At 39.0% G+C, this 249,518-nt stretch overlaps 3 protein-coding genes, 1 long non-coding RNA gene and 1 other non-coding gene across 5 annotated transcripts; 2 read left to right on the forward strand and 3 right to left on the reverse strand.

The window, feature by feature from the left end:
- Positions 1-66,880: 66,880 nt before the first annotated feature.
- Positions 66,881-74,740, reverse strand: LOC134803009 (cytochrome P450 6B2-like). Its single transcript, XM_063775736.1, has 3 exons — positions 73,401-74,740; positions 71,983-72,236; positions 66,881-67,055 (listed from the first exon to the last, which is right to left on the reverse strand). Exons 1-3 carry the CDS (start codon positions 74,501-74,503, stop codon positions 66,886-66,888), a joined length of 1,527 nt encoding a protein of 508 aa, XP_063631806.1. The 5' UTR covers positions 74,504-74,740; the 3' UTR covers positions 66,881-66,885.
- Positions 74,741-75,389: 649 nt separating this feature from the next.
- Positions 75,390-203,907, forward strand: LOC134802613 (uncharacterized). Its single transcript, XM_063775249.1, has 33 exons — positions 75,390-75,784; positions 136,990-137,395; positions 138,917-138,992; positions 139,095-139,283; positions 139,951-140,075; positions 141,218-141,312; positions 145,517-145,577; positions 146,340-146,398; positions 148,678-148,810; positions 152,911-153,041; positions 153,519-153,615; positions 153,654-153,746; positions 161,687-161,816; positions 162,397-162,492; positions 163,674-163,812; positions 164,605-164,703; positions 165,735-165,829; positions 166,538-166,630; positions 187,907-187,967; positions 189,185-189,276; positions 189,591-190,058; positions 191,158-191,266; positions 193,879-193,952; positions 194,527-194,611; positions 195,790-195,871; positions 196,695-196,791; positions 197,703-197,813; positions 198,100-198,258; positions 198,891-198,988; positions 200,294-200,388; positions 202,129-202,214; positions 203,119-203,167; positions 203,750-203,907. The coding sequence occupies exons 3-33, from the start codon at positions 138,927-138,929 to the stop codon at positions 203,800-203,802; spliced, it is 3,420 nt and encodes a 1,139-aa protein (XP_063631319.1). The 5' UTR covers positions 75,390-75,784; positions 136,990-137,395; positions 138,917-138,926; the 3' UTR covers positions 203,803-203,907.
- Positions 150,144-150,215, forward strand: Trnaa-ggc (transfer RNA alanine (anticodon GGC)). The gene has a single exon. It is a non-coding gene; the product is annotated as a tRNA-Ala (tRNA).
- On the reverse strand, positions 179,406-183,610 carry LOC134802774 (bifunctional endo-1,4-beta-xylanase XylA-like). The gene is made up of 2 exons (XM_063775474.1): positions 183,498-183,610; positions 179,406-180,623 (listed from the first exon to the last, which is right to left on the reverse strand). Exon 2 carries the CDS (start codon positions 180,621-180,623, stop codon positions 179,484-179,486), a length of 1,140 nt encoding a protein of 379 aa, XP_063631544.1. The 5' UTR covers positions 183,498-183,610; the 3' UTR covers positions 179,406-179,483.
- LOC134802959 (uncharacterized) lies at positions 185,111-186,561 on the reverse strand. The gene is made up of 2 exons (XR_010145914.1): positions 186,381-186,561; positions 185,111-185,805 (listed from the first exon to the last, which is right to left on the reverse strand). It is a non-coding gene; the product is annotated as an uncharacterized LOC134802959 (long non-coding RNA).
- Positions 203,908-249,518: the final 45,611 nt, after the last annotated feature.

Genomic DNA, 249,518 nt, shown 5'->3' on the forward strand with positions numbered 1-249,518 from the left:
ACACGAAATATAGTTCTTTACCGAGAGAGGTGCGCCTCCACGCTAGGTCGAAGGATGAGCTGTAGGAGGGTAGTCAAACATAGAACAAATAATTGGTTTAAGTAGCTAAATGAGAAGACCGAACTGTCGTGTCAGACGTATATCTGTTATCTTGAAATAACAGAGATACGCTTAACCAACGCAAAAATAATATAGGCACTATGCCTAACATAATACTTGAACAAAATTTTGGTTAAAATTCAACAAATTTACTAAAGTTATTGCGTAACTAATTATCCTCTGACAGCTCAGTTAAAAAACATGGAAATGCCTGGCCGTGCCCCTAGCCAGCCGTGTGTTGTAAGTAAGTTGAATGTAAGAACTTGGCTTTGCTCGCTCGTTCGAAAATGAGTGCAGTACGGAACCCTTGGGACGCGAGTTCGACTCGCACTTGACCGGTTTTTTTATTAAAAAAACGAAAGGTTTAGTATTTGAGCAAGAATATAGGTGCGTTATATTAAATAAACAGTAATTTAGCTGAATTTTCTGGGACTAGGCGATTTCGTTATAGGTAATGACGAAATTACCTAGCACTTACGCCTCCGATAAGACGTTCCTGTACCGACTTGTTTGACATCCGCATCCGCATAAGCTCCGCATCGATTTTATGCGGATGCGGATGTTGAAAATAATGCGGAAGTTCCGCGGATGCGGATGCGAATATTCGCAACATCCCTCATCCCTGGTACATATGGCCATTTAAATTTTTAACATAGGCACGTATTGTCCTTAATCCCGCCCTGGGGCGGTAACGTCGTAGTACCCTATGTACTGTAATAGTACATTTTGCAACATGGGGCGTAAGTTGAATATTGCAAACGAGAGTAAGTTAAATCGCGACGGCTTGCCGGAGCGATTTATAGACTCGAGTTTGCAATATTATTACGCCCTGAGTTACACACAATGTTTTTCATCACACTTGCGATACAAAAATTAAGTATAAAGACAAAAAACTATTAATTATGGCACTAGAAACTTCATTACTCCCTAGGGAGAACGCTTTTTCTATAACTCCCGCTAAACCTGCGTGTAATTCCACATTTACTGAGCGAGTGTGATGAAAAAATACTTTATATCCACAGCGATAACGGTAAATGATAACAACCATAGACACACCTCCTCGGAGCCTCTAAACTTAGCAGACAAGTTTCTCAGGATGTTTCACCGGATGATTCGTTGAGAACTGGTTAGAACTTTAGTCGTCATTAAATGTGTATGTCTGCCTAGGACCAGACAGACTCTAGCCTGACCAGGAATATATGTGACGTTCCACGGGAAAAGGTACCTTATGAGGGTTTCTAGTTTCGGAGATATTAAATGTTTTGTAAAGAGGTGAAAAAATGCTCAATTTTTTTTTATTGTGTGATCTGAAACCTTAATGCCTAACGTTTGTTTACCTGTTTTTATTTTTGTTATAAGTTAGTTATAAGCCTAGTAATGTCGTCTCAGAGTTTTGTAGAAAAGGTACCTTATGGAAAAAAGATTGAAAATTCCCAAAAAAACTAGTCAATACGGGAAAAGAAGTTTGGTAGAGAACTGTATTAGCATTCTGCAAAACTAATTTGATAATTTCAGTTCTGGTTGGGGCGCCTCGCAAATATTATAACCGTACATAGACCGACATCACAAATCCAAGTAGACTGCTATTATACCAAAGTTACTCTCGTCAAGTCTTTCTTAACTAGAATAATCTTCATTTGGTTTGGTCGCATGCAGTAAATCAGCCATTGGTTTGCTGAAAAATGCCAATACCCGACGCATTACCTTATGGAATATCTGAGGTCATTGAACCTCAATGCCGCTTATCTTCAATAGCAACCGAAATATATTATTGATAAGAAATAGACGATTTATACCATCTTAACCCCAAAATATTATTAGTTTATCCTAACTGTTCCATCATCATCATGCCTCATCATGTAACTTGACCACAAGGTACCTTTTCATTACATACAAATTATTGGTCTTTTTTAAGATTATTATGACGAAGAACTAATTAAATTGGGGGCAGTTTAATGTAAATTAATATTTTCTATTCATAAAAGATAAACTATAATATGATTGATATTTTGTAGTGATGTATTATTAGATTTATTTCCATAAGGTACCTTTTCGTAAATGTATGGAGCAAATACTGTTATTGTTATGTAAGTTTAAAGTGGCATAAGGGGTTAAATATAGTATTTAGTTGGGGTTTTAGGATTTATTTCATTTGAATGACAGAATTTCTTTCATATGTGCTCAGAAAAATTGATTGTGTGTCACATTAAAAGTAAAAATATTCAATTTTGTGATTTTATATGAAAAAGTCAGAAAATACATTTTCACCTCTAAATCGGTATTGTTTTTTGCTTAAACTGTCTGTCAGTGTCGTTTTCTAATAGATAAAATTTAAATCTTGCGAGCTCATTGCAATCAATCGTGAAAATGAAATAAAACTTTATTTTCAAGAGATTGGTTAGTATACACATAAATCAGCCGATATCAAAAGTTTCTATTTGCATTACAGAACAAGTCGCAATATTTTTTTTATCTCAGATATATCGGGTGTGGCCTGTAATAAGAGCAAACAATTTAACTGTAGGCTGTACTCCTCATACTGACCAACATTTGTTCAGCAACTTTTAAAAATAACTTGTGGTTTGATTTTTAATACACTTTAAAGTTTATTCTAAGACGCAATGTATAACGAATTTTGTTATCTTTAAGGCGTGACAAGCAACGTCAATCACAATGATATGGCGTGGCGATGGCGTCCATTGAAGATAATATTTATTTTCTATGAAAAATAGGGACTCTAAATACTTCATAATTTTTAAAAGTTGTTGAACAAGAATGTCATCGTTTGAGGAGTACAATCTATGTTTTAATTATTTGCTCGTGTTACAGGCCACACCCGGTATAAGGCATTATTATTTGTAGTCAACTATGTAACTTACTTCAGGAGCATAGTTTTTTAGGCGGCTAAACTTAAAACTTCTCTATCGTAAAGTTGCTCATTTCACAACATTATTTTCAAAAAATCATATCTCTGTAACTACGCAACCTAGAAGGTTGATCTTTTGTGTTATCGATAGCTTATTTATTGTAGATTACTGGGGTATGCATAACTCCATACCCGCCATAAGGTACCTTTGACCGTGGGACGTCACATATGATCACGCGCCATGTTGTGGAATTTCACTGGAACTATTTTTTTCATACTATACTGTACTGTCACCCTATACATGAGAATAACAGCGCCCTCTTGACTATGAGCATATATAGGCTTTACAAAATCTAGAAACCTATAGGTATATGTTTAAATAAGGAGGTTGGTAAAAATGTATTCTGGTTAACTAGGGAGTGGTTGGACAAGGGACTTGAAAAGTAATAGGTATATAAACTAATCTTATTGAAGCGCTGGTGGCCTAGCGTAGCAATGCACGCACGAGAACTTTCCAAAGTTGCGAAACTTTCCACATGAGAATTTCTCGGTAACTTCTGAGAATGTTCTCGAGAACGAGAATTTATTTATTTATCGTAGTTTATACCATGAATATTCACGATAGTTTAGGTGTAGTATCCTTACCCCCAGAAAATTCCGACTTTTGGTCTACCGCTTCCGGTCAGAAAAATGTATGACGGCCCGGCCAAACGGTCAGACCTAGGTGGGGGGTGCTCGACCAAATGTCATAGAGGGACCCTGGCAGTTTTTGACGCGGCCATGTTTTTTTCAATATGGCCGACTTTTTTTTAAAGTTTTTTCAAGTTTGTCCTAGCGCGCTGAAACTTTGGTCACGGAATCTCGGGGTCCCCTAGATACCTATGAAAAATTTTTTTTTGGAAAAATGCTACAATTGCGGGAAAACAGGCCACTTCTATTTTGTATGGCAACTTTTAAACGGTGCGCGATAGGTGGGGGGTGCTCGACCAAACGTCATAGAGGGCCCCGAGACAAAACAAACTGCATTAAAAAAAAATGGCCGATTTTTTTATTTTATTTTTTTCAAGTTGGTCCGATTCCGAGCGCGCTGAGATTTCGCATGGCGGGAGATAGAGGCCTCTAGATTCCTATGACAAAATTTTTTTTTTGTAAAAAATCCAAGATGGCGGAACAATAAATTTCCATGTTGCAGAATGTTCTGAGAACATTCTCGAGAACGTTTCCGCTTTTTGGGAATGTTCTGCAATTTGTACATTGCTAGCCTAGCGGTAACGAGCGTGCGACTTGCAATCCGGGGGTCGCGGGTTCAAACCCCGACTCGTACCAATGAGTTTTTTGGAACTTATGCACGAAATATCATTTGATATTTACTAGTCGCTTTTCGGTGAAGAAAAACATCATGAGAAAACCGGACTCAGTTGATCTTGTACCCCAGCAGAGGGGAAATAGTGCGAATGCCGACTCCCTGCTCGAAGCTTTGATAGATTGTAAAGACGATGAAAGACGGTTTGGTGCAGCCGACCGTATCGCGTTCAAATCACACTTGTCAAAACAATATCCCTTAACCGGCATTTAGGCCACTACGCTCCACTGCCTACAAATTAATCGATGTTATAACACAACTGTAATAACACGTAACAGATTGCGACATTGGATTAGACCAGTGTTTATGAATTGGGGAAAGTACCTATAAAAGAAAAAGAAAATGGGGTGAAATTGGAATAGTTATTTACGATACAAGTGCTGAAAAGAGGAAATTCGAAACGAGTGGTGATAAATTAAAACACGAACCGAAGGAAGTGTTTTAAATCGACACGAGTTGCGATTTACCTATTCGCACGTGTATCGTACAACGTTTTACAGTAGGTACATATGGCCCTTTAAACTTTTGACATACGCACGAAAAGTGCTATTTTACGCACTAGTGCGGGAAAATAGGGCCATATTATGTACTGTAAAATGAATTTTAATTCTCCACTAATTCATGGTTCACTCCAGTTCATAGATCATATTTATTTTCATTCCATAATTTTAATCATTCCACATTATTGCCTCGACAGAAATAGGTATTGCCAGCCTCGAGTTGCTAAACGTTCTCGCTTCACACAGCTTCAGTCTCAGCCTTCCCTATTTTCCAGCAGACACGTCTAGTTTTTTGAATAAAACCCCTAATAATACCTAAAATTTTTAATGAATACGTTTTTAGGGTTCCGTACCCATAGGGTAAAAACGGGACCCTATTACTAAGACTCTGCTGTCCGTCTGTCCGTCTGTCTGTCTGTCACCTGGCTGTATCTCATGAACCGAGATAGCTAAACAGTTGAAATTTTCACACATGATGTATTTCTGTTGCCGCTATAACAACAAATACTAATAAAAACAGAATAAAATAAATATTTTAATGGGGCTCCCTTACAACAAACGTGATTTTATTTGCGTAATGGTACAGAACCTTTGGTGCGCGTGTTCGACCCGCACTTGGCCGGTTTTTCACCAATAGGGATGTTTCCTGTACTTAAAATAAATTATTTCAAACCGTGCACGAAATAAAGCACCAGATAATTATTAGAAAAACATAGATAGCAGCTATTTTTAAACTCAATTTGTATTTAATGAATCGGATTGAAATATAAAAAGTAGGTGAGTTTACCGTGACGTCACTACATTTGTTTTCATATAAATTCCATATTACAAATCGTTTTGACAGTTCTAAAAAAGAAGCTGATTTGACTAGTAGGAATGTAGCCTATTTGTATATCTTTTCAGGTCGAACCTTCGGTCGTCCAATGAAGAAGATGATGCAAGCGTTGATTCCCCTCGCAATGGCCATCGGGTCTGCTGGCACTTGGGCGGTGGTCGCAGCCCTTATCGGAGCCAAGACTTTGGTGGTCACCCTCTTTATACTGAAGTTACTGCTTATGGCGGGCGCTGCTAAGGTAAATATGACCTTATATTATAGGACATATGGTTTAGATTCTTATAACGATGTTAGTCTTCAGTAGCGATGGCTATAGGATCCGCCGGTACATGGGTGGTGGTCGCAGCCCTTGTAGGAGCCAAGACTTTGGTGGTCACCCTCTTTATACTGAAGTTACTACTTATGGCGGGAGCTGCTAAGGTAAGTATGACCTTATATTATAGTACATATGGTTTAGAGTCTTATAACGATGTTAGTCTTCAGTAGCGATGGCTATAGGATCCGCCGGTACATGGGTGGTGGTCGCAGCCCTTATTGGAGCCAAGACTTTGGTGGTCACCCTCTTTATACTGAAGTTACTGCTTATGGCGGGAGCTCATAAGGTAAATATGACCTTATACTATAGTACATATGGTTTAGAGTCTTATAACGATGATAGTCTTCAGTAGCGATGGCTATAAAATCCGCTGGCACTTGGGCGGTGGTCACAGCCCTTATAGGAGCCAAGACTTTGGTGGTCATTCTTTATACTGAAGTTACTTCTTGTGGCGGCAGCTGCTAAGGTAAATATGACCTTATGTTTAGTGAAGAAGGTTTAGATTACAACTATAGTCTTTACTGAACTGGCTATAGTCTTTACTGAATTGAAGCTATCTTTTAAAGATAGCTTCAATTTCTTTATATATAGTACTAATGGTACTAGGTACAGAAGATTCACTCTCTAACAAAACGCGTCTATTACGACAGACATGACCGCTAGGTGGCGCAAGCGCGAGCAGCCCAGCCGTCCGTTCCATAACGGTGCGCGGCAACTACTACTGCTAGACACCAAAATTGGTGTGGGCCGCATGCACTTGTAGCGACGCGACGAAATCGCGGAGTGAGCCACGCCTGACTGTAGTCCGAGTTAGTTGGCTAACCCTGGAACGCGCAAGTGGTCTTAGTGTCTGACAAAATGTATGATTATTATACATACAATTACATAATCCGGTTCTGAATGTTAAAATTGTAAAGAATTATTCGGTCAGTGCTTTCTTTTATATCAAATGTCAATAGCTGACTCCTATTTAAATGTGTAGGTAACATTTAATTTAGTGAATATACGATGTTTATGTATATATACCTACATGTTTGTACAGGCCGTGGAACTAGTAGACGCCGGATTTAAGAACAGACAGACATACAATTACAACCCTGGTTCCCAGACACCGTACAACGCGTACCAGAGACTGGTACCCGTACCAAATCCCGTGGTACCCGTACCAAAACCAGTGGTACCAACATTGGTAACTTTGAAATATTTTTGTTTCCTCTTAAACCTCACTTCTTATGTTTTTTTTGTAAAAATTACCAATATTACCACAAAAAAACGCATAAAAATAGATCTGGTAGAAGGGTAAATTTTTGAAGAGGGTGTTTTTTCGACATTTGTATGGCATTTTTTTATTTTTGAAAAATCTGATTTATAATCATAGTTTTAGGAAGGGTTCTTAACAACAAAAAATATACTGTACGAGACCTCTGTACTTTTTATAGTTAGATATGGACGTTTAAAGATCGACATTTGTATGGCACTATTTAGCCATTTGTAAGGCGCTTTTGACATGTATAAGGCATTTTTTCGACATTGTATGGCAGTATCAACATGTATATGCCACTATCTATTATTTTTGTTGCATTTATAAGACCCTGATGACATTTGTATGGCACCTTCTCGACATCTGTATGACACTATGTCGACATTTGTATGCCACAATCGACATTTTTACGGTCAAAATAGCCGTATAAATGTCGCCATACAAATGTCGCGACATGTCGCCAATAATATTTTTTAGCGATATTTCCTACACAATACAACCGATTCACTTATTTATTTTACTATATATTTTAACAATATATTTACAACTATTATTATAAAATAAACATTTATATTTCAACTATGTACCAACGTATTAAGCGTCCATACAAATGTCATTGTAATCGTACCAAAATATATCGAGGGAGATTCTTACCTGTTTTTAAATAAATTAAACTGTTTCCGCGTCCACATTCGATGTCAATCGATGCCCAACTAACCGCACTATTGCGTCATAAATTTAATCTAACCGTTATTCAATAGACAAAGAAGATTATAGGCGGTATATTTAAGTCATAACAAAACAGGTGTCGCGCGGGACAGCGATAAAAAGGCTTCACTTGTTTTATTAAATAACGCATTAATTTATCAATATGATTTAATCAATTCTCTAGAAAATGCTCTTTATAAAAATACAAAGTTGTTTATAATACGTTGCCTACATCCAAAGTTATGATTTTTTTTATTGCGCTATGTCGCCACTGGGACACGCGAAAAAGAGGCAAATTTCGCCGTTTTTGGAACCTCAAATGCGATTTTGTCAGAAAAAAATAATATTTTAGGTACAGTTGTGAATGATTTTTAAAGCTTATAATACATTGAATGAAAATATATACATACCCAGTCTTTTAGTCCTATGGACTTCGAGTTTTAGCCGTGGGACAGCAAAAAATGCCTATTTGAAAATTGACCCAGAAATGAGCACCATCACAAAATCTTAAACACACTTGTACACCTAGAATAGCCCTTCTATTAGAGACCTAAATAATATTGTTAAAAGCACCATGAATTATTCTTTTGGTGTTATATCAGGAACTTTCATCAAAATGTCACAGTTTCTTCTTCTTCCTCGCGTTGTCCCGGCATGTTGCCACGGCTCATGGGAGCCTGGGGTCCGCTTGACAACTAATCCCATGATTTGACGTATGAACTAGTTTTTACGAAAGCGACTGCCATCTGGCCTTCCAAACCGGAGGGGAAACTAGGCCTTATTGGGATTAGTTCGGTTTCCTCACGGTGTTTTCCTTCACCGAAAAGCGCCTGGTAAATATTAAATGATATTTCGTATATAAGTTCCGAAAAACTCATTGGTACGAGCCGAGGTGTGAACACTTTGAACCCGCGACCTCCGGATTGAAAGTCGCACGCTCTTACCGCTAGGCTACGAGCACTTCACACTGTGGCCACAGGTTACAAAAACACTTTTGCCTTCAATGTTTTCCTCGTAATATTTTTTGCTGTTGAATCATTATTTGACACATTTGAGCGATAGTGAAAGTGGCTTTCTAAGGCTTGCGTGAGTGAAATGACGCAATACGGGCACGGGCAGTGGGTCAGAGCGAGACGGATGCGTGTTTTGGGTGCCTTTGGGTGCTATTAGCACAGAAGAAATAATAGTACTACCGTACAGAAAGGACACTTCTTACAAGCCCTATAAGCCCTGGTAATAGGTACCTATTTATTTACCAGAACAAATGTAAGACCTATCAATAGTATCAATCACGCCGTCTTGTATTTCACTAAAATCAGTTCAGGCACTAACAAGTTATTATCGTTTTTCAGTTCGGTGGCCTCCTTGGTGCCAAGTTGCACCACCAGCCCGCCCCCCACTACGCCCCCCCGCCAAGTAAGGAGATCCATCTACATATACATAACGGGCAACATGGTCACCATGAGCATGAGGAAGAGGTCATACCTAATATATGTAAGTTTCATTTTATGGGATTCTTAAGAGCACATCAACTGCACACTAGCGCCACTGTTAAATAATCGTTATTATTTAAATTTAACGATGCGTCCAAAGTTAAAACGGCCGTTTTTGTGTTGACTTCATAGATCGACGAATCTAGCAACATAAAAACTAGTTTGATGTATTCAAAAGGTACTTAAATACACAATACAGTACCTGCAGCCCCCTTTTTTTAAATATCTTTCGATAAATTTAAATAATCACCATTATTTAGCAATGGCACGTTGATGGCCTCTTTTAAATCATTTTATTATCACTGTCAATCGAAATAACATTTTCATAACATAATAAAACACTAAAAAGGTATAAATAAAAAATGGCATGCTTTCTTGCTAAAGTTAGACCAAGAAAAGTCTGCAGATATTTTGACAGCACACGCAGTGCCAGTGTTATTTATACGTCATATTTTCATAGAAGTTTTACGTTTAAAATAACACCTACACTGCGTGTGCTGTCAAAATCTCTGCAGACTTTTCTTGATTTAACTCTACAGGGTGGCTAAAAAATAAGTGCATTCCCGTTGCCAGGGAAGTTTTGGGATTATACTGAGCAACTTTTACTTATGGGATATTACTCCCATAGAAAATGGACCAGCCAAAATGTATGAAACAGAAAATTTTTTTTCGCGATTTCGAGGTTGGTCCCATAGTAAAAGTTGCTCAGTATAATCCCAAAACCTCCCTGGCAACGGGAATGCACTTATTTTTTAGCCATCCTGTATATTCTTTGCTATCTTGTTAAGAGGGACATGTAACAAATAACATAAATTCACTGCTCAGTACAAAATATCCTAGAAAAGGATAAAAGTAATAACCCGTGTAGCGCTTTTTCCACTACATCGTGAACTTGGCAATATTTTTACAAACAAATGTTAATGAAAACTTTAATTGTACGCCATCTAGTAACAGATAGCAAACACGTTTGACAGGTACTAAAGTGTTGCTTGATACTTGGACATCTAGCGACGAGTGGCAGAACTAAAATCACATTGAGCAGTGAATGAATCATTTATAAGCTTCCGCGATTTGCCGCTAGATGTCTGTAGCTATTAGTAGTGATTTTATATTTGTATCATGCTGGTAAAAAATAGGCCTTATCACTGATACTCATAGTTCCTTAGGGTGGTTTTCCACCTGTCTAATTTCTTTGTACAATGTCATTGCGTCTCACTCTCCCACTAAGCAAAATGTGAGACGCAAATACACATTGAACAAAGAAATTGGTGGAATACCTCCCTAAGCTAACTATGCACCGATTTGAATGAAACAAAGGGGGGGGGAAGGGGGGTGTATAATCGTCCTAGTTTCATAGAAATTCGAAATTGATGACTACGCTACCACACTTTGACGTTACAAATGCTATGCAGAATCTTTGTCCGTCTCTAATTTATTTCAACGAACCCTTATTACAAGCTTTTATTTAGTTTCACCTGTTCTGTTTTCTGTGTGTCTGTCTGTAATCAAATCTTGCAAGTTAAGGGTCTCCCCAGATATATCGATGCGCATTCGGCAAAAGCCGATGGGAAAAAGCTTTATGTTAAGCTTTTCGCTCTTATTGCGAGGACATAAAGGCTTTTTTCTATCGGATTTTGCCGACTCCGCGTCGGCGCAGAACCCTAAATTTGACCCACATCCCGGTTTCTGAAGCTGAAAAATTGCACATACTTTGTAAGTTGGAGACAGGAGGTGGCCATAGGAACTCTGTGATAAAACAACGCAAACTAGTTGTGTTTGGGGTTGTTAGAATTGTCTCGATGAGTATTAGTTGCCTGTCAGTGATAAAAGCTTGTACAGTCACCTGCAATAATATGTTACACAACGAAGGCCGCAAAAATATCTGACACAATCTTATTTGTAGAGCCATAAGAGCGGTGACATATTTTTGCGACCGAACTTAACGACTAAATGAAATTTTTGCCTAAAACTTATTTTCTACTTTTGTTCGCAGCTTCCTGGTCCCGCGACGGTCCCGTCAGCTCTCCCGTCAGCATTTCATCAAAGGTGTCAGCGGAGGCTTACAACCCTTACCTGTATCTAGCGGGCCCTCAGACTATACGGACGCCGTACGGGAACTATGTCAAAGTTGATTGAGAGCTTACCTTTACCTGGGGGCCTACCGTCAAGTGGGATAACCGGGGACAGATGGAGTAATTTTAGACAATATTTTTTGACTATAAACTTATCTTTCTAGTTGTAAATTGACCCCAAGTATGGTAAATCCTAATTCAAAGATTATACAGATGTAGTGCATAATTCTTTTCCTTCGTGTTTTCACGGAAAGGTACGAACGTGTCTTGCTATTTCAGTCAGTCTCGGTACAAAAAGTACTGAGGTTGACTGAAGTAGCATGACAAATACGAACGTTTCCGAGAAAATACGATGGAAAACAATTATGCACTACATCTGTAAAACGTAAACTGCTATTAGCCACATTTACCCCAATTGATGGTACCGAGAAAATCGAAATAATATCTGCCTCTCTATCGCTTCGTATTTGAATGATAGAGAGTCAAATAGACGAACTAACGAAGTGGTTCGCATTACGACCTCTCAATCTAACGGGCCCTCAGACTATACCATAGAGAAATATAAGTTATATTACTCTATGACTATAAGAACCCCGTACCACAGAATAAATAATAGTACTACCGTACAGAAAGGAAACTTCCTACAAAACCGAAGTTTGACAGCGGTTCAGGGTCGAATCATGCTATCCCTTTCTAATATATGGCACTATCCCTTTCGGCTATTTAGGGTTGTCAAAAATTCAAGTGATTATCTTATCTGTGGTCGTTTACGCAAAAGGAAGTCAAGTGGTGCCAACCCTAATAATTGCTCGGAGCAATGCTGAGCCAAGCGAGTTTGGCCGATCTTAGGAATTTCGCACCCCTGCCCGTACGAGAATTATGTCAAAGTCAAACCTGAAGGCCTACCGCGAAAATAGAAATAAATGTGTCTTTATCGTTCTATATTCGAAAGATAGAGGTTCAAATAATCGAACGAATAAAACCTGTAAATATATTTCGAATGTTAGCGCTATCATTCTCGGAGTAATTAACAATGGAGCCGCCATTAACAGGCGTTCCCCTCTGTCGAAAATAGGCGGCCAATGGTCAACCACATGTCAACCATAGGTATGGACTGACGTTTATCTGACATGACGTATAGGTACGTCATGTCAAATTATATCGCGGTAGACCCGTTTGTGTAATTAAATAGGAAAACTACCTGTAAATAAAATACCTACCTGAATTATTTATATTAATTTATTGCCCAAAATGTAAAAGTTGTTACCAATTGTATTATAAAATAATATTGAATAATATAATAGTATTGCCTTGGAGTATTTCCTATAGGAAAATGAAATACTGCCTAATTAGACTGTAGATAAGTTATTTATTGAAATGTATTAATATTGCTAGTTATTTATAAATGTTAAATAATATACACTTAGTTAATGCTTAACAGGTTTTATTTATGAACGTACCCTAAAACCACCCAGCTATTATAGTTCAATACTACACTATACCTACATTAAAAAAACCGGACAAGTGCGAGTCGGACTCGCCCACCGAGGGTTCCGTACTTTTTAGTATTTGTTGTTAGGTATAGCGGCAACAGGTATACATCATCTGTGAAAATTTCAACTGTCTAGCTATCACGGTTCATGAGATATAGCCTGGTGACAGACAGACGGACAGTGGAGTCTTAGTAATCCCTTTGGGTACGGAATCCTAAATAACTACACGATATTGACGTGTCTCTTTATTGAAATAATCTTTAAAAAAATAAATCAAAATAAATATGTAACAATTACAAAGCATATGAGTGAATTGCAATAAATTTGTACGTAATTAAGCGCAGTTAAGAAGCTGTGATTAAATAGTCTTACTTAATTGATTCATTTGTGTTACGAAAATTAAATATGTAAATTGTATTGTATAGCATTTATTGTACTTATTTCGTACACATATAAGTCTATAGCATACGCTAACACACTTATGCATCTAACTTAAATAGAAATGGCTTAATTGTGGTAACACAATGGAATCAATTAACTTTAGACTACCTAATTGCAGGTGCCTAACTATGTAAAAATAATTTGCAATTCATTCATATATCTTCATTTAGATTCTTTAAGTTTCGTAAGTAATACTAGTTAATATTTTTAAAAGCGTTTATAATAAAAATACACGTTTAGATCGTTTAGTCTTTTGTAATGCTAAAAAAAGGTATAGTAATACCATATAAGGTATCATCATTCTCTTGCCCTTGTCCCATTCACTTGGGGTCGGTGCAGCATGTATTTCTCTTCCACACCTCTCTGTCGCCCGTCATTTCATCATTCACTTGCGTTCGTTTCATATCATCTCTCACACAGTCCATCCACCTTTTCCTCGGTTTTCCTTTCCTCGTACTTCCCTCCACATTCATTCGTAATACCTTTCTCGTCACATGACTTTCATCCCTCCGCATCACATGCCCGTACCACGCTAGGCGATTTGCCCTTACTTTTTCTGTTATGGGTGCAACTTTCAGGCTTCCTCTTATATACTCATTCCTTATCCTATCCATTCTCGTCACGCCACACATCCATCTTAACATTCGCATCTCCGCTACATGCAATCTCTTTTCATCCGTCACCTTTAGGGCCCAACACTCTGATCCATACATGACGACAGGTCTTATGACTGATTTATAAATTTTACCCTTCAACCGAAGAGGCATTCGGGCGTCGCAAATGGTTCCCGTGACCTGTCGCCATTTCATCCATCCTGTGCTAATCCGGTTTTTCACGTCACGGTCAATGTCGCCATCGCACTGTACGAGCGAACCGAGGTACTTAAAGTCGGAGCAGACCGGCAATGTAACGCCGTCGAGTTCTATGGCAGCAAAACTGGAGAGACCGCCAAAATCGCAGAACATGTGTTCTGTTTTAGATCTGCTGATCTTCAGGCCAACATTCTCCAATTTTTGCCGCCATTTCTCAAGTCTGCTCTGCACCTCGAGTTCGTTTTCACCAACAAGCACAATGTCATCGGCAAACAGCATACACCAGGGTGCCTCCTCCTGTATGTCCGACGACAGAGCGTCCATAACAAGCAGGAAGAGGTAAGGGCTTAAAGCCGATCCCTGGTGCAAGCCTACCGTGACACTGAACTTGTCGGTGGTGCCAGCAGCTGACCGGACGCGTGTACAACTTCGGTTGTACATTGACCGGATTAGCTCTACATACTTCCCAGGCACGCATTTCTCTTTCAGAGCCCACCACAAAACCTCTCGGGGTACTCGGTCGTATGCTTTTTCGAGGTCAACAAACACCATATGCAGGTTCTTTTTGGCATGTCTGTATTTTTCGCACAGATGGCGAAGTGCAAAAATGGCGTCTGTTGTACCTCTCCCCGGCATAAACCCGAACTGGTTTTGTGTTATATCACTCTCATCTCTCAGGCGTCTCTCTATCACTTTTTCCCATACTTTCATGCTATGTGACATGAGTTTTATTCCTCTATAGTTGTTGCATTCCTGTACATCCCCTTTGTTTTTAAAAATGGGCACCAGCAAACTGTCGCACCATTCGTCGGGAATGGTTTCTTCATGCAACAACTTATTGAAGAACAAAGTCAGCCACTTACATCCATCCTCACGCAGTAACTTCCATACCTCTCCTGGTATATCATCTGGTCCTACAGATTTCCCATTTTTCATACTTCTCACAGCCGTTCTTACTTCGTCCATACATATTTCTTTCACTGCACCCATATTTATCATCCTGTGCTGTAGTACCCTGTTCCATTCATTTTCCTCATTCATCAATCTTTCGAAGTAGACTTTCCAACGTTCTTTTATCGCTTCGTCTTTCGTAATCACCTTACCTGCATCATCTTTCACACATTTTATATGAGACATATCCCGGGAACTTCTTTCTCTCGCTTTGGCTAGGCGGTACAGCTGCTTTTCGCCTTTAGGACCATCTAAAGACTCGTACAAATGGTCCTGTGCTGCTGTTCTGGCTATAGCAACTGCACGCTTTGCTTTCTTCTTACATTCTATATATTCTGTCCTCTTTATTTCCTTCTCAATTTCCTGCCCAGTTTCAGCACTTTGCCATTCTTTAAATGCCTGCTTCTTTTTCTTTAATACTTCCTGCACCTCCTCATTCCACCACCACGTTTCCTTATCTATCACACCTTTCCCTTTCGACTCTCCCAATACATCTTTTGCTACTCTCCGTATACAATTTGCCATTTCGTTCCAACATTCGTTTGCATTCAATCCTTCCATTCCTTTCATTTATATCATTTTAACTATTACACGTTCTTTAAATTTTATAGCACATTCATTCTTCTCTAGCATATGCCATCTTATCTTTGCAGGGGGCCGTTCGGTTCTCATACGAGACTGGACTTTAATGTTCACATCGATTACAAGCAGCCTGTGCTGTGAAGTAAGGTGTTCTCCTGGTATTATTTTTGTGTCTTTGATGCAGTTGATCTTATTTCGCTTCACAAGGAAATAATCAATCTGCGTGGTGTGATTGCCACTTTTGTAGGTTATCAGGTGATCATCCTTTTTTTGGAACCAGGTATTGGCGATTGCCATGTCCAAGGCAGTAGCTGCTTGTAGCAATGCTTCACCCTGCATATTACGTATTCCGAAACCGAAACCCCCATGCACTCTTTCATACCCCACATTCATTCTTCCAACATGTCCATTAAAATCCCCTCCCACATATATCTCCTCATTTGCTGGTATAGTCATGGTCACTGCGTCAAAATCCTCCCAAAACTTCTCTTTCGCTACATCGTCACATCCACTCTGGGGAGCATACACACTTATTAAATTGAGTGTGATGTTTTCTAACATCACTTTCATAGCGATGATTCTATCGCTCTTCCTGTCAACATTTGTGACATTCTGTTTCAAATGACGATCGAGTGCTATACCAACACCATTTCGTCTGCCGTCACTCCCACAGTAGTAAAACTTATATCCTTCTCCAATCTCTCTAGCCCTCGCACCCTTCCACTTTGTTTCCTGCAAAAAAGCTACATTTATCCTTCGTCTTTTCATTACATCTGCTAGTTCTCTCCCCTTCCCAGTCATCGTCCCTATATTCCAGCTAGCATACCTCAATCTCACATACTTAGGTTCCCGGGCTCGCTTCTTACGTCGCCCCCGCCCGGGCTGGTACGACAACCCTTGTCCATTTCCCACAGGAACCGGGTGCTGCCCCTGCGCGTCGCCTGCGGGGTACGCCCTAGCCCTGTCGCTCATCTCATTTGGTCCGATAATCATGCTGCTAAAAGGGTTTGGCATGAGTTTTTACAACCGGCCGCCTGCCTGACGTTAACCCTCCTTGGGAATCCCTAGTTGACTTAGGTGACTGTCATTTTACTCCTTAAGTCGCCTTTTACGACATCCATGGATAAGCACGGAGTGGGCTATTCTTAAGCCGGCAACCACACGGGTACCATATAAGGTATAGTAGTCATATACCTAGATATAATGTTAATACTTTTTTTGAAAAACTCCCATAAGGATCTCTAAGTGGAAACTTGGTTTAAGTTCTCGCGTAAGTTTCCAGAAACTTGCGAGAATGTTCCCGTATTTTCGAGAATGTTCTACAACTTGTACAAGTTGCAGAACAGGTACCTACATTGCTGCCCCGGATCGCTCCACTCGAAGTTTTACCTGTAGACCTCGCGATCACAGCTTCACAAGCTTTACTTATTTTTTTCCAAAAACGAAACGACAGAAAAATGATGTGTAACTACCGAACCTGCTCACAAATTTCCACGAGAATTGGTTGAGAAATCGTCCTGCAGAGGAGATCCGGACATACGAAAGCATTTTAGCTCAAGCTGAAACGGAGTTCTTCGCTAACGATCGGTCAACTATTCGTTACAAATGGGAGTGTACAAGTATTCTATTCAACACTTATCTATTTCTTTGTACTAGCAGAGACGCTATGTCAAGGCCGCCCGGCGCCCGAGGTTGCGGGCCGCGATTAACACACAGCTATTAATTCTATCTTATAAGGATTCTGTGTAATAAACAGTATTAGGCAAAATATACGATTTCGTTATAGTCTGAACAAATAATTTCCAAAATAGAGACTTAAAATTCAAAATTACGAGCCGCGGCGTTCAAAAAACTGGTCTCGAAAGTACAAAATTGAGATTAAGGTGATGCCAGGCAGCAATATCTCTTCTAGTCAACCGTAAGGCAAAGCAGATGTGGGCGGGGTTACATTAACAGTAACAATAAAATATATGATATAAATACATACAGTACTGATACAGTCAGTATCATTATGCAGTATCTGAGATGTGTGAGTGGGGGAGAGGCCTAGGGGACGCGGAGGCCCAAGATAACATGTAAAAGAGAACCTTGAAGAAGGAAGAGTATCACCAATTCACCATAGACGACCCAGGAAGGGCAGACGCTGCGAAGCCGTATACGGAGACTCGGCTCGGAGAGCCAACCCCAAGTAAATGGGATAAGGCTTAACCCTTAAATGCATAATGTTGCCAAATGTCTACAAAGCACCTTTATACCAAACGTCAAGTAGTAGGGTGATGATTTAAGGGTTAAATTTACGCAATATTTTTAATTTATAAAAATTGCATTTGTTTTAAGACGAAAAGTCGAAAAGCTTGGAAAAATCCAGAAGTTGATAATTTTTAGTATGTGATTTTGAACGGTGTTTTGTAATTATTTTATATTTAAAAACTTTGTCATAGCTATATCACAAATAATAGTGTACCTTTCTAATGGTAGTAAAAAAATCATAAATATAATACTGAAAATTACATATATACATAAATATGATTTAGCCAATTCAACTTCTAACGCTGATTTCGCAGTGAAAATCGAAGTTATTATTTTTTTGACTATTTTTCCTAGAATCGGCAAACAATTATGTGATACATAAATTAATTTCGGACAAAAAGAAAAAATCATGCATTTAAGGGTTAAGAAGAAGAATAAGTAAGTATCATATTGTATCTCAGAAGTATTGTATCTCTGTAAGTATCTCAGAAGATATAAAAGCATGACAGTAAAAGGGTTCGTCCACCTGGCGCTACATTTTCTATTATTCATAAACGCGTTACTGGCCTGATTTAGCTATGAATCTGCCATTTTGACTTATGTATTTGTAAAAAAGGGATAAAACATAATTTAACTAAATCAGGCCCGTACATTTTTATGAATAAGGACGTAAATAACGTCATCAATAAACGCATAACGAGTGTCGTCATAATCGAGCAGCATTACAACATTAACAATGGCGCTAATTCTCACTCAGCGCTATTCCTACAGCTTGTTGAACGACGCAAAACGGACCAAAATATTATGAACTACAGCGGGTTTGGGCGTTTGGGAGATAGAGCCATATTTCATTTTTGCAAAATTCAAGCCCTATAGTTCGTTTTTTTTAGCATTAGAAATAAGGTAAACAATCTTGATGTGTCTTTTAATTAAAATACACTTTTTAAAAATAAGTTACGGCAAATATGTAACAATTATGCATCGAATACGATCATTTATATTCTTGTGCTTTCATAAGTAATAGTTATAGATTTTTAAAAAGCGTTTTTCAATTAAAAGACATGTCAAGATCGCTTACCTTCTTTCAAGTTCTTTCTAATGCTAAAAAAACGAACTATAGAATTGCAATTTATCGAACATGCATATTCTATAGTCATTGTGTCAAACTATCATTATTCAGCTGTTCATTTCTGGTATATGCTTATAGATATAGGCTTTCGAAATAGCATAAATACAAAGAAAAAAATTCCGAAGTTGCCGAATTTCTGTAGGAAAAGTTCTCAGAAATTTGAATTTAGCAAGCAAGAAGGATGTTTGTATCTGAAATTCCAATAGGAATTCTTATATAAAGGTCCTTATTGCAGACGAAGCATAAGGACCATTTACTCATGAAAGCCACAAATATTTCTACTACCTGTAATTAATATGTGATATATAATATTCTTAATAGGTACTTAATACTTTTTTGCAAAACTTCCACAAGAAATTTTCTGAGTGGAAACTTGCTTTAAATTCTCGTGTAAGTTTACAGAAACTTGCGAGAATGTTCCTGCATTTTCGAGAATGTTTTACAACTTGCACATTGCTAATACAAAAATAGTTCTTTATTAATGGTCTAGTATTTTAAAATAAAAATAAGTACCATCTTAAGTACCTATGTAAATAAGTGCCGAAGTTTTCTCATAAATAAGTAATACATGTAAGTAGCTGAACCATTTGTAAGAACTAGAGTTAATAATTGGTGTTCAATGATTTTTAAGTATCTTGGTACTTAGAAGCAGCGTGGAATTGGAGACTTTTTTCAGCCTAGCTCCATTTTCTTCTTCTTCTTTGTCGTTCTACTCTTTGCAGTGTTCTTCTTCTTCTTTGTCTTTTTTACGGGTCCATATTGGGTTGCATACAATTTTAAGTCATATCTTTGTTGCGCATAACAACTTGTGTCATAATCATAATTGCGCATACAAATGAAAAGTCATATTATATTGTGTCATAGATTTTTAGCCATAATATTTGATGACATACTCAGCAGTTGTCATATATTTTTTGTGCATATAGGTTTTAATTATAATGAATCAGATGTTATACCAGCTAAAAGCATATTTATCGATACTTATAATGTTTTTACGTATAACGTGTAGCATAATAATTTTCAACCATAATGGTTTAAGGCATACTTAGTTATTGATAGCCCTAATCTCCGTCCAAAAATAATTCGACGGAGCCCCGCTCACGCGGGGCTCCTATTTCTGCGTAGTTTGCCCTTCGGACATCTAAAGAAACCTAACGAATCTAACCTACCTACTATTTGAATAAATCTCATATCTATGATTAATTTCTTTTAAAAAACCGTTTCTCCTGGGGAGGAGGAGAGATGCACCGGATATTCGGTTACTATCCGATATCCGGCCTATCCGGCCAATATTTTAAAATCCGGCCGGATACCGGATAGAGGCCTACTATCCGGCCGGATACAGGACCTTTGCTTGATTTCGGAGTAAACAAGATTGGAATAAGAAACAGTCACGGACATAATTGTACTCGTTTATTATTTTAAAACAATTTAAACATTTTACTCACTTGCACGTGCACTCATTTCGAACCTAGAAATGAGTCCGCGCAAACGTTCACTACGAAACAAGTCAAAACCTGCACAATGCGCACCTGAAAAACCGAAATGTAGAGTTCCGCCGGTCGAATATTCGGCGGCAGGATACCGAATATTCGGCCGATGGTCAGGCCGAATATCCGGTATCCGGCGAAACAACTATCCGTTGCATCTCTAGTTTATTACTCTTTGCAGAGTGTCGTGGTCAACTGCTGACATCAGGCACAGATGGTGCTTGCCGTACGATTTCTCGCCATTTTCCGCGGTTGCAGCTCCATTCTGTGTTAGAACTGATTAAGAACTTTGTATGTAATTTTAATATAATCTTGTTGGACTGACATGTTGCAAGCTACATGAATTAAAACGCAATTCCCAGTAATGTCGATAAAAACTAGAAATCTCACGCAGACATTGTATTGATTGAGTTATAAGGTCGCTTTGACACTAGATATGATCTCAGGTATGATGGAAGGTTGCTGGTAATTGAGGTAAAATCGATATTATGGTGCAGGTAACAAGTCAATCCCAATACGGAATTACGGAGGCCGATTTAAGGATGACTCACGCTAAACCGGGCCGTGCTCGGGGCGTACCAGGGCCGAGGCGTCCGACATGTCATTAGGGTTCCGTACCCAAAGGGTAAAACGGGACCCTATTACTAAGACTTCGCTGTCCGTCCGTCCGTCCGTCCGTCCGTCCGTCCGTCCGTCTGTCACCAGGCTGTATCTCACGAACCGTGATATCTAGACAGTTGAAATTTTCACAGATGATGTATTTCTGTTGCCGCTATAACAACAAATACTAAAAACAGAATAAAATAAAGATTTAAGTGGGGCTCCCATACAGCAAACGTGATTTTTGACCAAAGTTAAGCAACGTCGGGCGTGGTCAGTACTTGGATGGGTGACCGTTTTCTTTTTGCATTTTTTTCCGTTTTTTTTTTGCATTATGGTACGGAACCCTTCGTGCGCGAGTCCGACTCGCACTTGCCCGCTTTTTTATTTTCTATTACGGCTGATCGGTGATCACGTGGTGCTTACCATAGACATCGAAGCTCCGGAAACTCCGGCCCGGACACGGCACGGTCTAACGTGAGTCATCCTTTAAGCTTACATTGTGACATCTAAATGATATATAAATGTGATGACAGTCGCATATTTGAGTTTTTATATATTTTCCAAGCAAAGCTCGGACTCTCAGATCATCATCATTGGCCACATCATCTGTTGTAGATGTTTGTTGCGGCGCTTGTGTGTTTAAGGGGTCCCGCATCGCCGTTGAAGGCTATAAAGTCCTATAGCAGCGCGGCATTTCTTGCCACATCGATCGCACACTAAACGCGAGTCCGGCAGGAGGTGGTAGAGCACGACGAAGACTTTTCCGCTTAAGGTTCTCCAGCCAGTCATCGTCATGCTTAGATGTTCCGACTTTAATGTCATGACGCCACTCCGGTCTCATTTCATGCCAAATGAATGCCAAAACTGTCCATGTCACGCTTACATGAGTCCTTAAACCGTAAACCGTTTATATCACTCCACCGTATTAACTCAATTAATCGCATCTCAGCATTTCGAAATACTGGAAACTGGTGACGCCATCTTGTGACGTGAGTCAAATGCCAACTGGCGCTCTAAGTGCTCCTACGCATTCTAAGTTAGGAGACACGTACGATTTTTGTAGAAATCTTGTGATTCATAAGAAGCTAGGTACACGCCACCACACAGTTTAAAAGTTATGCCCTCATTTTAAAACGACGTGCTTAAATAATATTAAAATGATATGATTCTAGCAAATAAATACATTAAATTAAATTAAATTAAACTTGGCAAGAACATTGAAGTAACATATTTCTATCTGGTTTAGCAATACAAACATTCCCAAATTTATAATATTTCTGGAAAATTTCGAGAAAATTCTCATGCAAGTTACTTCGAAACCACGTTCGAAGTCTTGCCTCTCTGTCGCATCGCACTTGTAAATTCGTACGTAAGTGTGACAAGGAGGCAACACGTCGAACTCATATTAGGGATTATTACTCAATGTTCATGCACATACCTGCAGGCCAAAAACTGAAGAAGTATTATCAGTATTATGTTACCGTGAAAACCCGTTTTAGTGAAACAAATTTTCCGTATCGTCTTGGTAAATGCGTTTCACTAGATTTCTTGATAAAAACTAGTTTTAACTATTATAGGATTTTTCTGTCAAAACCATTTTTCGCGTCTTGGAGAAAACAAATTTTCATTTTCACTATTTATTCAGAATTATTTTCAGTTAAAACTACCTTGTTTGACCAACTAGGGAAAACGAGTTTTCAATAAAAACGGGTCTTTACGTTAACATATAAAAAAAATCAAATCAAAATCAAATATCATTTATTATTAGGCAACTAAGGCCCATAGATACATACCTTGCAAACTAACATACATACAATAGTAAAAATCTTACAAGCTATTATAAATTATTTCGGCGACATACAGTGGTTCGGGTTGTATGGGCGCGCGGAATTAATTGTTTTTAAGAATAGGTGGGATTATAAAACACGTGTAATGTGACTTTATCGATAGAAATAGGTAAAATATATAATATAAATATAAATATTTTTTTAAATATTAGAAATTTATATTAAAATTATCAAAAATATACTATAAAATACAAAATAATGAAAACATTTACATTAACATACTTGTATAATAATTCAAAAATGGCTTACAGAATAAAATTGCAATAAATTGAGTATATAATAAAAATAATTACTTAGTATAAATAATTAAAAAGGAGTTAAATTAATTATTTTCTACAATAAATTGTTGTATTACGTCGTGCTCTCGTCCTGTTTTCTTATAATTATTTTTTGCTCTTAAGCTATAAATAAAAGGGTCAGAAGATGTCAAAAGCATGTTTATGATATATTCGTTCGCAGATTCCCTTGAGCATTTCCTCGAATGGTACAACCTGTACCGGCGATAATCCTTATCATTCCAATAGGTAGAGCAGCAGCGGATATTATTTTACTTCCATGGGTCAGTATTAAGGATGACTCACGTTAGACCAGGCCGTGTCCGGGCCGCAGCTTCCGGCGCCGCATCGTTTGTATGGAAAGCATCCCGTGATTGCCTGTCATGTTATTGAAAAGTAAGCTCCGGAAGCTCCGGCCCGGACACGGCCCGGTCTAACGTGAGTCATCCTTTATGTGTACTGTATTTGGCATATATTACCATCTGTACAAGCCAACGAATATGTCAGCTGTTTTATTGCAGTAATCTCCAAAATTTTCAGCATCTATTGTGGCACCAGAGTTAATTGCCTGTAATATTACTGAAAACCGGTGAATCAGTTCTTCATCTACCCCTGTAATCTTCGCAACTAAACTTGGGTTACTGAAAAATCTCCTGGAGGTATTACCATCATTAGATGACCCCATACCTCGCTTGACGATGTCAACTTTCAAACCCAATCTTTCGTACAACTTTTTTGGAATTCTCTTCTTTTCTGCTTCTTGTTGTACTGCATTTACAAAATGACTTATTGTAGGCTATGTGTTGGATATTTAATTCTCAGGCTTTTAATACACTTATGCATATCCCGGGCACTTGAGATAGCAATTTCAACTAACTCTGCATTTAAAATGCTGAAACTTGCCATAACTACTAAGTAGGTACCTACAATAACGCAAAAAAAACAGTGTTATTTTGTCGAATCGATAATTGTAAATAAAGAAGAAGAAAATAATGTATGCATTTCATACCCAAAATCAAGATATTTATTTATTAATCACCCTCAATAAGGTGTTAACCTCATTAAAATGTTTCCTTACATTAAGTACGCTCATTAGTTATATGGTTATTGTTATTTCTTTACTTGTGTATGTTATAGTTTATCACGAATAAATGAGATGATGATTTATGAGATGATATGGTCATTATTCAAATGTTTGCAGGCCCCGGCAGTTGGAATCAATTAAGTAATTATCTCAGATACTTAAGGTATCATTTGTGCTATTTTTCGATGGAGCGGTCGCTGGCGGAAGGAAGTAATACTCTTTTGAATAATGAAAATTGGCAAAATAATGACTATGTTGTTTTCGCCCAAGCCATACTCAAATTAAGCCACAAAGTCACTATCATTATATAACGTATAAATAGCTTAATATATGCTCCTGTAACTAAAATAAATATTTTGTATACTTTAGCGCTGGTTTCAGAAATATATGACCTAAAATAAACAAGTTTTTTGACGGAACATTGGCATGTGTACAGCATCGTGTACTTTGGACTATTAATTTATTACTAAATAATACACCAAAATGAAAATCCTTTGACTATAGAGCTACACAAGTATTCTACTTTTAGATTTAAGACATACGAATGGCTAAAGCTGACCTGTAAAGTTCGGACTTTATTCCGCTCTGGAACCAATGTGCGACACGGCGGTTTTCAGTTGTGTCGCATGTTCCGGTGTAGGATTTGGCAGATTCCCACGGAACCGCCGAAACACCACACCCTTCGGCCAGAAGTCCCAACCCAGCCTTATAGACTAGACCAGGGCTCTCCAAACCCCGGCCCGCGGGCCAAATCCGGCCCGCGACGCGTTCCGATCCGGCCCGCCGAAACCCAAAGTGAGTGCCCACTGTCCGGCCCGCGGGAGCCAGGTTCCAGGGGTTTAGCATTCATTGAGAGTGGAACTGTACCTAACAGCAGCAACCAGACACCCTCCCCCGGCGCAAAAACCGACGGTGGCCCGCGCGAAAGTTTCTGAGGGGCAATATGGCCCTCAGGTAAAAAAGTTTGGGGTATTGATGATAAAATTCATTGATAGAACGCTAACTCCATGTAAATAGTTGCTACAATTTTTTTCAATTTCTTCCTCTTCTTCCTCGCGTTTTTCCGCCATTTTTCCACGGCTCATGGGAGCCTGGGATCCGCTTGACAACTAATCCCAACAATTGACGTAGGCACTAGTTTTTACGGAAGTGACTGCCATCTGCCCATCCAACCCAGAGGGGAATCTAGGCCTTATTGGGATTAGTCCGGTTTCCTCACGATGTTTTCCTTCACCGAAAAGCGACTGGTAAATATCAAATAACGCATTGGTACGAGCCGTGGTTTGAACCTGCGACCTACAGATTAAAGGTCGCACGTTCTTACCACTAGGCTACCAGGCGCTCGCTTATAAATTGCACATTAGTCACATTACTAACTCTTAAGGGGCCCAGGGGCCCACTGATTAACAGTCCGCCGGACGGTATCGGCCTGTCAGTTGTTCGGAACTGTCAAAATTTTGTTCTAACTGACAGGCCGATACCGTCCGGGGGACTGTTAATTAGTGGGCCCCTGGTAAATTTATTCTCCAGGCCATAATTACATAAAAATATCAGTGTAAATTACATTTTATGTACCGTAAAATGGGGTGAGTTGGGTGAAATTGAAATTTGACTTTCAAACCTCGATAAAATTTTATTTTTACATGTGGAAACTGAATGGTATATATATATATAATAAGTGGTTCGGACGTTTGTTGGTTTTTCATACAAAGGTGATTTTGGAAGATTGTTGGATCGATTTTTTTTTATTATGCGTATTACTATAGCCCCATTTTAAATTGGAATACATTATTTTTGTAGCAGTAGCCTTAAAATCCCTTCTCACCTGCCTCTCAAACCTTCTCTTCCCATTCATAACCCAACTCTCCCCGCGAAACCTTCTCACCCCGTTTTACAGTATATACCTAATCCATAAACCTGGCAATGTTTAATATATTCATTGATATTAGGCAATAGGTCACCGTATGCAACACCAAGTATAATACTTGCAAATTACATCGTAATCTTGACTGAACTGAGGTTGTTAATTTAATTAACAACCTTAATTAACTTAATTAACAAACAAACAAAACTAACTTAATTTAATGGCAAATTAACTTAATTTTACATGAGGTAGGTACAGTCGAGTGTAAAAATATGTGTGCACAAATCATCTCAAAAATATGTCCCATAGCTCTTATGTCAGCGAATTAGGAACTATGGGACATATTTTCATTATCATATTATCAACTGATATTTTTATCAATTCATTGCAGCTAAAAGTAGCACGAAAAAATAAAATTCCACAAGATACTATAGGTATTCTAAATGGCACAAGCAATCTGCCTTCAGATGAAATCTATCCACTTTGCATCACTTTACATGTATGTATGCGGTGACGTCACACCGGCTGCCCTTGGCAAAATGTCGTTGGTTATAACACGTAACTTCTACGAGAATTAATGATATCGGCCCGATTCGAACTTTAAGATACGCCAATTAATAGATCTATAAACGATATGGATTAGTGTCAAAAGTGACGTTTTTGTTTGAAGAAACGTCACATTTGACACTGGCACATCTAATCCATATCGTTTCTAGATCTATTTGACGTATCTTAAAGTTCGAATCGGGCAGTTACATGTCTTTTTAATATTGATCTGTATAATCTGTATAATTATACGAATCCATTTAATGTTGAAACAAGATTTTTTCTCAACTAGTAACTAAGCAGAATGCGAGGCCAATGCAAAGTTACATTTTGATATCAAAATGATATAGCTAAATGATTTGATTTCGTTATCATTCGTCCGTGCGTCCCGCTCTGGCCATTATACAGGATGTGTTTTTAATCACCTGCAATAATAGGGTATTTGATATTTTTTAGGGTTCCGTACCCAAAGGGTAAAACGGGACCCTATTACTAAGACTTCGCTGTCCGTCCGTCCGTCCGTCCGCCCATCCGTCCGTCCGTCCGTCCGTCCGTCCGTCCGTCTGTCTGTCACCAGGCTGTATCTCATGAACCGTGATAGCTAGACAGTTGAAATTTTCACAGATGATGTATTTCTGTTGCCGCTATAACAACAAATACTAAAAACAGAATAAAATAAAGATTTAAATGGGGCTCCCATACAACAAACGTGATTTTTGACCAAAGTTAAGCAACGTCGGGAGTGGTCAGTACTTGGATGGGTGACCGTTTTTTTTTGCTTTTTTTTGTTTTTTTTTATATGGTACGGAACCCTACGTGCGCGAGTCCGACTCGCACTTGCCCGATTTTTATGAATGGTATCAAATAGTATCAATCGATCAGGTTTGTTTTGAGGATCAAATGTCAGTATGGGACCTGTAGAAAAGGTAGGTATATAGGGGAAACTATATTATTTACAAGAGAAGATGCCGCGGAGTATATACAAGTATATTTACAATATTATTTACATAAATTTATAAATTTCACAATACTCTGAATTAAAAATAACGTATGCTTTTTCTTAGGCAGAAGGGATTGTTGTATAGTATTGCTACATCTGTTGCATAGCAACGGCGGTGGCGCATCGCGCAGGCGCGCGGACTTAGGCGCGTACAGAGTGGCGAGCCGGTGGTCGCCACATGTTCCCCCTGGCCAGACCGTGACTACGGTCGATACCTAGCGGGGAACCTCACCAATCTTCCAGTCCTCGTCCTCTTCTCGTTGTTAGCATCGCTGTTATCCGTCTCAGGCGATTGCGGTGTCGCTTCTCGCATGACAAATGCTGGCTTGAGTCTGTCGATCGACACGTTGTTCATCTTGCCCTTAATGTCGATAGAGTAGTATTTCGACTGTCGCTTAATGACTCTATATGGGCCTTCGTACGGTGGTTCAAGCGAGCTGCGGACACGGTCGACTCGAAGAAACACGTGGGAACACGATTCTAAGTCACGTGGGATGTAAAATGGTGATGATGAAATATGCCAAGATGCTGGTCTGGGTGTGAGCTTAGCCATGAGTGAGCGTAGGCGTGTGGCGTACTCAGTGATATCTGCCACTTTGTAGTTGGGTAGAGGTGACAGGAACTGGCCGGGTAAACGAAGCGTCTCGCCATAGACGAGCTCTGCCGGGGTAGTCTGTAAATCTTCCTTTACGGCGCTTCGAATACCAAGCAGGATAAGGGGTAGAGCTTCAGTCCAAGTCGATGAAGATGAGTGGCACATGATGGCGGATTTGAGCTGACGGTGGAGCCTCTCGCACATCCCGTTGGCGGCAGGATGATAAGCAGTGGTGCGGAGATGGTGAGCTCCAACCATCGTGGTCAGAGCCTTGAAGAGCTGGCTCTCGAACTGACGACCACGGTCTGTGGTCACCCGCAGCGGACATCCGAATCTGGCAAACCAGCCAGATACCAGGGCGGATGCACAGGATTCAGCAGTGATGTCTCTGAGTGGAAACACCTCAGGCCATCGCGTGAATCTGTCGATGACGGTGAGGCAGTATCTGTAATCAGAAGACGGGGTAAGGGGCCCTACGAGGTCGAGATGAATATGAGCGAACCTCGAGGATGGAGTGGTGAAAGTGGAAAGTGGTGAAATGGTATGACGATTGATTTTGCTTTGTTGGCATTTCAAGCACTGTTTGGCCCACTCTCTACAATCTCGGCGAATCCCTGGCCATACGAATCGTTCTGAGACCAGTCGCGCGGTAGCTGAGCATCCTGGATGATGAAGTTGGTGTAGCTGGTCGAACACTTGCTTCCGGAACTCTGGTGTGACATATGGACGAGGTTGTCCAGTAGAAGTATCGCAGAAGACAGGTAAGGTACTGCCCAGTGTAGGCATCTTCCGCAGTTTGAGTGAGGAGCCGTGGAGGATCAGGTCTTGCAGCTCTGGATCAGCTTCCTGAGATCGTGCAAGTGCCTGGTAGTCGATAGGGACGGCGATTTCCTCGACGCGAGACAAGGCGTCAGCGACAACGTTGAGAGTTCCAGGTAAGTATCTTAAGTCTGTTGTAAATTGCGAGATAAAGTCCAGGTATCTAAATTGCCTTGGCGAGCATTTATCTCGGTTAGTGGAGAAAGCAAAGGTAAGTGGTTTATGATCTGTATACACTATGAAGTCTCTGGCTTCGACCATATGCCTGAAGTACCTGATGGCTTCGTACACAGCAAGGAGTTCTCGGTCGTACGGGCTGTACTTCGTCTGCGGCTTGGTAAGCTTGTGCGAGTAGAATGCCAAGGGTTGCCAGGTGTCATTCACAAGCTGTTGAAGTACTCCGCCGATCGAAGTGTCAGATGCATCAGTGAAGATCGCCAGTTGAGCAGAAGGATCTGGATGAGCAAGGAGTGTTGCTTTAGACAGCGATGACTTGCAGTCTTCGAAAGCCTGTAGCAATTCAGGAGTCATGTTCACTGGATGTGATCCTTTGATCTTGGGTCCTGACAGAATGGATTGAAGAGGTGCCTGAAGTTGTGCAGCGTTGGGTACGAATCTGCGGTAGAAGTTTATCATACCCAGGAATCGTCTTAGTTCTTTGACAGTTTTCGGGACGGCGTACTCCTGGATAGCTTGCACTTTAGCGTCCAAGGGCTTGGTGCCTGAAGCTGTCACACGGTATCCAAGAAAAGTGACTTCGGATTGGCCAAACAAGCACTTGGAGATGTTGATCCATACGCCGTACTGTGTCAAACGCTCAAACAGTTGTCGAAGATGGCTTTTGTGCTGTTCCAGTGAAGATGAGAAAACCAGGATGTCGTCTAAGTAACCATAGCAGAAGTCTAGACCGAGCAGAACCTCATCAATAAACCTCTGGAAGGTCTGCGCCGCGTTCCTTAGTCCGAAAGTCATGAATGGAAATTCAAATAAGCCAAATGGAGTGATAATCGCGGTTTTTGGATGGTCATCAGGGTTCACGGCTATCTGGTTGTAAGCCTTGACCAGATCGATGGTTGAGAAGATGGTACAACCGGATAGTTGGTGAGAAAAATCGTGAATATGACGAATAGGGTATCGATCAGGGATCGTTCTGGCGTTCAGTGCCCTATAATCACCGCAGGGTCTCCAGGTGTCATCCTTCTTCTTCACCAAGTGAAGTGCGCTGGCCCAGGGACTTTCTGACCGTCGGGCTATACCGGATGCCAACATATCCTCGAACTCCTTTCTGGCAGCTTGCAGACGCGTCGGATCAAGGCGGCGAGGCTTGCAGGATACTGGCTGTCCGGGAGTGGTCTTGATGAAGTGCAAGGTGTTATGCTTCGATGGAGAGTGTCTACCTGGAGGTCTGGTAATAGCGGGATATTCGCGTAAGATTTCATGGAATTCTGTCTCACCGGTAACTGTTTTGACGGCAGCAATATTATCAGACGACTTGTAGGGTATTGCGGCTACCGATAACGATGTAAGGTTGTCTATTAGTCGACGGTTTCGGCAGTCTACCAGTAGATCGTAATAAATGAGAAAGTCGACTCCTATAATCGGTTTTGACACGTCGGCTATAGTAAAGTTCCATGGAAATGCTCTTCTTAGACCTAAGTTGATAGTTAGTTGTATTGGTCCATATGTATGTATGACGGAGTTGTTGGCTGCAGTTAAATCAAATTTTGATTGTGGGCCAGGCGTCTTGACAGCCGACCGGGGGAAAACGCATAAATCGGACCCTGTGTCAACTAGATATCTTATTTTTGAATCCCGGTCGGTGACGAATAAACGGCCAGATTTTGAGCTAGGGCAGTCGCTGGCCGCTAGTTCCGACCGCCCGGGGAGTTTTCCGTGTCAAAATTGCAGGGCTTACTGCATTTATTTGCCTTTAGGCCGAAGTTGTAATGGTAAAAACAGTGCGGATGGTTGGGCGGCGGCTGCGGCATCCTGGATCGAGAACGGCTGTACCTACGTGGCCTTGAGGACGAGCGCGAGCGCGAGTGTGCACGTCCTCTTCTGTAGTTAGTTGTTAAATACGCGACTTGCCTTGCCAGCTCGCTCACTTGCTGCGCCAAGGTGTCAGTAGGCGAAGCGGGTGCGAGGGAGACAGGGCACGCTGGTGCGTAGGTGGTAGCAGCAGTCGCCACTTGCGGAGCACGGGGAGCTGGAGGTGCTAGCTCGTATACTTTATCGGCTAGGTCAGCGAGCTTATCCAGGGGCTGGTCAGACTGCGACGCAAGTATCGTCTGGACATTATGCGGTAAACGGTCGCACCAAATTGTCCTTAGGAGGTCTGAAGTTGCCGCGGCGCCGGCCAGGTTAATTTTGGGATATTTCTCGGTAGCGGGAGGGTTAGTAATTACATCCTTTACCTCCATTGCATAGCGCGCCTCTAATTGCCCAGCTACGTAATAAAATTTGGTATCGTCAAGTGTGATTTTCGATAAGTGAAACTGAGCTTCGATCTGGGCAAACCACAGGGCGGGCTCGTCTGCGTTAAATGGAGGCACGCGGACGCCAACCCTACATACCTGCGCCTCCTCGTTTGCGTCGGCATAATCTTCGTGGAGATTTTCTTTGGACATCTTGCGTTAGTCGGTGGTCACCAATGTAGAAAAGGTAGGTATATAGGGGAAACTATATTATTTACAAGAGAAGATGCCGCGGAGTATATACAAGTATATTTACAATATTATTTACATAAATTTATAAATTTCACAATACTCTGAATTAAAAATAACGTATGCTTTTTCTTAGGCAGAAGGGATTGTTGTATAGTATTGCTACATCTGTTGCATAGCAACGGCGGTGGCGCATCGCGCAGGCGCGCGGACTTAGGCGCGTACAGAGTGGCGAGCCGGTGGTCGCCACAGACCCATTGTCTTAAAGCAATACAAAAGTCACAAATGATGGTCAAACTCTGTCACCCGCACTTTAGTGACGAAACAATATGGCAATAAATCGTGACGTCACACGTTAGAGGCCGTTTCGAGGTATGGAAAACAAGTAAATTACGATTTTGTCAGTGAAATATTGCGTTTATGTATATTGTTGGTACCTATACAATATTTTTTTAAATAAAATGTAAGGAATCGAATGGTACCATTACTTTATCCTATTCTATTCTTTTTGATCCTATTTAGAAGCAAAAAAAAATATTTTTAAACTTTGATGTCTTGTTTTTTTTTTATTATTCCCATAGGTATATTATTTAAGTTTCCAATTTATTTTCTATCTGGGTCAATTTCTGAACACGATTTTTTTTCTGTCCGTGATGAAAATCGGGGGTTAGCATCAGATAATACTTACCATTTTTTTTTTACATAAAGAAGTCACACTTTCACACCGAGTTCCATATGAATTCACTGATTAATTGGTTTTTAGAGTACACTTAAAAATACATAAAGGCTCAAATTACTACTCCCGTGCCCTGTCCGGAATCTACTTTTGAGCATAATGAAAAATCCTACGAAAAATTGTACATTAGTATCACTAATTTAGTATCAAATACTTAAACTAGATGATATTTACTATCACTGAGCACATACACTATTAACTTCATTGTGGTAAATAGCTCGTGATCGATGTTTCAAACATCAAACATCAAACATCAACATTTATTCAGCAAATAGGCCACAAGGGCACTTTTACACGTCATCATTGAATTTACATACATGCAAAAATAATAACATCAACAATTTTATAAAATAAAACTAAGAATTCAATCTAACGTATTACAATTACTAAGAGATGTATATGGTCTCTTAATGTCGAATTACATAAAAAATACAGATACAAATTTAATTTTGAAGATTTAAATTTTGTCCGAGCGCGCGAGTACAATTTCGTCGGCAAAACTCAAAGGGCTCTGACAGCCGACGTTTGTATTTGAACCGCCTCGTGTCCCGCCTCACCTGTACTGGCAGTATTCGGCTATCTTTCAAAGCAAGCGGATGTACGTCAAGCCGCGGCGTGTTCGAGCAAATCGCGTAATTATTTCGGAATCCGGGTGGGCGACAATTTTTTTCTAATTTCGATGCCCCTTATAAATTTTATTTCCCACATAGCTTTTCAATAACAATTGTCATATTTAGGAGCCCTTTTTGTATCTTTATGTAAGCGATAACATAACAGTTTGGTCAAACACGATTTAAATTTTTGGCGAATTTTTTTATTACGAATTCTAATTTCCGTGCCCTAATTCCCATGGAATATTTACCTAAAACAGCTGATTAAGTGGCACGGGAATTAGAAAGTATTACATATATTGTCAACAAATCTTTTATTGGGGGCACTGTAAGTTAATTGGCAATGTTTACGTCATATTATTATTACATATATATGTATATTGGCATTGAATATATGTATATTATATGTAATAACAATATGACGTATATCTTTGTATTTTACATTTAAGGAAATCTTAAAGAATGCACAAACATCTGTGAACGGTTTTTAGTATAAGTACTATAGTACATACAGGGTGGACCCGAATAACCCGGGCAATACGTAAGGTAAGGTGGGGTAAGACGACACCGGGGTAAGACTCACTTGTATGGAATCCTCGTACTGTTAGTCTTGTCCCACCTTACCTTATTCATTGATCATATTATAAAATTTAAATATTATATAAACATAAAACTATTTTTGGAATTATTACATATTATAATAACTGTACCTAAGGTTACATAAAACAAAATGAATCAAATTTGCAATGTTCTTTTTTGTAAATTAGACAGCTGACAGCGTATGCCGTATAAAGTTTGAACATCTGGGAGACCGAGCTTTTGCTCGGAAAACATCGCCTACCTAAGAACTAAAAATGCGCGTTTTCCCAGAGATAACACCTAGCTAGATCGATTTTTCACCCCAGAAAACCCTCATATATGATCAAATTTCATCGAAATCGTTAGAGCCGTTTCCGAGATCCCCGAAATATATACAAGAATTACTCGTTTAATAGATTAGTTGTTATAAATTCGCTTTTCTAATACAAGAATAATTAAATATATCCTATTCTTACTATATTATAAATGCGAAAGTATCTCTGTCTGTCTGTCTGTTATCTTGTCACGCTTAAACCGCTGAACCAATATCATCTTGATGATATTTGGCATGGTGATAGTTTAACCCACCTTACCTCATATGTGGTCAAACAATTTTTTGTGTTATGAATTTATGAAGGCAGCATATTCGATTTCTTCAGATTAACTTACACAATAACTTCTTCTCACTGTGCCCCTATTTATTTCTTAGTATCATTTCCTATACGGTCATATACCAGATCATACACCTTGTAGATATGAGCGCCGATAGGCATTTAGCCGGCGGCGGCGCGCCGGTCAAAATCGGTCGGCGGCGGCGGCGAATCGGCGGCGTGGCCTTGAAACACCTTTGATTAATGAAAAAATAATTAAAACCAAAATTTTACCGAATTTACACGTTTTTACTGTAAGAAAGTTATAAAATAAGTGCATTTTTGAATTGCAAGCAAAATTTATTGAATAAAGGTACGAAAAAAGTTTTATATAGTATAAACGGTATCGAGCGGCATCAGAGGCGGTCTTAATCTTGGCGAGGCCCTGGCCGGAAGATCTTTGCGAGGCCCTTATCTATTGTGCTAAGGGGTCATCCATTAATTACGTCACACGAATTTCTAGGTTTTTTTACCCCTGTCATTTGGCAAGCCCCTCCCCCCTGGTGTGACGTCACATTTCTTCAACGAAATCGGCAAATATTTATTTAATATTTTATCAAAATATTTTTGACAAAAGAAATATTAGTAATTTTATAACCCAAACTGATTAAGAAATAAAATTAAACGAATAAAAACGATTCTCGTTTCAAAATCTTGTTATTTAAATGTATATTAGCGTATAAAATAATTTAAATATATTTTCGATTACTGATGAAGTTAAAGTGACGTCACAAAGTTTGTGACTCCTCCTCCCCCTTGTCACACATGTCACATTTTCTTGACCCCCTCCCTCCCCCTAAACGTGTGATGTAATAAATGGATGACCCCTAAGTAAAAAGTAGCGGATTGACTGTATCAGGAAACATCTGGTCGACTGTCCAAAGAGCCGAAGTGAGGAAAATCAAGCTCCGTTATTAACCAATATCGACCCAACAAACCGGTTTATGTCAAAAAGTGAGGCCCAAGGCCGAGCTCCACCTAACACCGAAGACCAGATTCGGACGCCTTCCCATCCGAGGCCAGAGGCTGAGCTGCAGGTAAGCATACAGCTTAGAATCGAACGCCAAGTGTGAGCTTGGCTGACGGCCGAATGCGCGGAGTGCCGATTACGGCGCGCTTCTGTGCGAGGACGAAGGCCAAGCTGCAAGAGGGCAGAGCTTGGAATTGGTCCAGTGTAAGCAAGACCGAAGGCCGATAAAGACCGTGCCGATAAAGCCACAGTGTTAAAGACCTCTGGGGCTCTCCTGTAGCTGCATTCGTGGGAGGCCAAAGGCCGTGCTGCAGTGGAGCTAAGATTGGAGAAGAACCAAGCATTTTAAAGGCGAGGCCAAAAGTTACGCTCCAAACAGGGCCGAAAACTTGGAGGTTCAGATAGCGGCTTACTTCTATGCGAGCGATGCGAGGCCAAAGATTGGTCTGCGAGAGAGCAAAGCTTGAAATTTGAACAATGGCCAAGCTTAAAATGAGACCTGATTCCGTTTCCGATGCCTTCCGTGCAAAGCCAACGGCCGGACCTTTGGGCGTGAAAACGCTTAATATCTGAAATTAACCCCCTTTTACACCTTTTTAAGACATTTAAACCATGCTTGCAATAATTGAATTCGCGGTGAATGACGGATGAGCTAGCCAGCTGGCAAAATTAGTCATTTCGTTGCTCTAACACTAGTAGCGCGGTTACCAAACAGAAAAGTTTGAATTTACCATCGATATTTTAGAATTATATGGTCCTAAAATACCTTTTGAATGTCTATAAGCTATTCAGACTGGCGCTGTTAAAGATCTAAACTAGATAAAATATATATTATATGATTCTGAAAGTAGTAGTATCTAACAAGGTCACGCCGATGCCACGCCGATAGCGCAGCGTCGGCGGCGGCGGCGCGTAAATTTTGTCGGCGGCGGCGGCGCGCCGGCGCGGCGCTCATATCTAACACCTTGTACCTATCTACATGCAGATACATAATGACACTTTTTAATTAATAGTTTTGTATGTAAGGCGGACAAGTTTACGCAACTACTCAAAGTATTGTTTTGAAATATGTACATTTTACTAAGAAAGAGAGATTAGTTGCCATTAAAATAAAGGAAACGATTAGTCAAATACGTAGTTTTTAGTGTATCATACTTTCGTAGATTTGTCGTCCGAAACTAAAATTAAAGAAGGTAAATATGTTCGATGCCGCTTCAGTATGGTTGCAGTATATTATTGTAGATTAAAATATACATAAATAATAGTTTTAACTACCAAAATATGTTAAGAAAACAATTCCTGGGCCATGTTCTAATTTCCGTGCTAGTAAAATCTAATTCCCATGGACACACTAATTCCCGTGCCCTGACCAAAATTTTAAATTGAAATAACTTTTATAGTTTTATGAATATTTTTACCCTATAAGAAAATTAAAGTTTATTATATTTTTTATCAAATTATCAGCATATTTTTTTTTGTGTAATGTTGGTATTTTAAAATTCCATGGGAATTAGACAAAAATGCTCGTTTGGTGAAATTGACCCATCTATTTAACTAGATTTAGTTATAGAATTCAACATGTGTAACCAACCCTACTTACGGGGTAAATATGGCATGTCCTTTGGCATCGACCCGAACACCTGGAAACGGAAACCCTTAAAAGAGCGGAATGGCGTAACCTTTTACATGACGGCATAGCGAATGATGATGTCTGGCTCGATGATTTTAAGCAGAAAAGACTTCACAGGAACCATCAACAGATTCGCGTTTCACCTGCGACCTTTGTATCAGGAAGTGCCGTGCTGCGATTGGACTTTACAGCCATAGGAAAATGTGTGCCGCACCTCCGATCTCCGACGGCGCACAGACCTCTTCTTCCATTGACTTATAATATCTAAGATCTAAGGACGGGCACTACGGGCACTAAAAATGCTACTAGTTCAGCGGTGTTAATCACGAATTCCAGCCAATCGTGCAGTCTAACGCAATTAGTTGCGACCAATAGCGCACGTAATGCGAACTCATCAACCAATCGCGCGCGTGATGCGAACTCATCAACCAATAGCGTTCACACCGCTGTACTGGCCCCTGTCATGCCTCATTATTATTGCCCGTAAAGCCAGTCCCTAGATATCTATGTCAATGTCTTCTTCTTAATAAACAGTCGCTGCAACAATCATCTGTCAAGATGCTGTGGTCAATGATGATGAAATATGGAGAGCAAAAAGTATTACTCTCCCATACAAACTATCAATCTACAACTATCTACTATCAACACCTAAAATTACATCAGCTAACCAAAAATGGGAGAGTATTTTTTCCGCGATTATGGGTTTGGTTTGGTCCAACAGTAAAAGTAGCTCAGTATAACCTATTTATTCACCCCGTAAATTATTGCAGGTGAAATTTACACCCTGTATGTATGGACAAGTGTACGCGAAATGCACGCGCGAGTGATAATTAAATGACAGACGGCCAGATTCGAACTTTAAGATACGTCAATTAATAGATCTAGAAACGATATGGGTTAGATCTGTCAGATGTGACGTTTCTTCAAACAAAAACGTCACTTTTAACACTGGCACATCTAATCCATTATGATTTCTAGATATATTAATGGGGTATTTGACTACTAGTCAAATCAGTTTCTTTTTTCGAACTGTCAAAACGATTTGCTAAACTGAAAATCATAATTAGATTCCAAAAAAAGTAATACAATGTTGCCACTTTTTACTAGCGCGTCTTGTATTTATGTAAAAATAAGTAATTAAAAGTACTTTTTTAAATCGTATTAGGAGTAACATTACCAATAAATAAATTATCTTAGCGTGTTTATTTATAAAATGAAATTTACATTTTACAAACAAATTATTGCAGTGGCAACATTGTCTTACTTTTTTTGGAATCTAATTACGACTCGGAGTTTACTATGGAATTTATATGAAACACTAGCATGTGACGTCACGATCAAATTACCTAATCTTTATAGTTTTATACGGGTTTTAAAATAGAAATTGTGTCTAAAAATAACTGCTGTTTACGTTTCTCAATTAATCTTCTAATGCTTTATTTCATGCATTTTGACACTGACACATCTAATCCATATCGTTTCTAGATCTATTAATTGACGTATCTTAAAGTTCGAATCGGGCAGATAGTCTAGATATCAAGTTTATGTCAAAATGTACGTTTTGGCCTCCAGGTTATAGAACAGTTTATGGGCATTTTCACTTAAAAGTGTACCAATTACATTTTTTCGAAAATCCATAAATTCTTGGGTTATTTCTACTCTTCTGAGACACGAGGACTATCGGTATAAAAAGAAAAAAAAAATGTGCTAAAAAATTTCAGTTTTGTAGCATTTTCACATACATTTTGTATGGACCGTTACAAAACTGACACCTAAAATTTGTATCAAAAACTGGGGACACTATTTTTCTTTATCTCATTCAACAGTACTTTACTCGTGATTCTGAGTCAAATAACCCAAAAGTTGACGGTTTTTCGAAAAAAAGTAAATGGTACCATTTTTTCTGAAAACCCCGTTATACTTAGTTTAAGAATTTTTTGTATTTTTAAATATTTTTGAATCTTAGGACTAACGTACAGATAATGATATTGGATCCTGGAATATCACTAGTCAGACTGGTCAAACAAGTTTTAAAGATAAATCGAGTTAGATTAAAAAATGTCTGTAACGATTTTGATAGCATACGCAGTGACAGTGTAATTAAATACGTCGTAATTTCATAGAAGTTTGACATTTAAAATAACACTTGCACTGCGTGTGGTATTAACATCGTTGCAGACTTATCTTGGTCTAACTCTATTAGTAATTTTCGTGTCTTAGCACTAACTTTATGTACTTCAGTATTTTTATATGATTTTTAAAATAATAGTTATACTGTCCCACCACGTAATACGGTATACCTAAGTCATCTTCTTCCTCCTCGCATTGTCCCGGCATTTTGCCTCGGCTCATGGGAGCCTGGCGTCCGCTTGACAACTAATCCCAAGAATTGGCGTAGGCACTAGTTTTTACGAAAGCGACTGCCATCGGACCTTCCAACCCAGACGGAAACTAGGCCATTGGGATTAGTCCGGTTTCCTCACGATGTTTTCCTTCACCGAAAAGCGACTGGTAAATATCAAATGATATATCGTATTTAAGTCACGAAAACCTCATTGGTACGAGCCGGGGTTTGAACCCGCGACCTCCGGATTGAAAGTCGCACGCTCTTACCGCTAGGCTACCAGTGCATATACGCAATACTACTTTCTAAAATAAATTTAGCTACAATATATTTTGATTTAATATTGACTTGAAATTACTTAGTGCCTACATCTCGCGCACGCCAACATATAAGTACTAACAAATAATCTAGACTCTAAACTTCAAATGCACTCCTACATAAAGTCCTCACGAGAATTGACCTCCTCGGTGACATCACCACGTGTCGAATAGGGCCTCTAGCGTCTATTTTTGGCGCGCCAGGTAAACAGGTTGCCTCCGTCCGGTTACCTAATGTCAATGAATGTCAGGCATTGCCAAGTTTATGGATATTATTACTGGTTTTCGACCAGTTTTCGTGAAATGTGGTTTTAATATAATTTAACTTATTTTGCTAATGATACGAGTATAAATGTCATATTTGATGTTAGTTTCTCAAAAATATTTGATACTAAAATTAAATAATATATCTTCGAGCAACACGGAAGGGAGGCGGCATTCGCACTATTTCCCCTCTGCCTAGGTACAAGATCAACTGATCTAGCGCAAGTAATAAAACTAGTTGCGCTCGGATTTTAAACTAGACCGAGTTCAGTCACGCGAGTGAACATAGCAGCAGAAAAAATGCCTAATTACTCGGTTTTTTGTTGTAAAAAGAGGTCGGGGACATCAAATTTACAAAAAGAAGGTGTTACATTTCACATGTAATCATTTTTTTTTGATATCATACGTTTAATTACATTTAAACACAATTATTATATTTTAGTCTCATGTAATTGATGGATTTATCGATTTTGCTCGCCCAGTACAAATTGCGGATCGGTCGAGCGACAAATCCGACTTCTCATCTCTCAGAAAACAATAAAATTCTTCGACGAAAATGTGTTAGTGTGCGTGTTGTGACACTTGTGACTCGTCCGTACACAAAAACAGATCGAGGTGTGCAAGATTTGTCTGTGTAGGGTGTCATTTTCTATGTATTTGTGTCGTCATGACAGATTGGATTTTGTATGTAAGTGTGTGCGACTGTGTGCACCTTTCCCCCCGCAAAAAATGGCAGAAAGATTTGTACGGTAAGATATCGCTTGGGCCCTTCCCTTCCGACGTGTCGGAAGCCGGTGTTGCTCGAATTTAAATATAAATAAATATGTAAACCAAATCGACCTAGTCCCACGGAAATCTCAATAGGGCTTGGTGTTAGGGTGCTAGATGACGATATAATTAGGTATATTATAGGCATTGTAACATCCACATCATATACATTAAAGGGCCACCCGCTTGAGAAAATAACTTATATGAAGGACTTGGGTGTTAAGGCGCCGGGCCCACTGACAATCCGAACAACTGACAGGCCGATACCGTCCGGCGGACTGTTAATCAGTGGGCCCCTTTGATTCACGATTCTAAACGTATATTTGACAAGCACATTGATAGTATTATTAGTGGAGCACTAAAAGCGCTAGTCTTTATAATGCGAAATTCTATATACTTCACCCAGGCTAAAACCCTTAAAGTGCTTTATTGCGCATATGTGAGGAGTAAACTGGAGTACGTCTGGAACCCGTGCTCGACGCGGTCCCAGTACATGTCATCTTGAAACTTAAGTCATTGTCAATAGAGGTGACAGCAAGGTGTATCTATTGGGCATTAGCATGTCGAGCACTAGTACGTTTACTTTATAATACTTACGCTGACCGAATTAAACGCGTCCAGAAAAATAAATGCTATAAATATTATAGGACATTATTTTATTACACAGTTTAAGTACCTCCTCGTGTAAAATTAACAATCTCAGTTCAGTCAAGATTACGATGTAATTTGCAAGTATTATACTTGGTGTTGCATACGGTGACCTATTGCCTAATATCAATGAATATATTAAAGATTGCCAGGTTTATGGATTAGGTATATACATAAAATGTAATTTACACTGATATTGATATTCTTATGTAATTATGGCCTGGAGAATAAATTTGCCTAAGAGTTATTAATGTGCAATTTATAAGCGAGCGCCTGGTAGCCTAGTGGTAAGAACGTGCGACTTTCAATCCGTAGGTCGCAGGTACAAACCTCGACTCGTACCAGTGAGTTTATCTGAACTTAAATACGATATATCATTTGATATTTACCAAATTACCAGTCGCTTTTCGGTACAGGAAAACATCGTGAGGAAACTGGACCAATCCCAATAAGGCCTAGTTGTTTATAAATGTATTCTGACTCCTTTATTTTTAAAATTCTCAAAAAAGAGAATGGACAAAAATTTTTATTTAAATATCAAACCTGCTTACTAAATTTCACGAGAGAGTTGAGAATTGCGACCGGGAAGCGATTTTTGAATTTCGATGGCTCGATTTCGTCACTCGAAAATCGGTGGAAAACGGCGAAATGCTAATTTTTGAAATACGAGTGATAGAAATTTGGAATCGAGTGGTATTGACCACTCGTTTTCAATTCTATTAGTAGAATTTAAATGCCTAGTATAGTGGAGATATTAGGTATTAAAAGGAAAATACGAAATCGAGCGATCGAAATTCAAAAACATCAAACATCCGGACTTTATGCACAAGCTGAAATAGAGATCTTTGCTAACGCTCGATCAATGAATATTCTTTAAGATGGATTGAATCAACTATCTTAGCATGTATTAGCAGGCGTGGTTCACTCCGCGATTTTGTCGCGTCGCTACAAGTACATGCGGCCCACACCAGTTTTAGTGAGTAGTAGTTGCCGCGCACCGCTATGGAACGGACGCCTGCTCGCGCTTGCGCCACCTTGCGGCCATATCTTTCTCAATAGACGCGTACTAGATAGAACCTTCTGTACCTAGATTGTACTTAAGTTTAGTGGCAAATGTATGAACTCATTCTAAACACTAATCAATATGTAAACCGGCCCTAAGGCAAGTGTACACGCTTGTAGAGGCCTTATAGGAAAAAAATAAATGAATATCTCCCAAATGGAGTTAATTAGAACATCGGTGTCTTTGAGAAAGTTACTTGATTTAAGCTCAGGAATGCACCCTTGAAATTAACGGAAATAAAAAAAAAAACACGGTGTCGAGTATTTGACTGTATTTCAAATAAATTATTTTACACCATGCTAGAGAATCGTAGACAGCAGTTTTTTAGTCACAATTTCTATTTTAAAACCCGTATAAAACTATAAAGAGTAGGTAATTTGATCGTGACGTCACACGCTAGTGTTTCATATAAATTCCATAGTAGCAAATCGTTTTGACGGTTTGAAAAAAGTAACTGATTTGACTAGTAGTCAAATACTCTATAGCCCGCTCTACACTCGTGCGCGAATCGTGGCGCGAAGCCGCGAAGGCGAGTGTCGACTTGATTTCGCAGATCTGCGTACTTGACTCCACATTCGCATTCGCGCACGAGTGTGGAGCTATTATTTGTTCTGTTGTATTAGGTATATTAAGGAATCACGACGGTTCTCAGAGCACACGGTGACGTCAGGCAGTCGACGCCCTTGGGTGGCGCGACTTAGCTTTGCTTTAATAGTAGTTGTCTGATAGCTCTTGTAGTCTTTCGATTTAAAAATCTTGTGTAGTTAGCAGCAGGATTTAAAAATTTAACTATGTGAAATACGCATCATGAGAAAAACGCATTGATTGCTTTCCTTCTCTTAGGATACAAGAAGGAACATATTTCAATACTCACTGATGGAGAGAAATAATTGTACGACGAAAAATAAGTTAGCTTCGAGTTACTAATTATAATATGGGTTGTAGGTACCTAATAACTAACATAATATAATAAAGGGTTTCTGTGCTCTGTAAAATATGTCAACGTCTGTTGATTTAGCTGTGTACTTAATTAAAATTAAAGAATTATAAAATAAATGTGACGTCCAGAGTTAGACCAAAAGTCTGCAACGATTTTGATAGCACACGCAGTGCAAGTGTTATTTTTACGTCACATAATTTGATAAAATTTTGACGTTTTAAATAACACTTGCACTTACAATAATAATTTTTAATTGCAATAAACATAATCTACAATATACAGGGTCATTTTTGGACCGTTAGCCATATTGTGCGAGGTGATTAGGTAGGCCATACTGAACAACTTTTTCTATGGGACCATTTCCGAAATCACAGAAATTTTTTTGGCCGTTTCATAGATTTTTTTTGGTAATTCAGGGTTGATCCCATAAAAAGTTGTTCAGTATGACCTAAATACCTAATCACCTCGCACAATATGGCTAACGGTCCAAAAATGACCCTGTATATGGGACCTACATACATTAAAAAAAACTAATTTACAATTAAAGTAATATAATTCTTAATAGCAACTTAAAAATTAAATTTTCTTAATATTGTCGTATCCGACACCGACGTCCGATATCGGATTTTACGCTCACTGAAAACACTCTTATTTGTAACCAGTGTTGGCCGAAAGTTAATGCGAATTGAAAATGTTGGCCATTAACCATTATAAATTGAACCTTACTCCGAAACGGACGATTACTGTTTGTAACCCTTCTGTATGTTCTGTTCTTCTGAATACAGAACGGTCGTAAACATGATCTGGGGGCCGATTTTTGAAATTCGACCGCTCGATTTCGTGTATTTCGTTCAATAATATCTCCATTACTAGGCATTTAAATTCTACTTATAGAATTGAAAACGAGTGGTCAATATCACTCGATTCCAAATTTCTGTCGCTCGTATTTCAAAAATTAGCGTTTCGCCGTTTTCCACCGATTTTCGAGTGACGAAATCGAACGATCGTATTTCAAAAATCGCCCCCCTGAAAAGGTTATATCTGAAGGGTATACATAGGTATATCTGAAACTAAAACACCAGACTTAAGGATGACTCACACTAGAGTGAGTCATCCTTTATGTCTTCTGTATTTTGTATTATTTTTCCTTTTGGAGCTAAAACAAAGAACGGTCACAAATGTAACCTCTATCAGGCAGGCCAATGGAAAATTCTTATATCTTCTGTACCTCCTTCTTGTACCTTCTTTCTTCTGTTTTCTGATGATAGAATGGTCGTAAACGTAACCTCTATCAGGCTATGTCTGAAGGTTAAACACAGACAAAGCCAAGGAGAGGCTAGGTCGAACTTCCATTCAATTTTATCTTCTGGAATTTTCGCGTGCGATGGCTTCTGCGTCTGAACTCCCATTCCTGGCCTAATCTTCTAGACTTCTCGCTTGGGATGGCTTCCGTTTTGATTGTGGCAGCACTCTAACTTTATTAAGATAACTCAGCCACGATTTTGATAGCACAGACTGTAAATGTGTCATAATTTCATAGAAGTTTGACGTTTAAAATAACACTTGCATATGGGATATCAAAATTGCTGCAAATTTATCTTAGTCTAACTCTAACTACTTAATTACTATAATAAAAAAATACCAAAATAAAGTGCTTATTAAGAAATTTACAGGTAAGTTACATTTTTGGTGCCGTGACCAGGATAAAAAAAATATTTATAATTATTTTATTTTTGACTACAACACTCGCATAGGGTGGAAATTACTGAAAAATATAGGTATTCTTTCCTACGTGTGTGGCAAATTTAATTGACATTCTTTCAGTTATTTTTTAACACAAAAATAAAGGAGGAACTAACATATGCAAACCAGTGTTAATAGAATATTACTTATCTGCACCCTACCTACTTATGAACGAATCACATTTAATAATTTTTACTTGAGGTAAATACAGATAACAGTGGCTGCGGGTTAAGTGTAACAGGGTGCGTAGCCAACATGCCAATCGTTTACGCTCTGTAGCGAACGAAACGAAACTGTCACTGTCGCAGTAATATGGAATAGTGATAGAGCGACACAAAGCGTTTCGTTATCGTAGCGCAAAAGATTGTCACCTTGGCTAGGCACCCTGGCTTTCATACCGGAGAATATTTATGCATTGATTAGTGTTTAGTACGAGTTCATACATTTGTCACCAAACGACAGTATCTAGTAGCAAATTAATGAACTCGCAATTGAAACTACAGATATAATGCATAATTGTTTTCCATCGTATTTTCTCGGAAACGTTCGTATTTGCCATACTACTTCAGTCTACGTCAGTACTTTTTGTACCGAGACTGACTGAAATAGCAAGACACGTTCGCACGTTTCCGTGAAAACACGAAGGAAAATAATTATGCACTACATTTGTAACCAATGTGAAAACACGTCCCAATGTGATGGACAGCCACACTTATCCCGCAGCCACACTTAAGGATGACTCACGTTAGACCGGGCCGACCGGGCCGTGTCCGGGCCGGAACTTCCGGCGCTTACGTTTCTATGACAGATGACAGGTGATCACGTGATGCTTTTCATAGAAAACGAAGCTCCGGAAGCTCCAGCCCGGACATAACCCGGTCTAACGTGAGTCATCCTTTACCCGTATTGACTATACCTCTCTTATATCTATGTGTATCTTTAAAATTATCAAAGGTTCGGCTCGGCATTAGTACTAGTCATTGTGTACGTGATTCATTTGACCGATCGGACCTGTCCCTCCCACGCTGCGTTTTTGATCAATTACGGTTTGGCTTATACCTGCTCACGATTTGCATTAGGGACAAACAATCTATATAGGTTCAATTAAAATATAAAAGGGATTATTAAGGATGACTCACGATAGACCGGGCCGACCGGGCCGTGTCCGGGCCGGAGCTTCCGGCGCTTACTTTTCTATGACAGATGATAGGTGATCAACTGATCACGTGATGCTTTCCATAGAAAACGATGCGCCGGAAGCTCCGGCCTGGACACGACGCGGTCTAACATGAGCAGAGTTCGGACAATTTATCGCAAAAATAAACATAGTATCGAACATGATACAATTTTTTTAACAATTTTGAATTGCAGTTTTTGAGTATAATCTGGAAATTTTATAAAAATACTCTGTACATAATATGAGTTTAATAAATCTTGTCCTATTTTGAGATATAAAAGATTTTTGATGGTTTTGCGATGATTTGTCCGATCACTGAACATGAGTCATCCCATAGTCTAATAAAACATGGTCTTCTATTCCCAGAGTGACACAGGCCCACGTCACAATAACATGGCCGCTATATATAGCGCTGTCGCATAATGACGTAGGCTTGTGTCAGTTAGGTGACCTAGAAAAGACGGGAATGGAGTACCAGGCGGAGTATATTATTATACCATGAGTCATCCTTTACACGATAAAATGGTAAATTAAATACCTAAAAGTACAGGTTGATTCGCGAAAGCTGGCATGAATGGAATGAGCGAAACTTTCATTGAATGAGTGACACCTGCCTCGGTATACAGTCAGAGCCACCATTTTATTTGGTAATGTGATACACACAGATTTTTCATTCACTCATTCATTCCATTCGTGCCAGTTCCTCTAAAGCGACCTGTAGGGTAATTCGCCAGTTGGCCACCGGCCAATAACTGGCCACCCTAAACTAAAAATGAATTCTATTCACCTATAAACAGAATTCATTTTAGTATAAGGTTTCAATACCTGGCCAGCCTTCAATAACTAGCCACCTTATTCTAAAATTAATTTTGTTTATAGGTGAATAGAATTCATTTTTAGTTTATGGTGGCCAATTACTAACAGGAGGCCAGTTACTGGTGAACTACCTTATAGTTATATAATATAAACTTTAATAAAAGCAAACCAATGTCAAAAAATTATAAAAATAAACATACATAAATATAATGCGTTTACTTTATGTATATTCGAGACCGCTGATACTACAAACCAATTCCATTAGTTTTTAGTGCTAATGTGTTTATTAAATCTTAACAAAAACAAAACAAAACTTAAATCAAGTTCTACTCTATATTTATATCAATTTTAAAATGCATACTATAAAATTAAATAGGTAGGTTTTAGCAGAAGAAAAATACACTCAAATCAAAACGTTTTCAATCTAATCTCAATATGCCAAATTCTCGTGCCAGAATCAAAACGCAGACTCCTTGTAATCAAGGTTTTTAAATCTTTTTCCTCCTTAGGTCCACTAAATAAAAATAAAAATGGTAACACGTAAGCGTTGAGGGTATCCTTATGTCACACTCTAAATTTAAACTATAGGGTATTTGACTGTATTTAAAACAAATTATTTTGCACCATGCATGAAATAAAGCACCAGAAGATTAATAGAGAAACGTAGACAGCAGTTATTTTTAGACACAATTTATATTTTAAAACTCGTATAAAACTATAAAGAGTAGGTAATTTGATTGTGACGTCACATGCTAGTGTTTCGTATAAATTCTATAGTAGCAAAATCGTTTTGACAGTTCGATAAAAGAAACTGATTTGACTAGTGGTCAAATACCCTATAGTGTCGCCTGAATGATTTTTAGTTTTTAGGGTTCCGTACCCAAAGGGTAAAACGGGACCCTATTACTAAGACTTCGCTGTCCGTCCGTCCGTCCGTCCGTCCGTCTGTCACCAGGCTGTATCTCACGAACCGTGATAGCTAGACAGTTGAAATTTTCACAGATGATGTATTTCTGTTGCCGCTATAACAACAACCCACCCCTCCCACCCCCCCACCCCCCACCTTCGTCACCGGGCACGGCATTCTCCTGCCAGCTATGCGGTCGCGGCTGCCGCTCTCGCATTGGACTTAATAGTCATTTGCGGAAGTGCCGCACTCTTAATATGGACGCTGTTTAACCCATCATCTTATTGATGTTACAGGCCAATGAATGAATGAATAACAACAAATACTAAAAACAGAATAAAATAAAGATTTAAATGGGGCTCCCATACAACAAACGTGATTTTTGACCAAAGTTAAGCAACGTCGGGAGTGGTCAGTACTTGGATGGGTAACCGTTTTTTTTTTGCTTTTTTTTTTGTTTTTTTTTTATATGGTACGGAACCCTTCGTGCACGAGTCCGACTCGCACTTGCCCGATTTTTTGCATTATGGGACGGAACCCTTCGTGCGCGAGTCCGACTCGCACTTGCCCGGTTTTTAAGATTATATTTATTGTATGTCTGTTGGTCTTGGTATATATCTAAGGGCATTTGGTGCCTGAAAACACATGGTTTTTGATAGGATTTTGGTTTTGATTTAAATTACAAGTTTGTCAAAATAGTTTCGACTACGGGGTTTCTTACAAAATTATGTTTAGTTGTATTTTTGTGGACATCTTCTATTGGCTATGTTTTCTGTTCACTAAGCCATGTATAGATTGCCGTTGATGCTCTTAATAAATCAGATAAAAATAGGAATTAAAATAGGGTAGAGTCGGACCAAGAAAAGTCTGCAGCGGATTTGACAGCCCACGCAGTGCAAGTGTCATTTATACGTCATAATTTCATAGAAGTAGTCATGGACTGACTCTATTTCTTTTTTCGAACTGTCAAAATGATTTTGCTACTATGGAATTTATATGAAACACTAGCATGTGACGTCACAGTCAAATTACCTACCTTTATAGTTTTATAAGGGTTTTAAAATAGAAATGCTGTCTACGTTTCTCTATTAATTTTTGGTGCTTTATTTCATGCATAAATTTATTTATTTTAAATGCAGTCAAATACCCTATAGCGCTAGTCATATGTTGTTTGTTACGTTGTACGTCGTTTAACCAGTGTTATGGTGAATCCTTATTTGATTAAAAAAATTACTCTTCTCTAATTAATAATTATACCTCAACCAAAAATCCATTCTTAGTAGAGCTTAATTATTGTCCTAACATTTTTTCTTCCTTTAATGGTTTAGAATAAGAGATTTTTAAAGCATTCACATAAAATTTGTCGCTAGCATACAGATTAACATACATATTTTTGTCATGGGAGTGGAACTTTGTATAAGTAGGTAAAACTTTGATAAACAAGATCAACGCAAAATACCTGAGTAGACAAAAGCTAACGAAATAATAAATACAATAAGAGGAATCTTCAATTCAAAAAAATTGTAATCCGATGGAAAAACACGAGACCTTCGACGTCACGTGGCGGCTGAATAGCGGTGACCCCTCACGTTTACATGCCAAAGTAAGAATATCATCACGACGAGATACTAAAACTACATAATTAAATTCATGGACGATTAACCGGTTAAGACATAGAAGGTAGGATCCTATAGAAGTGGTATACGCGTGCCTCCGTGAGGGATAAAACATACACAATGCGACACTATGATTGGTCGAATTTATTTGTTGCCCACCATAATACATACTAAACGGTGTGCAATAAAGAAACATGCGAGACTGTCACAAGGACAAACAATAATAGCGCTTCCGCTGCTACTCCTACTGAAAGATACATAAGACTATCCCGTTCGGTCATTTCCCCCCACCCCTCATGCCAGATCCAGTTAAATACTAGATTCATGGGTTAAGAGGATAGTTTGACCGCTTCTCCATACAAACGTAGTCCCGTTTTCCTCCCTGAATGTTAACATTATGGAAAATGGGTGGCCAGTTGGCCACTACATAGCAATACATGTCTATCTTTTGAGGATAACTTACTATACCCATTCTTAACTTCTAGAAAAAGATCACATACCTAATATGTGGCATTTGCAAAATTATTTACACGGATATAGCATCAATAATTATCAAATGAAATACGTTAGTTATATTAAGCATTTCATACGGATTACAATGGTCCCTTACACCATACCATTTAAATTAATAACTCAGGAGTAATCGTAAATTAAAATTCAATTACAAGCCATATAACTTCATTAGTTCCAATTTTCACCACCGCATGCGCTGCGATCGCTTTACTTACCCCCACCATGCACTTCGCACGTAGCCAAGTACTTTCTATAATGTTAACATTTATACTCTGTATCTTTAGGTATTTCAATAAAAGTAAACAAATAATTTGTACATTTTCGGGTAGTTATAACATTTATTGGCTAACCAACCAAATACAAAACCGCCTGGATCAGTCACTGAACGACCTGACTTTAACCTACATTATTTGATCGTGTAATGTTTTCATCTACCCTCAACTGGCTTAAGGAGCCATTCGAGGGTAGATTTTGTTTACTTTTATTTAAATACCTAAAGATGCTTACAGACTATAGTGAGGAAAATGGGGTCTAAGTTTGTATGGAAAAGTGGTTAATAGCCACACTTCTTCAACAGTAAAACTGCGACTAGATGTCGAGGCCATTCGAGGCTCAAACTCCGCTGGTTGGTATTAAGTATGCTAATCTGTACATTTATAGTCAGATGGCAGACCGATGACCTCTGTGACAATGTCGTATGCTAGTCATATCTAACGTTGGGATTCGCAAATTAAATGATAATAAAAAACCTGATTTTTAAAACAGTTTAAAAAAATGAGTTTGAGAGTCTTAAAACATTAACTTTGACAAGTATTAACAACTGGTTTTTTAGCGTGTTTATGAGCTACAATATCTGGGAGACCGAGCTTTGCTCGCAAAACATAGAAAAACTCAAAAATGCGCGTTTTCCCAGAGATAAGACCTAGCTAAATCGATTTATCGCTCCCGAAAACCCCTATATAGCAAATTTCATCGAAATCGTTAGAGCCGTTTCCGAGATCCCCGAAATATAAATAAACAAGAATTGCTCGTTTAAAGGTATTAGATAGATATACATAGGTTAACATAAAAAAAATATTAAAATGTGACATAATTAAAATACAGAACATTTTTTACGAATAATTAGAAGACTATATTTCATGGGATTTAAAAGTATGTATCTAAAGTACAAGTATAGGATTTAAAAGTACAAAAATACGGATTAACAATAGTTGACCATGGACCATGGACCATGGACCTAAACTGACACCTTGTGTAACCCATGATGACGAAATAAATGAATCTTTGAATCTTTGACTAAAAGCGAATTCATATGCAATCAAAGAGATATAATCACGGGAGTTTTTTTTGTTTATGTGATAATTTGATAAATGTATGTACTTATAGCCGGTCAAACAAGTTTGTCAGTAGAAAAAGGCGCGAAATTCAAATGTTCTATAGGACTTTAACCCTACGCTACGCGCCTACATTTTTTTTATTTGCCGCTCTTTTCTACTGACGGAAATTGCTTGACAGCTTGATTGAGTGTATGTTTAGTTTATATCATTTTTATTTTGTAGTTTCACAGTGCCTTGGTTTTATACTGTAATGATGTGTTAGTTATTTGATCAATAAATAAATAAAATACATAATTACTAAAATAATATTCTATATGCTACGCCGCACAGGGCATATTTAGATTCATTTAGTTTTTGATTTTACCATTAATTATCCTATTATATTTTTAATTGATATCTGAATATGTAGAAAGTATATAATACATAATATATGTACAACGTATTATCTATCTACAAAGTAAAAGACTTCAACGAGTGCTGCTGATTGAGTTTTAGGTTTGTTTCTTTTTTTTTTTGAAAAAATAAAAATGAAATGACGAAATAAGATGAAATAAGTTGATGACGAGAATAAAAAAAATAAAAAAAATATTGTTGTTTGTAAAGTCGGTTTACGGACGATAATTTTGCGTGATAACGTCATAAGAAAACATTACATTACGTCACGTTACCATGGAGATCTGTCCACAACGTGACTCTTTTTCGTGCATGCTACCAGTGTTCATCGATTTATAAGACGTTATCACGTCAAAAAATAGTTTTATTTGATAACATTTTTTGGATTATTTATCAAGTGATACTTATGCGATGTTGACAGTTACTTAATAATCGTACAATAATATATGTTATGTAAAATATGTAGACTCTGACCACATTAACTTTGCACAAACTTGGCAGTAAGAACGCATACGTGAACACTGTTATTATATTGCAAATGTTTACTTTTATTATTTATCTTGACTTTTCAAATGTAAAATAACATTTTTGTTTGCAGGTAAATTAGAGTTTTTTTTTATATACAAATCAATAGGTTATTTGACTACTAGTCAAATTAAATTCTTTTTTCGAACTGTCATAACGATTTTGCTACTATGGAATTTATATGAAACACTAGCATGTGACGTCACAATCAACCTACTCTTTATAGCTTTTTTTTTATACGGGTTTAAAAATAGAAATTATGTCTGAAAATAACTACTGTCTCCGTTTCTCTATTAATCTTCTGTTAAAATACATAAATTAGTCATATATTATATTATTGACTGAAAATCGAAAATCAATATAAATTCTTGAATGAAAATCGTGTACTTGTTAAATTCAACATAAATTCACGTCATTTAAACAATGTTTTTAATTAATATGTAATTCTGAATTTAAATATCGACCTTACTACACTGAGAAGAAGATTCAAATTGTAATGACAGTTTTTGTTACAGCTTCACCTTCGTATACAAAAAAGTGTTTAGTACAATAAGCCAGACAGCAGACAGACGGACAAAAAACCTAACACAGCTGATTATAATATTAAAATCCGTTTACCCGACTGCGGAAGCAAAAAAGATGATGGTATTGAACAAATATTTAGTTAAAATATGATATCATATAGTTCCGGCAATGACTTAGAGTCGACGTCATATGATGACGTCATAGTTAACGGTCATATAAGTGTGATGGGCACCTTTGCACCCGGTACAACTAAAGAAAGAATTATGTAAAGAATCTTTAGGTGTTCGTTCGTATTATTAACACGATTAATAAAATTGTCGAGTGCATAAATATTTATAAATTTTTTTCTCCTTATTTCAATGGGTTAAGGTGAAGAAATGTATACATATGTATGCACTCGACTGTAAGTACCTACATATGTAATAAAGTCAAATTTTCGCTTACGTACACTGTTCCCGCGTTTCAAGAATAATGAAATCAGAAATTACCGATGAATATCACAGCGGTCTGATAATAAAGTAATAAACCGATTAGCTTAGTTTTTACAAAATAACTTTTTTTAATTAAGTATTTACTATTATACCTAGCTTAAAAAATATAATTTCTAGACAGCAGTAAATTAAAAAAAAACTGTTTCACAATAAGAAACGGCAATTAACCGATCGCCAAGACAATCTGATCCAGACAACTTAAAAAAAAACTAAAAATACCTGAACGCAGCGATAAAAACTAAAGGCAACACACACGTCGCTACAGCACAAGAACACAGTCCACACTGACGCACGTGACAACGTAACAGATAGACACTGGCTGGAAACTGGTTAATAATTTATTCATATCGGCGCCTCGCGAGGATTTTAAAAAAGTTGCGAAAAAAATGACGGTTAGGTTTTGATTTGAACTTGGAATGAAATTACGAAAATCAACGTCTAAGAACATACGAGTACCTCGGGGTTTTGGGTACGGGAATAATTTCGTGTATTTATGTATCTTTGTTTATTGTAAAATAGTTACTAAACTATGAATTAGAAATAGGTATAGTCTGTCAAGCCATTTCCATCAGTAGAAAAAAGCGGTAAATTTAAAAAATATAGGCGCAAAGGGTAATCGTCCCATAGAAAATTTTAATTCCGCGCCTTTTTCTACTGACAAAGTTGTTTGACCAGCTATAGGTAGTAAGCTTCAAATGTGCTTGAAAATGTAGAGATAGTATCTATTTTTGCAGATTTTTCTACATATTAAATACCTAAAGAAATGGACCCATGACGCAGGTACAAATATCAGTGCTTATCACACAAATAAATGCCCTTACCGGGATTCGAACCCTGGACCATCGGCTTCACAGGCAGGGTCACTACCCACTAGGCCAGACCGATCGTCTGTAATTATGTATAGCTACGTGAAGCTACAGATGTGACTTCATCCGCCAAAAATGTCATCGTTCAGGGTTAGCGGCCGACTAGTCGCAGCTACAATCTAATCACATTAACTTTATATTCACTACACCAGTGGTGGGCAAAGTACGGCCCGCGGGCCAGGTCCGGCCCGCGAAATGATCTATCTGGCCCGCCGCCGGTCATTTAAAAAAATGTATAATATGATTAATATGGCCAGCAATATAATCAAAATACATTTTTGCTGTCAATCTGGCGCTCTGAAATTCCTTCAAGTTTTGGCCCCTCATGAAGAAAGTTTGCCCACCACTGCACTACACCTTATAAAACAAAGTTACTCAGATCATTATACACCGTGTTTTTTTTTATTTCCGTTAATTTCAAGGGTGCATTCCTGAGCTTAAATCAAGTAACTTTCTCAAAGACACCGATGTTCTAATTAAGTCCATTTCGGAGATAATCCATAATTTATTTTTTTCCTATAAGGCCTCTACAAGCGTGTACACTTGCCTTAGGGCCGGCTTACATATTGATTAGTGTTTAGAATGAGTTCATACATTTGCTACTAAACTTAAGTACAATCTCGGTCGATTGATGTACGAAATGACATTGATATGTCACAGATTTCAATTGTTTGGTTGAGTTAAATGTAATGCCCGTGTTACAACAACGCTATATGCTACATTTAATTACTTTTTAAACAAAAAAAAAACATAAAAGAAAACAAAAAAAAATTTTTTTTTTGAAAATTAACTATGCCATTTAGTTCTTATAAACGTACTTAACTATACCCCGAAGTTAACGGAATTCAATAAAAACACGGTGTAGAAGCAATTGCGCTTCTGAAAGTATAATATACTTTCAAAATATAATATTATTATAAGATCGTTACAAGTAAACAATGCTTCTATAACTGCGCCCATAGCCAGGTTTGTAGCAAAGCATATGTATCTTATATTATAAGTAAGTAGGTATGGTATAAGTATGTACAAGAATAAGTACTTATAAGTATCTAATTTTGCTAGTTGGGATGTTCCCGATAAACTCGAAAACTACTGAACGGATTTTCATGCGGTTTTCACCTATCAATAGAGTGATTCTTGAGGAAGGTTTAGGTGTATAGTTTGTTTAGGTTTACCTGTGCGAAGCCGGGGTGGGTCGCTAGTAAAGCATAAAGACACTCTCGAAAGAGGCTCGCACTTATGAGACGTACTAAAGCACAGAATAAATAATAGTACTGCCGTACAGACAGGACACACTTCCTACAAAACCGAAGTTTGCCAGCGATTCAGAGACGAATCATGCTTTGCCCTTTCTAATGGTACTATCCCTTTTGCCTATTTACGGTTGTCAAAACTCAAGTCATTATCTTATCTGTGGTCGTGCACGCAAATGGACGTCAAGTTTTGTCAACCCTAATAATTGCTCGGAACAATGCTGAGCCGAACGGAGTCGAGAGTGTCTCCCCTCTGCATGAAGTATTAGAGTAAAAGGAGTGAAATCTCTTATGGTAGAACAGTTGTAAAGTGTCCAGCAGTCAGCTGTAAATAACAGTTCCAAATCTCTCCAGAGTGGCGCTAGAGTAGCTAAGAACGTAAGCGTTATTGACGGAATTAGGAACAAGATAGAATTAGGAACAGTGTGATAAGGGAAAAGTGTGGACTGAATGTAGATGTAGTGACAAAAATTGAGAAAGGTATGTTGAGATGGTTTGGACATGTGGAAAGAATGAGTGAAAGAAGGCTAACAAAGAGAGTGTATAAGGGAGAAGTGGAAGTGGGAGTTGGAAGGGGTAGACCTCGGCGGACTTTCTCTGATCAGATCGGGGAAATCCTGAAGAAAGGCCAGGTCAAGAGCACCCTAAACCGACGAGCGTGTATGAGGAATGTTAAGAAAGTGAAGGAAGCGAAAGAGGTATGTCAGGATCGTAGCAAGTGGAAATCCGTGGTCTCTGCCTACCCCTCCGGGGAATAGGCGTGATTATATGTATGTATTGACGGAATGAATAGTGCGCTGTCAGTGATTTGAATTTGTTTATCAAATATTTTAGGTATTGGCCACCTATTTAAGGTTTTTTGACGGACACTTCTTGATACATGGGGATTGTTTTCCTTCCACCTTCCATACCCCACTGACTAAAGTCGTGTCAGTGTCACTAACAAATCAAGTTGATATATCTAAACAGAATCGGCCCCCAAGACTCTTTCGCGATGACTTTATTTCTCAATTGACCTTTGTAGAAAGATTTATAATTACCTTCGCGTGTTTCTATAATTACCTGGCGATAGATGTTGTAATAATCCAGCTAAAACAGACTAGAGGGAAACGTAATTCTTGTAAAGTCACGGAACTTCTGTGCGACTTTGTAAATCTCAGTTATATTTCAATATCTGGGAAAACATATAAAAACTCAAAAATGCGCGTTTTCCCAGAGATAAGACCTAGCTAGATCGAGATCTTTTGTACCGAAAATTATAGACATGGCGTCTCCGTTTGGTATATCATCTAAGTTTAAAGGTATAAGATTCAATATAGTAAAATTATATGTAGATATATGATCGCGCGCCATGTTGCGGAATTTCACTCGAACAATTTTTTTCATACTATACTGAACTGTCACCCTATACATGAGAATAACAGCGCCCTCTTGACTATGATCATATATTACTGGTCATGCTTTAAATAAATATTTTTCACCTCAGCAGCTCGAACAAGGGTACTTTGCTTCTTAAAAACAGTGAGCAAAATGCGATTTTGCTCACTGAGTCATTTTGTCTCACTCAGTGAGCAAAATGCGATTTTGCTCACTGAGTGAGACAAAATGACATTCAAGTGACCTTTATAGTCAAATGTCATTTCAACATGCGGGGTCTAATACAAGTTCGATATACTTGGGTTCTATTATCTCTGTCCCTCTGGGTATGTTCTCACTGCTTAGGGTGAAAAATTTTGTGTACTACACGAGATCAAAGTTATTTACATCTCGTGCGCTTTTGAATCCCTTACTACGCTCAAGATTCTAAATTAGATTCACTCGCTACGCTCGTGAATCTATTATAGAATCTTTCGCTTGCACGGGACTCAAAATAAGCACTCGAAGAAATATCAAACTTTGATCTCTTGTTGTACAAATAACTATTACAATACATTCTATTTTTGTACCAATCTTGTATATGTACTAAAAGGACATACCTATCAGTCGGATTGACGTATATCTAAGGACCGGCCTTACGGGTACTAAAAATGGTACTAGTTCAGCGGTGTCACTCACGAATTCGAGTCAATCGTCAGTGGCGCCGCCTGTTGGCCGCCCTGGGCCCCAAGCCCTGTAGTAACTACTCACCGCCCCTTTCTCAGCACCCATTTATTGACTGCCACCTTGCTGTCGCCCTAGGCCCGGGCCTACTGGGCCTTGGGGCAAATCCGCCACTGCCAATCGTGCAGTCTAACGCAAGTGAACGCAACTAGTTCCGACCAATCGCGCGCGTAACGCGAACTCATCAACCAATCGCGTTGTAACGGTGGCTTTTTTTATTATTAATAATAATTCTTGTTTTTTTAATTGTCTGGCCTGGATGCGCTCTTTAAGCCAAATCTCATAGAACAAAACTAGAGACAAGGAACACCTATGCTGGCGCCATCTATCTCTATCGATATCGATCATGTGAATTCTGGTTGTACGAAATATTATGTAGTTTGGCCCAGGACTCATTTCAAACAAGAGATAATCATACTGTCTTTGTCTTACGCTATAGTTCTACCACCCAAAAAAAAGGGATGAGTATAGTTTTCCTGGTTCTTAAGAGCTGCTACACGACTATACATACATAGGTACCATCGCCCGCACCGTTAACTGTACATCGGTGGACCTTAGGCCTTTGGTAATAAGGTCCACCGATGTACAGTTAGGAGTGTAGCTGTTTGTACCACAGACAAATTTTAACGGATTCGATATTCAAAAATCGCCGCGCCTTCTCCGGATGCTTTGGAATGTGTCGTTTAGGATTCCCCACAGATAAAAAAAAAACAATAAATAAAAAAGTTTTTTTCAGTACATTAAGTAAGAATACCTACATGTTTCCGTCCTGATTTGGCGTAAGTAGTTGCTACAGAATTGCGTATAATTTGAATATATGCCTATATGTTCAAGAAATGCGTGTAATTTGAATATCGTCGGTGCGAATAAAAAAATAGAAATTGTGTCTAAAAGTAACTGCTGTTTACGTTTCTCAATTAATCTTCTGATGCTTTATTTTATGCATGGTGTAAAATAATTTATTTTAAATATAGTCAAATACCCTTATTGACGTATCTTAAAATAATTGCTCCTCTACGCGATGGCCCAGCGCCGGCCACTTCTAGGGACGCATTTATGCGTTAGAGGGAGCAAGTGATATTGCTATCTCATTCTACCGCATGGCTGCGTCCCTTGGAGTGGCTGGCGCTGGGCCATCGTGTAGAGGAGCCATAAAGTTCGAATCGGGCAGACATATCTCTTGACTGAACCCTGCCGCGCTCCACGGTTCTCGCTTGACCGTTTTTTGCCCACGCTAACAAACTCGGCATTTTAATGATCTAAACGTGCAAATAAAATGTGTTGGACTAAAACTGAATGAGTTACGATATTGTTGCAAACATATATACCTATAGTTGGTCAAAGCAAATTTGTCAGTAAATAAGAACAAATAAACTATACTCATCCTTTTCTTTTGGGTGCGAGTACTAGTGTATAGGGCTTCCAATACCGGGATCCCGGGATCCCGAAATACCGGGATCCCGTCTGTTTAAACGCATTTTTCAATACCGGTATTTTTTAATGCATTACCGGGATCCCGGTATTTTCAAAAACAAGGAAAATGTGCCGATTATACCGTTTAAAATCCTATAAAATGATTCAATTCGGCTGTATCAAGAACATTACTTGCCCATTTAATTAAAGATCATTTAATTGAAACAATATCTGTGCATATGCGTCAGATAAATATTTGGTGATGTGTTCTGATGTTCAGGATATGATATTAATATAATGAGGAGGCAAACTGTCACATGTTTCTGTCTGAGGGCTTACCGCGAACCAATTGTGGAAATGGGTCAAACAGATCACTGTGTTATGTCTTTCCTGTAGACATACACAATAGTTAAGGGCTATAAAGGTTAATTTTCTTATTTAACCCTTATCCACGTGAAAAGGTCCTCCTTTTATTTAGAGAACTATGATAAAATCATTGCTTACATGCCCACAAGCTGTTAACTATTGCCCACAGGAGAGAAAAATGTACTGTTCGCGATAACACACTAGTTTTCTCTCCTGTGGGCAATAGTTAACAGCTTGTGGGCATGTAAGTAATGATTTTATCATAGTTCTTTATTTAAAAGGAGGACCTTTTCACGTGGATAAGGGTTAAATAAGAAAATTAACCTTTATAGCCCTTAACTCTTGTGTGTGTCTACAGGAAAGACATAACACAGTGATCTGTTTGACCCAAATATAGGATCTCCCTTTTTTCCCAAGGACCCGATATGCATAAAACGGTGAGAAAAAGCTTTGAGTATCAAAAACTATGGCAAGTAAATACACAGGTAGCTTACTTTTAATGAAGTAGTACATAATTTAGGGCATAATAGCTTGGCTACACATGCTGTACTCCATACGCATCACGACTTTGTGTACCTATCTGTTGTGTCGTAGGGCGGGCGTATATGAAACGCCTTCTTGTACATCCAGGTGATCCAGGTATACACCAAAGTTTGTTTTCGATCGAACACTTGTAATATAAGAGGAAAAACTGCACGTGAGCCTTCGAAAATTTGAATAAACGGTAAAATACACAAGATAACCTGAAATATATTAAGTGATTATCTTTGTATCAAATCAGCCTTTTTACCACCAACTGTAGCATTTCTCCTTCGAAGCTTGGTTTGTAGTTCCCGTACAGTCATAAATGAATACATTTTTCTTGATAAATCGCAAGTATGTATTAGTAAAAAATTCGCAACCATACGCTTGTCACAATGACGGATCACAGAGACGACATCTGTTCCAACCTTTCAGTGTGCCTCCTCATTAGTTCTTTTATATGGTTCCTGTTTTTATTTATTGTATTTTGGTATGTTTTTGTAATATATATAATATATGAATAAAGAGATATGTTATTAGTTTTTAAAACAAAAAGTAGAAAGAAATGAGCAAGGCATTATAGTATGGCAAACGAATTTTTGGTGACAAATTTGAATATAGTTGGCTGGTTTATTATGTTGAACTAAAAATGAGACTGGTGAAGTCAACAAGGCGGATAAAATGATTGCCAATCTGGAGGGTGAAATAATAATTATTGCAGATGGCGATTATTGTTTAATATCCTAAGCTAAGGACATACATATCTGGTGTTACAGTGAGCCTTTTTTTATAAAACTCAAAAATTTTAAGCGATTCATAGTAAATACCGGGATCCCGGGATCCCGGTATTGATGAAGACAGTTTCGGTATTAATACCGGTATTGAAAGAAGTCCGGTATTTGGAAGCCCTACTAGTGTAAGACAAAGATGTATGATTCTCTCTGTCTTTGTTTGAAATGAGACAGTCCTTTGACAAACTATAGTTACAAACATTCATACTTGTAGACGACTGTAGCCGTACCACAGTTTGTTTTATAAGGTGTAGTGAAGAAGATTCAACACGAATAGTTGTCAATGTACTTACCTCTACCTATATTAATACGTTTTAGTCATGGTATAATAATATACTCCGCCTGGTACTCCATTCCCGTCTTTTCTAGGTCACCTAACTGACACAAGCCTACGTCATCATGCGACGGCGCTATATGATAATATACGATAGCGCTATATATAGCGGCCATGTTGTTGTGACGTAGGCCTGTGTCACTCTGGGAATAGAAGACCATGTTTTATTAGACTATGCGTTTTAGTAAAATATACACGACTATAGGTGTTCAAGAATGGTTTTATGATGACCCACGCTAGACCGTGCCGTGGCCGGCCCGAGGCGTCCGACATGACATTTTCTATGACGGCTGATCGGTGATCACGTGGTTCTTTCGATAGAAAACGAAGCTCCGGAAGCTCCGGCCCGGCAAGGCCCGGTCTAACGTGACTCTTCCTTTAGGTACTACTTTTACCTTTACATTTATTCGCCTGGAATTTGAATAAATCATACCTACAAATAAAACACACTCTTTTAAAAAATAATAGCCTTTTTGTAAGTTAAAACTTCCACTATCGCAGTACCTGCAAATGTATTTCTTCAAATGACGCCAACATCGAATATTTGGGATACAAAACAAAAAACAGAGTTTTTATGAGTCTACCCACGCCGGCGGTGACCTAGACCGGCCGACCTTAGGTCTCAAACGAGTTTGGTACCTAGGTTTAGTACCTGCGTTCTAAGCTTTGGGCGACAGAATTGTCTGTATTTAAAGTTGAATGTTTAGGGCCATCTCGGCGTTCGAGATAAATCTTAAGAGCCCGTCAACGTGCACTCAATGCGTCCAAAGTTAAAACGGCCGTTTTTGTTTTGAGTTCATAGATCGACGAATCCAGCAACATAATAAAAACTAGTTTGATGTATTCAAGGGTCAATTTTCAAATAGGCATTTTTTGCTGTCCCACGGCTAAAACTCGAAGTCCATAAGACTAAAAGACTGAGTATGTATATATTTTCATTCAATGTATTATAAGCTTTAAAAATCATGCACAAATGTACCTAAAATATTATTTGTTTCTGAATAAATCGCATTTGAAGTTCCAAAAACGGCGAAATTTGCCGTTTTTCGCGTGTCCCAGTGGCGGCATACCGCAATAAAAAAAATCATAACTTTGGATGTAGGCAAAGTATTATAAACAACTTTGTATTTTTATAAAGACCATTTTCTAGAGAATTGATTTAATCATATTAATAAATTAATACGTTATTTAATAAAACAAGGGAAGCCTTTTTATCGCTGTCCCGCGCGGCACCTGTTTTGTTATGACTTAAATATACCGCCTATTAATCTTCTTTGTCTATTGAATAACGGTTAGATTAAATTTACGACGCAATAGTGCGGTTAGTTGGGCATCGATTGACATCGAGTATGGACGCGGAAACAGTTTAATTTATTTAAAAACAGGTAAGAATCTCTTTCGATATATTTTGGTACGACTACAATGACATTTGTATGGACACTTAATACGTTGGTACATAGTTGAAATAAAAATGTTTATTTTATAATATTTAATAGTTGCAAATAAGGGGGAGGAAAACTCATTTATTGTAAAATAAGTGTTATAAAATGAATACAAAACTAAAATTAAGTACAACTAAAAACTAAAAATATTTATCAAAACTTTGCGCCCTTGGTAAGGTGCCCATCACGCAGGCAGCGTTCCCGCGCTGGATTGCTATGGCCAATCTTTGCGCGAGAAAGCTGCCCGCGCGAGGGTCACCTGTGGCCTGCCTTAGGCGTTTGCTGAGCTAGTATAGTGTTAAAATAAATAAGTGAATCGGTTGTATTTTGTGGGAAATATCGGTAAAAAATATTATTGGCGACAAGTCGCGACATTTGTATGGCGACATTTATGCGGCAATTTTGACCGTAAAAATGTCGATTGTGGCATACAAATGTCGACACAGTGTCATACAGATGTCGAGAAGGTGCCATACAAATGTCGTCAGGGTCTTATAAATGCAACAAAAATAATAAATAGTGGCATATACATGTTGATACTGCCATACAATGTCGAAAAAATGCCTTATACATGTCAAAAGCGCCTTACAAATGGCTAAATAGTGCCATACAAATGTCGATCTTTAAACGTCCATATCTAGCTAACTATAAAAAGTACAGAGGTGCCTCGTACAGTATATTTTTTGTTGTTAAGAGCCCTTTCTAAAACGATGATTATAAATCAGATTTTTCAAAAATAAAAAATTGCCATACAAATGTCGAAAAAACACCCTCCTCAAAAATTGACCCTCAAAAGGTACTTAAATACAAAATACAGTACGTAGAGGTCCCTTTTTTCAAATATCGTTCGTAAATTTAAATAATCACGTTTATTTAGCAGTGGCGCTAGTTTTCTCGTTGAGGGGCTCTTAGACGGTTAGACTCGATACAGACGGACTGCAACCTGACTGCAACTGCACGCCGACTGCACTCCAACTGCAACCTCGGTCTCAACCCTTTTTATTTGGGGTCCAACGGATGTTTTTTTACCTAAGTAAGTCTACCTATAGTCTGTCAAATAACTTCGTCAGTAGAAAAAGGCGCGAAATTCTAATTTCCTATAGGACGATAACCCATCACGCCCATTTTTTAAATTTGCCGCGTTTTTCTAATTACGGAAATGGCTTGACAGACTATAATTTTGTAAGTCTATGGTTTGTAAGACGTGTCTTAAGTAACCTTGCATTCCGACGTTAGAAAAAAAACAAAAACAAGATGGCGGGCGTAGTCGTAACAGCTGATTTTTAAACGGTCATATTTTTGGGTGATTGGGTGCACGATTTTTGTGATTCGAGCTGTTTTGTTGCAATACTTCATACTTGCAATAATTATATGTGGTTTTTAGGGTTCCGTACCCAAAGGGTAAAAACGGGACCCTATTAGGTACTAAGACTCCGCTGTCCGTCTGTCCGTCCGTCCGTCACCATGGTGTATCTCATGAACCGTGATAGCTAGACAGTTGGAATTTTCACAGTATGATGTATTTCTGTTGCCGCTATAACAACAGTAGGTATACAGTACTACTACCTAGTATACCAAATAGGTACTAAAAACAAAATAAAATAGCTCCCATACAACAAACGTGTTTTTTTTGCCTTTTTTTCATAATGGTACGGAACCCTTCGTGCGCGAGTCCGACTCGCACTTGGCCGGTTTTTTTATCATGACGTGTAAAGGGGCCCACTGATTAACAGTCCGCCGGACGGTATCGGCCTGTCAGTTAGAACAAAATGTTGACAGTTCCGAACAACTGACAGGCCGATACCGTCCGGCGGACTGTTAATCAGTGGGCCCCTTACACGGGAGACAGATTTTATATACCTACTCATGGACAAATTTAGAGGAACGCACAAAAAGTTTAATAAGGTACTAGATTACAGGACCTAAAGTAATTTAGAAATTAGAACTAAACCTTTTTTTGCGTTTACTATTCGCATAACTTGACCTGCACCCCTCCAAACGCAAAGGAGCCCATTACGCTCGCCGCGTTGCCACGTTGAACGGCGATGTAAGACTGTAGGTACAACCACAGAATAAGTAATAAGCCTCCTCCACACTCGTGCACGAATCGCGGCGCGGAGCCGCAAACACGAGTGTGGAGTCGATTTTCGCAGACAGCACACTCGCGTTCGCGGCTTCGCCCGCGATTCACGCGCATAGTCTGGAGGGGGCTATAGGGTATTTGACTACTAGTCAAATCAGTCTCTTTTTTCGAACTGTCAAAACGCTTTTGCTACTATGGAATTTATATGAAACACTAGCATGTGACGTCAGGATCATATTACCTACTCTTTATAGTTTTATACGTATTTTAAAATAGAAATTGTGTCTAAAAATAACTGCTGTCTACGTTTCTCTATTCATCTTCTGATGCTTTATTTCATGCATGGTGTAAAATAATTTATTTTAAATATAGTCAAATATATACCCCAACTTGGTAAGTACCGTACAGAAAGGACACTTCCTACAAAACCGAAGTTTGACAGCGATTCAGAGTCGAATCATGATATCCCTTTCTAACTCATGGCACTATCCTTTTCAGTTATTTAGGGTTGTCAAAATTCAAGTAATTATCTTATCTGTGGTCGTGCACGCAAAGGGACGCCAAGTTGTGTCAACCCTAATAATTGCCCGGAGCAATGCTGAGCCGAACGGAGCCGAGTTTGCACGAAGGGAGGAGTGTCTCCCCACTGATTTAGACATAGTTTTACTGTTTTAGATCCTGTAACGAAGCAGAATAAGCTTAGTCGTCAATGTATAGCCGACTAGACAGACAGACATCCGGGTGGAAGGCATTATTCATAAAGGTTAAATACGGCCAAATGTGCGTTAAAGTAGCGCTTCGAGGGTTCCGTACTAGAGCTGGACCAGCATTTGCAATTACAATATAAGTCTCTGAAAAAATTAATAACAAAATATTAGTCTGAGCATACAGAAATATAGTAAGAATAGAGTGCTCTCCATAGAGTCGTTTAAAATATAGTTCCGGTTAATCCGGTTATAATATTAAATTTTCTATGAGAAGATATCCTTTCGCGCCTACATTTTCTACTGACAAGATCTGCTTGACCCAGTATAGCTGAAAATTGTTGATTGTTGAGCATTAGACTTTTCGGTCGGTGCTACATTTATTGTCAAGTAGCAGTACTGATAATTCCGCTACTCGATGCTAGATGTCGACTACGAAAATAATAGTCTTTTTGGTACTAAAACCAACTAAAACTGAAGTATGGAGTGAGCACTCTATGTATTGTTCGACGACCGGTCTGGCCTAGTGGGTATATAGTGACCCTGCCTGTGAAGCCGATGGTCCTGATGGGTTCGAATCCCAGTAAGGGCATTTATTTGTGTGATAACACAGGTATTTGTTCCTGAGTCATGGTTGTTTTCTATGTATTTAAGTATTTATATATTATATATATCGTTGTCTGAGTACCCACATCACAAGCCTTCTTGAGCTTACTGTGGGACTTAGTCAATCTTAGAGGATATAACCAACGGAGACGCCATGTCTAAAATTTTCGGTACAAAATAGTCTGCCGTTTTTTGCGGGGGAGGGGCACATCAAATGTATAGGTACGTCATGTCAGATAAACGTCAGTCCATACATATGGTTGACATGTGGTTGACCATTGGCCGCCTATTTTCGACAGAGGGGAACGCCTGTTAATGGCGGCTCCATTGTTAATTACTCCGAGTAGTCAATCTGTGTAAGAATGTCCTATAATATTTATTTATTATTTATTTATTTATTGTTTTCTCTATGGTCAGAGTATGAAAATTACTTAGCTTCATCTAAATTGGTTCAGCGGTTTAAGGATGACTCACGTTAGACCGGGCCGTGTCGGATCACGTGATGTTTTCATATAGAAAACGATGCGCCGGAAGCTCCGGCCCGGACACGGCACAGTCTAGTCTGTATTTTTAAGTATTTTAATAAAGGTAAACCAACAATTTGTATGTTTTCGGGTAGTTATAACATTTATTGGTAAACCAACCAATTACAAAACCGCCTGGATCGGTTACTAAACGACCTGACATTAACCTACATTATTTGATCGTGTAATGTTTTCACCTACCCTCAACTGGCTTAAGGAGCCATTTGAGGGTAGATTTTGTTTACTTTTATTTAAATACCTAAAGATACAGTGTATAGCGTGAGTCGTCCTTTATTGAAGAGGAAGGAAATAGCATAGAGAAATGTGGAAATAGACAAGATGGACAGTAGATTAAGTATATTTATGTTCTTAAAGTAAGAGCCAGAGGTATGCCCCCCTTGACACTCTGCACGATGTGTGAAGTCGGGTCGGTGAGTGGCTTCACCCGGGTGTTCTTAGAGGGCGCCACTGTGAACCGGTGGAGTAGCGCCGCGAGGCCTGCTAGGGACTGCATGAGGCCTAAACGCTCACCTGTGGATAAAAAGAAACAGTTAGAAAATATTGTTATCATTTGAACCAGTTTTCTACCTGTTTTGTTTTTTTATTTGTTTGTCGTTTAAAAAGTGATGATCAAACATCATATTTTTGTAACAAACGCAGGGCAAAGTTTTACATGGATGTATAATGTGTAGAGTTTATAGCAGTAATAATATAAACTTTATTCAGCATTTATCAAAATTATTATTTTTAGCATTTCCATTAATTAATTTAGATACCTACGCTGCACCGGAATCATTATAATATTAACGATGTCTACTGATAATAATCTAAAGATCATGATGATAATATTGATACCTACCGAACAAAATGAGTCATATTTTTTGGGTTCCGTACCTCAGAAGGAAAAAACGGAACCCTTATAGGATCACTCGTGCGTCTGTCTGTCTGTCCGACCATCCCCGCCCCCTTTGTCTCCGAAACTACTGGGATAAAATAAGTGTGACTCCACAGTCAAACAAAATGTAGTTTTGTGGAGCATTGTCCTTAACAAAATGTTGTAACTTTTTGTATAATAAAAAACTAAAATAATAATAATAAAATTGTTGATACTTAAATGCTGAATAAAGATTATAGTACTGCTATGAACTCTACACTTGTAGATTGTTACAAAATAGTACGTCGGTTCCTCACTCTGCGGCCCTGACCACCGGCAGCTTGGGCCCTGCCCCGCTGCTGGCGGCACCCTAGGTTAGGTTTTTTATAATGTGTATATATGTATTTTTTATTGTTTTGTAAGTGCTTTTTATATATTACTTTTATATTCATGTTATAAACAACCTAACTTAATAAAAATAATTAATAAAGATAAAAATAAAAATTTTGAAAAAAATACACAATATAGTTCTTTACCTATAGATGACAGGAAAACCTATTAGAAATGTGCAGTCAAGCGTGAGTCGGACTTAATTACTTAGTTTATGATCCGACCCCTACGGGTTTTTTAAAGACATTTCATTCAAGTTCCACATAAAAAAATACATTGTTAAAAATTGAGTAAGTAATGTACGGAACCCTTGGAACGCGAGTCCGAGTCGCACTTGACCGGTTTTTTTTATTTGTTTGTCGTTTAAAAAGTGATAATCAAACATCATATTGTTGTAACAATCTACAAGTGTAGAGTTCATAGCAGTAATATAAGCTTTATTCAGCATTTATCAAAATTATTATTTTTAGCATTTCCATTTCCATTAATTAATTTAGGTAGATCCTACGCTTAGGGTTACCAGATGACAGGAATTTTCCTGGCATGTCAGGAATTTTGGCCTTTTGTCAGGAATGGGGACGGTACACGAAAATGTCAGGAAATTTTGAATTGATAGACTTTTTTATAAAGTACCTTTTTATTTACTGAAATTAATAGAAATAATAAATAAATAAAACTCAAATTAATAAAACGCGGCTATCGGCTCAATCGGGTGGCCATCGCTAACGGCTAGACGGGGGGGCCCCCGTCGTCAAAAATATGAATGTCAGGAAAAATATTCGGAAATCCGGAATTTTGTCAGGAAATTCTAAATTTGTATCTGGTAACCCATAGTCTAATAAAACATGGTCTTCCATTCCCAGAGTGACACGGGCCTACGTCACAACAACATGGCCGCTATATATAGCGCTATCGCATATTATCATATAGCGCTGTCGCATGATGACGTAGGCCCGTGTCAGTTAGGTGACCTAGAAAAGACGGGAATGGAGTACCAGGCGGAGTATATTATTATACCATGTGGTAACCCTACCTAAGCTGCACCGAAATCACTACAATATTTACGATGTCAGCTGATAATAAGCCAGAGATTATGATGATAATATTGATACCTCCGAACAAAATTAGTCATTAAACATTATCAAACTGCACAACGGGACTTAATCGCGTATTTAAGTTTTAAGATTTACCTCCGACGTTTCGAGGACGGCGTTGTCCCCGTGGTCTCGGAGAAATACGCGACCAAATTTGGAAATCTAAATGATTATGAAATTATCTGTGTCGGACCGTTTTGCTTTTTTGGCTAATTGATATCAGTTTTGAATACTACGCCTGTCATTGCGGCATAGTCAATTAGGCCATTTTGGCCATTTTTGAAGGGCTCTAGCGCCTTAAAAAATAAAAATATCAAAAAAAGCAAAACGGTCCGACACAGATATTGACAATATTAATCTGTGTTGAAAAAATCATTGCTCTAGCTTCAAAAACCACGGAGGAAAACGGGGAGTACGTTTGTATGGAGGAATTACCACTCCTGTTGGCTCTTAAGTCCCGTTGTGCAGTTTGATAAAATTAGTCATATTTTCTTCTGTCTATATAGTGTCTACCTATGACCTAATTGCCGTGTCCTAATTCCGTAGACCAGTAAGACTCGACCCTACTACTAGGGCTAAGAGATGGTCGGATTTTTTATCATCTGTCATAATGCCTGTCACGTTCTAATAAATACGTAAGTGCGAAAGTGACGCATGACATGACAGGTGACAAAAATGCGACCATGATACGGCCGCTGAGTTAGGTACACTCAACTGTAAAAATATGGGTGTAGACAACTTACTCAAAAATATGTCCCATGGTTCTTAATTCACTGACATATATATAATAGTATGGGAGCCCACGATGCTAAATCGAGTTTTCCTCGAGCGTCGTACAGACCTATTGGAATCGAAATATAAAAAAAAAAGTTTAATAAAGTTTTTTTTTCCAGCGAGCCGGAAAGCTTCTACAATTTTTTTTTAATAATCATAATCATAATCATCATTTATTAATAATATAAAATTACATGTCAAATAGGTACTACAATATGTAGGAAGGTATTACATAATATTATTCTTATTCTATGACATAGGTTTACTTATAAATAGCTCTTTGTGGTCATAGAACGTCTGCTCGAGGAGCCAGTGTTTAAGTTTAGTTTTGAACATTGACGCACTTTTGCAGTAACAATTTCACGCGGAAGGCAATTGTACACTTTTTGACCCATTACATGACTTAGCTTTTTGGTTTTCGCGAGTCTGTGCGACGCGAGTGGCAGCATTCCAGCGCGCGCGCTGCGCATTGCGTACCTACGCGGGGCTTCGATGATTGGATTGGAGTCTACTTCATCACGTGTATTTATTGCCATTTGCATTATTAGAAGCGAGGGAAGCGTGAGTATTCCCAACGACTTGAACAGAGGCCTCGCGGAGTGACATTGAGGGACGCGAACTATCGCGCGAACGGCGCGCTTTTGGAGCCGGAAGACTCTCTCCCAATCGGCGGCACCGGCCCACAGTTCAACTCCGTACTGCAGGAGAGCGTGGACTGACGCGAAATAGCACGCTCGGACCATTTTAAATGGAAGTACTCGAGCCAGCCGCTTTAACGCAAAGCATGCCGTTGCGAGTTTCTTGCACATTTGGTCTATATGGCCACTCCAGGTGAGGCAGCTGTCTAGCTCAAAGCCAAGAAATTTGGAGTTCATTACTTGGCTGATTACAGTGTCATTCGCAATTACTGACAGCTGCCTAACCTGCCGCCCAGACAGATCAAAGCCGATGTAATGCGTTTTGCTCGTGTTTAGGATAAGTCAGTTAATGTCAAACCAATTAGAGAGTGATACGGCGATCGAGTTAAGTTTGAGTTCGAGCTCGTCGTATGTAGGGGCGGACACAACAACAGCCACGTCGTCGGCATACATGAAGGTCTCTCCGCCGGTGACCGCCTCTGGCAGGTCGTTCAGAAGTATAGAGAACAGAATATTTGACACCGACGAGCCCTGTGCGACGCCCATACTTGTGGTCGCGGCGTCAGATCGAACTGTACCGCCATCAGAGACCACAACCTGTGTTCTGTTCCGTAGAAGGTCAGATAACAATGTCAGGGCTGATCCTTCGAAGCCGTAGTGACGAAGTTTGGTAGTCAGCACTTTGTGATCCGCAACGTCGAATGCCTTAGATAAGTCGCAGCATAAGACTGCGACTTGGTTCCTGCACTCGCGGGCCTCTGTAACTTGCCGAATCACGGTCCGAGCCAAATAATTTCGGGAGGTTGGTGGAGGGTTCAAAAATCGTTTAAGCAGTTTGTGGGTTTGGTCGTTTTTGTCCACGTTAATGCTATATTTTTTCTATAACTTAATAGAACACTAATTTGTAGGCATTTTCTTAATCTGACGAACACAAGTTTGACGCCTAATTTTTACATTGTAACCGTCAGATTAAGGAAATGCGTGCAAATAATTATCAGATTTAGTAATAGCACAATTATAGCGTTAATTTGGACTAATATGACCAAATCCACAATCTGCTTAACAATTTGTTGAACCCCCCACCAACCCCTCACCAACCAAGGGCTCAACATAGATGGCTAAAAGGGGTAAAGGTAGACTACACGGGGTACCAAGATATCACTCATATCTTAATCTGACGCGCTCGAGTAAACACAAAAATCCCCTCTTGGGCTCCCCTACCATAAGAGTTATGGGACATATTTTTGAGATGATTTGTACACCCATATTTTTACAGTTGACTGTACCTACTTACCTAGTTGTGCAAGGAAGAGTGGGAGGGGACAGGGCTAGAGGAAGATCGCCAATGAGATGGTACGACCAAATCAAAGCCAGTGTGTCGGCCACAGTAAGCGAATGCTCACGGAAAGCAGCTCCACGGGAGGAATGGCGACGTGTCGTTAAACGAGTCGCTCAAAAGTCTACATAATGGCCACAACCACTCTGTCAAGAGTGTAACGAAGAAGAAGAAGAAGGTTTACTTAAGATATAAGAGGAAAACGGGCAGACGATTCGCCTCTGATGGTAAGCGATTACTTACCGTAGCTGCCGCCGCCTGCTGCCGGCCTTTGAGATGGGAATACGATCTTCTCTTGAAAGTCGAACTTATATGCCCTCCCTACTAATAAATAGATATAAAAATAACTTACCAATACAGGCCCTAGGGCCATCCCCGAACGGCAAATACGTATTCTTCTTAATGTCCTTAAGATTCTCCGGATCAAATCTTTCCGGAATAAAGCTCTCAGGGTCTTTAAAATATTTAGGGTCTGTATGAATACCCTGCAGGGGTATTATGATGCCAGTCCCCTTGTCGATGGTGACGTCTGTGCCAGGGAATTGGTAACTTTCTGTGCTTTTTCTTATTAAGAAACCGAGTGATGGAAAGAGGCGCATACCTTCCCTGTAAGAAGATTGAAGTTAGTTTAGTTAGTACACTTCAAGTTGGTTTTTAGGGTTCCGTACCCAAAGAGTAAAAATGAGATCCTAATATTACTATAAGACTCCACTGTCCGTCTGTCTGACACCAGGCTGTATCTCATGATACATACATCGGGGTTTTCGGTGCGGGAATGTTTTACACTAGCCAAATAACAGACAGGTAAAAACTGTAAAAAACGATACTAATTTAACATTTCTAAGCACATTTGGACCTTACTACCTACGTTTAATTCATAGTTTGGTAATTATTTTACAATAAACAAAGTTATAAATACACGAAATTATTCCCGCACTGAAAACCCATGTAGGTACTTAATGCTCATGAACCGTGATCTAGACAGTTGAAATTTTCACAGATGATGTATTTCTGTTGCCGCTCCAATAACAAATACTGGCATTTACGGTTAATGAGATACAGCCTGGTGACAGACAGACAGGCGGACGGACGACAGACGGACAGATGGACAGACGGACAACGGAGTCTTAGTAATCGGCTCCCGTTTTTACCCTTTGGGTACGGAATCCTAAAAATCACAAAAAGACAAATGAAGAGTTAAGATAAGAGGGGTCGGAGGGGACGGCCGCCTCTGCATACAAACATAGTCCTCATTTTCCTCTCTGGATATTGACGTTATGGAAAATATTTTTACATAATTTGATGTATTTTTAACACAGCTTTGCAAATTGGCCTGATATGCCCCTACATTTAACTTTTTTTTAGTCTCAAAAATTAGGACCGAAACAAGTTATGTACGTACAAAATTTTTAAATGCTCCTAACTATTATAATTAATAATTCGAAAAAATTAAACATGTATTGCTGTGGTTGGTATACAGCAAGTTGACTCAAAATATTTTCTAAAATGTTAATATCCAGACAGGAAAATGAGGACTACAGCCAGGCAAAAAAGAGTAGAAATTAAAAAGTGGCAACACTGTAGTGTTGTCCCTTTCAAATCAATTTCTATAACAGAACGGGACGACACTACAGTGTTGCCACTTTTTAATTTCTACTCTTTTTGCTTTTTTTATTTCTTCTTTTTTTTGGCTGTACGTTTGTATCAAAGGTTTGTATGAAAGGGCGATATTGCGCGATTCCTCCCTTTCGTCTTAATTCAATTACTAACTTGAAACACATGTGTAAATACTGCATCTCTTTCACCGCATAGTAGCAAAGTTTTCCGCCATATTTAGCAAGCACCTCATCGATCTCCTGCTGGCACTTCGCCTGCTGGTCAGGGTGCAGGGCGAGCTGGTGCAGCGTGTAGCTGGTCGCCGACGAGGACGTCTCGAACCCCGCCGCGAAGAACACGAATACCTGCGCAGCCATCAGCAGCTCATCCATCTCCAACTCTACTATATGTGGTGTTCCATCTGGATTCCTCTTCTCTATAGACTCCCCCACAATCTTACCCTTCTGCTTCAATTCTAGGAGCAAATCAATGAAATCATTCCTCCCTGAAGGTTCATAGTTTCTCTGTTCCATAATACTTTTTACTAAAGCTACCGTATTCCTTTCGATTTCGGGCGCTAAAAAGTTGAGATTCTTAAACAGCCCCGGAGCAAACTCTTTAAGAAAAGCGATTATGCCTTCTCGGATTGAGAATGTGAATATACGTTTGCCTAGCTTTCTAAATGTTGAGGTTTCATCGGAGATTGAATCCGTGTCTAAACCGAACCCGCAGGCGCCGATGAAGTCGGTGGTGTAGCGCGCCATGAGGTCTCGTACGTCTACTTCTGAACCTAGCTTGGTGGCAGCGGTTCGCTGCAGCCGCTCAGTCCTCTCCACGATCAGAGGGAACATCGCCTTCAGCTTGCCGGACGTAAATGCTGTCGTCATCCTCTGCCGCAGCAGCTTCCACAGATCCCCATCAGCGAAGAACAAGTTCTTAAGCATCGGTTCAACCTTCTCGTGCGGATTAATCGCTCTTAGATAAAACTTATTAAAGTCCGTAATGAGAACATGCTTGATTAGGTCCGGGTCGCGAATCACTACAGATTTTTTCCTACTATAATAATATCCGACAAGTTTTTCTTCCGGGTATCTTCTGTACAAATCTGTGACGTATTGGGTAATGCTCTGTTTCTGCAGGAATATACGAGATGTGCTGCCCACAATTGGATACGGTTGTTCGTATTTGACGCCTTTCTTTTTCCAATAGTCGTGGCCTTGCGTACCGTATAAGTATAAGGACCAAATGAGTACAACAATAACTATGAAAATGAACATTTTTAAGTTTTAAATATAGGTTAATGCAAGAAACTTGTTGTTTGCTAGTTAATTACAATCTGTATGAGAACTAAATGACAATCAATATTTATAGCACGTTATCTGTTGATATTGTGGATGAGTGTTATACTTACAAGTCCCGCTTATTTTAAATCAAAGGTCAAATTCTAAACAATTGCACAAATGATAGCAAAATGATGATAAAAATTTATTAATTGGCAGACAACAAAGACTTTTTTCGGATGTAGCTATATGTAATTAATACACCTACATAATTGGGACGGGACAAGACAACTGGCCAGACATTATCAGTAGGTATACTTACACTATACATTGATAAGTAATATCGCTATTTCTTCGTTCCGTTCCAATTATCACAATATTTTATTTCATTCCAATCATTAAATTGTTAATAGCAGGCTTAAGTGACAAATTTTTTGGGGGTTTACTGATATCAAAGAGAATAGAATTTCAAATTCTCTTTGCTGATATACAAATTATTACATTTTTGTTTGAAGAAACGTCAATTTTGACACTTGTTTGACACTGACATATCCAATCCATATCGTTTCAATATCTAGTATTTGACGTATCTCATTGTTCGAATACGGCTGTAAGTAAATACTTAAACCCTTATTTCATAATAATATAAATTTAATATCGTAAGGGTTTAATGTATTGTATGCTACTTTTAAAAATATAAATGTTAGCGCCATCGATCGTTATGACGATGTACTTAATGTATTTTTATGCACTTACAGATTACCCTGCCATCTATGATCGAGTAGCCAAACGACTAGGCAAGCACAACAGCTATCTCAGTAGTGTATAGCGGATGCACAGAGGGCGCCACTGATTTTTGCAATGGGGTGCGCATGTCAAAAATAATCTGTCATTCAATTCATTTTATTTTGTGTTAGCTGAAACGCGACGTGATTTGGTTTGTGAAAAATACTCGGATAAGGTGGCTGCGGGCATGTCCCTCCAAAAAACCAACCGGAAACCTGGAGAACAGTCAAGGATTATTCGTCAGTGATAATTTGCAAAAAGTTTGCCGTTTTTCAGCGCAAAAAACACATAAGATTTAGATTTTTCGACGAATTTTCATCTCATTTTCATCTATTGTGTGTTTGTGTTTTTTATTTACAATAAGACGATGTGGACAAGATTATACAATAAAGTGTTCAGTGGTTAGATCTATTTTCGACTGCATATAGTGCTAAATATATCGTGGTGTTCTTGTTTTGATGAATTACTCCCGACAGAAGGCGTCCAAATTTTGTAAGTATTTTTTTTTACTATAACTTCGCACGAGGGAAAATCGACTATTCCTATCCTTATTTGATTAATAGTAACATTTTACAGGAATACAACAGTAAATAAATGTAGGTAGGTATATAAGAATTTCTATGACCAATAAAAAAACTAAAAAAAGATTCAGGACCCAATTTTTTTTAATATAGGTATTTGGTTTGGATTTGCAAATTGGCCAGCTTTATTCGTACTTATTTTCTAATAAGATTCTTATTTGAAACAACTTTTACAATGAACACTTATATACTATATATGATGATTTGATGATATTCACAATGTTGATGAAAACAATCACATCCTCTAGAAAATATTTAACTATGGAACATGTTTTATGAGAGGCAATATGTCAACTTTAGAGAAAGGGCAGTAGCCCTAACATGGCCCCCCTTGGCCCTTGGCCTTGGCACTGTGCCATATGTTGACAAAACTATCTACAACTCATTTAACCACATGTTTGAGCAGATTATTGCTTTAGGGATATAAAGAGACATTTAAACTCATTTTTTTAGCATGTTTGCTTCAAATTCCAACAAATTGGCCTGATACAGTGATATGCAGAAGCAAAGCTTGTAATAGATTGGTAAATTAGGCTGTTGAAAGGCTTAAAAAATATATAATTTAACACCTCTTGCAACAACTAGTTTTATTAGCTTAACTTTACATGAAGAGGGCTGAAGAGTTCTCATATGACAGTGAAAGTAAACTGATATATAGGTCATAGGTGGTTTCCTAGGATAGTGGTGCTGTCATATAGCGACCGTCTCCATACATAATACTACTACATCCATATTTAGCCATATGTGACGTTCCACGGAAAAAGGTACCTTATGAGGGTTTCTAGTTTCGGAGATATGAAATGTTTTGTAAAGAGGTGAAAAAATGCTCAATTTTTTTTTATTGTGTGATCTGAAACCTTAATGCGTAACGTTTGTTTACCTGTTTTTATTTTTGTTATAAGTTAGTTATAAGCCTAGTAATGTCGTCTCAGAGTTTAGTAGAAAAGGTACCTTATGGAAAAAAGATTGAAAATTCCCAAAAAAACTAGTCAATACGGGAAAAGAAGTTTGGTAGAGAACTGTATTAGCATTCTGCAAAACTAATTTGATAATTTCAGTTCTGGTCGGGGGGCCTCGCAAATATTATAACCGTACATCGACCGACATCACAAATCCAAGTAGCCTGCTATTATACCAAAGTTACTCTCGTCAAGTGTTTCTTAACTAGAATAATCTTCATTTGGTTTGGTCGCATGCAGTAAATCAGCCATTGGTTTGCTGAAAAATGCCAATACCCGACGCATTACCTTATGGAATATCTGTGGTCATTGAACCTCAATGCCGCTTATCTTCAATAGCAACCGAAATATATTATTGATAAGAAATAGACGATTTATACCATCTTAACCCCAAAATATTATTAGTTTATCCTAACTGTTCCATATCATTATCATGCCTCATCATGTAACTTAATCACAAGGTACCTTTTCATTACATACAAATTATTGGTCTTTTTTAAGATTATTATGACGAAGAACTAATTAAATTTGGGGCAGTTTAATGTAAATTAATATTTTCTATTCATAAAAGATAAACTGTAATATGATTGATATTTTGTAGTGATGTATTATTAGATTTATTTCCATAAGGTACCTTTTCGTAAATGTATGGAGCAAATACTGTTATTGTTATGTAAGTTTAAAGTGGCATAAGGGGTTAAATATAGTATTTAGTTGGGGTTTTAGGATTTATTTCATTTGAATGACAGAATTTCTTTCATATGTGCTCAGAAAAATTGATTGTGTGTCACATTAAAAGTAAAAATATTCAATTTTGTGATTTTATATGAAAAAGTCAGAAAATACATTTTCACCTCTAAATCGGTATTGTTTTTTGCTTAAACTGTCTGTCAGTGTCGTTTTCTAATAGATAAAATTTAAATCTTGAGAGCTCATTGCAATCAATCGTGAAAATGAAATAAAACTTTATTTTCAAGAGATTGTCTAGTATACACATAAATCAGTCGATATCAAAAGTTTCTATTTGCATTACAGAACAAGTCGCAATAATTTTTTAATCTCACATATATAAGGTATTATTATTTGTAGTCAACTATGTAACTTACTTCAGGAACATAGTTTTTTAGGCGGCTAAACTTAAAACTTCTCTATCGTAAAGTTGCTAATTTCACAACATTATTTTCAAAAAATCATATCTCTGTAACTACGCAACCTAGAAGGTTGATCTTTTGTGTTATCGATAGCTTATTTATTGTAGATTACTGGGGTATGCATAACTCCATACCCGCCATAAGGTACCTTTGACCGTGGGACGTCACATATTATTTTGTATGGAGACGGCCGCTATATGATGGCACCGCTATCCTAGGAAAACAGAGCTTTAGAGTTGTGCCTTGGTTGTGCCATTCTCAAATGAAATATTTTATAATGAGAACATTTCCCATACAGAATGGAGAATGAAAATGAAAAGCGTTTATTGGTTATTTAATGCTGAATTTGAACCGGTATTATTAATTTATAAAGTAGTGGTTTCACATTCAAATAAAAATAAGGAAATATTTGATGGGTGTAGTGACTATTTCTCATTGTTACTCCATCCTGGTGTCTAAGGCACATTTTTAGTTTGTTTGATGAAAATGTTCTATATATCACATTCCACTTATAAACATGATTTATGGCACTATATCCACGGTGACAGTCCCGTATATACGGGACTGTCACCGTATTTAAGTATCACGTCCCGTATTTTTACTGGTCCCGTTTTTGTCCCGTATTTTGTTGACCTTGCCTAGATTCCGTTCTCTTTTAGTGTGTCTTTGCCGAATGTATTATATCGCGGTGCCGCATACATAATACATTCCGCTAGTAGGTGTAAGCTAGTCTCCTCCTTACCACAGTGTGGACAGGAGGCATCTCTGCTAATCTCCATTATCTTAAGGTGTCTATTGAGAGTGTTATGACCTGTAATGATACCTGTCAGAAGTCTCAGACTGCTCTTACCTAGTTTCAGAAGATACCTAGTTCTCCTGTGATCTATGCCTTTGATCATCATCTTCATCATCACCTTGCCTATAATATTTATTAATTTATTAATAGCGCTCTAGAACAGGGCTCCCCAAACCCCAGCTCCAATCAGCAGCAACCAGATACACCCCTCCCCCCCGGTGGCCCGCGCGAAAGTTTCTGAGGCGCAATATGGCCCTCAGGTAAAAAGTTTGGAGACCCCTGCTCCAGAATACCACTGTCCCGTATCAGTTCCGACTAATTATGGCAACCCTAACTATATCTCTTTTTTAGCATTGAAATGGACTTAACAGAAATTAGCATACGAAATTTTATTATTTAAGCCTGTTATTATAATTAAACATATTATTTAGTACTAGATATTTATTAGAAAACTAAAACTTCAGCGTAGGAAGTAACTCAATTTAGCATTGTTTTCAATCTGACTCCACAAGACAGGCGTAGCCTAGTGTGGCAGTCATAGGTTAAGAATATCTTGTAAACTTTTTGGCAAATAAAACTATTTTATTATTTTATTTTTTTTATTTATTGTTTTATGGAGTACAGATAGTAATTATTTGAATTAGCATGATGAGTACCTATTCATAATTTTCTTCAAAATACCATAACACCATTAATTATAGGTATATAGGTTAATTCGCTAGTAACTGGCCACCTTAAACTAAAAAAAACCGGGCAAGTGCGAGTCGGACTCGCGCACGAAGGGTTCCGTACCATAATGCAAAAAAAAAAAAAAAAAAGCAAAAAAAAAACGGTCACCCATCCAAATACTGACCACTCCCGACGTTGCTTATAGTCCGGTGGCCGGCTGCATGAAACAAACCTCATCAAAAAATAGAATATACCTACCCTGTAGAGGTACCTGACATTTAGTAGCTTCCAACGCACTTGGTCGGCCTAGGCTTAACCTGGCAGATTTTGTACAAATGGCAAAAACGTTGGACAAAAATTCATCAAAAAAAACCTCATCGAAAAATAGAATGAAACTTGTATGGTAGGATACCTGACCTTGAGGACAGTAAAAAAAAATTGGTCGGCCTCACCTTAGCCTGGCAGTTTTTGCAGTCCGACCAGATTTATTGGGTCACGTGAGAGCTACAATTTACCTCATCGAAAAATAGAATGAAACAAACGGATTATAATAGCTAAAATAAGCCTGTTGACGTATGTCTTGGTCGGCCTCACCTTAACCTGGCAGTTTTTGCAGTCCGACCAAATTTATAAAAAAATCATCAAATTTTTTTATCGAAAAATCGTATGAAACTGGTATGGTACGATGGCTGCCTTTGAGGACAGTAAAAAAAAAGTGGTCGGCCAAATCCTGTGTTGGCAGGTTCCTGTGTCCGACCAATTTTGTGGTACCACGTGAGAGCTACAATTTTACCTCATCGAAAAATAGAATGAAACAAACGGATTATAATAGCTAAAATAAGCCTGTTGACGTGTGTCTTGGTCGTCCTCACCTTAACCTGGCAGTTTTTGCAGTCCGACCAAATTTATAAAAAAAACATCAAAAATTTTTTATCGAAAAATCGTATGAAACTTGTATGGTACGATAGCTGCCTTTCAGGACAGTAAAAAAAAAGTGGTTGGCCAAATCCTGTGTTGGCAGGTTCCTGTGTCCGACCAATTTTGTGGTACCACGTGAGAGCTACAATTTACCTCATCGAAAAATAGAATGAAACAAACGGATTATAATAGCTAAAATAAGCCCGTTGACGTATGTCTTGGTCGGCCTCACCTTAACCTGGCAGTTTTTGCAGTCCGACCAAATTTATACAAAAATCATCAAAATTTTTTTATCGCAAAATCGTATGAAACTTGTATGGTACAATAGCTGCCTTTGAGGACAGTAAAAAAAAAGTGGTCGGCCAAATCCTGTGTTGGCAGGTTCCTGTGTCCGACCAATTTTGTGGTACCACGTGAGAGCTACAATTTACCTCATCGAAAAATAGAATGAAACAAACGGATTATAATAGCTAAAATAAGCCTGTTGACGTATGTCTTGGTCGGCCTCACCTTAGCCAGGCAGTTTTTGCAGTCCGACCACATTTGTAAAGAATAATAATTTCTATATTGAAAATATGGTTTCTTCGCAGCTTGAACTTAACTTAATAATGCTAACTGAAAAAAGTCATAAGTAAATGAGTCCATGGAGGTCTTAGAGGGTTTAAAAAAAAAAGAAAACATTCAGTTCAAATTTTATTCATAAATCTATCTAATAGCTAAATAACGTTTTCTAACTACTGACGTGGTTTCAGAGTAACACTTACGTTGAGATGATGTCTCACAGATGTCAAAAATAAAAAGGTTTTCATCGATTTTTGACAAGTTTTGAATCGTATATCCTACTTTTCCACTACAGATAGAATGAGGAGGCATAACTGACATTTTATCACGCCAGGTGGCGCCTCCATAGTGGAGTTGCCGTCACTGTCAAATCACATACATTGTTTCCAATAAATTGTAAACATTCTCCTTTTTTAACCGACTTCCAAATCCCAAAGGAGGAGGTTATCAATTCGGTTGTATGTTTTTTTTTTCTCCACAATACTGCAATAGTGTGCGACAAATTGTGGAAATATACCTATAGGATCTCCCTTTTTTCCCAAGGACCCGATATGCATAAATCGGTGAGAAAAAGCTTTGAGTACCAAAAACTAAGGCAAATGACAAAGACCGTTTGTGTAGGCTGCATTTTAAGGAAGATAAATATTTTGGAAAGAGGTAAGCTAAGTTTTAACGAAGTAGTACATAATTTAGGGCATAATGGCTTGGCCACACATGCTGTATTCCATACGCATCATGACTTTGTGTACCTATCTGATGGGCGGGCGTATATGAAACGCCTTCTTGTACATGCAGGTGATCCAGGTATACACCAAAGCTTAGTTTTCAATCGAACACTTGTAATATAAGAGGAAAAACTGCACGTGAGCCTTCCAAAATTTTAATAAACGGTAAAATACACAAGATAACCTCACATATATTAAGTGATTATCTTTGCATCAAATCAGCCTTTTTTCCATCAACTGTAGCATTTCTCCTTCGAAGCTCGGTTTGTAGAAAAGAAATTCCCACCTTTTACCAGTGGTAACTACTGGGAATAAAAATTCCCAGTAGGTACCACCAAACCGAGTTGGTGGTAACTACTAGGAATTTTTTTTCCCAGTAGTTACCAGTGGTAAAAGGTGGGAAAATAATTCCCAGTAGTTACCACTGATAAGAACTTGGTGGTAACTAGTGGAAATAACCCTTTTATTGTTAATAATTACTGTTAATCATAATCATCTTCGGAGTCGAAGTCTGACGAATTTTCCCCAGACTCCGACTTATCTATTGTTATTTCTTGGACTCGCAAAGGCGTTATGTGTCCTTCAAACCATTTGATCTTATACATTTCATCTCTTAATGTCCAGCCACAATGTGTTGCATCAAATTTGATGCAAGTGGATTCTGCCGCACACTGCCACATTGAATTTATGAAAGCCGTCCGTAACAAGCCATACGTCAACAGGTTTATTTTAGCTATTATAATCCGTTTTTTTTTCATCCTATTTTCGATGAGGTAAATTGTAGCTGTCACGTGGTACCACAAAATTGGTCGGACACAGGAACCTGCCAACACAGGATTTGGCCGACCACTTTTTTTTTACTGTCCTCAAAGGCAGCTATCGTACCATACAAGTTTCATACGATTTTTCGATAAAAAATTTTTTGATGATTTTTTTATAAATTTGGTCGGACTGCAAAAACTGCCAGGTTCAGGTGAGGCCGACCAAGACATACGTCAACAGGCTTATTTTAGCTATTATAATCCGTTTGTTTCATTCTATTTTTCGATGAGGTAAATTGTAGCTCTCACGTGGTACCACAAAATTGGACGGACACAGGAACCTGCCAACACAGGATTTGGCCGACCACTTTTTTTTTACTGTCCTCAAAGGCAGCTATCGTACCATCAAGTTTCATACGATTTTTCTATAAAAAAATGTTGATGATTTTTTTATAAATATGGTCGGACTGCAAAAACTGCCAGGTTAAGGTGAGGCCGACCAAGACATACGCCAACAGGCTTATTTTAGCTATTATAATCCGTTTGTTTCATTCTCTTTTTCGATGAGGTAAATTGTAGCTCTCACGTGGTACCACAAAATTGGTCGGACACAGGAACCTGCCAACACAGGATTTGGCCAACCACTTTTTTTTTACTGTCCTCAAAGGCAGCTATCGTACCATACAAGTTTCATACGATTTTTCGATATAAATTTTTTGTGTTTTTTTTTTAAATTTGGTCGGACTGCAAAAACTGCCAGGTTAAGGTGAGGCCGACCAAGACATACGTCAACAGGCTTATTTTAGCTATTATAATCCGTTTGTTTCATTCTATTTTTCGATGAGGTAAAATTGTAGCTCTCACGTGGTACCACAAAATTGGTCGGACACAGGAACCTGCCAACACAGGATTTGGCCGACCACTTTTTTTTTACTGTCCTCAAAGGCAGCCATCGTACCATACCAGTTTCAGTACTATTCAGCTTAGAGTACTTTTAAAGAGTTTTGAACTACATTAACAGCACAAGTCAGCCATGTCGACGTTTCAATATAGTCCGGTGGCCAACTGCATGAAACCCTACCTGACAAAAAAATAGAATAATCCTACTCTGTAGGGGTAGCTGACTTTTAGTAGCATCAACTGTTCTTGGTCGGCCGCGGTTAAATTTGGAAAATTTTGCGCTAATGGCAAAATAGTGGCACAAAAATTCATAAAAAAAACCCATCGTATAATAGAATGAAACTTGCATGGTAGGATAGCTGCCTTTGAGGACAGCAAAACAAAACTGGTCAGCTACATCCTGTGTTGGCAGGTTCTTGTGTCCGACCGAATTTGTGGTACCACGTGACAGCTACAATTTACCTCATCGAAAAATAGAATCAAAACAACTGATTGTAATACCTACATTAAATTTGTTGACATATGTCTTGGTCGGCCTCACCTTAGCCTGACAGCGTTTTCAGTCCGTCCGCATTAAAAAAAAAGTCAATGGCAGCTATCCTACCATACAAATGACATTCTATTTTTCGATGAGGTAAATTGTAGCTCTCACGTGGTACCACAAAATTGGACGGACACAGGAACCTGCCAACACAGGATTTGGCCGACCACTTTTTTTTTACTGTCCTCAAAGGCAGCTATCGTACCATCAAGTTTCATACGATTTTTCTATAAAAAAATGTTGATGATTTTTTTATAAATTTGGTCGGACTGCAAAAACTGCCAGGTTAAGGTGAGGCCGACCAAGACATACGCCAACAGGCTTATTTTAGCTATTATAATCCGTTTGTTTCATTCTCTTTTTCGATGAGGTAAATTGTAGCTCTCACGTGGTACCACAAAATTGGTCGGACACAGGAACCTGCCAACACAGGATTTGGCCAACCACTTTTTTTTTACTGTCCTCAAAGGCAGCTATCGTACCATACAAGTTTCATACGATTTTTCGATATAAATTTTTTGTGTTTTTTTTTTAAATTTGGTCGGACTGCAAAAACTGCCAGGTTAAGGTGAGGCCGACCAAGACATACGTCAACAGGCTTATTTTAGCTATTATAATCCGTTTGTTTCATTCTATTTTTCGATGAGGTAAAATTGTAGCTCTCACGTGGTACCACAAAATTGGTCGGACACAGGAACCTGCCAACACAGGATTTGGCCGACCACTTTTTTTTTACTGTCCTCAAAGGCAGCCATCGTACCATACCAGTTTCATACGATTTTTCGATAAAAAAAATTTGATGATTTTTTTATAAATTTGGTCGGACTGCAAAAACTGCCAGGTTAAGGTGAGGCCGACCAAGGCATACGTCAACAGGCTTATTTTAGCTATTATAATCCGTTTGTTTCATTCTATTTTTCGATGAGGTAAATTGTAGCTCTCACGTGACCCAATAAATCTGGTCGGACTGCAAAAACTGCCAGGCTAAGGTGAGGCCGACCAATTTTTTTTTACTGTCCTCAAGGTCAGGTATCCTACCATACAAGTTTCATTCTATTTTTCGATGAGGTTTTTTTTGATGAATTTTTGTCCAACGTTTTTGCCATTTGTACAAAATCTGCCAGGTTAAGCCTAGGCCGACCAAGTGCGTTAGAAGCTACTAAATGTCAGGTACCTCTACAGGGTAGGTATATTCTATTTTTTGATGAGGTTTGTTTCATGCAGCCGGCCACCGGACTATTAACTTTGGTCAAAAATCACGTTTGTTGTATGGGAGCCCCATTTAAATCTTTATTTTATTCTGTTTTTAGTATTTGTTGTTATAGCGGCAACAGAAATACATCATCTGTGAAAATTTCAACTGTCTAGCTATCACGGTTCGTGAGATACAGCCTGGTGACAGACGGACGGACGGACGGACGGACGGACAGCGAAGTCTTAGTAATAGGGTCCCGTTTTACCCTTTGGGTACGGAACCCTAATTAATTCTATTCACCTTAAAACAGAATTCATTTTAGTATACTTAAGGTGGCTAGTTATTGAAAGCTGCTATTGCTATTCTGTTTATAGGTGAACAGAATTCATTTTTAGTTTAGGGTGCCCATTTATTGGCCGGTGGCCAGTGATAAAATAACTGTCACTTTTTAACTCTGTGGGATAGAAAGTGACGGACACCGTTTTATCACGCTGTCACGTAGACAAGAATGATCATCATATCATATCATATAAATGATATTAATTTTTAAATAAAAATAAAAGAAAACTTAGACCTGTAGCGTTACAATCTTGTCTCTGCACTGTATTTGTATCATTCCACTGGACAACTCCGTTATCTGATATGAAATTTGGATTGATTTACTAATATATTGGAAAAAAATGTGTGTACTATCAAAATCGGTGCAAAGTTAGCTTAGACGGACTTTACCGTTTTTTCCGAAAGGACATTTATACATTAGATTTTTTTCTAGAAACATTCTAGACTCATTGACGTATAATAACTAAGGACGGGCACTACGGGCACTAAAAATGGTACTAGTTCAGTGGTGTTACTCACGAATTCCAGCCAATCGTGCAGCCTAACGCAACTAGTTGCGACCAATAGCGCGCGTGATGCGAACTCATCAACCAATCGCGCGCGTGATGCGAACTCATCAACCAATCGCGTTGTAGCGGTGTCACACCGCTGTACTGGCCCCTGTCATGCCTCATTATTATTGCCCGTAAAGCCAGTCTCATGTCTAGACTAGTATTTTTTATAAAATTTATTGTTTAACGATCTTTTTGTGAAATTCTTAGTATCAAATTTGATCTAGTATTAATAATCCAATATTACTATTTACTATGGAATAATATTAACTTGAATAAATTGCTCTGATACCTAATTAGCTTAAGATAATATATATGTAATAACAACTTACCATTCATAAGTGCTTGTTGCTAGGCCTACATGAATAAAGTATACCTACCTATAAGAACTGAACTGAACTGGACAAGGGTAGGAATGTCATGGACAAATTAGTCAATGGCAGTGGGAGGGTTGATTACCGCCCACTAGCCGTTTTATTGATGCTCTAGCAAGTCTAGCATTTGACCTTAAGGCCTAAAGCTTAAAGACTGAAGTACACCAGATTCTTAAGGGGCGAATTAAATAATCCTAACGAACTTTAAACATTCAAGAGAAGAGTGTACTCCCATAAGGGCTGATTTAGACGGCGCGCGAACTCTCGTGCGATTTTAGTTATAGTCTGTCAAGCAAAGTGTGTCAGTAGCAATGTACAGCAAAGTGAAGTAGGGCAACACTCAAAGAGCAGTATTGCGCTAAGAAAAGCAGCAATGTAACCAGCAATGGTATGAAACTCGTATGCATGTAGTTCTGGCATCGTCTAAATCAGCCCTAAGGCCGCCCCGCTCGTCGCGCCGCGCGCCGCGTGCATCCAGTCCGCGGTCTAAAGCCGGTAACACACATACAATATTCATGGCTGGCGTTGCGGGTATCCATGGGCGACGCTAATCGCTTTCTATCAGGCGATTCGTCTGCTCGTTGCCTCGTATATTATAAGAAATTTGAACCTACGACCCCTAGGAAAACATGAACTATTGGTCTAGTCGGACTTTTCCGAAAGGGCAAGGCCGGCAAGGGTAGGAATGTCACGGGCAAATGAGTCAGTAGCAGTGGGAGGGTTGATTTTGATTACCGCCCACACGCCGTAATATTACAATACAATACAATACAAATCCTCTCCTCCTCTGCACCTCTGGAGTTGCAGGCGTCCATAGGCTACGGTGACTGCTTACCACCAGGCGGGCCGTATGCTTATTTGCCACCGATGTGGTTTAAAAAAAATACAGATACTCTTTATTGCACACCTCATTAAAAAACAATACAAATATTACAGGAAGAAGAGAATGGGGCCAGTACGGCGGTATGAAATCGCTACAACGCGATTGGTTGATGAGTTCACATCACGCACGCGATTGATTGATGAATTCGCATCATGCGCGCCATTGGTCGCAACTAGTTGCGTTAGGCTGCACGATTGGCTCGAATTCGTGAGTGACACCGCTGAACTTGTACCATTTTTAGTGCCCGTAAGGACAGTCCATAGATATACGTCAATGGGAAGAAGAGAGTAAACAACAGGTGGTCTTAACGCTAAAAAGCTATCTCTTCCATACAACCTTTAGGTAGCGGAAATATATCGTAATATTGTTAGCAGCAGTTTGTTTAAAATTCGCCAGTTAGCCAGAATAGATTTTATGTCGAAGTCTGTTTGCGCTTTTGCGAAATTACCTAAACTTACATTAATGTTCGTGTAAAATGGTATAGTACCTAATTAAATGAATGTAAACATAAACACAAAGCGGCGTGACTCGGTAAACGACGCAAGTCGGTTGTAATGTATGAAATGGGATTGGCCGGTCGAAGTATTTGTATAGTTTGCTCTGTCAATCCCTAGAGAAGTGTCAAATTTTTGTTTTTTTAAAGGAATTTTATGCCCCGGATGCCAGTTCTTTAAGCCATATCTCATAGAAAAAACCGGGCAAGTGCGAGTCGGACTCGCGCACGAAGGGTTCCGTACCATAATGCAAAAAAAAAAAACGAAAAAAAAAGCAAAAAAAAAACGGTCACCCATCCAAGTACTGACCACTCCCGACGTTGCTTAACTTTGGTCAAAAATCACGTTTGTTGTATGGGAGCCCCATTTAAATCTTTATTTTATTCTGTTTTTAGTATTTGTTGTTATAGCGGCAACAGAAATACATCATCTGTGAAAATTTCAACTGTCTAGCTATCACGGTTCGTGAGATACAGCCTGGTGACAGACGGACGGACGGACGGACGGACGGACGGACGGACGGACGGACGGACGGACGGACGGACGGACGGACGGACAGCGAAGTCTTAGTAATAGGGTCCCGTTTTACCCTTTGGGTACGGAACCCTAAAAAGGGGCAAGCTGTGATGGCGCCATCTATGCAAACCTTTGACAGTTGCCAACCCCTTTGTATCCTCCTAAGGCCCAGCCATAAAAATTGAAACAATACAAAATTTGCCACTGAAATTTGAACCTAAAGTGTAAGAAACAATGTTGATTTTGCGTTGTTTGAAAATTGAACGGAACAATGCAAAAGCGACTCTGTTCCAATTGAATATGATTGAAATTTCATTGAACTGAAGAAGTACTATAGGTAGGACTTTGGGCCTTAGGAGGGTATGTCAGACACCCGCATGAGTTGAGTTAAAGCAGCGGTCGGCAACCTTTTAGCAGCCAAGGGCCACATAGCAGTTAAGGAAGTTGACGCGGGCCGCACTTTTGTTGTTCTTTGACAATATTACATACAAAATAGCCATGGGGGCTCGCGGGCCGCAAGTGAGAGGTTCGCGGGCCCGCGGGCCGCTTGTTGCCAACCGTTGAGTTAAAGTAACGAAAACGCGACGCAAGTAGTGTTGTATGTCTTTTCCATCACGGAACAATGGTGTTCCGGACCTTTGGGGGTGCGCGGGGCGACGCCAACACGTAGAGGCTCTTTTGACACTTTAATGAAATGTAAGGGGTACACCGAGCGGATGCTGCCCTTGCCCGTGTCATGGGACGCACGCAGAGGCAGCACCCTTCAGTAAGGACTATTGAGAATTGATGGAGTCGTAGTGTTGTATTATTCTCTTCTCTTCTTCCTCGCGTTGTCCCGGCATTTTGCCACGGCTCATGGGAGCCTGGGGTCCGCTTCCGCTTGACAACTAATTCTAAGAATTGGCGTAGGCACTAGTTTTTACGAAAGCGACTGCCATCTGACCTTCCAACCCAGAGTGTAAACTAGGCCTTATTGGGATTAGTCGGGTTTCCTCAAGATGTTTTCCTTCACCGAAAAGCGACAGGTAAATATCAAATAATATTTCGTACGTTCCGAAAAACTCATTGGTACGAGCCGGGGTTTGAACCCGAGACCTCCGGATTGAAAGTCGCACGCTCTTACCGCTGGGCTAACAGCTCTTATTCCAGTGTTGTTTAAATGGGGTCCCTTTGTTTCCCATAAAGTTTTAAGTCATAATGTATTGTTTGTCATATTATCGTTAGTCATAAAACTGAAACTGTTAACTTTTCAGGACTTTCGTAAGGTTAGTCTATAGATAGGTTAGGTTAGGTTTGTTTTATGGCAATCCTGAAAAGTTAGTTAGTCTCATGGTATAATAATATACTCCGCCTGGTACTCCATTCCCGTCTTTTCTAGGTCACCTAACTGACACGGGCCTACGTCATCATGCGACAGCGCTATATGATAATATGCGATAGCGCTATATATAGCGGCCATGTTGTTGTGACGTAGGCCCGTGTCACTCTGGGAATGGAAGACCATGTTTTATTAGACTATGGTTAGTCTGAGAAAAACCAATTATGACTAACGAAAATCGGACAAACAATACATTATGACTTAAAACTATTTGGGAAACAATAGAGACCCTGTTTAAATACTACACCAAACCCGCTACCTTTAAATTGATTATATTGACTATATACATATACACATACTTACACATATACATCAATTTCGGTATCAGCAGTTTTGGGCATAAAAACCATGTATCGGCCGAAGGTTATTTATTTATTTATTTAAGGCTAGCAACCCGCGCCGGCTTCGCACGGGTTTACAAATTATACCACTAAACCTTCCTCAAGTATCACTCTATTGATAGGTGAAAACCGCATGTAAATCCGTTCAGTAGTTTTTAGTTTGAGTTCACAAACAGACAGACGGCGGCGGAGAACTTTTTAAGGCGTAGTGATTTAGCAACAAAACTAACACAAAAACAATTACAAGCGTAAATGCCAAATATAAATGTTTGAAATTTGTAGAAAACTCACAAATACTTTTAAAAACTTTTGTAAAAGTTGGCTAACATTTACAAAAGTATATTGTGACATTTATGACAATTTGGCAACGCTGAGTTCGAGTATTTGTATGTCATCTGTTTTAGAGTTTGTATGGCATCAGTGATGAAAGTTTTCGAGCTTTTGCTGTTTTGCAATTGTGTCGTATTTACCTAAGGGCTTGTGCACAAATCACGCGAGGTTCGGTAGGGGGGGGGGGGATCACGAAAAAATCACGAAAAATCACATTAGGGGAGGGGGGTATAAGGAGACCTCACGTGTATTTTTCTACAGTGAACGAAACTAAGAAAAAAATACCTATCACATGAGTAGATACTTTTTCTCGGTTTCGTTAAACATAAATCTTCACTCCGCACTGAAGTGAATAGCACGTGGCCTTGACCGGTCGGATAGAAAAATTTAAAATAATTACACGTGAGGTTATGTAAGGGAGCGGGGGGTAGCCAAAAACCTCACCAAATATCACCAAGGGGGAGGAGGGGTCAAAAAGTAGCCGAAAACACCTCGCGTGATTTGTGCACAACCCCTTTCGGACTTTTACTGTTTCACAAGTGTGTCGTATTTACCTAAAAGGTACCTACTTCTGTTGTTATGTAGAAGGTGCTTACAGGGAGTTTGGTAGTGTTAGTAGTTAGTACATATAAGTCCTAAGGACACCTGACGAAGCTCCTGACGACACTCCTCGGTACGGAGTGTAACATGTCGAGCTCAGATTTACTGTAATCTGAGAAATATTTTTATATGGAAGTAAAGCATGACCAGAGTGACCAGTGATATATGATCATTGTCAAGAGGGCGCTGTTAGTCTCATGTGTAGGGTAACAGTTCAGTATAGTATGAAAAATTAGTTCCAGTGAAATTCCTGGCGCGTGATCATATAATACTGGTCACTGGTCAGGCATCCTAAGTACGCTGGCGCAGCGTTGGGACTCGCCCCTGGTCAAGCGGTACCTCAGAATAAATAATAGTACTACCGTACAGAAATGAAACTTCCTACAAAACCGAAGTTTGACAGTGGTTCAGTTCAGGGTCGAATCATGCTGTCCCTTTCTAATATATGGCACTATACCTTTCGGCTATTTAGGGTTGTCAAAATTCAAGCCATTATCTTATCTGTGGTCACACACGCAAGGGACGTCAAGTGGTGTCAACCCTAATAATTGCTCGGAGCAATGCTGAGCCGAGCGGAGCCGAGTTTGGCCGAAGTCAGGAGTTTCGCACCCCTGTCGGTACGTGCAGATACACTCACCTGTTGCTGTTCCGCCGCGAAAGTTATAAATGTATGTATGTATGTCACTTTATTTCACATAAACAGGTTTACATAAAACGGACAAAAACAAAACAAAAATAAAAATGTTATGTACAAAGGCGAACTTATCCCTAAAAGGGAATAGGGGGAGAGGGGAGAGGAAGGGAAAGGGTATAGGGGAGGGGGAGGCAAGGGAAGGGAATGTTTTGGTTTTCTTTTGTTTTGTCTTAATTATAGTACTAACTTAGATATATGTAAGTTATTGTATTACCTAATCTTCTTGCCTTCATGTTGGAAATAAAAATATTCCATTTCATTTAAAGGACTCAAGTCTTTACAAAAGGCTCAGGTCTCAATACAAACTCAAGTTTCTACTAAAGAGCCCATCAACGTGCACACTAGCGCCACTGCGAAATAATCGTGATTATTTAAATTTAACGAAAGATATTTAAAAAAGGGGCCCGCTACGTACTGTATTTTGTATTTAAGTACCTTTTGAATACATCAAAGGGGTTGTGCACAAATCACGCGAGGTGATTTCGGGTACTTTTTGACCCCCCCTCCCCCTTGGTGATATTTGGTGAGGTTTTTGGCTACCCCTCCTCCCCCCACACAACCTCAACGTGTATTTTTTTCAAATTTTTTCATTCGACCTAATTTTAAGATAAATAGTATTGTATATAGAAAATTTTGTTTATTTTTCTATTTTCGTTAAATAGACTCGCTATTTTGAAGTGCAGAGTGAAGATTCATGTTTAACGAAACCGAGAAAAAGTTTCTACTCATGTGGTAGGTTTTTTTTTCTTAGTTTCGTTCACTGTAGAAAAATACACGTGAGGTTTCCTTATACCCCCCCTCCCCCAACGTGATCTATCGTGATTTTTTCGTGACCCCCCCCTCCCCCTATTGAACCTCGCGTGATTTGTGCACAAGCCCAAACTAGTTTTTATGTTGCTGGATTCGGCCAACACTACCTTAAGGTGCCCTGTCACTGGTTACAAGGCTGTCCATTAATTACAGGGCACCCGGTATATGATGACAACTGTACGAGTACGTGTAAAACACGGAATCGAAACGGGCCGTGTCCAAAATAGCCGTGACGTGTCCATCTGTCAACGTGGCTGCGTCGACGGTCAATGTCAGTGAAATCACGTGAAATAGAATAGGAAAGTGATGGTTATGTTTATACTAAACTAGCGACCCGCCCCGGCTTCGCACGGGTTACACAAAACCGTAACAAATTATACACCTGAACCTTCCTCAAGAATCACTCTATGGATAGGCGAAAACCGCATGAAAATCCGTTCAGTACTTTTTGAGTTTATCACGAACAAACACACAAAGAAAAGAAAAGAAAAGAAAAGAAAATATTTATTAGTAACATCGTTACAAGTCGGTTTGTAAATTTGCATTTAAAGCATTTAAAGCAAACACACATACAGACAGACGCGGCGGGGGACTTTGTTTTATAAAGTGTAGTAGTGACGCGTGTGGATGACAAAACTTGTCTATTTATAGGTAGCATCGCATTTATTTGTGTAGGTACATTTTCCTTAAGAATATTTCTAAACGAAGCCTTACTTGCTGCGTATTTCTGAATGATGCATACTGGTCGTGGATTGTGGACAAGTTTCCTGGTACCTAAGTAACTAACATTAGTTGAAAGGTTAAAATGGGTCACTAACGAAATTGATCCTTTGTTGGTCTTAAATATTTTTTTTTTTTTTAATTATACATATACGAAATCTTTTCTACGTCCTGCCCTTATCTTACGCATAGAGAAATAAAGTAAGAATAGAGTGCTCACTCCATACATCAGTTTTGATACCAAAAAGATAGTCTTTTTGCAGTACTGATAATTCCTCTACTCGATACTAGATGTCGACTACGAAAATAATAGTCGTTTTGGTACCAAAACTGATGTATGGAGTGAGCAATGTATTTTTTTCTCTATGTCCCACGTTATGTGGGGTCGGCACAACATGTTTTTCTCTTCCACTCTCCTCTATCTTTCGAAACACATACACACATATACATATACGAAATATCATTGGATAATGGGATATAAACAATTATCCTCCAATGACGGAAAACATCCCGAGGGTGTTGTGTGTGTGTGTCCCATGCATGTAATATACATCTACGAAGAAACTTAAAGGTATGCGTGAACCATCACCATTACCACTTAGATACAATTCTATCGCAAAACAATAAAAGGTGTCCAAAATAATACAATACTGAAACTGTATCTATGTAATTGCCTATTTTGTAAAACATGCCATACGACTAAAGAAATTACCACATATACTCTGTATCTTTATGTATTTGTATTTAAATAAAAGTAAACAAATAATCGGGCCCGCCAAGTCGAGCAAAACAAAGACGCACGGCCGTACCATCCTTTTCCCGATTTGTACATTTTCGGGTAGTTATAACATTTATTGGTTATCCAACCAAATACAAAACCGCCTGCATCTGTCACTGAACGTCCTGACTTTGTGTGACTGTTTTTGTACTAAGTTAAATAAAAGTAAACAAAATCTACCCTCAAATGGCTCCTTAAGCCAGTTGAGGGTAGATGAAAACATTACATGATCAAATAATGTAGGTTAAAGTCAGGTCGTTCAGTGACAGATCCAGGCGGTTTTGTATTTGGTCGTTTAACCAATAAAAGTTGTAACTACCCGAAAATTTACAAATTATTTGTTTACTTTTATTTAAATATCTAAAGATACAGAGTATGGGTAGATAATAAGAACTAAGGAGTCTTTGATCTGAGCAGAAAGAAATTCCAATGTAAATACCTATCTTCGTAATAAGTACGCAGTGTTGCGAAATGAGCCAAAAATAGATGGCAGCCGTGCAGCAATTTAGGCGGACGTAAATCCGACGGTCTGTTCCTGTGACGTCAGCGGGAAAGTAAAATGGAGTTTTGCTTCTTCCTATAAAGATCTATAAATACATTACATTACCTCCATCTTCAAGAAGAACACAGCGATATTACTCGTAGCACGGTTAATAAAACAGACGGACAGCGTCGCAGCATAAGGGTTCCTTTTGTACCTTTTTAGTACGGAACCCTAAAACAGGTGCGACTCGGACTCGCCCACCGAGGGTTCCGTACTTTTTAGTATTTGTTGTTCAAGCGGCAACAGAAATACATCATCTGTGAAAATTTCAACTGCCTAGCTATAGCGTATCCATATCCCGTCTGTGGCATATAAAGCCTTTCTTGCTTAATTGTCGAAGATCAGAGGCCCTACCGCGAAAAACGAAAATCGAAATTTCGTTATCTGTCGCTCTATCGCTCTTCGCATCACTTGCATGAGCGATAAAGAGGTAGATAACGAAATCCCGTTTTTCGTTTGTTGCGGTAGGGCCTCTGATCTTAAACCAGCAAGATAAGCTTTATATGCCACAGACGGGCTATGGATACGCTATAGCTTCGAGCAGCACCGGGAAGGGAGTCGGCATACGCACTATTTGCCCTCTGCAGAAGCACATGCCCAACTGGGCATGCAGACAACTAGCGCGGTGCGTGTTGTGACTCATCCGTACACAAAAAGAGATCGAGGTGTGCAAGATTTGTCGTTGACGTGTGTCATTTTCTATGTATTTGTATCGTCATTACAGATTGTATTTTGTATGTAGTGAGTGAGAAGTGCGACTGTGGGCACGTTTCCCCCCGCAAAAAATGGCAGAACGATTTGTACGGTAAGATAGCGCTTGGGCTCCTCCCTTCCGACGTGTCGGAAGCCGGTGTTGCTCGAAACGCTATAGCTACAAAACAAAACAGCAACAAACGTTAGTCCAAAACTGAAACGTAATAAATATACCAGAAATGACCGGAAGCGAGATTAATATTAGCTCTGAAATATTTACACAATGATTCTAAACGAAAGTGATGCCATATGTTGGCACCATAGCCAACTTTACATACTAGACGACGCATACAGTCTTACGGTCACCATGTTATGGAGAGCCTACCTCGCGTCGGCATATGGTCCCTAATATAGTCTTAACTAGGCAACCTATTTTCAATGTATCAATGTGAATATCATCTATAATTTATTTCTTATTACATATAAATAACAGATGAGGGAACCCAAAGAAATAAATCATATTCAATTATTTGAACATATTTCAACCTATTTTGTATTTATAAATTAAGTTTTTGATTTAAATATTTAATTAATATTATTCCATCAATTTAGGATTTAATTTGAAGTAGCAACACCATGAGCTTCAATTTGTTTCTTATTGGCTGGATGCCTGTCATGTATATTGTTGCTACACCAATGACCTCCTTGCCATAGAACAAAACTATACTATATTCGAGACAATCCTAAAAACGTTAAACTGAGCTAACCGTACAAAATGTAGTGTCACAACAGGTCTTATGATGGTTATATAAATGTTACCCTTCAATCGAAGAGGCATTCGGGCGTCGCAAATGGTTCCCGTGACCTGTCGCCATTTCTTTTATCATGTGCTAATCATATGTTTGTTTTTATGAATGAAGTACCTACTTCTTATCTTATTAAATGTTATCCTAAAAGGCCGCTGGATAAAACCCCGCATCATTAAGCCCGCTTTCCCTCGGGAAGCCGGTGCCGGGCCGCATTCTGCGCTATTTATATGCGCGCGCGCGTGTGCCAAGCTTTTTACCGGTTTCGCGAACGATTGATCCGAGTAAAGGTTACCGATTGACTCACTTTCTACGCCACTATAATTATTAGTGCACTGTCAGTGACCGAGACTGAAATAGTGTTGATCTAATACCTTTAAACGAGCAATTCTTGTTAATTTATATATATTACGGGGATCTCGGAAACTGCTCCAACGATTTCGATGAAATTTGCTGTATGGGGGTTTTCGGGGGCGATAAATCGATCTAGCTAGGTCTTATCTCTGGGAAAACGCGCATTTTTGAGTTTTTATATGTTTTCCGAGCAAAGCTCGATCTCCCAGATATTAGTGTAAAGCGCGGTAAGGGCGGGTGTGGTGGCCCAGCGGTAAGAGCGTGCGACTTTCAATCCGGAGGTCGCGAGTTCAAATCCCGACTCGTATCAATGAGTTTTCGGAACTTATGTACGATATATCATTTGGTATTTACAACTAGCTTTTCGGGGAAGGAAAACATCGTGAGGAAACCTGCATACATCCGACACGAAATTCAAAGGTGTATGTGAAGTCCCCAACCCGCATTGGGCTGGCGTGGGGACTATAGCCTAAACCCTCTCGTGCTTGAGAGGAGGCCTGTGCCCAGCAGTGGGACGTATAGACGCATACTGAGTATATAGGCTAAATTATTATTATTATGTATATCGTAAAGAGGAAATTATGTACGAGTTATAATAATATGTAAACATTGCGTCTGTTTGGAGATGCGACGTTAGAACGTTGGCGTCACTCGCGATTCTATTTCCGAGATAAAATCTCATTCCTACCGCTTGGCGAGGATTCGGCTCAGGACCATTACTAGGGTTGCCAGCTTTTTTTCACATATAATAGTATCAAAAAATAAAGTACACACAGGAAAAAATAATGAAAATATTTCTTTATTTCTATTTCTGGCAGCCCTAACCATTAGGTACCTATGTATATGACATGACAAGACATCCTCGTAGTATAAAATCGGCAACAGTACCGTCGTATCTTAACACACTCTACCAAAACTACGATCAGGGGCCTATTCCGTAATAAATTTGAATTTGGCGCCCTTTTCTACTGACAAAGTTGGTTTGCCAGATTTGAGGTTTGGTTTGATAGTCTTTTCTTCTTCCTCGCGTTATCCCGGCATTTTGCCACGGCTCATGGGAGCCTGGGGTCCGCCGGGGACAACTAATCCCAAGAATTGACTTGGCCACTAGTTTTTACGAAAGCGACTGCCATCTGATCTGACCTTCCAACCCAGAGGGGAAACTAGGCCTTATTGGGATTAGTCCGGTTTCCTTCACCGAAGAGCAACTAATAAATATCGAATGATATTTCGTACATAAGATTCGAAAATCTCATTGGTACGAGCCGGGGTTTGAACCTGCGAACGCCGGATTGAAAGTTGCACGCTCTTACCGCTAGTCTAACAGCGCTTGCCAGATTTTGTAGGCGTGGCACACTCCGCGATTTCGTCGCTTTGCAACAGGTAGCTACAAGTACATCCGTTCCACAACAATTTTGTTAGGGTGCTCAACTGTATAACCAGCTACCTGTAGAAATAAGAAACTTAAAACATCTAAACGTATTTAAGAAAAAGTGTAAACAATTTGTCCAAAATAATATTTCCTTAATTTAGTCCATTTAGCCCCATATATCAACAAAAAATACCCAAAAAATACCTAATAACCAAAACATCTAGTTTTGAGCTTGGGTTTCAAAGTTTTTGTCCTACACGCGATATGCCACATCCATCCGATCACACATCAATGCCCTCGTAGACGTGTTATCTGCGACCGGCCTGAACAACTCAATGCACACTGTCCTGCTTAGCAACTAAAAATTACCCACAAATTTAGACGATATTATATTATTGTTAATGTTTAGATTAAGTTACTAATAACCTTATCGTTAAATACTGCACGTTAAAACTAACTAAATATGTATATTTCTCATGTAAGCGAATTTAATGTAATTCTTTTGAGAATAAAGATTTCTTTGGACTGAATTTTGGTGGCTAACCATAAGCCGCGCGTGGCGCTGTCGCCACCTAGCGGCCATATCTGTCCTGATCGTAACGGACGCGTTTTGTTAGAGAGTGAGTCTTCTGTACCTAGTACTATTATTTATTCTGTGGTATAGGTACGTTATGAATAGCACCACAGATGTACGAAACGTCAGGCGCGCAGTGACCGGTTAATGTTGTCGTAAAAATACGTTTCGCGTCGGCATAAACAAATAATGCTGGCGTTTCAGCTACATTGCCAAATAATATCGTCAGCGTTCCCATGTGGATATAATACAAAATACAAAAAAATACAATGTTGTAATGAAGGGTTCTGTACCGTTACGCAAAAACGGCAAAAAATGACGTTTGTTGTATGGGAGCCCGACTCATATGTATATATTTTATTCTGTTTTTAGGATTTATTGTTAAAGCGGCAACAGAAATAAATCATCTGTGAAAATTTCAACTGTCTAGCTATCACGGTTCATGAGATACAGCCTGGTGACAGACAGACGGACGGACAGCGGAGTCTTAGTAATAGGGTCCCGTTTTTACCCTTTGGGCACGGAACCCTAAAAATGGAACATATATGTAACTTTAAGGGCCACCACACACTAGCGTCTCGTTAGCATCGGCGTCTAGTCAACTTTATGGCTGCTGCTTAACGCAACATTATTGATGCAACTGCATTTTCCATGGAGTTGACTAGACCGACGCTCGGGAGACGCTAGTGTGGGGTACCTCTAATATCTAGTGATTCTATGAGCTGTACAAAAACCGCACACTGGAGCGTCTCCCGGCGCCTAATCAACTCTATGTATGGCCGCTGCTCGACGCAGCGTTGGCGCAGCGATACCATTTTTTACAGGATGGCCAGAAAATTTATGCATTCCAGTTGCCAGGGAGGTTTTGGGATTATACTGAGCAACTTTTACTATGGGACCAATCCCGAAATCACAAAAAAAAATTTAGCTATTTCATAGATTTTGGCTGGTTCATTTTCTATAGGAGAGTAGATTTTTTTTTCGCAATTTTGGCGTTGTTCCCATAGTAAAAGTTGCTCAGTATAATCCCAAAACCTCCCTGGCAACGGGAATGCACTTATTTTTTGGCCACCCCGTATAGTGCTAACTAGACGTCGACGCTAAAAAGACGCTTATCATGACTGTGGTGGTGTGGTGTCTGGCTTAGGGCGACCCCACACTAACTAACTAAATGTTTGGCAGAACCTTATTTCATAGACTTTACTTTCTACAATAAATAACTCGTAACACTAATAGAAGAAACATGAATACAAGATCTCAACGGAAGCCAGCTTCATTCATCTATTCGTGACGTACAAACGGCGACCTCGTTTTATATATATATACTTCAGTATAGTTATACATCGTATATATTTACATCGGTGTATATTTACATCGGTGTAGCGTGACGTCACACGCTGAAATATCAGCGGAAGCGTGAAACGTTACGATTTCATAATGGAATGAGAAAATTTCAAATATTTCGAATACATCATCAATTATTCTTATGACTCTTATGAGTAATATTTAAATTTCTACTAGGTATATTATAGTTGACCGAGCGAGAACGTCCGTTCCAGCTAGGTCAAAATGGTTCTCGTCTACAGAAGCGGTATCATTGTCGCATTTTTATCACTTGTCATGCCATTCGTCACTTACATATTTGTTAGAACGTGACAGGCATGGTGGCAAATGATAAAGAGCGGTCCATCTTAGCCCTAAGGTCGCATTAAGACTTTCGGTGCCCGGCGCCCCGTTTCCAGCACAAAATGTGCTTGGCAGTGAATGTGGTTAAGTCGCATTTATCACACGATTGTCGTGATATTTGGTGAGCAGGTGGTTCGATGCATAATTAGCAGATTTTTTGTTGATGGTCATTTTCACTTAACTGTGCACCTTTAACGGCCGGTTGGCAATCGTTACAAAACTGACGGTCAATGTCAAATCCCATACATTTTGTCAGGAATGTAACGGTTATAGACGTTACTGAAACACGACTTAAGTCGCGATTTAAAGTAGGTACAAGTTAAATGAAGATGCCCTGATTCAGTTTTTGGAGATTTTTCAATATTTTTCATTAGTCGGGAGTGGTCAGTACTTGGATGGGTGACCGTTTTTTTTTTGCTTTTTTTTTGTTTTTTTTTATATGGTACGGAACCCTTCGTGCGCGAGTCCGACTCGCACCTGCCCGATTTTTTATTAAGACATACGAATGTATGCTAAGTAATTATTTATAATTATAAGCAACTTTTTATGATCGGTTGTTTTATTATTTTAGCACTCATTAAAAAGCTATATTAGCGATATCGATATTAGTAAGAATTTTAGTGTACATACATATGTATGTTTTTTAACTACACTGATAAAAATATAATGATGTTAGCTGTGTAACATTTTAACATGGTTATAAATTATAAACATGTTTTTAGGGTTCCGTACCCAAAGGGTAAAAACGGTATCCTATTACTAAGACTCCACTGTCCGTCTGTCTCTCCGTCTGTCCGTCTGTCTGTCTATCACCAGGCTGTATTTCATGAACCGTGATAGCTAGACAGTTGAAATTGTCGCAGATGTATTTCTGTTGCCGCTATAACAACAAATACTAAAAAGTACGGAACCCTCGGTGGGCGGAACTCGCACTTGTCCGGTTTTTTAGTACGGTCAAGGAATTGGATTTCTGTACCATTTAAGAGGGCGGAATTGCTCATGGCAAAAATCAAACGTCAATAGAGTTGGAACGTTGAATTTTATCGACTATCGAATAAACTGAAATTATAATAATATTTACCTAGCGTATCTTTTTTTATTTATTAACAAAACTAAACCTCAAATCTATAAGCAAACAATAATAGACTTATTTAAACTTTCACCATTATTAAACATTATCAAACTGCACAACGGGACTTACCCGCACCTTACTTACTTCCTTACTTAGTGCGGGTAGTTCGAAAAACTCGCGCAGCTAGATAATGTTGATGTCAACTTGAGCCAGTCTTCTCCGAGACCACGGGGACAACGCCGTCCTCGAAACGTCGGAGGTAAATCTTAAAACTTAAATACGCGATTAAGTCCCGTTGTGCAGTTTGATATAGTTAGGGAGGCGAGGTAGCTAAATGGCGTAATTCAACGGCGCCGTCGAGACCTATCAAAATCGAAAGATAAAATAATTTCGAAAAGAAAAGCTCGTATGGCAAAAACCATTTTAGCGGTGGGTTTGGCGTGTACGGTTTTTCAAAAATGTTAAAAAAAACAGTTACTTGGGCATTCTCGAGCGCGTCAGATATTCATACTACGTATGCCCCGAGTGCCTCTGATAACAACGGTATACTAATCTGCCGGTTTGCGTGGTGGGGGTAGGCATATAAAGTAGTCAAAAATGCAAAAAAAAAAAATTTACTCGAGCGCGTCAGATTTTCGGAAGGGGTGTTAAGTAGGCCCCAAGGAAGCTTCCTTTAAAAAAACTGACGATTTCGGCGTGACGATAAGTTACGATGAATTTTTGAAAATGCAAAATAAAAAAGTTTTTTTGAAATACTCGAGCGCGTCAGATTTTCATAGGGGAGGTTTATCTCGGTATCCTGAAAGCATATTTTTTTAATCTGACAAAAATGTTGGTGGGTTCTCTTAATCTGACCGAAAAAGGTTTTTTGGTTTCTTTTTTTTTCCTTTCTTTCTCCTTGGTAAAACGGGGAATTTAAGAATGACAATAAAATTACCTTTTTTGTTTATTTAAACTTTTTTTTTGTAAAATGTATCGTTCGCGACTTATATGCCGCAACGCGTTCTTAGGAAGACGAAATGGCTCCTCCACACTTCCGGTCATGCGGAAACCGGCAGATTTTGTATTTTTAGTAAGTTTTAGATTATATTCTTCAAAATAAAAAATAAAAAAATCGCGCTCGAGAATGCCGGATTAACGTTTTTTTTTTACAAGTTCGCGACCCTATAACTCGGCGGCGTCAAGGACTTATCGTCAGATTAGTTAAATTTAGTCTTTAAACACTAAAATCAACCCCCAATATCTTAATCTGAGGCGCTCGAGTATTTCAGACTATCCATTTTTTTTTACTAATCTGATCGTCTATCCTAGGCGCGCGTCACTACATATAGAGCTAAATACTTTACAAGGTTGTTCTATTAGGTCTAAGGTATCTCTCATATCTTAAACTGCCACGCTCGAGTATTGCCGAAAATTCCCCTATTCGCCTCCCTAACTAATAATAATAGACTTTATATGAACATTACGGAATAACATTTAAATAAAAGACAATATGAAACGATAATTTTTAAAAACTACTCAACTTAGTACTGCATTATTAAAACTAGCTAGTCAACTAGCTAATCAAAGAGGTTAATGTTAAAATCAGAAATGTAAAAGGTGACTGAACTTATCGATAGCTGAAAAAGTCTATTAAATTCAACGTTCCAACTCTATTGACGTTTGATTTTTGCCATGAGCAATTCCGCCCTCTCGAGTACATTGTCACAGTGACAAGGTAAAAAATCAAATGCACCTAATTATCAATCTTATCATTCATTTATCTCGACATAAAAAAATACATCACCTTTTAACCCTTTACCAGGCTGACATTTCAATCTTACTCATATAACACATGTTTGAAGTGCCGTATGTGGTAAATTAGCGCTTATAGGTATATTAACCCTTAGCCTGGTAAAGGGTTCATATACCTTTCCCATAAACATGTGCTGCGAGCAGCAAAAGTGCATGGACACATTATGAGTGACATCCATCCACAAGCGACCATTGACTTTTGCAAATCACTGTTAAGACACTTGATTGTGCTTTAATTTATTTTAATTTACTGTTATTTTTTTTAACTGTTTACTAACCAACGTTTTGACTTACCTATGTTTTACTAACAAGAATATTTATTTTTATTAATCTTAAATAAACCCTACGCAAACCCTATCTTAGCGGACCCTGGCAAAGGCCGGGATAACGCTAGGTAGAAGAAGAATCTTAAATAAATATTATTCATTTCATATTTACTCACATTTATAGACGGGTCTATTGCGAATTTATCCTCTTCCGTGTCGAAACGTCAGTAATTAAAGGTAATATAATAAATTCGCGATAGACCCGTCTATAAATGTGAGTTAATATGTGTTCAAAACGCGAAAGTTTTAAATATTATATCATTCATTCATTCATTTACGAGCAAAATGTACGAGATGAAATGAATGATCAATTCTGACCTACAGACCTACCGCCGCACCCGTTCCCGACCTCGTTCCCGGTCGTTGACCCCATCCAGGGCGACCTGCTGGAACCGTGACCCGCTCCCGATTATCGAACACTCATTGTTGCTCATCTTACCTAATATCGTATGTGTACTTTTTTAATGAGAGTTTCCGTGATCGAGTTTTTCACTAGATGACAGCACCGTGGCGAGAGGTCTAGCTGTCATAATCCACCAATCATGTTTAACCATGTTTTTTTAATTGGTGGATTTTGACAGCAGCTGTCAAAAAGACCTCACGTCACGGTGCTGCCATCTAGTGAAAATCTCGATCGCGCGGAAACCCTCATTAACACGGGACTAAATCGCGTAAAACTTACGTTTATTTATGGCCTGACGTTTCGAACCTTATAGTCTGTACGGTGTTTAAATACCTTAAATCATTTCGAATTTCTACTAATTTTTAAGGGTATCTATTCTGTGATAATCAGTGATCGTTAATTCTCCAGCAATTTTGGTGCAGCATAGTAAAAATAAAGGATTTTCTTAATTTTTTTTCTGGAGAGAGGATTGGTTAAGGTTAATATTACTGTTATTAACCCTAATTATCTATTCAACCTAGAGTAGGGCATACAGACGCTTTTAACCAACAATGCTGCACCAAAATTGCTGAAAAAGTAATATATAATATTATATAGTAATAGATAATATTATATATCGCCGCTATACTTACTCAACCTCGTATCTGCAACACTCATTTGATGACAAAAACTCCCGTATTCCGAATGAAAGAAAAGCGACATTTCCATCAAATGATTGTTGCAGATACGAGGTTGAGTAAGTATAGCGACGATATGGAACTTTAATCTTGACATCTATTTTGAACTGTCCAATGAAAAACATTCCTTTATTTTTAGTATATTTTTCCGTTCTATGTTTACTAGTAAACATATTGATCGATTGAAAACACCATTAGGGGCTATCGATATTTTATTTTTACATATTGACGTCGTGAAGCATATATTATAGTGTCGTCCAAAATTACGTAAACAATTTTTTTATAGCGGCACATTGTTGATGTTATTAACATATTTTCGTTTGTGTATCTAGGGGCTATTCATAAATTACGTCATTTCAAATTAGGGGGGGGGGTGTCTGGACATCGGATGACGGTAGCATGAAGTAGGAGGAAATGGGGTCATTTGAAGCATGATTTTTGGATGATTATAGGGGGGGGGGGGGGTCAAAAATCGTCAAAAATCGATGACGTAATTTATGGACAGCCCCCAATGCTAAAGGAAAATATTTTTAATATAATACATTTTGTTTTATTTTTAATAACGTTTTGTAAAAGACGTACGTGTAAGCCATTGCCGCCGAGGTCTGTTGGCTTCACGGTCGGACTCGTGGGGCCCCGGCACTAGAGTCTATTCGGAAAAAGAAGAGTCCTGGAATATATTGGGCCCCATACATTCCACGACTCTTCTCTTTCCGAACAGACTCTACTAGAGATGCAACGGATAGTTGTTTGGCCGGATACCGGATATCGGATATTCGTCCTCACCATCGGCCGGCTTCTACTCCGAAATCAAGCAACGTTACATCAAACATCAAACATCAACATTTATTCAGCAAATAGGCCACAAGGGCACCTTTACACGTCAACATTGAATTTTCATACAAGCAAAAATAATAACATCAACAATTTTATAAAATAAAACTAACAATTCAATCTAACGTATTACAATTACTAAGAGATGTATATGGTCTCTTAATGTCGAATTACATACAAAATACAGATACAAAACACAAAAAAAAAACTATAATATTTCGAGGTGTAAATGTCTCTAGGGGTCAGAACTATAAGATTATATAGTTTATCAAGTTATCCTTAGAGATGTATAGGGTCTCCAAGAGTCAATATCCTGTATAATTAATACATTCATTAAGAGAAAAGAAACATACGAGAGCAGAATGAGGCGTCTCACTGTAATTAATTAATAAAAATAAAGTTACTAAGTATAATAGCTTGTGTTAGCTTAAACAGACCAGTCTCCACAAACAGCACCCGTTCACGAGTATGAGTATGACTTACTATCCGGTATCCGGCCGGATGTTAAAATAATGGCCGGATAGGCCGGATACCGGATAGTAACCGAATATACGGTGAAATCACGCGAGGTGTTTTCGGCTACTTTTTGACCCCCCCTCCCCCTTGGTGATATTTGGTGAGGTTTTTGGCTACCTCCTCCCCCCATACAACCTCACGTGTATTTTTTTGAAATTTTTTCATTCGACCTAATTTTAAGGTAAATGGTATTGTTTATAGAAAATCTTGTTTATTTTTCTATTTTCGTTAAATAGACTCGCTATTTTGAAGTGCAGAGTGAAGATTTATGTTTAACGAAACCGAGAAAAAGTTTCTACTCATGTGGTAGGTTTTTTTTTCTTAGTTTCGTTCACTGCAGAAAAATACACGTGAGGTTTCCTTATACCCCCCCTCCCCCAACGTGATCTATCGTGATTTTTTCGTGATCCCCCCTCCCCCTATCGAACCTCGCGTGATTTGTGCACAAGCCCTAATTTGTGTTCCAACTCCATATATGTTTTTTTAATTTTGACAAAAGTGACGTTCCTGGTTAAAGTACCTAATGTCACATTACAGTTACACGTATATACCTACGCGAGTCGCGCGCGAAAAGCTATTAGTGCAGGACAGCTGACTGACTCACGTAAATTGTCACGTGTCAGAATATGACGCTGGTACATGCGTGCATGCACGTCCTATGACGCGGTGCACTAGGGCATTTTAATGGTGCATAAAAGGTGCTAAAATTAGAAACGGGTTGTTATTATAGGTTTTATAGTTTGAAGTCTAAATGCTAGATTGGTGTGTGCGAACTTTTATTCTTTACTAGGAACCCGCCCCGGCTTCGCACGGGTTACACATAACGACAAAACCTTAACAAATGATACACCTAAACCACACAATAAATAAAAAAAAGCGAAATAAAAGCTTTAAAGGCGATTTAGAGTCATCTAGATTGTCCCCAAATGCTTCGCACGGCTTACACAAAGCCAATTATACGTCTAAAACTTCCTCAAGAATCACTCTGATAGGTGAAAAACCGCATGAAAATACGTACAGTAGTTTTTGAGTTTATCGGGAACAAACATACACACACAGCCGCGGCGGGGGGCTTTGTTTTATCTGCCCTGCTTATCGTACAGTCACCAGCAGAAGTTGCCAAACGGGCCAGGTGTTCAAAATGATCTTGACGCGACTTTATTGTTAAGAGAATAAGAGCATGTCAAGGTAATTTTGAACACCTCGCCCGCTTACCAACTTATGCTGCTGACTGTACGTGCAGTACTTGCATGAAAAACATCGTTTAAATAAAGAACTTATTCAAAGAGAACATGATAGACAATTGCATGACTTTTCAGGGGTGTAGTGATATATATACACTCGCCATCAGATATATCGGAGCGGCCAAGGTGTTCACAATATCTGAACACGCACTCTGACGCCCTGACAATAGAGGCGTGTTCAGATATTTGTGAGCACCTTGGCCGCTCCCATGTATCTGATCGCGACTGTACAACCCATAAAGCGTTAGTTAATCTTTATATCGGGTACCTGCTTAGAGCATTTAATAACTGGAGTCGCCTTTAAGAGCTTACCCCTCTGGCGAAAACTTTGCACAATGTGCAAACTTTTGTATGGACTGACATGGCTATTTGTACGTAACGTAAAGTGTCATTCTATGGAACTTGCTAACTATGTAAACAAAAGTCACTAAAGTTCTTATTTTTTAGCATTAGAAAGAACTTGAAAGAAGGTAAGCGATCTTGACATGTTTTAATTGAAAAACGCTTTTTTAAAATCAGTAACTATTACTTATGAAAGCAGAAGAATATAAATGATCGTATTAGATTCATAATTGTTACATATTTGCCGTAACTTATTTTTTAAATGTGTTTTTCAAAGGACACATCAAGATTGTTTACCTTATTTCTAATGCTAAAAAAACGAACTATAGCAAGTTCCATAGAATGACACTTTATAAATCATGTAGAAACAGCAATACATTTGACGTCCCCTCCCCCGCAAAAATCGGCAGACTGTTTTGTACAGGAAATGACAGCCATGACGTCCCCAGTTACTAAATGCTCTAAGGGTACCTGTGATTCACCTGCAGTGGTGACTCACTCGCCCTTGACCCTGTGCCGTCTATCTTGCCTTGTGGGGGGGTGGGGGGTGGTTACTGGTTAGCAGCTGTTTTACTTTGTTTTACCATAGATAAATGTCTACCAAGACGGGTAAGGCATATTTAAAATAACTAGTAGTTCGCCCCGAACTGAGAACTCGCGGTTCGCCTAAAATAACAATTGAAAGCAGTGCTTCTTAGTCGTCAAAAGGATCGAAAACCACGTGCGATTTATTGCAAGATCTGTGGAGCCCTTAATTGATAAATTTAAGTCACCATAGAGATTAAAATAAACTGTATCTGTGGTAATCCGTAATCTTTCTTGTCAAATGTCAAATACTAATATTATGTTTATTTTATTTCGTTTTAATTTTGCTAATTATTTTAAAATCTTAAACTAAAAAACACGATTATAAATGCGTAAACCGAGCACTTTCATTTGATACCAAACTCGACCATACTTTCTTGCAATTAAAATGACCAGAATAGCAAGACCCCTCACAAATAGCTTTTTAGCATTTTAAGCTCTTCTAGCTCAATAACCTCTTGATCGAGTCTGCTCATAATTTAATGACTAAAATATAATGCCCTCGACTATACGTTCGCCCAATTTCATTTAAATTAGAACAAATTTACGTACGTTCTTGAGTATCAACCTATCCTCTGATAGTTCAGCTTAAAAACATCGGAATGCCGGGACGTGCCCCTAGCCAGCCGTGTGTTCCAAGTTGAATGTAAGAACTTCACTTCGCTTCGCTCGCTCGTTCGATTATTATAGCCGTAGTAATACGTCATGCATCATAAAATAGCTATAGTGATACAGCCGAAAGACTTGACGAGATTTTTTTAAACAGAAGTATATCTTCTTATTCCTGTAATTTATTTCGTGCACTACCTGTTTTAAAAGTTTTCTATTCTTTATATCCTGCTACCCCAAGGTTGTCTGGAAGAGATCGCTTACAGCGATAAGACCGCCTGTTGCTACCTTTATTTACACTGTAAATCTGGTTTTGTATTTTTTTTTCTTTGTGGTGCAATAAAGTGTATTTACTTACTTACTTACTATATTTTAATTGTTATTGAGATAACAAGATACCTACAAAAAGCCGACTTAATCATAAGATGTATGGCTTATAAAATAAATAAGATTAAAAAAAAAAAAGATACCTACAATACCGGTCAGTTTCGAGTCGGACTCTCGCACGAAGGGTTCCGTAGCATTACGCAAAAACGGCAAAAGAATCACGTTTGTTGTATGGGAGCCCCACTTAAATGTTTATTTTGTATTGTTTTTAGTATTTGTTATAGCGGCAACAGAAATACATTATCTGTGAAAATTTCAACTGTCTAGCTACTACTAGCTATCACGGTTCATGAGATACAGCCTGGTGACAGACAGACAGACGGACGACCAGTGGAGTCTTAGTAATAGGGTCCCGTCTTTGCCCTTTGGGTACGGAACCCTAAAACAAGTTGCAAGATTCGCGCGGCGCGCCATGTCACGTTAAATGTGACAATATTCTTATATTTGCAACATGCATGTGTCACTAGCTTACGCCTTTCAATAATGCTTGTTTACCAGGCCCCTATTTCACCAACGTGACAGGTGCGACAATTCGACAAGTCTCATAGTTGCTGACGTCACAGGCATCCATGGGCTACGGTTATCGCTTACCATCGGGCGGGCCGTATTCCTGTTTGTCACCATCATTGTATTATTTAAAAAACTTTATTATATTGGCAAAAAACAGGTATTTCTCTTGCGATGTTTATGATGACAATGATGACAATTGTCACAAGATTTCAAAGAACTTTCAGTAATTCTTGACAGCAAATGAGTTCTGTGTCGGAATTTCGTGACAATTGTCGTATTTCTTGTGACAATTGTCATTAGCTTCGCAAAATAAATACTTATTAACTGGCGACATAGTGGAGTTTTTTTTTAACTAACATGTTGGTGGCAAACAACCACACCGCCCGTCTGATGGTAAGCGGTTACCGTAGCCTATGGAGGCCTGTGACGTCAGTAACAGTGATGTCGACAATTGTCGGACCTGTCACGTTGGTGAAATAGGGCCCAGGTCGTGGTATAAATAAGTTTTTGGCAAAAAATTCATTTTTGGTACAAGCTTTTATCACTGACTGTACTTTTCTTACGACAGACAACTAATACTCATCGAGACAATTCTAAAAACCCCTAACACAATTAGGTTGCGTTGTTTCATCACAGAGTTCCTATGGCCACCTTCTGTCCCCATCATCAGATCAGTTCGACAGTACCATATTATTGTATTGTCATTAGAACTACATACAGCTGCCAATTTTCATGACGCTACGATCCTTGGAAGATGGTTAAATGAGTTACCTTAGATTCCATTACATAGTTACATACAGGTCGACCTAATAAAAGCTTGTTAAAAACATAGTCAGTTATAAGGTAGGGTTAAATCGTCTTTCCACGTGCGGTAACAGGAAACTGCGACACTTTTGGAACCTTGACATTCTGACCGTTTTTCTCTTCCAAGCATACCAGCGCCCACACTGTTAACTGACAGATCGTAAACCTTATTACTAAAAGCATAAGGTCAACTCATGGTCAGAGTGTTGCTGTTTGTACAGCGATAGCTTAGCGGATTTTGGCGACACCAACACGCGAAGTACCAGGTTCATGGTACAAAGGCCAAAGGTCAGGGGAGGCTACTTTTTAGGCTTTGGATTCATTGCACCAATGAGAATAGACTGTATAGAGGCGATTGTCAAAGTAAATTTTGTAACCACTGTAAATTTACTGCCATCTTTCGACAGAAGATTAACACTGTTAGAACGCCATATGACTTTGATCCTTATTCTTTCACTGATATGTTAACTCAATATTAACGCCATCTACTCGATACTAGGCCAAAGGTATGGTGCAATGTTTTCGAGCGATGGCGCCATAACGTTCAGCCTACGCTCGAATATCAGTGAATCTCACATATCAGTGAAAGAATAATGATCAAAGTCAAATGGCGTTCTAACTGTTTTAATCTTCTGTCGAAAGATGGCAGTAAATGTACTGTAGCTACATAATTTACCATGACAGTAACTCTCTATTTCAAATTCTCATTGATTGCACCTTATTTGATTGATTGATTGATAAAATAAAATTATTAACGAAATAAAATTATTGATTGATTGATTGATTGATTAATATCAATGCCATTGTCATTACTAATTTTCAAAACAGCTTACAGGGAAAGGTACCCAACTGTCCGGCTCCGATTTGATTTATTTTTATATATGTTATAGAGTAGTCTGAAATAACAGACGCGTATTTTTTTTTAGCTGGCCAAACTCAACCTAAGGGGAGAAATCGTCCTCCAAAGTACTGAAAAGTGACCAAACCCTCTAACTTCTGCAGAGAGTTTTGTTCAAGCAAATTGCTAGTTAATTATATGTTGGAAAACATGAAAAAATAATGGATACGTGTTATGTTATTTCGGCTCAAACTCTCATATTTTACAAAAAAAACACACTTCAAAGATGGACTGATGAAGTCATGTGGTATTTAAGAACTTTTTTATTCTTAAACATTACCTACTAAGTAATGATAATGACGTCATTAGATGAACTAGATGAGAGATGACCTAAGCAACCTTTTGTTAAAGCCTTTATCTAACTCCACCTATAAATCCCTAAAAACAAGCTGACCCTAAACACTTATCCCTTATCTTTATGCCATCAAAGGTCACTTTCGTTATCACCATCCACAATATTAACTTACCAATTTTAAACCCTATTTCAAAGCCATAAAACCCATCTCAGGTCACCGAGTTTTTATAATACTTACGCAACCCATTTGACAAAAACCTAAAAGAGACCTAATCCTCATAACATAAGGTTCTTTTCAGGTTGATTAAATAGATGATTCACCCAAGGCTGTATACTCAGGGTTACAGGGAAAGTAATCATGCGTTATGTTATGCAAAATTAATCCTAATCTGGTTTGATTAAGGTTGAATTTTGGTTTGTTAAGTTTCACGTGGTTATTGAAGTGTTATAACCTTTATTCGATAAGCGTAAAGATATTAAATTTATAATCATCACTACAAGGGGGGTTTCAACCCTAAGGCTCATTTAGACGGTGCGAGAAATCGCATGCGAGTTTCATTACATTGCGGTATTTGATTGGTCGGCTGAATTGGACGTAACCAATAGTCCGCAATGTAACTAAAATCGCATACGAGTTCGCGCGCCGTCTAAATCAGCCCTTAGCCATATTTGACGAGATGGAAATTTAGGTTACGTCATACTGGGCCCCTTTTCCTATTAGACTAACGCCGAAATCGCGAAAAAAATGTTGCTTCTCCCGTAGAAAACATCGTACATACAACATACATACATACATATAATAACGCCTATTTCCCGGAGGGGTAGGCAGAGACCACGGATTTACACTTGCTACGATCCTGAATCCTGACATACCTCTTTCGCTTCCTTCACTTTCATAACATTCCTCATACACGCTCGCCGGTTTAGGGTGCTCTTGGCCTGGCCTTTCTTCAGAATTTCCCCGATCTGATCAGAGAAAGTCTGCCGAGGTCTACCCCTTCCAACTCCCACTTCTACTTCTCCCTTAATACACTCTCTTTGTTAGTACTACTCATTCTTTCCACGTGTCCAAACCATCTCAACATACCTTTCTCAATTTGACATTGAAACATTGTGATAACTATTATTTATTACAATTGCTTGTAATAGCTCGATTAATAACTTAGACATTACAACACTGGGTTTATTTCAGTACTTCTAAAGTCCTACAGTTCACCGTTTAATTAAGAGCCCATCAACGTGCACACTAGCGGCACTGCTAATTAATCGTGATTATTTAAATTTAACGACAGGTATTTAAAGAAGGGGGCCGCTACGTACTGTGTTGTGTATTCAAGTACCTTTTGAATACATCAAACTAGTTTTTATGTTGCTGGATTCGTCAAACTATGCGTCTAAAGTTAAAACGGCCGTTAAAGGTGTAAAAAGGCCAAAACATAAAAGCACTCTTATTTGACTTATCATCATCTTCCTCGCGTGCCACGGCTCATGGGAGCCTGGGGTCCGCTTGACAACTAATCCCAAGAATTGGCGTAGGGCACTAGTTTTACGAAAGCGACTGCCATCTGATCTTCCAACCCAGAGGGGAAACTAAGAATTATCGGAATTAGTCCGCTTTCCTCGCGATATTTTCCTTCACCGCTTTAAAGCAACTGGTAAATATCAAATGATATTTCGTAGGTACATAAGTTCCAAAAAACTCATTGGTTTGAGCCGGGGTTTGAACCCGCGACCTTCGGATTGAAAGTCGCACGCTCTTACCGCTAGGCCACCAGCTCTTATTTGACTACCGATGCAATAATGTGTTAAATCTCATTGGTTAGAAAAGCTTGACAATATTAAGTACCGGTCAGAGGTCATGTTTCTCGGACCTTTAACACCGAAAACTAGGATTTTCAACACACGGTACAGCGACATCTAGCAGGTAATTAGCAGACATCGTAAATTTTATAGCATTTTTGGTGCAGTGCAGCGGAGTGATGTTAACGGAATTGGTATACTTAGATACTTCCAATTGAAATGGTAAATAAGGTTAATATTAATGTAATTAACGCTAATTAATCATTAGGGTTGAAATTGTTTATACCAATTCCGTTAACACCACTCCGCTGCACCGAAAATGCTATAAAATTTACGATAACTGGTAATTAAACAACTATAATCAATCAATCAAACTTTTATTTATAAAATAGAAGTATTTTACATGTCAACACAAACTAAATCAAAAAACCGGGCAAGTGCGAGTCGGACTCGCGCACGAAGGTTTTCGTACCATAATGCAAAAAAAAAAAAAACAAAAAAAAAGCAAAAAAAAACGGTCACCCATCCAAATACTGACCACTCCCGACGTTGCTTAACTTTGGTCAAAAATCACGTTTGTTGTATGGGAGCCCCATTTAAATCTTTATTTTATTCTGTTTTTAGTATTTGTTGTTATAGCGGCAACAGAAATACATCATCTGTGAAAATTTCAACTGTCTATCACGGTTCGTGAGATACAGCCTGGTGACAGACGGACGGACGGACGGACGGACGGACGGACGGACAGCGAAGTCTTAGTAATAGGGTCCCGTTTTACCCTTTGGGTACGGAACCCTAAAAACTAAAATTAACTCCTTGCCAGGCGTGGCTCACTCCGCGATTTCGTCGCTTTGCTACAGATAGCTAAAAGTACATCCGTTCCGCACCAATTTTGGTGGCTAGCCATAAGCCGCGCGTGGCGCTGTCGCGTGTGTGTGAACCTAGCATATCAAGTGCTAGCATCTCAAACTTTTATGAGAGTTCTAGTAGCATCCCTAATAGTTCTACAGTTCTAGATGGTTTTTTTAAATAGTTCTGCTCATTTTCGCGAAAAAAATGAAATTTTAAAATGAGATGCTAACTTCACATTTTGACACTCCAGCATCCCAGCCATTACCCACTCCACAGCCCCGAAATAGCATTTAAATGAAACATACTAACATTTCTAGACAATATATAATGAGTTCTAGTCAAAACTGTAAAAAAAATTTTTTTCATATATGTATGGGACACGAACATGAAAAATAATTCTAGGTAAATTCTGATTAATGCTAAGTTTGAGCAAAACTCCCAGTTTGGACAACCAGCATCTCAGCAGTTCTGGATAGCCAGCTCCCACGTGCACTAGAATAACCACAGTTCTATCTTCTAGAAGGAAATTTGACAGAGTTTTGATAGACTATGTCCGAAAATAGTCTCGAAATCGAGTAAATGCTAAGTTCTGAGCGTAGCATCCCAGCCAATGAAAATCTGATACCCAGCATCTCAGCAGTTCTGGATAGCCAGCTCCCACGTGCACTAGAATAACCACAGTTCTATCTTCTAGAAGAAAATTTGACAGAGTTTTGATAGAATATCTCCGAAAATAGTCTCAAAATCGAGTAAATGCTAAGTTCTCAGCGTAGCATCCCAGCCAATGCCGGTCTGATACCCAGCATCTCAGCAGTTCTGGATAGGCAGCTCCCTAGTGCACTAGAATAACCATAGTTCTATCTTCTAGAACGAAATTTGGCAGAGTTTTGGAGGATTATGTTTGAAATAATCTCGAAATCGAGAAATGGCTAAGTTCGGAGCTTAGCATCCCAGCCAATGCGGGCTAGATACCTAGCATCTCAGCAGTTCTGGATAGCAAGCACCCTAGTGAATTAGAATACATGCAGTTCTATCTTCTAGAACGAAATTTGGCAAAGTTTTGAAAGATAGTCTTTCAAAACTCCGAAAAAAGTATCGAAATCGAGGAATTGCTATGTTCTGAGCTTGGCATCCCAGCCAATGCAGGTCAGACACCCAGCATCTCAGCAGTTCTGGATAGCCAGCTCCCACGTGCACTAGAATAACCACAGTTCTATCTTCTAGAAGGAAATTTGACAGAGTTTTGATAGACTATGTCCGGACATAGTATCGAAGTCTCGAAATCGACTAAATGCTAAGTTGTGAGCTTAGCATCCCAGCTAATGCAGGTCTGATACCCAGCATCTCAGCAGTTCTGGATAGCTAGCTCCATATTGCTCTAGAATAAATACAGTTCTATCTTCTAGAAGGAAATTTGACAGAATTTTGATAGACTATCTCCGAAAATAGTCTCGAAATCGAGTAAATGCTAAGTTCTGAGCGTAGCATCCCAGCCACTGCAGGTCTGATACCCAGCATCTCAGCAGTTCTGGATAGGCAGCTCCCTAGTGCACTAGAATAACCATAGTTCTATCTTCTAGAACGAAATTTGGCAGAGTTTTGGAGGATTATGTTTGAAATAGTCTCGAAATCGAGAAATAGCTAAGTTCGGAGCTTAGCATCCCAGCCAATGCGGGCTAGATACCTAGCATCTCAGCAGTTCTGGATAGCAAGCACCCTAGTAAATTAGAATATATGCAGTTCTATCTTCTAGAACGAAATTTGGCAAAGTTTTGAAAGATAGTCCTTCAAAACTCCGAAAAAAGTATCGAAATCGAGGAATTGCTAAGTTCTGAGCTTGGCATCCCAGCCAATGCAGGTCAAACACCCAGCATCTCAGCAGTTCTGGATAGCCAGTTCTTTAGAGCACTAGAATAACCACAGTTCTATCTTCTAGAAGGAAATTTGACAGAGTTTTGATAGACTATGTCCGGACATAGTATCGAAGTCTCGAAATCGACTAAATGCTAAGTTGTGAGCTTAGCATCGCAGCTAATGCAGGTCTGATACCCAGCATCTCAGCAGTTCTGGATAGCTAGCTCCGTAGTGCTCTAGAATAACTACAGTTCTATCTTCTAGAAGGAAATTTGACAGAGTTTTGATAAATTATCTCCGAAAATAGTCTTGAAATCGAGTAAATGCTAAGTTCTGAGCGTAGCATCCCAGCCAATGCAGGTCTGATACCCAGCATCTCAGCAGTTCTGGATAGGCAGCTCCCTAGTGCACTAGAATAACTACAGTTCTATCTTCTAGAAGGAAATTTGGCAGAGTTTTGATAGACTATCTCCGAAAATAGTCTCGAAATCGAGTAAATGCTAAGTTCTGAGCGTAGCATCCCAGCCAATGCAGGTCTGATACCCAGCATCTCAGCAGTTCTGGATAGGCAGCTCCCTAGTGCACTAGAATAACCACAGTTCTATCTTCTAGAAGGAAATTTGGAAGAGTTTTGGAGGATTATGTTTGAAATAGTCTCGAAATCGAGAAATAGCTAAGTTCTGAGCTTAGCATCCCAGCCAATGCGGGCTAGATACCTAGCATCTCAGCAGTTATGGATAGCAAGCACCCTAGTGAATTGGAATACATGCAGTTCTATCTCCTAGAACGAAATCTGGCAAAGTTTTGAAAGATAGTCTTTCAAAACTCCGAAAAAAGTATCGAAATCGAGGAATTGCTAAGTTCTGAGCTTGGCATCCCAGCCAATGCAGGTCAGACACCCAGCATCTCAGCAGTTCTGGATAGCTAGCTCCCTAGAGCACTAGAATAACCACAGTTCTATCTTCTAGAAGGAAATTTAACAGAGTTTTGATAGACTATGTCCGGACATCGTATCGAAGTCTCGAAATCGACTAAATGCTAAGTTGTGAGCTTAGCATCCCAGCTAATGCAGGTCTGATACCCAGCATCTCAGCAGTTCTGGATAGCTAGCTCCATAGTGCTCTAGAATAACTACAGTTCTATCTTCTAGAAGGAAATTTGACAGAATTTTGATAGACTATCTCCGAAAATAGTCGCGAAATCGAGTAAATGCTAAGTTCTGAGCGTAGCATCCCAGCCAATGCAGGTCGAATACCCAGCATCTCAGCAGTTCTGGATAGGCAGCTCCCTAGTGCACTAGAATAACCATAGTTCTATCTTCTAGAAGGAAATTTGGCAGAGTTTTGGAGGATTATGTTTGAAATAGTCTCGAAATCGAGAAATAGCTAAGTTCGGAGCTTAGCATCCCAGCCAATGCGGGCTAGATACCTAGCATCTCAGCAGTTATGGATAGCAAGCACCCTAGTGAATTGGAATACATGCAGTTCTATCTCCTAGAACGAAATCTGGCAAAGTTTTGAAAGATAGTCTTTCAAAACTCCGAAAAAAGTATCGAAATCGAGGAATTGCTAAGTTCTGAGCTTGGCATCCCAGCCAATGCAGGTCAGACACCCAGCATCTCAGCAGTTCTGGATAGCTAGCTCCCTAGAGCACTAGAATAACCACAGTTCTATCTTCTAGAAGGAAATTTAACAGAGTTTTGATAGACTATGTCCGGACATAGTATCGAAGTCTCGAAATCGACTAAATGCTAAGTTGTGAGCTTAGCATCCCAGCTAATGCAGGTCTGATACCCAGCATCTCAGCAGTTCTGGATAGCTAGCTCCGTAGTGCTCTAGAATAACTACAGTTCTATCTTCTAGAAGGAAATTTGACAGAATTTTGATAGACTATCTCCGAAAATAGTCGCGAAATCGAGTAAATGCTAAGTTCTGAGCGTAGCATCCCAGCCAATGCAGGTCGAATACCCAGCATCTCAGCAGTTCTGGATAGGCAGCTCCCTAGAGCACTAGAATAACCACAGTTCTATCTTCTAGAAGGAAATTTGACAGAGTTTTGATAGACTATGTCCGGACATAGTATCGAAGTCTCGAAATCGACTAAATGCTAAGTTGTGAGCTTAGCATCCCAGCTAATGCAGGTCTGATACCCAGCATCTCAGCAGTTCTGGATAGCTAGCTCCGTAGTGCTCTAGAATAACTACAGTTCTATCTTCTAGAAGGAAATTTGACAGAATTTTGATAGACTATCTCCGAAAATAGTCGCGAAATCGAGTAAATGCTAAGTTCTGAGCGTAGGCATCCCAGCCAATGCAGGTCGAATACCCAGCATCTCAGCAGGTCTGGATAGGCAGCTCCCTAGTGCACTAGAATAACCATAGTTCTATCTTCTAGAACGAAATTTAACAGAGTTTTGGAGGATTATGTTTGAAGTAGTCTCGAAATCGAGAAATGGCTAAGTTCGGAGCTTAGCATCCCAGCCAATGCGGGCTAGATACCTAGCATCTCAGCAGTTCTGGATAGCAAGCACTCTAGTGAAATAGAATACATGCAGTTCTATCTTCTAGAACGAAATTTGGCAGAATTTTGATAGACTATCTCCGAAAATAGTCGCGAAATCGAGTAAATGCTAAGTTCTGAGCGTAGGCATCCCAGCCAATGCAGGTCGAATACCCAGCATCTCAGCAGGTCTGGATAGGCAGCTCCCTAGTGCACTAGAATAACCATAGTTCTATCTTCTAGAACGAAATTTAACAGAGTTTTGGAGGATTATGTTTGAAATAGTCTCGAAATCGAGAAATGCTAAGTTCTCAGCGTAGCATCCCAGCCAATGCCGGTCTGATACCTAGCATCTCAGCAGTTCTGGATAGCAAGCACCCTAGTGAATTAGAATATATGCAGTTCTATCTTCTAGAACGAAATTTGGCAAAGTTTTGAAAGATAGTCCTTCAAAACTCCGAAAAAAGTATCGAAATCGAGGAATTGCTAAGTTCTGAGCTTGGCATCCCAGCCAATGCAGGTCAAACACCCAGCATCTCAGCAGTTCTGGATAGCCAGCTCTTTAGAGCACTAGAATAACCACAGTTCTATCTTCTAGAAGGAAATTTGACAGAGTTTTGATAGACTATGTCCGGACATAGTATCGAAGTCTCGAAATCGACTAAATGCTAAGTTGTGAGCTTAGCATCCCAGCTAATGCAGGTCTGATTCCCAGCATCTCAGCAGTTCTGGATAGCTAGCTCCGTAGTGCTCTAGAATAACTACAGTTCTATCTTCTAGAAGGAAATTTGACAGAGTTTTGTTACACTATCTCCGAAAATAGTCTCGAAATCGAGTAAATGCTAAGTTCTGAGCTTGGCATCCCAGCTAATGCAAGTCAGACACCCAGCATCACAGCAGTTCTAAATAGCCAGCTCCCTAGAGCACTAGAGTAACCACAGTTCTATCTTCTAGAGGGAAATTTGACCGAGTTTTGATAGACTATGTCCGGACATAGTATCGAATGAAATGCGGGTCAGACACCCAGCATCTCAGCAGTTCTTGATAGCCTATAATCGTTAGGTCACGAGTAGTTACATCGGTCATTTTGGTTATTACGTAAAATTCTATTTTGCATGTGCACTTGATGATAAGATTGTTTAAAAATACCCCTTTTGTGCCGGTCATGGGTTTGATGTTTTCGCATGGTAAAACTCATAAATAAAATAAAGAAAACACATGACACATTCATACTTGCTAGACAAATTATTTTGTAACATGTTGCACAATGTACTAAACTATAGTACTCGGACATAGTCTATCAAAACTCTGTCAAATTTCCTTCTAGAAGGTAGAACTGTGGTTATTCTATTTCACTTTGGAGCTGGCTATACAGAACTGCTGAGATGCTGGGTGTCTGACCCGCATTGGCTGGGATGCTAGCTCAGAACTTAGCTATTTCTCGATTTTGAGACTTCGATACTATTTTCGGACAGAGTGTATCAAAACTCTGTCAAATTTCCTTCTAGAAGATAGAACTGTGGTTATTCTAGTGCTCTAGGGAGCTGACTATCCAGAACTGCCGAGATGCTGGGTATCAGACTTGCATTGGCTGCGATGCTACGCTCAGAACTTAGCAATTCCTCGATTAAAATACTTTTTTGGAGTTTTGAAAGACTAACTTTCAAAACTTTGCCAAATTTCGTTCTAGAAGATAGAACTGCGTGTATTCTAATGCACTAGGGTGCTTGCTATCAAGAACTGCTGAGATGACAGGTATCTAACCCGCATTGGCTGGGATGCTACGCTCAGCATTTAGCATTTACTCGATTTCGAGACTATTTTCGGAGATAGTCTATCAAAACTCTGTCAAAATTCCTTCTAGAAGATAGAACTGTGGTTATTCTAGTGCTCTAGGGAGCTGGCTATAAAGAACTGCTGAGATGCTGGGTATTAGACCTGCATTGGCTGGGATGCTAAGCTCCGAACTTAGATATTTCTCGATTCCGAGACTATTTCAAACATAATCCTCCAAAACTCTGCCAAATTTCCTTCTAGAAGATAGAACTGTGGTTATTCTAGTGCACTAGGGAGCTGCCTATCCAGAACTGCTGAGATGCTGGGTATCAGACCAGCATTGGCTGGGATGCTACGCTCAGAACTTAGCATTTACTCGATTTCGAGACTATTTTCGGAGATAGTCTATCAAAACTCTGTCAAATTTCCTTCTAGAAGATAGAACTGTGGTTATTCTAGTGCACTAGGGAGCTGCCTATCCAGAACTGCTGAGATGCTGGGTATCAAACCTGCATTGGCTGGGATGCTACGCTCAGAACTTAGCAGTTACTCGATTTCGAGACTATTTTCGGAGATAGTCTATCAAAACTCTGTCAAATTTCCTTCTAGAAGATAGAACTGTAATTATTCTAGAGCACTAGGGTTTTAGCTATCCAGAACTGCTGAGATGCTGGGTATCAGACCTGCATTAGCTGGGATGCTAAGCTCACAACTTAGCATTTAGTCGATTTCGAGACTTCGATACTATTTCCGGACATAGTCTATCAAAACTCTGTCAAATTTCCTTCTAGAAGATAGAACTGTGGTTATTCTAGTGCTCTAGGGAGCTGCCTATCCAGAACTGCTGAGATGCTGGGTATCAGACTTGCATTGGCTGGGATGCTAAGCTCAGAACTTAGCATTTACTCGATTTCGAGACTATTTTCGGAGATAGTGTATCAAAACTCTGTCAAATTTCCTTCTAGAAGATAGAACTGTAGTTATTCTAGAGCACTACGGAGCTAGCTATCCAGAACTGCTGAGATGCTGGGTATCAGACCTGCATTAGCTGGGATGCTAAGCTCACAACTTAGCATTTAGTCGATTTCGAGACTTCGATACTATGTCCGGACTACTCCGGACATAGTCTATCAAAACTCTGTTAAATTTCCTTCTAGAAGATAGAACTGTGGTTATTCTAGTGCTCTAGGGAGCTAGCTATCCAGAACTGCTGAGATGCTGGGTGTCTGACCTGCATTGGCTGGGATGCCAAGCTCAGAACTTAGCAATTCCTCGATTTCGATACTTTTTTCGGAGTTTTGAAAGACTATCTTTCAAAACTTTGCCAGATTTCGTTCTAGGAGATAGAACTGCATGTATTCCAATTCACTAGGGTGCTTGCTATCCATAACTGCTGAGATGCTAGGTATCTAGCCCGCATTGGCTGGGATGCTAAGCTCCGAACTTAGCTATTTCTCGATTTCGAGACTATTTCAAACATAATCCTCCAAAACTCTGCCAAATTTCCTTCTAGAAGATAGAACTATGGTTATTCTAGTGCACTAGGGAGCTGCCTATCCAGAACTGCTGAGATGCTGGGTATTCGACCTGCATTGGCTGGGATGCTACGCTCAGAACTTAGCATTTACTCGATTTCGCGACTATTTTCGGAGATAGTCTATCAAAATTCTGTCAAATTTCCTTCTAGAAGATAGAACTGTAGTTATTCTAGAGCACTATGGAGCTAGCTATCCAGAACTGCTGAGATGCTGGGTATCAGACCTGCATTAGCTGGGATGCTAAGCTCACAACTTAGCATTTAGTCGATTTCGAGACTTCGATACTATGTCCGGACATAGTCTATCAAAACTCTGTTAAATTTCCTTCTAGAAGATAGAACTGTGGTTATTCTAGTGCTCTAGGGAGCTAGCTATCCAGAACTGCTGAGATGCTGGGTGTCTGACCTGCATTGGCTGGGATGCCAAGCTCAGAACTTAGCAATTCCTCGATTTCGATACTTTTTTCGGAGTTTTGAAAGACTATCTTTCAAAACTTTGCCAGATTTCGTTCTAGGAGATAGAACTGCATGTATTCCAATTCACTAGGGTGCTTGCTATCCATAACTGCTGAGATGCTAGGTATCTAGCCCGCATTGGCTGGGATGCTAAGCTCAGAACTTAGCTATTTCTCGATTTCGAGACTATTTCAAACATAATCCTCCAAAACTCTTCCAAATTTCCTTCTAGAAGATAGAACTGTGGTTATTCTAGTGCACTAGGGAGCTGCCTATCCAGAACTGCTGAGATGCTGGGTATCAGACCTGCATTGGCTGGGATGCTTCGCTCAGAACTTAGCATTTACTCGATTTCGAGACTATTTTCGGAGATAGTCTATCAAAACTCTGTCAAATTTCCTTCTAGAAGATAGAACTGTAATTATTCTAGAGCACTAGGGTTTTAGCTATCCAGAACTGCTGAGATGCTGGGTATCAGACCTGCATTAGCTGGGATGCTAAGCTCACAACTTAGCATTTAGTCGATTTCGAGACTTCGATACTATGTCCGGACATAGTCTATCAAAACTCTGTCAAATTTCCTTCTAGAAGATAGAACTGTGGTTATTCTAGTGCTCTAGGGAGCTGGCTATCCAGAACTGCTGAGATGCTGGGTGTCTGACCTGCATTGGCTGCGATGCCAAGCTCAGAACTTAGCAATTCATCGATTTCGATACTTTTTTCGGAGTTTTGAAAGACTATCTTTCAAAGCTTTGCTAAATTTCGTTCTAGAAGATAGAACTGCATGTATTCTAATTCACTAGGGTGCTTGCTATCCAGAACTGCTGAGATGCTGGGTATCATACCTGCATTGGCTGGGATGCTACGCTCAGAACTTAGCATTTACTCGATTTCGAGACTATTTTCGGAGATAGTCTATCAAAACTCTGCCAAATTTCCTTCTAGAAGATAGAACTGTAGTTATTCTAGTGCACTAGGGAGCTGCCTATCCAGAACTGCTGAGATGCTGGGTATCAGACCTGCATTGGCTGGGATGCTACGCTCAGAACTTAGCATTTACTCGATTTCAAGACTATTTTCGGAGATAATGTATCAAAACTCTGTCAAATTTCCTTCTAGAAGATAGAACTGTAGTTATTCTAGAGCACTACGGAGCTAGCTATCCAGAACTGCTGAGATGCTGGGTATCAGACCTGCATTAGCTGCGATGCTAAGCTCACAACTTAGCATTTAGTCGATTTCGAGACTTCGATACTATGTCCGGACATAGTCTATCAAAACTCTGTCAAATTTCCTTCTAGAAGATAGAACTGTGGTTATTCTAGTGCTCTAAAGAACTGGCTATCCAGAACTGCTGAGATGCTGGGTGTTTGACCTGCATTGGCTGGGATGCCAAGCTCAGAACTTAGCAATTCCTCGATTTCGATACTTTTTTCGGAGTTTTGAAGGACTATCTTTCAAAACTTTGCCAAATTTCGTTCTAGAAGATAGAACTGCATATATTCTAATTTACTAGGGTGCTTGCTATCCAGAACTGCTGAGATGCTAGGTATCTAGCCCGCATTGGCTGGGATGCTAAGCTCCGAACTTAGCTATTTCTCGATTTCGAGACTATTTCAAACATAATCCTCCAAAACTCTGCCAAATTTCGTTCTAGAAGATAGAACTATGGTTATTCTAGTGCACTAGGGAGCTGCCTATCCAGAACTGCTGAGATGCTGGGTATCAGACCTGCATTGGCTGGGATGCTACGCTCAGAACTTAGCATTTACTCGATTTCGAGACTATTTTCGGAGATAGTCTATCAAAATTCTGTCAAATTTCCTTCTAGAAGATAGAACTGTATTTATTCTAGAGCAATATGGAGCTAGCTATCCAGAACTGCTGAGATGCTGGGTATCAGACCTGCATTAGCTGGGATGCTAAGCTCACAACTTAGCATTTAGTCGATTTCGAGACTTCGATACTATGTCCGGACATAGTCTATCAAAACTCTGTCAAATTTCCTTCTAGAAGATAGAACTGTGGTTATTCTAGTGCACGTGGGAGCTGGCTATCCAGAACTGCTGAGATGCTGGGTGTCTGACCTGCATTGGCTGGGATGCCAAGCTCAGAACATAGCAATTCCTCGATTTCGATACTTTTTTCGGAGTTTTGAAAGACTATCTTTCAAAACTTTGCCAAATTTCGTTCTAGAAGATAGAACTGCATGTATTCTAATTCACTAGGGTGCTTGCTATCCAGAACTGCTGAGATGCTAGGTATCTAGCCCGCATTGGCTGGGATGCTAAGCTCCGAACTTAGCCATTTCTCGATTTCGAGATTATTTCAAACATAATCCTCCAAAACTCTGCCAAATTTCGTTCTAGAAGATAGAACTATGGTTATTCTAGTGCACTAGGGAGCTGCCTATCCAGAACTGCTGAGATGCTGGGTATCAGACCGGCATTGGCTGGGATGCTACGCTGAGAACTTAGCATTTACTCGATTTTGAGACTATTTTCGGAGATATTCTATCAAAACTCTGTCAAATTTTCTTCTAGAAGATAGAACTGTGGTTATTCTAGTGCACGTGGGAGCTGGCTATCCAGAACTGCTGAGATGCTGGGTATCAGATTTTCATTGGCTGGGATGCTACGCTCAGAACTTAGCATTTACTCGATTTCGAGACTATTTTCGGACATAGTCTATCAAAACTCTGTCAAATTTCCTTCTAGAAGATAGAACTGTGGTTATTCTAGTGCACGTGGGAGCTGGCTATCCAGAACTGCTGAGATGCTGGTTGTCCAAACTGGGAGTTTTGCTCAAACTTAGCATTAATCAGAATTTACCTAGAATTATTTTTCATGTTCGTGTCCCATACATATATGAAAAAATTTTTTTTTACAGTTTTGACTAGAACTCATTATATATTGTCTAGAAATGTTAGTATGTTTCATTCAAATGCTATTTCGGGGCTGTGGAGTGGGTAATGGCTGGGATGCTGGAGTGTCAAAATGTGAAGTTAGCATCTCATTTTAAAATTTCATTTTTTTCGCGAAAATGAGCAGAACTATTTAAAAAAACCATCTAGAACTGTAGAACTATTAGGGATGCTACTAGAACTCTCATAAAAGTTTGAGATGCTAGCACTTGATATGCTAGGTTCACACACACCGCTGTCGCCACCTAGCGGCCATATCTGTCCTGATCGTAACGGACGCGCTTTGTTAGAGAGTGAGTCTTCTGTACCTAGTACTATTATTTATTCTGTGTCCTTGTTAATAAAAATAAAACTAAGAAATACATACAGAGGTTGGACAAAGGTGAATTTAGAACTCTGATTATAATCGAATCGTGTCAAAAGTCCGTTAACGGTCAACCGACCGGTTCAGACTTAATCCAGACTGGCTAGGTTTAGGGCGGTCGCCCATGGTGACCCTTTGAAAAGCAGTCGAAATACAGGCTGGATTTATTCAATAGGGTATTTGACTACTAGTCAAATTAGTCAAATCAGTTTCTTTTTTCGAACTGTCAAAACGATTTTGCTACTATGGAATTCATATAAAACACTAGCATGTGTTTTCAATCAAATTACCTACTCTTTATAGTTTTATACGGGTTTTAAAATAGAAATTGTGTCTAAAAATAACTGTTGTCTATGTTTCTCAATTAATCTTCTGGTGGTCCCCTGCAGCGGTCGCGGACGATTATTTGATTGTATGGGAAGTTTCATACATCTCTGCTGCGTGACGTTGATCAATCTGTTAACACATTCATTGCCACTAAGTGCTACGGGTTACGCTCGTAGCGCGTAGCCACGTGTTTGCCGTATGTAGCGCGTAGTCGCTACGAACAGCTTACCCGACAGTCGGGTTCTTGACCCTGAATGTGCTGTGTCTGGTGCAACTGGCCCTTAATCCAGACTGGCTTGGTTTAGGGACGTCGCACATGGTAACCCTTTGAAAAACAGTCGAAATACAGGGTGGATTTATTAAGCTGTTCAGGGAATTACCCTATGTCATGACATGGTGGACGATGTGGTCCGTGTGCGACCTGCCGTATCTAGACTAGCCCTTAACCCTTTGTCTGATACAATGAGAAGACCCAAACCCTAAAGGGACTGGACACCGAGGGGTGTAGTTGACCATTCTATAAAAGATAATCCCATTTTGCATCGGTGAGGTTCAAACATATAATGGAACGGATGTTTGGCTGATTATAATAAGAATGGGTGCTTTTAAACTAGATTCGTACGTAGAGATTAGGGGTAACAAATACATATACATAGATAGGTACATTAGAGGTAATAAATACATACCTATTCATCCAGAGGCTCACTGTATCGGGTGGAAGGTGGAACAGAACGAAGGACTTTTATGCAAACGGGGAATTGTTTAGGCTACGTACTTTATTAATCACGTTAATATTTCTAGAGTCTGACCAGCGAGTCGTGTCACAAGCTATTTTTTTTTAATTCTTTATATGGCAACTTTTTTTCCTATCAAATAAGCTGTCAGTTTCAAGCTGTCATTTAATTTCATAGTAATTTTATTGCCAGGTGCGGTTTGTACTTAAATTTCCGCGTTTTTTACAAGCTTTTATTTACTTTCACCTGACCGTTGTCTGTCTGTAATCCTAATAAATAATGACAGACCGACTGTAATCAAATCTTGCAAGTTAAATTTGATCCACTTCCCGGTTTCCGATTGAGCTGAAATTTTGCATGCATGTATAAATCGGATGACAATGCAATATTATGGTACCTTCGTGCTGATCTGATGATGGAGACAGGAGGTGGCCATAGGAACTCTGTGTTGAAACAACGCAACCTAGTTGTGTTTGGGGTCTTTAGAATTGTCTCAATGAGTATTAGTTGTCTGTCGTAAGAAAAGTACAATCAGCGATAAAAGCTTGTACCAAAAATGAAATTTTTGCCAAAAACTTATTTTGCGACACGACTCACTGGTCGGACTATAACTGTTTGTGAGATACAGTTTGGTAAACATTAGTGCAATGTTTCAACCTTAGCAAGTAGATCCGAGCATCGAATGTAAAGTCAAGTTAAGGACTCATGTCAATTTAAACTGTAAATAACTTTGTAGTGGTAGGGTTGTCAACTTGTCACTGATATAAAAATATTTCATTTTAATGATTTAGTTTTACTTTGTAACCCAGCTTTACGATTATAATAACTCGACTGTAGATCACTTTTATAACATTAATTATCAGCTCGGTCTCTAGAAATGTTCCACCCTGTATAGGTTTAATTAACATAGTATTAAGGGACTGGTAGAGAATGCCTTATGGCATTAAATCCGCCTTTTGTACTATAAGGTTTTTCTTTTGTGCAATAAAGATTAAATAAATAAATAAAATGTATACTACTAAACTAACACTAACACTGTGGACATGGTCTGAAATAAATCTATTGAAATAGGGACTTTATACCTGTAGGTATTAAAAAAAAAAAAAAAAAATGCATTTATTTCAGACAAACAGTCCATATTTTGTTAGTAAGTACATTTTACACTTTAAAACTTATAGCTAAGGTTAACTTAAAATAAACTTAAATAACTATCTTAGGTACTAAAGATAAGTGCAGAGAGGACCAGTGCCTTATCAGGCCGCTGTCCCATCTGTCAGCCACGACGGCCAGGAGACTGTGGCGGCTGTCACGCACCCTGCGGAGCGTCGCGGCGCAGCGCTTGCGCAGCGTCGCGTGAAATCCGTCCACATGCGCGTCGGCAAACATACCCGAAGCGCTACAGTACCGCGGCAGCCGCAACAGTACCCTGAACGCGTCATTGTATTGTACACGCATGGCGTTAAAAGCCTTTTGCGTGTACCTAGTCCATAAGCTGCAGGCATACAGCGAAGTACAGTATACTCGAAAGAGTGTTATTTTAACTTGCGCTGTACACCTGCTGAACCTCCGGGCTATCATGTTGGCCCTGACGGCCAGTGCCCTACGCTCGCGTTCCATGTCCGCGTCGTCACGCAAGTCATCGGTAACCAGGTGCCCGAGATATTTAAATGAAAAAACCCTTCTTAATTGCTCGCCATTCAAAAGAATGGGTGGAACATGAGATGGGCACTTGTTCCCCGCCTTAAATACCATGTACTCACTTTTGAGCACATTGTACTTCAGGCAATGACTTCGGGCATAGGATTCGCACTTCTCAATCAGTACACGCAAACCACCAACCGAGGGGCTCAGCAGTACCATGTCGTCAGCATAGCTAATGTTATTAAAACAAACACTATCTATGTGACAACCAACATGCATACTGCTAAGCCCACCGATCAGGGCGTCCATGTACAGATTGAAAAGCTTTGGGGAGGTCAACCCCTCCTGCCTCACCTCGCACTCGAGTCCATACTCGTCGGACATCACGTCTCCCCAGCGTACGCTATTTCTCTGGCCAGAGTACCAACACCTAAATATGCGTGTTAGTTCTGGAGGAAATTGCACTTCGTCAAGTTTTTTCCAAAGTAAATTGTAATTAACGAGATCGAAGGCTTTACTAAGGTCTAAAAAACACGCATAAATAGGTGTCTTTCTACGCGTATAGTACTCAACAGCCTGCTTCAAACAAATAATAGCACTTTCGGTAGATAAGCCTGCACGGAAGCCGAACTGCGCGTCATGCAATTTCAAGTACTTATCTAATTGTACGTTGAGCAAGCCGTCGAGCACCCTCGCTACAATAGTTGCCAGAGAAATAGGCCTATAGTTAGCACTATCCGAAATGTCACCCGTCTTATTTTTGACAATAGGTATTACAATAGTTTTTGTCATAAGCGGCGGTAGGTAAGAGTGACGTATGCAAAAGTTATACAACATTGCTAGTACTCGAGGCAGGTGGGGCCCGGCAAACTGCAGGTGCTCGGTGCTCAAGTAGTCGTGACCAGGTGATTTACCCCTTTTCATAGATTTTATTATTTTACTTACGTCACTAACGCTAAATCGGGTCTGTGAGTCCCCGTCCAGTCTGCCAGCATCGGGCACCTGCAGCGGCTCGGCCTCGCCGACGTCGGTGGAAGAGCAACTCACATTAAACTGATCCATAAACACATTAGCAACACACTTAGGATCCGAGATACCGTTCACACTAACAGACAGACCAGGCCTAGATTCCAACTTTTTTGTGCACTTCCAAAAGTTTCTAAAATCGTTGTTTCTATGGTGAGTGGCAAGCAAATCCATTTTAATCTGTTCTTGATGTTTTTGGACCCACCTTAATCTCGATTTAAATACTTTTCGACTGTGACACATAACATCAAAAACAGGTCCCCCCCTGGGCTTACCATACCAGACCCACTCCTGGAATCTAGCCCTCGCCTCCCTGTGCGTATTTAATAGTAATAGCAAATTTCATCGAAATCGTTAGAGCCGTTTCCGAAATCCCCGAAATATATATATAGGTATATGAACAAGAATTGCTCGTTTAAAGGTATTAGATTTGTTTTACAAGTTGTTTAACCCCTAGTGCTAATATTGATACCTGAGCAAGTGAAAGAATCCAAAATTGACTCGCTACTCGCTACGCTTGTGGTTCGAATAGTCGAATTTTGAGCAATGCGAGGATAGTCTTGTCATAATGTATGTCAAAATTAGTCATATATATATATGCTAAATAATGTTACGGTGTAAAGAACCTCAGACGCTCAGCGTTTACTAGTCAGGATAAACTATTTAAACTACCTACCTGCCTATAAAATAGCTTTCCTTGTTATTCTCATCAATTTCCACCCGTACTAACCAGTATATAGTGACCTCTCGCTGTATACAAACTGTATGTGAACCTACTCCCAACTAAAGCTGGTTATTCTAGAGCGAGGAGACGATGACAATAACCATTGAAACACGTGAACCTTGCCGCCCTATTTCCCAACTGCATTCAAAAGTCTACCTTCCTATATCCAATTAAGTCTCATTTCAGCTTGTCACCATCTCACACTAGCTCCACTCGTTCGAAACGCGACCGTATTATAAAGGAGTAAGGTTGATTTTAGGGTGGGCTTGTCTCGAGACCCGGCCGTCCCGATGACCGGGTCACGAGATGCGTTCCGAACGCCTCCGGAAATGTACGAACGTGCACGAACGTTCGGGTAGAGGTGAATCCTTTTATTGCATTTGTGTAGGGGCTTTATGGAAATTGGTACGGATGGTGTAGAAAGCAGATTATAGCTTTAGGCAAAGACATATGTAACTTCGTATAAGACGAATAAAGTCTAAGGAAAAAACGTGCCTCGGAATTCAAGCAAAAGTCATTCTCGAATAGATGGCGCACACACCTTTAGCCTATCCTCGGCTAGATGGCGCGACGACACCGTTTCATATTTAATAATTTTAACACATAGATATCAGTGAATGAACATGGATCAAAATGATATAAAAATAATAAAATCATTTATCCATATATATACATTTTTTGATAACTCTATACGTTTTCGTTTTGAGTTTTAGTCGTGTGTTGATAGATGGCAGTAAATTTACTGTGACTACAAAATTTACAATGACAGGACCCCTCTATACTATCTATTCTTTTTGCTTTAGGTAATTACTTTCATTAAGTGTACAGTGGGTACAGTATCAGAGCCATTTCATTTAAATTTTTACAGTCACCTGCTGCACCAACTGCAACTCTCCGACTTTCGACCGCATATAAAATCCGTTCAGTAGTTTTTGAGTTTATCGCGAACATACATACAAACAGACAGACGCGGTGGGTGACTTTGTTTTATAAGGTGTAATGATGTATATATCCAAGCGCTAGTGGCTTAGCGGTAAGAGCGTGCGACTTGCAATTTGGAAGTCGCGGATTCGAAACCCGGCTCGTATTACCAATGAGTTTTTCGGAACTTATGTACGAAATATCATTTGATGTATACCAGTCGCTTTTCGGTGAAGGAAAACATCGTGCGGAAACCGAACTAATCCCAACAACGCCTAGTTTACCCTCTGGGTTGGAAGGTCAGATGGCAGTCGCTTTCGTAAAAACTAGTGCCAATGCCAATTCTTGGGGTTGGTTGTCAAGCGGACCCCAGGCTCCCATGAGCCGTGGCAAAATGCCGGGACAACGCGAGGAAGAAAAAGAAGAAGGTAACATTGCTACACATTGTAATTGCAAATGCAATGCAGAGTTAGCCTGGTCTGACTCCAGGGTTCTACTTACTACATTCATTTAGGTACTAAGGTCGGTTCGTAGTATCGCGTGACTGGCTCGAATTCCGCGATTTCACGGTTTCAGTGTTATAATGAATACTGCCAATACAGCAGGCCCGCTTTGACTATCACAAAGAAATAACAGAACGGAACAACGTAACAAGAAATGTATAATATAATACTTATAATAAAATAAACATTTTATTGACAAAAACAAGTTACAGGTAGGTGTTGAAGTTCCTGACTTCTGAGCTAGGTAAAGACCTGTGTTACAGAAGTCAATCTATGAATATAATCTATGAATGAATGAATGAATGTTTATTTGCATCAAACAAGCGTATATACATATAGGTGTTACATTTTTGTTTCTGAACGATCCTTGTTTTGCCATGACTGGCGTACAAATATTGTGGGCCTACCCACATACATATTTATAACTTATGGCTTTTCTACACGATGGGCCATCATATTGGCCCACTAAGATGGGACAGCGTGTAGAGAGGGTAGTGGTGGCGAATGGCATATGATGCTGTGGGATGGCGATAGAATAGAATAGAATATAATAGAATATATAGGATGGCCATGTCGGTTTTTCATCCGCACATCAAAGGTAGTGGGCCAGCGATGGTGCGTACCTACGCATCATCTACACGTGGCTCATGCCATAGTGCGTGCTCTCAACCATCGCATGACCATCTCGCTGATCCAGCGCTTAGCCATCAAGGGAGCGTTCAAGTATTACGTAACGAATTTGGGGGGGAGGGGGGTTTGAACTAATAATATTAACGCGATTAAAACAATAACAAAGGTATTTTAGCGACATGGTCACTTGGTGGTTACGTAACGTTTACAAGGGGGGGGGGGGGGGTACAGCGCGTTACATGGGGGGAGGGGGGGTCAAAAATGACCAAAAATTGCGTTACATAATACTTGAACGCTCCCCAAGTAGAGGAGCCATAACCATCGCATGGCCATCTCGCTGGTCCAGCGCTGGAACATCGTGTAGAGGAGCGATAACCATCGCATGGCCATCTCGCTGGTCCAGCGCTGGGTCATCTCGCTGGTCCAGCGCTGGGCCATCTTGTAGAGGAGCCTAAATATCGCATGGCCGTCTCGCTGGTCCAGCGCTGGGCCATCATGCAGAGGAGCCGTAAACATCGCATCGCCATCTCGCTGGTCCAGCGCTGGGCCATCGTGTAGAGGAACCATTAGGTGGTTGGCAGTCTTCAACTGTGGATTTCTCCAGAGGGCCTACCGCGAAGGCGCGAACTACCTTCGACGTGTTGCCTCTCTGTCGCACTTGTAAATTCATAAGTAAGCGTGACAGGGAGGCAACACATTGAACGTGGCGATAGGCCCTCAGAAACTTCCCGCTGCTTCTTGTTGACCTACTGTAGGCGACATTTTTATGGGGGTAGACTGTGGGGAGGGGGGTGACTTCCACGTAACTTCAGACTGGCTTTGAACTTCGACCATTCTATAAAACATAATTATTTATTTGTTACCATGGGAACTATCTTATGTCCAAATGACAACAGAGTCAACAGACGCACTTTATTCAAATCTACTCCATTCACTATTGACAAATTTCATAGCCGTTAGAGTCTGGCTACTGAAATATTACCCAAAGTTTTGGCGGGAAATTAAAAAAATCTTGGGCTGGTCACACTGTGTGTAGTAGGAATTATAGTTTTGATAATAGAAAATATTTTTTATTTTCTGTGCACACGTAAGGTACCTAAGGAAATAAGTTAAATATACGTTGACTGCACTCAAAGTCAGCTCACATTAATTTCTACCACTATGTAAAGTATAGTCAACGACAAACACATATGATTACGTTCCAATGTTTTGTTTTTATTGATATTTTCTAGAACTTCTAGTTTATCCGTTTCTTTTACACACTTGTCCTGTTTATGAGATTCAGGTATTAGTAATTCACATACTTAATCAAAGTTATAGGGAAATGTTAGAAGTTTAGAACTAGTACTTAAAGTATCAAAATATTAATAGAGCACCAACCTACGAAATTGTTTCCGACTTGTAAACATTGCAGTTTTTCGTTATAAAACGCTTCACGTCGACTTTGCACATTGTCGTAATTATTTACGAGCTTAAATAATAGGTTGCGGACGTCACTCGGTATAGTCATTATTAACATTATTTAAGTATTATTAAAAATAAACGCCTTATAAACCGCGAACAATTTGAATGAATGACATAAATTGACAACAGACTTTTAACTTTTTTTAAAAGCATAGACAATTGGTGATGCAACAAGGAAATATCTGTCAACAAAATTTGGCTAGCCAGACTCTATAATTATGTACCCATCCATCAATAGGTAGTTTTACTGCAATATGTTATTCTGCCGCCAGAGTGCAGCACTAAGCTAGCTAGTAAACCATAGAGTAACTTATACATACTGTGCCTTAAACTGTTTTCTGACAAGTTTTCACAGACAATAAAATATGACATTGATGCATCAAGGCGGTTTGTTAACAAGGGCCTACCGGGAAACGCGAAAATCGAAATTTAGTTACCTGATACCTGCCTCTTTATCGCTCGAATATGCCAGAGTGATAGAGAGGTTAGATAACGAAATTTCTTGTTTCGCGGTAGACCTTGAGATTGTGATGGATAGTGGTAGTGGCGCCCCCTACGCAGAGTTTTGCGTAATATTCCCTATTGCCCTCTCTGTCCACAATGCCACCACCTGTCCTACTCATTATTTATTACTTTAGGCAAGTGACCACTCTAAAATTTTTAGGGCTCCGTACTTGGTTAAGGATAAAAATGAGACCCTATTACTAAAGGGGCCCACTGATTAACAGTCCGCCGGACGGTATCGGCCTGTCAGTTAGAACAAAATTTTGACAGTTCCGAACAATTGACAGGCCGATACCGGCCGGCGGACTGTCAATCAGTGGGCCCCTTAAGATTCCGCTGTCCGTCTATCCGTCGTGTCCGTCCGTCCGCCTGTCACCAGGCTGTAACTCATGAACCTTAATAGCTAGACAGTTGAAATTGAAAATGACATTCACAGATGATATATTTCTGTTGCCGCTATAACAACAAATACTAAAAACAAAACAAAATAAATATTTAAGTGGGGCTCCCATACAACAAACGTGATTTTTTTGCCGTTTTTTGCGTAATAGTACGGAACCCTTCGTGCGCGAGTCCGACTCGCACTTGGCCGGTAGTAATTAGGGTCGATCATGTCTAGAAACATTCGCGTCTCACCTATTTTTACGATACCACGAAATCTCTATTTTCATTTCGAGGTCAGCCCAAAAAGTCCACCCTGCCTTATCATAACCTCGATCTCCAGTCCTTACACCATCAAACCTAACCAGTACGGTTACCATCAGTTTCTCACTGACATAAACGCCGTCGAGAACGTAATTTACTTTCTATACATCCCGTTTGCACTAATATGCGAGTGCGAGCGAGATGTATAGAAAGTAAATTACGTTCTCGACGGCGTTTATGTCAGTGACAAACATGGTAACCGTACTGGTGACCCTTAAACTCAATGTACAATCGAGTTGACAAGGGCATTTTCACTAAAAAAAGTACCATTTACTTTTTTTCGAAAATCCATCAACTTTTGGGTTATTTTTACTCAGAACCACGAGGACTATCGATTTAAAAAAAAAGTGTCCCAAACGCATTTTCACATAACATAAGTACATTTTGTATGGACCGTCACAAAATTACTTTTCCGCTGAAGCTATTTAGAGTGCTACGCCGTAGCCCGTAGCAAACTGTTTACATAGTTCGGTTTCGGCCAACACCAGAGCAAATCCGAACCTTTAGTTTCGGCAAGAAATCCAGTTTCGGTAAAAACCTCAAGGGTACGTTTCTCAAAAGCTTGTAACTTGTAATACAAGTGGAAGTCCCTTTCTAACAAAAGCTGTCAAAAAGTGACATCCGCTTGTATTACAAGTTACGAGCTTTTGAGAAACGGGCCCCAGGAGGCCGATTATGATTCATAGTCTGTTATAGTTCTGAGCGCTGGTGGCCTGGCGGTAAGAGCGTGCGACTTGCAAATCGGAGGTCGCGGGTTCAAACCTCGGCTCGTACCCAGGGGCGTATTTACCCTAGGGCCAAGGGGGCCATGGCCCGGGGCGGCACGCCGCGGGGGGGCGGCGAAGCCGCCGCCTCGCGGCTTTTTCTGGGCGCCTTTTATAATCAAACTTAGCTATTATATTTTAATTTACATTTAAATTAATAAACAAACGAACGCTTCAAACCCCACCAATTGCTTAAAATATCTACCAACAAGTACCTAAATTAAGCAACATTTTCGTTCAAGAAGTATTAGTACGGCGCAGTGCCGGATTTACCACTAGGCTGAGTAGGCTGAAGCCTAGGGCGGCAGATTTTAGGGGGCGGCAAATTTGGGTCAAAAAATATTTTATTTGCTGTTCAGATAGGGTCGACCAGAATTTTGTCGCTCCCCTATTTATTTGTAAAATTTAAATAACAAGCATGATTTGTCGATTTTGCCGCCCTCTGTCATGTCAAGGCCCTTTATATTGAGACAGACAGACGGCCGGACGGACAACAAAGTGATCCTATTAGTAGTTTTTTTCCTTTTGAAGTACAGAACCCTAAAAAACCTACTATTTTCTCGAAAAATTTTCGCGCTCGCTACGCTCGCGTTTTCACTTACGTACCTACATTATTTGTGACCCATATGACTACATTGGGCGGTTCTTGTGTCTCCCATGCCGAAACTCAGTACAGATAGAGTGCTCTCGATATCAGATACAAATACAATACTTTTCATGACTTTCCAGCACCACAGAATGAGGGATAATGGTACGGCCTGTGTAATACGCATCCCTACTACTGTCGTCTGCATAGCAATGATTATCATTGATAATGCAGCAATGACAGCACAGAACCTAGTGCAACGCCAGCGTTAATGTCCACACTATCGGAGCGGCTTCCGTCTACTATACGTCGGCTCATGTGCGTCTACCGGAAAAAAGCTAGCGATCCATTTGTATAACATAGTCCCTCGAGCAGACTCGATGCCAGACCCGACCGAACTCCTTAGCTATATCCAGCCTGACTGCCAATGCCTCACCTTGATTCCCAATGGCCAAACAGATCAGGCAAATATAACGAGGTCGCATCGTCATTGAGTGACAAAAACGGCCCATATAAATCTGTATCTAGAATAGTGACATTAGTGACGTCACCTTTCTGCACTCAAAAGAATAAAAAATTATCTACGTTCCACTATCAGCGAAGAGCGCCTGAATAGCTTAGCTCTTCTTAATATAGAAGCTGCATGAGCTGACAAACGTTTTAAATTACGACAGCGTCATTGATGATTTTGTCAACCAATTTGTACATAGGAAAACAATGTAAATGCCTATGTGAGTAAATGGTAAATGTTTACTTTTTTTTTGTTTCACACCCCAAAGGTACTTGTTGAGGGTTTTTTTTTTCTTAAATAAAATACTTTATCGTCACTGATGAAGGGGGGCGGCAAATCAAAATGGCCCGGGGCGCCAAATTTGTAAATACGCCTCTGCTCGTACCGATGAGTTTTTCGGAACTTATGTACGAAATATCATTTGATATTTACCAGTCGTTTTTCGGTGAAGGAAAACATCGTGAGGAAACCGGACTAATCCCAATAAGGCCTAGTTTCCCCTCTGGGTTGGAAGGTCAGATGGCAGTCGCTTTCGTAAAAACTAGTGCTTACGTCAATTCTTGGGATTAGTTGTCAAGCGGACCCCGCGCTCCCATGAGCCGTGGCAAAAATGCCGGGATAACGCTAGGAGTTTGTTATAGTTTTGATTTCGAGAACGAGTTAATTTATTTAACAGACTAATTTATTTACTTCTCTCCTTGTTACAGTTTAATGGCGTCCACCATAGTGAAGAAACACCGTATAAAATCACCAACGCCGTCAACCCAGCAATAGAGAAATTTAAAAAAAATGCACTCCGTCAGCCGCCGTCCACACCACACTATAAACCACCTAAAAATTAAAAAGAAACGCAACGAGCTTACCAACACTAAACCGAACGTGTGTTCCAAATTTAAACAAAACCGTTAACGGACTCGCACTCTAGAATTTTTCGATTTTTTTTTTATTTTGAAAAAGGAAGCTTTAATAAATTTTCTAAACGTAAATTCCCATTCGGATAGTTGCCTTCTTAGTTAGTAGATCTGTGATTGGTCCAATTTCTTGTATATTGTATAAATAACCACGTAGTTGTATGTTGTGATTGGCTGATTATCGTTCGGAGATCGAATAAAGGTGAGTTTTTGACAAGTATGAAAGTAATCGCTTTAGGGTGGTATTCCATCTGTCTAATATCTTTGTCCAATGTGTATTTGCGTCTCACATTTTGCTTAGTGAGAGATTGAGACGCAATGCACAGAACCATAGAGAAATATAGTAAGACAACTGCTTACTCCATCCATACATCAGTTTTGGTACCAAAACGACTATTATTTTCACAGTCGACATCTAGCATCGAGTAGTACTGCTACATCTATTGTCAAGTAGCGGTACTGATAATTCCGCTACTCGATGCTAGATGTCGACTGTGAAAATAATAGTCTTTTTGGTACCAAAACTGATGTATGGAGTGAGCAATCTATGTATTTTTTTCTCTATGACAGAACCAAAAAAAATGGACAGGTGGAAAACCACCGTTAGATAAAACTATCGCTTCATGACATTCATGACAAGCCTTATTTAGCACACATACTCACTGATCGAATATGAGCCATTCACCGCTCAGCCTTCGAGTTGTAAATGTGTGCGTGTTGCATAAACGTTAGAAAATTGGCGTGTAAAGAAATCACACTTTTGTCAGCGACTGTACCTCTGCCTATATTTCAACTGTGTTACTTAGTTTTTTTTTTATCTCAATTGAATAACGTAAAAAATGTACATTTACATAGATTAGAGATGCACCGGATATTCGGTTACTATCCGGTATCCGGCCTACCCGGCCATTATTTTAATATCCGGTCGGATACCGGATAAGTAGTAACATTGCTTGATTTCGGAGTAAACAAATTGGATCTGAGAAACAGTCACGGTCATAATCGTACCCGTTTATTATTTTAAAACAATTTAAACATTCCACTCACTTGCGCGCGCACTCGTTTCGAATTTCGAACCCAGAAATAAGTCCGCGCGAACGTTAACTACGAAACAGGTCAAAATCTCCACAATACGCACCTGAAAAACCGAAATGTAGCTATAGTTCCGCCGGCCGGATACCGTATATTCGGCCGACGCTCAGGCCGAATATCCGGTATCCGGCCAAACAACTATCCGTTGCAGCTCTAACATAGATATTACCCGTTTTACCGATAATTCATAACGATAAATTTTTACCGGTTTACATTCCGGTACCGGTAAAGGTGAGATTTGAGCCCGATTCAGATATTCAACTTATTATGGTTTTATTCTTATATTGGTACTATCTTGACGGGCGTCTTGGTGATTGCTTGCACCAATCAGCGTGAGCGATTGTGAAGGTCGTATCAAAATGAGGACAAATACAATTTTGTACGGGAGGACAACCCTTCGCGCCTACATTTTTTTTTAATTTCTCGCCCTTTTCTACTGACGGTAATGGCTTGCCGAATTATAGTATACTGCGCCACTTGCACCAACCCACTAACCCGGGGTTAACTGGTTAAATCGTGAACCCAGTGTCAAATTGTACTGGTAACCATGGTAACTCCAGGTTTAACCGGTTAACCCCGGGTTAGTGATTGGTGCAAATACTATATACATTCAAACGTTTACCGGTTTCAGGTACCATAACATGGAGAATCCTGAATCTGAAACGAGCTCCCCTCCAGAGGAGAGCAGCGCGTTGAATAGAAATAGGGTGAGTTGATGTTATTGATTGAGCAACATACATTTTTAAATTTTCACTGCCAGCGACACGCTAGGTCGTTTTATTACCTACATAAAACCTTTTATTTTTCAGAGTTTCAAGTCAAAACAACTAGTCAGAAGCCAGGCGATACGCGAGTCGCAATCTCCTCCGCGGCCCGCGTCACCCGTCGTCGACGATACAAGTACCGATACCGTTACCGGTACCGGTAAGGCTGGTACCGGGAATCCGGTTACGGACGTGGTGGAGGTGGAGGAGAAGAGGCGCCCAGTTGAAATACACGTGAGTTTTGTAATTTAGTATAAGTAACTTGCTTTTATTAGGGATTGTGTTTGCAAAATTTGTGAATAAGGGTCTCCCCAGATATATCGACGCGCATTCGGCAAAATCCGATAGGAAACAGCTTTATGTCCGCGCAATAAGCGCGAAAAAGCCGTCGACACGTCGGCAAGTGCCGGCCGATGCGAGCCGAGCCCAACAACGACTTTTTCGCTCTTATTGCGTAGACATAAAGCTTTTTCCTATCGGGTTTTGCCGATTCCGCGTCGACATATTTGGGGGAACCCTAATGGTAGGAAACACTCGGTGGCCAATCAAAAATGTAGTATTAAGTGTTTGATAGTATAGAATTGGACGTAATTTACGGAAAAGGATCCAACGCACAAAAAATGACAATAAATATATCTCGGTCTGAAAGTTATTCATTTAAGGCCCACTTGCACCATCCCACTATCCCAGGGTTGAGTGGTTAAACCGTTAACCCGGTGTCAAAATATACTGGTAACCATGGTAACTGCAGTTTTAACCGATTAACCCCGAGTTAGTACGATGGTGCAAGTGGCGCTAAATGTCGAAATTTTGAGAATGCAAAAGATCAGCTCAATGAGACATCAGGAAACGTATCCTAATTGCTTTTAAACGAAATTAACTATCTATTTTATACTTACAGATCACAGGCGGGGCATGGGAGAGCGGGGAGCAGAAATCTCGTCGCCGCTGGCCGCAGCAGTCGCGCGACTTGCTGTCAAACGGACCTCGTGTCGCTTGCGTCGCGGGCTGTCGCTCACAGTGCAGGTACTATACGGGAGGGAATGAGACAGAAGAGTGGATACACGGTGGGGAGGGAGGCAGAAGGAGTTATAGGAGCATGGGAGAGAGGGAAGTAGCAATCTCGTCGCCGCTGGCCGCAGCAGTCGCGCGACTTGCTGTCAAACGGACCTCGTGTCGCTTGTGTCGTGGGCTGTCGCTCACAGTGCAGGTACTATACGGGAGGGAGTGAGACAGAAGTGTGGATACACGGGGGGGAGTGAGACAGAAGGAGTTATAGGAGCATGGGAGAGAGGGAAGTAGAAATCTCGTCGCCGCTGGCCGCAGCAGTCGCGCGACTTGCTGTCGAACGGGCCTCGTGTCGCTTGTGTCGCGGGATGTTGCTCACAGTGCAGGTTAATGAGTTTCATATTTTAGTTATGAGATATTCATTTATTTTTGTGAATATATTTTCCTTTGTATTACTAAACCAGGTATTTTGATAAAAAATAATATTTGTACTTCAATTTTTAATCCAAAATAGAGCCTGGGGTCTGTGATACCCCACCTTGTACACGGAGGGTTAATTAATGCACTTACCACCACCTAGTGTATGTACAAAATTTGCCGCCTACCCAATCCTACTCTAGTTCTAAATTACCCAATCCTACTCTGGGATTAAATTTGCCGCCTACCCAATCCTACTCTAATACTAAATTTGCCGCCTACCCAATCCTGCTTTAGTACTAAATTTGCCGCCTACCCAATCCTGCTCTAGTACTAAATTTGCCGCCTACCCAATCCTACTCTAATACTAAATTTGCCGCCTACCCAATCCTGCTTTAGTACTAAATTTGCCGCCTACCCAATCCTGCTCTAATACTAAATTTGCCGCCTACCCAATCCTACTCTTGTACTAAATTTGCCGCGTTAGCAAGAGGTCCGTCGCGTGACTTTTCGAACGGACCCCGTGTCGCTTGTGTCGCGCGTTGTCGTGCACAATGTAGGGGGCTGTCTATAAATTACGTCATCTATTTTTGACCCCCCCCCCCCTACATGCTACCATCATCCGATGTCCAGAACAACCCCCCCCCCCCCCCTAATTTGAAATGACGTAATTTATGAATAGCCCATTTTATTAACCACTTTTATTATTATTTTACCATTTATGACTCTGTTGTATTTTTCAGGGGTCAAAGACGACGGAACCCTTGCCCAACAAAACAGGATTCCGGCATATCATGTCCCGATGACTGCACCGACTGCTCCGACTTCGAGAATACCGGTAATTTTGATAGTATGTTATTGTGATACCGGTTTCATACCGGTTAACTTTGTCCGATGAAAAATGACTCCGGTATATCGTGTCCCGATGACTGCACCGACTGCTCCAACTTCAAGCATACCGGTAATTTTGATAATACTTACTGTCATACCGGTTTGATACCGGTTAACTTTGACCGATGAAAAAGGACTCCGGTATATCGTATCCCGATGACTAGGGCTTGCAATATCGGATGGTTTCCAATTCCGGAACTGATTTTCGATATTGGATTCCAATTCCGGAATTCCGGAGCTGGTTCCGGAATTAGGGTTTATCATATTTTTATTCTATTTTTTAGTAAAAATCAACAAAAAATGTGAAATTCTCATACTTTACGTTTATTAAAATTAGTATTGTTTATCAGAAATTTAATTTTAAGTAGGTACGTTTTTTTACCACCTTATTAAAATGGTTACTTTTATTCACTTTAATGATACGGGTATTTATTTGAGGAAACTATAGTTGCTAGCAAACCATTCGATGCATAATTTTATAAAATAGTTAAATATAATAGCTTCCTACTCTTCCTAACCTAGTAGGTAGTGGTGTTGTTTAAGAAGTTGAAGGTCTAAGTTTGGCTTTTTCCTTCCTAGTTCCTAATTATGATTCAGAATATCATATATGATGTGCTTCTACAGGATTCGAAATCGTTAATAGAGAAAACTTCTTTTTCTCTGAATTCAATTCAAGATAAAAAGTCCAAATATTATTAAATTTCAATTCTACAAATTCGCTTATGTATGATTCAGACTATTCTGACTATTCTAAGCAAGTAAATCGCTCTGCTTTACTGGTTTTTTTATGTTTTTATTATCTTTTGTCCCACTGCTTTAGCAAACGGAAAAGTAAAATATACCTATACTATAGCTCACTGAATGACTAAGAAGCACTTAATAACGACAAAAAACACCCGTACAGTGTAGTTTCTTAACAATTTTTAATAATAAAGGTATTAAAACCTACAAAAAGTACTTAAATCCAATTCCGGAATTTTCGATATTGAGTGGTATCAATTCCGGAATTGTAATATCGGAAAATTTGTCCGAGATTCCGGAATTTCGAAATTCCGGAATTCCGGAATGCAAGCCCTACCGATGACTGCACCGACTGCTCCGACTTCGAGCATACCGGTAATTTTGATAACAACGTTACTGTCATACCGGTTTCATACCGGTTAACTTTATCTAATGAAAAATGACTCCGGTATATCGTGTCCCGATGACTGCTCCGACTTCGAGCATACCGGTAATTTTGATAATAATGTCATTGTGATACCGGTTTCATACCGGTTAACTTTGTCTGATGAAAAAGGACTCCAGTATATCGTGTCCCGATGACTGCACGAATGCTCCGACTTCGAGCTTACCGGTAATTTTAATAACGTTACTGTCGTACCGGTTTCATACCGGTTAACTTTTTCCGATGAAAAGGGACTCCGGTATATCGTGTCCCGATGACTGCACCGACTGCTCAGACTTCGAGCATACCGGTAATTTTGATAATAACGTTACTGTCATACCGGTTTCATACCGGTTAACTTTGCCCGACCAAACAGGATTCCGGCATATCGTGTCCCGATGACTGCACCGACTGCTCCGACTAATTTTGATAATAACGTTACTGTAATACCGGTTAACTTTGTCCGATGAAAAATGACTCCGGTATATCTTGTCCCGAATAGTCCCGATGACTGCACCCAATGCTCCGACTTCGAGCTTACCGGTAATTTTAATAATAACGTTAGGGGCTATTCATAAATTACGTCATTTAAAATTAGGGGGGGGGGGGTCTGGACATCGGATGACGGTAGCATGAAGTAGGAGGAAATGGGGTCATTTGAAGCATGATTTTTGGATGAATATAGGGGGGGGTCCAAAATCGTCAAAAATCGATGACGTAATTTATGGACAGCCCCTTACTGTCATATCGGTTTCCTACCGGTTAACTTTGTCCGATGAAAAATTACTCCGGTATATCGTGTTCTGATGACTCTACTGCTGCGACTTCGAGAATACCGGTAATATTTTCGTTAAACGGTATATTTTTTATATTAAAGAAAAAAATCACTGCTTCCTGCAAGATTGGAACTTGCGACGGAATATCGGTCTTGGCCATCTAAGCTACGGAAGCTTACCAGAAGCGTGCGATTTTTTCTACGGCGGGCGCCACTAACACAATCCATCACAATCTGGGGGTCTACCGCGAAAATCGAAATTTCTAACCTCTCTATCACTCTTGCATATTCCAGCGATAAAGAGGCAGATAGTAAATTTAGATTTTCGCGTTTCCCGGTTGGCCCTTGTTAACAAAACCGCCTTGATGCATCAAAGTCATATTTTATTGTCTGTGAAAGCTTGTCAAAAAACAGTTTAAGGCACAGTATGTATAAGTCACTCTATGGTTTACTAGAGCTAGTGCTGAATGAATGAATAATACTAATTCCAGACGCAGTGCACAAGCATAAACATGTTTTTCATAGCTCGTCATCTCGGACCGGAAAAAAACTGTCCGGAATGGGGAAAAGTAAAATGTCGGACGGTAAAATTACGTCTAGTGCACAAGCTACTATATACATTTAATGGCGTGCCATATCGGACCGTAAAAACTCGGACTGCCGCACAGTAAAATTCATTGTAGTGCACAATCGCCCATTGGATATTTCTATAGAATAGGGGGTATTACTGCAATGTTCTGCCGCCAGAGTGCAGCACTAGCTCTTAGTAACCATGACCATGAAAACTCACGACTGCCGGACAGTAAAATTCATTGTAGTGCACAATCGCCCATTGGATATTTCCATAGAATAGGGGGTATTACTGCAATGTTCTGCCGCCAGAGTGCAGCACTAGCTCTAGTAACCATGACCATGAAAACTCAGACTGCCGGACAGTAAAATTCATTGTAGTGCACAATCGCCCATTGGATATTTCCATAGAATAGGGGGTATTACTGCAATGTTCTGCCGCCAGAGTGCAGCACTAGCTCTTAGTAACCATGACCATGAAAACTCACGACTGCCGGACAGTAAAATTCATTGTAGTGCACAATCGCCCATTGGATATTTCCATAGAATAGGGGGTATTACTGCAATGTTCTGCCGCCAGAGTGCAGCACTAGCTCTTAGTAACCATGACCATGAAAACTCACGACTGCCGGACAGTAAAATTCATTGTAGTGCACAATCGCCCATTGGATATTTCCATAGAATAGGGGGTATTACTGCAATGTTCTGCCGCCAGAGTGCAGCACTAGCTCTAGTAACCATGACCATGAAAACTCAGACTGCCGGACAGTAAAATTCATTGTAGTGCACAATCGCCCATTGGATATTTCCATAGAATAGGGGGTATTACTGCAATGTTCTGCCGCCAGAGTGCAGCACTAGCTCTTAGTAACCATGACCATGAAAACTCACGACTGCCGGACAGTAAAATTCATTGTAGTGCACAATCGCCCATTGGATATTTCCATAGAATAGGGGGTATTACTGCAATGTTCTGCCGCCAGAGTGCAGCACTAGCTCTTAGTAACCATGACCATGAAAACTCACGACTGCCGGACAGTAAAATTCATTGTAGTGCACAATCGCCCATTGGATATTTCCATAGAATAGGGGGTATTACTGCAATGTTCTGCCGCCAGAGTGCAGCACTAGCTCTAGTAACCATGACCATGAAAACTCAGACTGCCGGACAGTAAAATTCATTGTAGTGCACAATCGCCCATAGAGTTGCTCTCTAGTTTATTAGTCAAGGCATTCAGTACAATTGTAAAACGGGGCCGCTATAACATCAAATACGAAATACGAAAAACGAAAATGGAAATTTCGTTATCTGTCGCTCTATCGCTCTTGCATGAGCGATAAAGAGGTAGATAACAAAATCCCATTTTTCGCGGTAGGCTCTCTCTCTCTGATCTTAGACTATTGAGCAAGAAAGGCTTTATATGCCACAGACGGGCTATGGATACGCTATAGCTAGGCAGTTGAAATTTTCACAGATGATGTATTTCTGTTGCCGCTTGAACAACAAATACTAAAAAGTACGGAACCCTCGGTGGGCGAGTCCGACTCGCACTTGTCCGGTTTTTTGGACCGACTGTCATGTCTGGTGGTGACACTGGTGACTAAATATAAACTACTAATAAAAATTGTTTTTTTTTTCAGGAGGCTCGAGTAACGATGTCAGAAAAGCTTGCAGCTTGGATTCGGACGAGTCATATTGCAGGTTAATAATTTTTGTAACATCTCTTTTTGTTTACGCGTAATTCTTCTCAAAAGTAAGGGGGGGGGGGACTAATCTACGCTCTATTACATACCTATGTTATAATATGAAGACTGTACCTAAGTACAAATTTTCCGTACAGTCAGCAGCAGAAGTTGCTAAGCGGGCCATATGTTTAAAATTACCTTGTCACCAGGGTTGTTGCGGATGCAGATTTTTTGACATCCGCGGATGCGGATGCGGATATTTAAAGGCTCACATCCGCGGATGCGGATGTCAAGATTAGGTACTTAGAAAACGTCAAATATTACATTTTCAGTATTTTTTTATTAAAAAAAACGAAACGGTGTTTGAGCAAGAATATAGGTGCGTTATATTAATAAACAGTAACTTGGCCGACTTTTCTAGATCCAGACGATTTCGTTATAGGTAATAACGAAATTACCTAGCACTTACGCCGCCGCTAAGACGTTCCTGTACCGACTTGTTCGACATCCGCATAAGCTCCGCATCGATTTTATGCGGATGCGGATGCGGATGTTGAAAATAATGCGGAAGTTCCGCGGTTGCGGATGCGGATGCGCATGTTCACGCTCTTATTCTCTTGACAATAAAGTCGCGTCAAGATCATTTTGAACGCCTGACCCGCTTAGCAACTTCTGCTGCTGACTGTACAAAGGAAATATGTTATGAATGATTAACTGTCTGTTAAAATATATTTTAGTAGGATATTATTTGCTTTAAAATAAACATTTTCGCCTACAGATGTCCGGAGGGGAAAATTAAACCACCAAAGACTAATTCATTAAGCAGAACTGATTCAGGTGTGTAAATTAGATAATTATATAATAGGATATTTTCCTACTAGTCAAATCAGTTACTTTTTTAGAACTGTCAAAACCATTTGTTAATGTGGAATTTATATGAAACATTACATCGTGACGTCACGGTCAACTCACCTACTTTTTATATTTCTATCCGATTTATTAAATAGAACTTGTGTTTTAAAAATAACTCCTATCTGTGTTTTTATAATAATTATCTGGTGCTTTATTTCCTGCATGCCGTAAAATAATTTATTTTAAATACAGTGAAATACCATATTTCTAGTAGTCTTTATCCTCGACAGCAGAACAACTTATTTAAATTAAGACTTGTGGCAAATAGGGTATTTGACTACTAGTCTAATCAGTTTCTTTTATCGAACTGTCAAAACGATTTTGCTACTATGGAATTTATATGAAACCCTAGCATGTGACGTCACAATCAAATTACTTACTCTTTATAGATTTATACGGGTTTTTAAATAGACATTGTGTCTAAAAATAACTGGTGTCTACGTTTCTCTATTAATATTCTACTGATTTATTTCATGCATGGTGTAAAATAATTTATTTTAAATACAGTCAAATATGCTATTACGGACACTCCGTCCCCTGCCTGCAATACGGCCACCTCTCAACATGTATGATTATTGGAGATTAAATCTTAATTAAAAATAATAAAGTTAAGTTTCCCGTAAAATTTTTGGTGCCCAAGTGGCCGTGTTGCAGACACGAAACGACTCATGACTTTCTTGTAAATCAAAAAACAGAAGAACTGGGCCCTATCACAAAAAACATTCCAAGTGTACAAATCGACAATATTGTTACGTTGTAGATATTAGATAATGTGTTACATGCAAAATTATTATCAGATCTACAAGTTTACAGTCTGCAAAAATTCACACTTGACAACGCGTAACAGAAAACATGAATACAAATATAGATTAATTCCTACAATTTACATTATTGTTAAAAATAAATAATAAATTAGTATTTTATACAATCGTGATATAATAGAGAGTTTTTCAGTCGAGTACCGTGTTTAGGCAACGAAGCTTGCTGAGTTGCCTAAGTAAGGTACGAGATTGAAAAGCTTGATTGTATCACTATTGTATACAATACTTTTTCTACTAGTCAATAAAAATAATACTTTAAACTAGTAGAATCATACAAATAAACCAAGCCAAAAGTATACAGCTAAGATTCGCGAACAGCCGCGATACCTTCATACTGGTACGCGACCCGGCCGCCGCGCCCCGCGCCCCACGGCGGGTTGGTCAACGACACCTTCTCGTAACTCATGAGGCCCTGGTACTTGCTCCGCGCTAAATTCAATTTTTAGACAGTTGTTTTCTCGATTTTGGCCACCGTAGCCTATGGAGACTAACAAGCAACACTAAGTGGTTTTCGTAGTCTATGGATGTTGCTATATTAAGGGTGTCACATGCGCGTTTCTGACTTATGAACCAATTGTTTCTACTATACAACCTAAAATAATTAATTTGAGCTATGGTTTTGTTCCGTCCTCTTGATCGCGGCGAGCTGTGATTGGTCAATTTCATTATAGTTGACTAAACTGTATCGATATGAATATTATAGTTGAGTTGGGAGCCCATACATAAAAAATATCAAATAGCAGTTTGGTATAAGAGATCTTAATTCAAGAATTAGGGTCGGTTGCACCAAACTGTTCGTTTCGTTAAAGAGTTCGCTTTATTATTATGTATGGAAAGTTTCATAGTAAAGCGCCGGGGCGCGCCGTCTGACGTTGATCAGTCTGTCAAATGTGGTTGGTGCAACTGGCCCTTACAGTCGACTAGTAGAAAAAATACAAATTTGTCGCTTACTATGTTTTCTGTTACTTGTTAAATCACACAATCTTGTAATTTGTCACTTGTAAATTGTAATTGTAAGTTTTTAGGGTTCCGTACCCAAAGGGTAAAACGGGACCCTATTACTAAGACTCCGCTGTCCGTCCGTCTGTCCGTCCGTCTGTCTGTCACCAGGCTGTATCTCACGAACCGTGATAGCTAGACAGTTGAAATTTTCACAGATGATGTATTTCTGTTGCCGCTATAACAACAAATACTAAAAAGTACGGAACCCTCGGTGGGCGAGTCCGACTCGCACTTGTCCGGTTTTTTTTTTATATAGGGCCATGATGTAGGTATATAATAAAATGTTATTACTATATTGTTTTCGGGTTGATTGAAATGCTGAAAATGAGTAAAGCGTTTTGCAATGATTAAAGTATTTTATACAAATTAATTAATTTTCAGCAGATAACAAAATCGAGCCAACGGGTCCGGAGCTAGTCAACTTCATAAGAGAAACACTGAACAAGAACACACGGGACAGAATGCTGCTGCTGAAGATAGAAAAAGAATTACATGCACTTGTCACCGATAATGGGTATGTTGATATTTACTTAGCCATACCAAAGAGGATTTGAAGAAGAGAGTTACTGTCATGGTAAATTATGTAGCTACAGTTCATTTACTGCCATCTTTCGACAGAAGATTAAACCTGTTTGAACGCCATTTGACTTTGATCCTTATTCTTTAACTGATGTGTGTTAACTTTTTAAATTTTAATATTCACGCCATCTACTCGAGCATAGGCTGAAGGTTGTGGCGCCATCGCTCGAAAACATGGAACCATACCTTTGGCCTATAGTCGAGTAGATGGCGTGAATATTATATTTAATAAGTTAACACATATCACTGAAAGAATAAGGATCAAAGTCAAATGGCGTTCTAACAGTTTTATGTTCTGTCGAAAGATGGCAGTAAATTTACAGTGGCTACATAATTTACTTTGACAATCCGTCTCTATAGACTTTATTCTCTTTGGCCATACTGAATAACATCCGGCTGCCCTGCTAAGCCAATTATCGGTATCTCAAATAAAAATTAATGCAAACATATACCTTACATTCATTATCTGAAAATTCCATTTTCGCCGTCATTTATTTTTGAGATACCGCTATTCGGCTTACGGCCACTTGCGCCATTCCCTTACCCGGGGTTAACCGGTTAAAATTGGAGTTACCATGTTTACTAGTACAATTTGACACTGGGTTATCGGTTTAACCGGTTAACCCCGGGTTAGTGGGACGGGTGCTAGTGGCGCTTAGGAGGGCAGATCATCACATCATCACAAGCCTTTCCGTCTATTGCAGTTTATGCATTGCTGTTTAGACAACGGGTTTGGTGACTGTGGAGGCCGATGTGTGAGCGGCACGACCTCCCTCATTTTTGCGCACACCACACTTGTGCATTTTTGCACAAGTAATGCGCCAACGCATGTCCTCAGAGGTGGTCACAGTTCATTATCATCATCATCATATCAGCCAGAGGACGTCCACTGCTGGACATAGGCCTCCCCCAAAGAGTGCCACAGTGACCGGTCTTGCGCCACCCGTATCCAGCGGACTCCTGCGACCTTAACCAGGTCGTCAGTCCACCTTGTGGGGGGTCTACCCACGCTGCGCCTTCCGGTACGTGGTCGCCACTCGAGAACGAGCGATTCGGAGGGCTACATCGGTTACTTTGGTTCTGCTGCGGATGGCCTCATTTCTGATGCGATCACGCAGAGAGACTCCAAGCATAGCCCTCTCCAGTGCCCTTTGGGTGACTTTGAGCCTTCTTATGAGGCACACAGTAAGCGGCCACGTTTCAGTTCCATATGTCATCACAGTATGTGGTCACAGTTGCAATGACTAAATTCGCGTTGATTGACGGAAGGTCAGCTGGCGGAATTAGTAACGCATTGGACCGGCAATCCAAGGATGTGGGTTCGAGTCCCACGTTGGCCAGAGTTCATCATCGTTGATTTTTTCATTGTGATTGACATCTGTGTTTACAATTTATAGATTGTTATAATGTCCCACAATAAAAAAGGAAAAATATATTTACCTTCTGCTTTGTACAGTCGACGTCAAAGATATGATTACATTTTTCGCCTTATTACAAAGGGGTAAGGTGTAAAAGCGTAAACATATTTTTGACGTCGACTGTACAGCATTAAACCAGGCCATAGAGAAAAAAATACATAGATTGCTCACTCCATACATCAGTTTTGGTACCAAAAAGACTAATATTTTCATAGTCGACATCTAGCATCGAGTAGCGGAATTATCAACACTACTAAGTCGAGGTAGTAGTACTGTCAAGTGACAATAGATGTAGCACCGACCGGAAAGTCTAATGCTCAACAACATAAGACTATGAAAATATTAGTCTTTTTGGTACCAAAACTGATGTATTGAATGAGCACTCTTGTCTTACTATATTTCTCTATGATCAGGCTTGGTCGCATAGCCTTTCTCCCCTCCACAACACGCTTGCGCCATCTATCACGGTCTTCAGCTAAGCCCAGGCATGGTGGTCGATTTCAAACGCTGACATGTCTAGTCTAGTGTCTAGAGATGCCCCGAATAGTGGTTTTGACCGAATACCGAATACCGAATATTCGGCCTCTCCCTCGGCCGAAGCGCGGAAATTTCGGCGACCGAATTTATGAATGTAGTGATAGTACCGAGTAACATTCGGCCGAATACCGGATATTCGGCATAGTGGCCGAACAGGCCGAATACCGAATAGTTGCCGAATATTCTTGGCATATCTACTCATGTCTCGCTTAACACAGTCTCTAAAGCGCAGATATAATCTCCGTCTATGCAATAGCCAAAACATCAGATTGTGTGTGATATGCTTTAGACGGGAAACATACAGCTTAAAAAATCCTCCGGCTAGTCTAACCTTTTTTCAATGTTTTCGGTCTCATTTTTAGGGTTCCGTACCCAAAGGGTAAAAACGGGACCCTATAAGACTCCACTGTCCGTCTGTCTGTCACCAGGCTGTAACTCGAGAGCCGTGATAGCTAGACAGTTAAAATTTTCACAGATGATGTATTTCTGTTGCCGGTATAACAACAAATACTAAAAACAAAATAACATAAATATTTAAGTGGGGCTCCTTTACAACAAACGTGATATTTTTGTCGTTTTTGCTTAATGGTACGGAACCCTTCGTGCGCGAGTCCGACTCGCACTTGGCCGGTTTTTATTAACTAATAAACGTTTCCTTCACCGAAAAGCTAGTAGTAAAATATCAAATTACATATACAGTGGAACCTGGATAATTGCAATCTCAAGGGACCGGCCATTTTTTGTCAATTAACCAGGTTTTTCATTTAAGCAGGTCGTGTCAATTAACGAGGTTCAAAAAATCGTTGTGTCAATTATAGAGGTTTTCATTAATAGAGGTTGCGTTCTGACAGATTTCTTTTATGGAGGTGCAAATAACCATTAAAAGTAGATTTACACGCTTACGTTCTGGGTTTCTGGTCTATATATTGCTTCTGTCTATACTTGCACTTTTACACTACATTAATTACTACTTTATTTTCTTATCATTTGGGTTTAAAAAAATCCCTTGAATTGTAGAAGAAAGTTTTGTTAGAATGTAAAAAGCATACTTTGTTTTTGATTTAATCAAAACTATTTCACCTACTACAGGCTGTGATAGATACCCAATAAATAAATTTAATTCTGGATGAAGATATAAATAAAATGATCATTGCTATTAAAATATTGTTTCTGCTGTCTACAAGTCTACAACTACATTATTTCAATTACAGAGGTAATAAGTAAGACTCGTTTCAATAATAGAGGTAAAAAGAAGAGCAAAAATAACGGATTTTTTTAGCACAGTGTCAATTATAGAGGTCTTAGTTGCGATGTGGTCAATTACAGAGGCAAAATTACGAAAAGCACTAAAATCTAAATTGCAATTATAGAGGTTCCAAAATTTCAATTATAGAGGCCTTTTGGTCTCAAGGGACCGGGACCGGACTTTTGGTTGCAATTATTGAGGTTTTCCATTTATCCAGGTGCCAATAAACCAGGTTTCACTGTATTTCATATATAAGTTCCGAAAAACTCATTGGTATACGAGCCAGGATTTGAACCCGCGACCTCCGGATTGAAAGTCGGGCGTCATATCCACTACCGCTTCATCCTGCATACATCTGCGAAGAAATTCAAAGGTGTATGTGAAGTCCCCAATCCGCATTGGGCTAGCGTGGGGACTATAGCCCAAGCACTCTCGCGTATGAGAAGAGGCCTGTGCCCAGCAGTGGGACGTATATAGGCTGAATTATTATTATTATTTGTAATCAGTTCTAAACTACCCTCCGGCCTGGGGCTCCACAGAAAACCAGCGCTGTGGTATTTATACCAGAGCATATGCTGAGTGGTGTCCTTTTGTAGCCACTATAGCGGCGCCAAATTTTATTTTAGTAGTTTTCTTACTCCTTTTTTCTTTTATTTTTCACTTTGCTGGTGGACTTGTCTATTTTTGTGTAAAGTCTACTTTAAGTGTTTTAGTTAGTAAGTTCTTCTCTCTTTTTTGTAACTGAAGTGGCGCTGTATGTAGAAGGTTTTTACAATAAATGTCTTTCTTTCTTTCTTTCTTTCTATTATTTAATAAACGTTTTGTCGTTTTCAGGCGGTGCAACTTCAAGTTCCCTTGTATGACATCGTACGAGCGTATGTTGGTGCACCGAGTGGCCACTCTGTTCCAATTGACTCATCATTTAGACCAGAACAGCAAGAATTCGGTCACAGTCAGTAAAAGCGGTACGTATGGAACATATTTATATTTTACCCTAAACCAAAGTGAATTTGATATAGAGCATAGGCCATAGACTAGTGTAGTGGGTGCGCTACGCGTACACTCACACTACCTTAATTTAGCCCTATATAAGCTCTTTATGTTATTCAAGACACTATAGATCGATACTCTAAGCAAGTACTTTCATTCAACGTCCCACCTCACATGGCGACCCTGCCAGTGAATTCTCTAGCTAGACGGAGTTTAGAGCAATTATTTCATGAAACCGATGCTGCCAAAAATACAGGGGTGCGGGGGACGAGGTGAGCGAGTCCCGTGCCGTGATTGGTCCGTTCAAAGACACGGACGTCACACAAAGACACTTTCGACTCGAAAATGGAGTAAAACTACCGTATATTTGTGGCAGAGGGGGTAGCGCTACTATGCTCAGTCTGGAGGATGTCTTGTCTGTGGGCACAGCTAATTAGAAACTTGTATTTCAGGAACGAGTGGCGGCCGCATCCCCTGCACCAGCTTCAAGCAGTGGTGCACCGTCAACTTCCCCCCCAGCCCCGTCCGGCAGGACGGCGTCAACGCCAAGTGAGTCCCATCCAGACCTTCAATAGTATTTCAGGAACGAGTGGCGGCCGCATCCCCTGCACCAGCTTCAAGCAGTGGTGCACCGTCAACTTCCCCCCCAGCCCCGTCCGGCAGGACGGCGTCAACGCCAAGTGAGTGCCATCCAGACCTTCAATAGTATTTCAGGAACGAGTGGCGGCCGCATCCCCTGCACCAGCTTCAAGCAGTGGTGCACCGTCAACTTCCCCCCCAGCCCCGTCCGGCGTCAACGCCAAGTGAGTGCCATCCAGACCTTAAAATTAGAGATGCACCGGATATTCGGTTACTATCCGGTATCCGGCCTGTCCGGCCATCATTTTAATATCTGGCCGGATACCGGATAGTGACCTATCCGGCCGGATACCGGATAGTAACATTGCTTGATTTAGTAAACAAATTGGATTTAAGAAACAGTCACGGTCATAATAGTACTTGTTTATTATTTTAAAACAATTAAAACATTCCACTGACTTGCATGCGCACTCATTTCGAACCTAGAAATGTGTCCGCGCGAACGTTCACTAGGAAACAGGTCAAACCTGCAAAATGCGCACCTGAAAAACCGAAATGTAGGTATAGTTCCGCTGGCCGAATATTCGGCGGCCGGATACCGGATATTCGGCCAATGGTCAGGCCGAATATCCGGTATCCGGCCAAACAACTATCCGTTGTATCTCTACTTAAAATATCGTTACTTTTGTCAGTGGGGAGACACTCCTGGCTTCGGTCGAACTCGGCTCCGCTCGGCTCAGCATTGCTCCGAGCAATTATTAGGGTTGGCACCACTTGACTTCGTTTTGCGTGCAAGACCACAGATAAGATAATCACTTGAATTTTGACAACCCTAAATAGCCGAAAGGGATAGTGCCATATATTAGAAATCAATTGCTCAAGGGTTAACTGGAAGAGATCCCTGAAAGCGATAAGTTCGCCTTTGTACTAATAATTTGTGTTCTTTCATGTTTTATGTTTCTTTTTGTACAATAAAGTATTTTACTACTACTACTACTACTATAAGAAAGGGATAGCATGATTCGACCCTGAACTACTGTCAAACTTCGGGTTTGTAGGAAGTGTCCTTTCTGTACGGTAGTACTATTATTTCTTCTGTGCTTTTGTGTAAAGCGGTGGTGGCCGAGTGGATATGACGTCCGACTTTCAATCCGGAGGTCGCGGGTTCAAATCCTGGCTCATACCAATGAGTTTTTGGGAACGTATGTACGGTATATCATTTGATATTTACCACTAGCTTTTCGGTGAAGGAAAACATCGTGAGGAAACCTGCATACATCTGCGAAGAAATTATAAAAAGGTGTATGTGAAGCCCCCAATCCGCAATGGGCTAGCGTGGGGACTATAGCCCAAGCCCTCTCGCGCGTGAGGGAGGCCTGTGCCCATCAGTGGGCCGTATATAGGCTGAATTATCATTATCGTGTAACGTTATATTCACGGCCAATATATAATATGACGTTATTGTATCATTTGTTTTAATTGTATCATTATATAAATGTCATTTTACCAGTATTTTATACCGTTACTTCGTAACGTTACTTTCACAACGTAACACCCGATACATTTTTCGTAATTGCGAGTGTTGCTCCAGTTGATGATCCTCGAAACGGAACAAAAATTATAAAAATAATAATTTCTAAGTTTAAAGCTTCCGAGTATGTAGTTTCTTGGATTTCCATTTTGAACCCCTTGAGGAGCTAAAAAAATAATCATAGTAGTCTACTTTTTTGAAGTATTTAAATGTAAATTCATAACTTAGACCTATTTTAACGTTATTACTTTATAGCTTTGGGAATTTTGAATACCGATTTAATTATCCTTGTACATTATTATCCTGTTTCGGTTTGTTATCTCTATTGTTCGTTGTACACGTAGGTACTGGTATAGTTATAAATAATAATTCACAGAATAACTGCGACTTGAGGTCTCATTTAAAAACAATTGAATATAGGTATTCGTAATCTACATGTATCACAATTAATTGAAGCGTTTGCTGTCAGACCGACAAAAATAATTTTGCTTTCTTATTAAACACTACACAGTAGAAAACTAGTTTATCACGATATCAAGTGGATTTGTGGAAAAAGTGAAGTGCTTTAAACATCAACCACACTTACAAAACTACATCATGGAGTTTGAAATTGAGGTACCTATAATGGATACGTCAGAAGATAAATATTCAAGTGTCACCGTGGTATTATCTATTTGTTGGTGCATACTCAGTGTGATATCAACTCTATGTGTGATATACGGTGTTATGTCCTGGATCAAGTTACCATCATGGCGACAGTTTCGACACTTCGTGTTCGTCAACATACTTTTGAACAATTCGCTACTCATGCCCGGACTGCGTTTGTTACCGTTATGGCAGAGTGTCGACAAATTTATTCTAAATTTTAATAACTTGGCATTGGTTCATTGGCTGTTGGTGGCAATGATCATGTTTTATACAGAGATAGTACATTTCATGGACTTTGTGATGATTCGACATGCATATTTTATAGCTGTTGGCATAGGCTGGATTCTTCCTTTGGTCTGGGCTACCATTGCATATTTTAGTGATGTATATTGTGTGATTTTATGTTTAAATCTAGTTCCCTTGTTTAATTTAGTGATGTTTTTAAAAATGATGATTTCACTGTATACAGACACGCGCCTAAACTTTGCAAGTATTCATAATAAGTTGACAGTAACATTTTTTACTTTAATTTTTACTGGCATCAGTGTAACCCTTTTTGCTATCATAGCATTGATTGTATCAAAAACGCATATGTTTGAAACTCCTTTAGAAATGCTGACTAAGGTTTATTACGTTGTATTGTATATAAACGATAAATGTGTTGTATTTTCATTTTTGTCATCTCTGGAACATGTGTCTTGTCAGGATGGCCGAGTAGTTGATGCGTTGTCTCTAATATCTTTGATATGGAGTGTATTTACGTCTCTGTGCATTAATGTTTTCTTCTTGATGTTGCGGTCTCACAGGGTACTGGGGGCTGAACGTAGACTCGAGCGGGTTATTGAAGATAGATGTCATGTGCAATAAACAATGTGGATTTTCGAGCATAAAAATCGGTATGAAACGACACGTAATACTTTTTCAAGTTGATAAATAGAGAAAATATAATACATTATTTGTAGTCGACGTTTCAAAAAGTATACTTACTAGTAAATATATTTTTTTATATTCATCATCTAAAAATATAAATATAAATATAAACCAAATAATAATGACAAACAAAAATAAATTAAACTAATAACTAAAAATACTAAACTAAAACTACCTAAAAAGTAAAAAACCTACGAATATAAAATTTATTTTAATTTTTAACAAGCAGAAACGTCTGCTAACGATGCTACTAAGCTTAGAATAAATTTAAAAGTGGAAAAATTACTGTCTTGGGTGAGACTTGAACTCACGGCATCTGGATAAAATAATATAAAAAATTGGCCCCAGATATCATCTAAATATTATTTGGAACTTGATAACTTTGGGTTTGAGGAAAATAAATGCCTGATCTGAATCATCCTTATATATATTATACTGTTTTAGTTTAAAAACTTTACTTTGTCACAGAGTAACCTACTGTTATAGGTACAGCTTCAGTTCACCGCACAGAATAACACCAGTTATTCAAATACAATTTTATATATCTGTGTAAATACTCAGAGCACTGCACGAATTAGTTGCAACGGTTGTTGACAAAAGTAATTTAACTTATTACTGATTGGTCTTCTGAAAACAGTACTGGCATCGCCTTTAAAGACATAAAAATAATGATAATTTGTCTCCATTTTCAAGTGATTTATAATGAAATAAGTGAAGTGCTTGGAATGATTTCCTAATCAAAACGTTATCTAACTTCTGAAGAAAATAAAAAATTCTTCGTGGACACACATTTTAATTTGAAATTTTGTGTTAATGGCAAGTGGGTTTGTTCGGAAAATTTGTTGTGATTTAAACCTACACCAACTACGTCATAATACAAAACTATCAAATTTCACTTTAAATTTAAATTACCTAAAAATGAATTCTTCACTTCCTATATTAAATAGTGATGGATACCCAAGTGAAACCTTTCAATCAGGTGCGTCCTAAGTGTCTTCTCAATTCTAAGTGTGATCTACTTTATAATTACCTGGATAACGTTTCCAACATGGCGTCGGTTCCATCATTTCGTGTTTATTAATTTACTTTTGAGCAATTCGCTACTTTTATTCAGTCTCCGCATGTTACCACTATCGCCAAGTTTTATCAAGTTTATTATAAATTTTAACAACCTCGCTCTCACACATTGGCTTTTTGTGACACCTATAATGTTCTACTCACAATTCAATTTCATGGAGTTTACCTCGATGAAATTTAAATACTTTTAGCCATTGCTATAGGCTGGCTGCTTCCAATAGTCTGGGCTACCATTTTACACGATTCGTTGTATATGGTTTTGTGTTTAAGTTTGATCCCGATTATTAATTACGCAGTATATTTAAAAAATATTTGTTTACTTTGTAAAGAACCTCCGCAAGTTTTAACTTTTATTTTGCCTATTGTTCTTTTTTTCTGTACCGGTATCGGCATGATTGTTTTGACCATCGTAGCATTGATTACATCTAAAACGCATGCTGATACTGATTTGGAAAATATTACCTGGGTATATTCTGTGTTGTTTGTAGAGGATAAATGCGTAATATTTTCACATCTATCACGAGGACGTGTCTTTTGTCAGGATGGCCGGGTTGATATATTCTCGCTAATATCCTTAATATGGAGTATAGTTTCTGCTCTGTTTATTAATGTATTCTTTTTGATGTTGAGGTATCACAGACTACTATGGATAGAATGTTGGGGTCGCAGAGAACAAGAGATAATGGAAAGGGGGAGGCAGGGAGGGAGAGGGGATATATTAGAAATTATAGAAATTGTAAATATCACGTCCGGACCGGTTCAATCCAGTCCCGACACTTAAGGCTGATTTAGACGGCGCGCGAACTCGCATGCGATTTTAGCTACATTGCGGACTGTTGGTTACGTCTACGTCCAATTCAACCGACCGATCAAAACCCGCAATGTAATGACACTCGCATGCGAGTTCTCGCATCGTCTAAATGAGCCCTTAACGTCCTTATTCATAAAACTTTACAATACTCTTTTAGTTTATTTGTTTTATCCCTTTCATACAAATACATAAAGCAATATGACAGATTAGGACAAACGTTAATTAGGTATCTGAAGCTTGTAGCGCGTTTATGCACAAGTCGTAAGACGATTTTTTTCTGTAATCGTATCTTTTAAAATTTAAAATCAATTTTCATTGTTTATATTTAAAAACAACGGCATATAAAATGAAAAAATGTTTTATGAACATTTAAATTCAGTGTCAAAATAGGTAGTCAAAATGTTTACTGTTAAGCGTAGGTTCTGATTATTGTATGCATTTTGAAATTGATTGTTCTAATGCCATAGAGTATTTAGTAACTGGAGATATCGCTGTCATTTTCTTTACGAAACAGTCTGCCGACTTTTGCGGGGGAGGGGACGTCAAATGTATTGCTATTTCTACATGATCGGCAGAGGGGTAAGCTCTTAAAGGCGACTCCAGTTATTAAATGCTCTAAGTCTAAAGCCCCATTTAGACGGTTCTAGAACTTGCATGCGATTTTCTTTACATTGCGGTATTTGGTCGGCCAACTGAATTCGTGTACTCTGTTTCTAAGTAAAATATTTGTTAAAATTCAAGTTAATTATAAAATAAGTTTAACTTTCAAAATACTAACCTTTATGTTTTAGTTGTTTTATTTATGTTTAAAAATATTTAAAACTGTGGAAACTTGTAATTGGCTTACTGTTTCTATGTTATTGTTATTACCTAACTTGTTACTCTAGCTGTAGGTTTTCCTAACAAATAAAATAAATATGACTAATTTAATAGCCATATAAAATATATTTACACATTTTTCAATCGTGGCTGAATGCCGGATTGCTCTGTGCCTTCGAAGTCAAAACAAATGACAATATGGCGGGCGAATGTTTGAAATGTCACTGTATTTAAGAATTATTTCGTTTAAAATTAAGTTTTCTCTTCGCAAGTGTGATGAAAAACATTGTGTGTAACTCTGGGGGTAAGGATATTGAAAAAACAAGTACTTAATGCAATTAAAAAAATTTAGTTATAAAGTTTAGTTATTATATAAGTAATATGTCCTGTATTGTATGCCCTAGCAGGGTGTCATGCACCTACGAAGACTAAAATGTTGGACCTATTGTACCTACTGATGAGCATGAGAACAATGGATTAAATGATTAAATTAATAAATAAATGAATAAAATTTCACTTGGGGTGGGGGGGGGGGGTAATCGTTGCACAATGTACTATAGTTACTTAAGTTACCATTATTGTAAAATTTATAAACAGTTAAGTTACCATTATTGTAAAATGTATAAACAGATTTAGAGTGTAGTTTATTGTACTAAATATATAGGTGCTTTTAATGAGAAAGTTGTTTTTTTTTAAAGCAACTGCTCAGTAAAAAGGTGATTCCCTAATATTGATACCCGAGCAAGTGAAATATTCTAAAGTCGAACCGCGAACGTAGCGAGAGGTTCTTAAAGTGGAATCTTGAGTGTCGCGAGGGTTTCAAGGCACGAGGGTTAAACAAACTTTGCTACAGAGGCAGAGTGAAACCATAGAGAAAAGGATACATAAAGTCATACATCAGTTTTGGAACCAAAAAACTATTATTTTCATAGTCGACATCTAGCATCGAGTAGCGGAATTATCAGTACTGCTACTTGACAATAGATGTTGCGGCGACCGAAAAGTCTAATGCTCAACAATTTTCAGCTAATATTAAAACCGGAACTCTATTTTCAACTCCTTCTGCTTTATATTAGTTGTAAATTTCTGTTCAGTACAATTTTCGTGAGTCGCGATTCACGAGATATCTAGTATCAAGTAGCGATACTGATAATTCCGCTACTCGATGCTAGATGTCGACTACGAAAATAATAGTCTTTTTGGTACTAAAACTGATGTATGGAGTGAGCACTCTATTCTTACTATATTCCTCTATGTCATTACGGTAAACTAGCCTAACGCGGTCTGAATATTCCGAATTTACAATGTTGTAAGTAGGGATGTAACGATACATGATTTTGCCGATACGATACCGATACCGATATCAATGGCACAGTAGTTAGTTAATAAATAAGGAATTATATACTTAATATGCATAAAATATACTTAATATGCATAAAACATACTTACGTATAATAGACGCTCGATTTTGTGAAATGTGAAAAACTGTGAAACAAATAAAGAAAAATGCCAAATCGAAATCAAAGAAAACATTTATTTAGGTAACCATCAAGCAATCAATGCCATAGTAAATCCAATCACTTTAGGTAGAATTTTTGTTATGGAAACAAAGTTTATTCAAATGATTAGCAGCGTCATTTGTTTCGCGCGATTTTCAAAGTGTGTTATCGGCTGAATTTAAATCGGCGATGCCGATTATATCGGCCGATATATTGGTATCGGTATCGTTACATCCCTAGCTGTAAGTTTTGGCGCGGCCGCTTTCAGCAATTTTTGGCCGAAACCGAACCTTCGGCTGAAACATGGGTTTTATGCCAAAACCGGTCAGACACTATTATTCAGTTCACCAATCAGCCGAACGACGTCGACTGCTGGACAAAGGCCTCCCCCAAGGATCTCAACACTCTAAATATTCAGTTACCACAAATTATATGGTGCCGTAAAGCACCATCTAGCTGTCTAACTCGCAATTTCTTAGACTTAAAACCTAACTCCCATTATCCAATAAAATTCAAGCAATTCTTGAATATATATATTTATAAATTTCGGGGATCTCGGAAACGGCTCTAACGATTTCGATGAAATTTGCTTTTAGGTGGTTTTGGGGGGCGAACAATCGATCTAGCTAGGTCATAACTCTAGGAAAACGCGCATTTTTGAGTATACTATATGTTTTCTAAAGCTCGGTCTCCCAGATAATATTAATTTATTATTGGTATTTCCAGATCAATATTAAAGCGCGACACACACTCGCCCGAGGACGCGAACGCGGCGAGTCGCGCTGTGGAACGGAGCAAGAGTCTAGAGCAGAGGGAGAGGGAGTACGAGCGAGTGAGACGGAGGATATTCAGCACGGTCAGTACAGACAGACGGGCCCGCAACGTTTAACGGGTTTAAGGTGGTAAAATTACGCACAATTGAACTCTATTCCTTTGAAATAAAGTTTAAAATAATTGTGAGGAATATATTCCCTCAATGGCGGCTTTGGATACGACATTAATGGCCTATTGCACCATCCCACTAACCCGGGGTTACACCGTTAACCCAGTGACAAATTGTACTGGTAACCATGGTAACCCCAGGTTTAACGGGTTAACCCCGGGTTACTGAAATGGTCCAAGTGCAACCAAGAGTAGTTATAAAAGGGCAAATAAAAACCTTTTCTCATAAATGTCCTCACATACCTAGTTATTGTCTACGTTTGTATTAGTTACGAAATACTATGATATGCAAGCTAGAGCGAGACGCGCCGGCAATGGGTTTGCATACAACATTGCTGGTCTAGGCCGGGAATGTTATCTTATGATCAGCCTTATGTTCATTAAATACCTTGATTTCAGCCTTTTATATTTCACTCGGTCGGCAATGCCCTATTTCCCGGCCTTTGTAATAATGTACGTCAATTGTATTTCAACACAAGCTTATTATTTTCCAGGACAACTGTTCGCAGGACGAATCTCAATGGCCGTGGCTTCAATCCGGACCCGTCAAACTGCTCACACCCGACTCCGGGAGGAATAAACTGTTGAAAGTAAGCTACAAAACTTTTTCTTAATAAAGAACACTTTAATTTAGTTCCTGTCCAGCCTGAAATCAGAACAAAAAATGTCCAAATCATTTTTGCAGAATACGAAAGTTTCATTATAATAAATAAATAAATATGAGGGCCTGAGGGGACATCTTACACAGATCAACCTAGCCCCAAACTAAGCAAAGCTTGTAATATGGGTGCTAGGCGACGATATACATACTTATATAGATAAATAAAAACTTATATACATAGAAAACACCCATGACTCAGAAACAAATATTTGTGTCTACACACAAATAAATGCCCTTACCGGGATTCGAACCCAGGACCCATCGGCTTCACCGGCAGGGTCACTACCCACTAGGCCAGACCGGTCGTCATTATAAATGCTCAGTTAATACAAAAATATTACTTTGCTAATCTGCGAAAAGATAACGTGCTAGTCAATCAGTGCTAACCCGTTATACTTCATTGAGTATTTTTTACATGCAATTAATGTTCAAAATGCTTAGGCTGGACGAGGTTAAGGGTAGCATTTACGGCCCTCAAAGTAAGAACAGTTAACCATTTGAATTGTAACGGTTTGTATTTCAAATTGGCCTCAAACAATGGTAACTTTTTGCTTAGTACGAACTAGAGATGCGCAAAACGCTTCACTGAGTTGAAAAGATTGATTCATATCTCTCGCTCGCGGTGATATATCACTCATTTCGTTCATTTCGCTCAGTGGATCTGTAAGCTATATTGTTCACGAGTGAGAGAGAGATGTCAATCAATCAGATGACATAAGTTGCGACCAAGATGGCGAATCACGCGATACGATCCCGCCATGTTTTCCCGACACCCTCCGAATTCTTCCGAACCGCTCCGAAACCTATTCGCAGCGTCTCACTCGCTCGTCACGCTCGGCCGGCTCATTCGAATCATGAGTGGGAAAGAGCGAGCAAGGAATACTGAGATAGATGAGTTACTGAGCGAAATGAGCGAGTTGAATCTGCACTGAGTTGAAGAGTGAGTGAGATCAGTCAAATGATAATACAGTTAATTTAAATCACTCACTCGTGAACGACACATGCCTAGTACGAACAACACTCACCATCTTTATTGTCTTTGCAATAATAATTGGCAGTTAAAAGCGTATTTCAATTTATTTTTAATTGTACTATAAAATGTATTTTTAGGTACAATCGCTAGAAGGCGCCGGCCCACCTCAGTCTTGGCGCAACAGAGGCCCTGTTTCAAAAAGCCACAGCTTTGGTGGCTATGGCGGCGGTGCAGAGAACGCGCCTACCAATCAACCGAGACTTCTTAGTCGGCAAGGTAATATCGACTTTATATTATATGTAATAGAATTAAAAATGAACTTTACGCGTTACATTTTTGGTGCTGTGACCAGGATCAAGAATTAGCGGGCATTGTAATCTCGACTTTATGAGGGGAGCGCTAAGGTTTAAAATAGTCGTTGGGTAATTGAGATATTTCTACAAAAAGCCACAGTTTTGGCGGCTACGGCGGCGGAGCAGAGACTTTCAAATTGAAAATATGAGCCCTGTTTACACAATTTGAGATACGAAAACTCGCTTATATACCCACCAACCAAAACTCCTTAGTCGACAAGGTGATATCGACCTTATGATGTATGTAATAGAGTTATAAATTAATTTTATGCGTTACACTTTTGGTGCCGTGACCAGGATTATGACTTAGTAATCATTGTAATCTCGACTTTATGAGGAGAGCGCTAAGTTTTAAAATGTCGTGTCGAAATTAAGACACTGATACAAAAAGCCGGCGGGGCAGAAAACGCGCCTACCAACCAACGTAACAGCCCAGTCACGTCTTTGCGCGACCAGCGGCGGCGGCGCCGGCAGCCATAGGTGGAAACGAAAGGTCTGATCGCTGTGTCTCGCTCCAACCTATAGTTGCCGCCGCCAGTCGCGCAATGTCGTGTCCGAGCCGTAACAGTAGCCATTTCACCACCAATTTTTCTTGTATGGTGGGTCGCTATATATTAAGGCGGTTACCACCTTATCACACATCGCTGATCGCAAATATGTCACTATTTTCAGATTATAATTTATACTAAACAATAAGAGAAACATTTTTTTACAGGTGACCTGGCTTCCAGTAGTTGGCGTCTGTCTCCCTCCAGCTCGGGGTATAAGACGCTAAGTCTAAGGAGCACCGACTCTGTCACTCCTTCACCTACTGGTATGTATTAGGGTTGTGAATTTTTAGCAATGTAAGCAATTTTTGACACTGACCGTCAGTGTTTATTTGTCTTACCGAATAAGGTTCAGTTATTTAGTAAAAGACACGCTACTTAATCTTTCTGGGATAACCCATTGGTTGACTGGTAGAGAATGCCTTAAGGCATGGCGGACTTAATGCCTTACCTAGGTACTTACTACTACTTTGTACCTTCATGTATTGTGCAATAAACATTAATAAATAAATAGATAAACGGTCCTTTTCGGTTATTTACAAAACATTTTCAAGTGAAATAATGTGATCAAGTTAATTTGTTTCAATTAGGAGCATTCCATGAAATTGTCAACCGTTTGTCCCGTACAAACGCGAATTTTCTGAAGATTTGCAGGTATAAGAGTTTCCTTTTCTATGACAAATGGTCAAAAATATGCCCAGAAAGATAATCGCCTGCTTTAAAAGCCGAACAAAAAGTCGCAATAAAATTGTCACAGGAAATAAAATGCGTATGTACGGGACAGCCCGTGGAATACTCCACTAATGTAAACGCGTACAGTCAGTTGCACGTCTGTGCAAAGTTCTATGCAGGGGCTCAGCTATTTCTGCAGCCGACCGTCATCATCATCATCATCATCATCTCAGCCATAAGACGTCCATTGCTGAACATAGGCCTCCCCCTTGGACCTCCATACGTGCCGGTTGAAAGCGACCCGCATCCAGCGTCTTCCGGCGGCCTTAACAAGGTCGTCTGTCCATCTTGTGGGTGGACGTCCTACGCTGCGCTCGCTAGTCCGTGGTCTCCACTCGGGCACTTTTCGACCCCATCGGCCATCTTCTCTGCGTGCAATGTGGCCCGCCCATTGCCACTTCAGCTTGCTAATCCGGTGGGCTATGTCGGTGACTTTAGTTCGTCTACGGATCTCCTCATTTCTGATTCGATCACGTGGAGAGACTCCGAGCATAGCCCCCTCGTTGAGCGACTTTGAGTTTTGAGATGAGGCCGATAGCCGACCGTACATTGTTGATTATTGCAGGTGGCGCGAGTCCGGAGCCGGGGTCGGAGAGCGTGGTGTTCGCGGTGGCCGAGCTCGCCTGCGTGCCGCCCGGCGCGCTCGTCATACACCCGCAGGTATTAACACATACACTACCTATTACTAGCAATATCTGGGAGACCGACCTTTGCTCGGAAAACATATTAAAACTCAAAAATGCCCGTTTTCCCAGGGATAAGACCTAGCTAGATCGATTTATCGCCCCCGAAAACGCCCATATAGCAAAAGTCATCCCCGAAATAAATGGTCAGGTGACAGTCACTAATTACTACCACAAGTTAATAGCCACAGTGAACCATATGAATACCTGAATAAGGTTGATTTTTGTTTAATATCTTTTTAGTAATTAGTGAGTTTTGCTTATCACCTGACGATATGTGACAAGTGGGAACGGGCTCTCACGATGAGCTATCCAATACTAAAGTAATCTTAGATGAGCAATTCTTGTTTATTCATATATCGGGGATCTCGGAAACGGCTCTAACGATTTCGATGAAATTTGCTATATGGGGGTTTTCGGAGGCGATAAATCGATCTAGCTAGGTGTTATCTCTAGGAAAACGTGCATTTTTGATTTTTATGTTTTCCGAGCAAGCTTGGTCTCCCAGATATTTTTGTCTTAAGGAGAAACGTGTGCAAAGATACCACATTGCGGTTTGTGGTAATTGTGGTATCGTTTTATTATTAAACAAAAATAATTTAATAATGTTGTTGTTGTATTGTTGTTGTTGTACTGTTTTTTGAGGTTGTGCAATAAAGAGGATTTGTATTGTATTGTTTCACAGACGGGTCGGCCGCTGACCAACCCCGACGGCTCTGTCTACCACTTCGACCCGCAGAACCCGCCCGTCATGTACGACACTTATCAAGAACAAAAGGTAAGTGCCTACTGACAGTACCGTCACAGAATAAATAATAGTACTAGGTACAGAAGACTCACTCTCTAACAAAACTGTCCCATTTTCCGGTTTTTCGATTATATCTCGGAAACTTTGCATCTCAGCGACATGGCCACTTATACAAAATGAAAGTTAATATTTTGTTACAAGTTTATTCAGTCAATTTTTTCGATATGTTGAATAGTTTTTGAGATATCCGCTCTGGAAAGTTTATTTAGGGCTCTCAATTTTATCTTGATATATCTATATCAGTGAAGGTGCTAGGCCGTGTTTGGTATCGTTTTCGTATAAATCTGGGGTGCTGAATCCATTTAAGATATCACATTGACACCATTCCACAAAATAAAAATAAATCTTTTTAGGGTTCCGTACCTCAAAAGGAAAAAACGGAACCCTTATAGGATCACTCGTGCGTCTGTATGTATGTCCGTCTGAATACACAAAATAGTTCTTTACCTATAGACGACAGGAAAACCTATTAGAAATGTGCAGTCAAGCGCGAGTCGGACTTAATGTACGGAACCCTTAATACGCGAGTCCGACTCGCACTTGGCCGGTTTTTTGAAACTCTTCTTGACGCTTAACCGCTGAACCGATTTCGTTGAAATTTGGTATAGAAATAGTTTGCGTCCCGGAACAGGACATAGGATAGATCTTATAACCAAAATCATCTTTTGAAGGTGTGAAAAGTGGCGTGGAAATTTGTACGGGAAATCAATAACCGCTGAACCGATTTATATGAAATTTGGGATGGTCTACATCTTTGATTTAGTTAAAAATGATGAAAAAACATGACTTCAAACCTAAACTTAAACAGTATTAACTTCAAGAAGTCAATTCTGAATTCCCCCCTACACCTCATTTCACACCTTTAAAGGATGATTTTTGAGATAACTTATTATATCCTGTCTCGGGACTCAAAATATATGTGTACCAAATTTAAATTAAAACTGTTCAGCAGTTTAAGCGTGAAGAGGAGTTTAAAAGAAAGTATTTTAATAAGTTTATATGTTTTTACTTCGGAATGGTGTCAATGTGATACCTTAACTAAATTTGGTACTGCGAATTTATACGAAAACGATACCAAACATGGCCTCGTAGCTTTACTGTTGTAGAAGTCAAAATAAAATTGAGAGCCCTAAATTCTTATTACTTGGCCAAACTTGTGTAGAAGGAAAAGGTAAAATAAAAGTCTTCGGCAGGAATATAAGACACAAATATATATTTTTTTTGCGTTACTATTTCATTCATAAAATATAAACATACCTTGATTATACTATTCTAGTGAGATCCTCATAGATAAACAAAAACATTTACTTAAAAAATTACAAGGTCGAAATGTCACGGAACTTGTGAGAGTAATATGTGAAAAATAAAAACTTTTATGACAAAAAAAATCTGGACACAATTTAAGAATCACCCAATTGCGTCGAGGAATCATCTGTATTTTTGCTTGTTTCATTACCCCTCGCTTCTTTTTTGTCCTTTGTATTCTGTAGCAATTTGTTAGATCTGAAAATAAAGATAACTTGCGTCGTCACGGATGTCGATTTATAGGTTTTAGGGAGTGCAGAATTCGAAAACGATGATCATTTTATAATCCAAGATGGCGGCTACGTATTTTGTCATAAAAGTGGAATCCAAAATGGTTATCATTTTCTAAATCTGCGCCCCCCAAAACCTATAAAACGACACCCATGACGACTTTTATGACATAGTGCATGGCCGCCATCTTGGAATCTAAAATGGTCATCATTTTCGAAATCTGCGCCCCCCAAAACCTATAAAACGACACTCATGACGACTTTTATGGCATAGTGCATGGCCGCCATTTTGGATTCCAAAATAGTCATCATTTTCAAAATTGGGGCCCCCTAAAACGTATAAAACGACATCCATGACGACTTTTATGACACAGTGCATGGCCGCCATTTCGGATTCCAAAATGGTCATTATTTTCGAAATCGGCACTCCCTAAAACCTATATATCGACACCCATCTCGACTTTTATGACAAAGTGTTTTGCTACCATCTGCATGCAAGACATTTCTATTATTTTTACGTACAAAAATGGCCCCCTGTCAACTTTCAATCGAGATTTAATCGATAATTTATTCGATTAATATTCAGATTAATTCAATTTCAATCTATGTTAGGTCGACTAAACTAATCGCGATTAAAATTTGAGAATTAACTTTTTTTATTCCATGAATTAGTCGAATAAACAGTTAATCGATTAATGCCCATCTCTGACCACGGCATTTTTACACTTTGAGAATATCTGAAAACAAATCAACACAAGGAGCCATTTTGCAAATCCAGTAACTTTGTTATTACTTTTGACAGCGCGTGTCATGTGTCAACACAGAGTCGACACAAAGTCGAAACATTGCAACTACTTTGTGACTGCAATATTTCTCAGCCTTAAACCATATTTATACATCATAATTAACAAGTTTCGTAGTATGTAAAGCGTTATTTCTGTTATTTAAGTATAGTATACGCATCGAAGTACTAAAAATGCTTCAAATAATATAGTTATGAACACAGGCACTGAGAAGTAAACAATTTCATTTCCGGCTAAACTAAAACAATGTGGTGGCGCGTTGATTATATTACACTTAGTTTATCAAATCACTCGAGCAGTTTAATTCCCCATAATAATTTAAGTCCTATTGTAATATAAATGCAAACAATATATAATTACGTCTTGTAATCCGTTTTAGAGATGGCGTATTAATGTCACTTATTTTTATTTAAGTATTTTTCCATCTGACAGTTTCCATTTGACAGGAACAAAATGAACGAATGAACGAATGATTTTGGCATAAAGTAGTCGCAAACCCGAAACAATGTGTGCACACGGCGACCACACTTTATGTCACTTTGTGTCATGTGTCGACCCTTCCCCATTTCTGGTAACTGTGTCGACACGGCGACGACTCTGCGACTGGAATTGTGACCGAAACAGACGGTGTCGACACAAGATGTGTCAACACCGCGTCGTAACGGCGACTGGAAATGGTTGTATGGGCTGGTGCCGTCATTACCATAAGGGCACACGGGGCCCCAGGGCCCCCATCCTCAGGGGGCCCCGAAGGACAGACAGTAACAGTATACTTGATTACCCATAATAAATAGAAGATCATAGTAGAAAAATGTTAGTTTAACTATCTTTCTTTACTTACCAAAAGGGCCCCAAATTCTTAACTGCCCCAGCATAGTTTAAGACGGCGTTGTCTACTGATAAGTTGCTGGAATACATCAATGTACAGTCAGCAGCAGAAGTTGCTAAACGGGCCAGGTGTTCAAAATGATCTTGACGCGACTTTATTGTTAAGGGAATAAGAGCGTGTCAAGGTAATTTTGAACACCTCGCCCGCTTACCAACTTCTGCTGCTGACTGTACCGACGCCATGCAAAACATACTACTAAACAGACAGAAGAACAGTGAATTTTCGTTTAATTCTAAGGTTTGTTTACATTATCCCACCAAAACACATTTCATGTAAAATTGACGGCCAAGACTCGCTATCTTTTACTGTAATAAAAGTTATCAGGTCTCCGCAAAAGCCAAGCCCCTAAGCTTTGACTTGAATAATTTGAAATAAGACATGTTATCGTGATATTTTCCTACAGATCCAACTTTAATCTAACTACTAACTAATATGGCTCAGCGATCCAAAGAGGATCTTAGCCTCCGAAACGAGAGCACACCACTTTTCCCGATCCTGCGCCGTTTCCTGCCAATTATCGGCTTGAAGCTGACGCAGATCCGCTTTCACACTGTCTCCCCAGCGGTATCTCGGCCGGGCGGCCACCAGTCGGTCTTCCCAGGTACGCCCTCTTGGCAGCCCGATCCTCTCCCATTCTTAATAGGTGACCGAACCAGCGAAGTCTGTGGGATTTCGTTTCGCCGATGATATTGGGTCCGGCCACCAACTCCTCGATTTCGGTTCTTCAGTATCCTCCACGTGCCGTTGTCTCTCTTGATAGGTCCCAGGATCTTACGAAAGATCTTTCTTTCCGCTACCAGGAGCTGACTTTCCTCTTTTTGTGTTAGTGTCCAGGCCACCAGGCAACTTTAATATTTTAAATTTTTATTTAATTACACTAACGGGTCTACCACGATATATTTTCATTGTTTTTACCTTAAATTCCGACGATTCAGCTGAGTTGCACCAGCTGTGGGCACGGAAAGACAATATAAATAAAATTCAAAAATAAATATGTGTACAGAACGAGAGAGTTTAAATTGTTATAGTAAATTTTTAGTCAATAACTGCCCTTGCAATTATAATACAGTTTTTGCTATTATAAAATGAACACACGTGTTCTTGGCAGTGAATGTGTTAAATAACTAAATATCTGGGAGACCGAGCTTTGCTCGGAAAACATAAAAACTCAAAAACGCGTGTTTTCCCAAAGATAAGACCTAGCTCTTCGAGCAACACGGAAGGGAGGCGGCATTCGCACTATTTCCCCTCTGCCGAGGTACAAGATTAGCGCGTCAATCTAATCTAGCGCGGGTAATAAAACTAGATGCACTTGGATTTTTCACTAGACCGAGTCCAGTCGCGCGCGTGAACACTGCTGCACAAAAATGCCTGTTTGCTCGGTTTTTTGTTATAAAAAGAGGTCGGGGACATCAAATTTACAAAAAGAAAGTGTTACATTTCACATGTAATATTTTTTTTTACATATCATACGTTTAATTACATTCAAACACAATTATTATATTTTAGTCTCATGTAATTGTTGGATTTATCGATTTTGCTCGCTCAGTACCAATTGCGGATCGGTCGAGCGACAAATCCGACTTCTCATCTCTCAGAATACAATAACATACTTCAACGAAAATGTGTTAGTGTGCGTGTTGTGACACTTGTCACTCGTCCGTACACAAAAAGAGATCGAGGTTTGCAAGATTTGTCTTTGACGTGTGTCATTTTCTATGTATTTGTGTGGTCATTACAGAAGTGTGTGAGAAGTGCGACTGTGTGCACCTTTCCCCCCGCGAAAAATGGCAGAAAGATTTGTACGGTGAGATATCGCTTGGGCCCCTCCCTTCCGATGTGTCGGAAGCCGGTGTTGCTCGAAGACCTAGCTAGATCGATTTATCGCCTCCGAAAACCCCCATATAACAAATCTCATCGATAAACGGCCTCGCCATTCGTTCGCATGACTCATCCATTCCATTCATAAATAAGTAGGTATTAATAGTATTACAACATTCATGCATGATTTCATAAGTGGCTTCAACGACATTGTTTTTATTCAGTGAAGGAATATATGGATATGGAATTTTAATAAAACAAGATTTAGATTAGTAGGTTTTATGTACATTTATTTTGAACATTTTCATGCTGTTTAGGCTGAATACCGTAAAACGGGGTGAAAAGACACGATTTTCAACTTCAAGGACGATTTTCGCCAATAATCCAAATGATATAAGTAATAATTTTGATATCATTTTTTGAGTCTTGGTTAGTTCTTCAATTTTGCATTTATGAAATAAATTTTTACCTTCCCAATTCAGAGAAAATCAAAGAAAACTACCTGTTTTCTCCATACCCTTAAAACGGGGTCGATAGACACAAGAAAGGGGTGAATAGAAATATTAAGTTTTAGCTGTCATAGGCATCGAATTTGGTCATTATTATGTGGATACTCTATTGGCAAATGGTATATATATCTGTTAAACAACTATTTGAAACAAAATTATTTTTTCGTGTCTTTTAACCCCCAAGGCGTGTCTTTACACCCCTTTGTTGTATCTAATCACCCCATATAGCGTAACTGTTCACCCCATATGCGTGTCCACTGACCCCTTTATCACGTAAATTTGCTTGTTATTGGTTTTTTGCAAAAAAATGCTTTATTATAGAGAAAATTAGTGATATTATGTATTATTTAGGTACTACAGATACTATATTACCAGGTTAGCTAACTTTAACTTAGTTAATGTCAAAACATTTACCGCTAGAACAAAGTTCAGACAGGCTTCATTTCTTACCTCGGCGAGACCTTACTTTAGAGTCAAAAAAATTTAACTTTTAGGCAGTTTGATTAAGTTCTTTTGGTATCAATGTAGAGAATAAATAGTCTACTTTATACGCATTCCAAAAAATCCAATTTTAGAGATGTACGTTTTTAAATATAACTTGAAAGAAAAAAGTTCAAAATTTCTCTATTCGCCCCGCGATTTCTGTTCACCCCGTTTTACGGTACCTACTTAATAATATTGTCACATTATATCTTATATGCTTTAAACGAGCAATTCTTGTTTATATATAGGTATATTTCGGGGATCTCGAAAACGGCTCTAAGGATTTCGATAAAAATTGCTACATGGGGGTTTTCGGGGGCGAAAAATCGATCTACATAGGTCTTATCTCTGGGTAAACGCGCATTTTTGAATTTTTACGCACTAGATCCGATCTCCGTCATCCGATTTCTTTCCGTCATTCAACGTGTGCGGTGCGTAACTTACCATAGAAATAGTTCTACGGCTACTACGGACCATATTTTCACGGGTTCGGATCGGATTCGGATCGGACGTAGTGCGAAACCGCTTTTATATGTTTTCCGAGCAATGCTCGGTCTTCCAGATATTTAAATTTATACGATGTAAAGTTCTAATTTAGCCTCCACGTTTAGAGGAAACTACCTAACAGGAAAACAGTCGTGGTTATTATGACAGCTTTATTTAAAATTAGCTTAAGTTTTAAATGAAACTATTGATTTGATAAATTATTCATACCGAGGAAACAGAGCCCGGAATTTTCGCGGCAATACAAATGACTGTCGGTATCTTGCTAGAGTTAGTAACATTTTTTTGTCGATATCGATAGTTGTGTAAGTGTGTCGTTTAATAGAAGAAAAAACGGTCCACCGAATAAAAAAAATATTTAATGAGATAATTTACGTGATGTTTTTCTAAAATTATGTTGAAACAGATGCAATGTCTTCTTCGAAATACACGTGCACACAGCAGCACATGACTGTTGAGGTATGTCTATATATATCTGTGGTTCTCATGAATCGTTTCTCCCCGGCAAATGTATCCATCTACCATCTTTGTAGATCCAGTTTTTGTCATTCGGGTCGGGTGACAGGGGGCCGAAAATGGACCGTTTGTCTCTTGAATGTTCCTCTGTTTCTGGCGTTTCCACACTTTCCACTTCTGGTTCAGTTGGTGGTGGCTGCTCTCGTGTATCGGCCATTTTGTTTCTGGAATGATACATTTAAATTAATCAGTCATAAATATAGCCGGTGAAAAAACTTTGTCAGTAGCAAAACGCGCGAAATTCAAATTTTGTCAAATTCAAAATCAAACGGAAATGGCTTGATAGATAAACTAAATGGCGATAAGGGTTCTGGATATTTTTCAAAATGGCGGAGCCGTGTGGGTTCGCGAGGTCTACAGCTCACAGAGCCACTTTTTAGTGATAACTACATGAAAAAATTACAGTTCTTATCCCAGTGTATGATTTCATTATAATAAAATAGTAAATACCCCTGATATTAAAAAGTGACCAATCATTTTATTTTCAAATGTCAGTTACGAAACTTACATTTAAATGTGACTTGTTCAAGCAAAATGTACCCAATCATCAATTCTCGATATAGGCGATTTGTAGTTACAAATACTACAATACGATCAGTTACATTTTCCTTGAATAATTAATTATTTGGTAAATTTGCTTACCTGATTAATTCGCTCCTAAGCTCCTATAAAACCAAATAACTGTTATTTCAATACAAATTACCTAACATCTGAATTCACTCCATGTGTATTCTCCACAATATATCCCAATAATAGCCCATGACCGTACTTATATAGGTACTAGCCAATACTATTTAGTAAACCACAGGTAAGCCCTATATCCTTACATTAAGGTTTACAAACTGTCAATTAACAGAGTGTCGTATATGGACTTAATTTTATCTGTGGTTTAAATACGTGTAGCTTATTATTACGTATTAAAATTTTCCCAGTCGTCATTACCGCAAGCGATAGCATTTGATGGAGAATTGCACGTACGATGTACGATAGACCACTTTAAATATTGAGCCACTGGGTTTAACCTGATTTAATTTCGCAACCGCGGAACTTCCGCATTATTTTTAAAATCCGCATCTGCATCCGCATAAAATCGATGCGGAGCTTATGCGGATGTGGAACAAGTCGGTACAGGAACGTCTTAGCGGCAGCGTAAGTGCTAGGTAATTTCGTCATTACCTATAAAGAAATGGTCTAGATCCAGAAAAGTCGGCCAAGTTACTGTTTATATATAACGCACCTATGTCCTATATTCTTGTTTTAGTACTAAACGTTTAGTTTTTTTAAAATAAATATTACAAAAATGTAATATTTGACGTTTCACAAGTACCTAATCTTGACATCCGCATCCGCGGATGTGAGCCTTTAAATATCCGCATCCGCGGATGTCAAAAAATCTGCATCCGCAACATCCCTGGTGTATGTATGTGAAGTTTCAGCTCAATCGAATAATGTGAAGTGGGTCTAATTTATCTTGCAAGATTTGACCCGAATATACATACATTGCAAGTTCAATAAAATCTTGTAAAATAATACTTATACCGGGTGTGGCCTGTAACACGAGCAAAGAATTAAAACATAGATTGTACTCCTCAAACGGTGACACTTTTGTTCAACAACTTTTAAAAATTATGAAGTATTTATGTAGACTCCCTATTTTTCATACAAAATAAATATTATCTTCAATGTACGCCGTCGCCACGCCATATCATTGTGATTGATGTTGCTTGTCACGCCTTAAACATAACAAAATTCGCAATACATTGCGTCTTAGAATAAACTTTAAAGTGTATTAAAAATCAAACCACAAGTTATTTTTAAAAGTCGCTGAACAAATGTTGGTCAGTATGAGGAGTGCAGCCTACAGTTTAATGTTTTGCTCATGTTACAGGCCACACCCGGTAAAGTCGACGTCAAAGATATGTTTACATTTTTCGCCTTATTACAAAGGGGTAAGGTGCAAAAGTGTAAACATATTTTTGACGTCGACTGTACATATTTATTTAAAGATTCACCTTATTCATAAACGCGCTACAAGCCTCAATTAGCTAATACTCGTTTGTCTTTATGTCATTTTGACTTATGTATTTACTATTTGCAAAGAGGATTTGAAGAAGAGAATTACTGTCATGGTAAATTATGTAGCTACAGTTCATTTACTGCCATCTTTCGACAGAAGATTAACACTGTTTGAACGCCACTTGACTTTGATCCTTATTCTTTAACTGATATGTGTTAACTTTTTAAATATTAATATTCACGCCATCTACTCGAGCATAGGCTGAAGCTTGTGGCGCCATCGCTCGAAAACATGGAACCATACCTTTGGCCTATAGTCGAGTAGATGGCGTGAATATTAATATTTAATAAGTTAACACATATCAGTGAAAGAATAAGGATCAAAGTCAAATGGCGTTCTAACAGTTTTATGTTCTGTCGAAAGATGGCAGTGAATTTACAGTGGCTACATAATTTACTTTGACAATCCGTTTCTATAGACTTTATTCTCTTTGCTATTTGTAAGAAAGGCATAAAACATAATTTAGGTTTATAGAACTTAATTTTTCTCATAGAAATTAATTATACATTTCACTTAAGAGAAACTTAACTACAACTGAACTAAATATAAATTAATCAGTAAGTATACCGAGTGCATGCGTACTCACTTACAAAGCTCTTACTAAAACTATAATATAATATTTAACTAAATCTGGCCCGTAAAGTTTAATGCATAAGGGGGTAATGTACTTAACAAATGAAATAATCTAACTATAACTGAAATGCCAAATATTTTCATTTGATCGGTAGGTATTGTACATTCCATAAATATGTATGTGAAATCAACGGAGTGCCATCTAAATATAGAATGTAAGCTACTGTATTGAAGGTTGAAATTCCTTTACCTATAGCAACACGGTCCAATTGATGTGAATCATACATTCTTGTACCTGTGACCTTTGGCTACATGACATGATATTAGATCTATCTTATTATAGGGTTGTTGACACATGTTGAATTGTATAACTAAATCTAGTTAAATAGATAGAAAATGAGCAATTTATCACAATAAATTGGAAATTTAAAAAATATATGGGGTGATAAAAAATACAATACCTCAAACTTAAAAAAAAAAAATTTTTTTCAACTTCCAAATAGGAAAAAAATTATGCTACCATTCGATTCCTTACATTTTATTTATAAAAATATTGTATGCCAACAATATACATCAACGCAATATTTCACCGACAAAACCGCAATTTCCTTGTTTTCCATACATCGAAACGGCCCCAAACGTTACATGGTGACGTCACGATCGATGTATTGCCATTTTGTTAGAAGCGTTTCGTCAGTAAAATGCGGGTGCCAGACTTTGACCATCATTTGTGACTTTTGTATTGCTTTAAGACAATGGGTCCCATACAGACATTTGATCCTCAAAACAAACCTGATCGATTGATACCATTCATAAAAAACCGGCCAAGTGCGAGTCGGACTCGCGTTTCTAGGGTTCCGTACATAATTCCGACTCACGCTTGACTGCACATTTCTAATAGGTTTTCCTGCCATCTATAGGTAAAGAACTATTATGTGTATTTTTTTTTTTCAAAATTTTAGACCCTGTAGTTTCGGAAATAAAGGGGGGGAATGGTAATTTTTTGGATATTTTCTTAAATAACTTCAAACCTATGTATATTAAAATTATAAAAAAAACATGGCCATCTTTGGGTCACTAATTTACATATGTGTACCAAATTTCAACTTAATTGGTCCAGTAGTTTCCGAGAAAATAGACTGTGACAGACGGACAGACAGACAGACGCACGAGTGATCCTATAAAGGTTCCGTTTTTTCCTTTTGAGGTACGGAACCCTAAAAATTGTCAAATAACCTATAGTCTCTCCTTTCGGTAATATGTATGTTTACAGTACATCTGGTACTGCATTATGACACCCTGTCCTATATCAAGCATATTACGTAACTACCTCGAAAATTTACACTAGTCGTGTCGATTTAAAACACTTCCTTCGGTCGTGATTTAAAATTCTTTGCGAATAAATAAATAAATATCTGGGGATATCTTTAACAGATCAACCTAGCCCCAAACTAAGCAAAGCTTGTACTATGGCTGCTAGGCGACGATATACATACTTATATAGATAAATACATACTTATATACATAGAAAACACCCATGACTGAGGAACAAATATTTGTGTTCATCACACAAATAAATGCCCTTAACGGGATTCGAACCCAGGACCGTCTGCTTCACAGACAGGGTGACTACCCAGTCTACCCACTAAGCCAGACCGGTCGTCAAAGTCGTCGAATGTCGCACTTGTATCGTAAATAAGTATCGTGATAAATATTTCCCTAAGTTTTGTGACTTCAATCGATCCAGTTCCATATTGGGATATCACATGATTCATTAAGCATGTCATGCTTACTGTCACGTATACACCTGTAACTGGAAAATCCCAAGGGGATTTGTCCAATGCATTTCGTAACATTGAAATGAAATATACCATGGTCTTAGAGCATTTAATAACTGGAGTCGCCTTTAAGAGCTGCCGAAAACCTTGCACAAATGTGCAAACTTTTGTATGGACTGACATGGCTATTTGTACGTTACGTAGAAATCATGTAGAAACAGCAATACATTTGACGTCCCTTCCCCCGCAAAAATCGGCAGACTGTTTTGTACAGAAAATGACAGCCATGACGTCCCCAGTTACTAAATGCTCTAAGACCATGGTTTTTTGATGAACGAAAACGTCACGATCACAAGGGCGTCCGCTAGCTGGCTCGTGTGCAAAAAGAGAAAAAAAAAATAAAGCAGCTTATATTTATATATGGTGGCTAAAAATATAACTGCATTCCTGTTGCCAGGGAGGTTTTGGGATTATACTGAGCAACGTTTACTATGTGACCAACCCAGAAATCACGAAAAAAAATTGACTGTTTCATACATTTTGACTGGTCCATTTTCTATGCGTGGGTAAATTTTTTTTTCGCGATTTCGGTGTTGGTCCCATAGTAAAAGTTGCTCAGTACAATCCCAAAACCTCCCTGGCAACGGGAATGCAGTTATTTTTTGGCCACCGTGTATTCATGTATAATAAAAAAAAGAGAAAGTTACAATATGCCTTGAAACGAATATCAACTCGAAAGTATTTTTACTGATAACAAAATTTGCTACGTTGAATAGGGGATATTACTGCAATGTTCTGCCGCCAGAGTGCAGCACTACCGACTCTAGTAAATTCATAGACTAGCTTATACATACTGTGCCCTAAACTGTTTTTTGACAAGCTTTCACAGACAATAAAATATGACATTGATGCATCAAGGCGGTTTTGTTTATTTATCTGCCTCTTTATCGCTCGAATATGCAAGAGTGATAGAGAGGCAGAAATCGAACTTTCGATTGTCGTGTTTCACGGTAGGCCATGTGATTGACGTAGTGACGCATGATGTGTCATTGATGTTTGTTTACTGTATGTGCTAGTTGTGCCACCTACGCAGAGCTTTGCCTAATATTCCCTATTGGGTACACTTACAAGAAGAATAATTAATAATTATCTTAGGTATTTATCTAAGTCTGGAACCGAGTTACTGAGTTAGAGTCCGCCTAAGCTAACTTGAACAGGACAAAGTGTGGGAGTGTCATTATTTGACATTGCCACACTTTGTCATTACAAATGCCGTGCAGAGTTCCAATCTTTATCATTTCCTTTATGTCCATGAGGTTTCTCGTTTATTATAATTTACTTTTCTTCATCTCTTGTAGATTCTTGTACGAGTACAACTCTTTTATTTCTGTTATTACTTAATGTTCCTGTTTCTTGTCTAGCGTGGTGCGCGTCCCATTTCTTTCCATATTCGTTCCATTTCTGCTTGTAAACGTTCCAATCTTGATCAGTTTCTTTATTTCCTTGAGGTTTCTCATTTACTATATCTTGTTTTTCTCTGATTAGCTTTCTACGCTCAGTTTCCAAGTTGGCATCTGTTGTAGACTCTTGTACATCTCTTTTTTCTATTTTTTCACTCTGTGTATTCCGTCTAGTATGGTACCCGTCCCACTTATTTCCATATTCGTTCCATTTCTGCCTGTAAGCGTTCCAATCTTGATCAGTACCTTGATTTCCATGAGGTTTCTCGTTTATTATAATTTGCTTTTCTTCATCTGTTGTAGATTCTTGGACATCTCTTTTATTTCTATTATTACTTAATGTTCCTGCTTCTTGTCTAGCGTGGTGCGCGTCCCATTTCTTTCCATATTCGTTCCATTTCTGACTGTAAGCGTTCCAATCTTGATCAGTTTCTTTATTTCCTTGAGGTTTCTCATTTACTATATCTTGTTTTTCTCTGATTAGCTTTCTACGCTCAGTTTCCAAGTTGGCATCTGTTGTAGACTCTTGTACATCTCTTTTTTCTCTTTTTTCACTCTGTGTATTCCGTCTAGTATGGTACCCGTCCCACTTATTTCCATATTCGTTCCATTTCTGCCTGTAAGCGTTCCAATCTTGATCAGTACCTTGATTTCCATGAGGTTTCTCGTTTATTATAATTTGCTTTTCTTCATCTGTTGTAGATTCTTGGACATCTCTTTTATTTCTATTATTACTTAATGTTCCTGCTTCTTGTCTAGCGTGGTGCGCGTCCCATTTCTGTCCATATTCGTTCCATTTCTGCCTGTAAGCGTTCCAATCTTGATCAGTACCTTGATTTCCATGAGGTTTCTCATTTACTATATCTTGTTTTTCTCTGATTAGCTTTTTCCGCTCAGTTTGAAAGTTTCGAGATACTCCACCTGTTGCAGTGTCTTGAGCATCTGTTTTGAGTTTGAATTCAGCACAGAATGTTACTGCTACGAAGCAGAAGATGATGCTGATGTGCGCCTTCATCTGAAAAAAACATTATTGTTTCTTATCAATATTGTTTTAGGTAAATAAAAACCGGCCAAGTGCGAGTCGGACTCGCGTACGAGTTCCGTACCATTATGCAGATAACGTTAATAAAATCACGTTTGTTGTATGGGAGCCCCACTTAAATATTGATTTTGGTTTGTTTTTAGTATTTGTTGTTATAGCGGCAACCGAAATACATCATCTGTGAAAATTTCAACTGTCTAGCTGTCACGGTTCATGAGATACAGTCTGGTGACAGACAGACAGACGGACAGTGGAGTCTTAGTAATAGCAGGTAATAGGGTTCCGTTTTTACCCTTTGGGTCATCATCATCATAATAACTTAAGAGCTTTGCTCTTGTCGGTGGAGTACTCGCCAATCATTTTTTTTTTTTTTTATTTATTCAGAACACATACAGTCATACAAGATAAATATGTCAGAGGTGCGTAATACGAACATAGATCTTAATACTGAAAAGACCTGGAGGTTCATACATACATACATCACTGGCTCAGTGACCCAAAGAGGATCTTGGCCTCTGACACAAGAGAGCGCCACTCTGCCCTATTCTGCGCCACTTCACGCCAGTTGGGTATTCCGAGGGCGGACAGGTCTTTTTGGGCTTCGTCACTCCAGCGGTATCTGGGACGCCCCGACGGACGTTTTCCGCCCGGGTGCCCCACATACGCTCTTCTCACAGCACGATCCTCCCCCATCCTCTCCAGGTGACCGAGCCAGCGGAGTCGTGTGGCTTTGATCTCGCCAATTATATTGGGCATCGCAACAAGCTCCTCATAAAATAAAAGGTCAGGTTCATAAAATATAAAATATAATCAATCATTTATTTCTTTGGGTACGGAATCCTAATAAAGTCGTTAAATATCATATAAGTATGTAGTTCTATTTAAAGATAAGACCACTTGTTGTTTATTAAAATCAAACCAAATACCTATCATTTACATATATTCGGACGAGGCCCATAGGGTTGTAAGTGTAGTGCATAATTATTTTCCATCATATTTTCACGGAAACGTACGAACGTGTCTTGCTATTCAGTCTCGGTACAAAAAGTACTGAGGTTGACTGATGTAAATAGCATGACAAATACAAACGTTTCCCAGAAAGTACGATGTATTAAATCATACATTCGTACATATGTACGGTCATGGAGTTAAATTTAGTAGTAGTAGTAGTAATCACTTTATTGTACACAACACAGGTTTACATAATATTTACAGAAATAAAGGTACAAAGGCGAACTTATCCCTGTAAGGGATCTCTTCCAGCTAACCTTCGAGTAGATGAGGGGAGAATTCAAATTAGATAGACAAACTTACGGAATGCACAGTAACATTTTAAAAGTAAACTAACCAAAACGTCCAAAAGTAAATAAAATACATAAATAATATTATAAAATAAAATACATGCTACATACATATACTAAACATATATTACATATAATATAATTATATATATATATATATATATACACACAAGTGTCAACAAAAAAAAAATAAACATCAGTACTTAACCAAATCACGCTTGGTTGGAAAGCATAAGTTGAAATTTATTATCTGTGCCAATTCGTATGTACGTTGTGACAATAATTTGAGACTGGTCTGTGATCCTCAGCGGCATTAAAAAACTTTTTAACTGTTTATTATAATAAAATTTACAAATTTCACAGACAGATTACTTAACCTAATCTAAAGTGTCATTCTATGGAACTTGCTAACTATGTAAACAAAAGTCACTAGTATATTCATCATTCAGACCATAGTCTAATAAAACATGGTCTTCTATTCCCAGAGTGACACAGGCCTACGTCACAATAACATGGCCGCTATATATAGCGCTATCGCATATTATCATATAGCGCTGTCGCATGATGACGTAGGCTTGTGTCAGTTAGGTGACCTAGAAAAGACGGGAGTGGAGTACCAGGCGGAGTATATTATTATACCATGATTCAGACAGAGACAATTTCAATATGGCGGTTTGTTTACATACCTACCTAGCAAGTTCCATAGAATGACGCTGTCTTAACATTCTTATAGATTGTTAGCTAAGAAGTATAAAGTATTTACAGGGTGGCTAAATTATAACTGCATTTCCGTTGCCAGGGAGGTTTTGGGATTATACTGAACAACTTTTACTATGGGGCCAGCCCCGAAATCGCGAAAAAAAATTACCCTCCCATAGAAAATGGACCAGCCAAAATGTATGAAACATCCAAATTCTTTTTCGCGATTTCGGGGTTGATCCCATAGTAAAAGTTGCTCAGTATAATCCCAAAACCTCCCTGGCAACGCGAATGCTGGTATTTTTTAGGAACCCTGTACATTTATTGTCACTGTGGCAAGGTACGAAAGGTGGTACAGAATAAAATACCTTGACTGTATGTAAATAATCAAGTTATTGTGTACCCAGTAGGGTTAAAGTTCATCATTTTATCCGGCAACGCGACACAAGGGAGGGCCACGTTATCAGTATATGCAAAGAGAATTGAGACTAGAGGAATATTGTCAAAGTAAATTATGTAGTGTCAAAATAAATGTACTCATTAATCATTTGTGTCGAAAGATGGCAGTAAATGTACTGACTACATAATTTAGGTATCGTCTTGGGTCGTCCTATTAGTTTTTCGTCAAGTTCTTAAATTAGTCCTATTCTGCTTTCGTCACTCATTCTACATTCGTCAAAATCGTCGGTGGCTTTCAATGTAGAATGCGTGACGAAAGCAGAATAGGACTGATTTAAGAACTTGACGAAAAACGAATGGGACGACCCAAGACGATACCATTACTTTGACAATATTCCTCTATTTCAAATTATCTTTGATATATGTATGTGTATAAGGTAATACTTACATTAGATATCCACTCCTATGTTATTTCACAACGCTGCAACTTTTATATTAAAAAAATACATAATATTTATGTATACAAAATACAAACATAAACTTCAAGTTATATCTAACAATTGTCGAATAGAACTAGAAATCATTAGTATTTATGCATTTACTACACTTATCTGTTCCTATTAGGAAATTGTTTATCTTAACCTTATATTTAGGTTGTGTGAAATTATGCAAAATAAAACCCTGTCACTTTGAAATAAAGTTTAAAATCGGGTGGGAAATATATTCCCTTGAGTAAACATTGGGAACATATTTAACTGATCAATTATCATTATTATCAACCTTAATGCAAAGTTGATAAGGTTTAAAATGGCTAGCTGTTTGTATGAGGGTAAAGGTTAATACGGTATTAATGGTAGTTATATTTGATATAAACTATTTAGGGGTCATCCATTAATTACGTCACACGAATTTCTAGGTTTTTTTACCCCTCCCCCTCCTTGTCACAATTGGTCACATTTGGCAAACCCCTCCCCCCTGGTGTGACCTCACATTTCTTCAACGAAATCGGCAAATATTTATTTAATATTTTATCAAAATATATTTGACAAAAGAAATATTAGTAATTTTATAACCCAAAACTGATTAAGAAATAAAATTAAACGAATAAAAACGATTATCGTTTCAAAACCTTGTTATTTAAATGATAATTAGCGTATAAAATAATTTAAATGCATTTTCGGTTACTGATGAAGTTAAAGTGACGTCACAAAGTTTATGACTCCCCCCTCTCCCTTGTCACAACATGTCACATTTTCTTGACCCCATCCCTCCCCCTAAACGTGTGATGTAATTAATGGATGACCCCTTATACATTTCTATCTATTAAACATATCGTCGTCTAGCTGGTACTGGGTTTTTTTAATTTATTAGATCTTAAATAATTAAAGATTTGATAAATCTAGGGACAAGTTAATTGCTCATTAAAATACATTGTGACGTCTATCTTACGTTGAAATTTATTGACTCATGTTTACCCGTTCTAATAATACATAAATTATTAATAAAGCCATAACAAGTTCTTCGCTGAAATCGCAAAGCGTCTGGGGGCCGATTTTTGAAATTCGACCGCTCGATTTCGTGTATTTCGTTCAATAATATCTCCACTACTAGACATTTTAATTCTACCAATAGAATTGAAGACGAGTGGTCAATACCACTAGATTCCCAATTTCTATCGCTTATATTTCAAAAATTAGCATTTCTCCGTTTTCCACCGATTTTCGAGTGACGAAATCGAACGATCGAATTTCAAAAATCGGCCCGCAGGTTGACGTAACTGGTGACCGAAGAGCTGGCGGCTTCCTCGCACAACGTATCAGCATTGCGATACAGCGAGGAAATGCCGCCAGCATCCTTGGTACAATGCCTCAGGGGCCTAAGTATTTTAGATTTAAGCTAGGTATTAATTTCGTTTAGTAGTACCACTGTATATATATTGTATGTAAATAAATGACGCATTAAAAATATTAAAATGTAATAATGTCAAATGGCCATAAAACAATAACTTATAAATACAATTACTTTTTACACGGCTATTTTTTATAAAATCAGGATCGGCTCGACCGTTTCCTCAAGCACATTTTAGTACGATCCGGCAAAATAATTCTTCTTGTACCTTTAGGACATTTTCCTAAAGACTCCGTTATTCTGTCTGACAAACCCATACTTTTACTCGGATCAACACATTTCAGCTCTCCGTCAATTATCGCGTACTGTAACTTTCCTGGACAGTTATCCCAAATCACTATAGCTTCTTCTTCTTCATCATCATCCTCATCATCGTCTCTTTTAACACGGCGTTTCCAATTTGAAATTTTATAATCTGTTTTGAGTGTTGATGTGACGTCTTCAATCAAACTTTTTTTTGCCGTATCCACTTTTAATCCTGCTTTCGTTGTTACTTCATCCGCTGTCTTTTTATTTTCTATTCCAGCTCTATTTAAAGGTTTATGTGTGTTTATTTTGCTATTATAAAACCTTTCTATTTCATTCAATATACCTTCTTTATCAATTCTTGCTCCTCTATTAGAATCTTTATTTAGGTCAATACGACTTAAAATATTAGGTGTCAAAGAATCCGAGTATGAAATATCTCTCACTTTCGCTGTTTCATCTGTTGTATTTTTAATATCGTAATTTTTATCGTCTAAACGTGAATTGGTATAATATATTTTGCTGGAGTGAAGGTTGAATGACCATGTTTTTGTGTATAATATTGACAACACGACGACCGGTATGGCGATAGATGAGATCATCTGAAATTACACAATTTTATCACTATAGTAGCCGCAATACCAACTGGCGACTGAGGTCATAATGCCATCTCTTTCATTCTTGGTTGGTCTTAACAAGGGTAAAGGAGATAGCATTATTGGTATTGCGGTACTTATAAATTGTTTGGTTATTTTCTTATCTCTTTCTGTACTCTGATTAATATTATGTCGGTCATACTAAACAACTTTTATTATAAGTAGCCGTACCACCAGTTGACACTTAACGTTTACGATGGCATCTCAGTAAAGTCAATCGCATAATACATTTTTTTCTAACAATGTTTGTAGCTGTTATCCTTGGCTCACGGAACAGAACAACACCAAAAACAAAAAGTTGATGATCCATATCATCAAACTATTTCTAGAGTTAGACCAAGGAAACACTGCAACGATTTAGATAGCACACACAGTGCAAGTGTATGAATAACACTTGTGTGTGCTATCAAAATCGCTGCAGACTTGGTCTAGTTAGTAGAGTTTTACTATAACTTGAGAACTATATTCATTTATGATGATGAATAACTAATTATTTACAGCAAAATACACAAACTACTTACAATTTCCACTATTTACAACACCCGTGTCACAACTAAGAACTACGTTGTAGACAGAAGCACAACAAGTAATAATACTATATAATAACTTAAGATGAGAAATAAATAAAGACTATATATTTAATAAATACAATAGATAATAACTAAAATGATGTACTTAAGCACAACAAACGATAGTCCAGCCCACGAGATAAATCGGAACTGATGACGCATACACAATATATTGTAGACGATTTATATATTATATGTGTGATATAACTGATATGTATCACAGATCAGTGACATATGAGACGGTGCGTATGGATGGACGAGTCGGGGCCAATACAAATAGGTGATCAGGGCCGTCTTAAACAATCCTGGGGCCCTTGGGCACATAAGAATTTGGGGCCCTTTGGGAAAGTGAAGTAAGCTAATTAAATTATCATTTTTCTACAATGATCAGAAGATAAATATAAATTTGTTATGGGTAATCAAATATACTGTTACTGTCTGTCCTTCGGGCCCCCCTGAGGATGGGGGCCCTGGGCACGGGCCCCGTGTGCTCCTATGGTAAAGACGGTACTGTAGGTGGTCCTATACTATTCAGGTCCACCACGGGTCAGATTATGTTCTATCATGCAGCGACGTACTCGTAATACCTATCACTAGCATTACTTATTTAAGTCTAGATCGTTAGACTCTTTAATAGTGATGTACCGACTATTGATTTGGCCGACTAGCCGACTAATCGGCGCTCGAATGGCCGATTAGTCGGCCGACTAGTCGGCTAGTCGGCCAGATCATTAGTTTCGTATAAGTTCAGGTGAAAAACAGTAGTTTTCTCCTTTGGTTGCGCTATTCATCATAATTTAGCTTGGCTAAAAGGTGTTCTCTACAGGTTCAAAGACCTATCACAAGAATCCTCGTTCAATTTCTGTCTTTAGTTCTTTTATTTTGCGATCCTGAGCAGACCGTCAGTACAGCTTGTAGGAGGTATTTCCAAGGCTCTATTTCCCGTACGTAGTCGCCAGTTAAGAACCTATCCCCTGTGATCAGCGTCTTTACGAGCAACGTGCCCTGACCTAGTCTCTAAATTTTGCAATAACATTAATAGTTCCTCATGTCGCAACCATTAAAGAGAACAAAAACTGAGTAATAATAAAAAAATAACTATCGAACTTGCACATGAAATTACACGAGAATCAGTTGAGATCGACCTGTAGCGGGAAACACCAGCCCACCAACATACGATAACGATCAAACGGTCAATGATATGAACAAAATGCACCCTGAATAGGTATTTTAGTAAAATAAACAAAACATAATATGGTAAATATTGACTGTTGATTTCTTTTTTTCTGTTTTTCTTTCACTAATAAAGTGCCGACTAATCGGCCATTTTTGCCGACTAGTCGGCGACTAATCGCCGACTACAAATGTGGCCGGATAGTCGGCTTTCCCGACTAGTCGGTACATCCCTACTCTTTAAGCTAACGTCTAGAAATCAACTTTAAAATTCAAATTTGATATTTATGTTCCTCTTGTTTCAGATTCAGAATTGCGAAAAGAGAAGAGGGCGGTTGGAGAAACAGCACTCATTTATCGACACAGGTACTACTCGTAGTAATTGCATGGTATTATAATATACCTACTCCGCCTGGTACTCTCTTCCGACCACGTGACTGACACAAGCCTACGTCATCATCAATAGCGCTATATAAAGTGGCAATGTAATTGTGACGTAGGCTTGTGTCACTCTGGGAAGAGAAGACCATGTTTTATTAGACTATGAGTAATTGTTTTCATTTCACATGCTCTGAAAGAAGGTCATTGTTGTTCTAAAAGGTGTGCAGAAAATGATACGTTTCTGCACTAGAGCATTTTAGGTTCCAAGTACGATTTTATAATTTTTTTACGATAAGCAATTTAAATTTGGGTATAAATGGATTTGTTATACAATTTCCATTCTGATATTTGACTCCCCATTCCATAAATAACGATACTTTTGTCTAAATTGTTAATTGAAAGTACCCTAAAAAATACTATAAAAATGTATACTTACTCATTTTAAAAAAAAACACATGCATTTTACTTTCCTCGTATTCGAAATGAAAAGTAGAGTGTTTAACTCGGGTGAAAGGCATCATTCCAGCCTCGGACTAATGGCATTGGCACTAATAAACTACCTCGGCAGAAATGAGTGCCTTTCATCCCTTGGTTAACAATCTACTATTTATTGACCGAAGCGTAGCGAAGGTCTACGTTTTGACTCGGGACATTTTGCTTTTGTATGTCCGGATGTTCTCCTCTACAGGTCGCAATTCTCAACCGAATCTCGTGAAATTTTGTGACCAGATTTTATGATTAAATAGAATTTCTTAGTCGATCCGGTTTTTAGAAATTTTAAAAAATGGCGGAGTCGTGATACCTCACGCCTAAACAAATAGTCTTTCTGTTATTTGAAGAGTTTTTTTCTTTTTGAGACGTGTTTACAGAGTAAATGGCAAAAAATGCAAATAAATTGTAGTGCTGGTTTAGGCGGTATTTAGATGGAAAGCGCTGTGTATTTTCCTCTGTATCTTGTTTTTTTTTATCAGTGTATTTCTGTTAATTATTTGAATAAAACAAGTAATTGTAGCTTTCCATTAATGGTCTTTACGCTTCATCTGCAATAAGGACCTTTTTATCAGAATTTCTACAGGAATTTCAAATGGAAACGTCCTTATTACACTTAAAACATAAGGACCCTTTTGTAGCGTCCTTATTACACTCAAAGCATAAGGACCCTTCTGTTTGGAAAGCCACAATTATTAAATTTCTTTTTGCAGAAGCGGAATGTCGTTGCGACGACGGTCGGAGCAAGTGTTGCTGCGAGTGTCGGCGACATGATGGTTGCAATCAAAGGGGCTGCGACAGCAAGGTAAGATCTTCAAACCTACTGTGAACCGGCTAATACTGAACCAGAGAGCTACATGTTAACAAAGAGAATTTAGACTAGAGGAATATTGTCAAAGTAAAAGGATGAAGGATGTCGAGGATAGGCCAAATAAGGTATGGTGCCATCTTTTCGAGTGATGGCATACTCTCGAGTAGATGGCGATACTTTTAGAAATTTAACACATATCAGTGAAAGAATAAGGATCAAAGTAAAAGGCGTTCTAAAAGTTTTAATAATTTGTGTCAAAAGATGTCAGTAATGTATAAAGTTACTGTATTATTTTATTATTTTTACAGATTTCAGTACAACCAGAGCAAAAAACCACCCCAATACCATCAAGCCCAGTCAAAAACCGTTACGAACAAAATGCAGAACAAACAACCAATCAAACGACGCCGCCGGAAACGGCAACCAATCACAGACAACCTTACGACGCTGCAGCTACCCGCGTCGCAGAACCGACCAATCAGAGGCCAGAGATTCAGAATGTTCAAACATTCGAGCCTCAAAATCAAGTCCCATTCGAGCCTCAAAGAACGGAATTCGAAAACCAACGGCCGTACGAGCCAAAGGTATTCGAAAATAGAACGTTCGAAGCGTCGAGTCAGAGGCCGCCGTCGTTCGATCCGTTGGCCAATCAAAGGACGGCTAGCGAGAATGCGACCAATCAGATGGCTCCGGTTAATAAATTGACCAATCAGGAGAGTGTTGAGATGCCGCAATATGTCCCGCAGCATTACCACAAGGGATTTAGAAATGACGAGGTAAACTTTTCCCATTGATATGTATGTTTAGGGTATAATTAAATATCAATTTTTGTTTTTCACGGTAGGCTCTTTAGAACCTGCTGCGTAAATGACGTCATTTGGCAATAAACTGAGTATAGGGGCCATGCGCGTTGGAGGGTCTGCCATCTTGTGGCCTGAATCGGAAACATATGTGCACATGTACATTGCCAAAGCAAGTGTCACCATCTACCGTTTTCGTCGGTACGTTTCCTTGTGCATAGTAGGTTCTGCCATCTTGTGGGCTACATAGGAAGCATAAAAGACACATTTACGCCTCGCGCCAAATATCTGACAGCTCCAATGCTGCCCCCTATACTTCATGCACGGGGCCTATTGGAGGAACGCGAATTTATATGTGACGTTTTCATTGTTTTCAACCAAAAGGTACCACATTGTCTGTTGTCGATAGGGTTGATTTCGAATGGAAGCTATATGGAAATAGTGCCTTATTGACAACCGACAAAAAGTACCCTTTTGGTTGAAAATGGCACATAAAGACGTTGTCGGTCTTCTTGTTTTATTCGTCCATGGTACTACATACTTACTTTCAGATGACCTATAATCCAGTAACTTTGTCCAATTTTGTAACCTGGCTCTTCATCAAAAACTAGTCCTTTAGGGTTATATTCGCCCAAATCTAAAAGAAAACCGAAATTTTTCGCGGGTTTTTCGATATTTGACAAAGTTGCGTTCGGCCCCCGAAGTCACAAACTTGTATTATTCATTGGGTTGGCATCATAAACACGTCTGCAAAAAATCAGAACTACCGGATTTAAAGCAAACGCGAAATGTATAAAATTACTGTATTACTACAACTTCTATAAATCTTATTACAGTACATATCGTGTTACTTTACCGCACTAGTGCGATAATAAGCTCATTACGCAACTATGTCGAAAACTTAAAGGGCCATATGTACTGTAAAAGGTTGTACGATACATGTGCGAATAGGTTTAGCCGTGTTTTAATTTATCGCCACTCGTTGCGAAATTCCTGTTTTTCGCACTTGAATCGTAATGTATTATTCCAAAAATGTGCGCAAATGAAACTTGATCAACTTTTTATGGTTTTCCAGGTGACATCGCCTCCCCAAATGGTCCAGAACCCTATGATGGCTGACGTAGGGGTCTACAACATCATGGCCCAGGCTAAGGTCACTCCTGTACCCGTGGACCCCAACCTCCGTGAGTACAGTTTGTTTATGGTCCAACCAGAGATAGATGGTCCAGAACCCTATGATGGCTGACGTAGGGGTCTACAACATCATGGCCCAGGCCAAGGTCACTCCTGTACCCGTGGACCCCAACCTCCGTGAGTACAGTTTGTTTATGGTCCAACCAGAGATAGATGGTCCAGAACCCTATGATGGCTGACGTAGGGGTCTACAACATCATGGCCCAGGCCAAGGTCACTCCTGTACCCGTAGACCCCAACCTCCGTGAGTACAGTTTGTTTATGGTCCAACCAGAGAGAGTAATGGTCCAGAACCCTATGATGGCTGACGTAGAGGTCTACAACATCATGGCCCAGGCCAAGGTCACTCCTGTACCCGTAGACCCCAACCTCCGTGAGTACAGTTTGTTTATGGTCCAACCAGAGAGAGTAATGGTCCAGAACCCTATGATGGCTGACGTAGGGGTCTACAACATCATGGCCCAGGCCAAGGTCACTCCTGTACCCGTAGACCCCAACCTCCGTGAGTACAGTTTGTTTATGGTCCAACCAGAGAGAGTAATGGTCCAGAACCCTATGATGGCTGACGTAGAGGTCTACAACATCATGGCCCAGGCCAAGGTCACTCCTGTACCCGTAGACCCCAACCTCCGTGAGTACAGTTTGTTTATGGTCCAACCAGAGATAGTAATGGTCCAGAACCCTATGATGGCTGACGTAGGGGTCTACAACATCATGGCCCAGGCCAAGGTCACTCCTGTACCCGTAGACCCCAACCTCCGTGAGTACAGTTTGTTTATGGTCCAACCAGAGAGAGTAATGGTCCAGAACCCTATGATGGCTGACGTAGGGGTCTACAACATCATGGCCCAGGCCAAGGTCACTCCTGTACCCGTAGACCCCAACCTCCGTGAGTACAGTTTGTTTATGGTCCAACCAGAGATAGTAATGGTCCAGAACCCTATGATGGCTGACGTAGGGGTCTACAACATCATGGCCCAGGCCAAGGTCACTCCTGTACCCGTAGACCCAACCTCCGTAAGTACAGTTTGTTTATGGTCCAACCAGAGAGAGTAATGGTCCAGAACCCTATGATGGCTGACGTCACAGTGCATAATTCACACCAAATAACATAATGAACTGCACTGACCTTTCAATGAAGATTAAACGTGAGCTTACCATTACCAATTTACCACGTGTCATTAAAGCATGTCTGTCCATAAACTACGTCATCGATTTTTGACCATTTTTGACCCCGTTTCTTCCTACGTCATGCTACCATCATCCGATGTCCGCGACCTGGCGGCCTAGCCAAGGTGTGAATCGCTTGCGCTTCGCCATCGAATCGCTTTGTGTCTCTATCGCTCATCCATATTAGTGTGACAGTTAAAGTTGCTATTCGTTCGCTACGGAGCGATAGCGATTGGCATGTTGTGTACGTGGCCTGTACGGATATGATGGTCGTTCTTGTCTACGTGACAGCGTGATAAAACGGTGTCCGTCACTTTCTATCCCATGGTGTTAAAAAGTGACAGTTGTTTTATCACGTGGATAAAGATGGATAAAGCCATCCATAATACGCCGGCTGATTTAATTAAATTATGTTTTATCCCTTTCTTACAAATACATAAGTCAAAATGACAGATAAGACAAATGATTCATGACAATCATTACTAATTCAGGCCGGTAACGCATTTTATGAATAACGCCAGTAGTGTAGTCCTTAACCATCGTATTTTCACGGAAACGTACGAACGTGTCTTGCTGTTTCAGTCAGTCTCTCAACTGGCTACTTTCCTACTAGTCAAATCAGCTTCTTTTTAGGGTTCCGTACCCAAAGGGTAAAACGGGACCCTATTACTAAGACACCGCTGTCCGTCCGTCCGTCCGTCCGTCTGTCACCAGGCTGTATCTCACGAACCGTGATAGCTAGACAGTTGAAATTTTCACAGATGATGTATTTCTGTTGCCGCTATAACAACAAATACTAAAAACAGAATAAAATAAAGATTTAAGTGGGGCTCCCATACAACAAACGTGATTTTTGACCGAAGTTAAGCAACGTTGGGAGGGGTCAGGACTTGGATGGGTGACCGTTTTTTTTTTTGCTGTTTTTTGCATTATGGTACGGAACCCTTCGTGCGCGAGTCCGACTCGCACTTGCCCGGTTTTTTTAGAACTGTCAAAACGATTTGCTAATATGTAATTTATATGAAAACGTGTGTAGTGACGTCACAGTCAACTCACCTACTTTTTATACTTACTTCCATCCGATTTATTAAATAGAAATTGTGTTTAAAAATAACTGCTATCTATGTTTTTCTAATAATGATACGGTGCTTTATTTCGTGCACGGTGTGAAATAATTTATCTTAAGTAGAGGAAAGTACCCAACTACTGTAGTTATAAATACGAACGTTTCCGAGGAAATACGATGGAAAAGGATTATGCAGTATGCACTACATCTGTAATTCCATACGGGCTTAGTCTTATTCTGTTCTTCTGACCTTATTTTAGTGAGATAATGTGATGAAATGTTTTAGTAATCTACTTTTACTACATTTTAACCGAACTTTTATAAAGTAAGAGATTGTTAGGTTAAAGTTGAACTTGTGCTTTTCAGGTCCGGTGTCCCTCACGAACATGGTGTTCCCCGCCGTGGCCCCGGCCTACCCCTACCTCAACCAAATGCGAATGGTAAATATTATCATCACATGTCAGTGGAGACACTCCTCAATTCGGGCAAGCTCGGCTCCGTTCGGCTCATTGATCATTGTCAAGAGGGCGCTGTTATTCTCAGGTATAGGGTTACAGTTCAGTATAGTATGAAAGAAATAGTTCCAGTGAAATTCCGCAACATGGCGCGTGATGATATATTCCTAGGATTTACATCGCTTCTATAATTGATTGGTTTGTTTAATTAGATTGTTTGTTTGATTATACTAGAAGCTAAAATAGTATAAATGTAGTAGCTAAAATAGTCGACAACCGGTCTGGCCTAGTGGGTAGTAACCCTGCCTGCGAGTGCGAAGCCGATGGTCCTGGGTTCGAATCCCGGTAAGGACATTTATTTGTGTGATGAATACAGATATTTGTTCCTGAGTCATGGTTGTTTTCTATGTATATAAGTATGTATTTATCTATATAGGTATGTATATCGTCGCATAGTACCCAAAGTACAAGCTATGCTTAGTTTGGGGCTAGGTCGATCTGTGGAAGATGTCCCCATTATTTATTTATTGAAAATGTTTAAAAATAATGTATATTTCAGGATCAACCATTGCAGCCAATGTACCAGCCTTTGATGGAAGAACAGAAGCTGGCGCCGTCTCCCCACAACGAACCTTTTAGGATCGGTCAGTTAATAACAATAATAACATACCTTTAGAATCATATAGGTAAACAAACCAAAAGTATACAGCTAAATACTCGAGCTGCCGCGATACCTTCATACTCGTCCGCGTCCCGGCGGGTTGGTCAACGACACCTCGTAACTCATGAGGCCCTGGTACTTGCTCCGCGCTAAATACAATTTTTAGACAGCTTATTTCTTGATATTTGGCCACCGTAGCCTATGGAGACTAACAAGCAACTCTAAGCGGTTTTCGTAGTCTATGGATGTTGCTATACTAAGGGTACATTCGCGTTTCTAACTTATGAAGAAATTGTTTCTACTATACAATCTAAAATAAATAATTCATTTGAGGTATGGTTTTGTTTCGTCCTCTTGACGGCGGCGAGCTGTGATTGGTCAATTTCATTATAGTTGACTTGAGTTAGGAGCCCATACCAGGCGTGTTTCACTCCGCGATCTCGTCGCTTTGCTACAGGTAGCTACAAGTATATCCGTTGCACACCAATTTTGGGGAAAGCCATAAGCCGCGCGTGGCGCTGTCGCCACCCAGCGGCCATATCTGTTCTGATCGTAACAGACGCGTTTTGTTAGAGAGTGAGTCTTCTGTACATAGAACTATTGTTTATTCTGTGCCCATACATTAAAAAGACCCAATTGCAGTTTGGTATACGAAATCTTAATTCAAGAATGACAGTCGACGAGTAGAATAATAGTTATTTGTTTTACAAGGGGGCAAAGTTGTTGTTTAACCGCTCGTGCTAATATTGATACCCGAGCAAGCGAAAGATTCCAAAATTGAACCACGAGCGTAGCGAGTGGTTCGAAAAATGGAATCTTGAGCGTTGCGAGGGTTTCAAAGCACGAGGGTTAAACAAAATTTGCCCCCAAGTGAAACACAAACATTTTCACCACACCAACCCGAAGCAAATATTACATATAAAATATCAAACAAAATCAAACCAAATCAAATCCAAATGAATGTTATTAAATATTTATCATCCAAAGTCATAACTTAAAAGTCAAGTATACCAGCAAACATAAGAAAACGACTCAAAATTTGCCTTTGATTACTTTGTCTCACATGTGAATAAAATGCAACTTTGCTATCAGTTTTTGAAGTGCAAAGTAAGCCTTTCCGAGCTGGTGTGGTGAAAATAAATATGTGTGATGGTGTTGCAGACCCGTCGTACCAGTACGCGTACCCGTGCGGCGCGTGCGCCGGCGCCTGCCTCGACCCGCACCAGCACCAGCACCAGCGCCCGTGAGTAACACACCTAACTAATAGTTATTTGTTTTACAAGGGGGGGGGGGACTCCGCAAGAACCAGGAGATTCAAGATCTGCTGTCCGAGCTGAACATCATTGCAGACTCCGATGGCTCGGGCACATAGTCTGGATGGGGGAAGATCGCGCAGTCTGGACTAGGGATGTTGCGGATATTCGCATCCGCATCCGCGGAACATCCGCATGATTTTCAACATCCGCTTCCGCATGAAATCGATGCGGAGCATCCGCATAATGCGGATGTCGACCAAGTCGGTAACAGGAACGTATTAGCGGCGGCGCCGGCGGCGTAAGTGCTAGGTAATTTCGTCATTATATATAACGAAATCGTCTAGATCCCGAAAAGTCGGCCAAATTACTGTTTATTAAATAAAACGCACCTATATTCTTGCTCAAATACTAAACGTTTCGTTTTTTTTAAATAAAAATTGCTAAAAATGTAATATTTGACGTTTTTTAAGTACCAAATCTTGACATCCGCATCCGCATCCGCGCATGTCAAAAAATCTGCATCCGCAACATCCCTAGTCTGGACGGCGTACTCTGGAGTACAGAAACGACTTTGAACAGAGTAGCATGGCGGTATTTGGTGTCGCAGGCCAAGATCCACTTCGGGTCGTTGCCACAGCAGTAAGTAAGTAAGTACAAGGGGGCAAAGTTTAGAGCCTTTACCAGCTGGTGTGGTGAAAATATTTATTCGTGCAACAAGAAAGGAAAGTAGTTTTTAACTTTTGCTAATGTTGAGTCTAGAAATAGCGAAAAATAAAGCAATATAAGCAACATTACAATTTTCTTTTTCAGTTACAGCGTGGGCTACGGGCAGCTAGAGCAACAAATGTTGCAACAACCGTACCCCGTGGGCAACGTGTTGCTGCAACACAACGTGCAACACTACCCTGTAAGTTCGATTATTTAATATGAAACTGAAGATTTTTATCATCTGCTAACCATAAGTCTGTTATGGTTAGCAGATGATAAAAATCTTCAGTTATCAACAATACATACATTATAAATTTACAAAATAAGTGCAATGTTTCTTATAAAATGCTATGATTAACTGTAATATGTTTGGGTGCCTACTGTACCTCATCACGCGTCGATACAGCACAGCTGATTTTCACGAGGTTTCATTATACATCTCCTTTAACCACTTTGCGAGTCGCTCAGGACGAATTTGGTCATATACATCTGTTTTCGTGAGGAAACCGGACTAGTCCCAATAAGGCCTAGTTTCCCCTCTGGGTTGGAAGGTCAGTAGGCAGTCGCTTTCGTAAAAACTAGTGCTTACGTCAAATCATGTGATTAGTTGTCAAGCGGACCCCAGGCTCACATGTGCCGTGGCAAAATGCCGGGATAACGCTAGGAAAAAGAAGGAGACATCTATTTGTAGTATGGCAGGGTCGCCATGTAGTGTTGGACGTTAAATTAAACTATTTGGTTGGAGTGTCTATAATGTCTACAATAACACGAGTACGAAGTGACGTTATATAGCAGGGGTCTCCAAACTTTTTTACCTGAGGGCCATATTGCGCCTCAGAATTTTCGCGCGGGCCACCGTCGTCGCCGAGGGGGGGGGGGGGGAGGGTGTATCTGGTTGCTGCTGTTAGGGCTGAACACCTGGAGCCTGGCTCTCGCGGGCCGGATTGGACCGCTGTCGGCGGGCCGGATTGAACCGCTGTCGGCGGGCCGAATTGGAACGCTTCGCGGGCCGGGGTTTGGAGAGCCCTGTTATATAGTATACGCTATGTTATGTGTGAGGATAAGGCGTAGCACACACTACATATTGTTCACTTACTTTTTTTGTTACAGTACCCAGATGCAATGCCGTGGGGTAGTCCCATGATGCCCGGAGCGCCACCGAAACTCCTCATGCACGAACTGTGCCCCGTGTACCCCCAGTACCCCTACATGTACCCACAGGTAAATAAATAAACAGAAACAGGTGGTCATTGGAAATTTGTGATAAAACTACGCAGCCTAACTGTGTTTGAGGTTGTTAGAATTGTCTATAAAAGCTTGTATCAAAAACCAATCAAGTGCGAGTCGGACTCGCGTTCCAAGGGGTACATTACCCAATTTTTGGTCGGACAGACACACAGCACAAGTGATCCTATAAGGGTGCCGTTTTTTTCCTATTGAGGTACGGAACCCTAAAAATTTGTTTAGCAAAAAACTTATTTCTAACAAGTTCCCCATACGTTTTCAGATGATACCACAACCGTACCCGATAGTTCAACCAATCTACCCCACGCTAGACAAGGACAGAAGACCGCGACGCGCACACACTCTTCCCACGTCCCAGCGAACAACCCCCCAGCCGAGGGACAGAGACAGCGAGATCGCGCTCAAGATACAACAGGTACAGGTGAGATAAGGCTCGAGATGCGACAGGTACGGGTGAGACTAGGCTCAAGATACAACAGGTACGGGTGAGAGTAGGCTCAAGATACAACAGGTACGGGTGAAACTAGGCTCAAGATACAACAGGTACGGGTGAGACTAGGCTCAAGATACAACAGGTACGGGTGAGACTAGGCTCAAGATACAACAGGTACGGGTGAGACTAGGCTCAAGATACAACAGGTACAGGCGAGACAAGGACCGAAAACCGCGACGCAAACACATTCTTCCTATGTCCCAGCGAACCACCCCCCCAGCCGTGACAAAGATAAGATGTTTATTTGTATAGTCATGTACATGGGATGTTATTACAGTTATACAGGAAGCTTCCATGACACCCTGTCAGGGCACACAAATTGTCTTATATGTAGCTTACATGCATGCTAATATTATGTATAATATTTGAATTAGTGTATAATTAATAATTTGTAGTAGATAGTGAGATCGCGTTCAAGATACTACAGTTACAGGTGAGACAAGGACAGACTAAGCCACTCCACAAGCGAGGTACAAGTGACACAATGACAGAAGACCGTGACGCGCACATTGGCGCCATCTATGTAAACCTTTGACAAACATGTACTTGACGTTTCATAGATAAAGGAGCAAATGGCGCACCTGAACACTCAGGACAAGGAGAAAACCGGCAACGGGTTGCTAGGCAACGCGCCGCCCAACTACAACGGGAGATTAGGGTGAGCTTACTACATTATTGCTTAATAGGGTATTTGACTGTATTTAATAGTTATTTACGATACAAGTGCGGAAAAGAGGAACTCGAAACTATGTAGTGGCGATAAATTAAAACACGACCGACCGAAGGGAGTGTTTTAAATCGACACGAGTTGCGAATTACCTATTCGCACGTGTATCGTACACCGTTTTACATTACATGTGGCCCTTTAAACATTTGACATACGCACGGAAAGTGCTCTTTCCCGCACTAGTGCGGGAAAATACGACCATATGTATTGTAAAATAAATTATTTTACACCATGCGAGAAATAAAGCACCAGAAGATTAACAGAGAAACCATTTTTAATTTAAAACCCGTATAAAACTATAAAGAGTAAGTAGGTAATTTGAGCGTGACGTCACATGCTAGTGTTTCATATAAATTCCATAGTAGTAAAATCGTTTTGACAGTTCGAAAAAAGAAACTGATTTGACTAGTAGTCAAATACTCTATACATACTCGTAAATAATTATATATAGTGTACGGCAGAAGCGCTAGGTGGCCTAGCGGTAAGAGCGTGCGACCAAAGAGAATAGTTACATGTCTTTGGTGCGACTTTCAATCCGGCTTGACAACTAAACCCAAGAATTGACTTAGGCACCAGTTTTTACAAAAGCGACTACCATCTGACCTTCCAACCCAGAGGGGAAACTAGGCCTTATTAGGATTAGTCCGGTTTCCTCACGACGTTTTCCTTCACCGAAAAGCGACTGGTAAATATCAAATGATATTTCGTACATAAGTTCCGAAAAACTCCTTGGTACGAGCCGGGGTTTGAACCTGCGATTTGAAATTCGCACGCTCTTACCGCTAGGCCACCAGCGTTTTTTTTTTAATTAGGTACTATAGAATAGGGAATATTAGGCAAAGCTCTGCGTAGGTGGCACCACTAGCACATAGAGTAAACAAACCTCATTGACATCATCAATGACACATCATGCGTCACTAGGTCAATCACATGGCCTACCGTGAAACACGACCATCGAAAGTTCGGTTTCTGCCTCACTCTTGCTTATTCGATCGATAGAGAGGCAGATAAACAAAATTTCGATTTTCGCGTTTCGCGGTAGAACACCTGTATATAAACCGCCTTGGTGCATCAATGTCATAGTGAAAACTTGCCAAAAAACTGTTTAAGGCCTAATATGTATAAGTTACTCTATGGTTTACTAAACAAATTAGTGCTACACTCTGGCGGCAGAACATTGCACTAATAATCCCTATTATAATTTAGATTATATTAAATAGGTGTCGTACGTTTCAGGCGAAGCGTGTCGACGAACGACGAGACGCAGCTCTCGTCGGCGGCGCGCGCCATCGTCAACTCCATACGGAACATGCAGGCGCACGCGCATACTAGTAACTATATTACATATACAGGGTGACCTTAGCCATTGGACAAACCCTGAAATCCCACGTAGGGTTACTTCTCAGAAATGCTCTAACGGTAATATTTTTTTAATTAGAATAAAAGATAAAATAAATAAATTATCAAACAAAAGTTATTTCCGATAATCGACAACAAAAAGAAACATACTGTGACATTGGCAGTGCTTTTGACAATTTGTTTGAAAATGTGCTGCAATGATGACATTTGTCAAAAGGCAGAATCTTATTAATGTCATAAATAAAAAAGATTGTCAAAACGGTCGAAGAAGGTTTCATACTATTTATTACCTCAAGAGCTACATACATACAACACATACAGGTTGCTCCAAAGTAAAAAAAACGTAATTTGTTAATTTCTTCGTAACTACTACACCGATTGTTATGATGCTTTATATACTGGTTCTACATACCCTAATGCATATGTACATCTCGGTTTTGTCCAATGGCTAGGGACATCCTGTATCCACTTCTCATGCTTCTTTATAGGCCCCGTGCATGAACTATAGGGGGCAGCATAGGAGTCGTCAGATTTTTGGCGCGAGGCGTAAATGTGTCGCTTATGCTTCCGATGTAGCCCACAAGATGGCAGAACCTACTATGCACAAGGAAACGTACCGACGAGAACGGTAGATGGTAGCACTTGCTTTGGCAATGTACATGTACATATGTTTCCGATCGGTTACTGCGAATATTGATGAAAATCTTATTAGAAATAATATTTTTCAGTTGTTATTTGGTTGATTTCAATACTTTGTAAGTTTCTTTAAGTATAATACAACATCTTAAATGATGGTTATTGTCTAATTCCGGAGAAAAGTGTAAAAAAGAATTTAGTCGGTTTATTTCATAAAAAAATCTTTTATAAACTTAACTACTAATCTTAAATTAAAAAGATTTTTATAGTACATATGGTCCTATTTTCCCGCACTAGTGCGTATAATATTTTCGTGCGAAGTCAAAAGTTTAAAGGGCCATATGTACTGTAAAACGTTGTACGATACACGTGCGAATAGGTAATTCGCAACTCGTGTCGATTTAAAATACTCCCTTTCGGTCGTGTTTTAATTTATCGCCACTCGTTTCGAATTTCCTCTTTTCCGCACTTGTATCGTAAATAACTATTCGAGTTAAGGATTTTTAGGGATTTTTTGTGATAATTTCCCCAAAAAGTGTTTGTTTACACGATAATACAAGCAAAGACGTGTAACTTCGTATTAGATGAATAAAGTCTAAGGAAAAAACGTGCCTCGGAAATCAAGAAAAAGTCATTCTCGGATAGATGGCGCACACACCTTTGGCCTATGCTCGGCTAGGTGGCGTGACGACACCGTTTCATTTTTAACAATTTTAACACATAGATATCAGTGAATGAACATGGGTCAAAACGATATAAAAATAATTAAATAATTTATCCATATACATATATACATTTTTTTGATAGTTTTATACGTTTTCATTTTGAGTTTAGTCTTGGGAATGCAAATCGGTTATTTTTTGTATGGAAATAATCGGTTTTTAACCGAAACCGCGGTTATTTCCATACAAAAAATAACCGATTTGCATTCCTTAGTTTAGTCGTGTGTCGATAGATGGCAGTAAATTTACTGTGACTACAAAATTTACTATGACAGGACCCCTCTATACTATCTAGTCTCTTTGATACAGTCAAGTAAGGATGAATACACTTTACAATCTAGTATAATGTTTCAGACCAGCACGACGCGAGGCGGCATATGGGCGAGGGGTACCGCGAGCGACGCGACGAGAGGGACGATAAACGCCGGCCGCACAGACAGGTACAGTCAGCAACACTGCTAACTGTACATCGGTCATAGAGAAATTTAAAAACCGGGCAAGTGCGAGTCGGACTCGCGCACGAAGGGTTCCGTACCATAATGCAAAAAAAAAACGAAAAAAAAAAGCAAAAAAAAACGGTCACCCATCCAAGTACTGACCACTCCCGACGTTGCTTAACTTTGGTCAAAAATCACGTTTGTTGTATGGGAGCCCCATTTAAATCTTTATTTTATTCTGTTTTTAGTATTTGTTGTTATAGCGGCAACAGAAATACATCATCTGTGAAAATTTCAACTGTCTAGCTATCACGGTTCGTGAGATACAGCCTGGTGACAGACGGACGGACGGACGGACGGACGGACGGACGGACAGCGAAGTCTTAGTAATAGGGTCCCGTTTTACCCTTTGGGTACGGAACCCTAATAAGACAAGAGTGCTCACTCCATACATCAGTTTTGGTACCAAAAAGACTATTATTTTCATAGTCGACATCTAGCATCGAGTAGCGGAATTGTCAGTACTTTAAGTATTAGTAGTAGTACTGTCAAGTGACAATAGATGTAGCACCGGCCGGAAACTAATGCTCAACAACATAAGACTTTCCGGTCGGTGCTACAGTGAGCACTCTTGTCTTACTACATTTCTCTATGCATCGGTGGACCTTATTACAAAAGCCTTAAGGTCCACCGCTGTACAGTTAACAGTGTGGGCGATGGTACTATAAACATTTGAGCTAACTGTCGCACTTGTAAATTCGTACGTAAGTGTGACAGGGAGGCAACACGTCGAACGTGGTTCGCGATAGGCCCTCTGTAGAGGAGAACATCCGGAATTCCGGACAGACGACAGCAAAATGCCCGAGAACGGAGACCTTCGCTAACGCTTCGGTTAATTAATTCACAGATGTCTCCCGGAAACTGGTGCAGACGGTCGCCCGGTCCCATGCATCCAAGTAAGAAAACTATACGAATATTTATATTCACCTAGTGGCCTAATGGCAGCCGTGGCTCACTCCGCGATTTCGTCGCGTCGCTACAAGTACATGCGGCCCACACCAATTTTGGTGTCTAGCAGTAGTGGTTGCCGCGCATCGTTACGGAACGAACGCTCGCGCTTGCGCCACCTAGCGGTCATATCTGTCGTAATAGACGCGTTTTGTTAGAGAGTGAACCTTCCTAGATCCTAGTATTATTATATACATATTCTGTGCTAGTGGGTAGTGACCCTGCCTGTGAAGCCGATGGTCTTGGGTTCGAATCCCGGTAAGGGCATATATTTGTGTGATGAACACTAATATTTGTTCCTGAGTCACGGATGTTTTCTATGTATAAGTAACAGTCAGGGTTCATGAGATACAGTCTGGTGACAGACAGACAGATGGACAGTGAGTCTTAGTAATAGGGTCCCGTTTTTACCCTTTGGGTACGGAACCCTAAAAAGTGTGATTGTTAAACGTATTATACTTACAGATTTTTTTTTTTGCCAGATTAATTATAAGTTTAGCCTAATTTTCACAATAATTATATTTTCGCAGCTCTAAACCACCCGCGGCGGCCGCACCCAGACACGCGCAACGGACGGCGTTAACATATCCAACACACACACACAAACACGTCCCGTGATCCGCCTTTATACATACATCTTATACTATTGTTTTACCTCACGTAACTTTATTAACCCCCTTATTCATAAAACTTTACGGGCCTGATTTAGTTAAATTATGTTTTATCAAACTGCACAACGGGACTTAATCGCGTATTTAAGTTTTAAGATTTGCCTCCGACGTTTCGAGGACGGCGTTGTCCCCGTGGTCTCGGAGAAGACTGGCTCAAGTTGACATCGAGACCACGGGGACAACGCCGTCCTCGAAACGTCGGAGGTAAATCTTAAAACTTAAATACGCGAATAAGTCCCGTTGTGCAGTTTGATTATGTTTAATAATCGTGAAAGTTTAAAATTATGTTTTATCCGTTTCTTACAAATACATAAGTCAAAATGACATAAGGACAAACGATTATTAGCTAATTGAGGCTTGTAATGAATCAAGGGTTACCTTCGACCGCTAAAGCAGTCACAGGGTTACAGATGTGCGTAATTGTTTTCCATCGTATTTTCTCGGAAACGTTCGTATTTGTCATGCTACTTCAGTCCTCAGTACTTTTTGTACCGAGACTTACTGAAATAGCACACGTTCGTACGTTTCCGTGAAAATACGATGGAAAATAATGATGCAATACATATGTACCTAAAATATCAAGCCATGTCAGAAAGTATAGATGGTCAAGCAGATCTTGTCAGTAGAAAAAGGCGAGAAAGTCAAATTTTATATGGGACGATATCCCTTTGCGCCTACATTTTTCAAATTTGCCGCCTTTTTTTACTGACAAATCTGCTTGACCATAGTAACATATAGTATATGTATGATATATAGTAATTTAAACTAAAGTTGTTAAAAGTTAAAAGTTAAAATCATCTTGTGATTTTTTTATAGAAGTACAGTTTAACAATAGGTATGTTTCTTGTTATATTTTATTATAAAGGTTGATTTCGGGACTTATATAAATAAACAATAGAATAATCCTTAATATTAACTTGGCCAATTGTGACAGTCAATAGTTTAGTACGTTTAAGACATTCTTTAAAAAAAAACTCCGTAGATTTACTGCTGATTTTCGTCTAAAACTCGCTCTAAAATATTGTAAAATCGCCTGAGACAACGCGCATGTAACGCCTCTAGAGTTGCAGGAGTCCATAGCGGTAACCGCTTACCATCAAGCGGACCGTATGCTTGTTTGCCACTGACGTAATATAAAAAAGTGATATTTCAGTAACATTTGATATGGATATTTTTAAAGAACGCCTTAAATATAACCTAAAGTCAAAGGAAAATCGCCACCAAGGAGATCTCACATCGCAAAGGAACTAGTCATTTTTTAAAGCTAAATTGCATAGACTATAGTGATGTTTTTTTTAATATTTATTGTAACGGCTGTTAGCGGATTTCCTTTGACGACGGAATGATTTAAAATAGTTTTTTTTTTTGCAAGGGGTCTTTATTGAGAGCATAAAGGTAACATCAGACATTATAGTTAATATCCATAACCTAAAGCCCAATTCGAACCTTAAGATACGTCAGTTAATAGATCTAGAAACGATATGGATCAGATGTGTCAGTCTGTCAGTGTCAAATGTGACGTTTCTTCAAAAACGACACATCTGACACTGACACATCTAATCCATATCGTTTCTAGATCTATCAATTGACGTATCATAAAGTTCGAATAGGGCAGATCATTAGTTCTTTGAAAAATAACCCGTTTTTTGACGCCTGTTAATATCAACTAGAGTTGGACCAAACTAACTCTGCATGGCTTTGCATCGACAAAGTGTGGAGGTCATCATTAATATCAAATTTCCATGATAGTATGACGTTTATAATGACACCCCCTCACTTTGATCTGTTCAAATCGGTGGAAAGTCAGTGGTCACCCTACTTCTCATTTGCCTGATAAGGGATTTACATGAAGTATAAAACAGGTCATAAGAAGGCTCAAAGTCACCCAAAGGGCAATGGAGAGGGCTATGCTTGGAGTCTCTCTGCGTGATCGCATCAGAAATGACGCCATTCGCAGCAGAACCAAAGTAACCGATGTAGCCCTCCGAATCGCTCGTTCTCGAGTGGCGACCACGTACCGGAAGGCGCAGCGTGGGTAGACCCCCCACAAGGTGGACTGACGACCTGGTAAAGGTCGCGGGAGTCCGCTGGATGCGGGTGGCGCAAGACCGGTCATTGTGGCACTCTTTGGGGGAGGCCTATGTCCAGCAGTGGATGTCCTCTGGCTGATATGATGATGATGATGATGATAAAACAGGTGTAAGGTGAGTAGGGTGACAATAACTTTGGGTACATGATTAGTTCAAAAGTTACGAATTGAATGATTCACAGTTAGTTTCGCTAGACTTATATCGACCGGGATATGAACCGTGATTACCTTTTGTATTGTTTTCGAGCTCCCGATATTTCGACGCAGTTACATGCATCTTGTTCACGGTTAAAAGGTAATCACGGTCCATATCCCGGTCGGTATAAGTCTAGTTCAAAATTCAATAAATTTACAACGATACAATATAACAATTATATTATTAATTTACTTGGCATTATTTCTGACTTTTAAGTACGAAGTACGTATATATGTATTTAGATGACACTTCATCATTTATGTGTATGATTTTGATTTACGTAAAATAAGACATTTGATGATTTCATTTGGAAATAAAATCGATACCTATAAACTCAGTAGAGACGCCTTGTCAGTTTACTGTAAGTTTTATAAATACAATATCATTGCTTTTATCACTTTATTTGTCGTAGAATTTAACCTCACCCATTGACCTATTATCAGGACAAATTTCTTTAGTCATTACGGCCCAAAAAATTAGGTTCGTCAAAGAAAATCAGACCTTATAATATCGGAACCTCAAAATACAAAATACTTGTCCTATTTTCAGGGCACTGGGTCCTTATTTCACTTGTCCTATAAATGGAATAGGCCTTACGAGGGTTATAATATGAATATAAAAGAAAAATTTAAAAATCGTTGCTATTATTATTAGCGTATGATCGGAATGCTACCAGACCTTATAACAATAATTCATCTTTAAAAAGCATTCATAGGCTAAGATGGGAGCTTCCCATCCGACGACTTTACGGTAAATTGCATAAATATAATATAAAATATCGTTTTCATCCAAACACCACGCCGCTCAGTAATTTTGCACAAAAATAAATTTAAATTGTATGGAATTCATGTGTTTTTACTTTTGCTAAGAAAAGCGATGATATTGTATTTATAAACGTACAGTTTTAAGCACTTTTTTTATATGGTACCCCATTAATTTAAAATAATTAATTAACTACTATTTTTAAGTTAATTTACCCTACATACGATGTCTCTTAACAATTGATCTTTTTAAAGAAGTTTTACAAGAATAACGTTTTTGACACTAAATTATTTAAAAATGTGCATATATTATTATGTGTATTTTCTCATAAATAAATTCACTTAGTAATGATTAATAATGTTAAATTGTGTGTTAATTTTCAGACACTAGTTTCAAAAACAAATAAGATTTTTATTAAACGTATGCATTGTTACAGTACATATGGTGCCAATTTACCGCCCTAGTGCAGTAACCAGCACTATACGTGCGTATGTCGATAACATAAAGGGCCATATGTACTGTAAAACCGTGTGTAAAACGTTGTACAATACACGTGCGAAAAGGTACATCGCAACTCGTGTCGATTTAAAACACTCCCTTCGGTCGTGTTTCAATTTATCGCCACTCGTTGTGAATTTCCTACTTTTCGCACGTGTATCGTAATGTACTATTATGTATGTATGTATAATGTGTCAAACATATTATTCTTGTAAACGTTCCTTAATATTCTAGTTCAATATTTTGTTTATCTGTAATTTAGTATGTCAGCATCGCAGATGACGGAATACAAGAGATATGGCACTGTTTTAGGGCATAGCATGGCTATATCTACAAAACTATTGGCAATTAATGTTTTAATATTCGGTTACAAGTTGAGAAAGGTAACTAATAGACTGTTAATCTCAATGAAAGAAAAAAACACGCACAAATGACGCTATGACTTAATATACACTGTTTATCTGATCTGTCTTTACCCATCACGGAACTATGGTGTTCCGGACATATGGGAGGCGTTCGCGGAGCCGGAGCCAACACGTGGAGGTCCTTTTGACACTTTAATGAGATGTAAGGGGTACACCGAGCGGATGCTGCCCTTGCCCGTGTCATGGGACGCACGCAGAGGCAGCACCCGCCAGGATGTAAGGACTATTGATATTTGATGGAATCATAAATTAACAAGGCTATTTGGTTAATAACTCTGCAGGGATTTTGATAGCATAGTCTGTGCAGGTGTTATTTATACGTCGTAATTTCATAGAAGTTTGATGTTTAAAATAACACTTGCACTAACTCTATCACTGTCTTTATTATTACCTATCTTAACTGATATATCGATGTATGTTTGATATCAACGCTTAGATTAGGTATGGGAATTGAATTGCAAAAGTGGCATATCTTTTGTATTCTAGCATCTATGGCCAAACTATCAAAACTGGATACAAAAATTCAAATAATTTTACGTTACAACTCTTGATATTAGCGCCATCTATGAAACTCTTAGAGAAGCTTGAACGTTTTAAGCGCACTAAGGAAACGTGATGTTGTTTTTTAATTATTATCTAGTTTAGTCTACAAGTACAAGAAATTTGTTATATATTATACTAGTACATGCCTGCGGCTTTGCTTGTGTTATATAAAAAGTTTGAACTCTTCAAAGTAATGTTAGTTTTTACGATTCAATGTTGTACTTAATTTTTTAATGGTTTTACCTTAAAAATATTGATTAAGTAAAATATATATTATAAAAGATATACAGGCAATTTGCAGACATATACAAGTATATAACTTATAAGTGATTGTCTCATTTAAGCAATAAGAAATAATTTCGTTCTGTAAAATAGTTGTCAAACCTATCATAATAGTTATTTTGTCTCCGTTTTAAGGGGCCCACTGATTGACAGGCCGATATCGCCCGGCGGATTGTTAATCAGTGGGCCCCTTTAATTACAGATGTCTTATGCGTGCCGACATATAAGTATAGATGTAGTGCATAATTATTTTCCATCGTGTTTTCACGGAAACGTCCGAACGTGTCTTGCTATTTCAGTAAGTCTCGGTACAAAAAGTACTGAAGTTGACTGAACTGAAGTAGCATGACAAATACGAACGTTTCCGAGAAAATACGATGGAAAACTATTATGCACTACATATGTATAGTTATGATATGAGTACCATGTTATTGTATAAAATATTAAATATGTCAAAAGGTCTAATTATGTGTGGGGCAGAATTGAAAAAGATCTTAGAGCGTTGTGGCTTAAAGGAAGGGGGGTAAGGGGCTTTTCTGGTGGAAAGACACATATAAAAGTTATAGGCCAATTTTCATACTTTAGAATGTACATGAAGGCGTAAAGAACAAATTACAATGAAAAAATGACACAGAAATAAATATGACATAAAGGTGCGGCGGGACAATTTCGACTGCGGGATAATTTTAACTAATCGAAATATCTTCCATGTTTTACATTATTAAGGGCTTGTGCACAAATCACGCGAGGTTCGATAGGGGGTGGGGGGGCTACGAAAAAATCACGATAGATCATGTTGGGGGAGGGGGGTATAAGGCAACCTCTCGTGTATTTTTCTACAGTGAACGAAACTAAGAAAATTAACCTACCACATGAGTAGATACTTCTTCTCGGTTTCGTTAAACACGTTAAACATAAATCTTCACACTGCACTTCAAAATAGCGAGTCTATTTAACGAAAATAAACAAGATTTTCTATATATAATACAATTTATCTCAAAATTAGGTCGAATGAAAAAATTCAAAAAAATACACGTGAGGTTGTGTGGTGGGAGGGGGGTAGCCAAATATCACCAAGGGGGTGGGGGGGTCAAAAAGTAGCCGAAAACACCTCGCGTGATTTGTGAACAACCCCTAACTAGAGTACCATATATGTCCCGAAAGCGAAAAAGATGTGGTGTGTGTAGAGATGGGTCGCGGGTATTTACCCAATTTACCCACCCAGGTAAATACCCGGTAAATACCCATCTACCCGGTATTTACCCGTATCTACCCAAATGGACTGGTAGATTCATTTCTTGTTGCACATGTCGATTTGTGTTAAAGTGGAGATATAAACCGAGTTAATGGTTGTAATTATTGTGTGTTATTTAAAATGAAATGGTTTAGTGAAACTTGCAGTTGTAACTAAGGAATTTTTAGTACAATTTTGATAAATATTAAAAAAAGGCCGTCATAAGAGTATTTTTTTAGATTCGAGTAAATTATCGTACTTATACGTTGATAATACACATTCCAACTGCGGTCGGCGGGGGGTGTGGTTGGGGGGAGGGGGGTAGAAGTGAACTTTTTCATATTTCTTGGAATCTGTCATTAATATCGAAAAGTGTTGTATGTACAAACTAAAGTAGACATAATTTTCTACAAAAAAGGTTATATACATTTTTGTCCTAAAACTAACTGTATTTGACTTATGAGCTTCCCAAGTTGTGATACGGCACAATTTTTTTTTATTATCATTTATAAGTAGTCTTTATTTTCATCTTTTTAGAGTATATTAAAAGCGTTTTAAAACATTTCCGGAAGCCAGGGAATGATTTTACACGATTTTCATAATTGTACTGATATGTTAAAATCGAACTTCATCTCATAGCAACCTTTTCATACTTAGTTTGAACATACATTTTATGTAACATTATAAAAAAGTACTTAAATTAATCTTATTTATACTCACATACCATTTAACAATTCAAATTTAGAAGAAAAACGAAAATACCCGCGTATTTACCCGCGGGTAGGTAAATATCGGGTATTTACCGGGTAAATACCCGCTCTCGGGTATTTACCCGGGTAGTTACCCATCTCTAGGTGTGTGTATGACTCTAGTTAATAATGTAAAACATGGAAGATAATTCGATTAGTGGAAATTACCGCGCAGTCGAAATTGTCGCGCCGCACCTTATCTCAACTATACAATAGAAGCGCTGGCGGCCTAGCGGTAAGAGCGTCCGACTTTCAATCCGGAGGTCGCGGGTTCAAACTCCGGCTCGTACCAATGACTTCTTTGGACCTTATGTACGAAATATCATTTGATATTTACCAGTCGCTTTTCGGTGAAGGAAAACATCGTGGGGAAAACGGACTAATCCCAATAAGGTCTAGTTTACCTTCTGGGTTGGAAGGTCAGATGGCAGTCGCTTTCGTAAAAACTAGTGCCTACGCCAATTAGTTAGCTGTGAAGCGGACCCGACTTAGTTTGGTCCGACTATAGAAATATATTATATACAACCAATATAAGACAGATTTGTGGCAGTAAAGGTTGACCTTACAGTGTGAACACCTCCTTACATTATAGTACATCACAAAATATTTCGCTTACTAAATCACTGTTGTCGGCATGCATATGGTTTCTGTAAGTTTCTATTGTGTGTTGCTTCACTCGCGGTTGGGCTACTTGACAAGCTAGAATTACAAATATGTGATTTTGAGTTATTTAGTTTATAAATATTCAGGCGGCACACACACTGACAAAACGATGTCCTCAAGAATCACTCTAGAGTTGGACCAAGAAAAGTCTGCAGCGATTTTGATAGCACATGCAGTGCCAGTGTTATTTTAAACGTCAAACTTCTATGACATTATGACGTACAAATAACCGCGTGTGCTATCAAAATCGCTGCAGACTTTTCTTGGTCTAACTCTATTGTTAGGTGAAAACCGCATGAAAACCCGTTCAGTAGTTTTAGACGGAAGCGCGAGGGACTTTGTTTTATAAGGTGTAGTGTAGTAGGAATAATATGTGACGTTATCTATGAAAAGGGACCTTATTGACGATGGCGCTTACACCATTATTAACGATGCTCCGATGTAAATACGACGCTGTGCGGCGTAAGCGCCATCGACAATAAGGTCCCTTTTCATAGATAATGTCCCATATTATGTAATTGGAATTTAGTAGGTTGTCAAAAACTTACAATATGTTTATGTTTATCAAATATCTTTGTCTCATCTCTATTACTATAAAATTGCACAATTTTCGAAATACCTAATAACATTTGTGAAATAACTTAGCAAAATTACTTAAAGTTACTTACATTTGAACTGACCGTACAGTAGCGCCTCTAGCGGTGAATTCTTGCGATATTCTCTAATTCAAACTTTTTTGAAAATATCGATATGAACACAGACAAGACATCCTCCAGACTGAGTATAGTAGCGCTACCCCCTCTGCCGCGCATACGGTAGTTTTACTCCGTTTTCGAGTCAAGTGTCTATGTGTGACGCCTGTATCTTTGAGCGGACCAATCACGGCACGGGACTCGCTCACATCGTCCCCCGCACCCCTGTATTTTTGGCAGCATCGGTTTCATGAAATATTTGCTCTAAACTCCGTCTAGAGGATTCCTAGTCTATGTATGAACAGCACTGGCTATTTAAGCTGTGGTATTATTTGTGCAAATTGACTTGTCAATATTGTTCGCGAGATTCTGGAGACAACTTTTTTAGAGCGACGGGTGTGACTGCTAGGGTGGTTCACGTTTGTATAGGAAAAATTCAAACTCTAGCTAGAAGAAGCGGCACCCTCTCATTTTCTTACACTTGTTCTGTTGACTAAATATGCCAAGTTTTGTAATCTTATCTCAACTACAAGGGGGTGCTCAAGCACTTTGAAATTTTTCAAAGTTGTATGATATCCAAAAAAATCAAGTTATAATTTTTTTGAGTTTTATGTAAGTGGTAGTTTTCACATTATTTAAAAGTGTGATTTAATAGTTATTTGGTGAAAAACCATTTTTATTTCTATTTTATATGATTTTTTTAGGTGAAATTCTAAAAATCTTACTTTTGAAAAATTATAAAAAATAGAAATAAAAATGTTTTTCTACTTTAAAACTTATAAATGACATGTGCAAATAATGTGAAAACAGATACTTCAATAAAATTCTGAATAATTCAATTCAATTCAATATATTTATTTCAGACTGCATAGGTCCATAAAATTGTTAGTATTACAAGTACTTACATTTAAGAGTTAGTGCCTACATACTAAACATACATTAAAATAATTAATAATTATTATAATATCCACGACACAAAACTAATTAACATGTAATAATAATATATCAAAATTAAAATTAAAATCAAAATTAAACAATTAAATTCCTAATTATTTTTTATTATTTTAATAATAAATACTTGTTTTTTTTTTTGGTTTTCATACAACATACAAAATTTTCAAATGGGTTGAGCACCCCCTTGTAGTTGAGATGAAATTGCGAAACTTGGTGTATTTTATCAGCTTAATAAGTGTAACAAAATAAGGGGATGCCCCGTCGGAAAATAAAAAAAAATGTTTTGGACCACCCTAGTGACTGCCCTTTTATTGTTGCAACAATTGTCACTAGATGGCGCTGCTTGTCGTTTAGATGACGCTATCGTTTGTTCTCCGTAGTTTACTTAAGGTTGATGCAACCACGATAAATGTTAGCATTGTAAATATAACGATCGACGAAAATGGTAATTTTTGAATTCGATCTTACAAATTCCAGTAAGAACGAACATAATTATCATTGTAAGGGTAAGCCCACACAAAATTGTAGAGTTAGACCAAGAACGTTTGTGGGTGAATCATATTTTTCTTGTTACTAGTTGCCATGGTTACGGTCTCCTGGGTCACTCTTAAAATACTAGTTATTTCCTATATAAATGAACCAAATTTGATTTTTTTTGTAGTTATAAGGCCTTTCCATAATGGGACATCTACTAAGCACGTTTGTAGAACATGGTACAGCAGCTCTTCTAACAAACTATGCTACTATTGTCTCCTGGCTGATGGGACAGAATAAAAACAAGAAATAGTTGATCGACCCTTGGAAACTTACCCGTGTTTAAGGGATTTTCTGTAAGAAAATCATGTTACTTTTTTCCGAAAGTTAGAAATAAGAATGACAAGCTTATTAATTGAAAAAAAAACCGGACCAAGTGTGAGTTGGAGTCGCCCTACGAGGGTTCCGTACATAAAAATAGAACCCTAAAAACGTATTTTCCTAAATAATTTTTAAGCAGTTTTGTGGCGATCCATACAAAATGAATAGTGCTTTGTTAAGTTATATGAATAAGGGGGGGGGTAAATCCTGAATAATTGTATTTGACAGCTTGTCAAGTCGCTCCGCCGCGCTACAAACTCTCGTGACAGTTGACAGTTCGACTGTCAAATTGTAAGCAACGTCCGTAGAGCGGTAATTTATATGGAAGTTTATTGTAACGTGTAGAGAGTATATAATTGTTAATATTAAAGATTTTAGCGTATGTCATGTTTTTTATTATAAACGTGTCATATTACCAACCTAGGTTAGGATGTCTTTACATTGATACTAGAGATGCACCGGATATCCGGTTACTATCCGGTATTCGGCCCTCTGATTACCGGATATTAATTTTGCTTGATTTTGAAGTCTACAAGTTGGATTTAAGAAACAGTGACGGTCATAATCGTACTCGTTTATTATTTTAAACATTCCGCTATTGCACGCGCACTCATTTTCGAACCTAGAAATGAGTCCACGCGAACTTTCACTACGAAACAGATCAAACCCTGCACAATGCGCACCTGAAAAACCGAAATGTACGTATAATTTCGCCAGCCGAATATTCGGCGGCCGGATACCTGATATCCGGCCGATGATCAGGCCGAATATCCGGTATCCGGCCAAACAACTATCCGTTGCATCTCTAATTGATACCTTCAAGAGCATACCTACTCCCATCTTAAATGCTGGCATCTAAATTGTGCCATATAGATCGAGGGTTAACCTTTTCGACGCCAAAGACGGATATATCCGAACCGCAGAGCCAACGCTAATGACTGATTAATCCGTCACTGACCACAGAGCAACATAGATCTACGTGCAAATGCATAAAGTTCAATTTCAGTTTTCACACCTCAGTGACGTCATTGACGTATATATCTATGGACTGGCCTTACGGGCATTAAAAATGGTACTAGTTCAGCGATGTTACTCACGAATTCCAGCCAATCGTGCAGTCTAACGCAACTAGTTGCGACCAATAGCGCGCGTGATGCGAACTCATCAACCAATCGCGTCATGCCTCATTATTATTGCCCGTAAAGCCAGTCCCTAAATATTTATGTCAATGGGTGACGTGGTGTCCTGGCATCCGAGTGACAGCTTTTGTTTGACATGGCGTCGAAAAGGTTAAGAATTCGTCTACAACTCACTAGAGCCATCTATAAGACATTCATAAGAACTATTCGCCCTAACTAAACCTGTGATATGAGCTACTGGCGTTTGCATTTAATCTTTCTAGTTTCATTCATTTAATCATTCTACTCGACACCAGATGTCGCTACGTCACAAAGTATCTGGTATTAACAGTTTGAAATAGGTGGCGCTGAGATCGCAGCACTGTCAGGGGTGCGAAACTCCTGACTTCGGGCAAACTCGGCTCCGCTCGGCTCAGCATTGCTCCGAGCAATTATTAGGGTTGGCACCACTTTACTTCCTTTTGCGTTCACGACCACAGATAACATAATCACTTGATTTTTGACAACCCTAAATTGCCGAAAGGGATAGTGCCATATATTAGAAAGGGATAGCATGATTCGACCCTGAACCGCTGTCAAACTTCGGTTTTGTAGGAAGTTTCCTTTCTGTACGGCAGTACTATTATTTATTCTGTGGCACTGTGACAATGTTTCCAGTTTGGTGGCAAAAAGTTAATTTATAGAGAGCTCACTAGATGGCGGTGTTATTCAAATTAAACCATAGAGTAAATAAGAGTGGTAACATAGTCAACATCTAACGTCCAGTAGTGGAACTATCAGTACCGCTATTTGACACTAGATGGCACAAGTGTCGCTACTGACGAAACATGTACTGCTAAAACAATTTACAACTAATATTGGAAGCAGAAGGAGTTGAAAATAGAGTTTCAAGTCCGGTTACAATATTACCTGAACATTGTTGTGCATTAGAGTTTTTGTTCGCCGCGACATCTATTGTCGACTAGCAGCACTGATATACTCCGTTATTTGACGCTAGATGTCGACTACAAATCAATAAATATAAGAAAACGGGACGACACTACAGTATTGCCACTTTTTAATTTCTACTTTTTAGGGTTCCGTACCCAAAAGGTAAAACGGGACCCTATTACTAAGACTTCGCTGTCCGTCCGTCCGTCCGTCGGTCCGTCCGTCCGTCCGTCTGTCTGTCACCAGGCTGTATCTTACGAAGCGTGACACTTGAAATTTTCACAGATGATGTATTTCTGTTGCCGCTATAACAACAAATACTAAAAACAGAATAAAATAAAGATTTAAATGGGGCTCCCATACAACAAACGTGATTTTTGACCAAATTTAAGCAACGTCGGGCGTGGTCAGTACTTGGATGGTATTTTTTTCATTATGGTACGGAACCCTTCGTGCGCGAGTCGACTCGCACTTGCCCGTTTTTCTTTTCAGACTGTATGTCTATAATATAATATAATATGTTTATTGCTTTCATATTGGTGTTTATTCAGATGTTCGTAACTAATAATGTTTCACAATATGAGACCCTGTAAGGGTATGGCAATTTTATCTAACACTAACACATAAAACAATTATAACATACAAATTACAGAACACACAAACAAATAGTAGTCACAAAAAAAATGTTTTTAGTATAATATATGCCTATTTATGGTATTTATTATCATTAAAATATTTTTGTATAGAATAAAAACAATTACTTATTAAATAAGTCTTCAAGCAACTTACAAATTTGTCATATTTTAATTCTTCCGCTATTTCTTTAGGAAGACTGTTAAAAATTCTTATAGATATGCTATAGGGGCTTTTATTACTCATTTGTAAATTACTGGCAGGAAGGGCAATCTTATTATGATTTCTTAAGGCGACGGTAGCGGTGGGTAAAATTTCAGATTCTGTCAATTTACCCCATTTCACACACAAGCGCACTTCACGCACACTACCTCACTTTACTGGGACAGGTCAGTGACCCATCATGTTTTTTTTAAGATTGGACTTTTAGTTTAGTATTGACCACTAGCCTCCTTTGAGGGTAAAAGCGTTCCATTGAAAGATGAAAGAGAAACAATGCATTTAATCTTGCTTTCCTTGTCTGTTCATGTCACACGTGACGTACTTACCTATTTAATTAATTTGATTGTTGACTGTTTTACTACCTAATATTGCATTGTCGAGATACGCGTTTTGTACAATTAAAGCGAATAAAACAAGATGTCATTAAGTCAGATGTAAAATGTTATTTACTACTCTATACGGTTTTTCATAAGGTGCAAAATCCATTCAATAGGAATTTAAATAAATAAAGTTTCAGCAGGGTGGCAATTCCATTTTGGCGGATAAAGCGAAACAGAATAGTTCTATCGAACCTGCTTACAAATTTTCACGAGAATCAGTTGAGAAATGTGATCTGCAAAGGAGAACATACAAAAGCATTTTTGCCCAAGCTGAAACGGAGACCTTTGCTAACGCTCGGCCAATGATGGTTTAGGTACACCTATAAAAAATGGTTGTCCCTGCTGTAATTTTAATATCTTTATATTTCAACGGTATAGTTTTGCCTTCAAAAATAATCGGTAACGCTAAACAATAGCGGTACCTTACTACTTATACGTTCACGAAATCGGTATCTGCATAACTTGATTGTTAGTAAACTAACCTGAAAAATAATCTCAAAACCACCGAAACATTTATGTACAGTCACTTGCAATAATATGTTACGTCATTAGCGCCAACTTTGCCTCCAGGGAAACTTTGCCCAAAACGACAATTTTAAACAAATTCGTTAATGTAGAAAAAATTATAATAGTTAAGGCCACCCTGCTATTTTTAGTAGAAAATAGGTTATATTTCTGACAAAACTATATACCAAACTTGTGCATAACTTGACTTGGGAATTTAGAGTTTGAGCGAGTTGTCTAATATAGGGTATATTTCGGCGGGCAAAAAATTGATAAATAATGAATGCAAGTAGAAAAAATTGAGAACCCTTTGACAAATATTTCCGGGTTTGAGTTATAACACATGAAGCATAGATTATGTCTATTGAGATTTAAACTAAAAAGGCCTAAATACACAAAAGTTTTAGCGGTGGGCAAAGTAATCCGGTAATTTGGCATCTATATCAACATTGCCCACCACCAAAAACGGATTAGGGTTGTCACTTTCATCTAATTTACCCAACTTCGCAAGTAAAAGAAGGTTATGTTTGTACACTAAAATAAATTTATAAATATATACTGTATTTAATTTGTCTTATTACCCTTTATTTAGATGTTTTATCCCGTTAACGAATGAAAAACACAACAAAAATCATATTTTTGGCCATTAAACTATTAAATAAATAAATAAATAAATATTATAGGACATTCTTACACAGATTGACCAAGTCCCACAGTAAGCTCAAGAAGGCTTGTGTTGTGGGTACTCAGACAACGATATATATAATATATAAATACTTAAATACATAGAAAACAACCATGACTCAGGAACAAATATCTGTGTCATCACACAAATAAATGTCCTTACTGGGATTCGAACCCAGGACCATCGGCTTCACAGGCAGGGTCACTACCCACTAGGCCAGACCGGTCGTCAAACACTACTACTACTACTACTATTGTAACAGATTTTCTCAAAAGTGACAATCCTAGCCTTTGTAAAATGCTTAGGCGAGCCTTATTTGGAAATGGGCAAAAACGGGTAAGCAACATTGCCCAGCAAATTTATTTTAAAGTTTTTACACTTATCGCTAAGTTATTAACAGGGAATGGTAGGATTGCCCAAAACCTTTAAGTGATCCTTAGACATCATCATCATACGAGCTGTATTTGAATACCAAATTGACGTGGGCAATGTTGGCGAAAACCCCGGATATCTTTGCCCGCCCTCTAAAACGCAAAAAAATGAGTAAAAACACGATAAAAAATATTTTTTTTTTTCAAATAAACTGATGCGTTTGATCACAATGGACGTGCTGAGCAAAAAAAGTCATATGATGTGATGTTTTTTGAGAAATTCGTTTTAAAAAATAAGCGGGCAAAGTTGGTGGTAATGACGGTAAGTACCTACTCTTCGAAGGCCGCAAAAATATGTGACATGGTCTTATGGTTCTACAAATAAGATCGTGTCAGATATTTTTGCGGCCTTCGTTGTGTAACATAAATTGCAGGCGACTGTACATTTGGAATAATTATTTTATTTCGTTTCAACGAAAGTTTCAAGTTTAGTACGAAAATACTTCAGATATTCAATATGCACAAAATGTAGACCTAATCGAAATAAAACATTGCTTTTTATAGGTAATTTATAAAACATTCGATACATAGGTATACATAACAATAACTAGAGCGCTATTGGCCTGTAAGCTTCATCTCGGTCTCCAAAGCCGCAAAAACTCGCTAGTACTTAGTGCTGGTCTAGCCGTTATTTTTTCTTGAAGATTTTCAGAGAACAGCACGTACACGCATTATACATATAGACGGAACGAACCGCATAATCATTATCATTTATTCGTCGCAATCCATGGTATTACAGATCTAGGTACAAGACTTTCAGGTATTACTTATACGAATTACATAACTCTTCCTGTTAATAGGCATTATTTTAAGATAAAAGTTCTATAATATAATACAAGATTACAATTGTCATCAAAATTCATTGACGTACAGAAGTCAAATACGTTTTTAAACTGACGCAAAATGATACCAGCATAATAAAAATAGATCCCAATCAGTAAAGATGAGTCTTTAAACTTTTTTCATTTTAAGCGAGTTTTGAAGGAACATAATACTTAAATTCGACTGTAATCGTATTGTTTTAAAATAGTTTACTGCGGTTTTCAACCATTATAACAGCAAATCAAATTTAAATGAGACGCGTGCTGATATTAATGTACCCTATTTTTTGAAATACAATTTATCTACTGGTATACTTTCTCGTGTGCGTATATGATTTAATGTCAATATAATTGTCAAAAGCAAGAAAATAAAGCTGTCATTTTCATTTGAAGAAGTACACGTGTGCTCCGGTGTAGCCCCAACGGGCATCTGACTTGAAGAAGAATTTTGAGTGATGTCGTCAATGTATGGAAATTGTTCGAAAGTTTACATTTGAGATTGAATTTCTGTGTTGTCTTTGTGAGTAAAAATATAAATCGATAATAAATTGGTAGCTGGATTATCTAGCTTTCAGAATCATACAATAATTCAATTACTGTCAAAGACAAAATTGTTTTGCTTCCGTCTCAAACGGAACTCCATATTTTGATTTTTTGATACTTTTAGTGTCGATTTGTAGAGAATAACAGCAAATTAAAAATACAATGGCATGAAAAGTCGGTACACGGTTTCTTCGTGAACAAATTTACGTGTAATTTAATGCAATTATTAAACATTTATTGAACAAATTATGGTTACAAAGTGAGGTCTAAATCGAAAACGTCATATACCGGCCCCTTAAGTTCAAGTTACTAGTATGACGGGTGTGATCTTCCACAGCCGGACCACCTCGCCTGATTGCGCTCAGTTTTTAATGGCGTAATGTACCTCTAATGTACTTCATGTACCTCGTCGGAAATTGAACGTACCTCTGTAGTTTGGCAGATATATGCGTTTAAAAGGAGTCCGGCTTGGGAGTAAAATCTGCAGCCGGACCACGCCTGGATCCGATGATATCTGTTATTTTGAGATATAATTTAAATAACAGATGAATGTACCTGTTACGTACCTCTGAATAAATCGTTTTTTTATTTAAAAAATGGTCTCATAAATGAATTTTCATACATTTCATTTTTTGAGTATACATACGCGTAAGCGCCTGTCAAAAAATAATAGCAACATAGTAGAAAACAAATGTATTCAATTCGGGCAAGTCGTCTAACGTGTCAACTAGATACAAATGTGGGTGGTTATAGGGAGTATTTTAAACCGACACGAGTTGCGAATTACCTTTTCGCACGTGTATTGTACAACGTTTTACAGTACACAGTTGAAATTATCAGAGATGTTGCCGCTATAACAACAAATACTAAAAAAATGGATTAGTCCAAAATACATATCAAGTGATTGTGAATTTCCTTTACATAATGTTAAAAAATAATTAACCAGATATATAACAACATAAGAAAAGTACATCAAGTTGAAAAAAAAGTATAGGTTTCTGTTACATTACACTGCAACTATTATTAAAACAAACAAAAAACCCCAATGTAGACATATATTTTTGTTGTGGTCTTTTTACTAGCTTTCATTTGTTACCCATATTGCTATAGGAAGAAAGAAAAACAAACCCCCCCTCCATTTTTTTTTTAATTTATTTACACAAAAGGTACATGCTCACAAACAAAATTTATAATATCGCCAAACTGTTACCAGTTTGCGGGCATAATTTTCAAAATTTATATAGCCTGATTAGCCTGTGTATATATCTTTATATGTCTTTTTATTTGACAAGCCCTACACTCCAAACGGCTGGACGATTTTTGATATGTGAGGTGTGGTTGAATTCGTCAGAATTATGGTAGTCACACAGGCTATATACATTTTGAAAAAAAAGCCCGCAAATGAAAAATGGAGGGGGGGGGGGGGGGGGGAGATTTATGTTTTCTTACTGCAACAATATGGGTACCAAATGAAAGCTAGTGAAAAGACCACTACAAAAATATATGTCAACAGTCGGGTTTTGTTGTTTGTTTTAAGGGGCTACCCCACGCCACTGACCTTCGAGTTGAATCCCTTAGTTTTCTAATGTTTTTTGTAGTTTATTATATTAACAGCAACGGCTTTAAGCACTATAGTATCCCATGTTTACTTCAAAGTTCATTGTCTTCGAGATATTTGGCATCAAAGTTGAACAATTTTAGGCTAAAAAACTGGTTTCCTGGCCATAACTTTTGTGTTAATTAGTTTAAAATTAAAACCCTGGACACATTTTTCGAGACGTCAAAGACGAACCCAAATACGTAGATTTCGTACATGTAAGATCCTTCACTGCAAATTAGATACGAAAAAAGTGTTTTTTTAGACAATGTTTAGAAAATTCATAAAACATAAAGTATTCATTTCTTTCAAAATCCGGTGGACAAAACCGGAGACAAAAGATTGAAAAACCGATAACCGTTTGTCTTGTAATTCTATCTGTAGTGCAAAAAAAGGAGATACGATTTCATAAAATTGATGAAAACCTCGGGTAGCCCCTTAATAATAGTTGCAGTTAAAATGTAACCGTTAATTATACTTTTTTTCAACTTGATGTACTTTTCTTATTTTTTGATATATCTGGTTAATCATTTTTTAACATTATGTAAAGGATATTCACAGTCACTTGGTATGTATTTTGGACTAATCCATTCAGCCATTTTCAATTTATAGCAGTTCGAAGTCAACTGTGGATTGTGAAATTTTTGAACATTTTCTAATAATTTGTTAGACCAAGTATTAAAAATGTTACAGTATGTTACATATTTGTGATCTACTCAAATAGCCCCTTCATTTGGTACCCCACATGGTATGTTTAAACGAAAATTAAAAAAAAGTTTGTACTGCCAAATTTATGACGTCACAGCAACTATCCCCACCACTTTCGCGCTTGTCATCTCATATATTTGGGTTCAAGGCATTACACTGAATGCATCGATATCATATTCACCCATATCCGGGACGACATGAGCGAAAATCGATTTCTAGAAGACTTTTCTTTCGCTGGCCGGTCTACTATAAGAATGTCCGTATACCTAATATTTATGTATATATTACGCACAAAACGGCAAAATAAATCAAGTTTGTTGTATGGGTCAATATTTATTTTATACTTTTTTTAGTATTTGTTGTTATAGCGGCAACATCTCTGATAATTTCAACTGTGTACTGTAAAACGTTGTACAATACACGTGCGAAAAGGTAATTCGCAACTCGTGTCGGTTTAAAATACTCCCTATAACCACCCACATTTGTATCTAGTTGACACGTTAGACGACTTGCCCGAATTGAATACATTTGTTTTCTACTATGTTGCTATTATTTTTTGACAGGCGCTTACGCGTATGTATACTCAAAAAATGAAATGTATGAAAATTCATTTATGAGACCATTTTTTTAATAAAAAAACGATTTATTCAGAGGTACGTAACAGGTACATTCATCTGTTATTTAAATCATATCTCAAAATAACAGATATAATCGGATCCAGGCGTGGTCCGGCTACAGATTTTACTCCCAAGCCGGACCCCTTTTAAACGCATATATCTGCCAAACTACAGAGGTACGTTCAATTTCCGACGAGGTACATGAAGTACATTAGAGGTACATTTCGCCATTAACCCCTGGAGCGCCCCAGAATTACCGTAGTATGGAACTCCTATACTAGTTACCAGCACACGTGTCTGTGTAGGGCGCTCCACGGGTTAAAAACTGAGCGCAATCAGGCGACGTGGTCCGGCTGTGGAGGATCACACGTATGACGGTCTTTAGTTTTCATATATAACCGGGATGTTTTCGTACAAATTTGCATGTTTATAAGATGTAAAGGGATGGTAAAGTTAAAATATTTTATTTTTTAAAGTATGGTGCATACATTTCGTGCATTGAAGCCATATTTACCTTAAGTGTCCTGTCGACATCTTTACATTTATTCAGGGTAGGTATTATAAATTTATTCAGGGATTTAGGGTCTAACGCAATATCCTATACCTACGTATTAATACGGGTACTTAGTGATACGTTATCGGAGCTAATACGGTGGCACTTACTGTACATTAATACGATAACGATATGAGATTAAAATACGAGCTTATTAGCCGTATTTAACCGACTTCAGCCGTGTTTAACCGACTTCAGGGAAAAAAGCGATCAGTTTAAAAAAATCGTACGTGGGTTTAAACTGTGTACGCGTCTTTCCTGTAGAGGTTTCTTATTTAACCCTTATCCACATGAAAAGGTACTCCTTTTATTTGGATAATAATGATAAAATCGGTTTAGGCCCATGTCTTCAGATTCTCAATTCTACAGATTCTCTAATCTACGGATTCCCAATTTAACAGATAACCATTTATACAGATTCCCAATTGAACAGATAACTAATTATACAAATGCCCAATTTAACAGATAACCAATTATACAGATTCCCAATTATACAGATTCTCTAATCTACGGATTCCCAATTTAACAGATAACCAATTATACAGGTTCCCAATTCTACATATTCTTAATTCCACAGTTTCTCATCTCAACAGTATCCTAATTCCACATATTCCTAACTGCACAGATTCTTTATTTATTATCTATTATAAACCAGAGCCGCTTTCTTCGTAGTCACTAGTCAGATGCAAAACTTTGCTCGAATTCTTAAACTCTACAGATTAGCATCCTTCAAAATGACCAAAGTGTTACAGCAAAGAGCTTCATATTTATTTAAATTCTAATAAGCGGTTCTGCCTGTGGACAATTGTAATTTTCAGCAAATAAAACGAGTGCGAATTAAATTTAAACGTACTATTTAATCACTCAACAAGACCTACTCTTAATAAAAACCAAACAGTAAAACAAACATCTGTAGAATTGGGAATCTGTAGGACTGGAAATCTGTTTGACTGGGAATCTGTAGAATTGGGAGTTTGTGGAAATGGGAGTCTGAATAATTGCGAATATGTATGTAGAATTGAGATTTCGTAGAATTTTAATTAAGTAGAATTGGGAATATGTAGAATTAAGATTCTGTAAAATTCCAATTATGTAGAATTGGGATTCTGTAAAATTGAAAATCTGTAGAGATAGAAATCTGTAATAGAAATCTGTAAAACTGGGCCTAAACCATAAAATCATTACATACTTACATGCCCACAAGCTGTTAACTATTAGGCACAGGAGAGAAACCTTGTGTGTGCGTCCGAACTGTCTGTAGGTAGTTTTACCTTACCTTTATTTTATTTCAGTACTAGCGACCCGCCCCGGCTTCGCACGGGTTAACAAATTATACACCTAAACCTAAACTTAAAACGCCGAAGTTGAAGAACTAATTGCGGAACCAAACATCATTGGTGTGACACGCATAGGCTTCGGTGGCTCGGCCATCTTGAGCGAATGAGAGGTGATCGGGCGGTGAAAAGAGCGTTTGAGGGAAAACCGATAGGACGCCGCCCGGTCGGCCGACCTAGGTATCGATGGGCGGATGTGGTGGACGCTGATCTGCGCGAGCTCCGGGTTGAGAACTGGCGAGAAACGGCACAGGACCAGGATCAGTGGCGAGCAGTCGTGTTGGAGGCCAACACACACTTAGGGTCGCTGCGCCAGAGGAGTAAAGTAAGTAAGTAAACCTAAATTTTCCTTGATTGAAACCGCATGATGATGCAAATCCGTTCAGAAGTTTTTGAGTAGGTATATCGCGAACATACATACACACAAACAGACAGACGCGGCGGGGGACTTTGTTTTATAAGGTGTAGCATGTGATATGATATTGGTCAATCAATAGTCTCTATTTGGAATATTATCAGAGCTAATACGGTAGCACTTACTGTCCATTAAGTGATAAGTTGATAACATAATACGATTTACTCTTGTTTGGCCGCCATTTTGTATTCTACCGGTTACACCAGTCAACAAAGACGGAATTGAACTGATTATGTGCTGTATACGGAATACTCAAAATCCTGAATCGCGCTATCAATGTTTTTCTATATAGGTAGGTATACAAAAAATAGGAGGGCGCGGGTTCAAATCCTGGCTCGTACCAATGAGTTTTTCGGAACTTATGTACGAAATATCATTTGATATTTACCACTAGCTTTTCGGTGAAGGAAAACATCGTGAGGAAACCTGCATACATCTGCGAAGAAATTCAAAGGTGTACGTGAAGTCCCCAATCCGCATTGGGCTAGCGTGGGGACTATAGCCCAAGCCCTCTCGCGCATGAGAGGAGGCCTGTGCCCAGCAGTGGGACGTGTATAGGCTGAAATGATGATGATGATACAAAAAATATACTACAGGTATAAAATTACAACATGAATCATATCTTTAGGTATATTTCGCAATATTAAAAACTATTTATTCACTGAAAGCCGGAACCAAAGTACGGATTTGCTCACTGTTTTCTAGCAGTAAACGACGCAAAAAAGCAGAAACATTTAACATTTAGGTACCACCCGAGAAAACAAATTACGAGTACCTAAATTGACAACTCATCATCAAAATCTACTTATTTGATTTTTGACGTAAAACGTAGGTGGACGTCTTTTTAAAAACCCGTAGAGTAACGTACCGATGTAACGAAAAAGTGTTATGGCGCCGCGCCATAACACTTTTTCGTTGCCATTGGCGCGGCGGCTCATATCTCCGAAACTAAAATAAAACCTACCCCTATACCTATAAACATAGTTTTTAGGGTTCCGTACCCAAAGGGTAAAACGGGACCCTATTACTAAGACTTCGCTGTCCGTCCGTCCGTCTGTCTGTCACCAGGCTGTATCTCACGAACCGTGATAGCTAGACAGTTGAAATTTTCACAGATGATGTATTTCTGTTGCCGCTATAACAAGAAATACTAAAAACAGAATAAAATAAAGATTTAAATGGGGCTCCCATACAACAAACGTGATTTTTGACCAAAGTTAAGCAACGTCGGGAGTGGTCAGTATTTGGACGGGTGACCGTTTTTTTTTTGCTTTTTTTTTGTTTTTTTTTTTTGCATTATGGTACGGAACCCTTCGTGCGCGAGTCCGACTCGCACTTGCCCGGTTTTTAATTATATAGGAAGCAAACGAAGTCAATGCTATAGTAATGTAGTAGTTAGATATTAGATAAGTTGAGTAAGTACTAACATAGTCTTAAACAAGTTCCTGCATGTACATGTTCGACTAACCTGTTTGTTATGGATTTTTGTGGTCCGAAATAAATGATTTTTATTTTATTTTATTTTTATTTTTTATTTATTTATTGTGTGCTTTGACGTATGCAAATTCATGTTTCAGTTCGACACACAGCTTCGGCTAAATGTTTATCAACATTGTTTGCGTTCACTTACCGTCACTTACCGTCAATAAACTTATCGGATAAGTGATAGCGTTACAATTACCAGCGTATGGCTGATTGTGTACTCTTCGTAATACTAACGACAGATTATATATAGTATAATATATAAAAAATTAAATATATTTAATCATTGAACCTGCCTACAATATTTTACAAGAACATACATACCGTTAAGCATTTTTGCCCAACTAAACCGGAGACCTCGCTGACGCTCGATCAATAATATTAATATTTGAAGTACCTAATATACTTACTTTACTCTTTGATTTGGATTATCATAGTCGTTGTTAACTTAGCTGGCACTGGAACTTAAGAAAGGTCTCGGTACTGACATTAACTAAACTAGCATGACAAATACAAACTTTGCCGATAAGTATCTACCACAATATAAAAAAACCGGGCAAGTGCGAGTCGGACTCGCGCACGAAGGGCTCCGTACCATAATGCATAAAAAAAAACGAAAAAAAAGCAAAAAAAACGGTCACCCATCCAAATACTGACCACTCCCGACGTTGCTTAACTTTGGTCAAAAATCACGTTTGTTGTATGGGAGCCCCATTTAAATCTTTATTTTATTCTGTTTTTAGTATTTGTTGTTATAGCGGCAACAGAAATACATCATCTGTGAAAATTTGTGTGTAATAGGGTCCCGTTTTACCCTTTGGGTACGGAACCCTAAAAATAGAGTCGGACCAAGAAAAGTCTCCAGTGGATTTGGTAGCCCACGCAGTGTAAGTGTTATTTATACGTCATAATTTCATAAAAGTTTGACGTTTAAAATAACACGTGCACTGCGTGGGCTATCAAATCCGCTGCAGACTTTTCTTGGTCTGACTCTAGTTAATAAAATAACGGCAAAACTGATTTTCAGCCATCAGTAATTCCTATTAAAAATATCACAAACCAATAAATAAATAAATAAATAGGCGCTTTAGTTGATATACATAAACAATATCCCATAATATGATATTATGATATGATATGACAATGAGAAATTCGACAAACTCATCACGTTCGCATCTTACCACGACGCGTCGGAACAATATACAGGGTGTGCGCATCAGAACAATATACAGGGTGAATACATATTTACGGCGACAATACATAACGGTAGGTAAGTAGGCGCGATTAAAACAATTAGTGCGGGCGGGTGCGGTAGCGGCGCGGTGACGAGCGGAGCGGGGGCGGAAGCGGGAGCGGGCTACTTTTACATATGTGACGTTCCACGGCAAAATGTACCTTATGGCGGTTGGCGCTTACGCTATTATTAACGCCGCTCCAATATTATTGCGGCGCTATGCGACATAAGCGCCAGCCGCCATAAGGTAGGTACCTTTTGCCGTGGAACGTCACATACATCGTTATATAAGACCACCCAATAATTGTCCACTACAAATATGGTCCACAAGTCCAAAAAGTAATTGTGACTTTCCTTTTCTGATAGAAAAGTCCATATAAATACACTGACATATCTTCAACGACTTCAACCCTCCGCGCCCGCTACCACGCCCGCTACCTCCCCCGCTCCCGCTCGCACTGTGAGCGAGGAGCGTCAAGCGGGTAATTTCACGGTTAAGGCTTGCCCCGACGTATCTTCAATGACTTCAACCCTCCGCGCCCGCTACCTCCCCCGCTTCCGCTCGCACTGTGAACGAGGAGCGTCAAGCGGGTAATTTCACGGTTAAGGCTTGCCCCGACGTATCTTCAACTACTTCAACCCTCCGCGCCCGCTACCTCCCCCGCTTCCGCTCGCACTGTGAGCGAGGAACGTCAAGCGGGTAATTTCACGGTTAAGGCTTGCCCCGACGTATCTTCAATGACTTCAACCCTCCGCGCCCGCTACCTCCCCCGCTTCCGCTCGCACTGTGAACGAGGAGCATCAAGCGGGTAATTTCACGGTTAAGGCTTGCCCCGACGTATCTTCAACTACTTCAACCCTCCGCGCCCGCTACCTCCCCCGCTTCCGCTTGCACTGTGAACGAGGAGCGTCAAGCGGGTAATTTCACGGTTAAGGCTTGCCCCGACGTATCTTCAACTACTTCAACCCTCCGCGCCCGCTACCTCCCCCGCTTCCGCTCGCACTGTGAGCGAGGAGCGTCAAGCGGGTAATTTCACGGTTAAGGCTTGCCCCGACGTATCTTCAATGACTTCAACCCTCCGCGCCCGCTACCTCCCCCGCTTCCGCTCGCACTGTGAACGAGGAGCGTCAAGTGGGTAATTTCACGGTTAAGGCTTGCCCCGACGTATCTTCAATGACTTCAACCCTCCGCGCCCGCTACCTCCCCCGCTTCCGCTCGCACTGTGAACGAGGAGCGTCAAGTGGGTAATTTCACGGTTAAGGCTTGCCCCGACGTATCTTCAACTACTTCAACCCTCCGCGCCCGCTACCTCCCACGCTTCCGCTCGCACTGTGAGCGAGGAGCGTCAAGCGGGTAATTTCACGGTTAAGGCTTGCCCCGACGTATCTTCAATGACTTCAACCCTCCGCGCCCGCTACCTCCCCCGCTTCCGCTCGCACTGTGAACGAGGAGCGTCAAGTGGGTAATTTCACGGTTAAGGCTTGCCCCGACGTATCTTCAATGACTTCAACACTCCGCGCCCGCTACCTCCCCCGCTTCCGCTCGCACTGTGAACGAGGAGCGTCAAGTGGGTAATTTCACGGTTAAGGCTTGCCCCGACGTATCTTCAATGACTTCAACCCTCCGCGCCCGCTACCTCCCCCGCTTCCGCTCGCACTGTGAACGAGGAGCGTCAAGTGGGTAATTTCACGGTTAAGGCTTGCCCCGACGTATCTTCAACGACTTCAACCCTCCGCGCCTGCTACCTCCCCCGCTTCCGCTCGCACTGTGAGCGAGGAGCGTCAAGCGGGTAATTTCACGGTTAAGGCTTGCCCCGACATATCTTCAACGACTTCAATCCTCCGCACCCGCTACCACGCCCGCTTCCTCCCCCGCTTCCGCTCGCACTGTGAGCGAGGAGCGTCAAGCGGGTAATTTCGCGGGTAATGGCTCCCCCGGCATATCTTTAATCTGATCGCTAATTGGATGGGGCGCAGGGACGGACTGGGGGTTGCTTTTTATCAGACCGTGCAAAAAGATGACTTTTTGAGGTTGTTGTAAATGAATTCGAACCGACTACCGTTTTCGCAATTATCGGCTTGGAGATAGCATAAAACTAGAAAATGTTTGCTGTTTTCTTAATAATTTCTTATTTTCTTATAAATGAAACAGCAAATATCATATTATTTTCATGGGTATTTATTTATTTTTGTTACGCAGCCGGCTCCCTGACATTTCGGGGTTGCATAACAGAATTTTAAGGAAGGTATGATGTAAGTACCTAATTATTTAGGATGGGCGCCACTATACTGCCCTGCTAAGCCAAAGAGCGCTATCTCAAAAGAAAATTCATTGCTAACTTATACTTTAGTTTCTATTACTGAGAATTCCATTTTCAAAATCATTTGTTTTTGAGATAGCGCTATTCGGCTTAGGAGGGCAGTATAGGTGCCTGAAAAAAAAAGTTTTTGTCATTCATTTGGATCTTCATGAGTTAATTAATTACGAAAAAAATTAAAATGTTTTTCATTTGGCGTTAATTGTGAAACTCGACTGCGAGACCAAAAAAGTATTTTGTTTCACAAATTGACAACAACGATATTTTTTTATACTTACGTACTAGTAAACATCAGACAAAGAAAAAAGAGAGGTTTTGTTTAGTCACCAAAAATATGTGTCAAAATGCCATAGAACTAAACCACTCTGTTCAAAAGTTATATATTAAGTCAATTGTGGAATCTTAAAAATTACGAAATGGACTAGAGATAATTCGATGGCTTGTGTAGGTAATTATTTATATTAATACCAAATAAATACACTCCGTCCGTCCGCGACTTCCTACCCATTTTCACTCGGGGTAGTTACTACATTACGATACAAGTGCGAAAACTAGGAATTTCGTTTTACAGTACATATGTCCCTTTAAATTTTCGACATACGCACATATAATGCTAGTTACTGCACTAGGGCGGTAAAGTCGCACCATATGTACCCACTGTAAATACATAAGCGGACTTGTATGTCACAAAAATCGTCAAATTATCAAAAATAATTCCTTATTAAACTGTCCTGTACAAGGCCTCAATACCCTTGCAGTTAAAAATCAAGAGTGGATTACGTTCAAGATGGCGGGCGGTCCCGGGGGGCAAGGCTAGCGAGCGGCCATTTGCGATAATCATGGCAATTAGGAAGAGCGGTGCCTCCCGGCTACACCGGGAGCTGGGACTGATATATTATGATAGCTAGTCATTGACTCGGTCAAATTGTGTTTTTTGAAAAACATACCATAGCCAGCATTCAATGAATGTCTATACTGCAAAACGTAATTCAAGACCAAAAAAAGTAAGACAATGTTGCCACTTTTTACTAGCGCGCCTTGTATTTACGTAAAAATAAATAAATAAAAGTACTTTTTTTAAATCGTAGACGTAAAATTACTAATAAATAAATTATCTTAGCGTGATTATTTATCAAAAGGAATTTACTATTTTACCAACAAATTATTGCAGTGGCAACATTGTCTTACTTTTTTTGGTCTTGAATTACGTTTTGCAGTATAGTATGATACCTTTGGGTATGGTGCTTTACGCACACTAGTGTCCCATTCCCATCCCCTCCCCCTGACGCAACCCCCCCTTTTAGCATGAAATATGTCCCGATTGACGGTTTTTTTTTTAATTTTTGGGTATTTGTATAATCACACTACATTCATTGAATGCTGGCTATAATTTGTTTGTCTTCCCCGTACATTAGAACACAACTTGACCGAATCACATGGTCAACTTCATTTTACAAGCATTTACATCTGGTTCTACATTACGACATCTGTGCTATAATAAGTATATTACGTAACTGCGTCGAAGGCATAGATAGCAGTTATTTTTAAACACAATTACTATTTAATAAAAATAGTAAATGTGTTGAAAAATAAATGTTTTTCTTATAATTATCTGGTGCTTTATTTCGTGTACGGTGTGATATTTATTTTAGGTAGAGAAAACTTCCCTATTGTCGGAATAGCCCTTCCCTATAGCGGACATGGAAGAGAACAATCTCACACCTGAGGAATTGAGGATGCCGAAGACCGGGCAAAGTGGAGAAGACAGGAAAGCGGACCCTGGCGCTAGGCCGGGAAAACGCTAGGTTGAAGAAGAGACGAAACTTCCCTATTATATAGGGTATTTGACTGTATCTAAAATCTATTTTTCACCAGACCAGCTCGGAAAGGATTACTTTGCACTTCAAAAACGGATAGCAAAGTTGCACTTTGCTATCAGTAATTCACATGTGAGGCAAAGTAATCAAATGCAAATTTTGAGTTGTTTTCTTATGTTTGCTGGTAGAATTGACTTTTAAATGATGATTTTGGATGATAAATATTTAATAACATTCATTTGAATTTGATTTGGTTGATATTTTACATATAATATTTGCGGTGTGGTGAAAAAATTTGTGTTTCACTCGGGGGCAAAGTTGTTGTTTAACCCTCGTGCTTTGACCCTCACAACGCTCAAGATTCCATTTTTCGAACCACTCGCTACGCTCGTGGTTCAATTTTGGAATCTTTCGCTTGCTCGGGTATTAATATTAGCACGAGCGGTTAAACAACAACTTTGCCCCCTTGTAAAACAAATAAATATTACACCATGCATGAAATAAAGCACCAGAATATTAATAGAAAAACGTGATTTTTATTTTTAAACCCGTATATAAAACTATAAAGAGTACGACATTTGATTGTGACGTCACATGCTAGTATTTCATATAAATTCCATAGTAGCAAAATCGTTTTGACAGTTCGAAAAAAGAAACTGATTTGACTAGTAGCAGGGGTGCGAAACTCCTGACTTCGGTCAAACTCGGCTCCGCTCGGCTCAGCATTGCTCCGAGCAATTATTAGGGTTGGCACCACTTGACTTCCTTTTGCGTGCACGACCACAGATAAGATAATCACTTGATTTTTGACAACCCTAAATAGCCGAAAGGGATAGTGCCATATATTAGAAAGGGACAGCATGATTCGACCCTGAACCGCTGTCAAACTTCGTTTTTGTAGGAAGTTTCCTTTCTGTACGGTAGTACTATTAATTATTCTGTGCTAGTAGCTAGTAGTCAAATACCCATGGTATAATAATATACTCCGCCTGGTACTCCATTCCCGTCTTTTCTAGGTCACCTAACTGACACGGGCCTACGTCATCATGCGACAGCGCTATATGATAATATGCGATAGCGCTATATATAGCGGCCATGTTGTTGTGACGTAGGCCCGTGTCACTCTGGGAATGGAAGACCATGTTTTATTAGACTATGTCAAATACCCAATTGAACGGCAAGTCGGTGGCGCCGGCTCCCGGGCCAGCGGCGCCGTCAGCGATCTACGGACAAATTAAAGACAAGAACACCACTTTTATACCTAAACGGCTCCCCTCGGCTCGGTGGAGGGAGTACGGTGCGGGTTCGATTCCGGTATATGCTATTTCAAATTATAGTTACACTACATATATAAATTATAAATACGATTAATAGGTAAAGTCCGTTTTATCTAATCTATCGTTTAACCGACTTTATTTATTTATTTAATCTTTATTGCACAAAGAAAATACAAACGTACAAAAGGCGGACTTAATGCTACTAGGCATTCTCTACCAGTCAACCTTCGGGCAAAGCAGATAACTTACAGTACAATCGGGGTGAACCACCTTAAGGGCAAAAATCGTTTAAATGTTTTGCAGACGGTCAGACGATATCATGAAAGTGATGACCAATAGCATGTGGCGCTTAAAAATGTGGGTCTTGGAAAAAAAAGGTTAGCTTAGGTAAGGTAAACGTAGGTACTCAACTGGTGCTCGACGCGTTCCCAGTACATGTCATCTTGAAACTTAAGTCATTGTCAATAGAGGTGACAGCAAGATGTCATCTTTTGGGCATTAGCATGTCGAGCACTAGTACGTTTACCTTAATTAAAGTTTGTTGCCGCCACAATGCATCCGCACTATAAACGCCATATTTTCCTAAGTGTCAAACCAATGCAAAGTTAGCATGGACTGACTGACTGTATTCATTAAATTGGATACAAAGCAGAGTGAAGCTACTTGTGGGAGAGAGACCAACGTACGAGCGGGACGGATGCGGTGGCGTTAATCAAGTGCTGTTGTTCGCGCGGGCCCGGACTTGGGGCTGCAAAAATATATTTTTGTACAATCATCATTTTCATCATCATTTCAGCCTATATACGTCCCACTGCTGGGCACAGGCCTCCTCGCATGCGCGAGAGGGCTTGGGCTATAGTCCCCACGCTAGCCCAATGCGGATTGGGGACTTCACATACACCTTTGAATTTCTTCCCAGATGTATGCAGGTTTCCTCACGATGTTTTCGTTCACCGAAAAGCTAGTGGTAAATATCAAATGATATTTCGTACATAAGTTTCGAAAAACTCATTGGTACGAGCCAGGATTCGAACCCGCGACCTCCGGATTGAAAGTCAGACGTCATATCCACTCGGCCACCACTGCTGCTTTTGTACAATACCTATTTAAAATATTCTAACAAAGCACTTTACGTCAAAAAAGTGACAGTTACGTAGCAAGTGGCGCCCTCAATAATTTTCTACAATTTCATGTCGGACTATAACACGGGTATCATAATATTTATAATACCTACATTACTGTCATGGCTTTAAATTCATAGATATAAAGATAAGAAAAAAAATAGTTTATTCAAGTACCTAGGCATATTACAATGCGCTTATGAACGTCAAATAAAGCTTATACCTCTGCCTCGAGAAGATTTAATTCCCCCCTCAATTGGAGGAGGGTATCCCAATATGGGACCGGCAACAAACTCATCGGGACACGTCTTTTCAAAACATTATTACATCTTATAATTAACATGCATTACGAGTAAATAAGAAAAATCCAATTTAAATTACTTTAGAAAGGGTTAAGAACCATCGCTAGTCTACACTAGCAAAACACATATATATCTTTTTCATTACATAATTGTGATAGACACATATCTAAAACTCTCGTGTGATCTTATTATGAAACTCACTTCGTTCGTGTCATAAAGCCACACTCGTATTTAAATGCCTTTCTTTATACAGCAATCACATAATAGTATATTACGATACAAGTGTGAAAAATAGAAACTCGCAACGTGGCGATAAATTAAAACACGACCGAAGGGAGTGTTTTAAACCGACACGAATTGCAATTTCGACATAGTTGCACTATGTGCTAATTATCGCACTAGTGCGGTAAAGCAGCTTCATATGTACTGTAAAGTACTATAAATGAACCTACCAGTCCTAGCACGCGTACCCACCTGTATGTTTGCTGTTCTCATTGGTGTTTGCGTTGGTCGATTAAAAATATAGATTACAGCAGCATCACAATAATGTTGACTCGCGGTATCACACAAACACACATTACGATAATGCGATTGTGGCCATGTGAAAGTTGACGCAAATCTGTGGGAATCGGAGCGTGTGTAGGTATTTATCGGTTTATGTAAGCAAATAGAGTTTGTTCGGAAAGAGAAGAGTCGCGGAATGTATAGGGCCCCATACATTCCACGACTCTTCTCTTTCCGCACAGACTCTAGGACAATTTGAATGTTTGATCTGACTTTCGGTTTTTTAATGCGGTGTTATAAATGAGTAGGTACATATATGTTGTAGCAGCTAACACCCCTAAGGGGCTGTCCATAAATTACGTCATGCTACCATCATCCGATGTCCAGACCCCCCCCCCACTAATTTGAAATGACGTAATTTATGAATAGCCCCTAGTGTAAATTTCGTTCGATTGCGTATCGTGACGTACCGTAAAATGGGGTGAGTAGGGAGAAAACTGACATTCAAACCTCGATAACATTTTATTTTTACATAATTATGTAAACTAAATGGTATATATAATAAATGTTCCGGACGTTTGAATTTTAGTTTTTTTATGATTTTGGGTAGTTCTATTTCATAACTTTAAAAATTGCAGTAGCCTTTAAAAACCATCTCACCCGCCTGGCATCCCTTCTTTCCCCATTCATAACCCAACTCTCCACGCAATCCCTACTCACCCCATTTTACGGTACGCGTTTGCGTTAAGTGTCATTTTGTATGGGACTTTGAGTCTCCAAAACGACCTGCTTGGCTAACTGTTCAAAATCCCATACAAAAATAGACATATCGGAAACGCGAACGTTCATCACGTTATCGAATAAAATGTACACTAGTACGCGTCATGGTCGCGTTTGATATCGATAGGGACACTTGGGAGGAGCTCGCGTCAGATCGCGATGGATGGACTTACAAAGAGGCACAATCTACCTGATGGTGCCGACATGGCTCCCTGCTTCAGCTGCCGCAAATGCGGTCGCAAATGCCGGTCCCGCATTGGCTTATACAGCCACGAGACGTTGTTCCTCGCTTACAGACGCTGCATAAATCATCTGACAAGATATTAAAGGCATGAGAATAGAAATAGACCAGCGGTTGGGGGGTTATAGGGGTTCTGATCGGACATTAATTATGCCATGAACATTCAAGTAAAGTAACATATACTTCCAAGTATCTACGTAGAGGTATATATGTTTGGTACTACTGGTACTGGTAGTTTTTGTTGCAAGAAATTGTATTACAAAGAAATAAGAGCGAATAGAAGTTTTACATAGGTACCTACATGAACTACTCGTTATATATTATCTTTGTATGAGATTTGTAGTTAGAGTCAGACCAAGAAAAATCTGCAGCGGATTTGATAGCCCACGCAGTGTGTTATTTTAAATGTCAAATTTCTATGAAATTAATTATGACGTATAAATAACATTTGCACTGCGTGGGCTATCAAATCCGCTGCAGACTTTTCTTGGTCCGACTCTACAAGACATAGGTGTTAAGTAAATGTTCATGTCATACTAAGAGTGTAACTTCCATTGTAAGTATGGAGGCGGCTTTTAAACATACATTCGTAAAACATTATCCTCTCTTTCATCAGTATACCATTACCAATCATGAGATAACTGTGTTTCTAAACGCGAAAAACCCAGAGCCCTTATCTTTACAAATACGAGATAAACAGGTTTTAAAAAGCAAATAATTCATATTTCGCGGCTTATCTGACAGCTGTCATTGTGGCACTCGAAGTGACAGGTGTCATGGGAAATCGGCTGGAAATTGAGAGTAAAACGTAATGGTTATATTCTCTTAGGTAGGTATACATACCTACAGATACGTTGTATGGGTATGAGTATACATGGTGGACAAAAAATAAGTGTATTCCCGTTGCCAGGGAGGTTTTGGGATTATACTGAGCAACTTTTACTACGGGACCAACCCCGAGTCCGCGTAAAAACATTTACCCTCCCATAGAAAATGGACCGGCCAAAATGTATGACACAGCCAAATTTTTTTTTTCGCGGGGTTGGTCCCATAGTAAAATTTGCTCAGTATAATCCCAAAACCTCCCTGGCAACGGGAATGCACTTATTTGTTGGCCGCCCTGTATAGGTAAATAGTATGGGCTCAATTTGTTTTTACTACATATTTTGCGGGCTCAAAAAAAACAAAGCGTGTCTTACCTACGAATGGGCCTTTAGCTAAATAAAATAAATAAATAAAATAAAATCCATTTATTTCGAGCTATTTGGCTCATATCTGTACATTAGGTATTTACATTTAGATTATAACATAGCAAAATTTAATAAATATAAAACATAAACGGCACCATAATGAAAAACTTATCCAATTTCCCGCCAACGAGGTCCCCTCAATTTGGGAGCCATTACACAAAACTTTTGACGTTTGCGAGCGGCCATCTTGTGCGTAAGAAAACAGGTAAGTGAGGATTTTGAAAAAAATGGGGACGTTGAGTGTCTTTAGTGAAAAGTTTTAATAACATTTTTTAGGGTTCCGTACCCAAAGGGTAAAAATGGGACCCTATTACTAAGACTCCGCTGTCCTTCTGTCCGTCTGTCTATCACCAGGCTGTAACTCGAGAAACGTGATAGCTAGACAGTTGAAATTTTCACAGATGATGTATTTCTGTTGCCACTATAATAACAAATACATACTAAAAACAAAATAAAATACATATTTATTTGGGGCTCCCATACAACAAACGTGATTTTGTTGTCGTTTTTTGCGTAATGGTACGAAACCCTTCGTGCGCGAGCCCGACTCACTTGGCCGGTTTGTAATACAGTTAGTGACATAGGTAAATACGTAATTACTGTACAAACAAAGAAAAGAAGATTTGTTCAATTTCAATAAAAACCCCAAAAAACTAAAACTAACGAATCATTATCAAAATCCACCAATTCTGTCTTGAACGATCGCCTGATATTAATTTAGACGCCCAAAATTAATTTTCTATCCATTTCGCCGAATAAAAATCCCAATTTGTAACCAAAGCGGGCTGGGAGCATCAATTACAGAGGAAAACCACTCACTCGCAACTTCTGACATAAATAACCCAACTTATCACCCGTCTCTGTCTCTCGTGTAGTCCAAGTTCTGCGCTGTCCCGCTCTGGCGAGCGCTGATTGGTGGAAAACTTAGCGCCCGCCCCTAATTTGGTGAAACAATGGACGGAAAAAGTGTATTGTCTCTATCGTATGGAAGCCATTTTTGGAGGATCGCTAGGATATTACGAACAAGTTTAATGTTTTGAGTATTTTCCAGTTTCATGGTTATTCACTCATATGTAGGTGGGAAAAGTTGCAAGACAGATAGTTAAGGGTCTGATTTGTTCTGTTTTTTTTTCGTTGACATTACTGATTCAAACATGCTTATATTTTAAGATTTTAACCTCCTTAGTCCCGGGTTCGAATCCTGGTAAGGGCATTTATTTGTATGTTTTTAAGTACAAATTTAGCCGTCAGGTTTAGAGGGGCTACCTTCACAGAATAACTAATAGTACTTACCGTGAAAACAGAAATTCGCAAATTGCGGGGATCTTTCTCTTTTACTCCAATGAAGGCGTAATTAGAGTGACAGAGAAAGATGCCCGCAATTTGCGAACTTCGATTTTCGCGGTTATAGCCTAGGTGTCAGGGACCTTACCTAGTGTTGGCCGAAACGTTAATGCAATTGAAAATTCTTGACCATTATATAACCAGTATAAGTTGAACCGTCCACAGTAACCGTCCGTTACCGTTTACGGTTCAATTTGTAATGGATAATGGTCAATTGCAATTAACGTTCGGCCAACACTCTACATGGATTTGTGTTAGATTTCTATAAGAACATTAAGGTATGTTTTTCATTATCATATTGGTAAGTACAGCCGTCTCTGTCTTCCTTACACCGTTTATTTCCGAGCCCCCAGTGGTCCAGTCGCGCCCTCCGTCGCGAGGCAAAGGCGGGCAAACGCAGTTTTAAGTACAAATCAGCCGTTAGATCTAATTATCTGATTTTGAGCAGACGGCGAGGGTTTTTAATGTTTTGACGGTGGGAGCAATTCGTGTTTATTTAGAAAGAAGTCATGTGAGTTCCTAAATTTGGCTTCCTGTATCTACTATAATATTTATATATGTGATAAAGAAACATTAATGAAACGCAAGACACATTTTCGTAATTAGGTTGGGCCAAGGGGGGAACAGTGGTTCGGTAGAAAAAGACCGGGTACAGTGGCTCATTCAACCTAATTCAACACGAAAGAGGCGATATTTGGGCGACTGAGCCACAGTTCGAGCCTCGAGCTGAGCCACTGTATCCACCTTGACCCTACAGCATGATCGCCTGTCGTAGGTACTGACCTACAACTACCACCAGTTTGACACTGACATATTCGCTAGCTTACCTAAGGGTAACTTACTTTCTATGCATCCTACCCGTACTGGCATAGGTACCTATTAGTGCGAACGAGATGTGTAGAAAGTAAGTTACGCAGACGTTAGCGAATATGTCAGTTTGACACTGCTAATGCAGTCATGGTAAGGCTAAATTAATATATTGACCAGTAGGTAATTTGCCCTAATCTCATAATAGGGCCAAAGTTTGAATTGAACTAATGATATAGGGAACTTAGTATGTAACTTGTTTATTCAATTCAATTCAAGTTTAGTATAAAATTATGATCTACCCTTGCCTCGAGTTATGTAAATTCGCTTGCTTAAACATATCTTTAGGTATACATGTCTTAAAATGCAGACGATGAGAGCAATTTTATTATTATTGCAGTTTTACGTTCGATCCGAGGAAATGATTAAATCTCTTGGGCTTAATTTGACCAGTTGATCTATACATACATGAAAGGTTAAGCGTTGTGATGAAAAGAAAAAATATATACCTACCTAAATAATAAGAAAATTACAAATAAACCTTCATAAAACTCAACTCAACAATGAGTTAGTAAATGTGTGTTAGTCTCTTATTTTTGAATTACGTATTCTAAAGAGGTTCAGCACAAATAAGACAAATCCTATGCAAATAACTAGAGTAAAAAGCCATCGCACTAAGCATAAAGATAAAACCCAACAATCTGCGACCACGAAATTACCATTCTGAAGCTGAAGAAAATTAAAGCTAAACGGTTAGGTTGGCAACGCTGCGGAAGCGAGACGCACGCAGCAAAACAACAAAGAAAGAGCGAGATGCAAGCTGGGCGGAGTTAAGTTGTAACCAGTGTATCCAGATCTTCCATTGTCCGTTACGCTAAAGTAATTCAAGTGAGAAAGGGGATTTTGTATTGAATGTGGTAGCGCCATCTATACTGGGCGCTTAGAACCGCCTCCGTACAAGCAATATGAGTAGATAATAGGCATTCGGGATATTTTTAATTCAGTAGTTACGTACTTTCGCGCGCGGGTGACGGTTCCAATTTTGAATATCGAACGCGATTTGTTGTGTTTTGTGAAGTGTGTCTGTGGTGAAGTTTTTTTTTGTTGGTTGTGAAGTAAGTTCTTGGAATTATATACACCTATTTTTTTACGTTAATTAGTACAATAAATAGGTAAATTATATTTCGATAATATTGTGGTCGGTTAGGTACCGGGATAGTTATTCACTCAGGACATAATAACAATTGTTTTATTTTTTGTGACTACCTATAGGTATTTAATATTAGCGATTAAAAAATACAGAAAAATAAATAAATAGATTAGCAGAAATACAATTAACTTAAATATAATAATTATTTGAAAAATTATTTTACTAATTTTATAAGTAAGTAAGTACTTAAAACTTTTCTACCGAAAAATAATCAATAGGTAATAATAAATAATCAATAGTAATATAACATTGACAAAAAATCAAACAAAAAAACAAGCTGAAACAGCTTATCTCTAGTCAAAACTGTTAATTTCAAATGTACTTAGTTCGAAGTTTCGGAATCCTAGGAATAGGAACAGCTAGGGTAACCTAAACCCACACACAGACACCTACACCACCTACAGGGCCACAGAGTTACTTACATGGTAAACTGAGTCACCAGTAAAGTTACTGAGTTACGGTGTTTCTACTATTTTTTTTATATACCACGTCGCTGGCAATCAACCATACGCATGATGGTAAGCGATCACCGTAGCCTTTGGACACCTCTCCAGGAGTGTCACATGCGCGCTTCGGATCTTTTAAAAACTTATACTTACACTCCTTTATTGAAGAACCCAATTATAGCCTATAATCTGGCCGGGGATTTTCTCGACAGATTAGTAAAGTTTTCATCAAAATCCGTTCAGCCGTTTTCACGTGATGCGCGTTCAAATAAACAGACAAACAGATAAACAGACAAACAGACAAAAATTCTAAAAACTTTTGGAACGTGTTCTGTTATCGATTCTAAGTATCCCCAGCCAACTTTTTTTCAATTATCTTCCATGTACAGACTTTCGACCGTCTTCAGCTTTATTATATGTATAGATTCTGAAATTTCATATAGGTATCGAAAGATAGGATATATTTAAAATAAATTACATTACTAGACAGTGGCGTAGCTAGCATGGGTGGCACCCGGGGCGGAAATTATGGGTGTCACCCCAAAATTCAATCAAAATTGTAAAATATGTTTAATATTTTACAATTATAAAATTACGTTTAATATTCCATAGCTCACAATTTACTCCATCGCTTTCATTTTAGATTCCATGAACTCTCAATAGTCCACACCCTGGCGGGTGTTGCCTCTGCGCGCGTTCTATGACACGGGCAAGGACAGCATCCGCTCGGTGTAACCCACATTTCATAAGTGACATAAGGGTCTACATGTTGGCCTGGGCTCCGCGCACGCCTCCCAAAGGTCCGAGTCATCATTGTCCCGTGAAAGATATACAAATAATTTACGTTAAAAAAAATTTAAAACTTTTTTTGCCAAGTGCGCGATTTCAAAGAGATTCTGTAAAATCCCATTTCACAATGAATTTCAAATAGTCCAGAGTCACCCAATTAGAAATAGTGACATAGCTTCTCAATTACAGAAATAATCACATAATTAAAAAAAACTTTCTGAATAAAAAAACCTACGAGGCACCAACATATTATTGTTACATACCAGGAACCCCGAGAGATTTTAACCATGCATTTCTGAGGCCAAAATAAGGAAAAAATACTAAAAGAGTTTACGTCAATTTCGCCAAAATAAAATTGTTTTTCGATTTTTTGTACATAAAATGTAAATGCTATAATTTGTAAAACTGACACCCAAAAATAATTTTTACTTTTTTTGTCAATTACAGAAATAATCACAATTAAAAAAAAAAAACTTTCCATATTTGCGAGACTTTCCACATGAGAATTTCTCGTTTTTCGATTTTTTGTACATAAAATGTAAATGCTATAATTTGTAAAACTGTCACCCAAAAATAATTTTAACTTTATTTTGTCAATTACAGAAATAATCACATAATTAAAAAAAAACTTTCCAAAGTTGCGAAACTTTCCACATGAGAATTTCTCGGTAACTTCTGAGAATGTTCTCGAGAACGAGAATTTATTTATTTATCGTAGTTTAAACCATGAATATTCACGATGGTTTAGGTGTAGTATCCTTACCCCCAGAAAATTCCGACTTTTGGTCTACCGCTTCCGGTCAGAAAAATGTATGACGGCCCGGCCAAACGGTCAGACCTAGGTGGGGGGTGCTCGGCCAAATGTCATATTGACGCCGCCATGTTTTTTTTCAATATGGCCGACTTTTTTATTTTATTTTTTCAAGTTTGCACTAGCGCGCTGAAATTTTGGCCACGGAATCTCGGGATCCCCTAAATACTTTTCAAAAATTGTTTTTTTGGAAAAATGCTACAATTGCGGGAAAACTGGCCACTTTTATTTTGTATGGCAACTTTTAAACGGTGCGTGATAGGTGGGGGGGGGGGGGGGGGTGCTCGACCAAATGTCATAGAGGGCCCCGAGACAAAACAAACTGCATTAAAAAAAAATGGCCGACTTTTTTTTTAATTTTTTTCAAGTTGGTGCGAGCGCGCTGAGATTTGGCATGGCGGGAGATAGAGGCCTCTAGATTCCTATGTCAAAAAAAAGTTTTTTTGGAAAAAAACCAAGATGGCGGAACAATAATTTCCATGTTCTGAGAACATTCTCGAGAACGTTTCCGCTTTTTGGGAATGTTCTGCAATTTGTACATTGCTATGCTGGTGCTACTGGACTATGAAACTAGGCGAATTCCAAAACAGTTTATAGGATATTTTAGTCTTTAAATATGATCAGGAATATTCTGTCAAAATCTCTCGGGTTCCTCGTGGGCATGTTGTATATTATTTCCTTAATGGCGGTTGTGCAATCTGCCACAGTTTTACGATTTTTTATAGATGGCACTACAGATGTTCACGGTCGGGTGTCACCCCCCAAATGGGTGACACCCGGGGCGGGCCGCCCCCGCCGCCCCCCCCCCCTAGCTACGCCACTGTTACTAGATATTTGTGGCTTTCCATCCTTAATGCTTCATCTGCAATAAGGACGATTTTTATCAGAATTCCTGTTGGAATTTCAATTGGAAACGTCCTTATTTTACTTCAAGCTTAAGAAGGAGGACGCATATTTTTTTCTACTTTCAATTTCTACGTCTTTTTTTATTTTATTTTTTAATATTTATCGTTTTACTCAGAAACGCGTCAAAAAATATATATGTTTAACAAAAAATAGTCTTAACAAAACGTATCCCCACGGAACCCTCTATAATGTAAGGCAGTGAAGGAATTTGATTTGTCGTTTTTCAGCGCCCCCTATAAGGGTTGAAATACGACCCCCGGCGGCCCTGTAAATAATGCTAGGAATTTTACGACAATATTGTAGCAACGGTACCTTAAAGGTTCCGTCACACAGGCGCGTTTTCCGGGCGGGGCGTGAGCGTTTTATATATAAAAGCAACGCGCCCCGCTCACGACTCGCCCGGAAAACGCGCCTGTGGGCCCGATTCGGATTTTGAAATAGACATCTATTAGATATCTTTTAGACATTACCAAGATACGATAACGATATGTTTAAGATCTAACCTGTCAAATTTGACATTTGCGCGATTCTGGAGATACTCTTGAACGATTTCCACAATTCACATCTAATAGATATCTTACTCTATCTAACGTAAAAGTGACATTGGTTGCCTGAATTGCGCTGCAAAAGAGAACTAGTTGATATCTAAATTATAACGTATCTAGAATGGATCTAGTACGTGTCGTCTCTTGTGAATATCTTGAAGTTCGTATACGGCAGTGTGTGACGAAGCCTTAAGTTACTAGAACTGGTTTCTGTCAAAACCACCAATCTGTAGGTACGTATACATTTTTATGTTTAGAAATGACGGAATTCTTGAGGTAACAGACCAAAGAATATAATATGTAACAGACATTTAAAAAAAACGTACAACTAAATTGATTAAGTAAATCTCTCCCTTTTGAAATTTGAAGTAAGTTAAAAATAGGATCGGATATTTTAGTGAAAATATTTATTTTAAGAAAACCGCAATCAGAAAATTAGTTTTTTTTTACGTTTTCATCCGCAATTGATGAGAGAATTAGTTATTTGTATTTATTGTTTCACCGAAACTGGATTTTTTGCCGAAACCAAAACTAAAACCGGATGAAATACCTACAGCTTCAGCGCGGCCGAAAAGTTCGACAGTTTTTAACAAGCTTTTATTAGGTCGACCTGTATGTAACTAACTATGTAATGGAATCTAAGGTAACTAATTTAACCATCTTCCAAGGATCGTAGCGTCAAGAAAATTGGCAGCTGTATGTAGTTCTGATGACAATACAATAATATGGTACTGTCGAACTGATCTGATGATGGAGACAGGAGGTGGCCATAGGAACTCTGTGATGAAACAACGCAACCTAATTGTGTTAGGGGTTTTTAGAATTGTCTCGATGAGTATTAGTTGTCTGTCGTAAGAAAAGTACAGTCAGCCATAAAAGCTTGTACCAAAAATGAAATTTTTATCAAAAACTTATTTGACCGAAACCGAACATTCGGCCGAAACACAATTTTTGTGCTGAACAGGTTTCATATATCCTAAAAACAAAATCATAACTTACTAAAAGCTTCATGCTTATTAATGTTTTTGGTTTCAATTGCAAACAACACACCTACATAGGTAAAATTCTCGAATTGACATAAATATTGAAAATTGAATGCAATTAAATAGGCATGTTGACAATTTTTTAGAATTGTATTCGTTTTATAGATAGACACGTAATTATTACAAAAAAAAAATTTTTTATTCATTAATTTTAAACACTAAATAGAGCTTAATTAGTTTAGTGTTTAAAGTTTGAGCCTAAACGCTCCAAGCTGTCACGTGACGTCACAAACAGATAAATAAACAAACTGCTGCCAAAATGTCAGTCCTAGCGTAGTCAAAAGCTGTAGTATTTATTTAATTTATTTCTAATTTATAAGAACAACAATCAAGACCCTAGAGTATAAAACAAATATTTGTTACATGATACTTACGTTGCAGTTACGAATTTTGACTTGAATGATATTGTTAATTGCGCACTATATGTATACATATTACGTTCTGCGATGATAAAAACATTTCAAAAATGAATCACAATAACTGATTTCACATAAAAACACTTACAGTTACAATTTAAGATGAATTATTATGATACAACTAAAATTTTGAATGTAAATATAGCGGGCGCAGATATAACTTTTTAAATTTTATTTTTTTTGTTTCCGACAGCCAACGTGGCAATGATAGTTCCATTCAGCCAAATATTAAAAAGATTTTGGTGAAATATCGTATTATATAACATTTTATTTATTTAATAACAAATAAATATATACTTTATATCATGTAATAATATTTTTAGTACGTAATGATGATGATGATGATGTCCTCCCAGACGTATCCGTCGACGGCGACACCCGGACAAATCAGTATCAGGTATTCTGTAAATTCTGACGTGCATGGGCTCGAACGTGACTTGCGAAACCGAGTTTTGTTTTAAACTTCCGGCCGCAAGACATGCAGTAAAGCTCGCCATTTGAGTCGTAAGTGTATGTGTAGGAGGGCTTGGGCCGAGCTTTTCGAAGCTGGCGTTTAGCGTCAAGATCTTCGAGGCGTGCACTTTCGAAGTCGTTGAGACCAGTGTTGACCGCAGTTCGCCAGTCCGATCTCCGAGTTGCAAGCTCCTCCCACGATTCACACGATAAGCCGGTGGCCGACAGGTGGCGTTTCAGGACGTCCTTGTACCGCAGATATTGTCCACCGGCCTTGCGTTTACCCGAAGCTAGTTCGGAGTAAAACACAACGTAATAAATGTCTATTGTCGAAATAAAAAATACATACTGTTTTTGAACATCCAAACTCTTTGGTGGTGTCGTATGGGTTACGGTCAGGTTTGACGACTTGTCTGTGGTGTTTCTCATGTCATGACGTCACGCGCTCGGATTGGCGTTTACAGTCACGTGATACTGGGCATTATTTTAAATGCTTTTGATTATTTTTAATTAATTTATTACGCATATTTACACTTGCAAAATATGATTTTCACCATTCTAATATTCCCTGATATGGTAAAAACATAACATGTTATATATTCGCGATTCATGTCAACATGCCTATTAATATACCTCAAAAATAGAAATGATTTTTAAAGTAAGCGTCCACAAATGTTTTTATTTTCAGTGTGACATTTTCTGACAAAATGTACCCTCTAGTGCTAATTATTAATTAAATATCGACTTATAATAACAATAATAATTAAGAGGGTTACTTCCTTTGTTACCTATAATGCAAACTTTGATTTATGATGTATGTATTCTTATTACGTAATTCTGACAATAATTAAAATTACATCGAATAATAATGATCGAATATTTATATTATATATCTACCTATTATTTTATCTTATAATATTTATACTTAGGTACATATAACGGGACTATCTTAAAAAAGGTAGAACATAGGTAATTTTATCGACATCGATTGTTTCAATTCCGCTAACTTTTTATATGGCGTTACTTATTCATAAACGCGTTACATGCCTGAATTAGCTGTCGGTCCGATTCGAACTTTGAGATACGTCAATTAATAGATCTAGAAACTAAAGTTCGAATAGGGCAGTGTGAATCGTTTGTCTTGATCTGTCATTTTGACTTATGTATTTGTAAAAAAGGGATAAAACATCATTTAACTAAATCAGGCCCGTAAAGTTTTATGAATAAGGGGATTAAACATTAAATTTAAACCAAATTACTCCCGTTAAACCGGAGTTCGCATAACTATGATAGTCGTTAAGCATGTATGTATCTGTATTAATTAATTTATTATATCTGTATTATAAAATAATCACATAAGTATGTTTTTAAGTTACGAATCATATGTATTATGGCGCACTCTATAACTTGACAGATTGCCAATAAAAAAAAATATAAAAAAATCTAGATTAAATGGTTCTTTGATGATCCCATTAGATATAACCAACGGTAAATAGTTTATTAATTAAAAGATAGCACCGTTCACACAGTAGCGTGAATTTATAAACTACATACGTTCGTTATTAAACTCCACGGTGATAATGATAAGCTTAAATTAAGTGGCATCAGTCAATTTCATGCCGATAATTATATTTAGACATAAGGGCTGTTACAGAGTTGCGTTTATTTCCTCCCAGTCCCAAGACCCGGAGTCATTGGCATTTTTGCATTTTTGAATTTGAAACCTTACAACGGATATAACTGTAAGCGACGCGCTTAATAAAGTTAATATACTGTACAGATGTAGTGCATGATTATTTTCCATCGTGTTTTCACGGAAACGTACGACGATTTTTTGCTATTTCAGTCAGTCTCGGTACAAAAACTACTGAGGTTGACTGAAGTAGCATGACAATCGCGAACGTTTCCGAGAAAATACGATGGAAAGCAATTATGCACTGCATCTGTACTGTACCTTCATGTTACCTATAAATGTGCAAGTTGTGAAAAGTTTCTTAATAAAAATAGGAAAAGTTCGTGAAATTTTCAGATTTTTTTATTCATGTGCTCCGACGGCCCATCGTGGAGAGTAGCCAAGATGACAATCAATTGCAGAAAACGAAACGAAACGCTATCTGTCTCTCTATCGCACTAATATGGAAGAATGATAATATAATAGATAGCGTTTCGTTTTCTGCAAAAAATTGTCATCTCTGCTAGGCCCCCAGTACCTTCAGCCACACAAGTCGCCCGTGTGCAGCCGGCCTACAGTTTTAATCGGGTCCTAAGCCATTATCTGTATATTAAAGCTCGCTATCAGAAGCTTTATCAATATTCAATTATTAGCATTTCATTAAATTACTATCTTGCGCTATTTAGACTGCATGGGAACCACTGGCTATTTAGGTAAATAGAACCATAATAAAACTATAGCCGGTCAAACAAGTTTGTCAGTAGAAAAAGGCGTGAAATTCAAATTTTCTAGGGGACGATAACCCTTCGCACCTATTTTTTATTTTATATGCCGCTCTTTTCTGCTGACGGAAAGTGCGGAGGACAGACTACTTAATGCTGTAATTATTTCTTTTGTTTGTTTTTTTTATTAACTCATTTATTGTATAAGGTATAGGTAATTGTATAATTTATTCCTTTTGTTGTTATGTTTTCTTGGATATTTGTGCGACCTTGTTAATTTTAGTTATACCTAGTTCTAGTTTTAGTTTCACCAGGCTTGACCGAAAATCAGCATCACGTAGTGTGTCCTAGCATTCACTTCGGGTCATCAAGCAAAGTGAGGACCTTCTACCACAATTCTGTTCTGAAGCGCTATCATGGTCACATTTTTATCACCTGTCATCACTTGCCATGCCATGCCTCACTTTCGCACATACATATTTGTTAGAACGTGACAGGCATGGTGACAAAATGATAAAGAGCCGACCATCTTAGCCCTACTGTTCAAAATAACACAATTTGCATTGTCATTTATGATAACTACTACGTTGGTATTTATACTCAAAATACAATGCAAATACGGTTGGGGTCGAGGTAAATCTCACAACATCTCATCAGAGGAGGGAAATCAATGAATGAATGCCC

Source organism: Cydia splendana, chromosome 25 (genome assembly GCF_910591565.1).
Source record: "Cydia splendana chromosome 25, ilCydSple1.2, whole genome shotgun sequence".
NCBI classification, from domain to species: Eukaryota; Metazoa; Arthropoda; class Insecta; order Lepidoptera; family Tortricidae; genus Cydia; species Cydia splendana.

Coding starts and splice junctions, on each gene's coding strand:
- LOC134803009 (XM_063775736.1), bottom strand. CDS start 74,503: ATGTTCATTTTCATAGTTATTGTTGTACTCATTTGGTCCTTATACTTA. Junction 72,237..73,400: donor TATTTACACATGTGTTTCAA/GTTAGTAATTGA, acceptor ATCTTCTTACAG/GGAAGGTATGCGCCTCTTTC. Junction 67,056..71,982: donor TGGCCCTAGGGCCTGTATTG/GTAAGTTATTTT, acceptor TTTTATCCACAG/GTGAGCGTTTAGGCCTCATG.
- LOC134802613 (XM_063775249.1), top strand. CDS start 138,927: ATGGAGAATCCTGAATCTGAAACGAGCTCCCCTCCAGAGGAGAGCAGC. Junction 153,616..153,653: donor CAGGACGGCGTCAACGCCAA/GTGAGTCCCATC, acceptor TATTTCAGGAAC/GAGTGGCGGCCGCATCCCCT. Junction 198,989..200,293: donor AACTACAACGGGAGATTAGG/GTGAGCTTACTA, acceptor CGTACGTTTCAG/GCGAAGCGTGTCGACGAACG.
- LOC134802774 (XM_063775474.1), bottom strand. CDS start 180,623: ATGAAGGCGCACATCAGCATCATCTTCTGCTTCGTAGCAGTAACATTC.